This window comes from Cupressus sempervirens, chromosome 7 (genome assembly GCF_028749045.1).
Source record: "Cupressus sempervirens isolate cs-2001-9-10 chromosome 7, ASM2874904v1, whole genome shotgun sequence".
Classification (NCBI taxonomy): domain Eukaryota; kingdom Viridiplantae; phylum Streptophyta; class Pinopsida; order Cupressales; family Cupressaceae; genus Cupressus; species Cupressus sempervirens.
Genome location: NC_143124.1, coordinates 627,461,092 through 627,749,449, shown reverse-complemented (window position 1 = coordinate 627,749,449; position 288,358 = coordinate 627,461,092). Strand labels below are relative to the sequence as shown.

At 35.9% G+C, this 288,358-nt stretch overlaps 2 protein-coding genes and 1 pseudogene across 2 annotated transcripts; 2 read left to right on the top strand and 1 right to left on the bottom strand.

The window, feature by feature from the left end:
- The first annotated feature begins 57,598 nt into the window (after nucleotides 1–57,598).
- Nucleotides 57,599–58,705, top strand: LOC149548264 (26S proteasome regulatory subunit 4 homolog A pseudogene; annotated as a pseudogene).
- A 40,030-nt stretch (nucleotides 58,706–98,735) lies between these two features.
- On the top strand, nucleotides 98,736–229,247 carry LOC149548262 (Nucleic acid-binding, OB-fold-like protein). Its single transcript, XM_089792323.1, has 12 exons — nucleotides 98,736–98,894; nucleotides 100,116–100,232; nucleotides 100,320–100,490; nucleotides 100,837–100,902; nucleotides 140,300–140,365; nucleotides 167,487–167,579; nucleotides 184,710–184,900; nucleotides 185,024–185,114; nucleotides 185,788–185,856; nucleotides 189,358–189,449; nucleotides 207,848–207,911; nucleotides 228,603–229,247. Exons 1-12 carry the CDS (start codon nucleotides 98,736–98,738, stop codon nucleotides 228,705–228,707), a joined length of 1,284 nt encoding a protein of 427 aa, XP_089648449.1. The 3' UTR covers nucleotides 228,708–229,247.
- On the bottom strand, nucleotides 129,601–132,126 carry LOC149548263 (uncharacterized). The gene is made up of 5 exons (XM_089792322.1): nucleotides 131,898–132,126; nucleotides 131,630–131,782; nucleotides 131,081–131,481; nucleotides 130,538–130,943; nucleotides 129,601–130,403 (listed from the first exon to the last, which is right to left on the bottom strand). Exons 1-5 carry the CDS (start codon nucleotides 132,109–132,111, stop codon nucleotides 129,823–129,825), a joined length of 1,755 nt encoding a protein of 584 aa, XP_089648448.1. The 5' UTR covers nucleotides 132,112–132,126; the 3' UTR covers nucleotides 129,601–129,822.
- Nucleotides 229,248–288,358: the final 59,111 nt, after the last annotated feature.

Here is a 288,358-nt window from a genome sequence, read left to right as displayed (position 1 = left end):
TTAGATGTATAGATGGGTGAAAAGTCATCAAGGATGAGTGTCTTTGTTGATCTTGAGTTATTATAGGAGAGCTAGGGAATGAGCTATGAGTGAATGTAGGAGATGGAGGAACATAAGGCCCCAATATGGATGGAAGGTTTGAATGCTTTAGCTTAGATGGGTAAGGACCAAGGATAGATTTAGAAGATGCAAATGGATAGTGAAAAGGGATATCAACATCTTTAGAGTGAGCAACATGGTCAAAGCCATCAATAGACTCATCAGTACCTTCGATAGGAACAACATTTTTAATAGTAGCACTTGAAGCTTGAGCACAATTTTGAAGTGGATGTGGAGAAGTAGAACATGAGGGGATGCTTTGATCTTGACAAGTAGCTTTGGATAGCATATGAAGAGAACTTTTCTCGTAATTTTCAATAAGCTCAAGGGAGATAATGGAAGTGCTATCTTCATCATACTTAGGATGTGGAAAAGAAATAGGATACATAGGGGTGAAATTTTGAAGGAGATGAAAGGGTGCTTGATCTTGATCTTTCTTGACATATGTAGCTTTTTCTTTTTGAGAGTCCTCTTGACATGGAGCCACTTCTAAGGACAAGGGAGAATGAAGAGTGAATGGAGTGGTGCTTGGATTAGGTATAGTAGTGCATGAAGGTTGAGGATGTTTAGGATTAGTAGCATGGAAAAGGTTTGCATCCAAGTGAAGGTTAGCTTGAGTTTCTTTTAGAGATAGCCCTTGACGATACATGTAGTCAATGTGGAAAGCATTAGATTCTTTATTTGATGGAGGCATGTTGGAAAGCTTTGAAGTGTTGGGAGATGCATGAGTGTTGGAAGAAGTGGAGGTATCAAGGAAACCATCACTAGACATAGGTTCATTAATATGATCTTTCTCAAGAAAAGTATCCTCATCACATGAGTCATTAGAGGTATCAATAATCCCATTGTCAATAAGATCTTGGATTTTATGTTTTAGCTCAATGCAATCTGAAGTACTATGCTCATTATGTTTATGATAAGCACAATAGATATCCAATAATGGGTTTCCATATGAGCTAGACTTAGGTAACATGATGATCTTATTGCCAAGAAGTTTTTGCAAAGTGTCATCATAAGAATCTTCCAAGGGAGCAAAAGTTCTATCAAAAGTATGTCTAGGATCTTCTTGTTGTTTCTCAAGTGAATAGAATGCATTCATTTCTTCATCAATATCTTGGTCAAAGATAGGTCCATCATGAAATTTTTTCATAGGCTCAAAGAAGGTATCACTTGCTTGTTCTCTAAAGAGGTCTTTAGATCTAGAAGATGAAGACAATTGATGTCTTGAATTAGAACATGTAGACCTAGAAGAAGAGGATGACCTCAAAGAAGGTGACTCACATGCATGTAAAGACCTTAAGGAAGATTCATGTAATGATGCAATCTTCTCCTCCAACCTTTTCTCAAGTTTAGACTTCATTTCTGTCATGCGCTTAGAGAGATGAAGGTAAGAAAGATCATTTGTCTCTTCTAGTTCTTTGTATTGTGCATATAGATCTTGAAACTCTTTAGCGACATGGAGGATATCATGATCATATAGATTTGGTTGAAGTTTGGTAGCACAAGGTTTAGATCCCATAGTTTTAGATGCAAAGCCAAGCATAAAAGAGCCTAGAAGATAACTTGATGTTGAAACTATAGGAGGTAGAGTGTTTACTTGCCAAGATAGTAGAGAGAGATTAAAGTGACTTGTCAAACAATATGTCCAAGAAACTTATGACATGAATGACTCAAGTCAATAGCTAGGCAAGATGCCCGAATAGCCAAATAGATAGAGCAAGCAGGGTGAAAAGTGAACAACTTTCCCAACCCAAGAGTGTTGTCAAGAAATCAACGTAACCATTTCAGCAAAAAGATAACTAGCAAGAAAACATAGACCATGAAGATAGGAAGACCATGAGCACTAAGACCAAAGAGTCACTTTAAGCATGTTCAAGCACTAGAGACATATAAAAGAAAAGTCAAATGATGAGACTTCTCTTAGCAAGCAACATAAGAAAATGTTTGTACTTGATGCTTTGACTTGGTTGACAAAGTTTGACAATACTTGATAGCATAGCAAGTTTGATGTTCAAAAACAATTTCTTTCCAAGCAAGATAGTGACACATGGAGTATTCTTCAAACAATCAAGCAAGGGACAAAGCAACCTTGCATGATACAAGCATATGTGACGTCTCAAAAGAATTGCCTAAAATTATCGTCATGTGTATGTTCAAAAGATTTTCACAGTATACCACATTCGAGAACACATCAAGCAATATCTACCTAGAAGTCATGGTTCATTACTCAACAACTTGGCCCACACTTGATGCTCTTTTGCCTCACACCAAGTGGTTTCCCACAAGAGATATTGGCTTCGTCATGGAAATGCCATAAGCATAACCAAGGGAACATAAATGGTGAGTGTAAAATCTTGGGGTGATCTGGGTAGTCCACTAGGATCAATCCTTGCACCAAGAAGTTGAGCGGCTAAAAAAGGGTAGTTACTAACTTAAGGTTTTTATATTGGGCTTCTATTCATAGTGTTCCTCTTGCTCCCAATTATGGGACACCTCACCTTGCGATGATTAACCGATCTCGCGATCACAAGAGTACCTTAAGCATTCTTGCCTAGTGATCTCCCTATGGTTGAAATCCCATAAGCGATCACACTAGGCGAAGACAAACACTACGTCTACCAAAGTTTTGTGTCCTTGGTAGCCTTGAGTTTATAGTGGGTTGGAGGAGCCAGGTAATCGGCTTGTCCCCACTTGGGTGGTTCCTCTCAGGTTGTCAAAGAGCAGGCCCTCTAAAGGATTCTAACTACACAAAGTAGATCAACTTTTAGAAGTCAAGATTTTTGGTTCACCACAAGAGTGAAGAGCATACTCTCCTATTCCAATCGTTTTCTCCCAAACATGCCAAGAAGATTCAGTTACCCCTTGCTTTTGAAACCAAATGGCAAGTCAAGATTTTTGATTCACCACAAGGGTGAAGAGCATACTCTCCTATTACCAAAAGACTCCAATCACAAGTTTTATGTGCCTATGAAAAATCAACAATTAGTCAATGCTACACATGAAAACAAAAAAGCAAGAAATTTTGGATTTTTATGCTTTGGGCAGCCCTGCAAACAATGTTAGTAGCCCTTGCGCATTTGAAGCTTTGACATGCATTCTTTTTATGCAATGTTTCTTTTTTTTTCATAAGGATGAAAACCTGTAATCACAACTTGTTAGCACCAAAAGTTAGTGTGAAATAGCATAAAAATCTATAATAAAAAGTGGTGAGTTGTCTCAAAAATCCAATTTATCTTCCAACCAAGTGCATGCAAAGAAAGTGCAAGTTAATCACAACTGCTCTCATTTTTACTCTTTGATTTTGACCTAGTCAACAAGATTGGACTTGTTTGCTATGATTTCGTATCCAAAAATAAAAATGAAAAGAAGAGACCCCTATTAAAAATCAATGAGCTTTCTAGAAATGAAAGAAATTTAAAAAAATCTCTTCATTTGCGCTCTAGAGATCAATTTTATCAAAATAGGCCAAATTTATCAAATCGAGTTTTTTATCCTTAATATGACCTCAAAATTCAAAACACATAGAAAGAACCCCCATTAGAATTGAAAACCCTTTCTAGAAATGTAAGTTTTTTTGAAAAAGACGTTGATGTGCAACCAAAAATGACTTTTAATATTAAAAAAAAAAGAAAATATCATAACTTTTGCAAATCACGTCAAAATGCTCTGAATATCAGACTAAAACATTTTGGATATGTACCCAACCTACAAAAAAAAATTTAGAATCAAAATCCAAGCGGTTTAAAAGATACGATCAAATCTTTAAACCAACTAGATTTTTTGCCTTCAAACCAATCTACTTATGGGTTGGCCTTAAAATCAAAATGATAATCCTACAAAAGCACTTAATTAGATCCAATATGCTGCTATAAAAAAACTAGAGATAAAAAATAAAAGCAAATGGAGCTAGAAACTTGATTCAAGCCCCACGGTGGGCGCCAAAAATGTACACTAAAAATGTGTCACACTCTAAACCATTCTATCCAAATGATTCCATGAGTTGGAATGCTTGGATGCTGGCTTAGAGCTCCCTATCCACAGAGTGCAAGAGAGTGTATTTCAAGTTCAAGGGCTCTCAGATGAGCCTTATAGATACTCTTCTTGCTAATAAACCATGCAATGGGAGGTTCCAAAGATAAGATGCAACAATGCAAATGTCCCAAGGAGTTCCTCAAGAATGCAATGCAACTAAAGATTAAACTAGAATGAATATGAAAAGTGTAGCTATTCTAAGCATGGATGAGAGTGTTACAATCCAAATATTAAGCTATGTGAGATAGATTATTGCAAAATAGAAGCTAAACTAACATGCAACAGGAATCTAAGCTAAAATGCTATGGTATGAGATAATGTAGAAAAGAAATAGAAGTTCTCCACAAAGCTCCAAAGAAACCTGTTAGAAAACCTACAGCATAACAATATTCAAAATGAGGATGGATTGAGGGGGAAAGCTCTCTCCCTTTTAAAGATTTATGGACGGTAGAGATCAAGATGAAGATGGTGGATGATCAACGGTGGAATTCAAAAAGAAGAGTGATCCATGTGCACACACAAGTCAACCAATAGAATATAAGTTGACTTGTCATATAAGACAAAAGTCACAAAGCCTTTTCTTTTAATTGCAAAATAGAAAAAGGACTTTATGTGTGCACTTTAAGTGGGTTAGAAGAATGGGCTCTTTTATTTAATTAAAAGAGGACATGTTCTTTTAATCAAATAATGAACTTAGGATAGCATAGTCAAACTATAGGTTATAATCAAATAAATTGATTATTAGCAATTTGGTCTAGGTAAATGATTAAATTAATTTAGCCAAAATGTTGAAAAGGGGGCTAATAGTCTAGATGACCATTTTTAGGTGATTAGAAGTATGTTATTTAATCATCACTTGAATGAATTAGACTATGATAGTATAATGTTGGTTTGATTGTCTTACATGTTATGATTAAGTATTAAGATCATGTATGAGCAAGACAATTTGCTAGGCAAATGAAGAACTATAGTTATAACCGAGTTATAAGTGTTGAGATCATGTATGAGCAAGACAATTTGCTAGGCGAATGAAGAACCTAATGTTTATTGATGCTTGATTCCTTCTTTAACCGAGTTTTTTTGTGATTGATTCTTAGTTTGAGCTGACTTATGTATTTAATTTGGGTCATAAAAATGATATTAGGATCTTGTCTTCGGATGTGTGTAGACTGTATTAAAGTTGGCCTTCTATTATGTAATGATCTAGAATCTTCTATATGTCATTTTTGAAAGCATAAATAAGGGTGTTTAGGTTTAGGTTAGGTATCAGTTAGAGAGTTTTGACAGGAGAGTGAAGTTGAAGGAGATGGAAATTTGAATTAAGGACCTGTGAAAGTTCTACATATGGGATTTTATAAATCTTGTTGGTCATAACGTAGAAGGTATCATAGTCATGCATGTATGTTGATAATTGGATGAATCAAATAAGTATTTATCATTCCTTATCTCCTTGGTGTTGTTCTCTATGTTGTTTGCTTCTGTTGTGTTTACTCAACAAGGTATTTGAATAGTTTGGTCTTCCTTTGGCCCTAGTGTTTCAAACCCTCCTTGCATCATTGTTGATATGAGTATGTTATTTAATCATCACTTGAATGAATTAGACTATGATAGTATAATGTTGGTTTGATTGTCTTACATGTTATGATTAAGTGTTGAGATCATGTATGAGCAAGACAATTTGCTAGGTGAATGAAGAACTATAGTTATAACCGAGCTACTACAATTGTCACCAAGTATTTATAGTTGTTACTAAGTGCAAGGAATGAAACAAAGGAAATATTTCTATTACAAAGCAAATTTAATATTAATCGAGCATAGTATTTCTCAAGCAATATCTACTATTAACTAAGTATGGAAAAGAAGAACTGAAGGAATAAGATGGAATCTAAAGTCATCATTTGATTAATATAAGGAAATTTTGAGAAGCATAAAGGATAAGGATGAAGTTAGTTATGAAATCAATATGAGAGTAATTCAAAGATAATTGTATGGAAGAGATATGATATTTTCAAAGTGAGAACAAACTTTGAGGTAGAACTATATTTTTCAAGTGACTGGATAGAATGAACCTGACCAAAATAAAGATCTAACAAATATATATCAGAGGCAAAATACATGGATCATATTAGGAGTTGAAGCAAGAAGATTACTATTCAAGGAATGAGCACAAAGTTAATTAATTTTTATGCCTAAAGAAGAAGAAGAAGAAGAAGAAGAAGAAAAGTATAACCAAGCAAGTTGCATTTTGAAGATCAGGCAAAAAGAAGTGTTAATTTGAGTTGTGAAGTGTGTGGATTAGCTTGAATGAGATCATAAGAAAGTATATGAGTAGAACAAATATTTAAACAAGCAAGGTAGTTCTAAACCTAACATATCAATTTACTATTACTTTTTTACCATTGTAGAAGATAAAATCTCTTAACCAAGTGGACCTAACACTCTATGAAATCCTATATGATATTATTCAAAGGTAATGTTTTTTAAGTCCTTTAGAGTAGGCCACTCTTAAGAAATGTCAAGGAGTGATAAGGTATAGATGATCTTTGGTGTAAATCCTCTAACAAGGTCGCATGTAATAATATGTATGTAAACCTTTAACAAGGTTGGCTCTTAATAGATCTCACTTTAGAAGAGTGAAAATTTTGGGTTGTGTTGGTTAATAGTTTGCCTCTCCTTTTTCTTTACCTTGACTCTAGATGTCCAAAATGTGAGGAAACAAAAGGATGTTACCAACAAATGGGTTAGTGTATGTTTTATATCACTACCCTCTGAATTGTAAGGTACAACTTGCTTATATGCAATATATGCAATTAATTGTGTTTTTAATAGATCATTGGAATATGGGGTATGCTTTTAACCTGAGAGCAAAAGAGGATAAAATAGGATGTTCATAACTACAAACACCATAAGCAAAAATAAATTTGGGCAACCTATAACACCCAATGGAATGGACATCACAAGCTACCTTGAAGTTCTTCTAACATCTATTCCTACTTCTAAGTGCAGATTTACCATCTAACTGCAAAAGAGGAATGAAGAAATATGCACATGAGGGAAAATGGAATTTCTTTCACTATCAGCCTTAAATGAAATGGAATCCAACCAATAACTAATAGATTCATATACATTTATCTTTCATTTTCCAATGAAACTATCTAACATGATATGAAATGAAAAAGAGATGAAGTGGAATCATATATGAGGAAAGTAAATGGAATCACTTTCACTGCAAACATCAAAATGAAATGGAATCCACCTAATTATCACATGTTCATATACAATTTGTCTTCAACACTTTATATAGAACTAATCTAAGAATGGGGAAAAAAACATGACTAGTAAATGGAATTATAGACTTATTCACCATCAAGTTTTTTGACCTTTGTATTATCAAATGAGGTTACATTTATAGTCTATTGTTATCATTTCTAAATTTTGGCAGAGCAACACTCATATAATAATGAATAAAATATGGAAATATCTAATTTATATTGCAATATGAGCACATGCTATCTCTTCTATTGATGATTCTAAATCCATGACTTGAAAACACACTGTTACTGTTCATCTTCATGTAGTCTCAGAAAATCCTATATAAATTTGTTTATTCTTCATTTTCTATTGTTTTGCACCAAACCCATGTATTTCATATTCCAACAGTACTGCATTTTCAAATTCCCATCGTTGATCTCAAATTGATGGTCAATATTGAAATGTTATGACTTCCTTTATAACTTCCTCTATGGGTCACTCTTGCTGTTATGTCGCATAGATTAACGATCAAGAAACTTCATATAGTGACATAACAACCTTCGTAGATCCTCTTTGATCTGACGGTGATAACAAAATGACATCAGTCCCTTTTTTTTATGATGCAGGTCCACTTTTCCAGCCAGGTACATTGTGGCATATATGTGAAATTACTTCACTACTTGGAAGGTTTGACATTAGACTAGTTTTCCTTCGTTGGGACCTCATGATTAGACTCTGACTATGCTTCATGGAATATGATGGCCCACCAAACATGTGTCTTTCCCTTGCCATGTCACTTTACTTAAAAATTGATCAACTTTTTATAGTGATACAACAAGAATCGTAGATCTTTTTTAATCAGATGGTTGAGAACATACATGACCTGTAGTCTTTCTTTAAACTATTTGACTTGTCAACTAGCCAATGACATGTAGTCTTTTATTAATTTTACTTTTCTCCACCATGTAGATGTGTAGATCAAATATTAATCATTGATTTTATTTTTAAAAGAAGTCATATCACCTTTGACTTGTTTCCTTCACCATTTCTGCATTTTGAACATCCATTTTTTATTGAATTCAACTGAGCTAGATTTTGAACTATGCTTGTGATTTTCATATCAACCTTTAACTTCAGTCTTCAATATTCTCTATCATCTTTTTCTCTGAATATGTCTATGATATCTTCATTTTACCTGTGTTATGTCTTTAATGACACACCTAATGATAGAGTTAGGATTTCGTATGAATAGAACCTGATTCTTTCTTTCTCTCTCTCATCTAGGGTATGCAAAAACTTACCATCCCAAATCTTAGTCACCTAGAATGATTGAATCTATTATGTTATTCTTGTATTCCCACCTAGGAAACTCAAGGATAAAGATGAGAGAGGAAAAACCCTAATGGAAGCCTGGACCAGACACATACGTGAAACATTAACACAACCCTAATGGAAGCTTGGACCAGACACATACGTGAAACATTGACACAAGCCTAATCCTATGATCTTGAAAAATATAGGGGACTAATATCATGGCAATAGTTGGCTTTGACTGGGGAACTGGGCATTTTAGTGCCTAGTTAGGAACCTAGCAATCTCTAGTTTCACAAAAGCTCGATAAAAAAAAAAAACACACAGCAACAAGCTACATGATTCCTTTATTATAGAAAACACCAAATAGCAAAGATCGGTGCCTATTCCATTGGGTTGTAGAGTCCTAAATAGCATATGGAGATGCCATGCATTTGGGTGGTGGGGAAACAGGGCAGCCAACACAAAAGAAAAACAAACACATAGAAAGAAGGAAAGCAAGAAAAGACAACTACACTAAACACACACTTAACCTATCATATTTACAAAGGTAAGATGAATCTCACCTTGAGAACCAATAGAAAAAGATATTCAAGTGAATACACTTACTGATTGACGAAAGTAGGATCCCCTCCTCCATAATTGATTTTGATCTCTAAGTAGGATCCCTACTTGTAGCAACAGAAAAAGCATGACAATTCCAACTCTCCAAGTAGTATGCAAGACTTGACTAGATGCACACTTAGATCTAAACAACCGTGCTTCGTTATATATTACCTTGTCCTCCTTGGGTTCTTTGATATTCCCTTTCTAATAATCTTCTAGAAAAGGAAAGTGATCATGCATCTCTTTATTAGGAGAAAAGAGGTTGGCATTAGGAACTTCAATCACCCCCTCATATAAGTAGGCTTCATCAACCAAGGTAGAGACAAACCTCTCTTGCATAAGCTTTGTTATTGGATGGATACCTAAGATGTTGTGAAAGATTTATACTCTCTACTTCACTGCTTCTTCATATGAGTTATGAAAATTAAGCAAGCTCTCAAATAGTACATCCACCATTAATCCTTTTTCAATAAGTCCTTCTTCATCAGGTGAGCATTTTCCAATCTGAGAAGACCAAAAGGAAACAACTTCTCTTTCTATGTCTTCTACTTTCTTTTTGTCATCTAGGACTTGTCTTTCATCATCAAAGGTAAGATCTTGTTGATCAAAAATGCCAAGTAAAGTGGTCTCATAAAGAGGCTTTTCCTTACCATCCTTCTTGATCTTCAATGGAGTCAAATCTTCTTCTTCTTTTGCAGGAAGTGCATGAATTGTTTCTTTTTCATATGGATAGTTGGTCTCAAGAATCTCTTCTTCAATTACCTCTTTATCAAGGATAAGATTCATACTAGTGAGTTCATGAAGTTCTTCCTCATGCTAATACAACCATTCTTCAAGCTCAACTTCATTACTTCTTTCTTCAACTAGAGTCAAACTTGTAGCTATTGGCAAATCACAAGTGGGATGTTCTAGTGTAAGCATATGATCATCAGAAGATTCTTTTTCAAAAGAATCTGATGGAATATTGTTACCTTGATATGTAACATTTGGAATAGCTTCTTGTCTACCAAAGACTACAATAGTATGAGAACTAGAGTCAGGAGATATTAGCATGGGAGTTTCATAATCAAGTATAGATGATATCTTCAACTTTAGCTCCTTTCTATCATCTTTTAACTGATCCTTCAATTTCCAGAATAGGTTGCAAAGATGATCCCATAGCTTCTTTTCTTTGGGGTCATCTCCTCTATTGAGACTCTCTACAAAATTTAACAAGATCTTCTTAAAGACCTTGTCCTTAATTGTATAAAGTTCCTCAAGAGTAGGCTCGAGCCTTAGCTTATCCAAGGGTTTTTCATGTTCAACTAAATGTACATGTTTTAGCTTGTAGAATTTGGAGCACGCACATTTCCATAGGGAGGCAGAAACATGATCATCTTCAATGCTGAATTTTTTTTTTATAGCATGGGAGATGTTTTCTTTATATAGAAGTACAAGCTTCTGCAACAACTTGTCAGTAGTTTCATTAAGCTCTTGAAGAGTGGGCTTAGGCCTAGGCCTTCTCCCAATCTTTGAATTTGGCATGGCCATGAATTACACTAGACCTTCTCAGGCCAAAGAAAGAAGGTCCTTCATAAAAAGCCATTAGTCTTCATCCTAGGGAAGACACCTTTATATTTCTGAGAATGAGAAACCAAACACTCGATGTAGATTCCAATCCCCAATAGAGTTGCCAAAAATTGTTGGTTAACAGTTTGTCCCTCCTTTTAACTTGGCTTTACCTTGACTCTAGATGCCTAAAATGTTAGGAAATAAAAGGATGTTACCAACAAATAGGTTAGTGTATGTGTTATATCACTGCCCTCTAAATTGTAAGCTACAACTCCCTTATATGAAATATATGCAATGAATTGTGTTTTTTAATAGATTATTGGAATATGGGGTATGCTCTTAACCTAAGAGCACAAGAAGATAAACCAAGATGTTCATAACTACAAACACCCTAGGAAAAAATAGATCTAGGCAACCTATAACACCCAATGGAATGGACATCACAAGCTACCTTGAAGTTCTTCTAACATCTATTCCTTCTTCTAAGTGTAGATTTACCATCTAAATACAAAAGAGGAATGAAGAGATATGCACATGAGGGAAAATGGAATTTCTTTCACTATCAACCTTGAATGAAATGGAATCCAATCAATAACTAATAGATTCATATACATTTATCTTTCATTTTCCAATGAAACTATCTAACATTATATGAAATGAACAAGAGAGGAAGTAGAATCATATATGAGGAAAGTAAATGGAATCACTTTCAATGCAAACATCAAAATGAAATGGAATCCACTCGATTATCTCAAGTTCACATGCAATTGTTCTTCAACTCTTTATGCAAAACTAATCTAAGAATGGGCAACAAAACATGAACAATAAACAGAAAGTAAATGAAATTATAGACTCATTCACCATCAAGTTTTTCAACCTTTGTATTATCAAATGAGGTTAAATTTATAGTCTATTGTTATCATTTCTAAATTTTGGTAGAGCAATAGTCATATAATAAAGAATAAAATATGGAAATATCCAATTTATATCACGATATGAGCACATGTTATCTCTTCTATTGATGATTCTAAATCCATGATATTCTTGAAAACACACCATGATTGTTCATCTTGATGTAGTCTCAAAAAATCCTGTAGAAATTTTTTTATTCTTCATTTCCTATTGTTTCATGCCAAACTCGTGTATTTCATATTCCAATGGTCACTACATTTTTTAATTCCCATCATTGATCTCAAATTGAAGGTCGAGATTAAAATGTTATGACTTCCTTTATAACTTCCTTTGTGGGTCCCTCTTGTCACTATGTTGCATAGAATAACGATCGAGCAACTTCATATAGCAGCATTATGACCTTCGTAGATCCTCCTTGATGTGATGGTGATAAAAAAATGACATTAGTCTCTTTGTTTTACAATGCAGGTCCACTTTTCTAGCTAGGCACATCATGGCATACACATGACATTACTTCACTGCTTGGAAGGTCTGACATTAGACTAGTTTTCCTTCATTGGCACCTCATGACGAGACTCTGACCATGCTTCATGGAATATGATGGGCCACCATGTTGGTGTAAATTTTTGCATGATAAAATTCCTTTGTCCAGGTATAGAAAATTCAGATTGTATCCATTAATGATGAGTAGGGTTTCTAGCTAAGTCATCCTTTTGTTAGCCTTTGAAATTTTTTGTGAAAACCTTTCGTCTCATTCCATTTAAAAAATTTCAAGCGCGAAATATTTGAAAAATCAACTTGGGTGAATATTTTGTTTTATTTTTATTTTTCGCACCCCCGAGTTACCTTTCCTCTCAGATTCCTCACCGTCTGATCTGAATAGATCTACCGTTGTCGTTACCTCGCTATAAAAACATGAGAATTTTTTATGTATAGCAAGGTAGCGAGTGCCAAAAAGTTATAAAACAAAACCGCAAAATGAAGATACGATGGTCGGAGATTTGTCTTCTGGATGACTTTTCAGTCATGTACACCTTGCAAGTACTGTCAAAATAGGAAAAGGGACCTAGTAGAAGCAGTCAGAAGTCGACGTCGAAATGAGGCTCTTTTCGATGCCTCGCTACCTCACTATCAGAAAAAATAAGCATCTTGTTGTTAGCAAGGTAGCGAGGTGCCATGAAATCAAAGACACAGTGGCCTCGTAAATTTCTCAATAACCATGGTCTGTCTAGGTGGCATGACAAGCAATAACTACTATAGTCAAAAGCAATTAGTAAGAGCGATGGTGATTTGATGGGTTATTATATTTCATGGCGCTGAGTTTTATTAAAGTTATTGGAGCTCGCTATCGAAAAAATTTGGCATCTCATCGTTAGTGAAGTAGGAAGGCACCATGAAATCAATAGCCGGTGGGACCTCAAGGAATGTGGATGGGTGACTAGGCTTAAAGTAAGGTCATGTTAGGTGCTAGCAGGGCAGAATTTCCTACGTCATCAATACCCTAGACCCACACCCCATTCATAAAGTATATAAGGGATCCTAGTCGTTAGATCAAATTAGAATCAATAGTCCTCGCTATCTTGTTGTGGAAAGTTGCAAGTTGTTTACTCTATGAAACATAGCGAGTATGGGACCCACCACTCTTCAGGGTACTTGGTGCAGTTTCTCCACCTTTGATTTAGTCTCAGATCAACAATTGTCATTGTCTCACCATGAAGAGTTCCTCGAACGATATGTATAGCAAGGTAGCGAATAAGGGCTCACCACTATTCTTCTAAACAATACAGTAATATATCATCCACAAGATCAAGATCAAATCGATGGCTATCGCTACTTCGCTATTGCAAGGTGCTCATTCTTTATGTATAGCGAAGTAGCGAGCTATTGACACATGTCCTCAGTCACCAGTGGGTCCAGACAGAAGTGCCATCAAGGAAGGAGTTATGTACGTGGGTAGTTTTCATTGGATTGACTAGTCAACTTGTCAAATGTAATGTCAAGTTGTCTTTCTCCGTATCCCATGATCGTAGGATTTTTAAAGATCGACGGCACAGATTTAAATGCAGAAGGTTGTACCACTCTGTGTATTAATTAGACATGAAAGCTTCACATGTGAGGAAAAATAGAATATAATATAGGGAATTTTATCAGTTTCATCTTATGCAAACAAAGATTTCGAGTTTTCTTTGAGCAGAAGCAATTACTGAAGAAAATCGTGCTAGAGTTTGGCAAGATTGTGAAGCAGTTTGTTCGCAAATTTTTTTGCAAAAATACAAAGGAAAATCAAGAAAAAATTCAAGTAAGTAATCCTACTATAATCTCTGTAGGTGTTTTAGTTCTGTAAAGCATAATCAAAGATGCCTCCAAAGAAGGGATTTTCAGGTCAAGTCGATTATTTGGATAGAAATGTACATGATGACTTGCTTGAGTTGTTGCCAGAGTCTACTGTAGAGACAGTGCAAGTTAAAAAGTTGACCTCATTAAACCCTAGGTTGAGGATAGCTGATGGATTGTATGATAAGGGTAATTGGGTCCAACACGCTCAAACCTCACAAACTGGTTTAAATTTGTTCAAGAAATGGTTTGCAAAAAGGAAATTGTTTGCCCCATATGCCAATATATGGAATTTTGACCTAGTAAAGCTAGTTGTTCCCAGTGTGTTCATGGATTATGACCTCCTTGAGGCCGTGGTGAAGAGTTATTATCAAGCCACTAGGGTAGTTAGAAGAGTAGATGGTTAAATTCTAATCACCATGAGTCTAGAAGAGATTAGGGAAGTTTTCCGTTTGGGACCTCTCACTAGGTATCATGTGCCCATTGATTTGACAAATTTAGAAAAGAATATATGTCAAAGAAGGATGTAGTTAGACAAGGTGCACTGAAGGCCCACATTGGCGGAATTGGAACCCTACCAGCAATAACATCATCCTCTAAAGAACCTTTCAAGAAAGCATGCTTCAATGCCAGGGCAGTAGAGATATACAAGACCCTGTGCAGAGTTTTTGGAGAGGGTGAAGAAGATTTTATGCCTGTGAGTTTCATGTATATGATTACTCAAATCTCCTCTTTCGATGTGGATATAATTTTTGATTTTGCTTCTTACCTGGCTGATGAGATTCACAGCTAATTGGTTGGGATTGCAAAGGGCAAGGTGGAGAAGGTTTGGGGCCAATACTCCCTATTGATGTACATGTTTCTATTTAAGGGGGCTACATACTTTGGTAAAGAAATGGTTCTGAACAGAGAACAAGAGGGGGAAGCACTGCCAGTTCAATTATGGAGTGCAGATATGACTGGGGAAGTAGAAAATGCTAGTTTTATTAGATTTGACAGGCACTTTGCCTCCAAACTAAGGTGCCTCATATTAAGAGATAATCCCAGGATTCCTAAGGCACTAATGCACCTTGTTAGGCCTATGGACAAACCCCATAATCTGAAGGTTTCACATAATTGGGGAGATATTATCCCATATTTAGTTTCAACTGTTATCAGAATTTATGGATTCAAGGGAACACCCCATGTAATACCTTACTAGGTACCCTTAAAGGTAGGAGTAGCTAAATTCTTGTGGCAGTTGGGAGGAGTAGAAGAAACCTTTTTGCACAAAAGGGGAACAGGATCAATTTTTCCCACTTGTACAGTAGCCCACCAATTTGTAATAACCAAGGAAGGGTGGGTCTTCCTCTACAAATTATTGGATCAATATAAAATGGCAGTATCTCACTCTCATTTTTGTGATGCAGAAGGTTTCTTTAATTCGGCTCTTAGGCATAGGATCAAGCTTTATCCAATTGAGCATGAATTTTATTTCCCTAAAGATGAAATAAGGAATGAGTCCTCTCTGCAGGAGTAAGAAACAAAGAAAGAAAAATTGAGAATTTATTCAAAAGTTTTGGATTTTATTAATTGTTTTAACAAAGATTACAACCCTCTTAGTAATTCTATAACTACTGCAGATAGAATAAATAAGTTTATGAGTACATTCCCCGAAATAATGGAGGTAATGAATGAGAAGAAGCAACATTTTATTGATTCTTTTCCAGATAAAGCTAGGGAAATGATGAGAAGATTGGGTTTTACTCCCAATATAGGGGCAGGCCCACTAGTTGTGCAAAGGAGGTCGGGATATACTGTCATTTAGGATCAAAGGCCCATTGTGGATAAAGGAAAACAGATAGTTGAATCTACTAGTGCTATTTTTGAAGAAAGGTCTCCTGAACCTTCTCCCAAGAGGAGAAAGATAATAAGGGAAGAGGAACCACATGATGAGAGTTACTCACCTTCCCAAACCCCCATGAGAATTGAGGAGGAGCAACTCACTAATGAGAAAATTGAACAAATGAGATCACAAGGAGGAGTTTTTGTTACCCAAGCAGAGATTGATGAAGGGAACCCCCAGGAGCCTCTTGTGCCAAATTTTGAGTTAATTGTAGCAGATTTCAGGGGAAGGGAATTAGACCCTATTTTGGAACAAGCCAGTTAGCAATTTTTGTCTAATGATAGTTTTGTAAGGTCTAGGGCTTTCCATCAGTTTGCTTGGAGGGCAAACATGCACATTTTTGAGGAAAGATGTAAAAATATGAAAGCAGATCATCCAAAAATGGATGAAGCCTCCATTCAAAGTCAAATAAAGGAAAAAATAATTCAAGAGTTCTAGAATATAACCCCTGAAGAAGGGAGACAAATGGTAAAGGCTGCAAATATTTTATTATTGCCCAATTGGGACATTGTTGATGCCTTGATTTTTAATTATGTGCAAATAATTTAGGATTGCAAGATCCAAATAAAAAGGAGTTATTGGGAACTGCATTTAGTAATGACCAAGTTGCTCTTGTCATGTGGTCATTAAGAAGAGGATCCAAGGCTACTCCATCACAACCTGATGATTCAGGACTAATAGGGGGTATCATTATGAGGAGAGTTGCAGATACCTCACATGTATAGGCAGCTCACATGAATGTAGATTACTCTTAATTTTCCTTGGCTACTGCAGAGAGGGAAGAAAAGGAAATGACTAAGCTACAGAGCAAGTATGAGGTAGTTGTGGATGCCTATAATAAAGAGGTAAAGAAGAGAATTGAGCTTGAGAACAAGCTAATGGGTAGGTCAGCAGCACCAAGAATAACATACCCTCGCCCCTGTTGGAATAATGATACATTTGTCATTAGTTACAACACTTATTTGATTCTAAATGCTTACCAAGTTCATCACTCAGTTTACAGTTCATACCGAGCATTCGTTGGTTACCAAGTATGTTCAGCAGTATTTACCAAGTCAGGAAGGTAAACAAAGGTTTTAGTGTTTACAGAGTCAGAAAGGTAATCAAAGGTTTTAATGTTTACCGAGTCAGAAAGGTAAACGAAGAATTTAATGTTTACCGAGTCAGAAAGGTAAACGAAGGATTTAATGTTTACCGAGTCAAAAAGGTAAACGAAAGATTTAGTATTTACCGAGTCAGGAAGGTAAATGAAGGCTTCAGTGATTACCAAGACAGAAAGGTAAAGGAAATATACAGTGCTTACCAAGTGAATCGAAGGAGTTAGTTTCTACCGAGTGACACAATGTTTACCGAGTCACCAGTGGTTACCTAGTCCCAAGCTACTCAGAGTGATTAGTATGGACCGAGCCCCTACCTCTACCGAGTACATGACGATGCCGTGTAATGTAGTGGATGCCGAGTGTCAAAAGGTCACCGAGTGAGTTTGAGGAACCTGAGTTTTCTACTATCTGGCCGACTCAGTAATGTTTTGTCCACTTGTATTTGGTCGACCTTGTTTTTGTGAATATTGGAATGGTATATATGTAATGTATTGTGCCATTTGCAAAAAAAAATAGATATGATGAAGAAAAGTAACAGTGAAGTAAGAGTGAATTGAAAGAGAATCAGCAGAGGAGTATTCAACAAGGTTATCAAGGAGTAGCAAAGGTATATCCATCACATCAAGTGATCAGTACATAAGATCTAATCAGCAAACCAGTTGCCAGCAGATCCACTGCTTCATCCTAACAGGTGAATCAGTTTTGTAAATCCTTTAACAGGGTAGACTTAAAAGTCTCTTGTAAATCTCCTAACAGAGTGCATACTTCATTGTATGTTTGTAAATCTTCTAACAAGGTGGATCTAGCAGTCCTACTTGCTCCTAACAGGGCAGATCACCAGAAGTGATCAGTGTAATCCTTAACCGGCCAACTTTATACTGCAGTATTAAAGTTTCGTGGGCATCATTCCCACCCCAGTTTTACTTTCAATTTGAAAGGTTTTTGGGTCACCAAATCAGTGTGTTAATCTTTTTTCATGCATACAATAAAGTAGATGAATGATTGGTAAATTTGTTATTATGCTGAATTGGTTTAAATTTTAAAGCTTACTGATTCACCCCTCCCCTCTCAGTAACTTTGTTAGTCCTAAATATTTCCAACAATTGGTATCAGAGCTTTGTGGTTCTCAGGATAGAGCTTGACATCTTGAGCAAAGATCAAGGACAATGGAGATATTCAGACTTGACAAAACTATTGAGAATGAGAAGCTAGATTTGGAGATAGCCATGGTTCAACTCAAAGAAGCAAAGGAACATCTTTCTCAATCCCTAAAAAGAAGAAAGGAACTTGCAAGACAAATAAATGACCATTTTTATGTTGAAGAAAGGATTGAAGATTTGTTACCATCAAGTAATACAGAAGAAGCTGACAAAGCAATCAAAGAACTTCTAGAAAAAAATGGATCACTACAAGAAGAGGTAAGAAAGCTTAAAAGAGAGCAAGAAATATAGTCAATCAGGCTATGTGAAGTTTTGGAACAAAGAAACAAAGCACAAGAAGAATTGGAAGATAAAATTCATGAAACTCAAAATCAATCCCTTGAACATGAAGATCTAGCAGATCAACTATCCAATGCAAATGAAGAAATCAGGATTCTCAGAGCACAAAATGAAAGTCTACAGAATGACTTAAGAACTGAGAGACGAATCAATGAAAGCTTGGAAAATGATCTAAATATTGAAAAGCAAGTCAATGAAAGGATGATGAAATCTCAAGCAGACATGAGTCAATTGAATCAGCAAAATGAGCAAAATTTTTACAAGCAAAAGGGTAAAGCTGGTCTTGGATACAAGGAAGAAGGTGAATCTTCTAAACAAGGTACCCAAAAGAATCAAAGATCCACTTGTAATCATTGTGGCAAGATAGGTCATACATCTAACAAATGTTGGAGTAATGGTAAAGGTAAATTCAATGGCAAATGTTTCAATTGCAATCAGCATGGTCACAAAGCCAATGAATGCAAGGAGAAACCAAAGTTTGAAGGCAAGTGTCACAAATGCAAGAAACAAGGACATAAGGCATCTGAATGTAGATCAAAATCACTCAACCCAGCAAAACAAATTGTCAAAGCAATATTTGGTTGGGATTACAATACTTGGTGTAGATGTCACTATTGTGGAGAATATGGACACATAGGAACAAACTGTAGAAGGCATCACCTAAGGAAGAAAGATACAACCATAAGATGCTATACTTGTACTGAACTTGATCATATAGCCAAGAATTGCATGAATATAGGAAAGGTTGAAGATGAAAAGAAAACTAGAGCTGATAATATTCGAAAGCAAATGAAACAACAGTGGATTCCTAAGTCTACCGAGCAAGAAAATTCAAATGATGGAAATGTCACTCTAAGAATAGGTGACTCCACCATTCCTAATTAGACTTATCAAGAAGGATAAGGGACTAAATCCTCAAGCCATATCCTAAGCAGTTCTAGAAAGAAGGAGTGGAAATGATAAATCAGTATTGCAGATACAAGTCATAATTCACAGTGTTGCATCTACCGAGTAAGGTTGATTTTCAGACTTTACCGAGCTTGGTCGGGAAGATAAGAAAGTTTTGTGTGTTCACCGAGTTGCAAGGTTTATCGAATAAGTCAGTGACCATTTATAAAACCCTAATTCTCAGCTACCTTCATACTCGAGCATTAATGACAGGATTTCGATCAAAAAGGGCAAAATTTGATCTCATTTTTCATCACGAATTCAGAGTTCACAGAACAAATATATCTTCAAGTGCATCCAAGCGAGTTCAAGTGATTTGAAGCAATTTTCCAGCAAAGAAATTATGTTACGAAATCGTTCTCTCACCGAGTAGCAATGGCATCCGCAAGCACCAGTGGCAGCAAGGCAAAGAAAGGTTCTGAAATGCTTGTGAAGGGAGTTGAATGGAAGGCGCCCAATTTAAAAATTGTTCCTGCCATCGCTGAATCACTCGACCCGCATGGAGCTCAATCACAGATCCCTCCAAAGGTACTTCTAATCAATGATATTCGTACTCATTTCAAGTGTACTGTGCAAGAAATAGGGACACTAGATATGGATAGTACCCTAGCCGAGTTATGCATGGATGGAACCCTAAAACCCGAGTTCAAACATTTGGAAACCAAAGGTTTAACCCATATCCTACATCTGCCAAGGAGTTTCCAAGTAAAATGGGTAAGGTATATCTTAAGCCGTGTGCATAATGGACAATTGTGGTTAGAACAACCCATCCTCCTAACAAAGAAGATAATCCACAAGATCACGGGCTTACCAATGTTGACCAAAGCCAAAACCACCAAAACCCTAGGTCGAGATGACCTCCAAAAATTAACCCAAGCTGAATGGGATGGCAGGGGTTTAAAGCTCAACAATGTTTTAGATATAGAACTGAAATTTGGTATTTGTGTTATTGCATACAAACTGTATAGTTCCAGCAGGCTGAATAGTGTACCCTGTGAGGCTATAGATTTGGCATATAAGATTGTAAAGAAAAATATGGAGTTTGACCTAGCTGATGTGCTATTAAAACAATTGAATAAAAACATGGATAGCATAAGGACTGCAAAGACAAACCCTTGTAAATTTGGCTCTTTTCTAGTTTGTTTATTTTTCTATGTACATAAATTCTCTCCATCTAAGGGTGCAGTTGTATGGAGGAAAGATACTCCAATTTTGTATCAAATAAACGAATTCATAGCAGAAATGGGTATGAATTTTGATAAGGTAATGGATAATTATTTTGAAGATTTCAAGGAAAGGATGAACAACAGGTTCAGGATACCTCCAAAACTTGTTGAAGAGTATAAGGATGATGTCTGTTTCATGGTTGACTATGACAGAGTCTACATCCAGGTAGTCAAACCCTGAGTGGCATGGGTAAAACCATTGCCTTATGAGCTAAATATTGATGATGCCAGAGATATCATTGAGGCACTAGTAAATGAACCAGTAGATCCCAAGTTGCCTGCATTTGGAACCTATGAAGAGGCAAAGGTTAGAATAGAGCTTGAAATCAAGCTTCCTCAAGCAATCTCTAAAGGCAGGAGAAAGATAGAAAAGCTAAAAGCTGATACTGGACCTCTCATGATAATAGAAGGGAGAGGAGAAGATGAAGAAAAGGAAGAAGAAGAAGAAGAGCCTAAACGAAAGAAAGGTAAGGTGATTGTCACCAAACCTACAAAACAAACCACTGCAGTATTCTCCAGGAGAACAAGACAAGGAAAGAAGGAACTTGTATTTGTTAAGCCTACACTCACCTTTGAAGCAAGACTAAAGCAATTAGATGAAGGAGGTAGCTTCACAAACTTCAAAGCATTAAAGTTCAAAACTAGAACAGAACAGGAGAAAATGCAGATTGAGGATCTGGTACTGAACAAAATGGGAAAATGGAAACACTCCCTGGACCAGATAGCCTCTCAGATCTCCAAAGAGCTATTGGAGAGATTGCAACCAAGATGGGAAGCTACAACAAAAACTGTCAAAGACATTTATGAGCAGACCCTGAGGAATCTCCTGCCAAATCTCTCTAATGCTGAAGTGAAGAAATCTCTAAAAGATCACGAAGGCAATATGATGATTAAATTCCACACTTGTTTGATACTTGTCAAAGATATTGAGCATGTGAAAAATGATGCTAAAAACATGTGGAAAAACATCTATCATCTACACAAACCCAGTGAGGATATTGTTGAAATCACAGACAATGATAGCAGTGATGATAATGATGATGATGATGAGGGTGATGACATTGAAGAAATACCAGAAGACCTGCAATCAATAATGTTAGAAGTTGAAGAAGAAGCTAGAAAAGAAATTGAGGAAGAAGAAGCTGAAAGAGAAATGGAGGAAGAAGCAGCCTCTACTCGTGAGATTGTGAGCTCAATAGCCTCATCAATTGATCAATCTCCACCTGTCTCCTCTCAGCTCCAGGTTTCTGCAATGCAAGAGCCAAGCACTTCATCTACTGAGCTAGCAGTCACTTCTTCAGTTACCGAGCTTCCAAGCACATCATCAGCCACTGAGTCATCCACTGCAGCAGCTACTTCACCGAGTATATCTCTTCCACCTGCAGCTTGTACAGTAAGTCTTCCCAGTTTCTTACCAATTTTATCTTCCTCGGCCACATTGGCCCCAATTTTTGCTCCAGTCAGTTCTCTAACTATAAATATACCAGTATGTACATCATTTTTGAGTAGTCCATCATTTTTGGGAAGTACATCAAGTTTTGATACAGCCAGCACTTCTCTTAGTTTGCCTTTAGTTGGTCTCATTCCAGTTTTGACAGCCAGTCCAGGATCATCAACTATTGTTTCAATTTCAAAGGGCAAAGGTGAAGTCACTGCAGAAAAACCTAAGAGATACATGTTTTCTAGTAAGGCAGTAGACGAAGAAATAGATCTGGATAAGGACATTGTCATTCCTAAGATAGATCTAGATACTGCATCAGTTGATGAAATGAGAATGATCAGTCAGCTACTAGAGCAGAAGGCTAGGCAAAAACAACTCAGGCATGAAAGAGACCAGGAGTATAGCATTATTGAAAGTGCTAAAAATATAATAACAGAGGCTATAGGTGTTGAAGTGGATTCATCTCAACACATTTTGTTACAATTAGAAGAAGCGATGAATAAATTCAATGAGGATATCTCAGGACAAGAAAAATTAATAGAGAAGGCAGAGAAGAAATTTGACAATAAGGTGCTTGAGCACATCACTCAGCATATTGCATTAAAATAGGTTGAATTAACCTCAATTTTGTCTCATATTGAAATTTTTTTTAATAATGTAACCTCACTTTTTGCAAAACTTTGTGATGTTACCGAGTATACAAAGGAAGTAAAAGAAAAGTTGAATAAAATTGATGTGGATATGAAGGTCAGTGTCCAAATGCTGCAATCTGACCACAGTGCAAGTTCATCCCATCATCTGAGAATCAAATTTTTGTCAGAGAAATAGGCAGAATTACTGAGAGAGGAAGCAAGGATCAGGTCTACTCTGATTGACATCCAGAATATGATCTTTCCTGTCATGAACACAATGTAGAAGCACATTGCATATTCAAAAACATTGATCCATGACAATAATTTCTCTGTTGCAGACCATGTGATTGAACTTTCTGCAGAAGTTCAAGTTGCTCTCTCCACATGTAAATTCCTGCAAGACAATTGGGATAAAACTCTGCAACTAATTCTTCAGGTACATTCTGAATTTATCACACATTTTGGTGTCTCCATGTAAATACATTTTTTATTCTTTGGCATTATTGTCAAAAAGGGGGAGAAAGTAATATATAGAAGAAAATCAGACACAAAAGGGGAGAAGGTAATAAAGTAATAAAAAATAAAGTCATATAACTCATGTAAAAACCTTGTGTATATTGTATGGGGGAGTTATATGTAAGGTAGCCCATGTATATTCAACACAGCAGAATCAAATCAGTTTGTTAGATCTTGTATATAAATTTTGGCTCATAAGTGTTTTTGTCACTAATGCCAAAGGGGGAGATTGTTGGAATAATGATACATTTGTCATTAGTTACAACACTTATTTGATTCTAAATGCTTACCGAGTTCATCACTCAGTTTACAGTTCATACTGAGCATTCGTTGGTTACCAAGTATGTTCAGCAGTATTTACCGAGTTAGGAAGGTAAACAAAGGTTTTAGTGTTTACCGAGTCAAAAAGGTAAACGAAGGTTTTAATGTTTACCGAGTCAGAAAGGTAAATGAAGGATTTAATGTTTACCGAGTCAAAAAGGTAAACGAAGGATTTAATGTTTACCGAGTCAAAAAGGTAAACGAAAGATTTAGTATTTACTGAGTCAGGAAGGTAAATGAAGGCTTCAGTGATTACCAAGACAGAAAGGTAAAGGAAGTATACAGTGCTTACCAAGTGAATCGAAGGAGTTAGTTTCTACCGAGTGACACAATGTTTACCGATTCACCAGTGGTTACCTAGTCCCAAGCTACTCAAAGTGATTAGTATGGACCGAGCCCCTACCTCTACCAAGTACATGACGATGCCATGTAATGTAGTGGATGCCGAGTGTCAGAAGGTCACCGAGTGAGTTTGAGGAACCTGAGTTTTCTACTATCTGGCCGACTCAGTAATGTTTTGTCCACTTGTATTTGGCCGACCTTGTTGCTATAAATATTGGAATGGTATATATGTAATGTATTGTGCCATTTGAAAAAAAAAAATAGATATGATGAAGAAAAGTAACAGTGAAGTAAGAGCGAATTGAAAGAGAATCAGCAGAGGAGTATTCAACAAGGTTATCAAGGAGCAGCAAAGGTATATCCATCACATCAAGTGATCAGTACATAAGATCTAATCAGCAAACCAGTTGCAAGCAGATCCACTACTTCATCCTAACAGGTGAATCAATTTTGTAAATCCTTTAACAGGGTAGACTTAACAGTCTCTTGTAAATCTCCTAACAGAGTGCATACTTCATTGTATGTTTGTAAATCCTCTAACAAGGTGGATCTAGCAGTCCTACTTGCTCCTAACAGGGAAGATCACCAAAAGTGATCACTTGAAGCCTTAACCGGCCAACTTTATACTGCAGTATTAAAGTTTCGTGGGCATCATTCCCACCCCAGTTTTACTTTCAATTTGAAAGGTTTCTGGGTCACCAAATTAGTGTGTTAATCTTTTTTCATGCGTACAGTAAAGTAGATGAATGATTGGTAAATTTGTTATTATGCTGAATTGGTTTAAATTTTAAAGCTTACTTATTCACCCCTCCCCTCTCAGTAACTTTGTTAGTCCTGAATATTTCCAACAGCCCCCCAGTTGAACCTTTCAAATCCACCCCCCTCATAGAAATACCAAATACACCCTAGAGGCCACAATACTACACTGCTGAGGATTTTAAAGAAGAAAAGGGTAAACTATGGGCCTTACATGTAGAGTTGGAGTCAAAATATGAAGATAAACTAAGAAAAGCTCTTATATTTGGGGGATAAAGTTGAATGGCCACTGATTCATGATTGGTTGGGCAGGGTGATCAATATCTAGGAGGAGTTGAAAACAAATGATGAGGCTTTAAAGCCTATCATAAATAAATGGGTGAGAAGGGAGAAAGAAATGACATTTTTGTGTTTCTCTGTCATAAATAATTGTTATGATCAAATTGAAAAAACCTTTGATATTGTTGCTGATCTTGCTGATTTTGACAATAAAAGGATTCATTTACAGAGAATAATAGTAGGCTACTTGAACAAGTACAAGAGCCAAAAATTTAGTTTGTTTCCTCGTGCCCTAGATAAAAGAAATAATTTGAAAAGCAAAGATGAATGGGCGAAGGAACTTGATGATATTTTTTGTTTAAGGATGAATAGAATTGTAAATGAAACAGGGCATGCATGGTGGGCTACCACAATGGAAGAAATGGTGAAGGCCCAAATATTCTTTGATTCTTTAAAACATGAATTTTTTGCTATTAATAATGAGGTTGAGTATGTGTTAAAGAGATAGAGAGATGTTTTGCAATTCAATTGGCCAGATGACACACTGTTTGACAAGTGGATCGCAGAAATAGCTCCTGGTGAACAATTTGATGAAGATGAAACTAACAGTGATGAGGTGTAGGGTGAGGAGATCCAAATCATTGACACCATCACTACACAAACCCAACTGGAAGAAGAAGACAAGAATAATTAGACACCTTCAGTTGCAGGCCCGGGCCCACAGGATGCTGATACAACTGAAGAAGAGAAAAAAGTAGAAGTTATTCTCACCATATAGGATAAAGATGGTGAAAACCCACAGGTGGATATTAATGTGCAATCATTAGAACAATCTTCATCGTTGGCTAGCTTGGCAGTTGCATACAAAGAGAGATTAGAATAGTAGCCAAATCAACAACAATAGAGGATGTAATAGAAGCGGACCCACCAAAAGGAATGTTTTGATTTAGAAATCTTCTGTTACCCACATTTTTGTCATCTTGTGATAGGTGTATGTAAATATTTCTTGTAAAGGACACCCATCATTTTCTCTTAGCCTGAAGCTTGTTGCATCTCACACTATATAAGTGAGATTCTAGGGCTAGAGAAGGGTATGATTTCTCTTGTTTCTAGGTGATGTACTTAGTTAGTTTTTTTGGTCCAATATGTTGAGCAAGTTTATGATGTATTTTCTCTGTTAGTTCCTAAGAATTCATGAATATAGAATGATCTTTGTGTTTCTTCCTAAGGTCATTCTGAGTTTACTGTAAATGTATACAATTTTCAAAGAAAATGAATGCAAATTTTGAGTTGTCCCCATATCAGTTCTTTCTAAATTTTGTCTCCTTTTGATTACTTGTTTATCTTGATGTTGTATAAGTAAAGGCTTGTGCAATTGAATGCAATCCAGTTAGGTTGTATATATGTTCATCACTGCTAGTAGTTTAATGGATTAAGTAAAAGCTTTGATTAATTTGATAAGGTTGCTACAGTAGTAAGAAGGGTTTTTGAATGATGAATTCTGATAAGAATTCCTGATAATATTTGTTGTAAGGCAAAAAATTAGATCTAAGGATTTGTAGTAGACTCTAAGCCCTAATGGATTAGGCACTGGTCAAATTGATTCAGATGGGAGAGAAATATGTCATAAATGGTTTTCAAATGCAGAATTATAATCAATTTTACTTTTATTTCCTGTAGATCTTCAAAGTTGGCCAGTACTTGTTTGCATGGAATGTTTTAGCTTCAGTTAGCCACTATTGCTAAGAACACATGCAGATCTATAGAAGAATTTAGGACAGATCTGTTATATGTGATGTGTTTATCAAATTGTCAAGAATTATACATGTATTTGAGGATTTGAGATGAGAATGAGAATGAAACTAAAATAATTCTCATACAGTGTTTCCCAGCCTTGAATCATCCCTGGGTATACCCACCCTAGTTTTGCATAGCCTAAAGAGTAGAAAACCACCTTTGGTTTTGTTAAAGTTGGGTCCAAATGGTTTGCACACATAATTGTTAATAGGAATTGGCTAGTCCTTAGATTGTGTGAGTGATGTCATTTTGGTATTAAGCATTTTGTTGCTTAGTAGTTCAAAAAACTCCAACACACCAGACACATGTCTTTCTTTCGCTATGTCACTTTACTTAAAGATTGAACAACTTTTTATAGCGACACAACAAGAATAGTAGATCTATTTTAATTAGGTGGCTGAGAACATAAATGACCTATAGTCTTTCTTTAAACTATTTGACTTGTCAACTAGCCAATGATGTGAAGTCTTTTATTACTTTGACTTTTTTCCACCATGTAGATGTACAAATCAAATATTAATCATCAATTTTATTTTTAAAAGAATTCATATCACCTTTGACTTGTTTCCTTCACTATTTATGCATTTTGAACGTCCATTCTGTAGTGAATTCAACTGAGTTGGCTTTTGAACTATGCTTATAATTTGCATATCAACCTTTAGCTTCAATCTTTGATATTATTTGTCATCTTTTGCTCTGAATATGTCTATCATATCTTCATTCTACATGTGTTATATCTTTAAGGGAGCACCTGATGATAGAGTTAGGATTTCATATGAATAGAACTTGATTATTTCTTTCTCTCTCTCATTTGGGGTATGCAGAAACTTACCATCCCAAATCCTAGTCACCTAGACTGATTAAATCTATTATGGTATTCTTGTATTCCCACCTAGGCAACCCAAGGATAAATATGAGAGAGGAAAAAACCTAATGGAAGCCTAGACCAGACACATACATGAAACATTGACACAACCCTAATCCTATGATCTTGAAAAATATAGGGGATTGATATCATGGTAATAGGTTGCTAGTTCCAAGGTTTTCTTTTTTCCCTTTATAGGGTTTCTATGTTAAATATTTGTGGCAATACATATGAATTATTTTGATACTGCATGTTAACTCATATTTTACACTTATTGTTTCAAGTCACTATATACTACAAATTGATTTTGTAATTTGGTAGAAATTGGTAAGTATCTATGATACTCAGTATATACTAAGACAATGAGTAAACAAGCTAGACATATTGATGGATTCAATCTATTTTATGAAGATTGATATGATCATCGAGCTAATAGTTTGAAAGTTTAAAGTGTTAAGGTTGTGAAAGAGAGTTTTAATAGACCTGGGAGATAATTGATTCACCCCTCCCCTCTTAGTTATTTAAATCTAACATGGTTTCTACCTACGTGTCTTAAGAATAATAGAAAACATCCATCCATATGGTTATTTACCAACTTCACAGTTTCAAGCCAAAATCTATATCAAGAATTAAATAAATTTACTTGAAGGAAGTTCCTTGTGGTCTAGATTAGAAGATAACTATCCCTATTTCATGTGTTCACTAGTACGGGAACATTACACTTTCCTTTGAACATGTTGAAACTTGAAATGCTTTACTAGAAAACATTCACAACAAAAAGGATGGTAATCCAGTCATGGCTATTGGGAACCATGTAGGAGATGTTATGGGATCATCTTCTAGAAATTACCCTCATAACCCCATTTTCCCTTGCCTATACACTAGTTTCATTACAATTACATATGTGATTGGTCCATAAGGATTGTAACCTATGCTTTTGAAAAAATCTCATAGAAAGTAACCGCAATAGCTGGCCTTAGTTTCACTGCTTTGTCTTTGTCAAGGTCTTTATTGTTCACACTACTAGCTTAGGGTGAAAAACCTTAAAGCCCAACCACCATGACTTAACAAACATTCAATCCTTAAAAGGGATAGGTATTCTTTCACATATATAGGCCATAGCCACCCTCAAGTTAACAATCTCAAGCCCATGACCTAGTGCAACCATCTCTTCACACAATTCTACTATACTTTCTTTGGACTACCCCATTTCTTTGATGTTGCCATCATTGACATGTCATTGTACTCAATATCTTTGAGAGACCCTTAATTTCTTTTGTTGCTTTGTGACTTTGGGTATTATCCCAATTTTAGTGTGTGTTCTATTAGTGTAACAAGGTATGAATTTGTTTCAAGAGGTTGTGCATTACTCACTATGGGAGGCAGGGTTTTAGGCCCTAGAGACAAGAAAATACCTCTTTCACAGGCAAGCACAAAAAAAGACAAAATTGATCAATGCGATTTTAAAATAAGTGATATAGTATTAATGATATGTGTTTTGCAACATGATAACAAAATTGCACTAGAATACACAATATATAATTATGAAATGGAGCTAACTAATCTTGACATTTTGTAGAGTAATGCTTGACAAAGAATATGAATGGAGATGTTTGCATGACAATTTTTTTTGCATTTTATAATTACCCAATGATCTACTTTAATGTATTCATAATACTTGAATGTAGAAGTTGCAATTTCCTCGTTTGGTTTTATTAGTGTTCAAAAAATGCATGAACATGTTGTTTGTTTACTTTCCTAAATAGATAGGCTTTAATATGGTGTAGAGATGACAATAGGAATGAGAAAACAACAAGACATGAATAAACCTAACAATTATTGTGGTAGTGAGTAATGCTAAAAAATTTGTGGGTCCCTAAGTTCTTTCCACATATGTTTCAAAGTGTAGACACTTTAAGGAAGTGTGCGAAAGTAACTAGTATGATTTTTTAGATATACTTTGGTATAAACCTAGAATGAGATTGCCTCTACAACTACTCTTCTAAGGATTTATTGTTTTAAAAGAAATTTTGAGCTCTCTGAGTTGTGGACCATAGCCTTCTAAGAAATATATATTCAAATAGTTGGTCTAGCATGGCTCTACAATGACCTTTAATCAAAAAGAATAGAAACAAGATGTGGTCAATAGTAGAATATCATCACAAGGATATGGAGCACAAAATAATTGGTTAAGATGATGAGATTGGATCAAAATCCATTCTTATTATGCTATAATTTTTGGATATGGAATCTCCAGTAGCTATATTGCATGGGAATCGATCTATGAGGTAAATGGAAACTTACAAATATATGATAGGAGATCTTCATCTGCATTATTTGGAGGCTAGATATATATAGTACCTATAGTTGTCAATGTCCTTTGAGACCTCAAATAGTTGTCCCTATCATATTCATAATTCTTGAAAATGTGGCTAATATCAACAATGAGCCATTTCCATGCTCGTTGTTTAGATTGGATCATGGTCAGTTGTCGAGTGTCATTGCATAATTCCTCACATTATAAGCCTTGTGTCAAGATACCAAGAGGATGTGAAATACAAAGTGAATGATAGGAAAGTTGGAAATTGAATGAACACAAATGGAAGAATACTATACACACACATATTTGAAATTGAAGGGGAAAAAATAAAATAAAATGATAGATTAAAAAACAAAAATTAAATGTGGACCCACAATAGTGGGTTACACTTTTTTGCCTAAACGAACTTTGAACTATGAATTTAAAAAAAATCTTTCACCGCTGGATGCAAATTATCGCCAAATGGTTAGAAATTTGAAGATGAAGTAAATTAGAGTCTTTTAGGATTTTTTGTAGATAACATTATATATATAATTAAGTTATTTTTTCTCCCATGAAAATGGGTATGTTGTAGAAAGCCTGATTTTTAAAGAGTGATACTATTTTTTATACACATAACTTTTTCTCTACAATAGATATCAATGTGATTTTTTAAAATTTAGTTATTTAACATCAACATTAAGCCATGTCCATGTTCGTTGTTTGGATTGGATCATGGTTGTTTGTCGACTATTGTTGCTTAATTCCTAACATTATAAGTCTTGCGTCAAGATACCAAGAGGGTGTGAAATGGGAAGTGAATGATAGGAAAGTTGGAGGAAATAATAAAAAACAGAAATGATAGATTTAAAAAAAAAAAATAATGTGGACCCACAATAGTGTGTTATACTATTTTACCTAAACAAATTGTGAACTTAAATTTTATTTTTTATTTTTAAATCACGTTCGAATGCAAATTGTAGCTAAATGGCTAGAAATTTGAAGATGAAGTAAATTAGAGTCTTAAAATGGGTATGTTGCGGAAAACCTAGTTTTTAAAGAGTGATACTAATTTTTATACTCATAACTTTATATCTACAATAGATATCAATGTGGTTCTTGCAAATTTAGTTTTTTAACATCTATATGAAGGTCATTGAGTTGGTTTAATGTCCTTATCCTCAGTATTTCATATTTTATTGATGTTTAAAGTTGGCCTAACTCTAATTTCGGCATATGTTTATTTTTTTGCATGAAACTTATTTTGTATTTGTCCAATTTCAAAATTTCTTTTTTTTTGGTGGAAAGATTACTTAAATACAAAGGTTTTGGTTATTTTTGAGAATTTTATTCTCTTGTTTACTATTTTTTCATGAGCATCTAATACAGAGGTTTTTTTCCTGATAATAAATCTATATTCAATTGATGTCAAAAAAAAGATACCTAAAAATCTTGAAATGTATCAAATCCATAGTCATTAGAAAGCTTGTTCTATGTACTCGTGTCATGCAAAATGACATGCCTTCACTATTCCATCAGAACATGCTAATTGAGGTTGGAATCCATAAAAAAATGAGGAATCTTATGAGCTCTCCAAAAAAAGTCTAGTCAAATTATTTCAATTGAAAGTACCACAAAAAGCATTTTTGATAAAAAAGACTTGGCCAAATTCAGGCAAGTAAAAAGTTTATCCAAGTACTTTCAATAGAAAGTAGTTATTACTTTCTACCAAAACCCATAAGTGAAATGAAATGAACATCTATCAAAATATAGAAATACTTCAAAAACTAAAACTAAAATGAGCGTTAATAAATCAAAACAAACCATGAGGATGTGAAACAAAAAGAACCTATTGAAAAAAAGAAGTTACATGACAAGAAGGAAATGATAGATACCAAGATATGAATTGAATAGTAAGGATAATATAGAAAAAAATATAAAATTGAAAAATAGATGCAGCCATGAGGATCTTAAATAGCCAGTAAAGGTATAGAAAATTGTAGTTGAAATGAACATGAATAGAAAACTAGAAATACATGTATTGGAAACTATAAGTGTACACAAGAAAATATGTATTCATGAGACCTTAGTGTGAAGTGCTAGAGAATGATAGTAAATCTAAAGTAGACCCAAGAAACAACTACCAAATTAATAATTCATGAACATCCCATGTTTCCCTAACTACAACTGCTAAAATTGCTCTCAAATCAACATCTTAGTGACATACCTAGAATGGGATTAAGCTATTATATAGATCTATGATGATACCTTGAAGATTTGAAAAAGGCTATATGGTATCTATATGAATGATTGATCTAGCGAGATAAACATATGAAAGTACTCTAAATATGATGCTAAATAATGCTAAGTGATGTTCAAAATGATATATAGTAATGATGCTAATAACTTGATATCTCTTAGCTCTAGAATGCCTACAATAAGGATGCATAAAATTTGGGACCTTTACTCTTGATTTTGCCTACTATTTATAGGATTTTAGAAGGGGTTGGGATATAGATCTAGGATTTACATTTTCACTGGGGGTAATGGTAAAATTGGAAATATCTTATAAAACCCCAAGAGGAAAAGTCCAACGAACTTGATTTGTGAGGATAAATAGGCTTTTTAATTTCTTTTTAAATCTAAAAAGATGGATTTTCACTTTTGAGAGGACAATGGTTTTATTTGATTTTTGCATTTCCTTTCAATTTTGTCTTTTTCTCTTTTTTTTATTTGATTTTTTATTTTTTTGTTTAAATTAATTCTCCTCTTTGAAAGGATTTTGGAATTTGAATTGTAAAATGATCAAGAACTTAGGCAATTAATTAATTTAATTAATTATGTAAACAACTTGATGTTGTGATTAATCCAAATATCTATTGTTTTTCCTCATTTTCTCTAATTTCGTCACTAATCCTTACTTATTTGATAAAATCATGTTTTTGAAGTCTTGCCAAATTTAGGGTGTCTACAAATACCCCTCTTTGAGTTGATATGCGAAGCATATTAGGTCAAAGAATATCTTGATTCTTCTAATTTTTAAACCAACTTTGATGGTCGAATACTTGATTGTTGATGATTTACTAATTTCATATTGACGCAATGCCTGATTATTGATGACTCGATGTTTTAATGAGGATATGGTACCTGATTGTCGATGATTTGATTTTTGATGCAAATATGGTACCTATTTTGACAATTATACTTGGATGCCCCTGTTTGATTGATTGGTTGATGTTTGAAAATGTTGTTGTTGATATGGATATGTTGCCCCCTTGGACATGAAATTGGAATTATTAATTTTCAAGATATGAAGATTCCAATTTTATTTCTTTCTTTTTTAAATTAGTGAAAATGAGGTCATTGTAAAGCATTGGACAGGATGAATGATTAGAAATGCGATAGAAAAATTCCAATTTTGAAAAGAAAAAAATTAGGTCATTAAATAAGGTGAAAGAGGTTAAGAATAGGTCAAAAATGCCCCTAACTAGGTTTAAATGGGTCAAAAATGCCTTTTAACCTATTCATTTTCACACTCTCCTTTCATTTTCACCCACTAGGAGCTCTGGTCCAGCAAAGATGGTGGTCCCTGTTAATGTTTTAATGATCATTTTCTATAATTGTAATAATACTGCCATTGTTTTGATTAAATAAAAATAGGTTTTGATAGGACCCAAAACCTTTTACAAAGAGTGAAACATATAATCTTTATGTGACCAAAAGAAGTTATTCATTAGCAACCCTAGAAGAAAGAACCAAAAAAAAACCTTTAACAAAAGGGGCGAGCAATAGAGACAACAAAAAAATAGAGAAAAGACAACAAAAGTCTAGCTAGAAAGTCTTCAACAAATCCACCGCCTAATCAATCAAAATATTCATTTTAGTTGTAGAAGCTCCCAACTCATCAAGCTCTTCATCTTCCTTAGCCTCAAGTTTCTTAGAGTTTTCCCTAGAATTTACTAGGTCCTTAATCATCCCTCAACTCCTTATTGCCCTAGTTCTTTCTCCCTTGCTCTAACTTCTCCAAGAGAATCTTGATATTTTCAACAGTGGCCTTTAAGATCGAGTAGCTATGTTCAATAATCTTTTTTAGAGTGTTCTCAACCCCCATGACTCTGCTACCTAGCTTGTCAAACCTATTCTATAGATCTTCAACCATTTTGTCTATATTTCTAACTGTCTCCTCTAGGGATGGAACTTTTTTCATCATATTAGTGACATCTTCAGCAGAACCAATCAAATGTGTAAGTCTATCCAAGTGTTGGTCCAAGGTTCTCTCCCCACTTTTGATTTTACTAAGATACTCAAATTCTTTCTAGATATCCTTCATTTGATCTTTCACTAGATCAATATCCCTCCTCATCAAACTTGGGTTACCGAATACACCAGTCACATTCCTGTGATCCTTAGTATCAAAGCTTTGTTTCAGACTTTCCTCCCCCAGGATCACATTAATATTCTCAAGATTATCCTCTAGTTTCAAATCTACATCCCCTTGGGCATCTTTTTCTTACCCTTAGTTTCCATAGCCCCCATATAGGGCACAAGTTCTGCATCTAGTTTTTGCCTCTTACCCTCCTTACCTTTTTTCTCCACAATCTCCTCATTAGACCTCAAATCGGTATCATAATCCACCTCATATTTTTTCTTCTTCCTTTTCTTAGAATATGAACCATGGGTAGCAAATATCTTCTTCTTCTTTTCCACCAGTTGATACTCCTTATCATATATCTCACCCTTATAGTCCTCATCAGACTCACTCCCTTCCATGTCATAATCCTCCAAAGACTTCCTACTTGTACAAGGTTTTTCCACTTTCTTCATTTTCAACAGATTCATTATCAAGCCATAAGCCCTTGATAACACTACCATTGTTATTGGTTAGTTCTAAATGAAGATTTGAAGACTTATAAATATGAGAGGAGGACACATGTCTCTTCAATTAATCATCATTAGAGAATAATAATATATTAATAATAAATAACCATATAATATATTATATATTATATATACTTAAGAATATTTATTTAAATGATGATTTACCGTCAACCATGTATCTCGTGATTGAATCAATTTGACTGAAGCTACAAACTTAATAGTCTTATTGTGAGAGCATTGATTCGAGAGGGGTCACAGATATCAGCGTCCAACCAACCATGGTGCCCTGATAAGTCATTGAAAACCTTTGTGATTTCATATTTTCTGATTTTGTAGAGAATTAAAAAAAAATGAATGATTTTAGGTAATAAACGCTTAGTTTCCATATTTTAGTGCATATGTTGTTTATTTCAGCACATATAAATATGATAGCACAACTGTAGAATTAACTAGCAAATCCACACAATGGTTTAACACTTATGTTGATGCCCTAGTTTAGAAAAAGAGTGCATTTGTTTGTCTTTTGATGCATACAACTATAGTTTCAGCACATACATATATTGTAGTGCATTTGCATGTTATTATAGCGCATGTGTAGGATAGAGTAGTGCATACACATTTTTTTTCATTTATTACAAGTTTGGTATGTAAATAATGGTTGGAAAATGTGTCATTGAATGTATTTATAGCTTTGATAGTATTTTTTTTTATAATTGTGCATTTAAATGATCTAGTAGCACATTTGATAGAAATAATGCAATTGAGACTTACAATAGTGCATTGACAAAGTAGAACAACACTTAAAATTTTTGTAGTGCATATGTATTTTAAATATGGGCATTTGTTTGATATAGTAACATTTTTGTCTTCTGATGTGATTGTCAAAGTTTGGTCATCAAATGTAGGATCTGTCAAATAACAGATTATCTAGATGGGTGATTACGAATATAAACATGACCGGTGATCAATTGGAGATTGATTTAGGAATTTGATGTCCAATTGGTAATAAAAGTGTTGACGCTCGGCTCATAATGTATTTACACAAAACCACAACAATCATATGAGTGTAATCACAAAATGATATGTAGGATCAATCAAATAGGTCAGACAGAAAAATGTTCCCACCTCAAGATATAGAGTTGGGAAAAATATTATGTTCATCTCGAGATATAGAGTTGGACAAATAATTGGTTCTTAATAAAACCAATAGCTAGATGTTGTGGACTTAAATTGATGTAGGATAATCACTTTCAATGATGAACTAATGTATTATTTGATGTTGTGTAAATAGGTGCATGGGCGGAAGATTAGGGTGCACAGATTGTATCCTTGGCCATTAGAGTTAGTTGAGAGGTTGTCAACCAAGGATTGGCATGTTATAGATAGATGCAAATTCACATATCTTCTTCAGATGCCTTGGTTTTGAGTGTACCAAGCATTATTAATAGTTGTGGTCGAGCGGTGATAATTGGATCACAATACTTTCTATTTTCCATTAGGTGAGATGACTATTATACTGGAGGATGTATATAGGATTCTTAGGATCCCTGTAGTAGGGGATCTGGTATATAATGATCAAATAGATGATGACACAATGTGTGGAAATCTATTGTGGATGATGATATTAAGGATGATAGCATCCCATAGTTTCAAAAGCTCCAGTATGATCCTCTACTAGCTATTATAGTAGGGTTGATAGGAGGATTCCTCCATTTAGATAGGTGAGGTCGTGGATGTTTGGTTGGATGGGGCCACATTATTCAAGATATGAGTGACCAGAAACAAATATTTTCATAGGGGAATTGTATTCTCACATATTTGTATCATGATTTACATTAGGAAGTGTACTCTCGGGCTACATCATTATTATTTGGTGTAGTGGTGTTACAGACTTAGACATGGGAGCACCTTCTTATCACCTAGTCAATATGTGTATGACAAAGGCAACAAAACATGCCACACAAACACACACACACACACACACATTCAGGTATCATTGTCTAGCCTCATCTGGGCAAGACAAAGTACTAGAGGGGTATGTTAGATGACCTACATGAGGTCGTTTAGAGACCCTATAGGTATACAGAGTCATGGGATAAGAATGATGAGGAGATGGTATATTTCTTTGGTTCTTGATATTTACTTGGTCAGATTCCCATAGTGATTGAGAGATTTTGCTTCGTGAGGGTCGTTAGGCAGTTTGGTCACTAACTAGGAATACCACAGGGGTCAATACATTATGCCTATGTATATGCAAAGAGACCAGTATGGGGCCCCACTTTAGAGTATGAAGCATGTTGGGAGGACTTTATAGAGATGATAGTGACACCACAAAGATTCTTGCATATAGATCATGTGCCAAATGTCGAGATGGAGGGGGACTGTGCATGATGGTTCAAAGATCATCCCTTCTTGAGATATACATATTCAATAGAGTCTATCCCTTTCATTGAGGAGTATTCAAGTGGAGGTGAGGATGATGATAATGAGGGTGGTTGTGGTAGAGGCAGAGTCAGAGGTCCAAGAGGTAGGAGAGTGAGAGCTAAAGGTGGTTGCAGAGGTAGACCACCAGGGTTTAGGTGAGGCAGGGTTGTGAGGATACCACAATAGATGGCCATCCCACATGTTCCATTGTAGAGGAACATTCAAGAGAAAAGACCATTAGATGTATCATGAGACAATCCTAGAGTCATTCATAGTCATGGGGGTATCATGATGGGAGTAGGCACATGGTTAAGCTTGAGTAGTGTGGTAGTTGGTAACAATGTTCCTCAAAAGAAGCAGTGATGCAAGCCTTAGCAAGATGGCAAATAATTTTGATATAGGGTTGGTGAGCTAATAAAGGAGGTAGAGAGAATGGACACATGAGCTACCTAGACAAGCACAGATCTTGCAACAATAGTCTCATGTACAACCACTTCCAGCACAGCAGCCTCCAAGCCAGAGTGAAAGTGTTCATTTGGTAGCTCAAATGGATTCATTGGAGACACAAATGGCATAGATTGGTTTTGAGTGTTGCAATTGATGAGTCTAATGTAGAAATGTATTGTGGCGATGACATTGAGACCTCCACATCCTCCTTATAGCACATATAGAGCTACTGTGAGTTAGGAAATGCCACCTATACTAGGCACACAAAGTACAAGTGATGACTTGGGTATCCCTAGCAAGAAAGGTCTGTCAAATAAGATAGAGAGAGATGGGATTGGTGCCCCTAGTGATTAGGCACCTCTAGAGAAGACTTAGATAGATGAGGCAGGTACCCCAAGTGATGAGACTCAGTAATTAGCTTTTGTTTGATAGACAGAGGACTACGATGAGATGCATCATGTTTTTGTATCAGGTTGATCATCATATGTATTATTGATGTACTTTTGTGGATAATTTGATAAACTATTTATGAGCATTTTGACTGAGTTTAGTATCTTGGACGTCATTGTACCATGGACTTTACATGTTTTATTTTTGGTATATAGTTATATGATGGATGTTTCATGTCGATATGCTTATGTTGTGTTGTTTTTATTTTATTTTCATGTATGATATAATGTGTAGATCTATATGTGATCTCATTAGGATCTAGGACTATTACAGAGAAATGCTAAATGATTACATAAAGTTAATTTAAACCTTTAATGAATTAAATTAACATAATTGAAATAAGAGAACAACAAGATTAAGCTGTCAAAAGAGAAATTGGGAGAAAGAAGACGCAAACAATTTGATCTCGGAGTTCATCCGTATGGACTACGTCTCTGGGTCCTGCTCCAATAGGGGGACCGATCTGATTATCTCCAAAATCAAGTACAAATGTTTACAAAATCACTCCTTTGAAATACAATAGCATTACATTGTTTCAAAGTACAGGAATGAGCACTTCAAAAATCCCCCTTATACTCAGCACTTGGACGTTCTCTCCTTTTTTTGAATTACATTAATTTGATTCATTAAAGGTTTAAATTAACTTTATGTAATCATTTAGCATTTCTCTGTAATAGTCCTAGATCCTAATCAGATCAAATTTGGTATTGTAATCACCTAAAAATGGTCATCTAGACTATTAGCCCCCTTCTCAGCATTTTGGCTAAATTAATTTAATCATTTACCTAGACCAAATTGCTAATAATCAATTTATTTGATTATAACCTATAGTTTGACTATGCTATCCTAAGTTCATTATTTGATTAAAAGAACATGTCCCCTTTTAATTAAATAAAAGACCCATTCTTCTAACCCACTTAAAGTGCACACATAAAGTCCTTTTTCTATTTTGCAATTAAAAGAAAAGGCTTTGTGACTTTTGTCTTATATGACAAGTCAACTTATATTCTATTGGTTGACTTGTGTGTGCACATGGATCACTCCTCTTTTTGAATTCCACTGTTAATCATCCACCATCTTCATTTTGATCTCTACCATCCATACATCTTTAAAAGGGAGAGAGCTTTTCCCCTCAATCCATCCATTTTTTGAATATTGTTATGCTGCTGGTTTTCTAACAGGTTTCTTTGGAGCTTTGTGGAGAACTTCTCTTTCTTGTCTACATTCTCTCATCCATGGCATTCTAGCTTAGCTTAGCTTTCATTTTTACATGTAGCTTAATCTCACATAGCTTAATAATGGTATTGTAACACTCTCATCCATGCTTAGAATAGCTGCACTTTTTATATTCATTATAGTTTAATCTTTAGTTGCATTGCATTCTTGAGGAACTCCTTGGGACATTTGCATTCTTGCATCTTGTCTTTGGAACCTCCCATTGCATGGTTTACTAGCAAGAAGAGTATCTCTAAGGCTCATTTGAGAGCTTTCTTATTCTTGAAATAGACTCTCTTGCACTCCATGGATAGGGAGCTCTAAGCCGGCATCCAAGCATTCCAACTCATGGAATCGTTTGGATAGAAGGGTTTAGAGTGGGACACTTTCGAGTGTACATTTTTGGCGCCCACCGTGGGGCTTGAATCAAGTTCTAGCTCCATTTGCTTTCATTTTTTATCTCTGATTTTTTACAGCAGCATATTGGATCTAATCAAGTGCTTTTGTAGAATTATCACTTTGGTTTTAAGACCAACCCATAAGTAGATTGGTTTGAAGGCCAAAAATCTAGTTGGTTTAAAGATTTAATCATATCTTTTAAACCACTTAGAGTTTGGTTCTGAAATTTTGTTTGCAAGTTGGGTATGTACTCAAAATGTCTCAGTCCAATTTTTAAAGCATTTTGACATGATTTGCGAGAGTTATAATTTTTTCTTTGTTTTTCATAAAAAGTCATTTTTGATTGCAAATCAGCGCATTTCTCATAAAAACTTACATTTTCAGAAATTTTTTTGAATTCTAATGAGGGTTCTTTCTTTGTGTTTTTTATTTTGAGGTCGTATTAAGGATCAAAAACTTGATTTGATAAATTTGGCCTATTTTGACAAAATCGATCTATAGGGAGCAAATGAAGAGATTTTTTTGAATTTCTTACATTTTTGGAAAGCTTTCTAATTTTTAGTAGGGTTCTCTTCTTTTTATTTCTATTTTTTGATCCGAAATCATAGCAAACAAGTCCAATCTTGTTGACTAGGTCAAAATCAAAGAGTAAAAATGAGAGCATTTGTGATTGACTTGCACTTTCTTTGCATGTACTTGGTTGGAAGATAAATTGTCTTTTTGGAGAAACTAACCACTTTTTATTGCAGATTTTTATGTTATTTCACACTAAATTTTGGTGCTAACAAGCTGTGATTTCAGGTTGCCATCCTTGTAAAAAAATTGAAACATTGCATAAAAAGAACACATGTCAAAGCTTCAAATGCGTAAGGGTTACTAACGATTGTTTGCAGGGCTGCCCAATGTATAAAAACTCAATTTTGCTTGTTCTTTACTTTTACATGTGTAGCACATACTAGTTGTTTATTTTTAGGCACATTAAAACTTACAATTGAGATCTTTTGGTGATAGGAGAGTATGCTCTTCACCCTTGTCGTGAATCAAAAATCTTGACTTACCATTTGGTTTCAAGAGTAAGAGGCAACTAAATCTTCTTGGTGTGTTTTGGAGAAAACAATTGGAATAGGAGAGTATGCTCTTCACCCTTGTGGTGAATCAAAAATCTTGACTTCCAAAATTTGATCCACTCTTTGTGTAGTTTAGAATCCTTTAGAGGGCCTGCTCTCGGACAACTTGAGAGGAACGACCCAAGTGGGGACAAGCAAATTACCCGGCTCTTCCAACCCACTATAAACTCAAGGCTATCAAGGACACAAAACCTTGGTAGACGTAGTGTTTATCTTCGCCTAGTGTGATCGCTTATGGGATTTTGACCATAGGGAGATCACTAGGCAAGAATTCTTAAGGTACTCTTGTGATCGCGAGATCGGTTACTCATCGCAAGGTGAGGTGTCCCATAATTGGGAGCAAGAGGAACACTATGAATGGAATCCCTATCTAAACATTGTAAGTTAGTAACTACCTTTTTTAGCCGCTCAACTTCTTGGTGCAAGGATCGATCCTAGTGGACTACCCGGATCACCCCAAGATTTACACTCACCATATGTGTTCCCTTGGTAATGCTTATGGAATTTCCATGACAAAGCCAATATCTCTTGTGGGCAACCACTTGGTGTGAGGCGAAGGAGCATCAAGTGTGGGCCAAGTTGTTGAGTAATGAACCATGACTTCTAGGTGAAATTGCTTGATGTGTTCTCGAATGTGTTAGACCTGTGGAAATCTTTGGAACATACACATGATGATAGTTATACAAATTTCTTTTAAGACCTCACATATGCTTGTATCATGCAAGTTTGCTTTGTCCCTTGCTTGATTGTTTGAAGACTACTTCATGTGTCACTATCTTGATTGGAAAGAAATTGTTTTTGAAAATCAAACTCGTTATGCTATCAACTATTGTCAAACTTTGTCAACCAAGTCAAAACATCAAATGCAAACATTTTATTGTGTTGCTTGCTAAGGGGAGTCTCATCATTTGATTTTTATTTTCTATGTCTCTAGTTCTTGAACATGCTTAAAGTGACTCTTTGGTCTTGGTGCTCTTGGTCTTTCTATCTTCATGGTCTATGCATGCTTTCTAGTTATCCTTTTGCTAAAATGCTTACCTTGATTTCTTGACTACACTCTTGGGTTGGGAAAGTTGTTCACTTTTCATCCTGCTTGCTCTGTTTATTTGGATATTTGGGCATCTTGCCTAGCTATTGGCTTGAGTCATTCATGTCATAAGTTTCTTGGACATATTGTTTGACAAGTTTCTTTAATCTCTCTCTACTATCTTGGCAAGTGAACACTCTACCTCCTATAGTTTCAACATCAAGTTATCTTCTAGGCTCTTTTATGCTTGGCTTTGCATCTAAAACTATGGGATCTAAACCTTGTGCTACCAAACTTCAACTGAATCTAGATGATCATGATATCCTCCATGTCACTAAAGAGTTTCAAGATCTATATGCACAATACAAAGAACTAGAAGAGACAAATGATCTTTCTTACCTTAATCTCTCTAAGCGCATGATAGAAATGAAATCTAAACTTGAGAAAAGGTTAGAGGAGAAGATTGCATCATTAAATGAATCTTCCTTAAGGTCTTTACATGCATGTGAGTCACCTTCTTTGAGGTCATCCTCTTCTTTTAGGTCTACATGCTCTACTTCAAGACATCAAATGTCTTCATCTTCTAGATCTAAAGACCTTTGTAGAGAACAAGCACTTGAGGCTATGCCAAAATTTCATGATGGACCTATCTTTGATGAAGATAATGATGAAGACATGAACACATGTTATTCACTTGAGAAACAACAAGAAGATCCTAGACATATTTTTGACAGAACTTTTGCTCCCTTGGAAGATTCTTATGATGACACTTTGCAAAAACTTCTTGGCAATAAGATCATCATGTTACCTAAGTCTAGCTCATATGGAAACCCATTCTTGGATATCTATTGTGCTTATCATCAACATAATGAGCATAGTACTTCAGATTGCATTGATCTAAAACATAAAATCCAAGATCTTATGGATAATGGAATTATTGGAACCTCTAGTGACTCATGTGTTGAGGATACTTCTCTTGAGCAAGATTACGTTGATGAACCTATGTCTAGTAGTGGCTCCATTACATCCTCCACTTCTTCCAACACTTGTGCATCTCCCAACACTTCAAAGCTTTCCAACATGCCTCCATCAAACAAAAAACCTAGTGCCTTCCATATGCAATATGTGTACCCTCAAGGGCTACCTCTAAAAGAAACTCAAGCTAACCTTCACTTGGTTGCAAACCTTTTCCATGCTACTAATCCTAAATATCCTCAACCTTCATGCACTACTATGCATAATCCATGCACTACTCCATTCACTCTTCATTCTCCCTTGTCCTTAGAAGTGGTTCCATGTCAAGAGGACTCTCAAAAAGAAAAAGCTATAAATGTCAAGAAAGATCAAGATCAAGCACCCTTTCATCTCTTTCAAGATTTTTCCCCTCCATATCCTATATCTTGTCCACCTCCCAAGTATGATGAAGATACCACTTCCATTATCTCCCTTGAGCTTACTAAAAATTATGAGAAAAGTTCTCTTCATATGCTATCCAAAGCTACTTGTCAAGATCAAAGTGTCCCCCCATGTTCTACTTCTCCATATCCACTTCAAAATTGTGCTCAAGCTTCAAGTGCTCGTATTAAAAATGTTGTTCCTATCAACGGTACTCATGAGTCTATTGATGGCTTTGACCATGTTGCTCACTCTAAAGATGTTGATATCCCTTCCCACTATCCCTTTGCATCTTCTAAATCTATCCTTGGTCCTTATCCATCAAAGCTAAAGTCTTCAAACCTTCCATCTATATTGGGACCTTATGTTCCTTCATCTCCTACATTCACTCCTAGCTCATTCCCTAGCTCTCCTATAATACCTCAAGATCAACAAAGACACTCATCCTTGATGACTTTTCACCCATCTATCCATCTAAACCAGTCATATCAGCCTTATTCATCCACAAATCCCAAGTCCTTTGGAAGTGAGAATAAACATAAGAATCCATTTAAAAAGAAAGATCACTATGTCCCATCTAATGGACATGTGAATGCTAAGAAGGAGAATGTACAAAAGAGATCGCAAAGGTCCACTATTAAAAAAGATAAATCAAAGAAAATATGGGTTCCTAAACCCATTATTGAAGAAATGTGTTTTGAATTATCCAAAGGAAAATCTAAAGCTATATGGATTCCCAAGTCTCTTTTAAAAGACTTGAACATTGAAAATACTTCAAAGTTGACATTCAAGCTTCTAAAGGTTTCCATTCCATCTTCTTCCAAAAATCTTCCTAAAAATATTCCAAAGCCTTCCACTCCACTTTTTTTCAAATCTCTTCTACCACCTCATACATCTAAATATCAAGCTATTTCATCCATGATTCCTCCATTGTTCCAATACCCTTCAAGGTGTGTCTCAATGTTGATCTTGTCCAATATTTCAACTACCCTCATGAAATCCTCTAAAGCTTACACTTACTTTCTATACATGAATTCTTATCCTCCATATACTCTTGCTACTACCATTTCTCTTTCATCACCCTATCAACATCTTTGAGCATACCTTTCTATGGTCTTGGCTTATCATGACTTATCTTTTCTATAAGAGCACTATCTACATTCAAAAATCTTGAGCTCTTTCTAAAAATTCAAAACAAAAAAAACAAAGAAAAAAAAAATGAAAATGTGCCTTGGTGAAAATCACTTCTTGTGGCACCTTGGTAGCAAAAGTAAAGAGAAATAAATCCATCCTATGGTGAAAACTACATCTTGTGGTATCTTGGATAAGTACCATGATGAAAACCTAGTAAATAGGCATCATGCATAATTCTTCCATCATCCATCTATCCCCTCTTCTCTCTTTGATCTTGACAATGTTGAGCTATCTTTGCATATTGGCTATCTTATCCACCAAATTTTCTATTGTGCTCTCCCATTCACTCATAGCCTCCATCTTGAGCTTTATTTTTATTTCTCTATCCCATTGCTATACTATCTAGTTGACCCCTTGGTCTTGATCATAATAAATGAAACATGGTTCTCATAGGTCTCTTGACATGGCTACTCTTTTGGACTACACGCTTTCATGCTATCTTACTCATTAGCTTCCATCGCTTATCTTATATGCTATCACACTTGTTGGCTTCACCACTTATCCTACATGCTATGTTTCACATTACTTCCATTGCTTATCCAAAATATGCTTCATATGACTATTTCACCTCTTTCCCTAGCTTGGGTACTCTTGAGGAGTCGGTCCTTGAGGATCACTTTTAATTGCTTCATGCTCCTTTTTCATGCATCTTTGCTTATCCATCGGCTTGTTTCTCCATCATGTCCTATACCTTGCTAGACATTGGGAGAAAATGATGTGATCTTGCTTGAGAACTAGTGATATCTAAAACCTTCTAAAAAATACCAAAAAAAATCATATATGATGCTGAAAAAAATCCTAAAAATTAGAAAATATCCTGAAAAAAATGATCATCTTAGTGAAAACCTAGCAATAGGCACTTTGATGTATCACCAAAAAAAAAAAAATTTGTCAAGTGGTGAAAACCTGGAAATAGGTGCTACTTGAAACCCTCGCACCTATGTCTATCAGTCTCAATCACCTATTTTGCTACACATTTCCTAGCTTGGAATTGTTTCTTGTCCTTGTCGCAGGGGCATAGCTGCTTAGCCTTTTGAGGTATTCTTGTGCATTAGGGTTCCTTTGACAACTCACAAAATAGTATTTTTCAACACTTCCCCCACCTTGACATCTAGTGTTTTTCAACACTTTTCAGATAGTTTACCTACGGTCTCCGATGTCGCGATATTTCTCACTATCAAAATCAAGTCTGGAAGAAATGGCCAAGTAACTTACACACACGCACTTTAACACTTAAACGACTGAGCTATGCTGACATTTATCTACTTTGTGTGCTGTCTATGATGATTTCTTTGCCATGTGTTCCCTCCCTAATAGTCTTTCGAGGATGTCATTGACTAGAAGACTGGGGGCATGGGGCATGTCTTCTTGATTTCTGCTTGTGGGTATACTTTGTTTGTCTATAGTGTTGTAAGCATTTATGCTGGTCCTATTCAACACGTTGACTTACAAATGTATCATCCTTGACTGTTTTGCAAGACCGCACTCAGGGTTTATCCTGGCGCTTATGCCTTGATACAAGTGTAATCTTGTTAAATTAAACTTAGGGAATCTAATCGTGTAGTTATCTTGACTTACATGTCTCTGATGCTTAGATTGAATTTCCACATACCTATCTAATATCGATCATATTCATATCCTCATAGTTATGCTAGTGATGGTTGTATGATCTCATGATGTCCCTAATAAATGCTCAATGATGAAATTAAGAGTCTAAATGTTATGCACTTCTTGCTAGTAAACCACTTTGCATATTAGCTTTCATTTTAGGTTCATTTTCTAGCTTAGTATTGCATTCTTGCATATGGGGAGAGCTCTCTCTTCATCTTTTTGTGGACATATCGGCTAACTCCTTTCATATATTTCTTTCCTTTCTTCTTGTTCATGTCTTTTCACCTTCTTAATCTTTCGCTTCATCTCTTTTCTATCTTGTCATCACATTATATAAAGTTTTGACCTCTTAAATAATTTTGACGTCCTAGATTCATTTTTGGGATCGAAATCCAAATTTGAGTTCATCTTGATGGTCAAAATTGTCTTTTAAAATTCTACTTTCTTCTAAGCAGTTAGCTGACCTTTTGAGGTCTAATCTCTGAATCATCACTGGGGCATCTTCATTTCTTCATGTCTTCATCATTTCCATACTTCATATCTACTTAAATTCACTATTTCATGTCTAAAATCACCTTTCTGCTCATTTTGACCTAATTTTTATGCTATATCCTTCAAGGTCAACTCTAGTTAAACTGGGGCATTTTATCAATTTCTTATAGTCATTCTTGGGTTCTAATCATCTATCTGTCATCTTGGACATTGCTCTATTCTAATTTTCTCATGTCTATCTAGTTTTTTCATACCCTTACCTCATTTCAATTTCGATCCCGAGGGGGCAGAAATACTCTATTGCTGATTGTTATAGCTATCTATTTCTTAGGAGCATTTGTTTGACCTTATCACTTGCTCTCGATCTATTCGCTTTGCTAGATGTTAGAATTCTTTTCGGATCCTAACATCATCTTCCCAATGTTCAGTACTACCGCTATCAGGCTGTACATTTAGGACTTGCTATCTATTTCTGCATTTCATTCTTTAGAATCAGATATCTATATCTATCATCGCCTACTTGGCTTCGATTTTCTTTGACGTAATGTGTTCCCAGATCGATCACGCATTAGTCAAAGAGGGGCAAATGTAATCACCTAAAAATGGTCATCTAGACTATTAGCCCCCTTCTCAGCATTTTGGCTAAATTAATTTAATCATTTACCTAGACCAAATTGCTAATAATCAATTTATTTGATTATAACCTATAGTTTGACTATGCTATCCTAAGTTCATTATTTGATTAAAAGAACATGTCCCCTTTTAATTAAATAAAAGACCCCATTCTTCTAACCCACTTAAAGTGCACACATAAAGTCCTTTTTCTATTTTGCAATTAAAAGAAAAGGCTTTGTGACTTTTGTCTTATATGACAAGTCAACTTATATTCTATTGGTTGACTTGTGTGTGCACATGGATCACTCCTCTTTTTGAATTCCACCGTTGATCATCCACCATCTTTATTTTGATCTCTACCGTCCATACATCTTTAAAAGGGAGAGAGCTTTTCCCCTCAATCCATCCATTTTTTGAATATTGTTATGCTGCAGGTTTTCTAACAAGTTTCTTTGGAGCTTTGTGGAGAACTTATCTTTCTTGTCTACATTCTCTCATCCATGGCATTCTAGCTTAGCTTAGCTTTCATTTTTATATGTAGTTTAATCTCACATAGCTTAATAATGGTATTGTAACACTCTCATCCATGCTTAGAATAGCTACACTTTTCATATTCATTATAGTTTAATCTTTAGTTGCATTGCATTTTTGAGGAACTCCTTGGGACATTTGCATTCTTGCATCTTGTCTTTGGAACCTCCCATTGCATGGTTTACTAGCAAGAAGAGTATCTCTAAGGCTCATTTGAGAGCTTTCTTATTCTTGAAATATACTCTCTTGTACTCCATGGATAGGGAGCTCTAAGCCGGCATCCAAGCATTCCAACTCATGGAATCGTTTGGATAGAAGTGTTTAGAGTGGGACACTTTTGAGTGTACAGGTATCAGAGCTTTTGTTGGACTAGTATTGCAGATTTGAATGCTAACAAGATCCAGGATTGAGAAAGGCAAAGGAAAGCTCGAGGAATACAGTCTTGAGATTGGAAAACGAAGGACTAAACCATCATCACAAATGGAAGATGAAGGTGGTGGACAAGCTTTTCAAGATAAGAGTATTTAAAAGACTCTTCAGAATTTGCAGATAATGGTAGAAGTTTTGGTACAAGAAAGAGAAGAGAACATGCGAAGACGTGCAGCTCGAAAGGACAAAAGGAAAAAGAAAGGCAATGATTGTGATCTACCAAAGACACCTCCATCTTCTCCTTCTTCTCCCTCATCTCCTTCTCCCCCCTCTTCTCCTTCTTCTACCCATTTTGAGTCTTCTAATATTTTTAAGGGTGGACATAAGCCTCGAATCAAGTTGGATGTAAAGTTTGACTTGCCAAAATATTGAGGGGAGTTAAATGCCGAAAAACTAGATGACTGGATTCAACAAGTAGAAGTCTACTGTAGAGTTCAAAACCTTGTAGATGATGTTGATAGAATTCAGTTAGCCACTCTTCAATTAGGTGGTGTAGCCTTAACTTGGTGGGAGAGTAGGTCTCGGGATGAAACTTCATAGCATGGTAAGTTTAATTTGTCTTGGTCAGAATTTGTTACTGCTTTAAAGAAGCAATTCTACCCCCTAGACCATATGCAGCAGTTAATGATGAACTGGAAACATTTTAGGCAAGGGAAAGGTCTGTTTGTCTAGGATTACACCCCACAAATTTTGTAAAAAGGCTATTTCATTAAATGTCCCATTATATACCCAGGACACTTTACTCAAGTATATAGGTGGTCTTCATTCTTACCTAAGGCATTCTATTCTCGTCCTGAATCCTTGTAATTTGGATGAAGTATGTGTCCAGGCAACACATTTAGAATCAAGGGGTAAGGGTACTTTCATTGATAAGTTTGATAAAAATCCATCTAAGTCTGAGAAAAAGTCCAAAGGAAAAGGAAAGGGTAAAAAGATAGCAACAATAAAGAACGAGGGTGAGAAACCCACATGCTCACATTGCAAGAAAGAAGGGCATGATGATTCTAAGTGTTGGAAGCTGCATCCTAAAAAGAGGTTGAAGCAATTTGGTGGAAACAAAGGCAAACAAAAGATTGCTGCTATAACTCAACAAGATCTTTGATCTGACTCCGGAGATGAGACAAAAATTGTTGCTACCGGGATCCAAGGTAAAGGAAAAGGTATATCTCCCTCATCAGCTATAAATTCTTCTAGCATAAGTGCAAGTACAAGTAAAGAATCCTCTCCTAAGAATGATAAGCAAAGGAATGAATTATTTCACATTCGAGTTGTTATTAAGCATACTAAGGTTGATACACTATTTGACATGGGTTCTCAAGTTCATTTGATATCTGAAGAACTTGTTAAAAAGCTTAATTTGACTACAACGCCTCATCTGAAACCATACCCTCTTGGATGGGTTTGCGATGATGCACAGTTACAAGTAACTAAACAATGCAAGTTAAGATTCACTATCACTGCAAACTTTGTGGATGAGGTAGAAGCTGATGTAGTCCCTTTAGATATTTGTGGTCTTATACTTGGGAGTCCCTATTTGTATGATCGACAGGCTATCTTCTATAGGGGGGAAAATAAGTATCATTTGTTTAAAGAAAATATTGAATACATTGTACAGGCACATAAGGTTAAGACTAATCTAGCATTAGTCAATGCTAGTCAATTGAAAAGGTTAGTCAACTCTAGGAAGAACTTTGTGTTAATGCTTGTAAAAGCCAAAGAAGATGAAACATCTGAGGCATTTAAGGGATGCGATCCAAAACATAAGGCTGAAATGGTCAAAGTTGTTTCCGCTTATGATGACTTGTTCTAGGAACCGAAAGGATTGCCTCCTAAGAGAGAGATACAACATGAGATTCAGTTGCAGCAAGATGCACCACTTCCTAATATCGGCATGTACCATTTATCAGTCTTGCAGAATGAAGAAATCAAGAAGCAAGTTCAAGAGCTGGTCGAGAAAGGAGTTATCCATCCTATTACTTCTCCTTGTGGTTCTCCTATTGTGTTGGTTCCAAAGAAAGATGGGACTTGGAGAATGTGCATTGACTACAGGGCTTTGAACAAGATAACAGTAAAGAACAGGTACCCTCTTCCTAGAATTGATGATTTACTTGATCAGTTGAAACATGCAATTTATTTCACTAAGTTAGACTTACGTAGTGGATATCATCAGATAAGAATTGCAGAAAGTGATATCTGGAAAACTGCTTTTAAGACAAAATAGGGACTTTATGAGTGGTTGGTTATGCCATTTGGGCTTTGTAATGCACCAGCTACATTCATGAGAGTCATGAATGATGTCTTTCATCCCTTTATTGATGATTTTGTCATAGTCTATTTAGATGATATTCTTGTATTTAGTAAGTCTTGGGATGATCATGTAATTCATGTAAATAAAGTACTTGATGTACTGAGAAAAGAAAAACTATATGTAAAGATGTCAAAATGTGAATTTGCAAAGACATCCTTAGTGTACTTAGGCTATGTTGTAGGGAATGGTCAATTGAAAGTAGACCCTGCGAAGGTCGAATGTATTGTAAAATGGCCTGAGCCAAGTACAATTATAGAAGTCAAGAGTTTCTTAGGTACCTGGTTCAGTACTAGAGGAAGTTCATTGCAAACTTCTCTTTAATTGCATCATAGTTGCATGCATTAACCAGTACCAAGACAACTTTTCTGTGGGGAAGTCCACAGCAGAAGGCTTTCAATACTTTGAAGGAAAAGTTGAGCACCGCACCAGTTCTAGCTCTACCTGATTTACATCAACCATTTGAGATTGAGACAGATGCGAGCGAGTTTGCCATGGGAGCTGTACTCATGCAAGGAGGTAAACCAGTATGCTACCACTCTGAAACTTTTTTAGGAGCAGTAAGTAACTATCCTACGTATGATAAAGAACTTTATGCTTTAGTTCAAAGTGTTAAAAAATGGAAACATTACTTAATGGGAAAAGAAACTATAATCCACACCGATCACCAGCCACTACAATATTTGCACTCACAATCTAAGTTGCAACAAAGTAGGCACTTTAGGTGGATGGGTTTTCTACAACAGTTTCATTTGGTAATTAAGTATAAGAAGGGTTCCCATAACAAAGTAGCAGATATGATGTCTAGACCTCCTATTCAGAATGCTTTGATAATCCTTCAAAATAGTTCTATGCTTCATGAAAGTTTTCAAGAACAATATGCTAATGATGAGAACTTTAAGGATATCTATGCAACTTTAATCCAGGCTAAACATGTGGAAGAGAAAGATTACTATGTGCAAGACAATTTGTTGTACCACTTGGGAAAACTATGCATTCCTAAAGATGAACATGCACATGTAATCCATGAAGCACACACTTCTTTGATTACAGGGCATTTTGGGGTAAGTAAGACATTAGCTCAATTGCAGAAATATTGTTACTAGCCTCATATGCAGGAAACTGTCACCAAGTATATAAAAGGATGTGTAATGTGTGCAACCAGCAAACCAAGTAATAGGAAATTGGGTTTGTACACACCATTACCTATACCATCTCGTCCATGGGAAAGTGTGTCTATGGACTTTGTAGGAGGTTTACCTATGTTTAGGAAGGGTCATGATTATTTGTATGTAGTAGTTGATCATCCAATTCTTCTCAATTCTTCTCGTAGTAATTCTTCTTGTAAGCCAAGCATTCCTTGGAGGAATTTTGTAACTTGGCGAAGAATCTACGTTTCGTAAAAGCTATTGCAAAGCTTCTTCTTGTTCTTTTGTAAGGACATCCTGCCGATGTGGGAGCTGTTGTCATAGGCGAAGCTACTTTCTTGAAGCCTCTTATAAGGTGAAAGCTGACTTCTTTTTGTAACCTATGGCGTTTCCATGTCTTGAAGGCAATAGATCGATTCATTTTTCTAGCAAATTCAGAGACGTAGCCGATTTTCGATGAACTCCGTTATCATCTCGGTTCTACTCTTTTGTGATTAATCTTGCAATTATCTCTTGAGCTTAGTAGATTAGAGGTTTGAATTTACATATTGGATTCAAATCAATAATTAAAAGATCTTGGTGTTAGATTTACTAATGTAATCGTTGTAAGTCTAACTCGTGAACTATCCCAAGTAAGTGCTTGATTAGTTTTATGGATCAAGTGGTATCAGAGATAGAACCACTGGTCCTTAATCATATCAATATGTTTAATGTGGATGTGTGAAAAAATGTGTTTGATGTGTAGATGTATGAACATGGATATAATTTATGGATGCACATGTTATGGATTTAATGATGTATTGAATAGATGTTTCATTTGGATTTCATGTTTAGTAGATGAGTTGATATGGTATTTTTCGTGAAAATGTAAGGATGTGTATGAAAATATTACGATGTATATGCCTAAAATGATATAAATTTTCTTTAGTGATGTGATTAAAAAGATGAATGATTATATGAAGTGCAACAAAATGAAACTTAAACAATGATGTGATTTAAAAGATGGATGGTTTAATGAAGTGCAATTAAATGCTACGTAAATGAATAATAATGTAATTTAAAACATGAATGATTTAATGGAGTGCAACTAAATGCTTCTTAAATGAATAATGATGTGATAAAAAGGTGAATGATGTAATGAAGTGCAACTAAATGAAACTTAAATGAATAATGATGTGATAAAAAGATGAATGATGTAATGGAGTGTAACTTAAATGAATAATGATGTGATTTAAAATATGAATGATTTAATGAAGTGTAACTAAGTGCAATTGAAATGAATAATTATGTGATGTAAACTATGAATGATTTAATGAAGTGTAACTAAATGCAAGTTTAAATGAATAATGATGTGATATAATCGATGAATGATGTAATGAAATGCAACTAACCATAATTTAAATGAATAATGATGTGATTAAAAGATTGATGATGTGATGAAATGCAACTAAACATAATTTAAATGAATAATGATTTGATTAAAAGATGAATGATGTAATGAAAATAAACTAAATGCAATTTAAATGAATAATGACGTGAGTTAAAAGATGAATGATATAATGAAGTGCAACTAAATTCAATAATGATGTGATGTAAAATATGAATGATTTAATCAAGTGCAACTAAATGCAATTCAAATGTTGTTTGAAAAAGTCCAAGATACTTGATAAAAAAAAATTGTTCAGATGTACTTGGATTTTGTTTTTTCATTTTTTGATTGTAGTGCCAGTTGTTCATATCACAAGGATGTCCTCAGTTTGCTAAACTTGGAGTACTTCCTCTACTTTATGCCAACCCTTGGAAAGATATTGAGCAACCCAAAATGTGATGCAAATGTAATCTATATGAATGTAACTAACAATCACTTTTCAAAGAGATGCATATTAAATATTATTATTGAGTACCTAAAAAATGGATATAGTACAATCACCATTGGTTCAACCATGGAAATATGAATACTTTATCATTCTGAACTTTCCAAAAATATTGTACATGAAAAGTATTGTAACCATAAAACACAAACTTGTTGTAGTAAAGCAAAGAGAGAATTATGTTACACAAACAAATAGGTAGATTTTAAATAAGAGACCTCACCTTTGATTTCATGTAAAACTAGTCAAGGTACACATGGACTTCCAATTGGGAGGAGGCACTTCTAAATGGGCACCAATGTTACATAAAATTGCAAGATCATTGGATCATATGTGGGTGGGTGGGTTGACAATTTTAGAATTAGAAAATAAATGTGGTATGTCATATTGCATAGAAATGCAACATTCGAGTTGTTTCTATGGTCGAGTTTTGTTGATTGTAAAGTGACTTTGTAATGTTTGGACTTAGTGGTTACCATACCTATGTCTAGGAGGTTTGGGTGTGTAGGGGCAACAAACCGAAGGCTAAGATGTGAGGTTTCTTAGTAATGTTCTGCAAGGATCTCCATAAATATGCAAGTAGGATTAGTAAAAATACGTCATAGTAAATTCAAAGTATTATACTAGCTCAAGAAATTTTGTGAAAAGAGGAGCTAGTCTAAGATTATAGTCATGGTTGATTCATAAGACTAGTCACAACAAGAATTTGAGATGGGGATGTAGACTATGGAGGATGCGTGAGACAAGGACGAAAGGAAAAGTGTTCCCATTGTATGTTGAGTGAGATGGTTAATTAGCCTAAGCTCCAGGAACTAGACTGTGATCATGTCAAGTTGAGTTAGGTAGAGGTTGTGTAGGAGCATCCTAGGGGCTTAGAATTTGGGGTGGAAGAACCTCCCCTATGATCTTTGTTGATGTTGTCAAGGAGTGCAACTCAACTCACACTGCAAGAGGATTTGGTTGTTGATCCAATGACTCAGGTAGAGGGGAGTGAACTTGGGGTGAGAAAAATCACCCAAGAGCCATCCACAAGTGTAGAGGAGATGGAATCTCCTAGGAGATCAATAGAAAATGTGTTGAGGGAGACTAATGATATCAGTAGATGTGAGGCGACTAGCATGGTGAGCTAGCTAATTTGCCTCAGAGGGCCTATGTAGGGGACCACGAGTGAGGAGGGGGCATCTCGGGGTTGGCCAGAGGAAGAGCTTAAGTACGAGGGTGTGGCACAAACAGGGCATGAAGTGGAGGAACTACAAAAAGCACTTCTCATAGAATGAGTTCAAGCTAAGAATGTCGAACAAGAAGTCACATATTTGTTGGGTTTAATGGACAAAGTGTGTGAGGTTATGGTGCAAGTAGAAGTGAGATGCTTAAAGGTTATGTTAAATGACAAATGAGTCATGTGCAAGCTTTAGAAGTTGCAAAATAGGTGGAAAGATCACATGCAAAAGGAAATGATGTCATAGTGTAGGCCGAGAGAGTACATGTGCAAAGGTTGTAGGATGCATTAAGGATAGTGCAAGTGGGTTTAGAGAGCACATAGAATGAGTTGTTGCTATTGCAACTACAGTCAAAGTTATCTAAGGATGCAATGTCAAAACTAGCACAATATTTATGCATATTTAGGAGCAATTGGTAGTGAGTGAGGCAAAGGTGAAGCAGTATCAATAGTGGCTCAGTGAGGCTAAGGCCAACATAGAGCACTAAAAGATGGTGATGAAATAGATACAACATGAGTGTGATCTAGTCCAATGAGTAATTACCCTACTGGGTATAAACAAATTGGTAGACAATGTGTTTGGGGATATGCAAAGGACTACCAAAGTTCATCAGGAAGTTGTCTATTACATGAGGCTATATTATCAATCGATCCCTATGGATCAGCGACAATGGACATAGTTTGTGGATAGATAATTTACCTAGTTGAATTCTTGTTTGTGCAATGGTAAGTTTCTAATACCAATGGATGTTATTTGGGTGATGTGAGGATCAATGCCTGGAGCTTCATCTTCTGGGACAATGCCGAGGGGAACGACCCCTACCAAGGAACAAGATGTGCCACCCTTGAGAGGAAGGCCATACTGAGCTTCATGCTAATTTGTGTACAATTGTAATTACGCCAAGACTAACAATAAATTAAAAAGTCTTATTGTGAAAAAATGTTAAATCTCGTGTGTTTTGTGCATTTATGTACACTGTTTGGAATGAAGGGAAATGTTGGTTAAAATTTGTGGATCTTTTTTTTTGTTTTATTTTTTGAGATTATTTTGTTGAGATTTTTTCATTTTTTTGATCTTTTAAAATGTTGATTAAATGTGCTTGTGGGCCTAAAAAGGCGATTGGGCCTTGAAAAAGGTGATTTGGGCCTAAAAAGGTGCTAGAGCGTCTAAAAAAGGTGCCTAGGCCTTTAAAAAGGTGTTTGTGCCTTGAAAAAGGCACTAGAGGGCCTAAAAAAGTCACTTGGGGCTTAAAAAGGTGATTGGGCCTTGAAAAAGGTGATTATGCCTTGAAAAAGGTGCTTTGGACTTAAAAAGGTGATCGGGGCCTAAAAAAGGTATTTGGGTTTGAAAAGGAACTTGAAGGCCTGGCTCTTACAATTAGAAATTAGTCCAGCCTTGTAGGTTGCTAGAAGCATTACTGTTGTGCATGCAAAATTGTGGCCTATTTGGATGGTAATGAAAGAGTGACATATCTCTGCTGCAATCTAAGTGGTGCCTAATTTTCCAAAGCCTAAAATTGTGTTCAAAGCCTAAGAGTTGGGTTTTTGGGTCAGGAGGTCTTTAGGATAGCATTGACATATTTGTTGGATAACATTGGTTAATTGTGGCCTATGTGGCATAAATAAGTCTCAAAATCCATCTTGATTTACATTAATGAAAGGGAAAGGGGCAATAGTGCTTTTAGGCACCTCAAACATGTTATCCGTGTTGTGCCAAATTTTTGCAAGCCCGGAAGCATATTTTGAAACACAATGATACTGTTGGCACTAAAAATTGTGTGGTCAAATTTGACCACGTTTGAAAAAATCAAGCCCTTAAACGCTTTTAAAATGCATATCTGCCTAGTTGTACCCGGCTGTCCATTCAAGACCCCTTAGGTATTTAATGCTTCTAGCACCTTTCATTCAGTGCGTCTAAGTGTTTCATGAAGATCAATTGTCATCCCAAGTCATTTGGCGAAGTTCTGTTTCAAGCATTTGTCAAAATTGCAATTTTACCGTAGTGTCAAACAGCGACAGGAGGCTTTGTTTGTAAAGGAATATCTCGCACCCAGAAATGTTTTTGTGATCCACCACTTTGGGAGTGTCTAGTGTCCATACCTGCAAACCTATGTTTTAGATTTTGAGTTGTTTCGAGTCCGTTTGAATAGGTTTTGAATCCCTCAAAGTTGGTCAGTTACTGTTTTCAGGGTTTTGCACTTTGCACCTAATTCTGGGAAGCCCTGTTTGACGTGCAATAACTTTTGACCAGTTGAACCAAATGAGAAAATTCCTTTTGTGTTGTATTTTAGATGTCAGAGACTTGTTATGTTCCAAGTTTCAGCTTATGACGAATCCGTTTGGTCAGTTTTCAAGTGCGATTCCAAACACAATTTATAAGTTTTAACTGGTGTCAGTAATTGCAGATCGATTGTAACCCCTGTTCGAGACATCATATCTCCTGATCTGTGATAGGTGTGATCAAATGGTTGGTTTTCCTGTGTTCTATACTGAAATTACTTTAAGTGTTCCAGTTTGCAAGTTATGACGAATCCATTTGCACACTTTTTCAGGTCGATTCCATTCGCAAAAAATGCTTTCTATCAGCATGCCCAGTTTACAAAATTCTGAGTAGCCCACTTTGAACGTCCACCATTTGCGTCCTGTGATTCGTCATGAGCCTAAATCATAGATTCGTAATATCCTCATAACAAAGAATGAATGTCCCAGTTTTTCGAGCCATTTCTAAACCCAGTTTAGTGTTTTCTGACTTGTTTATCTGCAGGTGATTCTGAGCAGGCAACTTTGAAGGCAAATATCTTTTGACTCCAAATTTGTCATGAAACGAGATTTGACAAGGGGAAAGTATGCGGGACAAAGAGTTAGTGTGCTAGCTCTCAGAGCCCAATTAGGTGTTTTGGTTAGTTTTTAAGGCCAGTCAACAGACCTCCTGGCACCAGGTTGACAGCTTGCAAAAGGTGGATAAATAAGTTTTAATGATCAAATTAATGCTCGAAATCAGTTTGAATCAGTTTGAGATGGTCAATGGATTAATCTGGTGGTTCAGTTGTCCGGATACGAAAATTTTTTAGTCGGGCCCACTTTGGGGCCCGACTAATTACTTTAGACAGATGAAATTGTGTGGGGGGTTGAAATCATTCAGATTGCAATTGCTAAACACAAGGGCTTCCTATTTCCATGATTATAAATATGGACTTTTTTTTGTTGCTTCTTTATCATGCCAAATGTAGTGGTTTTATCTCAAAAGAAGGGTCTTTCCTCCTTTTATAAAAAAAAACTCGCAGTATGTTGGGATTCCATTGGATAAAGAAGATTTAGTACTTGAAAAGGGCGGTCCCATACGATGGTAATGACAGGAAGGATGAAAATGACAAGTTGAAAATTGGTGCAGGTTGTGCCTAACTCCACTTCAGCAACCTTTTTGCATGTTGTTGGAAGTGAACTTATACAAAAGTATCTAGGTGATGGTCCAAAGTTAGTCAGAGAACTATTTCGAGTTGCTGATGATCTTTCTCCTTCAATTGTCTTCATTGATGAAATTGAGGCAGTTGGAACAAAGAGATATGATGCACATTCAGGTGGTGAACGTGAAATTCAACGGACTATGTTGGAGTTACTAAATCAGCTAGATGGGTTTGATTCAAGAGGTGATGTGAAGGTTATTCTGGCAACAAACCGAATTGACAGTCTTGACCCTATTTTGTTGTGCCCTGGACGAATAGACCGAAAGATTGAATTTCCCTTACCAGACATAAAAACAAAGAGGTGTATGTTCCAGATACATACCTCAAGAATGACCTTATCAGGTGATGTTAATCTAGAGGAATTCGTTATGACTAAGGATGATTTTTTTGGGGCAGATATAAAAGCTATATGCATTGAAGCTGGATTGCTTGCATTGAGAGAAAGACATATGAAGGTGTGAGGGACTCCATTTAATAACAAAGAGCCCACGTCCATAAAAAAAACTCACCCCTCTTAACAGACTGCCCATGCAACATGTAGTTCTTGTAGGCAAGCGTCAACAAGTATGGGAGAATGCATGGTTACTTAGTATTTATTTTACTTTGTTTGAGGGGCATGGACTACCAAGATTATTAAGCAAATTTGCAGGAGTAGTGTTCACCGAGCAAGGAAGCCCACATAAGCCACACTTTTAAAAGAAGTAGTCAAGCCGCAGTCCATGCATTCAAAGCTCACGCCCAAAAGGAACTCCACACAAAGCTCCAGAGAAGCAGCCAGCACCAATAAGAGGAATTTGTAGCATATAGTTGACTCAGATAGTAAGAAGGATGAAAACTAGCACAGAACACCTCACGCATTGATGAAAGGAGTCGCAGGTACCAGAAACAAAAGCCCACGCAAGTCAAAGACAAGCAAACTTGAGACAAACAAACAAAAAAAAAATGTGGCCAAAAAGAATAAATGAATGTGGAAGCTGCCCATCATGAAGATCGCGCAAGAAGTGAGCTGATGATCAAGAAAAATGTTGCAGGAGACAGTTTAAGCCAAGAAAAGATGCCAGTCAAAGAGGCGCCTCCAAAACCTTTATCCCACATTGGGTAGACAAGGAGGTTTGTAAACATTTATATACACTAGCACTCAACGTAAAGAGTGTCTTTAAGACATCGCTCTTTGGAAGAGCAGAGATCATGTGCGTAGGCCCGTGAACCATGGTCGGGAGGCCAGTTATAAATGCAGTCAAAGTATAATTTTAAACGAAAACACAGTCCAAGAAGCATGATGTCAGCAAGAAAGGCGATTGGAAAATCCAAGAATCCGGCACCTCGCTACTTCGCCAGCCGGAAAATCTTGGCAACTCCGGCTAGCGAGGTAGCGAGGTCACTGAAAAATTTCCAAATTTCGGCAAGAGTTAGAATGCCAAGTGGGTCCCGCCCGGAGACAACAGCTAATCGGATGTTGACAAGTGGCAGCGACAGAATGATTGGGCAGTGATGTGGCGAGAAAATGGTAGGAGCGCACCAGATTGCGTCACGTGGCAAATTTTCCAGTTCGCGTTACCTCGCTAACCGAAGTTGCTCACTAGTTAAGCATGGCGAAGTAGCGAGGAGATGACACGTGGCAGATGATACACATCAGGTGTCCAATCAGAGTGCGCCATGTGGCATTGTTCAAACCTAGAGTTGACTCGAATTTGGAAGGGCTAGGAAAAATAAAATGATTTTAAATTTTTCATTTTAAAATTATTTTGCCAAGAAACTGACATGCAGGGGACTGTTTTTCAAACGAAGATTTCAGGCATTTCTCAGAGGCTAGATATGCCTTATCATATACTGTTGGAATCGTGAGAATCCAAATTTTCCATTTCTGAAGTCAATTTTTGCACAAGTGCTTCCTGGTTTGAGCTATAGCCAGAAACATGAATTTTGGGGCTTCCTCAATGGAATGGGTAAAAAATTGAAAATTCAGTCAGGGGATCAGTAAAACTTGGTAAGAATGCGGTTGGAGTTCACGTTTCTCACATTCACTCAATTTAACCAAATTTTTGCCAAGCTTTTGAATGTGTAAATCAGATATTGTGGTGACTCAGCAATGTTTCATCATTTCAACAGAGATATTGTGCAAATCAATTGCAAAAAATGATGAAACAAAATCAGATCAAGATGGGATAAGGAAAGAAGAAGTTTTCAGTTGCCAGAAGATTGATTTTCAAGTGGACACTTGTCATTCTGAAATTAGATCCGGGAGTTCATCTGGGCTATATCATTCTTTCTTTCCGTCATTGTAAGGGTTCCAGTTTTGGCACTGAGAGACCATTCTTCAACATTTTCTTCTTGTATTGAACATCATTTTGAGTTTTATGCAAATAGTTCATGTCTGTTAGGTGATTTATGAAGTATTTTGTACATCTCTCATGTATTTGATTTCAAAGAAAGCAAATAAAGAGCAGCAATGGTTTCAATTTCAGCATGAATCTTGTCTCCTTTTTGTGGATTTGTAATCTTTTCTAGTTTATGATCAAAGACCATAGATTAGGTTGCATCTCATTTAGTGATGTATGTGATTGAAATACCTTGCTTATGGAACCGAGAGCCATGTAACCACCTGGTGTTTATCACAGGGTTTACTGATATCATGATGGGATTTTCTGAGTATGAGATTCATTTTGATGCAGATGTCAATTCACAAGGTGAAAGATAGATCAGGGATCTTAATGTAGAGATATGTTTGAGGTTTCCAGGAGATGTATGGTTATGATTCATTTAATTGCCCAACAGATAAGGCACTAGTCAGAGATAGGATCATTAAATTCTGTTGCTCATACTTGGGTCTTGCTGATATCAATCTATTAAATCATTTTCATTTTATCGTTGAAAGGTATTCAAAGTATAACCTGCACTTAGCTTTCCAGTTTCATGAGTCATGTCCTTAGCTATTTCATGCTTGTGATCTCCTGGTTAAGCATAGAAGGATTAGGGGTTTCATCTGCTTTTATAGATCCTGAATATGGTTATTGCACTGGTCACATAGTCAGATCTAAAGAGGTTCACCCGCCTAGGTTTTGCAGAGCCTGAAGTGTAGAAGGAGTACAGCCTTATAGTTGGCCTGGTGTCTAAATGGATGTGTTGATCATGGGAGTTAGCTGCCCCTAGATATGTTTTGTTCTCATCAGGGTAATTGGAAATGGGTAACATTTTCAAACACCAACAGATACTACTTCTTAATCTCTTGATCTACAACAATGCCAGAAACATCTTTGTTGAGAGATATTAGGACAAGGATTGTAGAGATGTGACAAGTGGATCAAGACCTTGGGGGAAAGAATTGATATATATGTTGAAAGGTGCCATGATCTCTAGAAAATATTTAAATACATTAAATATAGGGCCTCACTATTGATTTCATATAAAACTGGTTGAGGTATGCAAACTCATCCTGGAGGAGCAGTAATTATAGACGAATACCAACTTGACAAGAAATCGATGGATCATCAAATTGAAATCTATATTTAAATAATTTATGCAAACAAATGACGCATTTTTTTGTTGATGGTGTATTTAACATTTATTTTTTATTTTTTTAGGGATATCAAAAAGCTTGGATTTATTGGTATGGATTGGATTTCAAATTGCAAAGAGATGGATATTGTTACCATATAGACCTTTTGGATAGGAAAAAAGCATTTTTGGGACCACGTGGATTTTTTGAATAGCAAAAAGGCATTTTTGGGACCACATAGACCTTTTGGATAGCAAGAAGGAATTCTGTTAAGGGATTTACAACATTCACATAAATTCTAGACATAAAGGAGCCTTGATATGTTTGACAAGTTGAGATGTACACTCATTTTCTTGTAATTCATGCCTATGGTATCTTAAAACATAATCTAATTCCTTATTTCCTTTGAGACATAAATTTCCCCTTCTCTACTATTTCTACTCCTTTTTATTTCTAACACTAAGCACCCACAAATTCCCAATGTAGAACTGAAAACTCACAGTTATTTCTCAATTAGGTATGTGCACAATCAATTCTACATCCACTATCCTATTGATAGTTCCAAATAATTCAGTTGTAAAAGGTTGCCCCCTTGTTCTTCATACTTATCCTCTATGAATTCCTCTTTGTGGTACATAAATGAGAAACAAGCAGTAGAGAGGTCACAAAGAAGCAAAATTTGTCTTAGAGGCACAAAATAAACCATTTATCTACAACCCTTTTTTTCACATTGAAGGACTTGTGTTGTTGAAGGAAATGCCAAGGTAAAAGTGTTATTTGTCATGTTTGAGATGTCTTATACCAGGATATCATCCTCTTTATGCAAATAAATTAAAATAATTCTCGAAAATATATTTTCCAAAGTTGGCACTATCATGTTGAGATAAAAAAACATCATTTTTTTTTTGGGGGAGGGAGGGGAGGGCGATATTTTCTGAAATGTTTTGTTGGCTTTCATTCAAGACTCTAGACATAAAATATTTTAAGGTGGATGCTATTGAGGGGCTCTAAAAACTCTTTCCCATCAAAATCAACCAGTTTGTAGGTGTCAATCCTAAATAATTTCGTGATGATATAAGGACAAATCTAGTTGGATTCCCATTTTCCCTTCTTTTCCCTATTAGACTAATTCTTAGGGTTTTCACGAAGGACTAGATCTCCTATCTAGAAAACCTGTGGCTTAATCATTTTTTTGTAGTGTCTGGAGAGTCGATTATGATACACTTTAGATGTTTGTAAGCCCTATTTTGGTATTCCTCCATAAACTCTAGTCATGACATCGTGTAGAGTAACTCTTATGGATGGGATTTTGACCTCCAGTGGTAACATTGCTTCATTATCGTAGACCAAAGAGAATGGGGTTTCCCCCATAGGTGTTTAGATGCTATTTTTGTAGGCCCTTGGGTTCAGTTGTGTATGCCCAATTTCTACCTAAGTTGTCTATAATTCTTTTAAGGATTTTGATAATGTTCTTGTTGGTTGCCTTTGCTTGCCCATTCCCTTGAGGAAAATAAATAGATGATGAGTGATGTATGATATGAAACTTATCATAGAGTTCATCAATGATTTGGTTCTTGAAGTATAGATTGTTATCCATTAATATGGCATGAGGAATACCAAATCTACATATAGTGTGATAAAGGATGAATGAGGAGATCTATTTGATTGTAGTGTTGGTTAATGGTGTGACTTCTACCCATTTTGTGAAATTTTTTGTTGCGATAATCTATTTGTGTCCATTGGAAGAATAAGGGAAAATCATACCTATCAAGTCAAAACATCATTTATTAAAGGGCCAAAGTGTAGCCAACAAGTGTAGCTCTTGAGCTGGTGCATGGATTAGGTTTCTGTGAAACTAACATTTCTTAAAAGTCTTGACAATTTCAATAAAAATTCACTCCATCATGGGCCAAAAATAACCCATCCTCAAAACCTTCTTGGCAAGGGTGAGACCACTTGAATGAGACCCACAGATACCTTTGTGGGCCTCACGCATAGCCATATTGGCCTCTCTGTTCTCTAGACACCTAAAAAAAGTGTCATCAAGACCATTTTGATACAATGTTTTAGCCAGAAAAGTATGAGGTGAGGCTTAGTGAATAAAGGTTCATTTTTGGTTATGTGTTTGGGTAGTGGAGACTTGGTAGTCTTTAAGGTAGATGTATATGGGACCATACCAAGGGGATACCTAGTCAACAAGTAAGAAGATGATGTTGGATTTTGGTTGAGAAAATGCTAGTTAAACCATCTTGTCAACTAGAATCACATAACACTCATTTTGATCAAGTTGCTAAAGAAGAGATGCTAAAGTAGCCATGGAATTAATGACCTTGTTCTTATCTCTAGAGATCAGCTCAAAGTTGATTCATACAAAGCATTCTTTGAGGGTGTCAACCATTTGTTTGTAAGGAATCAACTTCTCATCCTTGGTTTGGTATACATTAATAACCTAATTGACAACTAATTAAGAATCTCCATAGATTTCCAATGTAGTCAACTTCCATTCCAAAGCTAGCTTAATGCCAATAACTAATGCCTTGTATTTTGCAATATTGGTTGTACAAGGGAATAAAAGTTTGTATGAATTGGGAATGGTAACCCACTATGTTGTGATAAACAAAATGCCTAGCCTCGATCCATGGTGAGTGTAAGAGCCATCAAAATAAAGCTTCCATATAGCAGGCTCAATATGGAGGATGTGTGCATCGAGAAAATCAACAACAATAGGATCAAAATCTTCAAGTGGTGAATCTACCAATTGGTCTACTATAGCTTATCCTTTAATAGCCTTATGGTCAACATACTCAATGTCAAATTCACTCAAGATCATGACCCATTTGGCAAGTATTCCATTCAAGGCTATTTTGTGGGGAGATACTTCAAAGGGCTTATTATTGCCAAGAGTTTTACTTTATGTGTGAGAAGATAGTGATGTAGTTTTTGAAAAGCGAAAACTATTGCGAGGAAAGCTTTCTCTATAAATTTATAGTTGAGTTCATAACTTACTAGAGTCATGCTGATGTAGTAAATGGCTTTTTCTTTGCCTCTATCATCTTCCTAGGCTAAAAGCGCCCCCAGTGATCTTCGATTAATGAAACATACATTAGGAGTGGTTGGTTTGGCACTAGCAACATCAAGATGGGAGGATTCATCAAATACATTTTAAGCAAGTTGAAGGTGGCTTCACACTTGTCATCCCATTTGAAAACAACATCTTTATGTAAGAGGTGGGTAAAGGGACTGCACTTTTCAGCTAGTTGGGAGATAAAATGTCTCATTGATTTCAATTTGCCTTGTAAAGACCATAGTTGATTTAGATTTCTAAGTGCTTTCATATCTAAAATGGCTTGCACTTTTTCAAGAGCCCTTCAATCCCTTTTGCAAAAACATTATAGCCTAATTGTTTTCCAAATTGAACCCTAAAGGCACACTTCTTTGGGTTAGGTCAAACCTTAAAAGCTTCAAACTGGGTGAAAATCTTGTCTAGGATAGGAAGATGCTCCTGTCATGTATGAGACTTAGCCAAGATATCATCGACATAGTCCTCCATGAAGGTGTGGAGCATGTCATGGAAGATGGGCATCATGACTCTCTGATAGGTGGATCGTGCATTCTTGAGACCAAAGGGTATGACATTCGAACAAAATATTCCCCATGCATAGGTGAAGGTTGTCTTGTCTTGATCTTCAAGCACTATCCATATTTGGTTATAACTAGAGAATCCATCCATGAGAGAGAACATGGAATGTCATGTTGTTGGATTGAAGATGATATCAATGCTTCATAATGGGAAGTCATCTTTGGAACATGCCTTATTGACATCACATAAATCAATGTAAATCTGTATGGTACCATCTTTCTTTGAAATTGGCACTATATTTGATATCCACGAAGTATATGCCAAAGGTCTTATGAAGCCGATCAAGAGAAGTTTCTCCAACTCTATTTTTACTAGTAGAGTTAAGCATGGATGCATTTTCCTAAGATTTTCCTTGATTAGTTTGGCCCCAAGTGCTATATTAAGATGACAGAGAATTAAATTAGGATCGAACCTTGGCATGTCTACATATGACCATGCAAATTTTATTTGTTTTTCCTTGAAGAAGTGAATGAACTCTCCTCTTTCTTTTGGTGTGAGTGATTTAGCTAGATGAATAATCCTAGGGTCCACCTTTGTCCCAATGTTTACCTTTTCTATGGGCTTAATCAATATGGAAGATCTTTCTCTAGAATATTTAGCTAAGGTATCATCTATCTCATCATTAGGTGTCATAGTTGGATTTTCACCATTAGTTATGCCATTTTTGTTTTCTTGTAATTTTGCATCTATCCCTACCACAATGTAGTTTGGATTACCAGATTTTTGAAATTCTTGATTGTTCCTTGTATGGCTAGAATAGTTGACAATTGACCCGTCCACTAATTTTCTGCTTAATTCTGGTTTTAGAGATAGTTCAACTGCATTAAGGTAAATGAAAATATCTCTACTAGAGTCAAAAGTAAATATATCATGAGTTTCAGTTTTTTTCTATTTTGTAAGCTCAAGATAGGTTAAGGATAACAACTCAAGATAATAACATGGTTTAGCTAGATTCAAAGACATAACCTCATTGGATAGTTCAAATATTATATCATCTAGGGAAATGGCATGTGCTTGTTCTAGGTGGTCTAGATAACTAGGGTCAACAAATAACAAACTATTATATTCTTTACTTTCTTCTTCTTCTTGTGAAAAGAAGTATGGGAAGAATTCCTAGAAGTTAAATTCATCATTAGGTGTTGTCGCATCAGATGGTGTGAATTCATGTGCTTATCATGTAATGTTCCCTTGGTTTGGAGATATAGGTTGATTCTCTTTATCTGGAATTAATTGTGGGGTGGAATTGGAGACTAAACTGGAATGAGACTCTTGTTCTATTGAGTTAGCTAGAGATGATATACAGATGACATCACATTCCTTATCTTGTATGGATGATGCTTTTGACAAGGAATCTCATTCCCCTTTATCTAAATCATCACTATCACTGCTTAGCAAAAGCTCCCCAATGATTTGGAGTTTTGAAAAGGCTCCATTGATAGTGTCTATTTTAGGTGTAGAATAAGTCACATCTTTTTGAATTTTGGGCACCCAAATTGATGTAGATGAAGATGAACCTTGATCCCTAGGAAGTGGGTATTCCAAGTTTTGTAGTGAAGAATAAATAGGTAACCCCTCAACTTGTTGTTCCATATACCCTAAACCTGTCTTCAACTTGTTGGATTTGAAAGTGGTTTCCACAGGCTCTACTATGCCCATATCCTTTCCCAAGGGTCTTGTCCTAGAGTATCCCATATTGTCAATTAATTCATAACCTTTTCCAAAAAGGTGGGAAGAGATATCTATGTTTTGAATTCTTTTATTTTCACTTGCTTTCATGTTTTCGTCCTCAGATGAACCTTCCTCTCTGACAAAATGTTCATTGTATTACTAAGGGAGCATGTTTAAAGATGGCTTTCCATAAGATTTTGGAGATGCAGGTATGTTAAATAGAGAGACTTGAGTATTCTCCCACACCCTTACGCCCAATCTTGTACTTTGTTTTAAATTCTTTCATCAAACCATCCATTTTTGCATAGTGTAATTTTTTTTATCTTGTTTGGTGAGGGATCATTTTTTTGTTGCAATAGAACAACCTGCTTTTTCTTTTCTCTTAGTTGATGTGGCAAAGTGTTCGTTTAGTTGATACCTTGAACATGAAGTTTCTGCCAGTGATAAATTGTTGTTGTCATTTTTGTTGGTGGAGATCTCCTCCTTGTTATGAGGAACAAGGAAGTTGCAATACTATGTGTAGTTTTGGTCCCTTGGTATGGTTGTTTCTTGAACCATATAAGGAAACTTTAAACACTGATGATAAGTGAATGGGACAACTTTCATATCAGGTATCCAAGGCCTTCCTAAGAAGATATTATATTTTAACTTGAGGTTTAGAATATGGTAGACAATTTCCTTTATTATTGGGTTGACTCTTATTGACAAAATGACCGTCCCCTTAAAGGATATTTCCTCATCATCATAAGATTTTATTGTGATCTTCTTCTTGGGATCTACATCATCCTCTACATATCCTAGTGCTCTCACCAGCTTTATAGTACAAATACTTAGTTTGGCACCATCATCAATCAATGCTCTTTTCACCCTATTTCTATGTACAAAGACTTCTATGTCTAGGGGAAAATTTTGGGGATGGGCAAAATACTTGTCATCTTGTGCAAAGAAAGATAAACAATGAGGTGTGGCAAGATTTCTCACCATGTTCTAGAATCTATTTACATCTAGATTGTTTGGTAGAAAGGCTTTAGTCAAGATTTCTTTATGCTCTGGGGAAATCTATAAAACCTCAAAGATTAAGCTATGTGCATGAATTTTGAGCATTTGATTAACCAGACTATACTTGGAGGCAGTGGAGCTTGTAGTGGCTTGATGTATGTTGGTGGTTGCCCTCAACAACACCACATTAGAGGCTTGACCCCAAGTAATAACATTCAAAGGTTGTTTCTTATGTTTATCCTTTACAATTATAACATTAATAATGTCATCATATCCTGATAGCATATCAATCATGTTCTCATAATTGTGGGTATAATTAACCTTTTCATTTTCAATTTTATTTTGGTTGGTTTTTGAAGATTCTCCCTTCTCATGACTCATGAAGGGAGTTTTGAATGATGTATGGTTTTCATTGGTACAAAGATTGTTGACCTCAATGGTGTCATCATTAATTAGTTTTTGTATAACACCTTTTAGATCCAAGCAATTATTATTAAGGTGTCCTTGATTTCAATGGTATGTATAGAAGTTATTGTCATTCGATCATGATGATTTGACTCATGGCATGTATGGTCTAGCTTCTAGCAGTATAATAAGGTCATCATCCAAGAGTGTTTGTAAGGCCCTTTCATATGTTATACCTGTAGAAGTATATACCTTTGGTGGTTTGGTAGGCCTATATCCCTCTAGTGGAGGGGCTTGATTGTATGAGGCCTATTGATGTGGAGTATTTGAAATGGATGGTGGAGTGTTGTTGCATCTATAGAATGGATGGGGGTTGTCTTGTCACTATGCACCTTGGCTGGTAAATATACTAGAGATGTTGATGTTGGAAGATAGTTGAGTTGGGAAGTGGTAAGGCTCTAGTTTTATTTGCCTCTACGACCTCATCATTCATCATGTTCCTATTATTGTCATTCCACCTGGTTTTTTGTTTATCATTTGAATGATTGGCAAAGTCATTTGGATGTGAAAAGTTACTAGAGAAACCCTTCCCATCATTTGATATTTTAAGACATACATTGTTAATCAAGGTCCCCTATACTTTTGATGCATTCTCCTATGTGGTTTTGAAGTCTTTTGGGCATTGAAGTTGTACCAACAGTTCATGGATTTAGAGAGACTATTGATGAAAATGTCTATCTTTTCTTTCTTGGGAATTTCTTGATGGTACTTGGCAAATGTATGTCGCCATATTTGTAGGAAATGTTTAAAAGATTCCCTTGGGAGTTGTTTCATGTTGCATAAATCTATCATGATAACCTCCTTCTCAATGTTGTATGATTACTACGTAATGAATACTAGAGATAATTCATCGAATGATTGAATATTCGATGGGAGCTTGGAAAACCATTCCATGGCTTTTCCTCCCAAGCTTTGAGGGAATAAATGCATGGGATACATTGTATCATGTACTAATTTCATACTTAAAGTATAGATTTTTTAAAGGTGATCTTGGGGATCAGATGTACCAAAATAGTTGTTGTACTTTGGAATTTTGCATGTTTAGACGGAATGGTGTCAAAATAACACTCTTGTGAAAGGGGAGAGGGAATAATTTTTGTAAACTAAACTTTGTTGGTTGAAGCTTCCCTCTCTTTAATCTCTCCATTTCCAACTATATCTCCTGGAGTTTTTGGGTAACGACATCTAATGGTGTATCTTCTTGCTTTTTCCTAGGAAGGGATATGTCAAAGTCAAATGGTAATTTGGCACCTTGTTGTGTTAGAGATAAAAGGTATCTCTTTTTATGTATATCTAACAATTTCTCCACTATGTCAACTAACTTTGGGTTTTGTTGGAACTCATCTATTTTTGCATTAAGGTAATCATCGGTCCTTGGCAAGAATTAAGTAGATATTTTTGGTATTGGTTGTTCAAATTGAGGTAATTTTGTATTAACAATGGTTGTAATTTCAAGTTCAATAGTGTTTGATGATTGCGTGAATTGAACTTCTATAGTTTGTATTGCTATCCTTGCACTTATACGAGTAGCAATTATTTTTGGTTCTTTCTCACTTGCACTTGTACTAGTTTTTCTTGGTGGCATGAGAGGGGAATGTAACCCATTTAACCATTGTGCATGCTACAAGCTAAACATAATCTTTAGACCAAACAAAAGTGAAATATCAAGCAAGATTGCAAGTCACTCCAACAAGATCAAAGGTTAAGATAACCTTGGGGATCAAATCAAGCTTTGTAAAACCAAGGGATGAAAGGATGTAATTATCCTTTGATTCTTAACTTTTTAAGAAATAAGACTAATGATGTTTGTTGAATTGGACTCAAGATGTGATTGTTTAAGCCAAAAGGATGAAAGGTCTTCCTTGATTTTGAAGATATTAGTCTTAAAAGGTTTTCCAAATTCGTATGATGTAGACAAAGAAAAAGGGTGCTCAAATGTTGTCCTTGATTTTGAAAATTACTAGTGCAAGTACCCATTGTTTTGCAAGTTTTTCCTAAAAGCATTGCAGAATTGCTCAAATGTGCTACAAGTAGTTGTAAATGCATTCTTCTAGTTTCACCAGGCATTATTCTGCAAGGTGAATGTGTTGTTTAAATTTTGAAATGCACTCTAATGTTTTAGGTGTGCCATTTCATAAGGCAAAAGCACTACTAAATGTTGTGTATGCACTAGCTTGGAAGGTGTATGTGTTGTTTGGTATTTTAGATGCACATTTTGGTGTTGTATATGCACTATTTCATAGGAAAAATGTGATGTTTCAGGCAAAATATTATTTCCTTCTGATTTTTGACAATTTTCAACTTAAAGCTTGAATTTAAAAAATGTTTATTTGGCCCAAAAACAACATATTCAAACTCAACAATTAGAAAAGTAGTGAAATTCCCAACACAAACCTAAAATGCAAATGACTTCCTAACAATGGATTTACTTTGGTTGGTGACTACAAGGATTTAGTGTAGTTCAATAATGTTCAAATTTACCTCTCCATAAAGAGAGCTTCCTACCAACGTCAATGAGGTTTCATGCAATCTCTTGTGAGACTACTAGAGGAAGGCTATCTTTTGAACACAATTGCCTTGCATCACATTAAGATTGCAAGTCTTGGGCCTTTCCCTCTCACCAGATCTATTAAGGTGTCTCAGGAGGTATGCCCTTCTATGACTATGTAATCTTCCTATGAAAAAGCAAGGAAACAAAAATTGAAAGTAGGTTGGGGAGTTTGACCACCTTGAAAGCATGAGAGTGTATCCCTACTTCTTCAATTTCTCAAATACACCAGACAGAGTTGTTCAATTTCAAAGCCTTTGATCTAAGGAGAATAAGAGGGTCTTAATTAGACCGGGTGTTTTTTGATTCCTTAGCTAATTCTCATAACAAACTCGGTGTTTTGGGCATTCTGAAAATGTGTTATTTATAGGGAAAATTTGATGTTTCAGGCAAAATATTATTTCTTGTGATTTTTGACAATTTTCAACTTAAAGATTTAATTTTTAAAATGTTTTTGATTAAGGAAAACAGACATCAAATTCACTCAAGATCATGACCCATTTGGCAAGTATTCCATTCAAGGCTATTTTGTGGGGAGATACTTCAAAGGGCTTATTATTGCCAAGAGTTTTACTTTATGTGTGAGAAGATAGTGATGTAGTTTTTGAAAAGCGAAAACTATTGCGAGGAAAGCTTTCTCTATAAATTTATAGTTGAGTTCATAACTTACTAGAGTCATGCTGATGTAGTAAATGGCTTTTTCTTTGCCTCTATCATCTTCCTAGGCTAAAAGCGCCCCCAGTGATCTTCGATTAATGAAACATACATTAGGAGTGGTTGGTTTGGCACTAGCAACATCAAGATGGGAGGATTCATCAAATACATTTTAAGCAAGTTGAAGGTGGCTTCACACTTGTCATCCCATTTGAAAACAACATCTTTATGTAAGAGGTGGGTAAAGGGACTGCACTTTTCAGCTAGTTGGGAGATAAAATGTCTCATTGATTTCAATTTGCCTTGTAAAGACCATAGTTGATTTAGATTTCTAAGTGCTTTCATATCTAAAATGGCTTGCACTTTTTCAAGAGCCCTTCAATCCCTTTTGCAAAAACATTATAGCCTAATTGTTTTCCAAATTGAACCCTAAAGGCACACTTCTTTGGGTTAGGTCAAACCTTAAAAGCTTCAAACTGGGTGAAAATCTTGTCTAGGATAGGAAGATGCTCCTGTCATGTATGAGACTTAGCCAAGATATCATCGACATAGTCCTCCATGAAGGTGTGGAGCATGTCATGGAAGATGGGCATCATGACTCTCTGATAGGTGGATCGTGCATTCTTGAGACCAAAGGGTATGACATTCGAACAAAATATTCCCCATGCATAGGTGAAGGTTGTCTTGTCTTGATCTTCAAGCACTATCCATATTTGGTTATAACTAGAGAATCCATCCATGAGAGAGAACATGGAATGTCATGTTGTTGGATTGAAGATGATATCAATGCTTCATAATGGGAAGTCATCTTTGGAACATGCCTTATTGACATCACATAAATCAATGTAAATCTGTATGGTACCATCTTTCTTTGAAATTGGCACTATATTTGATATCCACGAAGTATATGCCAAAGGTCTTATGAAGCCGATCAAGAGAAGTTTCTCCAACTCTATTTTTACTAGTAGAGTTAAGCATGGATGCATTTTCCTAAGATTTTCCTTGATTAGTTTGGCCCCAAGTGCTATATTAAGATGACAGAGAATTAAATTAGGATCGAACCTTGGCATGTCTACATATGACCATGCAAATTTTATTTGTTTTTCCTTGAAGAAGTGAATGAACTCTCCTCTTTCTTTTGGTGTGAGTGATTTAGCTAGATGAATAATCCTAGGGTCCACCTTTGTCCCAATGTTTACCTTTTCTATGGGCTTAATCAATATGGAAGATCTTTCTCTAGAATATTTAGCTAAGGTATCATCTATCTCATCATTAGGTGTCATAGTTGGATTTTCACCATTAGTTATGCCATTTTTGTTTTCTTGTAATTTTGCATCTATCCCTACCACAATGTAGTTTGGATTACCAGATTTTTGAAATTCTTGATTGTTCCTTGTATGGCTAGAATAGTTGACAATTGACCCGTCCACTAATTTTCTGCTTAATTCTGGTTTTAGAGATAGTTCAACTGCATTAAGGTAAATGAAAATATCTCTACTAGAGTCAAAAGTAAATATATCATGAGTTTCAGTTTTTTTCTATTTTGTAAGCTCAAGATAGGTTAAGGATAACAACTCAAGATAATAACATGGTTTAGCTAGATTCAAAGACATAACCTCATTGGATAGTTCAAATATTATATCATCTAGGGAAATGGCATGTGCTTGTTCTAGGTGGTCTAGAAAACTAGGGTCAACAAATAACAAACTATTATATTCTTTACTTTCTTCTTCTTCTTGTGAAAAGAAGTATGGGAAGAATTCCTAGAAGTTAAATTCATCATTAGGTGTTGTCGCATCAGATGGTGTGAATTCATGTGCTTATCATGTAATGTTCCCTTGGTTTGGAGATATAGGTTGATTCTCTTTATCTGGAATTAATTGTGGGGTGGAATTGGAGACTAAACTGGAATGAGACTCTTGTTCTATTGAGTTAGCTAGAGATGATATACAGATGACATCACATTCCTTATCTTGTATGGATGATGCTTTTGACAAGGAATCTCATTCCCCTTTATCTAAATCATCACTATCACTGCTTAGCAAAAGCTCCCCAATGATTTGGAGTTTTGAAAAGGCTCCATTGATAGTGTCTATTTTAGGTGTAGAATAAGTCACATCTTTTTGAATTTTGGGCACCCAAATTGATGTAGATGAAGATGAACCTTGATCCCTAGGAAGTGGGTATTCCAAGTTTTGTAGTGAAGAATAAATAGGTAACCCCTCAACTTGTTGTTCCATATACCCTAAACCTGTCTTCAACTTGTTGGATTTGAAAGTGGTTTCCACAGGCTCTACTATGCCCATATCCTTTCCCAAGGGTCTTGTCCTAGAGTATCCCATATTGTCAATTAATTCATAACCTTTTCCAAAAAGGTGGGAAGAGATATCTATGTTTTGAATTCTTTTATTTTCACTTGCTTTCATGTTTTCGTCCTCAGATGAACCTTCCTCTCTGACAAAATGTTCATTGTATTACTAAGGGAGCATGTTTAAAGATGGCTTTCCATAAGATTTTGGAGATGCAGGTATGTTAAATAGAGAGACTTGAGTATTCTCCCACACCCTTACGCCCAATCTTGTACTTTGTTTTAAATTCTTTCATCAAACCATCCATTTTTGCATAGTGTAATTTTTTTTATCTTGTTTGGTGAGGGATCATTTTTTTGTTGCAATAGAACAACCTGCTTTTTCTTTTCTCTTAGTTGATGTGGCAAAGTGTTCGTTTAGTTGATACCTTGAACATGAAGTTTCTGCCAGTGATAAATTGTTGTTGTCATTTTTGTTGGTGGAGATCTCCTCCTTGTTATGAGGAACAAGGAAGTTGCAATACTATGTGTAGTTTTGGTCCCTTGGTATGGTTGTTTCTTGAACCATATAAGGAAACTTTAAACACTGATGATAAGTGAATGGGACAACTTTCATATCAGGTATCCAAGGCCTTCCTAAGAAGATATTATATTTTAACTTGAGGTTTAGAATATGGTAGACAATTTCCTTTATTATTGGGTTGACTCTTATTGACAAAATGACCGTCCCCTTAAAGGATATTTCCTCATCATCATAAGATTTTATTGTGATCTTCTTCTTGGGATCTACATCATCCTCTACATATCCTAGTGCTCTCACCAGCTTTATAGTACAAATACTTAGTTTGGCACCATCATCAATCAATGCTCTTTTCACCCTATTTCTATGTACAAAGACTTCTATGTCTAGGGGAAAATTTTGGGGATGGGCAAAATACTTGTCATCTTGTGCAAAGAAAGATAAACAATGAGGTGTGGCAAGATTTCTCACCATGTTCTAGAATCTATTTACATCTAGATTGTTTGGTAGAAAGGCTTTAGTCAAGATTTCTTTATGCTCTGGGGAAATCTATAAAACCTCAAAGATTAAGCTATGTGCATGAATTTTGAGCATTTGATTAACCAGACTATACTTGGAGGCAGTGGAGCTTGTAGTGGCTTGATGTATGTTGGTGGTTGCCCTCAACAACACCACATTAGAGGCTTGACCCCAAGTAATAACATTCAAAGGTTGTTTCTTATGTTTATCCTTTACAATTATAACATTAATAATGTCATCATATCCTGATAGCATATCAATCATGTTCTCATAATTGTGGGTATAATTAACCTTTTCATTTTCAATTTTATTTTGGTTGGTTTTTGAAGATTCTCCCTTCTCATGACTCATGAAGGGAGTTTTGAATGATGTATGGTTTTCATTGGTACAAAGATTGTTGACCTCAATGGTGTCATCATTAATTAGTTTTTGTATAACACCTTTTAGATCCAAGCAATTATTATTAAGGTGTCCTTGATTTCAATGGTATGTATAGAAGTTATTGTCATTCGATCATGATGATTTGACTCATGGCATGTATGGTCTAGCTTCTAGCAGTATAATAAGGTCATCATCCAAGAGTGTTTGTAAGGCCCTTTCATATGTTATACCTGTAGAAGTATATACCTTTGGTGGTTTGGTAGGCCTATATCCCTCTAGTGGAGGGGCTTGATTGTATGAGGCCTATTGATGTGGAGTATTTGAAATGGATGGTGGAGTGTTGTTGCATCTATAGAATGGATGGGGGTTGTCTTGTCACTATGCACCTTGGCTGGTAAATATACTAGAGATGTTGATGTTGGAAGATAGTTGAGTTGGGAAGTGGTAAGGCTCTAGTTTTATTTGCCTCTACGACCTCATCATTCATCATGTTCCTATTATTGTCATTCCACCTGGTTTTTTGTTTATCATTTGAATGATTGGCAAAGTCATTTGGATGTGAAAAGTTACTAGAGAAACCCTTCCCATCATTTGATATTTTAAGACATACATTGTTAATCAAGGTCCCCTATACTTTTGATGCATTCTCCTATGTGGTTTTGAAGTCTTTTGGGCATTGAAGTTGTACCAACAGTTCATGGATTTAGAGAGACTATTGATGAAAATGTCTATCTTTTCTTTCTTGGGAATTTCTTGATGGTACTTGGCAAATGTATGTCGCCATATTTGTAGGAAATGTTTAAAAGATTCCCTTGGGAGTTGTTTCATGTTGCATAAATCTATCATGATAACCTCCTTCTCAATGTTGTATGATTACTACGTAATGAATACTAGAGATAATTCATCGAATGATTGAATATTCGATGGGAGCTTGGAAAACCATTCCATGGCTTTTCCTCCCAAGCTTTGAGGGAATAAATGCATGGGATACATTGTATCATGTACTAATTTCATACTTAAAGTATAGATTTTTTAAAGGTGATCTTGGGGATCAGATGTACCAAAATAGTTGTTGTACTTTGGAATTTTGCATGTTTAGACGGAATGGTGTCAAAATAACACTCTTGTGAAAGGGGAGAGGGAATAATTTTTGTAAACTAAACTTTGTTGGTTGAAGCTTCCCTCTCTTTAATCTCTCCATTTCCAACTATATCTCCTGGAGTTTTTGGGTAACGACATCTAATGGTGTATCTTCTTGCTTTTTCCTAGGAAGGGATATGTCAAAGTCAAATGGTAATTTGGCACCTTGTTGTGTTAGAGATAAAAGGTATCTCTTTTTATGTATATCTAACAATTTCTCCACTATGTCAACTAACTTTGGGTTTTGTTGGAACTCATCTATTTTTGCATTAAGGTAATCATCGGTCCTTGGCAAGAATTAAGTAGATATTTTTGGTATTGGTTGTTCAAATTGAGGTAATTTTGTATTAACAATGGTTGTAATTTCAAGTTCAATAGTGTTTGATGATTGCGTGAATTGAACTTCTATAGTTTGTATTGCTATCCTTGCACTTATACGAGTAGCAATTATTTTTGGTTCTTTCTCACTTGCACTTGTACTAGTTTTTCTTGGTGGCATGAGAGGGGAATGTAACCCATTTAACCATTGTGCATGCTACAAGCTAAACATAATCTTTAGACCAAACAAAAGTGAAATATCAAGCAAGATTGCAAGTCACTCCAACAAGATCAAAGGTTAAGATAACCTTGGGGATCAAATCAAGCTTTGTAAAACCAAGGGATGAAAGGATGTAATTATCCTTTGATTCTTAACTTTTTAAGAAATAAGACTAATGATGTTTGTTGAATTGGACTCAAGATGTGATTGTTTAAGCCAAAAGGATGAAAGGTCTTCCTTGATTTTGAAGATATTAGTCTTAAAAGGTTTTCCAAATTCGTATGATGTAGACAAAGAAAAAGGGTGCTCAAATGTTGTCCTTGATTTTGAAAATTACTAGTGCAAGTACCCATTGTTTTGCAAGTTTTTCCTAAAAGCATTGCAGAATTGCTCAAATGTGCTACAAGTAGTTGTAAATGCATTCTTCTAGTTTCACCAGGCATTATTCTGCAAGGTGAATGTGTTGTTTAAATTTTGAAATGCACTCTAATGTTTTAGGTGTGCCATTTCATAAGGCAAAAGCACTACTAAATGTTGTGTATGCACTAGCTTGGAAGGTGTATGTGTTGTTTGGTATTTTAGATGCACATTTTGGTGTTGTATATGCACTATTTCATAGGAAAAATGTGATGTTTCAGGCAAAATATTATTTCCTTCTGATTTTTGACAATTTTCAACTTAAAGCTTGAATTTAAAAAATGTTTATTTGGCCCAAAAACAACATATTCAAACTCAACAATTAGAAAAGTAGTGAAATTCCCAACACAAACCTAAAATGCAAATGACTTCCTAACAATGGATTTACTTTGGTTGGTGACTACAAGGATTTAGTGTAGTTCAATAATGTTCAAATTTACCTCTCCATAAAGAGAGCTTCCTACCAACGTCAATGAGGTTTCATGCAATCTCTTGTGAGACTACTAGAGGAAGGCTATCTTTTGAACACAATTGCCTTGCATCACATTAAGATTGCAAGTCTTGGGCCTTTCCCTCTCACCAGATCTATTAAGGTGTCTCAGGAGGTATGCCCTTCTATGACTATGTAATCTTCCTATGAAAAAGCAAGGAAACAAAAATTGAAAGTAGGTTGGGGAGTTTGACCACCTTGAAAGCATGAGAGTGTATCCCTACTTCTTCAATTTCTCAAATACACCAGACAGAGTTGTTCAATTTCAAAGCCTTTGATCTAAGGAGAATAAGAGGGTCTTAATTAGACCGGGTGTTTTTTGATTCCTTAGCTAATTCTCATAACAAACTCGGTGTTTTGGGCATTCTGAAAATGTGTTATTTATAGGGAAAATTTGATGTTTCAGGCAAAATATTATTTCTTGTGATTTTTGACAATTTTCAACTTAAAGATTTAATTTTTAAAATGTTTTTGATTAAGGAAAACAGACTTTAAAAGGGCCCTGAAACCCAAATATAAAAGAATAGTCTACAACAGAGCGCAAACAACAACAAACCAAGCTCGAAGGAAAAAAGAAAGAACATCTCCCTAAATAAAGAAACTAATAGAAAAAAAGCCAGGGAGAGGCACCAAAAAACCAAGGCAACCCAAAAAAGGCCAGGGCACTTAGATGATGCCTCTCAACATTTCAACAACGTTGATCTCCAGCTCTGACAGCTTGCATGTTGCCTCCTTCATCTCAGAAAGCTCTTGCTCAGGGGCTAGGGTTTCCTTTTTCCTAGTGTTGGATCTAGTTCACTTCCTTGCACTTTCATCCAAATTCCTATCCTTTAAGTTGTGGGTATCAAGGTCTTGCTCCTTGCTAATGCTCCGATCATCCACATAGTGGATGAACTTCTTGATGTTCTCATTGTCCATGAGGATGCTAGAGTTCTGCTCAACTATACATTGCATTGTCCTGTCCATCACATAATTTCTGTTGTTGGCATCCTCCACCCTTCTATCCATGCTTTGTTCATCCTCATTGACCCTATTTTTTAAGCTATAGGTCTCCCTTTCCAAAGTGCTTATTCTGTGTTTGAGGTCAAGGATTTCGTGGAAAAGCCACTTAGTGGTTCGAAAGCTATCCACCACATTGTTCTTCGCATTATTAAGTACATCCATGTCCAGGTTCTCCTTAGCAATGTCACTGAGGATAACCAAAGTGGGATCAATCAACTCCTCCAATTGGATTCTACCCTCTTCATTTTCCTTGACCTGAGTTCTAATTAAGTCTCGTTTAATGCCCATATTGGCCGAAGTAGAGTCAAAGTTCCTCCACACCACCTTCCTATCCTTCCTTGTGACTGAGCATTTATAGGTAGTAGTGTAAAACTCCTCGTAGCCTTATTCAAGTCCCTCCCTATCAATGGGATCCCCTTCCACCTTCTCACTCTCCTCCCCCTATTTGTCCTTGTTGTCTGTCATGTCCCCTATTCAAATAATTAAAAATAAATAAACTTTGTTAAGGCAGGCAGGCTCCAAAAAGGTGAAATTTCGGAAAAAGGGGTTAATCTTTGGAAACCAATGGACTAATAAATAAAAATTATTATTAAATTATATTTTATTAACCCCTCTTGGACGTGAGTTAGGGTTATGCCCTCTTTAAAAGGGGTTTGGAGGCATTTTGGGCTCATTCTACATCTTGATTCTTGCTAATTTTCTTGTTGTTCTTCAGAGGCTGCCAAACCTGTGGAGAAGGAGACCCAAGAATGGGAGTTTGCAGGTTTCCAGGAAGGCTAAGGATGGGAGTTTGAAGCCATTCCATGTGCATGCTCATACAGAGTTTGCCCTTGTGCTGAATAGTGCCGATTTGGGTGTTTTCGGGGATTGTTTTTGGTTTGAATTTGGGTTTTCAGTTGAGTGTTTCATATCAGTTTGGTTTGCTGTTGTATTTCAGACTTTATGATGTTAAAATAGAGCCGAATATATGTATTGGGTCGTGATCAAACTTCTGAGATAATTTATGAGTGTTTTTTGGTGTTTTCGGGCATTTTGGTGTTAATTTCGGGAGCCCGATTGAGCATAGTTTTGCTCTACATTTGTGATCTGTTGTGTAAGGGCTGTACAAATTTGGAAATGTCATTTTGTAGGCTGTTATGCTGCTGAAATTTCTGTAAAAATGTCCATTTTCAGATTTATTAACAATTTGTGAAGTTGTGAAGTTTTTTTTGGCACTAATTTGGACATACCCGATTTGGGTTTTATTGGAGAATTGACAGATCTTTGTAATATTGGTTGTTTGATTTTAAAGTTCTGATTTGAGGCTGGAAATATCATAAAAAATTAGTAAAGGGACATTTCAGTGGTATCAGAGCCGTGATCTTGCCAGCCTGAGGGTTTGTAGAAGTTGCATGTCAGTTTTAACAACTACCCAGATCTTGCATGTCAAGTTTTGATAACTACCCAGATCTTGCATGTCATATTTTATGATTGCATGCAACTAAGTGAAAGAGAAAAAAGATATTTGCAGCGAGAAAAGAATAAAGAAATTTTGATCAAACCCCCAGTTGAAAGCAAAAGTACAAAATCCAAGGAAGAAAAAAGTATGGCTGATCCAGATGAGATGGCAAAGAAATTCTTCCAAGACATCCAAAATACTCAGAAGCAAACAGTGGATGGTTTGGCGGAAACTAGAGAGGCTTTGCGAATATTGACAGAAAAATTACAAGGAATTGCATCTATTAATGAGAAAGGGAGCACTTCAGAGGAGCCGAGAAATGGGAGATCCACACCATCTAAATCATCCAAATCTATTTTCTTGCCTGCAGATGAGCCACCAGTACCAAATCCAGCCATTAATCCAGTGGAAGAGGTTACAGGTAATTTGATTACATTAAGAGCTACTTACAATGGCTTAGATGATGACTTTCGTAGTTCAGTTCCTTTTAAAGAATATGTGGATATGATGAACGCTTTGATGCCCAAGAAAGAGAATAGGAGGGAGCATGACACAAGTGGAAGAGAGCTCAAAAATAAAATAAGCAAGTTTACAGCGCCTACTTTTGATGGAACAAATAAAATTTCAGCTAGAGCATGGCTACAAAAATTACAAACTTTCTTCACACTCAACCCCATGAAAGAGAGTGATGCTATTCAATTTGCAAGTCTACACTTGGAAGATGCAGCCTATGATTGGTGGTATCATGGAATGACTACTCAAGGTCACGATCAGGTAACTACATTTGAAGATTTCAGTCAAAGGGTGATAGATAGATTTGACCTCAAGGATGATGAAGAGTACTTTAAAGAATTGTCAAAGTTGAAGCAAACCAAATCAGTTAATGAGTATGTAGAAGAATTTCAAAAAGTGGCTGTTATGGTACCTGATATGAGTGAAAAGAGGATCGTTTATCTTTTTCTTGATGGTTTAGAAGATTCTGTTAAGGGTTTGGTTAAGGCTTTCTCACCCTCAACCTTACAGGAAGCTATCAAAAGAAGCTTGCAACTTGAAACGTGCGTGCCTATGAAATCAATCACTAATCAAAAACCCCCAAATCTTTGGCAACATAAGGGAAATTTTCAGAAAAAAACTTTCCCAACACTACCACCAAAAGATGTGACAAATGTGGCAAAAAAGAAGGTAGATGAAGAGACTAGGAGTGAATTACGAAGGAAAAAACTTTGTTTTACTTGTAGAGAACCATGGGTTCCAGGACACAGATGTTTGGGGAAAGGTCAAGTGCACTATATTGAAGTTGCTTCAGAATCTGATTCAGATGAGCATGAGGAATTTCATGATACTAAGGAGGAGGTAGAAGAAGAGAAAGTAAAAGAAATCAGCAAGGATGGCACTTTAGCAGCATTATCAGGAGTCCCAAGATACCATCCCTTCCGAATTCGAGGGGTACTAGCAGGGCAAAGGTTGACTGTTCTTCTTGATAGTGGGGCAACTCACAATTTTATTGATGAGGGATTTGTCATGAAAAGAGGGCTTAAAGCAGAAGATTTTGAGGGATTCAATGTTACTGTAGCTGATGGATTCACTATGCCTTGCACACGGGTGGTGAAACAACTCAAGATGACCTTAGGAGATTATGAGTTATGTGATGACTTCTATGTGGTTGGTATTGGGGAGACAGATCTTGTATTGGGTGTTCAATGGTTGCACTCTATCGGAGGCTATTACATGAACCATCAAACTATGGAGTTTAAATTTCATTCCAATGGGAAAGAAGTCATATTGAGAGGGTTATCAAATGGAGCACCTAAGGCGGTCTCTGCAAAGAGGATGGAGAGGACTTTTCGAAGAGGACAAGTAACATGGGCAGCAGGAGTCATAATCCAACCAACAAGCTCTCCCAAGAATCAAGGTAATTTCCATTTTGAAATTCAAAATATTCTTGATAAGCATAGTATAGTTTTCAATGACTTGCCTCCAGGATTACCACCAGATAGAGGTTTTGAGCATGTTATAGAGTTAGAACAGGGTGCCAAACCAGTTATAACAACCCCATACAGCCATCCAAGAGGTTATAAGGAAGAAATTGAAAAAACTATTAAAGAACTCCTGGACATGGGATTCATAAGGCCTAGCTCTAGTCCATTTGCATCATCTGTGGTACTTGTCAAGAAAAAGGATGGTACAATGAGAATGTGTATAGACTACAGGGCTCTAAACAAGAAGACCATAAAAAATAGGTATCCCATACCACGCATAGATGAACTCATTGATGAGTTACATGGTGCTGTATACTTCTCAAAAATTGACTTAAGATCAGGCTACCATCAAATCCGAATGAGGAGTGAAGATGTGGAAAAGACTGCTTTCAGATGTCACTATGGGCACTTTGAATTTCTTGTTATGCCATTTGGACTCACTAATGCACCAGCAACATTCCAATCTTGTATGAATAAGGTATTCAGTCAGCATCTTCGAAAATTTGTTTTGGTATTTTTTGATGATATCTTGATATACAGTAAAACCTGGGAAGAGCATCTAAAGCACATAGACACTATTTTGGGAATCTTGGAGCAGCAATCCTTCTATGCTAAGCTATCTAAATGTGAGTTTGGTTTGACAGAGATCCTATATTTGGGACATATTATAAGCTCTAAAGGAGTACAGGTTGATCAACAAAAAATCCAGGCAATTTTGGATTGGCCTCCACCCACTAATCTTACACAGTTGAGAGGTTTCTTCGGGTTGTGTAGCTACTATAGGAGATTTGCCAAGGGATTTTCTCAGCTTGCTGCCCCCTTGACTGATTTGACAAAGAACGGAGCTTTTGTTTGGACAGAAGAGGCACAAAAAACATTTGATAAGCTTAAGGAGGTAATGAGTTCATGCCCTGTGCTTGCAATTCCAGATTTCTCTTTACCTTTTGTTGTTGAATGTGATGCTTCAGGAGAAGGTATAGGGGCTGTCCTAACTCAAAGGGGACATCCAATAGCATTTGAGAGTCGAAAATTAAATCAATCAGAGAAAGGGTACTCCATCTATGATAAGGAAATGTTGGCAATCATGCATGCACTTCATAAGTTTAGACAATATTTGGTATGTGGGAGATTCATTGTAAAGACAGACCATAATAGCCTCAGGTTCTTCTTGAACCAAAGGGATTTGAATGATCGTCAACAAAAATGGGTAAGCAAATTGCAAGCTTATGATTTTGATATTGAATACATGAAAGGAAAGAATAATGTGGTTGCTGATGCTCTCTCAAGAAAGCCCACTTTGTGTTCCTTATCATCTATCTCTGCTGATTGGAAAGTCTCCATAATTTTAGAGTATGCTAAAGATTCATTTGCCACCAAGATTTTGGATAAGTTAGTGGATGATAACAGGTACAAGGTTGTTGATGAATTGATTTATTACAAGAACAGGATCTTCTTAGTACCAGGGTCAAAAACTAAGGAGAGGATATTGAGGGCTTTTCATGACACACCTTTGGCTGGTCACCAGGGATACTTCAAGACATACAGGAAAATTCGAGAGCGGTTTTCATGGAAGGGTATGAAGGAGGATGTCCTTAAACACATTAAGGAATGTATGGTATGCCAACAAAGCAAGAGTGAGCAAAATTTTCCTGCAGGGTTGTTGCAGCCACTTCCTATTCCTGAACAAAAATGCGAAAGTATTTCCATGGATTTCATCACTGGGTTGCCCAAGGTTCAAGGTAAGGATTGCATATATGTGGTGGTAGATAGACTAACTAAGTATGCACATTTCTTTCCTATCACATCTGATTTCAAGGCATCACAAGTGGCTGAATTGTTCTTCAAGGAAATTTTTAGATTACATGGTTTGCCTAGAAACATTGTTAGTGACCGGGACAGTAGATTCCTTAGCTCTTTTTGGAAGGAGCTCTTTCATTTGGCAGGAACTGAACTCACTCCCAGTACTAGCTATCACCCTCAAACAGATGGACAAACAGAGATAGTTAATAAATGGATAGAAGGATATTTGAGGAACTATGTTTCAAATCAACAACATGCTTGGGTGAAATGGTTACACCTAGGGGAGTATTGTTACAATACATCTCATCACATGTCTATTGGTATGCCTCCTTTTCGTGCTCTTTATGGTTACGATGCCCTTTCCTTTGTTGATCTAATACTTTCCGATAGCAGAGTACCCGCAGCAAGTGATTTCATCAAGCAAAGCCAAGACATAATAAGGTCCCTCAAGGATAATCTACAACATGCACAAAACCAACAAAAGATATATGCTGACAGGAAAAGGATTGAAAGATCTTTTGAGGTGGGAGATTTGGTATTTGTTAGGTTGCAGCCATATAAGCAAAGCACCTTGAAGAGAAGTGGGGCAGAGAAACTCAAGCCAAGGTTCTATGGGCCTTATAAAATCATCAAGAAGGTAGGAGAGGTAGCTTATGAATTGGAGCTCCCACCAAACAGCAAAATACATAATATTTTTCATGTATCTTGCTTAAAGAAGGTTATAGGCCAGCAAACCATAGTATCTACAGAATTACCACCTCTTGATGATGAAGGGAAATTAGTTTTGATACCAGAAGAAATTTTGGATACAAGAGAGAAAAGGTTGAGAAATAGGAGCATCATAGAGCATTTGGTCAAATGGAAAGGATTACCACTAGAGGATGCAACTTGGGAAGGAGAACATATTCTTGAGAATTCCAACCTTCATTGCTTGAGGACAAGCAATATTTGGGAGGGGAGGACTTGTCATGTCCCCTATTCAAATAATTAAAAATAAATAAACTTTGTTAAGGCAGGCAGGCTCCAAAAAGGTGAAATTTCGGAAAAAGGGGTTAATCTTTGGAAACCAATGGACTAATAAATAAAAATTATTATTAAATTATATTTTATTAACCCCTCTTGGACGTGAGTTAGGGTTATGCCCTCTTTAAAAGGGGTTTGGAGGCATTTTGGGCTCATTCTACATCTTGATTCTTGCTAATTTTCTTGTTGTTCTTCAGAGGCTGCCAAACCTGTGGAGAAGGAGACCCAAGAACGGGAGTTTGCAGGTTTCCAGGAAGGCTAAGGACGGGAGTTTGAAGCCATTCCATGTGCATGCTCATACAGAGTTTGCCCTTGTGCTGAATAGTGCCGATTTGGGTGTTTTCGGGGATTGTTTTTGGTTTGAATTTGGGTTTTCAGTTGAGTGTTTCATATCAGTTTGGTTTGCTGTTGTATTTCAGACTTTATGATGTTAAAATAGAGCCGAATATATGTATTGGGTCGTGATCAAACTTCTGAGATAATTTATGAGTGTTTTTTGGTGTTTTCGGGCATTTTGGTGTTAATTTCGGGAGCCCGATTGAGCATAGTTTTGCTCTACATTTGTGATCTGTTGTGTAAGGGCTGTACAAATTTGGAAATGTCATTTTGTAGGCTGTTATGCTGCTGAAATTTCTGTAAAAATGTCCATTTTCAGATTTATTAACAATTTGTGAAGTTGTGAAGTTTTTTTTGGCACTAATTTGGACATACCCGATTTGGGTTTTATTGGAGAATTGACAGATCTTTGTAATATTGGTTGTTTGATTTTAAAGTTCTGATTTGAGGCTGGAAATATCATAAAAAATTAGTAAAGGGACATTTCATTGTCATCCATGATTTTCCTTTCTGATTCCCTGACACTGAGGCCTTCTTCTCTTTGCTTATCAACACTTTGATAGTGATGGTCCTCTTACTCTTCTTCCATTCCTTATCTTCCCCTTCCTTGATTCTCTCCTCATCCCCAACACTTTCTTCACCTGTGTCCATCCCTTTAGCCCATTCATTATAACCACTGTTCGATAAAGTGTCAATGTCCTGTGTGGGCTCGAGGTGCATAATTTTCTCCTTGTTGTCAATTTTGAGGGATTTTCCCTCCCTCCATGCTGCAAGGACTTAGAGTCCTCCGAATCTATGCACATCTCAAGGCTTTCCTCCATATCCGATGGCAAATAAGTCTCCTCGAACTCATCAAAATCCCCATTTATTTTCTCGCCCTCTTTCCTATCTTTGATTTGTTTACTAATAGTCCTAGCTTGTATTCATAGATTAACAACAACAACCCCTCATGGGACGCTAAATTTCTAGTTTTCTTTTCTTTATACTCATTAATATTATCATTCATGGATGAGTAAAGGTAGAAGGGGATAGAGATTTTTGCCCCATACCTGAAATGATTGAGGAGCACAAAATGGTAATTGCATATTCGATCAAACCTGGTATCCAAAGTAATGTATTTGATAATGGCATAGAGCACAAATCTCCACAGCGACTTGATGGAGCTCAAGAGATAATGGATACCTTTCTTCACCACTGCATCTTTCTCCTCTTGATTCTTAGTAAACTCCACCACCACTTGATCGAAAACTTTCTGGTCTTTGTAAAATTTCTTCCCAATAATAGGGATGCCAATTATTTAGGAGATGATTTCTTCCATAATAGAGAACTATGCCCCATCAATTTTAACTATGCCCTTGTTCCAAATTCTAACCATACTTTTGGTTATAGAGGGTTTCCATCCATAGAGGCATTCAATATAATTTGTTATTTCTCCTCTCCTCGAGATGTTCCACACCTTGGATCTTCTTCTCCACTTTTGGGCTTCATCCTCTGGTTCCCTCCTGTGTCTTTCCCCAACCATGGTGTTCTTCTCAATGCAGTCTCTGTAGTCAATATTGGAACCCTTCAAAACCTACAAACCTTTGGCTCTCCTCATTTTCTTACACCTTCTTTTCACCTTGTGAATTCGCTTCCCACAATCGGTACTTGACATAGGTTGATGGATATTGTAAATATGGGAAGTACGAGAAATATCGTACTTCTACCTCACAACTTTGCATATTCCCCATAAATCATTGATTATCTTATTAAATCCACACATGTTATTACTAGCTGTAGCCCACAACTTACTAACTTTCATTATGGCATTTAATTATACCCAATCTACTCGGGATATGATCCCTTTAGATGACCTCATTATACTCTGATGGGATATCATGTCCATTCGTCCACTTAGCCACCTCATTATACTTGAGTGCCCAATTTGCCAACCTATTTGCCACATTGTTAGCCTCGCAATACTCATGTGCCACATAGATTTTTTCAAAATTTTGCAATTATTGGATGCATTCATCAATAATATTTGAAATAGTCCAAGTAGGCTTGTTTCTTCCATTAAGGCAATCAATTATATTTTTAGAGTCTCCTTCCAGCCAAAGGAATTTCACTCCAATTTCTTTTATTAGCTTGATTGTTTGGTGCACCACAATGGCCTTCACATAACGATTAGTTTAAATCCCAAGGGGGGCGATGAAAGCAGCAATCCTTTTCCCATGCTCATTTCTTATGATGCCACCAACCTCGGCCTTTCCTGGGTTGCCTTTTGCCGCCCCATCCAAATTGGCCTTAAGCCATCCCTCTGGCAGGAAAGACTAGCTACATCACTCCCTTTTGTCTTTGACCATTGAATTCAAAGGGGGGATGGAGCCTTTAGTGTTGATGTAATTTTCCATCAAAGCATTGAGACATTTGTGAAAAACCATTTTGGCATCAAACTCCTTATCCTTGAAGATTCGATTATTCTGCTCTTTCCAGGCCCCCCAGCACACATGAGGTAAGGCCCAAGACCATAAAATCTTGGACTCCTTATCCACCAACCAAAATTGCCATTGAAAAAATAGCTCTTGAATATTGGATGGAAAACACCAAGACAAATTGAAAAAAGACAGGAAAAGAGACCAGATAGAATTAATAAAAGGATAATGTATAAACATATGGTCAACACTCTCACTATTATTTTTGCATAAGATACACCTATTGGGCATCATGTTACCTCTTGTGGTGAGGTTATCCACTGTGAGAATATGATTTTGCAGCAGGATCCAAAAGAAAATGTTGATCTTTGGTATAAGTCCCGGATACCAGGCTTTGGCCCATATTGGGGCCTGGTCCTGAAATTGCAGTGTCTCATAGCCAGATGCCACAGTATAAAGACCATGCACAATCTCCCCCCAGACAATAGCATATTTATTTTGGGAAAGAGGAATATGTCTAAGCATATCCATCAATGGCTTTAGCTTCTCAGACACCTTTGCTAGGTCAATCCACTCATTGTGAATTATGTAGTCACTCACCCTACTCCCAAATCTTTCAATACAAACATTAGCCCATCTGTTGAAAGCCTCAATTTCCCATAGAGGACCTAAAATAAGCTAGTCATAAAGCCAAAAATTAATATCCTCCCCATTGCCCACATGCTATTTAGCTTTCTTAAAGGCAAAATCCTTAGTTCTCATAAGACCATTCCAAATGGAAGATCCCCTGGGGTCAAGATCCCTATTAATGAACTATTTAAGATTGAGATCATTAGCATAGTTGGACATTAAAATATCTCTCCATTCACCTTTATTATTGAAAATTCTCCAAATCTATTTCACTTGAAGAGCTAAGTTAAACTGTCTTAGCTTACGATTCCCCAACCCCCCTTGCTTCTTATATTTACAAATGGTATCCCATGCCACTAACAGGTATTTCTTGCTCTCATCAGTACCTAACCACATAAAGTTTCTTTGGATAGCTTCAAGGTGGTTAGGCACCTTGGAAGGAATAGAAAAAAGGCTAAGAACATAAGTTGGTAAATTCTATAAAGTAGATTTCATTAGAGTCACCTTACTCACCTAGCTCAAAGTAGTACATATACATTTCCAACCAGCAAGCTTCCTATTGATTCTATCTACCAAATTATCCCAGAAGGATTTTGGAGGTTTAAGCCACAAGGGAAGCCCTAAATAAGTGGAAGGGAGAGATCCAACCTTACACCCCAGAATCTCTGCAATTTTCTTCTCTCTTCTTACCAAGGTGTTGAAGAAGAACACTGAGCTCTTGTCTTAGTCAATGAGCTATCCAGAGGCCCTGGAGTAAGTGTTCAGAATTTTTTAAAAAAATCTAGCTTACCTCATCAAGGACTCACCCCCCATAATAATGTCATCAACAAACTGCTGGTGAATAAACATTGAAGGACCAGAATACAGTTTCAAACCCACCAGAGTCCCTCTACCCCTATTGGAATTGATGAGTCTACCAAGGCCTTTAGCCATAATGATGAAGAGGAGAGGGGATAAAGGGTCTCACTAGTGAAGACCCTTGGAGGGTTTTCAAAAATTAGAGTGGGCCCCATTCAGAACGACCACGAAGGAGGGAGTGGGAACCAGTTGGGATAGTAACTTCCTTACTTTAGCATTGAATCCAAAAGCCTCAAGGATTCTATCCAAAAACCCCCAGTCCACCCTATCATAAGCCTTGGAAAGATCCAACTTGAGAAGAAATCCTTCCTACTTCCCCACCTCCAAAGAATGGATAACTTCATGGACTTCCATGATGGAGTCCAAAATTTGCCTGCCCTGCACAAAACCCGATTGTTGGGCTGAGATGATCTCCGGAAGAAGATTGATAAGTCTATTAGCAATAACTTTTACAAAGGTCTTATAAAAAGAGTTGCAGAGACTAATAGGCCTAAAAGAACCAAAGGACTCTGCTCTAGTATGTTTAGGAATCAAAACCAAAAAAGTAGCATTAACTTCTTTTAGAAGGTCTTTAGCACCAAAGAATTCCTAGATAACTTTAACAATATCAACTTGAATAACATCCCAGTACAACTGAAAGAAGAATGTGGGGAAGCCATTAGGGCTAGGGGCCTTCTCAATTGGAATATCAAAAACTTCCTTTCTAATTTCATCATACTTAGGTATAGCCAATAAGGCCCAGTTTTGAGCATTACCAATGATCTTGGGGATGGAATTAACAACTTCATACTAGTCCTCACCATTCAAGTTGAGATCTTTTGTAAGTATCAAAGAGAAATGCTTGATAGCCTCCTCTGCGAGATCTTTTGTAAATAGCAAAGAGAAATGCTTGATAGCCTCCTCTGCTATTTCATTAGCTTCTTTTAAAGTATCATTACCCTTTTTGATCTCATTCTGTTTGTAGCCCGATGTTTCATAGTGGACAAGTGGAAAATTTTCGAATTATTATCCCCTTCCTTGAGCCATACCAATCTTGACCTCTGCCTCCAGAACATTTCCTCTTTCCCAACAATGTTGTGTAGTTCATCCAAGATTTCCTTCTTAGAGTTAATAAAGTTATCATCATAACCCCAAGTCTGGATATTGTTCTACACCTCTACCAGGTTCCCTGATCCTCTCCTTATCTTGAAAAATATTATTGAAATCTGATTTGTTCCATGTGCAAATCTTAGATTTAATGAACCTAAGTTTCTTAGCAACCTTATACATGGTAGTCCCATCCACCTCAATATCCCACCACTCTTTGATTTTCTTATACAACCCAAGGTAGGTCGATCACATTTTTTCAAATCTAAAGGGGAAGGCCTTCTTTCTGTTAATTTTGTCCAAAGTAAGAGAAATAGGACAATGGTCTAAACCAAGCCTCACAAGAGTAGAGAGCTTACAGTGGAAGTTGTCTAGCCAATCCAAAGAAATAAGTGCTCTGTCTAACCTTGTCTGAATGCAATCCTGGCCAATTCTCCTGTTGGACCAGGTGAACTTGCCTCCCCCAAGGTTCACATCCAAAAGAGCCAGATCTCTAATCAAATCAGCCAAGTGTTGTCTACTTTCAACATTAGGCAGAAGCCCTCCTAGCTTATCAGTAGCTAAGAGAGGAGTGTTAAAATCCCCCATAATAATGCTTTTAGTATCACCTAAATTACTAACTAAATCCATAATTTTGATCCAAAAAATCTTTCTGCTATTCTTAGTATTAGGAGCATAGAGATTCAACAAAAACCACCTCATCTGATCTTTAGGATTAAAAAACTTCATGAGAAAAATATTACCTTCATTAAATAAGATACCAACCTCCAAAGAGTCCTTCCATATGGTAAGAAGCCCCCTCCGAGTCCATAGCCACATTTTTCATTTCTTTCCCAAAGGAAATCATCTCAGTCTTTTCCTTCTTCATTTTGGTTTCCTGGATTAAAAAAACATCTAGTCTATGCTCCCTAACCATATTTCTAACTATTTCCTATTTGTGGGTTCCATTGAGCCCATGAATGTTCCAGGAAATGATCTTCATGCTTTGATTGAAGTGCATGATTCCTAGATGGTTCTTTGCATCCCATCCATCATATTCCTTCTTGTTTCTTCCTTTCTAATTTTGTTCTTTCTTTTTCTTCTTGGGGTGTTGGATTTGTTTCCAAGATTAGCTTTCACCCTGCCCCTAGTAGTAGCTAGAGAGATTGGGGAAGGATCCTTGTTGTTCTTCTTTTTCTTCCTGAGAGATATCCAAGGGGCCTCATTTACCTCCTTACAATTGTCAAAGAAAGCCTCTAACCTAGAGAGATGCCCAGGGGTAGTAGCCAACAACCTTTGAAGGATTCTATTCACAGTTACCAGGGAAACCCCATTATTAGGGCTAGTGTTTGATTCTTGATAGAGAGGTTGATCCTGCAGCTCTCCAATAGGCCCTGCTTGAGAATCTGAAACAACAGAGATATCGATCTCCATCTCTTTCATATCCGAAGCAGAGCACTTCCAATCCATCTCAGGAGAGGGGATCCCACCCTTCTCCACCATGGGATTAATTAATCCAGGAATAGTAGACAAGTCATTGTTGTTCATAGAGTGATCCAACTTCTCAGGTTCTTTGACATCTATCAAACTGTTCCTATCCTTTGGTAAGTTCCTCTTATCTTTACCTTCATCTCCCCCTATGTTCTTTACTTCTAAGGCTTTTTCCTTCCACACATTTTTGGGTGCACCTGCTTTGTTCTTACCTAGTTTGTTTTAGGCTTTACCATTCTTACCCATCTCTTTGAAGATTGGGCAAGTCTTCGCTTTATGTCCTACCTTTTTGCAATCGAAATAGACAAAAGGAACATTTTTATAGTTAATCTGTTGAACCCTTCTTCCCAGCTGAGACTAAAATTCAATCACTTGGGGCATATCCTGACCCTCAGAAACCCCTACACAAATTGTGGCATACGTGAGTCTTTTTTTGGCTGTAGTAACAAGATCAATTGAAAGTTCTCCAAAGGATTTGGCTATGTCATCAAAAACATCCTCATGCCAATATTCTAAGGGTAGCTCAAACAATCTTATTCAAACTGAGGCCTAGATGAGGAAGTCATTGTTCAGATCAAGGTTGGAAGTCCACTTTTGAAGGATGAAAGTAGACTTACCCATTGACCAGTTTCTCGCACATAGAATTCTGGAGTAGTCCTATGGGCAAGAGAACTCAAAAGACATAAATCTTTAGCCATGGCTACGACTTCAACCTGCCCTTTTAGCTCCCACTTGTTCCTTGCAAAACTCATAACTAGATCAATGTTTGGTCTGGGTCCTATAAATTTACCTACTAGGGTAGTCTCCATGCTCAAGATGTTGTGGTCGATAATTTTGGTGGGTACTTCTAGAGCAAAGATCCCCTTTTCCTTATTTGATTTATCAATGACTTTGGGGAAAATTGACTTACCTGATGGTTTTACTCCAAAGAGATTCGTCCACTAACCCCATGCTCTTGGGGCCCCTCCTCCTGAAGACCTAGGAAAAGGATGAAGATTATTCTTTTTCGCTTGGACAATTCACATGGGTCCCCATCCTCTGTAGCCTCATAATCTTTTCCATCCTTGTCTTGCTCTGACCCTTCAATCTGATTGCCATTTCCCGTCTTCTTAGTATTCCCGCCCAGCTTTCGATTCAAATTTCCACCTTGGTCTGCTCCACTCGCCATTGATTTTTTTAAATGTTTATTTGGCCCAAAAATAACAAATTCAAACTCAACAATTAGAAAAGTAGTGAAATTCCCAGCACAAAACTAAAATGCAAATGGCTTCCTAACAATGGCTTTACTATGGTTGGTGACTACAAGGATTTAGTATCATTCAATAATGTTCAAATTTACTTCTCTATAAAGAGAGCTTCCCACCAATGCTAGGGAGGTTTCGCACAATCTCTTGTCAGACTACTAGAGGAAGGCTACCTTTTGAACACAATTGCCTTGCATCACATTAAGAATGCAAGTCTTAGGTCTTTCCTTCTCATCAACCCTATTAAGGTGTCTTGAGAGGTATGCCCTTCTATGACTATGTAATATACCTATAAAAAACAAGGAAACAAAAATTGAAAGCAGGTTGGGGAGTTTGATCACCCTAAAACGATGGGAGCATATCTCTACTGCTTCAATTTCTCAAACACACCAAATAGAATTGTTCAATTCTAGAGCCTTTAATCTAAAGAAAATAAGAAACTCTTAATTAGACTAGGTGTTTGTTGATCCTTAGTTAATTCTCATAACAAACTCAATATTTTGGGCATTTTGAAAATGTGCTATTTTATAGGGAAAATGTGATGTTTTAGGCAAAATATTGTCTCCTTGTGATTTTTGACGATTTTCAACTTAATGTTTGAATTTTTTATATGTTTATTGGGCCCAAAAATAACATATTCAAACTCAACAATTAGAAAAGCAATGAAATTTCAAGCACAAACCTAAAATTCAAATGACTTCCTAATAATGGCTTTATTATGGTTGGTGACTATAAGGATTAAGTGTCATTCAATAATGTTCAAATTTACCTCTCTATAAAGAGAGCTTCCCACCAATAGCAGGGAGGTTTAGCACAATCTCTTGCAATACTACTAGAGGAAGGCTATCTTTTGAACACAAAAGCCTTGCATCCATTTAAGAATGCAAGTCTTAGGGCTTTCCCTCTCATTGGCCCTATTAAGGTGTCTCGAGAGGTACACTCTTCTATGACTATGTAATCTACCTATGAAAAAGCAAGGACACATAAATTGAAAGTAGGTTGGGGAGTTTGATCACCTTGAAAAGATGAGAGCATATCCCTATTGCTTCAATTTCTCAAACACACTAGATATAGTTGTTCAATTTTGGAGCCTTTAATCTAAAGAAAATAAGAGGCTCTTAATTAGACTAGGTGTTTGTTGATTCCTTAGCTAATTCTCATAACAAACTTGGTGTTTTGGGAATTATGAAATTGTGCTATTTTATAGGAAAAATGTGATGTTTCAAGAAAAATATTGTTTCCTTGTGATTTTTAACAATTTTCAACTTAAAGTTTGAATTTTTAAAATGTTTATTTGGCCTAAAAACAACATATTCGAACTCAACAATTAGAAAAGTAGTGAAACTCCCAACAAACCTAAAATGCAAATGGCTTCCTAATAATGGCTCGACTCTAGTTGGTGACTACAAGGGTTTAGTGTCATTCAATAATGTTGAAATTTACCTCTATAAAGAGAGCTTCCCACCAATGTCGGGGAGGTTTCACATAATCTCTTGCAAGACTACTAAAGGAAGGCTATCTTTTGAACACAATTGCCTTGCATCCTATTAAGAATGCAAGTCTTAGGGCTTTCCCTCTCATCATCCCTATCAAGGCATCTCAAGAGGTATGCCCTTCTACGACTATGTCATCTACCTATGAAAAAGAAAAGAAACATAAATTGAAAGCAAGTTGGGGAGTTTGATCACCTTGAAAGGATGAGAGCATATCCCTATTGCTTCAATTTCTCAAACACACTAGATAGAGTTGTTCAATTCTGGAGCCTTTAATCTAAAGAAAATAAGAGGCTCTTAATTAGACTAGGTGTTTGTTGATTCCTTAGCTAATTTTCATAACAAACTTGGTGTTTGGGGCATTCTGAGTCACTCATGAGAGTGAAGAGCATAGGACTAATACTAAGTCAAAGATTTGAAATAACTTGCTTAACTTATACTATATTGTGAAAAGAAATGCCACAATTTAAGTATAGAAACTAAAGAGTTTAGGCTTACTTGATTCGAAGGTAGCAAAGGCTAGGCACATTTTTGAGGGTTTATGCACTTCGTTTCCTCAGTTTTGATGACTTTTTTGCTTCCTTACAATTTTTTAGAGACCTGTAATCACCTAGAAATCAAAATTTTTAAATCAGATTAAGCAAATATTAAGTTTATGCAAAAGCAAAACAAATGCGCTATATAAAGTAGCATAAATGTTATTTTGTGTCATATAAGTGCTACAAAATATTGCATATGTGCTGCATTAAACTTTAGATGTGCTATAACAAAGAACAAATACACTAAAATAAAATGCATATGCACAACATAATGTTTTTAATGCATTGAAAAGAGAGAGACAAAAGCACTGAAACTATAGAGAAGATCTCAGATCTAGTATTTAGCGATCTCAAAGTGTCTTCAAAAGATTTTGATGCACACTATGTGTCTTCCCAAAGTGTTTCTAAGCCTGCAATGGATTAGATCTACAATATTTTATTTTTTTATAAAAAAAACCGATATACATTAGACCTTAGTGTACACAAGAAAATGCATATTCATTAGACCTTAGTGTGAAGTGCTAGAGAATGATAGGAAATCTAAAGTAGACTCAAGAAACAACTAGCAAATTAACAATTCACAAACATCCCATGTTTCCCTAACTACAACTGCTAAAATTGCTCTAAGATCAACATCTTAGTGACAGTCCTAGAATGGGATTAAACTATTATGCAAATCTACGATGATACCTTGAAGATTCGAAAAAGGCTATATGATATCTATACAGATGATTGATCTAGAAAGATAAACATATGAAAGTACTCTAAATATGATGCTAAATAATGCTAAATGATGCTTAAAATCCTCTAAAGTAATGATGCTAATAACTTGATAGTTCTTAGCTCTAGAATGATTGTAGTAAGGATGCATAAAGCTTAGGTCCTTTGCTCTTGATTTTGCCTCCTATTTATGAGATTTTAGAAGGGGTTAAGGTAAAGATACGAGATTTACTTTTTTCACTAGGAGTAATGGTAAAATTGGAAACATCTCATAAAACTCCAAGAAGAAAAGTCCAATAGACTTGAATTATGAGGATAAATAGGCTTTTTCATTTATTTTTAAATCCAAAAAGATTGTTTTTTACTTTTGAGGGGATAATGACTTTATTTGATTTATTTAAATTTGCATTTCTTTTCAATTTCGTCTTTTTCTCTTTTTATTTGATTTTTTTTCCCTTTGAATTATTTTTTCTCTTTGAAAGGATTTTGGAATTTGAATTGTAAAATGATCAAGAACTTAGGCAATTAATTGATTAAATTAATTATGTAAATAATTTGATGTCGTGCTTAGTCCAAATGTATGTTGGTTTTCCTCATTTTCTTTGATTTTGTCCTCAATCCTTACTATTTTGACAAAAATCATGTTTTCAAAGTTCGACCAATTTAAGGGTCTCTACAATAAGTGAAATGATCATGACGGAAATAATAGAAAATAACTTTGAATAATAAAGATAATGTGCCTGAAAAATAGAGAGTTCTAATGAATACATGAATACTTGGAAAATAGCTTCGATTATTTGTGTAGTATTGTTTGCTTTCTTTCTACTCTTTAGAAAACTGTAACCGAAATAAGCACATAGGAAATGCTAGAAATAAGGGTACATAAAGTTGTAAGTGAAATGAACATGAAGCTAACAATACAAATAAGGGTATAAAAAATTGTAAGTGAAATAAACATGAATGAAATAATAGAAAGCATAGAAAGATGGATATGTGAAAAAAATCTAAGTGAAATAACATAAACGAAATGGTAGAAATGATAGAAGTGTGGATATGTACAAAAATACAAGTGAGATGAACATAGATGAAAGAGTAGAAACAACAAAACTATCATGAGGATGCAAAAAGACCAATTATAATATGGAAAACCAAAGATAAAATGAAGATGAAGGAAATAGTAGAATAGATAGATATGTGGAAATGAATTGAACAAAGGTATTATAAAAATAGATTTTTTTTTGAATAACAAGCATAATATAGAAATAACACCTAGAAAACTAACTTTAATTATTTTTGCACTATGCTCTGCTTTCTTTGTGCTCTTCGTTGGGTGTTGAATAAGATAAATAAGATGGTTTGAAGTCTACTTGCCTTTAAGCTACACACTCTTATCAATTTGAATTATGAATTTGAAGCTTTACTTGAAAGAATTCATTTGGTCACTGCTTGGATTAAGATTTGATTGTCCTTTAATGGTTATTGGTGGCCTTTCACAAGTTGATTTTCAAAATGCAGGTGATTTATTATTGAGGCGATCCCAACATGCGCACTTAAGGACAAATTAAGATACATTTTAACTGGACTAATGGGATATCATCTTGTCTAATTGTTTAGGATGGTAACATCTATGTAGCTGGTACAAAACTTAATAGTTGCAATAAGGTGACAATTGTTAGCATATTTTTTTGTAGATGTCAGTCCATGTTATACTATTTTGATTGTGCTAGGAAATGTGGTTTAGTCCATGTTAGACTCTTTGATTGTACCATGAAATGTGGTTGAGGTGGTAACCCTCATTTGAAGGTTAAATGTTGACTTGCAAGTGATTAGAAATGATTTATATTACAATTAGAGTAATATTTTTTGTAATAAGCAACCCACTTTAACTTGTACCAGAACTTGTCAACGAGAATGATAGGTTGCTTGTCTGATGCGAAAATGAGCTAATTTTTTATAGATACATATATAAAATACATAACCTACTGTTATTTGATACATTTTAATATGTATTATGATTTTTATTTATTTTTGTTGACTTTTCAAATCTATGCATCCATGTAATAGAGTCTAGATGATAATATACGACACTTGCTAATTTCCAAACAAAACACACTAAAGACAAAAAAAGTAAATTTTTAAATTTTTTTCCAGATTCACGAAAAGAAAATGTTTTTTTTTTCAATTTTGTTTGCTATTTTCGACTACAAACTATTCAACTCATGAAGATCAATCCATTATACATAAACTCCTATCAACTAGACTGCACAAGTTCTAGACCCTACACTTATTGACTTCTCTACCCTAGTTAATAATCTTTCTTTCTATTGTGAATATCTTTTGGAAAAATGTAAAGACCTCAATATATCATGGATGTGGCTATCCTCCCTACAAAATGTGTAGTTGACCAATTTCAAAAAATTGAAAACATTATGAATTTTCTTAAAAATTTTAGCTTTTGATCTTCATGATATGCATAGTTTGTAATCGAAAACAACAAAAAATTTGAAAAAAATTAGTACATTGTGTGATTTTTTTTTTTTTGATTTTTTTAAATGTTTAGTACATTTTATGTAGAGATTAGCTGTCCCATATATCACCAACTTAAAAGTGGGCGGTTCAAGTACCACAACAAATTAAAATTTGTATAAAAGATACCACACTAACCTAAAAACATGCATGTCGAGCAGAACGGTCTCAACAACGATATACAGGAGCGAGCAATTCATTGAAGCCGGGTTTCTGAAAATGGGTAGTGAGAACGAAGCAGGGTTGGAAAAGCGCAAGCAAGCTTGCTTAACTGTTCTCTGCAAGTATCTATCAATTGATCTTCCCCCTGTAAGTGTGGCATTCTTACTCTCCCTTTTTTCCACCGAAATTATCTTCCTGTTCAGGCAGACAGCGGGTCATGTACTTTTTAGCAACCGTGGCTTCAGTCGAAGAACTTTCCTATTGTATAAAAACGATGTAATTCTCTTCCTCATAAAAGCTAACGAGTAGTGTGCATTGCTCAATCCCGCTTTCATCTAGAGTATGTAGATCCAAATAAACACAATTTTCGTCAATTGGCAATCACAGTTACTTTACTGTCCGCTAAAGGAACCAATCTTTTCTCTTCTATCGTGCAACCAACATTACTACAAAGTTTGGCCTGCACGGTCTTCTGGAGTACAGAAGTATTCATACAATAAATTGGTCCTCTGTTGTGCATTTCCTTCACTGTTCATCTTGCTCTTCTTTTTCTGTGCCTCTAGTGGGTTTAATCAAGAAGCCAACCCTTGAAGTGGAAGCTCCTTCCAAACTAGCTTTCTCTTTTATCGGTCATTAATTGTTTTTAAGATTGCCTTCTTTGACGGTCTTGAAATCAAGGACAAACCGAATTGCAGTGAGCAAGCGCTTGATTTTCGCCAGTCATCCTAGCCCGAGCTTTGTAAGTTTCTAGATCTTCTCTAGTCTCACTGCCCAAAAAATCATATAAGGAGCTGTTAGTTTGAGCCTTTGAGGTTCTAAAAGACTGTACTCGAGGAGCATGTCACGTCGACCTCTCTGTTTAAACCTCCATATTGAATGTTCGCTTCTTTTTCAGTGTAAAGTTACAACATTTAACATTAAATGCCAATTTGGATTAGCAGTCCTAACTTTCGGTTCAAATCATCATGGTCATTGCTGTTAAATTTTTGATCTCGTGGATTCTTATTGATTTTTAAACATGGGGGAATCGATTATAGAGTCACTTCTTGGTTAACAATTTAGAAAGACTGTTTCATACTTGTGATTATTTAAATGCTTTAGTGGCTTTTATTTTGGAACACATAATATTTTTTCTGTCAGCACGCATACTTGATCAATATTCTATTTTCAATTTATCTGGTTTCCCCTTGTTACTTGCTCGCTTTTAAAAAAATGGAAGATATCTAGAATGGATGACTATTACATCTGACATCCCCTAGATAAGAAGTCCAGCAAAATAAAGTTTTAGATGATTGTCATTTCAATTTTTACTTACTGTGTAATTTTATAACTTTACTTTTAGCTAATCATTTAGTTTGGGACATGCAGGATGCTTTACGAAAAGCATATTTAGAATGGCCAGACCTTAAAACTATATGCACGAACTTGGTAACTTCATCGGGAAAAGAAAATGTTTTGGGCATCTCTTCTGAGGAACATGAAGAGGTGATCATATTTGCCTTTCATTGGTGGGAAAACCATAATATTAGTTCCCATTCTATGGACATTAATGTACTCCCTTTTTATTTGCAGATTTGCAGATGGTTAGAGTATGCAGACAGTGTTCATTTAGATTCCAACTCGGGTTTGTCTAAACTAAAAACATTCAATGAAAATTTACTGCAAAGATCAGTCCTTGCATCCAAGGGATTTCGCCCTTCTGTAGCTGATGTGGTTGTGTGGGTGTCACTTCATGATGTTGTGGTATGAATCTTTGCAGACCCAATCCTCTACATGTATCATGTATAAAGTTACTGGAAAAATAACAGGCACTTTATCATGTGTGGCTTGCATCTCTCTGTTAATCTTGTTTGATGCGACACCCTTTCTTGAAAGCATGGGGTAAAGATATATCATATTGGATTTAATTTGCTCTGTTCTATGGTATCATTTGAAGGTCAAAAATTATAATTAATTAAAGGCATATATCTTTAGATTTAGCAAAACATGTCCCTTTTAAGATGATATAACTTGTTCTCACTGATTCATAAACTGTCTTGTTGCATGACTGTAAAAGAAGCTTAAGTTGTTTGTTGGAATTGCTTTGCAGGTTGGGCTTTCTGCTGCTGACAGAAGAAGTGTTCCAAATCTGATGCGGTGGTTTGATTACATTGAGGTAGATATAATGTTTCAGAATATGGACCAATTCTTACTCTGCTTTGTTTTCAAAAGGATTTTTTTTACAATGTTGTGTTGTCGTTAGTGTAATCTAACTGTTTAAGAATTGTGATACCATAATGTTAAGTTTATAGTTGCAGTCAGATTGATTTGACCATGAGATACATTGTTGATGGTAAACCATCATTAGATAAATATTCTTATATATATATATATATTATACATATGGTTATTTATATATTATTATATATAATAATAATAATATATATATATGTTGTACATATGGTTATTTATATAATTAATATATTAACTAATGATGATTAACTGTAGAGACATGTCTCCTCTCATATTTATGAGTCTTTCAAATTTGTATTTGGAAGACATCAATTACATTGGCAATGTTAGTACATTTGTAGAAAACAATCCATGTTACTCAACATGGTATCAGAGCCTAATGCAGATGTATGAAAGCCAAAAAGGAATAATGAGAATATTCATAAACAGATTATTTTGGATATAGAAGAATATGCTAAGAGCTATCATGGTAGCAATAAACACTCATGAAGAGCAGAGGTAACATAATTCTAACAAAAGGAAGAGGCAAACAAGAACAATAAAGAAAATATATTGGACCAGAAACGGCAAGAGAAAATGCAGACACCGGAAAGACATCCTAGTTATATCTTTATGGAGTATTGAGTAAAATTCCTCAATCAAACAATCAATATTGGCGAACAGAACATTCATTGTGCCAATAAATAAAGACAGGTCATAGGATATCGAAAAGCATAAACAGTGGAGGCAAGACAAGAAAGGACATAAAAGACGTTGCAGATCAGAAGATATCAAAGTCAGCATCCATAACTATATCCTTGTGGAAGTGTCGGGCAAGCTTTCACTAGATATCTCGGTCCATTGCATTTGTAGAGACAATACAACATACAGGCTTTAAACTTAGAAATGTCACTGGCTTCTACAGTATATGCTATTAATCCATGGTTCACAAATTATAGTCTGAGTTGTATATTGTTGAAATTGGCATCTGCGGGGCAATAAGTCAAAATGAATAAGTATTGAGAATAGCCAACAACCTGCAACAGTCACACATCAACATGAGGGATTGGAATAGAAATATATCTAAGAGAGAAACTATTAGAGTTGTATGGATATGGGAATGTGTAAGGTAGACCAACAAATCCATAATGTGACTGGGGATTAGTGAATGAGACAATGCCTGCCTGTATCTCTCACGTTCTTCAAATCCATTGGGATTTTTGTAAACCATCAACTCTTGTGGAAATGCAACTTGTAAAAGGTAATCACTTGAGGCTGAGTGGGCAGGATGTTGAAAGTACTTTTAATCACAAACATGAATTTTTTCCATCACCTCCTTTATCATATTACAATGAAGCAAAATGATGAGAAAACAACAGAGAAAGGATACCAAGAAAATCATGGTATTCACGTTGGCTGGTCAGAGAAAGGATACCAAAGAAATAATCCGTGCATCACTCAAGTTGACTTATTTACATTTGAAAAAATATTCAAGATTAATGTATGCCTAAATATTTCATTGTGGGTCATATTTGATAGGTCATATGCCTTGACGGAAGAAGTTACTTAAGTGAATTGAAACAAAGAAAAAAATGCGAGACCCAGGTGATTCTTTAGACCACATATATATTTCAGATATATTGTACTGGGCGGAGATGAAAACAATTATTGTTGAGGTTGAAGACTATGATATTCCTGTGGGCCATTATATATATAATAATTGAGTAAAACATTTGCTTGTGCTAATTTGCATACAATTGTCAGATAGAGATTATGTTGCATGTATCCAAATGCCTGCAAATTTGTTTTGAAATCAACACATAGTCAACGTTTGCTACAAAAATGACTCCCTGAAGATCATGACACTCTAAAAGCTATGGTTTCAAATGGTGAAAGAGTTCAATGTTCATTTTCATTAAACTCTCGATAGTAGAATTCAATCCACTACTAGACTAGGCAGTTGCAACTACAATCTGTTAAATTGAAAATCCCATTTATAAATTAGTATTACCCATTGTATTTGATGAGAGATAGAGCATGTTGTGTTAAAAGATATATATATATATATATATGTATTTATATATATATATTTAAAATTTTATTTGATGTCGTTTGGCAAATGTCAAAAAGGTAATACTGATAACAAGCAAGTATCAACAGCTTAGGCGGGCTCCATTACTCCATTGTATTTGAGACATTGTTGACGAAGCCACTTATTAAGGAGTGATTAGAATATTGAACAATGAGATTGGTAAGGTTAACAAGCCATAAATTTGATATACATAGAAGTACATGGACATAAAGTCTCTTGAATGGACTAAATAGGTTCTGACCATCTACGTGATATGGCTGAGATCAACTCAAATTTATGTCCTACAATTTGATTTACCATTCATATAAACTGCATAGACTTGGTGAAGAGGAGTCAAGTAGGAGTGGTATTGCCAACTATTAAAGACACTCAATGATATCTTGTTGAAGCTAAGGATATCCAAACCATCTTGACTACAAGTCATAAAAAATTAAAAATAGTATTGATCAGTGACAAGAATAGAAGATACATAAGTTGGATCACATGAGATTGACTTCTTGGCATTACAAAATAGAGGAAACATGTATTCTGAAGAGTAAAACATATACGGTCTCCTTAAAACCAAGGCAAACCCTTCTACATATCAAAATGAAAGGTGAGAAATATTCTTCAAGGAAACTACAGGGACCTTCTTGAAATTGGAAAATCAAATAGAATCAAAGTAACTGTATAGAGGGAACATTACATACTCACACCGAGGAGATGATGATATGAGGAATAATAACAATGATGAATCATTCATGGAAGCAGAAATTCAATACATTCCTCAAGATATGAATTGCATAGAACGAAATTATCGCTCATGAGAACTAAGTATCACTACATAGTATCTATCACGCAATAATGTTAATGGAATGAGTGGGAATTTTATATTGTGAGGGGGAATAATAACCAATTTTTCATTCCCATTGTTTGACAAATGTTTATATAGAGGCATCATCATATCTGATGCATATGGACCTTCATTGGAGCAACTTGCATCAAGAACATTAATGTGTAGATAAGTATTTATTATCCTTGAGTATTATATTTACTTGCTTATTGTAGTCTCTCCCTTTTTTGTAATTCTACACATACTATAAGAGTTATTTCCCTTGATCTTTTCCTTTGTATCTGAAGTTGATCTTGCAGGAAAAGAAGAATGACACATTAGGCAACTTATGACAGTAGCTTAAAAGTTGTGATTAGGCTGGGTAAAGTGAGGCTCTTGAAGCAAATATCTTTGATGATTGAGATTATGAGTATCCTTCAACATTAAAAGGGAGTATGCTGTTTCTTTGAAGGCAGCACAAGAGCTTAGAAGATTTATAGTCAAAGGGAGTCTAGAAATACACGTGTGCGACTGCATGATTTTGATGGGCCTACTCTTGAGTGCATCATGAGGAAGTATTGACCTTTCACTAGAAAATTGGAAGATTGATATCAGATTGAGAGTGAGTCTGACAAGAATCCTTGGGGGAAGAGAGCCTCTAAGGGAGTAACTACTGGACCTGACTTCCTAGGATCATTGTTCAAAGGGAGAATTTTGAGGTGCAATCCTTGTGAATGATATCATCTCTATGAGGAGAAGTTCAAAGTGAAATTCCTTGTAATCCGTTCTTCTTTGTGAGAGAGAGTTGAGGTGAAAGCCTTTATACCACCCTCTGACTTGGTTCATGGTGGTTACTGTTTCGCATATGATATGTAATGAAAGGGGACGATCTTTCATTGACATATATAAAGAGAAGGTAACCATTGTAAGGTGATATCTAATAAATGGTAGATTTGTTATCATGATAGATTTCATTAAGTTGTCCCAGACTGTTGGAAGTCATGATAACGAATGTATCATGATTAGACTTCATTAAGTTGTTGTCCCGGAGTGCCGGAGATCATGATACTTGTCATGATAGAGACCATGACATTATGATTTTTTGTTATTTGATGGACTATATTAAATTGTTGTCCCGGAGTACCGAAAATTTAATAACTCATAATACTTCTAGAATATAACATATTATTTTGGTAGGCATCAAGGATTTGATGCCAGTGCACATACCAAAAGAATATATGTATGATGAATATCACATGATTGATATTTCTTGTTGAATCATACTTTCGGATTATATTGAAAGATAACATCTAAGTTGACGGATTTATGTTGATACCCTTAAATATGCCATTCCAGGAATATCATACTGAGATGATATCTCCTCATATACTCAAGAGCATAATGTGTTCTATATCAATCCTCCCTAACTAAGAGGGAGTGTTAAAGTTTGTAGTTGTAGTCAGATTGATTAGATCATGAGATACATTATTGATGGTAAATCATCATATATATATATATATATATATATATATATATATATATATATATATATATATATATATGGTTATTTATATAATTATTATATTAACTAATGGTGATTAACTATAGAGACATGTCTACTCTTCTCATATTTATGAATTTTCAAATCTGCATTTGGAAGACATCAATTACATTGGCAACATTAGTACATTTGCAGAAAACGATCCATGTTACTCAACACACAATAGGATGCTTGGTAATGTGGTACTCATGTTTCTTTTCTAACTTTCTTTTTCTTTAGTCCTTTATTTCTTTATGGACCACTTCATCTTAAGTGTGAGGTTATGCTTAACCTTCTTTCAGTCACATTTGCTGTCTGTGTCATGGGTAATTCCAGGCTGTTAGGAACTTCTTTCTTCTGTAAAAGTGTAAAGTCCCACCTCAAATCCAATCCAATTTTTTTGCCCTTCCAATAAAGTGTTTGTTATCATGAATGCATAGTTTGAGGTAGTGATGTTGGCATACTAATATCAAATTTATATTTCAGTGACTTTTTAATTGCAGGTCTGGGTTGTAGAAATTTTCATGCACAGAACTTTGCTTACAGATGATACTTTATTTGCAGAAGTTGGTAAATTTACAGAACTCAGAAAATAAATCACAGCTCATTACCTGAACTCATTTGAAGATATTATTATGGAGAAGTTAAACCTTTGAGTATTTAATAAATTAATGCCATATGAAATTCTTATTTCCCTGGATGAAGCCAGAAAAAGAATGTAAACATATACTTATTCCGAGCCAAAGTATAACAGCATCTTCATACATAATATATGAAGTTCCGAGTCTCAATCTTCATATAGCAGCAAATAAGTTTTTAACCAACTGTAATGCTGAAGAAGTATCGCTCAATCCTGGATGTTCTTCCCAGTCCACAGATCAGGTATATACCATAGTTACCAATTCGGGATACGAATCCGATTCGGGCACGTGAATCAGATCCGTGGATTCGTGGAAGATTCATGAATATATATATTTCTCTCAGTTTTTAGTATATATAATGCATAAAAGGGTCATTTTAGCACTAGAAAGCAAAAAAATATATTTAAAAAAGTCATATTAAATAACTTAGACTTACTTAAAACGCTGGATCCTAGAGAATTTGTGCCTGGATTCGTGCAGGATCCTTGTTTTACAGTGGATTCGTCCGGATTCGTGGGATGAATCCTCTGTGTAAAACAAGGATCTTTCTCGGATCTGCACGAATCCAGGCACGAATCTGGATCAGGATCGGACCCAAATCCGAATCCGGCCTCTAGGGCACAAATCCGGTAACTAAGGTATATACTATTTAGCAGATCAAATGCTAGGAATTGCCAGTGACTCACTGCAGATATGGTTTGATAAGGGCCTTGCAATACATTTGACCTTGCTGCTTTTGTAATGGCGTCCGACAAAGGTAAAATACTCTAGGTTAAATGCTTTCCCATAGAAAGAATCACATAGTCTAATATTAGCTAGTCAACCTAAAGAATATTTTTCAGTTATTATGCCATGGCTTCTCTTGCGAGCTCCTCAGACCCCATGTGGCCGACGAACCCTTCCACCATCATTTTATATTCCTCATGCATCAGCCAATCACCATATCGACCTCCCAAGCCAACCTAACAAATGAATATTCCCAATAATAAACCCACATCCCTTTATATATTGTTGATGTGGCTAATTCTATCATGAGAAACCTTATGATGGTCTTTAATCCCCACACACAAGTAAGTCTTCTTCATTCACCTAATAAACTTTAAGCTATTCATTTTAATTTATTTTCCATTCTCACATATCAAAAGGAGTTCTATCGAAAGGCTTTCATAAATAATCTTCGAAATACCTGAAATTTGTTTCTGCAAATAGACTTAACAAATTTCATGGATTAACTAAACCTGACTATCCTCTTTATGCTCATTTGGGAACCTTGTTTTAGCTCATTTCTACATTTGATTTTCAAACTAGGCTTTTTGTCCCCACTTGAACCATTCAATTCCTTGCAACCCTTGTGTGGATTCTATTACGATAATAGATAATCGTCTATTATTAGTTAATGGTAATCTATTGTAAATATTTAGTTAGCTTTAGTTAGCTGTAGCTTTTTAAGCTTTCTTTCAGCTAGAATAGAATGTTTTTATTCTTTACGATTGTTTCCTAAGGAAACATCATTTTATTCTTTTGTATATATAGACCTCTCGGTCTTTGTTAATAACAAGCAAATATTTTACCAATTACTTCGTAATATGGTATCAGAGCGTGGTTAAGTTTTTTCCGAAAATAATAATTTCTTAATTGAAATTTTTGTGTCTTTAATGTTGAAATTAATTGTTCCTATTTTACCTGCTTCAATATACCTGACATCGGCGATGGTTTTAAGAAACCAGTGTCTGCAAAATGGCGACTTCAATCTCTGAAATCATGGGTTTTTGTCCTCAAACATCAAAGGTTTTGTTTGCAAATTCACGTCTGTTGTTGCTAAGGCCTGTTCTTTTGACAAATCACAACATCCATTAATGTGGTTCTCCTGATATCATGCATCTACTAAAATTGCGATTTTTTGGTGAAGAATTCGTTCTTTTTTTTGTATCCATTCTTTATTGTCCATGCTGTCCCTGCAAAAACGCCTTTGTTCTAAAAAAATCAGGCATCTTTTTTGCATGCAAACACCATTAATGGCCGCCAACTAGGGTTTTCTTTGAAACCCTAATTTTTGAGCTCAAAGATTTTTTTTGATTTCAGATTCTTGATGGGTCTTTCGACAGCTCAGCTGTGTTATCGTTAGATTTTTCTGGGTGCCTTGTTTCTTGTGCCTCAATTTTCGAGCCAGTGGATCCAAAAAATGTCACCATATTCCTTCCGGGTTTTTCAAGCTCTCTTCTGGGTCACTCTGAATTTTTTGGGTCTTCCATTTTTTTGCCTCAAAGAACATGCCTGCATAGATTTTTTTGGTTTTCCATTGAAAAACATGCCATGGCATATCTGACATTCAACTCAAGCACAATTCCAAATTTAATGGTCGAAATTATGGCACTTGGAAGTAACAGATCATCGCCATTTTTGAATATTGGAACACTGATCAACTTGTACTAGGTGTTACGAAGTGTCTGGCTGCTCCTAGTCTGATCAGGATACATGGGATTTGAATAATCGGGAGGTAGTGATGCTTCTCAAATTATTTGTGGTTGATGATCAGCTTTCTTAGATTCCATCCGATAAGATAGTTACCGAGATTTGGACACATCTCAAAGATCTTCATGAGACTTCTGACAAAAGTAGAGCTTTCTTTTTGAAGAACACTCTGTTTTCTATTGTCATGGATGAGTGCACCTTGCTCCAGGCACACCTGAATCATATTCAGGAAATCCGTGATCACTTGCTATTGGTCGCAAGATGGAGGAAGAGGATATTGTGGTCATCACTATGAGCATTTTATCGAGACACTCAACATCACGTCTTCTAGTGTTGATTTGAAGTTCACTGATCTCTGCACACTTCGGCTTTAACAAGATTGGTGGAAACAATAGTTCGATTGCATCTCCAACTCCACCTCCACAGAGTAAGCCTTTGCTGTGAAATCCTTTCAGAAGGATAAAGGCAAGTTTCAACAGCCATCTCAGCAGAAGTCTTCTGCTCTAGCATCAGATGATTTTGGAAAGAAGAACATTCAATGTAACTACTGTTATAAGTTTGGACACGTGAAGGTTGAATGTCGGAAACACTTAGCTATCCACTCTAAGCAATCAGGTTTGTAGCCCAAAGCGAACAATGTAGAGCGCACCAAGTAGATGAAGTCTTCCTTTTACGCCTTCATGCTATAAAACCTGCAGATCATGTGAAGTCGTCTGCCTGGTACATTGATTTAGGTGCCTCGTCATTTCACTCACTGCTGAGACTAGTTTATTTACTATCGGCCTTATTCAGATTCTATTATTTTTGGTGGCAGAGAAGAGTACACAGTTGTCGGCAAATGCAAGATACAGATTCAGTTTGTTGGGAGGAATCTCATATTCCTTAATGTGTAATACGTTCCAGGGACTAGAATTGAATCTACTCTTAGTTAGTCAGTTGCTACGAGATTCTCCACACTTGGATGTCACCTTCAGTTCACATCAGTGCACCATCACTGATCCGACGACTCTGTCTACTGTTGTAGTGGGTCTTGAGGATCATGGTCTTTTTAGACTTACTGATTTTGGTGATTCTCGGGACTTAGCTATGGCTGCTCGACGGTCTTCTATTAGTACACTTTGGCATTAGTGATATGGACACTTAAATGTGCATTATCTCTCATAGCTTGCTCGGGATGCTTGTTCTTGGATTGTCAAAGATTTAGACTCAACAACTTGGAGTTTGTGAGCTAGGCTGGGAAGCAACATCGCACACCTTTCACCAGTGACAATTCATGGCGAGCTTCTCAGGTACTTTTGCTTGTATATGCTGATATTTGTAGCCCTATGGCCACTCCTTCTGTTCTTGGGTCCAGGTATTTTATGTTGTTTGTTGACGATTTCAATAGAAAAATGAGGGTGTATTTCCTTAAAATGAAATCAGATGCATTTCCTGTATTTCAGAAGTTTAAACCTTGAGTTGAAAAAGTCTGGGAAATCTATTATTACTCTTAGATCAGACAATGGGGGGAATTTTGCTCTAATGTTTTCTCCAGCTTATTGGATACACATGGCATCAAACGCTAGTTAACCACACCCCACACGCTACAACAGAACAATGTAGTTGAATGTTGGAACCAGACAATCATTGAGATGGCTCAATCCATGCTCGAACACAAACATGTTTCGAAGAAGTTTTGGGTAGTAGTAGTTAACACTACAGTTTATCTGTTGAACCGGTCACCCACAGTGGCAGTTAAAGGTAAAACTCTGAAAGAAGCTTGGTCAGGTCGCAAGCCCAAAATCAGTCACCTGAAGATTTTTGGATCCCTTGCTTTTGTTTGGATCCCTGATGCGTCACGTACCAAGTTGGATACCAAGAGTCAGAAACTTATGCTTGCTGGATATAACAATCTTCACAAAGCCTACGGGCTGATTGATGTTGAGACATCTCGTCTCATCTACAATTGTGATGTAGTCTTTGATGAGCAACGAGGACCTTTCATGTCTATTTCTTCTGTTCCTGATCCAACAGACCAGCCTATGAAGGCTCATGATTTGGGAGTTCGACTTCCATTAGGTCCACCTGATGGGAGGGCTCCAGTAGCTCCATTTATACCAGTGATCCGTCTATAGACACCTCCTGCTTCTCCTGCATGATCACCTCAATTTGTAGATACTTCACTTGAGTTTGATCCTGATTCTTCTGATGAGGAACTTGATCACTAAGCATCTCTTGATGCTCATGTTGGTCGTTCTCCTTTTCGGCCTAAGTGGTGGGTTAAGGCACTTGCTGATCTTCGTGATGATGAGCTCATTGATGGGAGAACTGCTCGGAATTTGTAGTATTTGAACCTCAAACATATTACGAGGCTAAAGGAATTCCAGAGTGGGAACATGACATGACATTTGAACACTAGAGCCTGTTGAAGAACAACACCTGGGTCTTTTTTGATCTTCCACCAGAGAAGAAACCCATTGGCTGCAAATGGGTTTACAAAATCATATTCAAATCAGATGGTATTTTGGATAAGTACAAAGCTCATTTAGTTGTGAAGGGCTTCTCTCAATGTTAGGGCATTGATTATAAGGAGACCTTTGCTCCTACTACAAAGATGAGCACCATTAGATTAGTCCTTGCCATGGCAACACAATTTGGTTGGAAGGTCCATCAGATGGACGTCAAGAGTGCTTTCTTGAATGGTGATTTTCATGAGGAGGTCTACATGACGCAGCCTCTTGGTTTCAAGGTTGCTGGTAAAGACCATTAAGTTTTTAGATTGGTAAAAACTCTCTATGGCTTGAAGCAGGCCCCTCAGGCATGGTACATAAAAATTGGTAAGTACCTCAGTGATCAAAGCTTCAAGAGGAGTTCTTCAGACTCAAATCTGTACATCAAGACTACTAATAGTGACATCATCCTTTTGGTTATTTATGTGGATGATTTGATTATCATTGGCAGTTCGGTATCTTTGATTCAGAGAATCAAACAAAATTTATGCTAGTCTTTTGATATGACTAACCTTGGGCTCATGCATTATTGCTTAGGTGTTGAAGTTTGGCAACAATCTTCAGGTATATTCATCTCTCAGTCCAAATATGCTAGGGCCTTGTTAGACAAATTCCGTATGCAATATTGCAAACCTGCATCTACACCTATGGAGAAAGGTCGCAAGTTATCCACAAAGTCTGATTCTCCTTCCGTTGATGATGCTACGTATAGGCAACTAGTAGGCAGCCTCATCTACCTCTCTGCTACTAGGCCTGACTTCAGCTTCCCAGTTAGCTATATCTCATGCTTTATGACAACTCCTAAGGCTGATCATTGAATGGTAGCAAAGCGTGTGCTTCGTTATGTGAAGAGCACTTCAGATTATGGACTTCTGTCCTCTTGAAGTTCTAATCCTAAACTCATTGGGTACACAGATTCAGATTGGGCAGGCTCTGTTGATGATAAAAAGTCAACTTCTGGATATGTGTTCTGTTTGGGATCTGGTGCAGTCACATGGACCATTAAGAAGTAGCAGGTAGTTTCTCTCTCTTCTACAGAGGCCGAATATAGAGGGGCTGTTAAGGCAGGATGTGAAGCTGTTTGGTTTCGTTGGATGCTTGGAGATATGCAAATGTCACCAGTAGGACCAACTACTCTGTTTGTTGATAATGAAGGGGTTATCAAGTTAGCATGAAATCCAGTCTTCCATGAACGAACCAAGTACGTGGATGTTCACTATCATTACATACAACAATTGGTTGAAGACGAGACTATAGATTTGTAGTATGTTCCTACCATAGATCAGACTTTAGACATTCTCACCAAGCGTCTTGGTCCTGATAAGTTTGTCAAATTCAAAGGACAGCTTGGTGTTATAGATAGATTAACCATTAAGGGAGGGTATTACAATAATAAATAATCATCTATTATTGTTAATGGTAATTTATTGTAAATATTTAGTTAGGTTTAGTTGGTTGTAGCTTTTTTAGCTTTCTTTTAGCTAGAATAGAATGTTTCTATTCTTTACGATCGTTTCCTAAGGAAACATTGTTTTATTCCTTTGTATATATAGACCTCTTGGTCTCTGTTAATAACAAGCAAGTATTTTACCAACTACTTCGTAATAGATTCACTCTGCTGAAGCAAGAGGTGTTTCATCCTCAGCTCTAAGAAACCCTTGGGGTTTTCATCTCGCAGGCACAAACGTTTGAAATCTCCACAGAGAAGACAACAAGCTTCTGCATCTTTTGTATTTATAACGATGAGATTTTAACCTTCTTTTATAACCTAAGTTACCAGATTCTCTCCTGGACCTAGGAATTCCTTGTTCAATTCTCTCAAAAGTCTAGTCCTTGTCAGATTCTATCAAAAGTTTGCCACAGAGACCAACTTTTGTTTAGAATTCTCTCAAGGAACCCTAGCAGAATTCAGACTACTTTTGAGTGACTTTGGATTCCAGCATAGGAACCTGGCCAGAATTTCAAAGAATCTGGTCAAAAAATAACTTTTTGTTTACTTATTCAAAAAGTTTTTAATGCCAAGTTCGACTCAAGCACATGATTGGACTCAAATTACTAATTATATATAATCTGAATTAAATGCTACTTGAGAAAAATCAGGATGTATAAAAGTGTCTCACATCTATTATGGAATGTATGTTGTGCATAGAGGCTAACATGTATATAAAACTATGGATTGAACAAAACTTAAAGAGACCTTTACTGTGGTTAAATCTGGATCCAAAGCCTTCTTTCTTGGCTTCATCCAGTTTGATCCAAAGCTGTTGTCTTTGAATCATCGAGTATGACAATTAATGTGTGAAGCTTACAATATGGAACAATCACAACATTAGCCTTAAATAGGCCTTTAGCATTACTTTTTATGATTCTAATTTGGAACAACAGAATGATGATGATTTGCTTGATGGTTTTTGATGATATTTGATCATGACGGCTGGTTATTAATGTTGACATTATTGTTTTCAAACTGAAACATTGATATGGTGGTTTATTTTGCTATGTTGCTTTAAAATTAGCATAGTGGCGTATGAACTTATTTGCTGCTGCATATATATATGTATACATACACACACACACACACACACACACACACATATATATATGTATATGTATATGTGTATATGTATATGCATATATATATGTATGTATACATACATACATACATACATACATACATACATACATACATATATATATATATATATATATATAAGGACCGTTCGACCCCTTTCACCCGGCGCCAACCCCTTCATTCCTCACCTCTTGTGCATGCAAGGTGGGTGGGAATAGAACCCCCCACAATTAGCCCCCACGGGCCTCTACACTGGTGCATGCATGCAGAGGGCCCACACACAGGTGGGAAATTATAGTTCCGGGTGGGTGGAGGATAAAGCGGGCCCAAGGGAACAGGTATTAGGAGGAAAAGGGATCCAATCTGCTCTATATCGGATAAGGGTATCAATTGTAGCCTCGAAAAAGGAGTAGTATCGTTCGTGAAGATTCCCTATTGCTATTGTGGGGGGTCCCCTACAATGGCCCTATATATATGTATATACACACACACACACACACACACACACACATGTATATGCATATGTACATATGATTGTATATATGTATATGCATATGTGCATATGATTGTATACACACACACACATATATATACATACATACATACATGCATACATATATGTATATATGTACACATGTATATATATTTATACATATGTACATATATATATATTTATATACACATTCTTGTATAGATGAACCCAAAACGAATCCGAACCCAACCCAAAACAAAATTGAACGAATTTTCAACCCAAATTTCAAACCCGAATCCAAATTGGCAACTAGTTTATAACCATCTCAATAACTTTCTGGAATGTGCATTATAACCCCCAAAAGTGTTTTAATTAAATATTTAATTATTCCGGGCACTTTATGCACAAGGTTTATCACCCAACATTTAAAAGTTTCCATTATTTTTTGCAACAAAGCTATAATACTGTGGTGCTTCATAAATTATTTTAATAAAATGTCAACCTTAAAAATAATTCATTAAATATAGTTGAAAATCACATGCAAGTTGTAGAGACAGTGAAAATGTATCGGAAATTGGAATTGAGAACTAATTGCATAGGAATGACATTGACAATGAATGCTGATAATTGGACCCTAACTGGGTGACTATAAATAGACACTATCTCCAAGAGTCTACAAACTGGGTGAGTACTGCAAAAATACCACCTACAACATGACCATTAGGATGACTCCATTCACAACACTATATGGCTATGAAGTCCCAATCTTGATGGATTTACTCTTTGGGAACAAGAGTGTCTAAGGTAAACGATTTGTTATAGGGGGGTCAAGACATTGTGAGGACATTGAAGGAGAACATCAAATAGATGTAGAACTAACAAAAGTTATATGTTGATCAGCATAGGGTTGAGAACAACTTCGAGATTGGTAATGCAGTTTACTTGAGACTCCAACCCTATAAACAATTTTTTTTTTTTGAAGAGCGGTGTTGAGAAATTCAATGGTCCATTCCAAGTCACTCAATGCATCAAAGAGGTGGTTCATGAGGTACAACTGCCAACCAACAATAAGGTGCACAATGTATTTCATGTTTCCAGACTCAAAAAGCCTCTAGGCCATAATGTAGTTCCATTAACAGAGTTGCCACGCTTGGATGAGGATGGGAAACTCATTTTGGTTTTGAGGCCATCATTGGTACTAGGGAGAGAACACTACAAAGGAGGACAATTAAGGAGTATATGGTTAAATGAAAGAACCTACCAATTGAGGATGCTATATGGGAGAGTGATAAGATCTTGTAGCATCCAAAGATAAAATTAGCGGAGGACAAACAATTTTGGGAAGGGCGAACTATAATATCTCCTTTCTAGTACTTATAGTATGATATTTTCGTTAGCCTATTTCCCCATGGCTTCTTAGGCTAACCAGGTTATTTAAGGGACTTTGAGGCCATTTGCAAATTCCAACATGTCAAGGGATGTGTCCTTGATTTAAGAAACATCTACAAAACTAAAGGGGATGCTTGGCCGTCCCTAGGATAGATGAGGATGCCTTAGACATATTCACGCATCCACTTCAACATACAAGACTTCAATGCTTAGGAGGTCCTACAAACCTCCCACACCCATTTTACACCAGTGTAACATGGGGACTCACACCCCCCTCCCAATCCTCGAAGTACCCATCCTCGAGATGTCCTCACATCGGTACTTGCATACCCAAGTACCCCACCTTTGCCGTTCAGCAACCATGCTGCTGCTGAGACAGGTACTTAAATTTCTATATTTATTTTTTATTTTTGAATGTTACTATTGAATATGTAATATGTTATTATGTTGAATGTATAGTGGTTCTAGTTCATGTTGCAATTTTGCTATTTTTAAGTATTTTAATTTCTTATGTTGAAGTAAAACATCATTTCATAGCAAGCATTTCAAGTTCTATATGTCTCTTATAGAATTGTGAACTCAAAATTGTTTGGTGGTTTCCGTTAGGCATAAAGGGCATCAAATCTGCAATATGAAAATCATAAATCAAACCTTTGGTTTGAGTTGTTTTAAAATTGAAATACCCTTCTGCAAGTTAGTGACCAGGTCACAGGTGAAATTGAGTTTGTAATTTGAATGTGATATGAATGAATCAAAATGAAATTCTAGAATTAAAAAGGTTTTGAAATCATTGATTGAGTTTTTTAAAGTTTAAAGCTTTTAAAGTAGAAGATGTAAAGCTTTATTTTGTAACTTGGATATGTTAATGATATATCCTTGACAACTCTTCTTGTTTTGTAAGGAGGTTCCATGTCAAAGATTAGGTTAACAAGATGCAAATCCAAAATCAAGTTCAAGACATCAAAGGTAAACTTAGAGCAAATGCAACATAATGATCAAGTTTACAAATGAAGGAGATTAGTATAAACACGTTTCCTTCAAAAATCCAAGCTTAACTACTTGAAACACTACAAAGTAAGTTCAAAGCCATGGCAATAAGAAAGGTTTCAAGGTAAGCAATTTGGGAATATGAGCTACCACAATGGATTAAGGACTTAATAATGTTGAGTCTCAAGAGATATTTTCTCATTACCAAGGGATTAATTGAGTCTATAAGATAAGCACATTGAGGTGGCACCCACTCATCTTTAACCAGTGAAAAGGTCCATAATATGCCAAGTGTCGTAGTGGGAAAGCTTAACAATATTATGTCTAAATTCATTGAATTTTCCAAAAAGGAAAAAGTTAAGGGAAATATCTGATAAAGGAAGATTTGTTGCAAGTCCATGTGGCATTTTATCATTGGCCTACTAATTGGTGCCTTTTTTCTACAAGCTTCTACCTAATCCATTTTCTCATTGGTCGATAGAAACTATGTAATTTTCTAATTGGCCTACAAGGTGGTGCTTTGATGTAATTGGGTTAGCATTTGGTATTAGGTGGGGGTAGTTATGAGAACCCTAATTAGGTCTTTGTTGGATAAATTTGGGCCGTTGATCCCGATTTAATCTTGGCCACTCATTGTTTTAGAGCTCCTTGCCCATCATTTGTAAAGGGGAGAAAGACTTGTTGAAATTGTTGCTATAATGCTTACTGATGTAATTGCAGATTTATTATTGGTCTTTATGGTGGATTACTTGTATTTTTTGGAGTATTGAGTGTTTTCTACATTTCCTCACTTTAAGTAAGATTATTTCAAGTTAAGTAGTAGTAGAAGTAGATGAATGGAAGATTTTGAAGGGTGATTAATGGTGAAGATAATGTCCTTAACTTTTGGTACTTATTGATTGTAAGTAACGGTGCAAGGTTAGTCTAGGCTTTATTGCAAGCATCTAACTTAAATTGGAGATATTTATATATATTGTGCTTATATAGATATTTGAATGAGTATTGACAATGTGAACATCATTTACGCATCCTTAGAAGCAAACACCGTCCTTTGTGTAGTTGGTTTGGCTAAGCAAGGATTGGTTAAAGTCTCACCTCATCATCAATGATATATTGCATTGTTATAGTTAGATTAGATTTCATGAAACCCTCATTTTGTTTATAATTTGTTTGAATTATAAGTAATTGAAGAGCTCCAATTGCTAAATTGTTTGCTTTTCTTAAGTTGAATTCCATTGAATGTGTAGCATAAGTCCCTTTGTGATCCTAGCATATAGCATCATTAAAATTGAGTGAAAATCCACAACTAGAAGCAGCCCTGGGGTACTCATAGTTGATCACACAATCTATATATATTGTTTAGCATACGAGCTTCCTTGTTCAAGAGAGAGTTGGGGATTTTGTGTTTCATTTAGAATACTGAGTATTTGATTCCACATGTTGAAGTTGTCCTAAAACTTTCATCAACACTATTCCGTTTCATTTGGCAAGGTCATGCAACGGCAATTGGACCATCTTATACTCCCCCAAGAAAACAATTTCCTCTCTCCTTGACAAACAATATTCAAAGGTGAACATTTAATGGAGGAGATGAGACAAACATGGATTAGGACTGGCTCTTCCATTGTCATGGATGAGATGACTGATATTCGACATTGACCACTAATTAATATTATTGTTACATGCCTTGCTGTTTCAGACTTTCTTAGAGATATTGATTGCATTGCTAACATAAGGATGCTGATTGCTAGTTTGGAATTCTAAATGAAGCCAAAATGGAGGTTGGGTCTTCTTATATTGTACGAGTTGTGATAGATTCAATTCATGTTTGTAAGTTAGTTAATATGATAGTTGAGATTGCTTACAAACATATTTTTTGGATTTCATGCTGTTTACATGCTTTGGAAGACATGCAAAATAGGTTGGGTGAAGATAGTAATGTTAGAGACTAGAGACATACAAATGTCCGTATTTAACCAGCACACTTGCACTAATCGGGTCTTATGCAAGGAAAGAACTCCTCAGACAAGTTGAGACTAGATACACTAGCTATTTTATTTTGCTGGAAAGGATATTGGAGGTGTAGGACGCTGTATAATCCATGGTGGTTGTAGAGAGTGAAAAAGTGGGCTCAATCAAGGTTGTGAGAGTTGAGAGAGAGAGTGTTTCATGTTCCAAATATTAGCTAAGGAAAATTGTTTGAGTTTGCAATTTGTTTTACTTTTTAATAATTAAATTTAAAATTTAATTTTTCATTGTTAAAGTCTTTAATTTTAATTTTAAAAAATTTAAATGTTGTTTGCAAATATATTTTAATTTTAAACTTTAAATGTTGTTTAAGTCAAGTATGTAGATACAAACTCTCTTAGTCTTCAAGAGATTTATGAGACTTTTGATAGCATGCTTGATCAAATGAAGCAAGCAATACATGACAGGGATCCTAGATTTCAATTCAATGAGGAGCATATTAGGTATATTGTCATACTAAAGTGGAACACAGCGAACACCCTCCATCGTATGGCTGTCTATGCTCTTCATCCAAAGTGGTATGCACACAGACCTGACTGGATGCTTACTTTTGAGGATGATGAGGTGATAGAGGAGGTTATGACAGCCCGTAGTAAAATTTTGGCTTTGAGGAGGAAACCATATTTCGAGAGTGGCTTCAATTTTCCACTCTTTAAGGTTTTACATTTAGCAAATTAGAGGCTACGATGGTTAGGGCCTCTACTGCACAAAAAACCCTATTGGATGGTGAAAATTTCATGGGAAGGATTAATCTAGAGTTGAAACAACTTGCTGTTCATATGCATTCACAGATTGCTTGTTCCTTTGCTATAGATAAAAAATGGTCCACTGATGGCTTCATCCACTCCTTCAAGAGAAACAGGCATACCTTTAAATGAGTAGAAAAACTAGTTGTTTCAATATGTAATTAAATCATTATAGCAGCATTAGAGGAGCACTATAAAATAAAACCTTGAACCGCAATAAATGTTAATAATTTATCACTTATTGACGTCTCTCTTTCTCTCTCTGTGTATATATATATATATATATAGTGGAAAAATGCATATACATGTATATTTAGAAAAATTCAAATGTTGCTATCCCAAAAAATAATTATGTCAAGTATTTAAAAAATATATATATATATACACACACTCTTAACTTATGTGTACACACATTTAAAAGTATATTTAAAACATACCTGACCACTAGTAGGTGTTGCATCCTCTAAAACTTCTTGCGAACACATTCTGAGCCCACACTGGAGGTAATATGCTCTGCTAGCTGTGCCTACAAAATATTCTACATCTACAGACATCAGTATACGTGACTACAAGTAATTGAATCAGTACACATGATTACAAAAAAATGAATCAGTCTACATTGATGTTAAAAAGAAACCAAATTAAATACCCGGGTCTCAGGAGCAGGAGGATCATCAGTGCGCACTAGCGTATCATTGATAGAAGCCACATCACCCACACCATGTTCAGTCCCAAACCTTGATATTAATAGGAGTGTAGGGGTTGTGTAGCTGAGAGGGGAGTGTTCTAGAGTTATAACATAGATGCAATAACGTATCCATATAGGATTTTGTATAAGTGGCAACATTGACATAAGTCAACCCTTGCAGTTGCTCCCCAAATGCCTTTAGGTTCTCAGCTGTAATGCAGACATCTCCAACCAGTATCCCTACATGTGCAACTGTGGATTGATCCGTGGGTGCAGAGTGCTGTGAACTGTGTTGTGGACGACTTGATTGTGTGTCCTTGTTAGGTGGATCTACAGGTGCCTGTGCAACTCTGATGGACTATATTGGTATCCTCCACAAGTCTGAAATATAGGAATATGATTGCGGTAGATCATCCAAAAAACAAAGTGCCAAATCCAAGTGACTCTGCTGTCTAGAGAGTGCTCTATAAGCATAGGAAAACTTGCAACTCTATATGCATCATCACTTGAGCCTGTACTACTAGATGATGCCTCTGAAGATGCTGTGGAAGTACATTGCCATCCCAAAAAATGGCCCTCAAATTGTCATTTCTCTATCCTTGAAATGCTGTTGAACACACAAATCATCAGTAAGTTGTACAAATAAAATATACATGTTTACTAAGAATATTCTTAAAATTTTAATTTTATAAATGTTTGATAAAGTTGCTGTGTTATTGCTAGATTTTTCTCTGAGCTGTGGGTTTTAAAGTTATTTAGGCCTACTGAGTTATTGTGGAGTCCGAATTTTTTAATTATTCGCAATACAATGGTCTACATAGCCATCAACTATCAATCACTAAAAGATTGCCATCATAGAAACTATAAGACTGGCCAGAGAGTTTTCTAGGGTTAAGAGTAATTTGTGGAACTTTAAAAAGATATATTAGAAAAATTACAAGCCGTTCTAAACTCTTAAATCCAAAGTTGGTTTTGTTGAGAAAGTATAAAATCTAGTGGTACACGCCATCACAACTGTCCAAATTGATTGTGGAGAGGGGCTATTTTTATCATCAAGCAATGCAGGCTGGTGTAATCCATAGGCAGTTGGTCCAGACATTCCAATAGGACATTGACTAACCAAGTTGATGCTGATGGAAGTTTTAGATTGTTATACGCATTTGTTGTTTGAGATTGGTTGAAGAATGAACGATGCTAGTGGGCTGAAAGGCATAGGAGATTCACATAGGGCCTGATTATTAAAATCCACAACCTCCCAAAGAATGAGAGCTTAAAATTGTTGGTCATTGTAGCAGAAATGCGGGTAAATTCCCCTCAATTTGTCTAAATGACTGATAGTACCTTCCTTGGATCCCCTAATATACTGACCATCAAAAACTGAAAAATCTCTTAAAAGTGTGTGTGCCAAGGAATATTAAGCCTGTAAATTCTTTCTTACTGGGAGACAAAGGATCTTCCTTAATGCGGAGACGGTGGGAGAATGTGGATATGGTGGAGCTCACTCTCATATGGGAAAATGGGAACCTAATGCAATTTGACTAACATTTCTTTGTAAGTTGTCTATTCAAATAATTATCACATCTGACATCTGCAGGTTGCTTTTGGAGTACGAAGTTAGTTTGGAGATGAGTCAGAGAGGGAAGATCTAGATCATTTGGATTATTTGTTCTTCCTCATTATTTTTTAGATCTCCTTTTTAAGGAAGCGGCTGAGGTGGGAATTCACGAGCATCTGTAGGGAGGTGAATGGTAGGGATACAAAGCTGAGATAGTATGCGCACACGATACCTCAGAGTGAACTTTCCACCTTGGCAAAAATCTTGCAATTAGTCATGCCTTTAGGTACTCATGCATTCATTGCTTTCTCATTAATTTTAAACGACTTCTTATACTTCAGAATGTATTGCACCCTGCTGCACTGTGTTGTCTTGCAATTTGTCATCACAAAATGGAGGCATCAATACAAAACTTTTCCAATTAAGTTCCACATTTCTCTGCGATAACTTATTATTTGATTGGCAAAAATTGATCAAACAATTGTCACCAATCCATATAATGAAACATTTTATTGAAGGTTCTCATCAAGTCTTTTTCGTTTTTTCAATTTGTTAGCATATACTTGATTTTTGAGGCCTTCAAAGTCCCTTTTGCATTTTTTAGTGTTTGTTTGGATTGTTTTTACCTTTTTGTTTCCTTCAAACTCTCGCTTTTGGTCATGCCCTCATTTCGAGATATCTTGGGGCTTAATCAGAGTTGTCAATCAAAAGTTTTTAAGGTTTAAATGCATGTGTTAGTGGGGTTTAGAACCCCCACTGCATATTTAAAATATTAAACTTTATAATTTAATGTTGAGTTGCACTTTTTGAAATATATGACTTTAAATCACTTTATGTTATGTTTTCAAGTTACTTTTTGAGTTCAAGTTTATAACTTAAGTTATTTAAGTTATTATAGTGCACTTTAAGTTATATTTTGATGTTGAGTTTTACTTTAATTTATACCTAAGTGATTTAAGTTATTATTGTGCACTTTATAGTCTATTTTGATGTTGAGTTTTACTTTAATGTTTTAACTTAAAACATTTGAGTGAAATTTCACTTTTTGAACCTATTTACGCATAACATGTAAAATGTGCTATTGTAAATATTTAATGGACCCTCTAAAGTGAGATTTACTGAGTGAATAAAAAAAAGGTGCGAAAAATGAACTTTAAGTGATGCAATTCAATTAGATGTTATTTTTGCCCTTCCAAACCACATTTTGGCTTGTAAACCACTATTTTCTCACCAAAACAACTAGCTGGGTAGTTTCATATGCATTTTAAAACATTTAATTCATTCTTGAAACCTCGATTTTGGTCTTTTGAATGCAAATTTGTTGCATGCAAATGCCATCCAAGAACTATGATTTGCATGGAGATGAAGTTTCAATGTAAAATAAAACATGTAAATGCATTTGTAAGCCACGATTTGCCAAATGCATGTATTTTCATAACATGTTAAAGCCTCCAAGAAGTGCGATTTGCTTCAAAAGTCAAATATATAACATGTAATGACTCTTCCAAACCTCGATTTGCAGGAAAAGAGTCTATTTTAAATATGTAAATGGGTTTCCAAACCCGAATTGCAGTAAAAAGCTTGTTTTTAATTTGTTTCTTCCTCTCTTTTTGGGCGTCCAAATTGGAGCCAAGTTTGTTCAAATAGATCACTTTTAAAACATGTAATGGTCTCTCGAAAGCTCAATTTTGTTTGGGCCTTGGAATGCATGCACTTGCGTTGCATGCAATGACTTTTCTAAACCATGTTTTTAGCATTTGAAGGAAACTCACATGTAATGCAATCCTAAACCTTGATTTTGACTTGGACTTGGGTTTCATGCACTTGCAATACATATTTAAAATATGTGTTTGGTCTTGCAAACTCCGATTTGAGCTTTTAAGGGAAAAATCTTGCATGAGAAGGGCCTCTTGAAACCCGATTTGAGCATTTGATGCAAAAACGTTGCAAGTAATAGGGCTGGGAAACCACGATTTGAAGCAAACTTCTCCATTTTGAATATGCAAGATGTTTCAAGAACCTTGATTTGCTAAGGCATTGGAAAGAACAGGATCTTGGAGTAAACATTTGCATCATTCTATGCACATGTAAATGTATTTGGGAACCATGATTTACATTGAAAAGTCATTTTCATACAATGCAAATCACTCCAAGAAGTGTGATCTGCACTTAGGAAGGCATTTTCAACATCATTTGCATCATTTTGCACATGCATCTGCTTCAGCAGACCACGATTTGGAGCTTGAGTTTGAATATTTGAAAGCATTTGATCTTTACATGCAAATACACTTGTGAAACTCGATTTTGGAGAGAAGGAATTCATTCCAACTTCTTCTTCCTCCAAATTTTGCTCTTTGCTCTCCAAGTAAGCGTAAGATTCCATTTTTGTTTGCATTTCTTGATCAATTTGTTTATTTGTTGTATTCTTTTGCTCTTTCTCTTCTATTTTTTTCAATACAGCCCTAGTTTTTTGTTCCAAGTTATTGAATAAGTTTAAAACTTTCATTCTTTGCAAATGCAAAAGGTTCTTCATTCGAAAAATGGAATTACATACAAAAGTGAAGCTTTGTAACTAAACAAGTTGGGTCAAAGCAAGAGGTACGTTCTTCATTTTTGCATATACTTTATTTTCTTGTTATTGTTTGTTTTTGGTTTGTTTATGAAGAAAAGTTGGAGATCTTCCCTCAAAGAATGCAAGTATCCTTTATATTTCCATCATTTATACCCAATCCATCATCCAATTTCACCCAAATTCCACGTTCTTAAATATGTAATGGGATTCCTAAAAATCGATCGCATATTTACACAAGGTGAAAATGATGAGTTTTTAACCACATGTAAATGCACTTCCAAAACCTGATATTTGGTAAAAACTCACATTTTAATGCATAAAAACTCCCATCCTACATACATCCATATGCTTCCAACTTGCATTCTTAGCCATTCAAAACAAAAGTCCTATTTTGTCCACATGCAATCCACCTTGTGAAATCCTGAGTTTGGCCATTATTGCCCAAACTACAAGCTGTTCCAATCATTTCCAGCCTTCTAAAGTGTTCAATAAGTATGTAAATCATACTTTGAACACCTATCCTTCATAGATTCGTCATTAAGACTCAAATCCCAAAGCTTTCATGGATCCCGATGGAACTCAGATTTTTTGCAATATCTAGAGCTTCTATTGGAGAGTCATAATGGAGATTACACGAACGTATATGTAATTCTCAGTATGGTTACTAAAAACCGTAGTATGATTGTTCTTAGAGACAACATATATTTAAAGAAAAAAGAGAAGAAAGATATTTTGTTCATACTGTTCGAATAGAGTGAAATGTATATATGCAGAGATAAATAATCATCGACTTATTCTACAGTAGTGAAGGCACATAAAGAGACTTTTATCAAAGACATAGAAAGATATTTGTGTTATAGCAATATGCGATGGCTCCATTGATGATGGCAATGAGAGATGTTTTACTAAAACTCATACCGTTGATGAAGAAACAAAAGGACACAACTAGGAGATATCATGAATATGTATGTGACAAAACCATGGCAGAATCTCCAGATTTCTCAGTACAACAAAAATTATCAACAGGATAGCAAAAGAGGATGTTCGCAAGAGGCAAATAAAATAAATTGGTGTCCACCAAAAAGACCATTCAATTTGAGTGGGATCTCTATTGTATTAACCAATGATGCAGAGTTGGTGTCGATAAAAGGAGTTGCGGAGTATGTAAAGGGATTGTTGAGAGATGTTGAAGACTGATTTTAATATTTTAATATCTTCAATCCAAATTGAATTGGTGCCATCGGTTGGTAAAATAGTGTTGTTCAGATATAGTTTTAAATTGCTCGATATGATTAAGGCTATGCACATTAGAACAATATCAAATGATAGTTGGCCTCCAATCGGGTTGAAATTTGGCTTGTTTAAATGCATATATCTCATCATAGAGTTCAAACAACAAATGAATATGAAAGAAGCGTCAAGCATCAAGCATCAAGCATTATACGTAACATATCGATTGTTGATGTTTATCGCTATAGAAGGAATTTGATTCATTCAATATCACCCGTTTATTTAACTTTTACTCGATAGTCAAAATCTTATTATGTTTTGTATTTGTTGCAGGTTCGTGGAATATGCATCAGGAGTCACCATCACATTTTGATAGACTGGATAATCTTAGAGGAATCTCATGATAGTAAGATGCGCTCAATTTTATCATGGTGGATAGCTCTATATGATGCAAAAGGTCAAATGATGTGGCACCTGAATATTAAAAGCACCCATGATATTCTATGAAAAGTTGTGATACATTCTAAAACATCTTGTTGCAATAAGCATTCCAAGAAACAAATAGCTGCCAGTTGAATTGTCATTCGCAAAATATTAAAACATATGAGCCCTATTAGTTATTTGTTATGGTCACGTTGTCATAAGGAGAATTTAGTCTCCTTTCATGGTTTATAAATATAGATGTAAAATCAAACAATGATTCATATTCCTACAAATTTTTGCATACCCAAGTTATATATATGCACTTCGATATATTTTATTCTTTCATTGGTTAAATAAATGAATTTTTAAACTAAGCCCATGGATTGTGGATTATTGAATAAGTTCTTATGTGATTCTGAAATCAAATTACAGTGGATGGGTCATCTGTAAGGAGTGTCTCTAGTGCAATTTTATTTCCAGCATGATCAGTAAGAAATATTTATTTTATTTTATTTGCATGAAGCTTTAGAGTTAAAATATTATATAATTTCGTCCTTTATAATTATTATTTTAATTTTATAAATAATTTATATGATAGATAAGTGGACAGGATCAATTATAGCATTTTAAAATTGAACATCATAGATATTGAGAAATATTTAATTGTTTCCGAATCTATGTCTTGTTTGTCTCTAAACCACAGGAGTTAAAATACATTCTAGACTATTTTAAAATTGTGCCCAGATATTTGATTTGTCGCATCTTGATTACTAAATTGTTTATAATTAATGTGCGTAGAATTTTATAAAGTTGTATGTTTTGAACTTATAATACCGACTCTATCGCCCTTCAGCACTGGTCTTTATATTTTTCATAATTTGTAATCCATACGCTAGCAATTATTTCATATCTTGCCTTTGAAGAATTAGTATATTCATTTGTTGCATTGATCTATACTTATTTAAAAAAATTCATATATATATATATATTCATTATTCTTAATTAGTAATTTGCCAGTTTAAAGGTTTTCTATAATTCTTTCCGTTAGGAAAACTTTCATTGCATTGACATTTTAATTGATTTGCTATAAGGATCCTGGGTTTAAGTGTTTTGTTCAGGATTAGGTACACCTACCTTGGTTTTGCAGAGCCAAAAGTGCAAGGGATTTGGATCACATCGATCAATCCCTTCAAGTTGACCATGACCGGTTGGATATCCCAACATCAAGTTGGCAACTCATAGGATTCCAATCTATGGTTTTGGGAACCAACAAATCCAATCTTGTTAGATGGCATTTTCACCCTTTGGAACTTTCATGCTGCAGCTCAAGATATGTTTGAAAAATCTGCATCTTCCAAAAGCAAAGGAAAAATGAAATATCAATACGACAAAGAGCTAGCACATACAACTCTGTCTCATGTTTCATCCTCTTCTGATGAGATCACAGACACAAAGATTAGTCATGTTTGCATAGAAGAATTCTTGCAAAGGATTGAAACTTCTTCCAACCAAGACATGTTGTAGATTAAAAGAGGTAACATTCATTTGGTCTCTACCTTTCCTATGGCAGCCCTTGAACTTGAGTTCATATGGGAATGTGCAAACCACTCTGATGCCAGATCAAGAACAGTTAGAGATGCAAATGGGAAGTTAGTTTTCAGCTTACATCCAAATGTGATTGAAAAGATTTTTAAAGTTTTTGAAACTCCAAAATACGTAGATTTGACAAAAGAAAACTCCTTGCATCTTTGGAACGAGAACAAAAATGATTACCTCAGTCATGCTAATGATAAGTGGTTGATGGCCCAATACAATACACAGGTCTGATTTCTTCCAAGAAGTCAACGACTTAGTCACCATTTTGAGCAGAGTTTGTGGTCTCCAAGAATCCAATCACTTTGAGACATGGATGTGCAAGTTCATCTATTAGATTCTTGAAAGGAAGGAACTTGTCTATTGGGAATAGATCATTAGAACAACAATATGTGAACAATTGGTTCGTGTGAAGAGCTCTCTCTCATTCCACATGAATTCATATCTAGCTTACATTGCTGCAACTATGGGAACATTTTCAGGACTCTCTACCAAGGGACATAGGGCCCTAGTTCCCATCTGGAGCTATTATGAGCAACTTATTCTCATGCAGAGTAAGCACCACTGCAAAAGGGTACATGATGCATTCTATGGTCATTTCAAATGCCATTTCGATATGGAGTTGGCAACAAAGAGTGTTTGACGAAGCTCGGGAAAAGGCGAGTGCATACAGATGCATATTCATAGAATTTCCAACTTTCACCTACATGAGAATTGGTTATTTTGAAGGAGAATCATACACCTTACAGAGGTATCGTACTAATGGGATGATCCTCATGGAATTGGTACGACAACTTATGGTGGTGCAGACATATCAAACTAGTCAACACAGGCTAAGATTTGGGATCTCCTCCACTATTCCTCTTCAAATAGGCAAGTATTCCTTAACCATAGTGGACAATGCCAAGGGTATGGAATTTGAACTCCAAGTAATAACATTGAAGAAGTTCAAATCCAAGGTAGACTTTGATTTCAAAGGCATGCATTCCACAATGAAGAGTGCATTTACCCATGTTCACCGCATGGAGGATGTATGGATAGATTTGCACAGTGAGCTAGTTGTGGCTAGAATGGATTATTATCAACTTACTTCGATGTAAATCATTGATCTTGATTTAGTCCCTATTCCAAAAGGGGATGAGGATGACAACATGATTTAGACAAAGAATTTCACAATAGCCAGATTGAGAAGCTTCTTCCTATTCCCATTCAGTGGCAATACAGAGAAATGACTTCAATTTTTGATAGATTTCAAGCCATCTTGATGAACACCAATTCATGGTTGAAAGGAAGGAATCTAAAGAGAATTAAGCGAAGCCTGAGGTAGATTGTAGGCATTTTGGGCTAATAGGAAGGAAATCTCAGGTTGAAGATAGGAAGAAAGATGGTTCATCCACTTCAAAACCGGAAAAGGGTATCAAATTGAAACTTGAGGGAGAAAAGGTTGTCATTCCTAAATCACATTCTTCACGAACTCCTCTCAGAGTGCAAAAACGAGAAGATGAAGTAGTGATCTTTTCTCCCTCACATTGGCCAAATGACCAAGAACCATCTATCCCAAATGAACCATTCTTGGCTGCAATAGATATCGATGTAGATTCTTTCTCTACAATATTCACACCTACTATTCCTATTTCCGAGTTAGATACTTCAGCATTGCTTATCTCTTCTGCGACCCTTTCTTTTCTCACCTCTAAACATTGCAAAAGCTTACAGAATTTCTTTGAGGCCTTCTCTTCTTTTTGTTAATGCATGTAGTTTCGGTCTGACATTACTATACGTTATCATTCACAGTTCAAAACTGATGACATATATATTTCCTGAGATCATTAAGGCATGATTGAAACTATGTTTGATTCCTTTGATATTTAGAGCATGATTGGTCTATCCTTTATATCGGGCAGTAGATTTAATGATTGGTATTACTTTGATTAGTTTGGTTTAAGTATGTAACAAATCACGAAGATTAGTTACCACTGAATGCGTGTGAGAATAAATGTCCATGTCTCCATTCGGAGACATGTCCATTCATCCCCACACCCTTTCCAATTGATATATATATATATATATATATATATATATATCAAAGAAACGTGAATCGGAATCGGATCGGAATCGGCAAGGTCGAATCGAATCGTGAATCGGCAATGAATCGGCGATGAATCGGCAAATTTGAAAAAACCCGTTAAATTTAAAGATTTTAACAATTTAAAACTTATTTCATGCACCCTTTATTGAATATAACTTAAGCACACTATAACATCATCAAATAGAAGTTAAAACTTAACATACATAAACATGAAACATAAAATCCATCACATACGTAACTATGTTATCTAAGATTCTAAAATGTAAATTGTAGGCTAGCTGAAGTAAATAGAAATCAAATGATCATAATGATTTAAATCATAGAATGTATGTAAGATGATCCATAAGACATCAAATCATAAATTTATGTAAGAATCTAAGATGAAGATCCATGAAAGTTTGAAAGTTTGAAACATATGTCTATCAATGATTCAGTATCAATATCTGTAAACAAAATATAAAAACAAGGCTCCAGCTCAAGCCTCAGGCTCATAGTCATCATCATCCTCAACATCATCCTCAAGCTCGGCTACAGCCTCAGCCTCAGCCTCTGAGTATCCAGTCTGCCTAGTAGCAAGGCGTCTAATGTAGGTCCTAGAGGACTGTCGAGCCATATCTCCCGCATATAAGATGGGCTCACGAATGTCGCTAGGGCCTGTGTCTGTGCGTGCACGTGTGCGTCTACCAATGCCTGAAGAACGTGCTCTAGCTGCCTCAGCCTCTATATCCACCTGGTCAATCCACGCACGGTCTTCCTCAGTGAAGACTGGATCTACAACCTCTGTGAGCCACTTTGATTCTGGATCAATCTCCTCCAGAATGATCGGAGAGGAGTCAGTGCCCAAAATCTGTTTGATCCTAAGACGGAGGTTGTAATGAACGAAGACAAGATCATTCAACCTCTGCACTGTCAACCTGTTTCTCCTCTTCGAGTGGATGTGCTCGAACATGGACCAACTGCGCTCACATCCAGAAGCGCTGCTTGGCTGACTCAGAATACGAATGGCAATTTTTTGAAGTTTTGGGGTTGTGGCCCCAAACATTTGCCACCATCTATCTGAAATAAGGGAAAATAAAAATAATTAGTCTCATTTACAAATTACAAATTACAAGTTAACTCTAAAATTACATAATCAACTTTAAGTTTAGAATCTAGATTCATGAACATTGAATATATTATTTAATTTTTACCTGGCTGTATTGTTTCCCGAGCATCTATGGCTACCCTGCTAGAGAAAAGTGGCCCTTCTTTATTATTGAACTTATCAAGCTCAATAATTGCAGCACTGCTATCCTCATCAGTACTCAACCTCTGGATCACTGTATATAATCCGGTGAGAACCTCCTCATCCGCCTTGAAGTCAGGACGGAAACGAAATGCCGAATTCAAAAAGTAAGCTGCTGCATGGATGGGTCTGTGGAGCTGATTCTGCCATCTCCTATCAATGATGTCCCAAATAGGGGCATACTTCTCCTGCACTCCTGCATACTGAGCTTTAATGGCCTCCTTGGCCCTATCCATGCCCTCATATATGTAGCCCATAGAGGGCTTCTCCCCATCAGCAGTTCGTAGGAGAGATACAAGAGGCTCAGTGGCCTACATATAAAGTAAAACAAAAATTTGAGTCAAAACTTAAACATAGAATAATTCAATAATATAAGGTAAAACTAAATCATTAAACAATTAGCATAGTAAACTGTAAAATATTAAATGTTAAATTGCAATAAAATTACCTTAAGTATTTCTCTAGCAGGTTTCCAAAAACCATCATCATCAAATATGCAATCCACCACATCTATCCCTGCAGTGGTCGTAGCATAGGAAGATGAAATCCACTCCCGCCCAACAAACATGCTCCTCAAATCATCCCTTGATGTCAACAAGGACTGCAAGGTGATGAAATTCGAGGCAAACCTCGTGATCCTTGGACGAGCTAACTCTTTGTCTCCTGTGTACTTCCTCATTGTGCTAAGGACAAATGAATGATTATAAATAAACTTACATATGTTTTTTGCCCTTTCCACACATGACTTGACCCACTCAAGTTTGCCAATTTCCTCCAACATGAGGTCAAGGCAGTGTGCTGCACAAGGGGACCAAAATATGGTGGGGTGCCTCTCCATCAAAAGTTTGCCTACAACAATTTTAAGATAATTAGAAATTCAAATTTCAAACATGTTAGAACTTAGAACTTAGGAAATTTAGAAATTCTAAGTTAGAATTAGAAAAAGTTCAAAATTCAAATAAATTTATTTTCAAAACTTAAAAAGTTAAAAGTTTACCTGCAGCAACATAACTTGCTGCATTATCCGTCACCACTTGCACCACATGTTGTTCCCCCACCTCTGCTATAACTTCCTCAATAACCTCACATAAGTATGTGGCGTTTTTTACATGAGCAGAAGCATCAATGGATTTGAGGAACATGGTATATCCTACAAGTAACAAAACAACGAATTATAATTACTATTAGCAATCAACAAATCAAAATTTGAAATAGTCAATCATGATTCAAAATTATGTATGTAGGAAAGTAGAATGATCAATCACCTCCACAGGATACAAGGAAATTGAGGAGTGTTCTTCCCCTCCTATCTGTCCAACCATCAGTCATGATGGTGCAACCCTTTTCGATCCACTCCTTTCGGTTGTCCTCAAGCTCATGCCTCATATCCTCAACCATTTCCTCCAGGAGGTATCCACTCAACTCAGCCTCAGTTGGGGCTTTAAACCCCGGATCACAAATGGCAACTGCATCTATCATGTTCTGCCAATAAGGAGTCCTGTCACAAATAGATAATGATATTGATTAGAAATTTAGCTGTCAAAAACTAAAATCATAAAACAAGTAGATATAATTAAAGTTTTACTTTTACTTTTAACTTTAACTTTGAAGATAACAAAGAAAAAAGAATCAATTACCTGGCTGCAATAAATGGAATGTTGCAAAAGTACCAGAATTTGCAAATCTCTTTTCTGGCAGCATCATGAATCTCCTTGTTCAAACCCATGCCCTCAAGCGTGGATTGGGAGCCAGGAGTAGTGCGGGGCACAAAGTAACTATCCATTCTGCTTTTCCGCACTCTAGGCCGCAATAGGTTGGTGTTGGACTCTGTCTCAGTATGAGACCGACTACCACTAACACTCACATGAGCACTAGCACTAGGATGAAAAGGAGGCCTAGAAGAACCCTCCCCAACACAACCTACGGATGCGGAAGCTGATGCAGATGCACTTGCAGATGTAGATGCGGTTGCGGATGTGGGAGCACGGGAGCCAATACCTCTTAACCCTTCAAGTTGCATTTTCTTAGTCAACTTGTCTTGTTCAATTTTTTCTAATGCCACTAAACAAGAGCGTTTTGCCTCAGCGGTTTGTTGAGTGCAAACTGTGACATCATGGCCAGGTATGCCAGCAATGTGGTATTTCAATCTATAGATACCTCCCGAATTTATTTTTTCTTTGCAAAATATACATTTTGTTTGATATTTGGTTCTCCCAGGAAACTCTTCATTATATTTCCAGCATTCATCTTTTTTACCCATTGTGGAAATTGGAAAATGAAAGCAAAGGGCTGCTGCAATAAAAAAATTCATGTAAAAAATCAAAGTTTGCAACTAATAAACAAAAACTACAAAACAACAAACCCTAGTTTGCAATTTAGTAAAACTAAAAATAAAAAACATTCAAGATTTGCAAATGAACACTAAAAAAATTTAACAAAAAATGCATACTACACTAACATGCAAAAAAAAAACCAACACTTACCTCTTGCAAATGAGTTGAGGAGTGTTGATATTGACTCCTTAATGCTCCCAATGCAATTTATGGCCTCCCCAAATGGACTTCTGATCTCTTTGGTGCTCTTCCTTCTTGCCGGTTGGAAACCTATGGATTCTCTTTTCTCTTCTTCTCTCTCACTCTTCCTCTCTTCTACTCATACTAAGCAAATAGAAGGCTCTTTAGGGTTATAACAAAGAGGAAAGTCAACTTAGAAAGCAAATAAAACATGTGTTTTTTTTTAAAAATTGAACTTTCTATCCTTGCTGCCGCGGCCGATTTCTGGCGATACTCGATGGCGATTCTGGTGATTTTTTCCATGAATCGCCGATTTTGGCGATTCAGGCGATTCATGCGAAAAAATCGCCACCAGCGATTTCTGATTCCAAAAAAATCGGGAGCCATGAATCTTATTGCGATTTCGGCGATTTCATGGCGATTTTTGGAACTATGATATATATACATATGTATATATATATATACGTATATATATATACGTATATATATATATATACGTATATATATATACGTATATATATATATACATATGTATATATATACGTATATATATATACAAGGCACCGAAATCTATTAATGCAAGCACATCGAAGGATCAAAGAAAATTTTGAGTTCAATAATATTGTTTTATCTCTATTATTACTGCACTAACTTCTGTAGATTCTAGAAGTGAATTATGTTAATTGGCATTAATTATCGTACCTGCAACACAGTTGTGCATCAGTCTGCAAATAAATTAAATCTGGTGAGAAACTTTACATGGTATTAGAGCAGGTGAACCCCACGCCTGTTTGTACTGAAGCATCTATTGTGGATTGATGTGAATGATTTGCACACTGGCAGTGTGTAGATGTGCTTATGAAAATGAGTTGAAGCTGCAAATTGCTTTGGCTAGGCTGTTTGATCGATGTCCCAAATTTGATGTCAACATGTCATCGTTCGGCTCCAGTGCTGGCACAATGAGCATAAATAAGGGCTCGGTAAATGAGTATTCACTATGTGTAATAAATCACAGGACTGCAAGAGATCGTATAGTTGAATTGAAATGTCGCTCAGGGGGATGAGAATGTCGAATAAATGCGGATCAAGTTCTCCAAGTTGTAGAAATTAGTAGAGATCAAGAGTGATCAAAATGGTGCTTAGATTGGTTTATCTCATGTAACATGATCTCCAACAAGGATCAGTTCTATAGAGATCACTTGTAATATAAAATATGGATCGCTGAAGAGGATGCAACAAAATGTGCTCAATGTACCCATGCCAGGTTGATTCACATATGATGAATTTTCTTGGCAGTGTGTCGATCGCACGGATATCTATGAGTAGAGGCTACTTCCAACCACTAATTTTTGCAAGATTGAATAGTGCAATATATAGTCAGTATCGAATCATACTGATACCGGTGGGTCATTGTTTCAAGACTGAGTTGGTTCATTGTTTGTTGAAAGGAGTTTGCTAGCAATGTTAGACAATAAAGATGCTCTAAGATGGATCGAGAGTAATTGTTTTTTGCGATGTGGGGGCATACATCTAGAACAAATTTTCATGGCCTTAAGAGACTTGAGTGATTGATGATTTAATGAGGGCTAGTTGATGTTTGATTGCTCCACATGGAAAACCCATTAGTTCGGTGTGCATAGAGGAAATGGCACAACCATTTTAGATGTTTGAGAAACTCATTTCATTGTCGTGAAAGATTAGAAAAAAAGCCACTGATGAATGAGTTTGCATATAATTGGATGGATCATCGATCACTTATATGATCTTCAAAATATCTCAGTTAAGGGCTATCCTACATTTCTCAGTGCCAATAAAATAATGGAGAAAATTTAAATATTTAATGTAGAGGAAGTTTAAGTATCTCATTACGCTTGTGACTCCAAAGGCAGATTTGTGAAATTAATGTTTTTGAATAAAGTTATTTGTACAAATACTAACAACATGGAAGATTGTTGAAATAGAAATCTTCCTATATTATTCCATGACTTGGGGAATAAACATTTGCAATAAATCTCTACAGTTGGATTGGAGATACAATAATAAACACATACCTTATATCCAATTAGCAGATGGTAGAGTCAAAGCGATAAATATTCATGAAGGATGAAAATTGATTCATGCATCATATTTCCTATATGGGCTCACCTTATGAGAGGAAATATTTTAAACACAATGATGAAGACATTTGGAATTCAGATTTAGAGGGAGATTCAAAGGGAGTCTGACATCTTCAAGAGGTCTAAATGTCGATGAACTCGAGCTTCAGAGGGAGCAGATGGGTTTAGTCAACTTGTGACAATCCCGATCATAGTGATTGAGAGGGAGTTTCACTGTTGAAGGTAAAATACTTATGAGGTAAACTTTATTTAATGGATTATTATACTAATGAAATCATTTAATGACTTATGGGCCCTGTTGTAATCATGAGGAAGTGACGACTTCCATGTGATTATCACTTTGTATTTGTTAGTGTTATTGGAAGATGACGACCTTACAATCATGATAAGACATTGTGTGATGGCTGTAACAGATCGTGATGGATGATTTCTAGCATGGTGGATTCAGTTCCCTAAGACAGACCATGACCTTCTAGATTGTGATAGACATCATGCAATAGTTGAAACATATCACAATAGATTATGAAAGTTCCTATGGTAAGTGCACATTACCTTTGAACATGTTTGAGTTATGGTGAATATCATGAGACTTGATATTCTTGGTCATACCATATCTTTGATATCATATTGAGTTGATATCTAGAACTAGGTATCACATGTTGGGTGATTCCTCATATCACATGTTAGGTGATATGTAAAACTGGGTAGCACATGTTCGGTGATTCCTCATATCACATGTTAGGTGATATGCAAAACTAGGTATCACATGTTGAGTGATTCCTTATATCACGTGTTAGGTGATATGTAAAACTAGGTATCACATGTTGGGTGATTCTTCATATCACGTGTTAGGTGATATGTAAAACTAGGTATCACATGTTGGGTGATTCCTCATATCACGTATTAGGTGATATGCAAAACTAGGTATCACATGTTGAGTGATTCCTCTTATCACATGTAAGGTGATATGTAAAACTAAGTATCACATGTTAGGTGATTCCTCATATCACGATGTTAGGTGATATGTATAACTAGGTATTATATGTTAGATGATACTCTATACATGTGTTATGTGATCACAAAATATGGATTTATGGTTGATATCATTTGACTTGGTATCTGTATACACACCATAACTGGAAAGAATATCATGTGACTTGATTTTCTTAAATACATTTAGAGGATATTACTTTTCTAATAAGGAAAACTTATATATATGCACTTTGTCTTCCCTAGCTAAGAGGGAACGTTAATGCATTTAGTTTCGGTTTGACATTACTATACGTGATCATTCACAGTTCAAAACTGATGACATATATATTTCCTGAAGTCATTAAGGCATGATTGAAACTATGTTTGATTCCTTTGATATTTAGATCATGATTGATCTATCCTTTATATCAAGCGGTAGATTTAATGATTGGTATTACTTTGATAAGTTTGGTTTAAGTATGTAACAAATCACGAAGATTAGTTACCACCGAATGCGTGTGACAATAAATGTCCATGTCTCCATTCAGAGACATGTCCATTCATCCCCACACCCATTCCAATTGATATATATATCCAATTTGCCTTATGTAAACAAGGCATCGAAATCTACTAATGCAAGCGCATTGAAGGATCAAAGAAAGTTTTGAGTTCAATAATATTGTTTTATCTCTATTATTACTACACTAACTTCTATAGATTTTGGAAGCGAATTATGTTCATTGGCATTAGTGATCGTACCTGCAACACAATTGTGCATCAGTCTGCAAATATATTAAATCTGGTGAGAAACTTTACACTTTTTTGGCTTTACAAGAGGGACAAGATTCCCAACTTGATACTCGACTGCAAGATTCGAGATGTTCATGTTAGAGTCATCACACATAACACCCATGGTTCCAGCCATACAAATAGAGGCGTGCACTATAATGACAGAGATATAATCAGGATCAATGTCTACCATAGCTGCCATCCCAGTTTCAACAGAAGAAGATTTTAACTTGCCTTCATGGTTAGGCAATATTATTGTGAAAAGGAGAAAGATGGAGCTACCACTAGATGATCTTCCTTTAAAGAAGAATAAATCTAAACTTCCAATACGAAAGGCAATAGTTGTCTCAAGAGATCCTTGTGGATTTCGAGAAAACTAAATATGTTGAGATTGCAGAGCCTTTGGTGACAAGCTGTCTGAAGAGCTTCACTGCTCATATTACAAGTTCACCAAAATTGAACTCGTAAAACTATAATGGGTAGGATGCCAACAGGATGTAGTCTCTACCTTGTCTGGGAGAAATGTTGAACTTTGGGAGAAGAAGACCTAGCTAAAGTTAGAGAATGCTTGCCTTAATGAGATCATTTGCCAACAATCTTCACAAATCCATAAAAGATGTGCTCATTACAGAGGGAGTTCAATCCATAAAAGATGTGCTTAAGGTACTTGAACGACTCAGAGGTATTAAGAAAGGCTCAATGACATGCTTTCTTCCTTCAATCAAGAATTAAAAACCTTGACTGAAGATCTGAGCACATGGGACTAAATGCCAAAAACTGATTTGGATGTATTAGTCACATATGACATCATTTCATCTACGTAAATTTTTTATTAGTATCAAGGGCTCATGGGTCATAAGGTGCAAGTAATGGAAAGGCTATAGATGGATGTACAAGAAGCCCTCAAAAGCTATAACATTGTGGAAACAGATGTCATGAATGATCTAAAGCTGATGGGATGAGAGGTGCTCATTGAGGATGATAATTTGGTAGCAAAAGAGGAAATGACTTCAGAATTCATTGAAAGGGTCAATGGTGAATTCAAATAAGGTGATTTTGGAGCACATAAAATGAACAAAGTTGAGACCTACAAGTTTTTAGGGAAACACTTGTGGGATTCCATTGCAGAAAACTACTAGATTGTTAAGATGGTCACACTAATGCTGTCAAGGTTAATGCAATTTCACAGAAGATGAAAGTTCCAGATCTTCTGACTGTCCATGATTGCATTGCTAAATACAAGGCTTTTGTTGATAATCTATAAAGATTGATTCAACACTTCTCCAATTTTTCTTTAAGCTTGTTTTCAGCTTTGTAGTTTTAGAAGATAGGTTGCATGTAATCCATGTGCATGTAATCTGATTACATGAACCTTTAGTCATGCAATCCAATAAATCTTCTTTCTTATTTGACTTAATCAATGTGGTTGATTTCCTCCCACCTTCTTATCCATTTCCCTCTCACTCTTTTACCTATATAAAGGAATGCACTTCATTTTAAATATTCATCTTTTTTTGTATGCGAGGGTGCTTTGCCAAACTTGTGCAAGCGCAACTCTGATTGTTTAGGACGAATTTGAAAGAAAAATATAAAGAGAGCATTTTGTTTTGAAGTTGTGTTTGGGAACAATTGTGGTAGAACAAATTGGAAGCTGTGACTGCAATTTGCATTTACTATCTTTAATTCATGTTATTCTTGTGTGTGTATTAGAGCAATTAGCAAAGTGAGTATGAGAAGCAATTGGATTTGATGTTGTGACTGGAAGCATTTGTGGTGGTGTAGACTAGAACCTATGATTGTGGTTTATATTATTTTCTTATATTCATGCATTTATTAGAATTAAGTTAACCATTTTTGTGAACTGAAATAACTTATAGGATTATAGTTTATAAATCTTTACTTCTGGAAGTTTGTGTGCCCCAATAGTAGAGATGTATGTTTCAAGAATTGCATAGGAATCTATGAGCTTCATAGCCATTCTTATAGTGTAGAAAAACTAGACATAGATCTAAGCTGATACACTTTCAATCAGCCTGTGAGTTGATGTGAGATTATAGGTATTACTGTTTCCAGCTTTTAGACAAAAGTGTAGTTAAAGAGACCCATCTTGCTCATTACCCACTCTATGAGTAAGTGGATTCTTTTCTTAAAAAAAGGAAATAATATTGGTAATACCCTTTAAAGCGTCTCTTAACTTCTTGCTTGCGTTGAGTTGATGCAAGGAACGGTAAGAAGGGGGAGCCTTCCCTTTAAGGTAGAAGAGGCTTTGTCACACACACTATGGCAAGTAATCCTATTTTGTAACTGAATTTGCATAAACTGTCAGTTGCAAAATATCCACCTAAAACACTACCTTAACTGAACTCTTAGTAGGGGTTATGTTTATATTTATAATATATATCATGTGTTCAAAAGTAATATTAGAAATATAATTACATTTTCTGTAACATATTACATACTGTAAATGTAAACTACTACAGATAACTCAACTAGGAAATATGAGTGTTTTTAATTTAATTTACAGCCCTCTATTTTGGACTTGTATAGATTTTGAGGAATCCAAAGATTGATTTTGTTAATATGTAATTTTATTAAAAAATTAGATTTGAGCCCCTTTTTATGTTCCTCACGTGGATCTTTTTTTAAAGAAATTTAACTAGTTAAGTAATGATGGAAGATATAGTTGCTTACAAAGAATTGATTTATTCAACTTGTATTTGATCAGTTATCCTGTGATCTGTGTGACAAGTTAGTTGAGCATGGTTTATTCTTCATTAATTTCTATGTGCTTAAGTTTTCTGTTTAAAGAAAGGCACCATAATTGCCAAGTTATTATTTGTTGAAGCAGCTTTACTGGACACTACTTATTGGTAGCTTCTCAAGTAAAAAAAATCTGTACTTAAAGTAGACATGAGATACTTATTATTGCACCACATTGCCATGGAAAAATGTTAAAATGGAAAAAAAAGGAGTTGAACTTGTCAAAGAGTGGGGTGTTGGAAATTTTTTAGCAATACAGTATTTATTATTATAGCAATATTGTAAATTGTTTTCTCGTTCTGTAGAGACTCTTGAGTAGCATCGAAGTTCAACATTTGGTGCTATTTCATCAATGACAGTTGCTACTATGTATACATGCTACTTATAGTTGGTTGAACAATGTCCTTTTCAGTTAAAAATATAAAAATGTTAGTGTAACATTATCTTTCATTCTACTAAAACAATCTGCTTTTACTGCTGGGGTTTTTAAACTGAAATTTTTGGTTGAAATTGTAGAATATTGAAGACTTCAGTGCAGTATTTGAGAAGATCAACATGGAAAAACCAGCATTTGCATTTAATGTGAGTTTTGTAGGGCTCTATTAATTATTTTCATTCAATCTGATCATAAATGATTTTTAAGATTGTACATTTTGATTGACAGTAGGCACTTTCTCTCATTGGTTGGCATGGGGAATCAAAGGGATGCACTTACACCCATATATGATGTGTAGTTCATTTTTCATCAAACCTTTATATGTTGTTAATTTGTTGAAAATCCCTGTCAGTTAATTTGACTTCATTGCCTTAGAGTTTGCAATCCGCAAACGAATGTAACACCAAATTTATTTCATTAACTAAGCTAAAATTCTGGAGTTGAATTTACTAGACCTGGATTTTTCTCATTTTGCATGTCAATGTACACCCAAAATCATACAAAATCATTCTTTTGTATTATTCAGTTCCTTTTTAATGCTGGTAATTAGTTATAATACCTATAGATTCACGTAGGTTTAGTTATTTAAGAATCTCAAGAATATCCCTTTAATGAAGAATTCTTTTTGTGCACTAATTTGAAGCAAAAACTCATCATTACAACTATATATCACCCAAATTTATCATTAGAGGAAATTAATAAAAAAACATTTGTTTCCCATCTCATACGTGCAGAAATGTCTCTGCAGTGGTCTTATCTATTGTGTATATTGTTGTATCTGCCTGATTTTTTTAATATAGTGTTGATGTTTGAGTCAAATGAAAGCCATTCATTTGAAAGTCATATTGGCCCGACCCTTTCTCCTTGAACCACTCTTGAGACTTCACACCTCTGAAGTAAGTCTTCCTTTTGCTAAAATGTGACTGCGACAGGGCAAAGTCCCAACCAATGTAATCTCTCCTCACAGGCAATCAAAAGGAATTCTGCATGGTCTCTCTGTTGAGAGTGATTAGTACCATAGTTGGAAAACTCTCACTCGACAATAACCCGCCAAGGCTCAAAAAGTTTATCTGGGAAAAAATCAGCCTGTTTTTCAAAAAAAACTCGGGAACCTAAAAAACCACTTAAATTTAATTAAAATGCACAAATGAAAACTGGTGAAGAAAAATATAACTTTTGGCCTATATCCTTGGCCTGTGCGCACAGGCGAGTCGTTGGCTAAAACTCACCAATAATTCTGCCATTAATCGGCAGGTTTTCTCAAACTGCCGTGTTTTTTAAACAGTGATTTTTTGGCTGAAAAACTCGCCTGGCAAAAGTACTCGGCGATTTTTGAGTAATCGCAGATTACACTGCGATTATGCCAACTATGATCAGTACTTCTTCATTTGGTTTCTTAATTTCCCTGGTTTTTGGGTTGTATCGATTGAGGCATTCTACTATTAACTCTGCGCGCTGCACTGCAATGGCAAATGCAACTACTTGCATTAGTCTACTCAATGCTAATTTGTTTGTGACTGGGTGACTATTTTGGCTATTCACTCTCCTCTAGAGATCATCTAAATCAAACCTGCTTAATTTAGCATCTCCAATCTCTTGTTGCTCACTCTTCAAACCATTCAAGTGATCGTAGCTTGAGTATATGAAACCCCTTTTTATCATCTTGGATAGAATTAGTATAACTGTGTTCCTGCAGATGACGTGTCACACCAAAATGTTCAATTCACCAAATTCTTGCCATTTGTCGCTGTAGGACTGATCCCCTAGTTTAACTTCTTCTTTATGCTTCCGACTGTCCGAAACAGCCTTGAAATGTGTAACAAACGATATGAATTTGTTCCTTTAATGCTTGACATGACACGTCATTAAAGCTAGTCTTGTCAAGCATTTAATTTTCTGCAACTTTTTGGAGATCGGACATGTCATCCTATCTGAAATAGAAACCATTGCCTTTAAAACAAATGGCTTCTCTAATGTGGATTCTGAATATCTTCCTGCAGTCTTCAATTTGAAGTTTCAGAATCTGATCATAATGCGGGAACTGTTCACTTTCTCTGCCATTAAGGTTTTTACTAAGCAAAGGGAATTTTTGTTGTTTCCATCCTTGCTCTCGGAATTCAATGGCAGTCCAGGCACGATGGCAAATTCCCAAACTTTCCTTCAAAGAATATTTCACCAACATCCATGGGCAATCATGGTCTTCTCGACTGCCCTTCCAACACTCGTGATCTTCTCAAATAGGCAATCAATCTTCCTTTCCTTCCATTGGCCTTTTCTTTATGTTCTTCTCTTCCCTTTGGAACTTGACGATACTTTGTGCAGCCCTACAATTTCCGACAAGAAGTTCAAAACTAAGCATTTCACTTCCTTTCGGTCTTATAAATCTATCCCTGTGCTTGTCGGATTTTGATGATGCTTTGGAACTCCTGCGAAATTTCACAACTAACTTTTCGAAGATAATGAAGGACTTTTGACTTAACAATCCTAATGACTCAAGGACTGAGTCAGGGACCCAAAGACTCGACGTAGAAGAACTGGACAATCATATTTCTAACTGGATCTTTCCTTCCTAAAGACTTGTTCCCGACAGGTACCAAAAACCTGAAATTGCGACGGTTGATAAAAGACTAAGGTACGATTTTTTTAATTGTGACCAAAGTTTTTCCTAGACCATTTTATACCAAGGGTACCAAAAGTGGGCAATAATATGATTAGGAGATGTTAGCAATTATGCAAGTGCTAGCTAAGCTCAAAAAATATTTGGTGGGATCCAAATTTCTGGTCTGAACAAATCACAACAATCTCAAGTACTTTTTGGAGTAGAAAGATCTATATGAAAGGCAATGAAAGAGGTTAAGCAAGGTTTAGGCTTACGATTTTGATGTTGAGTATATAAAGGGTAAGAAAAATGTGGTTGCTGACGTTTATCTAGGAAACAAGCACTCTGCTCTTTCACTGAAATTTCAGCTGACTGGAAATCTCAACTCGTGACTGAATATGTGAAGAATACACTTGCTTTAATTGATTAATGACAAGGTTTACAAGGACAAAATTTATCTTTTACCGAATTCCAAGTTGATGACCAATATTTTGAAGGCATTACAAAATGCACCGTTAGCAGGACACCCAAGTTTCTTCAAAACCTACCGGCAGATTCGTGAGAGGTTTACCTGGAAGGGATTGAAAGACGATGTATTACAACATGTTAAAGACTGCCTAACTTGCCAGCAGAACAAGTCAGAATAAACATTCCCTCTAGACCTACTACAACCACTTTCGGTACTTGAGCAGAAATGGGAAGGGATATTAATGGATTTTATCACAAGTCTACCTTGAGTGCAAGGGAAAGATTGTATCTTTGTAGTTGTGGACAGGTTAATGAAATATTCTCCTTTCTTTTCCATTGCTACCTATTTTTCAGCATCTTAGGTGGCTGAATTATTTTTCAGGGAGGTCATTTATTTTTCAGGGAGGTCATCAGGTTACACAGTCTACCTAAGACCATCGTAAGTGATCAAAACTACCAATTCATCATTATGTTTGGTAGGAATTGTTCAGATTGGAAGGTACTGAATTGTAAGCACTAGTCACCATCCTCAAACTAATGGGTAGACAAAGATTTTAAACAAATGGGTAGAGGGTTACCTTAGGAACTATGTGCTTGGGTAATGTGGCTTCATTTAGGTTAGTATTGTTACAATACAACCTATCATATGTCGATTGGCATACCCCCATTCAGAGACTTGCACATATACTACGTTTTATCATTCGTAGACTAGACATTTGATGACAGTAAAGTTCCTCGTGCAAATGAGACAATTCAGAGTCATCATGATATTTTCAAATCATTGAAAGATATTATACAACAGCCCAACATCAGCAGAGAATGTATGAAGACATGCATAGAGTGGAAAGAAAATTTCAGGTTGGGAACTTGCTTTTCTTGCATCTACAACCATTCTTCATTGAAGAGTAGTGGTGTGGATAAAATGAAGCAATGTTTATATGGTCCCTAAAAAATCCTTAGGAAGATTTGTGAAGTTGCATTTGAATTGGATCTTCTTGAAGGAAGTAAGATTCACAACATTTTTATGTTTCTTCCCTTAGGAAAGCATTGGGTCAACATACGATTGCATCTCCGGAGCTGCCACCATTGTACGAAGGGGGGGAATTGGTTTTGGTGCCTGAGGGTATTGTAGATTGGAGGTAGAGAAAGTTGAGAAATAAAATGGTCCAAGAGTATCTAATTAAATGGAAGGGTTTACCTATTGAGGATCCTACGCAGGAAGGCGAAGATATTCTGCAACATCCTAGTTTACGATTGCTAGAGGACCAACAAGCCGGGGAGGGAGGACTGCAATGCCCCCTCTTGAATAGCTGTTAGTAATTAAATAAAACATACTATCCTGTTTTTCGTCCCTCATAATCTAAGTATCTAATAAATTAAGGGACCTAATGGTATTTTAAATATTTGGCAAAACGCTAAAGTCCCATCAAATGTTATTTTAAGTATTTATCATGGGGCTATGCCTTAGTCCTATTTTTCAGTCATAAGTTGTGGTGCCACTCTTATGTTGCTTCCTTATCAAGCCAGGTTGAGGTTTTTTTCAACAATTGTCATTGCTTGGGTTTCAAAGTTGGAAGAAAGCAAAAATCTGCTTTCTCAGGTCACTGAAGTCTTTAGAAAAAATCACATGATGAGATATGTTCATTCTTTACATCTTTGATTTTTTTTATTTTCTCTGCAAGAAGTTGAAATTCTCTGCTTTTCAGGATGCAGCCCCCAGAAGTTCAAGCCTGGACGAAACACAAGCCAATCTTGGACAGATAGCATCCATTCTGATCACAATAATGTGTTCAGTAAATTTAGTAATCCCAATTCAAAAGGTAGAAAAACCGTTCAGTTCAAATAAAGGGGTAGGTTGATCTGATTTTTCATACTAAAGGTTGATGCTTAACTCCTAGTACAAAACACAACCTTCAGATGGAATCATATTTTCCTAATTCCTGTTTGGGAATCCACTTGCACAGACCGAAATCAAGCAGCTTTTTGATCGCAGTTTATCTCAAGTTTGGAGCTGGTATATCCAATATTATAGAACAAAATATTATCTATTCACTTCTTCCTAATCTAAGTCACAAGGAGGTGGTCAGATTGTTCTCAGTTTTTAACAAGTCATTTGCATGTCTCAAATATCATGTTTATCTTTATTTCTTTTGGTTTCAGTTTCTTTTTGAGTTTAGAAATTAGTAGAAACAAAATAGCAAGGATATTTCTTCTAGAGTCAAAGATCACGTTAAAGTGGAAAGATGTTGGTAATACACACTTGGGTGGCCTTGACATGAGTGAATTCAATAGAAGAATGGTTGGCTGCAAGGACCATGCTCCCTGATACCACCAGATGGTTAGGAGCGGGATTGTAGTAGTAGTTGGATTTCTTTCAGCCATCTAGCATGCATAACTAATCATGAAGTGTGTGAGGTGTTATTTTTCAGAAGATTGAACAATTAGAGGGCTAGATGACAAAATGCTAGCTGGCCTTTCTCTTATGACAATTTCAAAATCTTTTGGGATCCCATTGTGCAAGACAATGGTGCTAAAGTTGGAAGAATTGAGGCTCAAGATCTACTCCTATGGGATTGACCATTGGGAGGGAGTGATCAACTCAAAATAATTGTGGAAGTTCAAGACTCGCCCTTCTAAATTATCTAAGCAGCTGTTTGGATAGATTTTCAACGAGAGAATGATGACTTGGTGATGATGTTAAGTAGGATATTTGGGATTCCATAGTCCTATTTGTTTGAGCCCGGAACGGATATGGCTCAAATGATTGGTCATAATCTAGACAAGGAATTTATAAACTTGGAGCAAGTAGGGGAGGTCTACATGAGCTCTTACGTGGTATACATGTTAAATATGAAAACAAGGTATGATGGATTGAGGTGCAAAGGGCCAACAGAAAAGTAGTCCAAGCCACGTGAAAGTGCATGAGTATTATTCCCAGTTACAACACTTTGCTAAGGATTACTTCCTAAGGGTCAAGGATCCCTTCACAATGAGCATTGTCAGAATTGCAAGGTGGCTTCCGTACGAGGCTTTTAGCCAAGGCAATGAAGTTGTTAAAGAAGTACAAAGCATGATTTATCTAGCTTCCAAACTTCTTCAACATTATGTTGTAGGAGTTTTCATCAAAACCATATAGACTTTCAAGTTATTCGATTGACAAGATGGTGTTTCTCGAAGTCACTAGGCAACTGATTGCATATGGCAAGATTCAGAAAATGAAGACTTTGGGATTGGAATTCCCAATTGCTATAGGAGATGAAGTTGAAATATGTGTTTGCCTACAAACAATTGAAAGATTTGCATATGAGCCACATTTCTAGCATCTAGCATTTTGCCCCGCAAGAATGGTTTATGATAATGCTATCAAAATTCAATTATGTAGTTTTTTGAGTCAAACTCATTGACCCATGTTTGATGAGCAGTGGTTCACAAAACCTATCTCCCATGAGAATGAATAGAACATTTAATACACATTGGATCTAGGTGATGCTCACAGAGGTGAAGCACCAAGACTTCCCTGGAGGTCACTCATCCCAGTACTACCCCAACTTGATCGCGCTTAACTACAAAATCTCCTCAATGGTTAAACCCTTTCTGCTTGCAACCCTATTTGCAAAACCTTCGCCAAGTGTTGTGCCTTATGAACCATTCATTAGAAAATCTGTGATGTCCCCGTTATAAAATAAATAAGAAAATTATAACTTTGTCATGGGCCGTTTTGGTTTATCTTGGACCCTTTTATTTTTATTTTTATTTTTATTTTCCATAGGTGCTTTCGTTGCCTCTTGTCGGTGCTTAGTATTTTCTCTCTCAGTGGATATATATGTCCAACAGGAAGTTTAGCATAGGCATGTAATCTAGATTATTTCTTTATGCTGTGAATTCCTCTTGGAGTTTTGTATTGTTTACCATTTCGGAAGTGGAAGATCTTCCCTACTTGCCTTCTCCAGTTTTGGTGGATTCAACCCTCACTCTATTCCGTTTGTGTATTACTTTGCACTAGATCTGGCACACATGGAGCACCATCTTTGTCTGTAGTTATATTTCGTGATTGGAACGGCAACTTTTTGGTATATGCAAGTATTAGTTCTTCATTTTGTGTTAATTACATAATTCTATGATTTGCATTACCATTCTTGGTGAGTACTACTCATTACTAATTCACTCTTCGCTTAGCCTTCACATCTCCATTCCTTTTTGCCACGCTCTTTGTTGCCAAGGCCACCATACAATTGCTCCTACCACTTTTTCTCTCTCATTCCCACCGTATGGAGCGTACGACCGCTCCAACTCACTCCCTTTGTTGTCTCAGACTCTCCGTTCACTGTATGGACATGTCAACTATCCACACCCCTCCTCCATTTCCACCGTACAAATAGTTGGAAACTCCGTATTGCTTCCTTATCTTTCACTCTATGGCTTACCTGATATCACCCTATGCAGGCCACTTAGTACTGTATAATCTCAAGCCTCCTCACTGTATGGTCGTGTTCCCAACTGTAACCCGACTATAGCATACCTCACATCTCTACGGTGATAGAGCCCAAATTTTTGTGAATTAAGGATCTCCATTTGAGAATTAAGATGTATTGCTGATGCCAGATTTGGACCATAGATTATTCACAGGTCCGATATTTGTTGAGTCTTGGATGTGTTGATGTTCAAGTTGTTAAAAGTGATGTTTCTAATTGTAGGAGACATGCCATCCTCACCCTTTCATATTAATGAGTTGAGTAAGTTATATAGTTAGATTCATTATAAATATTAGCTTTGCAGCCTCTAAGAAAATCAAGTAACAGTGATAATATCTATGACTGCACAAAGAGGAATGAATAAACTTGAAACTTGGGCATTGGAAGATGTATATCTAAAGCCCTCAAAGTGTTGTGACTATTCAAGTCGAAGTATTCTAGATTCTTAAACTTTAGCCACACAGTTGCTCCAGAGAAAGATGAAGGAAGTGGAAATATCAAATATGAAGTAGAGTCTCTTGATGAGGAAGTTATTGTTATAGTTACTAGGGTATTTAGATTTGAAAGAATACAAACCATAGTGGCTATAATGGAATCAAATCTTTTTGAAACTATTGATGCCCAGGGGATTGCGCCAGTTCTCAACTCGACATTTGATAAAAATGAGTCTCCATCATATTTCTTGGACATGGTCAAAACTTCAATCAAAGATAAAGGAATGACACTCAACATGAAGGCCTTACACATAGTGATGTTGCTGTGAGCCCATCAACACATGCGAAGAGGAAGATAGGCATAAGTGTTGCGTGTATTTAAAAAAAATCCGATGAATATTAAGGCGCCAAGTCATGTTCAAAGGCAGGAACAACATATACTAGTCTCAGAAAGCTATCTAATGTCCAGGAACCCAAGTACGATAAGGTAAAAGACCCAAAATTGCCCAGTACAGAACAAATTGCGGAAGACCGGATTTTCTATTCACACACCTAGCAAAAGGGAAAACATCTCTAGAAATGGGTGATCAAAATGCCTACGATCCTTGTCAAGACTCAACCTATCCTATCCAGCATCGACGTGCAAAAACAAATTGAAATCGATTTCTGCCAAGCATTTTATTTGCTCTCGATGAAGACATGATTAAAAAGCCCTACTAGTGTTTTCATGGGTCAAAATTATTTGCAGCAAAGGATACATTCATAAAAGCTTGATAATTAAAATTTAGATAATAAAAAAAGTTTATGAAAGTGAATTGGTGTATTTATTAAAGAGTATAAACCAAAGAGATGTTTCTTTCCCCAACAAACACCTCATTTGCTTGGAAGGAAAAGATATAAAAGGAGGATATATTATTTGCAAAAGGGACATCATCATACATATCCGAACATTCACACATACACTTGAAAGGAGTATTTTATATTTATTTTATTGTATGGAGGGATAAGGAGTTTATTATGACTTTGTAATAAAAATTCTATTATTTTATTTTAATAATAAAATAAATAGTCTTTTGTTTATTTTTAAATGGCATGGAGATTTAAATCATAGGCGAATCGTCCTTTGTAATTATTTTTTGGAATTCTGCATCAATTTAAATGTCGGATAAGTAGACATGGTCATTTAGCATTTTAAGTTTGATCATTGCAGATATTGTGAAATAAATAATTGTTTCCGCATCTGTGTCCAGTTTGTCTCCTTGCCAGAGGAGTTAATTCAATTTGGACTAATTTAAGATGGCATAATATTTGATTTGTCTCATCTCGATTATTTAATTGTTGGTAATAAAGTGTGTAAAACATTATAAAGTTGTACGTGATAATTCACTGAAGTTGACTCTATCGCCCAGATGAGCAGAGGCACTGGTCTTTTTATTGAAGTCAAAAAATCTATAATTTCCTTCTTGCAAACATCAAATCAATTATTTAAAACCTTATACAAAACACTCAACTATTATCTAGCATCCAATTTCATTTTTATCGAGTTCGAGGACTTTGCCTGTCGGAGAACTCCAAAAGTTTAAATTCGCTATAAAAAAACCTTGAACCAGATAGTCGGCATTCAAGGTGAAGGTTAACCTGCTTGGTGTAGTGGAGCCTGAAGTTTAGGGGAATTGAGAAGTATTCCCGTTCGTTGGCTAGAATTGATTGAGAAGTCTTATCAGAGAAGTGGCAGGCTCTTGGATTTCCAATCTGCAGTTTTGGGAACCAACATACCATACAGACAAATAGTAGTCATCGGCTTCTCTCGTGCACCTAGAATCTACATTGTACAACATCCTCATATTAGACCGTATGCCAACAGTCCCCTCCAGGATCAGAACATTACAAGGCCCCTTAAGCTCATCAATTGATAAGTAGAAGATATCTTCCACAACAAGTCAATTTGTGATATTGCTATTAGGATTCAACTGTGTAGTTTTTCGAGTCAAACTCATTGAATATCTCTCATTAGAATGAATAGAACACTTAATACGCATTGGACCTAGGTGATGCTCACGGAGGTGAAGCACTGAGACTTCTTGGGAGGTCACCCATCCTGTTACTACTCCAGCTTGAGTGAAAACCTACTCTGCTTGCAACCATATTTGCAAAGCTTTCACCAAGTGTTGTGCCTTATGAACCATTCATTAGAAACCCCTTAAGCTCATCAATTGATAAGTAGGAGATATTTCAATGGATTATGATCTCTACAGTAAAATTAGAGTAGAATACCAACTCAAGTTTCTCCTTGAAGACTTCTCGGGCAATGTTGTATATGAGTACGAGGTCAAATGGAGGATGTTTTCTTGATTGCCACTGAACATGATTAGAGCATGCAAAATCATTGAGGTACTGGACCAAGTAGAAGAAGATACAAATGTAGTCTAGTTTGGATATGAGATGGAAAGATTGAAGATCATCCGATCAAATGGTTGGTCCAAGAAAGAAACACTAAATCTTGATTCAAAATCAGGGCCACTCTTGAAATTTACAAAATGGTGGGTTGAGCATCAAATCGATAAACAAAAGGTGACTAAAGATAGCCTGACTTATAAATTGACAAGACATTGTAATGTCCCCAATTTCATGTGCGTCAACTTTCAAAGGATTAACTTATTTCCTGACCCTCATAGGCTTATGGAGTTGTTAAAGGGGGTCTCAGTTAGTTGAGCTAGAGGCCAGTTCCTACTACAGTGGTATGGGATTTTCTGGATTGCTTTTCATTTGAATTAGATTGGCTTATAGTAACTATCTATTTTGGGTAAGTCAGAGTTTCTATATTTAGCAGGACGCCTGATCAACTTGGTGGCAATGTTGAGATTCAGTATTCTTGATTGATGTAGTTATTGAGTCACTATTTATAGTAAGTCATTGTTGAGGAGTTACTATGTCGAGCAAGGGCACCTAGGCTCATGGTATGCACAATGATTAGCTTAGGTTAATGTAGTTACTATTTATAGTGTTGGTTGATAGTTTGTTTTCCTTCATTTCTATCTAGAAATTGACTCTCATGTCGAGGGTGTGCTCTTAACTAGAGAGAAGGAGAGGCTCAAATCTGATTTCCTGCAATTGCAAAAAACTAAGGTAGGATTAAAGATCTGTAGTCCTACTGCCAACAAGATTGTGAAGATAACCGAACCACCCTCCAAGCACATCATCTAACTTCTAGTCCTACTCCTAAATGCATCTACAACTACTAGATGAAATGCAAATCACTCCTAAATGCAAACACAGAGAAATCAGTGTGCTTCTGAACCTAAGTGGCTTTTCGACCAGTTGAAACTACCACCCAACCACTGTTGACGTAAGCATTTCCCCAACTCATTTACACCCAAATTCCCAAAACACACAAATGTAATGCAATTTCGGTAGGGGAGAGGAAAAGAATGAAACCAAAGTGACCATCTCATCGCAAGAACTATCAATCCTAACAACTATTAAGATTCAATAATTCCCAGTGTTTGACATAAACCAAATTCTCCATTTAACACAAATCTTCAACTCACTCTATAACCACTGTTACAGGGGGAAAACTTTGTGCCAAAATTTGCCGATCCTTTATTGATTATCAAAATCTTACAGATGTAGGTTCTTGATCTTTGGTCGTTTTTACAAAATGATCATATTTTAGAAGAAGGTGAAGAGATAGAGCTAAAGATAGAAAATGGAATGATAGATGTCATCCATTACATATCGTGATAACTAATTAGGAGGAGTAGGGGCGATTGAGATCCTACCGTCTTTGGACTTAGAAGGATCCTGACTAGATTTGTGGCGTTTCATTGCTGCTATAACGGTCGCTAGTTCGTTTGATCTTGGAAGCGACACATCGTCTTATCTTACTAGCTAATAGTCGTCCTCTCCGACCAATGCTTCCATGGTGTCAATCTTGCCCTGCAGCTTACCAAACATCTTAGCTAACGTCCCATCAATGGCAGTTAGAGTGTGTAGGTCTGATGATTGAAATCTATTAGGGCGATCCAACTCATCAATGAATTTTTGATAACTATCCTTCATGAGATTGGCGTCTACCACCTACCCGCTCTTGTTGATGTGTGACTCAGTGTGCAGCTCCTTGAGGTATGCATAGACAACATCCTCTACCTTCTTCACTCCTTCCTAGACCTTCTTTTGTTGTTTCATCTCCTTAAGCATGCTTTCCCTTTTAAATTCTAAGGACATCCAATGGGAGAGTGGTTCGCCACCATCCTTCAAAATGTCGGCATTGATGGCATTATCTTCCTTCAAAATCCTTATATTTGTCTATGCCTATTTTCATTGAAGCCATGTTTTTGTCCATAGTGCCTTTCAATTCATGCACTCTGATACATAGAGTGACCATCTTGGCAATTAGGGGCAATCCCTTTGTCTTTATGTCCTCTACCCAGTCCTCATCAAATTTTCTGAAACGACACTCTTCTTGCAATTTAGTCAATAGGGCCTTGCTCTTTGCTGTAGACGGATCAAAAATTCGAGAATCCGAGGTTCCCCTACTCCACCAGCCAAAGGAGTGAACATTTGCCTTATATGATCCGACAACTCCTTGTTCATTGCTTTCAATTATGTCCTAGTCATTTTGAGCTCATCGAGCTCTCCACCAATCTCCTTATTGAAAAATTGTTATAGGCACCTCTTTGTGTCATGTTGTAGTGGACCCATGTAGCACTGTTGTATGGAAAAGTCCGATGGGGCAAGCTCCGCCAAACTTCCCTCTTTTTGACCTCTACCGACCTCCAAGACATAGTTTCCCATAATTGCGTCTTTAACAACCGCCACCAACATAGAAGTCTTCTTCATCTTCTTTATGGCAAGAGCCTTCACTATTTGGGAGATGAGATCCTTGGGTGGCACACTCTCTTCTACTCTCTTTCTTTTTTGATCCAAGGTGTTCTCCAACTATGATTCTAATTGCAACACATTTAGAGAGGACTGAAGTGCTGTGGACTCAAATAGCTTTCTTGCAACTAGTGGAGTGTTCATCTTCTTGTTGGAGAAAGGAAATACAACTATTTTGGAGGAAGAAACAATTGTAGGAATATTACCTTGACTTGCTGGAGCTTGAGGTGTCTGTTGTGGTGGGGCTTCTCCATCATGTCCTCCATCACCATCAGATCCATCCATCTAAGTTGATCATGGGGACTGAAGAGTCTTGCTCTTTTAAATTCTCGAAATCCGCCTTCTCCCCTTGTGTTGCGCCTTGGTCTCCCTCTTTCTTGGATTCTCTGGTGAGCCTATAATTGGGGCAAGCCCACCTTTGGAAGTTGGATAGACTTGGACATTTTTCTTTGGCTGGTCTCCATCTCCACCATTTTCTCCGACCATCTGGGAAGGTCCTATTGATGTGCTCGTGGTTGCTACTATTGTGGTTGGCAAGGTTGCGAAAGTGGACTGCACAAACTGCCTGTCCTTTTTATCCAGGCATGGGTCCGTTCTTTTTATCATTCCTGTCGTCAACACCTACAAATTGCTAACTGTTGGGCCGATAGGAGGAGTAGAATTAATCGATGTGTTCATCTCATTCAGGTAGGTGGAAGATTACATGAATTGCCCATTATCTTCAATTCCTTACACATTGATATTTACACCATAGAGTCTTACTTGATCAACAATCATTCTGGAAAAGAACCTATTTCGGCTCTCTACTACATCTGCACAGTTAGCCCAGTAGTCTTCCAATGCCGAAACATGCATGTAGGATGGGCCTAATTGTTGGTTATCTTTTATGTAGTTAACAGGATCAAATTGCAATCTAATTACCTCATAGGAGGCTCGCTTATACTTCTCAAAATTCTTCATTGCGATCTTGGCATTTGACCTTGAAGCACAAGAATGGGCTCCAATTGAGATTGGTAATAGAATTCTATCCTCCTTAACGACTGAACAAAGCTCATTAACCTCAAGAATTTGTGTGCACATTTCCACAAGTACTATGCGATCATCAAGATACCTGGGCAGCTTCCATGGAAACCCATCAAAATCCGCTACCCTTATATATGAAAATGCCGAGAGCTGAATGAAGAAACTTCTGAATTGTAGCACCGCGAGATAGCCTCTGGAGAGAAGTGACGCTCATGACACCCCTGCAACATTTGATAGATCCGCATTGTGAAAGCATGATTAACTTTGACAAAATTTGCGTAACTCCTATGTAGTTGGAGGCATGGATAGAAATCGTGCATCAGGGTAGTCATATCAAAGTTCTGGATGTGTAGTAATCCCGACCACAACTGAATAGTCGCCAAGGCGTAAATCAAATATGAAGACATAAAGAACCTTTGCTGGGCCTTGGTGATCTAGAGCCAACTAGATAGATTATCATAGAGAATCTGACCTCAATCTATGCACTCTCCTTCTGCACACACGGTTTGCACCATGTAGAAAAAGTGCTCCACAAAGTTTAAGGAATCCTCATTGCCCTTCAAACGATAGAGAAGCTTCATGATGTCAATAATCTCTTGCTTCAGGTTCGTGCCATATAATGTCTTTGACACGTTGCTCTTTCTGCTTCGGGGGGTCTAGAACCAAGAAGTCATCATGTCTTCCCTTTGCAGTGTCTTCTTCTCATTAAACATAGAAGCTGAGTTCTAGAAACCCATATGGGTATATACATCCCTCACCGATAGCTTGAAGCTATTTTGTAATGTGTTTTGGTCGAGGGTTAGCAGAACTTCCTCTCCAGGCATCTTTATCTTCTTGGTATTTGGATCGAAATGAGTTTTGCACTCGTAAATCAGCTTTGACAGCTGCATTGCAATAGGAAAACAAGCCGCCTCAATCGAACCACTTTCCTTCAACTTCTGTGTGACAAGGTGAATTGGGTCTGCGATCAACCTTTGATGTAAATCAGCTAGAGCATAGAACCTCAATGAAGTGCCACTTAGATTCTTCAGTGTGCAATCAATCTCGTTGAGACTATCATAACCCATAAACCTCACAGTCATGACTTTTATAGCACTTTGAGCAAATAAATTACAAATTTAAAAAATGATTGATAGGGAGAAGAAATGATAACTTTTGTCGGGTGGATCTTACTTTATAAGTCCCCTTTTCGACCATTGGCTAAAATCTAGGCAGTGAGATTTTCATTTATATTAACTTTGGGCTTAACAAACATAAAATGATGTCATTTGCACCTTTCTGTATAGCCCATTAATGGAAAAGATCAAATCTTTTGAAAATCGGCCGGCTTGAAATAGAGCAACAAGAATTCAAACTTCTCGGCAAGGAATTCAACTAAGGCACAAAAATCTTGCTGGGTTTCGGATTTTCGGATTTTGATGGAGACTCTTTCTTCCGGCTTCAGAGAACTTCCCCTACTTTTTCAAAACCTCTTTTTACTTAGACATTTTCACATTTCAGAAACCTCTAAAAATGATCCTTCTTGTACTCTTCTTTAAACACTTCGCTCAAGCTTTTATCTTCAGACATCTTTGGAAAATGGAACTCCGCAAACAAACTTTTGTGGACTTAAACCATTTTTCTACTTTCGGAAAATTGAGAATCGTGGTTGCTGAAATTTGGGGTGCCTTGAAAACAACTTCTTGCCGAATAGTCTTTACACTTAGATTTTTCTTTCTTTGGGAAATTTTAGAAACTTCTCTCCGAAAACTACTCCTCAAGACCCGTGCTTGATATTCTTTTAAACTTGGACTTAGCCGCTAGAGCAAACCTCTTTCGCATTTCGGGAAATCCTTGAGAATGCTTCGCCTTCGGGCAAGACAGAAGCGTAGTAGAGGAAACTTCAAACTTCAAATTCTTTCAAAGAACAATAGGACTTGGGTAAAATCTTCTCACCAGGGGGTAGGCCTAGACACTTCTAAGAGGAAACAACACTGAGAAAGCACAGCAACCCGCGAGCACTTTAACTAACAGGATTTTCCGCTAAAGGCAAGCGATGAGATGTTGACGCATGGAGATCCCGAAAACCTGACAAAAGGAAATAAGGGACTCTCGATGAGAAGCAACTCCTAGCCAAACCCTACCTAGGACTTGGGCAAATATAAGTGTGGATTTGGCAACTAAGGGGAAAGCTTGAAAAAGGGATGACCAAAAATAGGGCAACACATAGTAAGTCAATCAATCCCTTTTTACTATTTTTCAGAGTGCACTCAGAGTTGGTATTAACAGACTTTATCAGTTGGCTCAATTTTGGGGACTTACTATTTTAAGTAAGTCAATAGATGTTAGATAGTTGGCTGCACAATATATACAATGGTTAATTCCGAAGTGCAAACATAAACAAGAAATAATGATTATTCTTGGAGTTATTTTAAATTTTATCTATTAATGAAGTAATACACTAATAATAATTAATGATAAAGTGTAATTATAAAGTTATCTTTTCACTTTATGTGAATGGGGCCCCAAAACGAGGGGTTATAATTGGACAGTATAATTGAATTGAAACAAAAGAAAATGGTTCAGAAGCTAAGTGATTTTTAAGTTATAACAAGAGTATTTGTAGAGATATCTCTTGGAGAATTACAAAAAAGTCGAAGTCAAGAGAAAATGGATTCATTTATAATTTGGTATTTGCTTTTGTTTGAATTGAGAAGAAATTGTAACAAGGGTTTCATATTTCAAGCTTGTTGTGAATTCTTCCAAGTTATTTCAGCATAATGAATTGGTGAAACACCCAATGAATTATTCAATTAGGATAAATTCAATCAGGGTCATCATTGAGTTTTCTTGGATGACATTGGTGTGGAATTACTTCAGATTTTGAGCTTCTAAGAACAAGGATTAATCATTCCTAGTGGCTGAGATTAGCATTCCAATTAGCGTTCGTAATTAAATTATACCAGCTATAGGTTATTAATCATATTTGAATAGTCAAGGAAAGTTAAATTAGAGACATTTAAAGTGGGTTGAGTTTTTGCAGAGTTAAAATTTTTGTTTTGAAACACAGGAGTGGGAAGTGTAATGGGGTTGTAGATGCTCTTAGCAGGAGATAACATTTGCTGACAAAGATGCAAATTGAGGTGGTTGGGTTCAACGAGTTCAAGAGTTTTCATTGAGAGGCCCAGAGGATCCTGATTTTGGTGAAGCTTGGAAAGCTTGTACAGAATTTGTTACACTAAACAAAACAAAGTGGTTGGATTTCATCATCCAAGATGGAATGCTATTCAGAGGAAGTCAGTTGTGCATTCCAAGAAGTTTTGTGATAGAGAATCAAATCAAGGAGAAGCATGGTGGAGGATTGGCTAGACATTTTGGTTGAGATAAAACCATTGCTCTAGTTAGTAAGAATTATTATTGGTTGCAGATGTAGCAAGATGTCAAGAAGTTTGTACAGAGTTGCAGAGTATGTTAGATGGCAAATGGGGCGAAGCAAAATACAGGGTTTTATTAGTTGTTACTTGTACTAGAGAAGCCGTGGGAGGATGTTAGCATGGATTATGTTATTGGTTTACGACAGACTCAATGAGGGCATGATTCAATTTTTGTGTTGGTTGATAGGTTTTAAGAAATGACACATTTCATTCCCTGCAAGAAGACCAGTGATGCTATTCATTTGGTAGAATTATTTTTCAGAGAAGTGGTGAAACTACATGGTCTACCAAAGAACATAGTTTGAGATCGAGACACGAAGTTTGTTGGGTATTTCATACATTGTGGAAGAAGTTGAAGATGGACTTGAAGTTCAGCTTGTCACATCATCCACAGATTGATGGACATACAGAGGCGGTGAATAGGAGTTTGGGGAATTTACTGAGATGTTTAGTTGGAGATAAGCCAACATGATGAGATTTGATTCTACCACAAGCAAAATTTACATATAATAATTTCGTCAACATCAGTACTGGTAAATCACCATCTCATATAGTGTATGGAAGTAGTCCTAGAAATGCTTTTGAATTGTGGAAGTTGGACAAATGGGAGATAAGTAGTGCTGAAGGTGAGGATTTTTGCAGAACACTTGAAGAACATCCATGAGGAGGTGAGAAGCACATTACAAAGATGAATACACAGTATAAGGCTTAAGACAGATGTGAAAAAGAGGCATAAGAAATTTCAAGTTAGGGATGAAGTCATGGTTGATTTGAGGAAGGTGCATTTTCCAATAGGTACATATAACAAGTTGAAAATGAAGTTTGGACAACATAAGATACTAAGGAAGCATAATTTAGGAAATGTCTATGAAGTAGGGTTGTCCACTGAACTTAATATTTCACCAATATTTAACATTTCAGATTTGACAAAGTATTATGAAGGTGTTGAAGATGAGGTCCCAAAAGCACAATAGAGTATCTCAGCAACTACTTAAGCTACAAAGGAGATTGAGGATATATTGGACAGTCATGTTGGCAAAAGCACAAAGAACATGACATATGAAGAATATTTGGAAAGGAAGACTTGTAGAAGATTCATCATGGCTGACAAGGGAGGAGGTTAATCGTCTTGGTTTTCCACTATATGCCCGAGACTTGATAGGGTCAATTCTCAAATGACTCGGAGTGTCTAATGCAGAAGCATCATAGGAGTAAAGGCAATCTTGCATAAACCAAAAATACTTCTCTTTTTGTCTTTTTAATAAGGGCTATTTAGTGCAGAGTTGCTATATGTGGAAGCTTACTATTTTTAGTAAGCTGGTCATGCGAGCTCAAAATGCTCTGATTTCACAAGTGGAGGTCCATCTTAGATATATTAGCCTATCAGTTGAGTTTCATTGCCACATCAGATGTTTGGTGAAGTTATTGCAGATTTTTGGTATAAAATCTTTGAGCTCATTTTTGAAGGCCTTAGAGGCTTCAAAATGAGATCAAACCTCAATTGGTGGATGTGTGTGCAATTAGCCATTGTAGAACATGAGCTTCCATTTTCAAAGGAATTATAATAGCCAATAGGGTCAATAGTTTGAAAGTTATGGTCTCTAGAAGTTAAGTTACTCAAAAATCCTGAAAATATAAATTTTAATTGTTTTGAGCCGATTCTATTTAATAAAATAATTTAATTTTAAAGTTGATCGACCTCAAAGGTTAGATTCTAAATGTTTAGGACCTACCTAGGCCATGGAAAATTTCCTATATAAGGAAGGCCCGTAGGGTTGTCTAGGGCAGTTTGGGGTGGTGGTTTGCAACTCTGTCTTATAGAATATTGTAAGGAAAGTGCCAATGTGGCTTTGCATATATGTATTTTTGAAATCTGTAATTCCCTAGTTTTGGAGATAATAGGAAGCCCATTTTAAGTTCTTGCAAATTGTTGTTGTTTCTCTATTTCCATTATGTATTTGTGGTATTAAGGGGAGAACCCTACTTACTGAGAGAAGAAGATCAAGCTTTGGTTCCTCCTACAATCCTTCCAATGGAATCCATTGAAAATATTGTGTAGATGATAAGAGTTACCTTAGGTGCAAAGGTTTGGGCAGAAGGCATTCAGAGGGAGGTAGAAACTTTTGTTGAAGACTTGGTGCAAATGAAGGAAAGGGGTTTAACTATACTCTCTAGGATGCAATGCATAGATGATTCATGGGAGGATGAGCTTTTGCCCAAGATGAGCTGATCTCACAACTGCAAGCCTTAATGGAGACTATAAGGAATATGTTGACTTATGGTGGAGTGGTAAGGGATGGAGTGGAGTGTGATATTGCATCATGCTAGAAGAATATACTATAACACCATTTGGTCTTGGACATGCCACTAAGGAATGGATCATTGATGAATTTGAGGACTTATCCCTTTCAATGAAGGAGAAGATGAGATGGTTGGAAGAATAATATCAAAAGGTGAAAAACTAGAACAAGGCTCATTGCGGGTTTTTGAACATCTTATCCCACCTAGTTAGGGAAGAAGACCAAGATTTTGTTCCTCCTACAATCCTTCCAATGGAATTCATTGAAAATATTGAGTAGATGATAAGAGTTACCCTAGGTGCAAAGTATTGGGTGCAAGGTATTCTGAGGGAGGCATAAACTATTGTTGAAGACATGGTGCAAATGAATGAAAGGGGATTAGCGATCTTCTCTAGGATGTAACGCATAGTGATTTGTAGGAGGATGAGCAGTTTACCAAGATGAGATAATGATAATGATTGGTAGTATCAGTCGGATTAAATCAAGTTGACAAATTCTATCTTGAAGAAATCCATTATCTACCATCTGCATGCTACTCGAAATTACTATAAGTATTGTTGCTATTATAGTTGATTAATAATTATTTACATAACCTTTTACAATCATACACACACGTGTGTATATATATACATGTATATTAAATATGTCTATACATATTAAATATACATATACACATATGTATATTGTTACTAAATAATTATTAATCTTATTATGCAACTTAAACTGATGTTATATATCAGTTTTATTTTGAGTAATACAATCTTTGATTATCGATTCTAAGAAATCGATGAAATCTGTATTTTGATATAAACAAATTTAAAAATGCCTATTCCCATTCACATATTGGCTGCGCTTACTACTGCAGTGACTACATATAATGAATCACCCTGTTAATACATCGCAGTAATCTGCGATTTGTTACATTGAAAGGAAGAGATACCTAATACAGGTCGGACGTGCCTCATGTAGAGGCATGTCCCTACGTGGACTATGTCTACGTAGGGACATGTCTGGTGTCCTTTGTATGATATATAAATATCAGATAACTCATATCTTGGAAAACACAAAGTGTGGATACAAGATACAATAACAGCACACTAATGTGATTATAATAAATATACTTATAACAGCACACTAATGTGATTATAATAAATATACTTACTTGAGGTTGATTTAATCTCTCATTCTTATTTTTCAAGAAACACAATCTTACTGGAAACATAAGAAATATTTCAGTCAAGGAATAAATTTGAAGTAAAATTAAAATCCTCCAATCTAAATCTGTTAGATATTTAACATGGTATCAGAGCCAAGTTAAAAGATCCTTATCAGATTTAATAAAACATCATCTAAAACTGCACTTAGAATTTATCAAAATTTCTATATATACAAAAGGGTGAATGGTGTTGGATTTGAAGATCTACTTGAAGGAGCATCAAACTTTGTATCTTGGAAATTTAGACTAAAGCCCACCCTAAAAGAGCATAAGTTAGAGTCCTTTGCAGAAAAGGAGCCCTCCATTCCTAATGAAGAGAGTAAAAAGCTTCAATGGATGAAAAACAATAACAAAGCCATGAAAATGCAATTAACAATGCTCATTCCCATTTACATATTGGCTGTGATCGCTATTGCAGTGACTACATATAATTAATAGATACCCCATACGGGTGGGACATGCCTCTACACAGAAAATACAAATCGTGACTACAAGATACAATAGCAGCATACTTACTCAAGTGATTATAATAAATATACTTAAGGTTGATTTAGTCTGTTAATCTTATTCTGCAAAAATCCCAATATCAGTGGAAACATTAAAAAACTTTCAGTCAAGGATATAACTTGAAATAAAATTCAAATCCTTCAATCTAAATCTGATACATATTTAACAGATAATCGCACAACTGCTAGCCTTAATGGAGACTCCAAGGAATATGTTGGCTGATGGTGGACTGGTAAGGGAAGGAGAGGAGTATGATGTTACTTGCTGGTATAGTGTAGCAGTTATGCCAAAAGAGATGTTTGAAAATTCTAGTGAGGAATTTGCTGGGTTGAGAAAAGTGATCGAAAACATTCAGAAGGGAATGTTCAACAAAGTGGTAGCTTTGTTTACACAGGGGATGACCAAGGATGAAACAAGTGCAGATAACCTGAAGGGTAGTCTGGAGGAGTTCTTTGAGTCTAAATCCTTCTCAAGGGATCCTTTTGAGAACTTTTCCACATTCTCAAGATTCAGTGCCATAGTGGGAGAACAGTTGCAGTAGGATGTGAAGGAGACACGATGATTCTGGAATTCAATAGGAAGCATCGCCGAGGGTTAGCATGGCTGAATCGGAGATAGTGTCATCCAGATTCCAAGCATTTAAGGAACAAAATCAAGCATAGGCTATTCTGGGCAAAAGTGCAGTAATAACTTAGTGGAAATCTTTCTCCATTAGGGTCATCTTTGACCACTTTCACTCTAAGTGATTAGCTTTCTTCCGATTGGTCCATGTGGACCATTCTATTAATTGTAGATTCACTCTTTGCCCTATCCTTAATTAGGGCTGTGGTGGCACAATCTGGGCCACTTATTGGAATTTGAGACCCATATAAAGTCCTCATTTGTAAAGGATGGAATTTGGAGATTAATGCTTACCAAGATAATAAAGTTGTCGTTGATTTTGGTACTTGCATGTTCTCTTTGTTTCCCCACTTAGAATAGATTTGTTCTCACGTACTTAGATGAATGCAATTGATTATAATGTTATGGTGGTCTCATCTTGCCCATACCTTATGTTCTTAGGTAATTCCTAAGTGCAGTGTAAGGTTGGATTTGAGCCATTATGTGGATGCTATATTTCGACCTTTGATGCACATTGTTCCTTTTAATGGTGTTCATTGGGATATGAAAATTATTTGCACAACCCTTGAAGATTGTGCCAACTTTGTGTAGTTCCTGAATTTGGCGAAGCAAAGTTTGTTAGATATCAGTGTAATAGTATTCATCTATCAAGTTCTTAAGATTAAAATAGAATTCCTTGATCCTACTGTCATTTACTTTTTGCATATATTGTGAAAAATGCGAAAAGAGTACTTTTCATTACAATATCATTTAAAAGTTCCCATGGCAGTAATATTTGAAGTTGACTTGAAGAACATAACGTAAGTCCCCGTGTGATACCAACATATCACATTAACCATTGAGCTTATCCAACCTAGAAGGAACCTTGGAAATTATCCGTGTGATTTTACTTGTAATCTTAGCCTACACAAAATTTTGATCAAGAGAGGATAAGATACTTTAATATTTCCTATTGTTAACGTGGTCATACAACACACATCAATAGGTATGCGTTAAGTTTTTTATTTTAATTTATCTATGATGGAAATTGGTAATATACTCAACAAACTTAGTAATATGTGTGGTTCTGAAGAATATTTTTAATATTTATTCATATAACATGTTAGATAAAATTGTCCAGTCAATGCTGATTTTCTCTCAAGTTCTTGTTGAGTCAGGTCTTTTAAAAATTTCTGGGCCTAAAAAGTTATTGCTGAGCAAGAGTTTTTTCAACCATGAAAAAAATACCAAATATAATCTACATCTTCCTCTTGCCTCTCCTAGTGCAGCTCATTTTTGCAGGCCTCATACTAGAATGTAAGTTGGTATCAAAATGATAATAGTTTGTTTCTATAAAAGTCTCTTTGTTTTCCTCCACTGCATCCTTTTTAATTCTTGTTTGACGGTTTTATCAACTTTGAATCTTTCAAAATTCTCTTCTCATATCATCTTCTTTCTATGTCAATGCGTTGTTGGGTGGCATGGAATATTTAGAGCTAAAAAAACCAAAATAAGTTTAAATTTCACTTGAAAAAGTGCGTCTGTTATGTCTAGGTGCTAGAAAAATATGAACTCAGGACTCAGGATTCTAATCCTGAGACTTGGAGAGTCTTGGAGCAGGACTTGGCCAAGTACCGAGTACCTTGCAAGACTTGGCCAAACTTGGCACAGCCAGCAAGGGACTTGTGAGTTTGGCAAGTCTTGCAGACTACTTGTCGAGTTCTGAAACTATGGTTAGAAGTATAATCACCACATATCGAAATAAAATACATTTAATAGACAAGCAATGCACTCACTGAAATATAAACTTTCTCGCAGACTACTCATCGATTTCTGAAACTATGGTTAGAAGTATAATCACTACATATCGAAATAAAATAAATTTAGCAAACAAGCAATGCACTCACTGTAATATAAACTTTCTTTTTATCTTTTTTGTACATTTTATTTCCAAGAACATCTTGTTACTCTATTTTTAGTTTCCTTTTAATTTAGTTAGGTCCTTTCATAGTCATTAACTTATTGTTGATGAATTATTTAGTAGGTGACTCCTTTACGATCATTAATACTTACTGGGATGTGGGGTATAGTTAGTAACTATTCTTTTTGGATGATTAAATATGTGGAACTATGTGCACTGTTCACAAGGTGTTGGAAATTGTCGCATTGAAGGAAACATTTGATGAATCAAACATATAAAATGGTTTTGTGAAAATGTACTTGCTACCTTGGTCTCTTAGATTTAATTACATGTGATTGAGACCCTAGTTTTGCTAGTAATTTCTGAAAGGAACTTTGCTGACATGTCTGTTAAAGGAACACTTATTTATATAACATGTTAGATAAAATTGTTGATTCAATGCTGATTTTCTCTCAAGTTTTTGCTGAGTCCAGTGTTTTCAAATTTTGGGCCCAAAAAAGTTATTGTTGAGGAAAGAGTTAACAACTATGAAAAAAATACCAAATATAATCTACATCTTCCTCTTTTCTCTCTAAGTGCAACTCATTCTTGCAGGCCTCAAACTAGAACGTAAGCTGGTATCAAAATGATGGTAGTTTGTTTCTATAAAAGTCTCTTTGTTTTCTACCATTGTGTCCTTTTTTAATTTTTACTTGTTTGATGGTTTTATCAACTTTGAATCTTTCAAAATTCTCTTCTCAAATCGTCTTCTTGCTATGTCAATACTTTGTTGGGTGGAGTGGCATATGTGGAGCTAAAAATAACCAAAATAAGTTTAACTTTCACTTGAAAAAGCACGTCTGTTATGTCTAGGTGCTAGGAAAATACAAACTTAGGACTTAGGATTCTAATGTTGAGACTTGGAGAGTCTTCGAGCAGGACTCGGCCAAGTACCAAGTACCTTGCAAGACTTGGCCAAACTTGGCGCGGCCAGCAAGGGACTTGTGAGTTTGGCAAGTCTTTCAGACTACTTGTCGAGTTCTGAAACTATGGTTAGAAGTATAATCCTAAGTTGTCGGTTCAGATTTTGGTTCAGATGCGGGTTTGAAATTCGTTCAATTTTTTTTGGGCTGGGTTTGGGTTCATTTTGGGTTTGTCTGTACAAGATGTTTATATATATATGCTGCTTCTAGAGTGTTTCCTGTAGCTGTTACCTGGGTTTGTTGAGTATAGCCAGTGCCTGTAGAGTTGGAGACTCTATATCAAAAATTGATCACAGAATGGGTGCTGTAGAGTGTCCACAGAATGCAATGAAAAATGCCTCCCATGGATCATGGATGCCCTGTGATGAACGGCTCAGATTTCTCATTCTCAACTGTAGATTATACAGAACATTCATTGAATGCACGTTCAGATTTCTCATTCTGGTTACCGTAACTGATTATATGGTGAACGATAATTAGTGAACATTAACTTTTAACCAATTGATCGGATTTCCCAAATTTGCTATAAATTTGGTTCAAATTCCACCTGGGCTCCGCTGACATTTAACAAAGTTGCTACAAATTCCCCCGAAATCGACCAGGGTCCAAAACAACAAATCTGCAGGGAATTTTGCAGGCATCAGGCGAATTTGAACAGAATTCGAACCGACTACGAATCTCAACGAACCAAATGTTGAATTTGTGGATTTCTGAGTGAATATGGCAACGTAGGGATAAACACCACATATAGAAATTATTTAAATTTATCAAACAAGCAATGCACTCACCGAAATAGCAACTTTTCTTTATCTTTTTTGTACAATTTATTTCCAAAAACTCTGTTAATATTTATGTTGCTAGAGTAGTGGAAGATATTCTGCATCCTTGAGAAAAACTTGGAATGCACTCATAATCACATGAAACAAACTGATTTGTACTGAGCACAGTAGAAGTTAAAAGGAGGTTGGTTATTTGTAAGTATTTACCATGCAAGCAAACCTCAGTAAAGCAGAGTGGTCAGGCTTCAAGTAATTGCCCAAGGTTTAAGAGTATAAGAAGATTTTATCTGGAGCATATGCATTGAAGTAACCAAGATCAAGTCATTGCCACGATGTTTTTCATTTGTCACAAAAAGAAAAGGCGTATGTATGTTCATGTTCCTCTTTTTGAAACTTGTACAAGAATTTTTCTTTTAACAAGGTCGACAGGCAATTTTTTTAAGAATATTTATAGCTCAAGAACATGTAGTAAAAAGCTAAATAACTACAAGAGAGGAGCTTCTGTTTACAAAGTTAGGCATCTGTGTTAAGCTGGAAGATGTTCTAACTTTTTCATTGTGCACCATAAATTTATTGAGTACTTAAAATTTTGAAAGAACACAAGTCATTTTGGGAACATCAAATAGTCACGGATGTACATCCGTCTTTCCCCATGCTTTGAGGAAGATGCATCGCAAGTAGAGGGGCTTTATGACAAAAAATGTTTTTTTTTTTCAATTATTATGAACAAATGGTATCCAAATCTCCAGTGAAAGCAATGTGTTTCTGATTAACAACGGTTTTAAAAATATTTAAATTTGTCCTATTTTCTTAAAAACTATTTCAAAAATATTTTTTTAGAAGTATGGCCAAATTTTCCCTACTTTTTGTACTCTCTTTTTTATATTTTTTAATCTTTCCAATTAATCATTTAGTATCCTTGCTGATAAACTGCCATTCAAGGTTTTTGAAGTGTTGATGTAAGAGAGAGCTATAGATGCTTAAAGAGCCAGTTGATGTAGTTTATTGTAATAAACTTGGGGTAAAATCTGTTCGTTTAGCTACTGGGTTCCTTTATCTATTCATTCTGTCTTTCTGCACATTTCTATTGTAATTTATTCATTTCCCGTAACAATTAAATTCATGTATAATGGTGAACTGGCAATCTAACATGTAGGAATGTGAAATCCTTCTTCCCTTTAAAGAGGTCAGATGGCACAGTAGAGTAGTTAACATTAGTAGTATGTGTAAGAATAGTGGTCTCCCTCTGCATATTTAGCATGGGGTTTCATGTAACATATGCCTTCAATTCTTGTAAAGACTTCTAAAGTACAAGTTACTTCATTTCTTTTTATAACATGAGCAATGCAAATATTCATCTTATCCTTGCTGTATGCTTGGGAATATGTGTATTTTATTGTCCGATTGCATTGTGATGGCAAAATCCACTGGAAGAAAACTGTCTATTTCAGCTTTTCTGTTGCCTTTCCTATATCAGCATTTCTTACTGTAGGCCTTTCCCTGGCTTAAATGTTAAGTTAGTAGTGTAGCTGATAAGAAATTTGGCATCTACCAGTTAAAAAAAATTATTCTCACTTGGCTTGGGGAACTCTTGGTCACTGTTGTTAACATAAATGCATTTAATCATTTCCTTTGGGTCTGCTTAATTTGAAATTGTACTGTTGATACACTAAAGCTTCCATTTGTATTTTTCAGATTTCCCCAGGAAAACCACTTCAGCCTGGAGAGGATGGTGTTAAGTCTGCAGATAGTAGTTCTAAAATAAATTTGACTGATGGCACAGAGAAGGTACCTTAGTTCCAGCAGGCATATTTTATTATTGACAAATACTTATCAATTAGTGTTATTTTCTTGTTTCTTCTTATGGATACAGCGTAGAACAACACAAAGCTAAGCTCTGAATGTGTTTATTAAGATGTCTGACATTCCATTGTTTAATTTCTTTGACCTTGTATTTACAATGTAATTAAATTGCATTCTACTGTCCTTATGTTTCTCATTCTTCACCTTTATATCAAGGTTAAAGGTGAAATCAAGTGCTAGTAAATGTGTTATGGCCCAAGAAAGACAGAACAACATTATCTAATTGAAAACGCTATGAAAGACAATTTCAACAAGCATTCAGAGAGAGAGAGAGAGAGAGAGAGAGAGAGAGAGAGAGAGAGAGAGTTTTGATTGGGCCGAGATATCACGTTTCTGTTCCTAAAGATTATCCAGTCTCTTAGCAGTTTACTAGACTGTTCTAGATGATGGTTCCACCCTTTTAAAGCTTTCAGAAATATTTATGTTTTGAAGGTCTGTCTTATCAATGATCAAATAGTTGTATTGAAGATCGATAGACTGTCTCATAGGTGAATGACCGTTCTATGAAAAATGTGACTGTTCTGGAAGAGTTTTCTCATTGTTTGAAGGTAATATTCGCTGTCGACCTGAACATATGTTAGGCATTGGATATGTAATGTCCCATGATCTATTCACCGATTCTTGAGGGGCAGAGATATCACAGTTCTGATCATAAAGATTATCCAGTCTCTTAGCAGTTTAGTACACTGCTCTAGATAATGGCTCCAACCTTCTTTTAAAGTTTTCAGAAATATTTATGTTTTGAAGGTCTGTCTTATCAATGATCAAATAGTTATTTTGAAGATCAAAAGACTGTCCCTGTAAGGCCCACACTAGTACCCTATTCTAGATCCTGATGAAATAACAATGTGAGTTATGATTTTAGGAGACTAATGTAGATTTTGATACTCTCTCCAGTAACATTAGGTCGATAAGATAAGACCACATGGAAATGAGATTTAAAATGTTCAAGATAAGAATCTGACCATGAGACACTATGGATGATCTATGAGGCAGTTAGGACAGATAAAATAACATTCAACCTACTAAGAACAACTATTAGTATAGGTTATGATGATAATCAGATACATGGATATGTTTGAAACTTGGTTTTAAATTATTATGACATAATTACTAAAACATTCTAACAGTCTGAAGAGTTAAACTTAATCAAAGTTACTAGTTAACCAGTCCGCACATATCCATTTTATATTGTTTTTACGATTTACTAAAGATGATTCAGAGTTTCTTTGTTAGGTGAAAAAGAGTTGTGATGATACTCTAATTGAAAATGATTTATACTCAGAAAGATTACTGTGGATACACATATTCAATATTTCAATGTTTTAAATATTTTATGAGAATGATAATGAAATGTTTTGAATATGCACTTAGATGAAAGTTAAATGGAAGCATAGTTTTATTGATAGTACTTAGAATAGAAATGATTAGATGATATTTACTTGTATACGTTAATGAGTAGTACGAGATATTGGATTTATGTTGTACGTGTTTGTATGGATCCTGTATTATCTTATTGGGTTACTAATGTTTAAGTTGAGCGTGCAGGAAAGTGGAACCATGGTGATTAATGGGGGAAACAAGGTTCAATCTTATGTGAACACGGTTAAGCCAAGGTGAATCTTTGGAAGATTCAAAACCTCGTTGTATTGTGTTTATTTCGTACTGTGACTGTGTATGAGTGTTGTAATCAGAGAGCATGGTTGATTAGTGACATGTCATCATAATGTGTGAAGTGTTTTTATGTGCATGTGTGTGTCATTTGACACTTGTATTGTCTATGTGTAAATGACATGTCCAATAGGACTCTTTGGCGTGAAGTCACTTAACCTAAGCCTAACCCTCATTGCGAAATCAATTAAACCACCTTGGAGAGTGTTAGGAAGAATCACCTTTTTGATGGAATGCAAGTTACAAGTGATAGGAATTTTAGAGAGCCTAAGTGATTCTTAAGTGTTAATTTTTGTGAAAACAAGTCACCCACATGGTAATAGTGTGGGTTGGGGGGTTAAATATTATAATAAGTGAGTCTAGGGGACTTAGGGGACCCTCAAAAAGAGTCATTTCCAAGCCAATTCGAAAATCATATTGTAACCTAACTTCTTTCCTCATGACACCACTTGGTTAAGTCCTCATTGGTGGAAAAACACAAAAGTAAAAGAGGTAGGTGAGGATGAAAGTGAAGGTCTTTATAGGGAAGTTGTGCTAATCTCGGGGATTCATTCACCCACTCTCTAATTTTAGAGACAGCCAGGGATTGGGAAGGAGAAGCTTGAAAGCCAAGCAGGAAGAGGTCTTTATTCCATTGCCATAGCTTGTAATCAGGTTAGTGCTTCATGCCATGCTTCTTCATTGGAAATTGTAAGAGTGCTTTTGGTAGGATTGTTCTTGGAATTCTTGTGTTGTGATAATGTGATGTACTCTTGAAAATTTCTTGTTTTATTTTTACTTGGTTTTGTTTTCTTGTTTGTGCTTGAGTGTTGTTATGGGTGTGGGACTTACACTCACCCTTGTGGGAAGGGAAGAGAAGTCCAGGGTGAACGGGCAGCAGTTGGATTGCATAGTTGAGGACCCTGGAGTATGGGCTCCATTGTATGCCATTGTCATATTCATATTTTGCCTTGGGGGAGGATAAAAAAAAAAATAACAAAGAGAGAAATGGTGAGGAAGGAAGTAACTGAAGTATGGGTTGTAGGAAGCTAAAGATGTTGGTTGTGTGTGGTGGAGGATGTTGTGTTGGTAGTGTGTGTGGTGGAAGATGTTTATGAAGCCCCGAAAGGGCCTTGTATTTTGTTGATTTAGCCCCGAAAGGGCATGATTTTTATGGCAGATATGATATGAAATGGTAAACCTCCTTGTGTTTCCACCTTCACCCAACGTGTATGATTCCAACTGAGAATCATTGTGCAGACCTTGGTTGGGGTTGTAAATGTGTTGCAACATATGTGATTGTGTTAGTTTATGTGCTGTGTTGATGTGTGGATGAAACTTGGTTGAGCCTTGTTTCCCCTAGCGCGGGGGTGGTCTCTTTGAGGCCTAGGTTGGGAGGTGAGCCTCCATGGTTCCTATTTATCTTTCTCTTGTGCAGGTCTTCCTTTGGAGAGTTTTGGAAGTCTGACATTATGGAGTCTATTGCTTGCATAGGAGCAAGAGCATTATCATTGTGTTAAGAAGAAGAGATAAATTCCCACTAGTTGTGGAAAGGAAATTGTATTGTAAAGTGTAGTGTTGTTTCCATTTCTTATGTCCTTAGGAAGAGAAGTTGTTGTATCATTATCGTATATGATTCCCCTGTTGTGATTAGATTGATAGAATTCATGCTTGATATTGTATTGCAAGAAATTCGAATGGATCATGTTAGAGAGATTATGTTGTATTGATGTTATCCCATTTATATTTCATAAGAATGTGAAGAAAGAAGAAACTGAATATCTTGAGATTACAATAGGACTGAAACTGAACCTTGCCACCTTGATATTTTATTTCTCTATTTCATAAGGAATAATCAAAAAGTTGATGTTGAGTAGTGGAATTGTTAATATGGTATGCAATTGATAGAAGGAACGATAGCTAGTTTTAAGTCATGGTATTGAATGATATTACAGTGAATGAAAACCTTGACGCAATGAAAGTTAGCTTAACATGGCTTGAGTCCTATTCCAAATTTGATTTACTCAGCATTAAAATAGTATGCTATATGGTTAGATTGGTTATTAGAATGGAAATGTAGTGCTTAGAACAAAATAAATCCCCTCCAAACAACCCTAGCAACTAAATGAACTTTAGCAATTAAATGAAGGTCTGATAAGAACTAAATATTTTGCTATGTTTAAATGAAATCTGAAGATGCACATATGCATTCTGGAAAATGTATGGGCTCAAAAAAAAATACAAGTTCTTCTAATTCAGAGTAATATTTTAATGAATAGGAAGCAATCTAAGACTAAAAAATAGACATACCTAGCTAGTAATAAAGTCATAATATACAATGAACTATAAAATCGAAGTGTCTTATCACTCTCTATAAAGAAGCAAATTAAAATAATAATAATAAAAAAAAACCTACATATAATATTACTAACATAAGGCGTCACCTTTTTGTTGAGGGGCCAAAGTCAACAACAAAATCCATAAATAAAATGAAAAAAATAAACAAATGCAACTTGCTTTCAATGCTAGGCATACCATCTAAGAACATGAAAAGAAAGGGATTTAGAAAAAGTCATAAATTGCTGCTATGTAATGAGAGCCTTGTCACCTAGGACAGCGACATCACCCTTGTACTTTATGGAAGTAAAAAGCATGCTTAAGTGAGGAGAGGTCTTGGGGAACGCACATACTCCTCTACTTGCTCCCCACCTACTTCCTCACTTTCCTAGGCACTCATGTGGGGCAGCAAGTTAATGTGATGGAAGTTGAAAACACTTTTTAATCAAACAAAATCTGCCCCAATTCAAACTAACTCAAAAACATGCGTTTGAAAAAGAGGATAGACTTAAATTGCATAAGGAAGTGTGACAAGACAGCCTATAGGGATGTAATGATGAAGGACAAAACCCCTAGCCTAGGTGTTTAGTAGGAAGTGACAACATAATAGGACTAATAAGGTGATTTAAAAGAAATTGGTTATGTGGATTTGGGCTTAGTTTAATATTATATGATTTAAATGTGATGCATAAGTTAATAAAGTCATGTTATAGTGGGAATTAATATATATAAATAGGATATAGTTATTGATTGTTTAAATAGTTATAGGGAGATGTTATTGAATTTAACACATTTAATTCTAGTATAAGGATAGAATGGGTAACTAGGGATATGTCTTATATTTCTCTTATTATGTAAGTAGATATATATATAAGTTTAGATTATTTAGGTATATACTATTTAAAATTATATTATATCATTTTGATCTATCTTATATTAATTAGTGGTTATTTAGGTCGAGTGTAGTATAGTCAAGATGACCAAGATGGGCACTTAATTTTAAATATGAATTAACAATGTTTTGATGTCAACATAAAGAGATACGAGATTGAACACTAATCTGATCAAGATAATAATTGCACAATGACTCCAAGCTCCGTAGTTGATAATTGAAAATAATAATGTAACCTGTTCGTGAAAAGATGCAAACTAAGAAAGTATAGGCATTGGTAAGGTATAACTATAATAGTAGTAAACTCATAATAGAACATATAATAATAACGGTAACCCGAATACTGATGAAGACACACTGAGTAATAACTGATAATCCATTTGCATAGACACATCTCGCTATGGCTTGATCAGCAATGGCTCTAGCTTCATTTTGAAATGATGCTTCCAATGGTCTCATTGCTTTCGTACTTACAATCTATTGTTGAGGAGAATGTAAGAATGGATGACCCTTAACCGATGCTTCATTGGTAACGAAAGTTGAAGACATAGATGACATTTCCCCTTTCTTTGAAGACCTACCACTTTGCAACGGATGGGAGGCACTTGCCCTCCTAGCAACTTCATCTACTTGTTTTTTTTCTTGAATGCATTTGTTCACAATGTGGTTTGGAAGAAGGGTTTTAGGTAGCACTCCGTTTACTCTGGGCTTCCTTGTACAAAATCTAATGCCTTTTTAAGGAATAAAGCATAAATGTGCTTTCACTCTACTATAGGAATTATTTGATTCCTCTTTGCAATGGCTGCAAATCCATACACAACCTCCTCTACCCGGCATTGGTCAAAGTATTTCCACATATTTCCGTAATGGGGAGCATCTGTCAATTTTGTAGTGGGGGTTTCCGGTGCTAAAACTACTTGCAACCATTCTTAGAATGATAGAATCTACAAACAAAAGACAAGAAAAAATTAAAATTGAAAACAATAATAAAATTACTAAGATATAAAAAAATTACAATAAATTCCTTATATTCATATTATTATTTCTTCCTAGATTCTATGTATCAGAGTTGAAATTCCATAGAAAACTAATAAATAATTTAATAAAATAGTATGATATCATATCAGTATGATATTGCAGTTCTTAAATAATAAATCTTGATTCTTAATATTATAATAATAAACAAAAATGCATTACAGTTAGACTCCTAAATGAGAGATAATATATTAATAATCTTTGAAAGTATGAATACTTGTGTACAAAGCCTCTGAATGTGACTGTGAATGTTGGCATGAATGGAATGGTGCAAATTGCAAAGACGTAACCTCAGTGAGTTTATGAGAAGAAAAATAAAAAACCAGAATGAGTAACCTGTAATAATGTTGTCGCTTTTGCCACAACTTGTCGGGTATTGCAAACATCAGATGTCGTCAGCTATTAAAAACTCCAGATGCCCTCGTTTTCTACAGAAGCCATCGGTTTTACACACTCCAAATGCTGTCATTTTTCCTAGAACCTGTCTGTATTATGAAGTGTCGGGTGAAGCAAATACAACAATGTTTTTGGGTTTAAACTTTGGAAACATCACCACAAAACCAAAGCCATTCACTCAAAATTGTTAGGCATTCATCCAGGGTCCTACCCAAACGATTTTTCATCGAATGCATCAAGTAAATAACGGATTTGAGTAGAATTTGAACTGAATTTGAGGAGAATCAACTACCAATTTGAGGGTCAAACCAACAAATATGGTAACCTAGATAGTATTCTTATGACATATATTAAATCAATCAAATATATAATAGAGATTTTTCAGATATATAATTCAGATATACACATTAGAGTCTAGACCTTATGTTTGGCCATTTATTGGTTGTATCCATTTAATTCCTTTCTCAATTAAATCAACCAATTATATAGAAGAATTCAAAAACTAAAATACAATTTCCAATGTTTATCAATTTTTATTTTTACATGATTATTTAAGTCTCTTTTATCTTTAAGTTTATTGGATCATACTATCACGATAATAGATAGTTTCTATTATCTTTGTTTTGTATCTAATGGTTATCTACTGTAATCTTCTATGAATATTAGAATGTTTCTAATATTTAGTTTTTTGTTTCTAGAATAGAATGTTTCTATTCTTTATGATTGTTTCTTAAGGAAACATCGTTCAATCTCTTGTATAAATTGATCTCTTGATCACTGTTAATAACAAGCAAATATTTTCCAATTTCTTTGTAATATGGTATCAGAGCTAGCAGTCTAAATTCTTTCGAAAATAATTAGAATTTCTTTGTTGAAATTATCTCCCTTTTTTTATTGAAATTATTTACATGCATATTTGCTTCAAACTCTCTCTATAATCCGACTAGGGTTCCGTTCTGAGAGATTTGAATCCGCTAACTTCTATTCGGTTCTGCAACCCATTTTTGTCTAGATCCGTTTGTTTTTTCTGCACATTTCTTCCATTTTTTGTGGTCTTTTTGTAGCAGGGCTGTTTTTGTTCAAAACCCTAATTTTTGTACCAGATCAAAAAACATTTATAGATTCTTGGTGAGTTTTTAAAGTTTTTTGAGATCTCAACTGGGTTGTCATTTTTTTGGTTTCCTCAAATTTCGAGCCAGCCGATTTAGAAATTGACAACATATTCTTTCTGGGTTTTGATTGATTTTAAACCTCAAAAATCATGTCAGGTTTAGATTTATTTTTCACCTCAAGAATCATGTTGGGTTTTGATTGATTTTTTACCTCAAAAATCATGGCTTTTTGCAGTTTGTTTTGGAGCATTATGCTCATCTGCAAAGTTTTGGAGCATTATCCAAAGTACTATCAACAGTCTTCTTAGTAGACATCCTTTGCTCTAGATTCAAAAGGCTTCCGAAAGAAGTGCTTTCAATGCAACTATTGCCACAAGTATGGGCACATGAAGGTCGAATGTCGGAAGCGCTTAGCTGCCCTATCTAAGCAATTTGGTTCACAATCCACATCGAACAGTGCGGAGCTCCTTGAGTAGACAAAATCTGCCTTTTACGCTTTTTATTAGTTTCATGCTTTGGATAGATTAACCATTAAGAAAGGGTATTACGATAATAGATAGTTTCTATTATCTTTGTTTAGTATCTAATGGTTATCTATTGTAATCTTCTATAAATATTAAAATGTTTCTAATATTTAGTTTTTTGTTTCTATAATAGAATGTCTCTATTCTTTACAATTGTTTCTTAAGGAAACATCGTTTAGTCTCTTGTATAAATTGATCTCTTCATCATTGTTAATAACAAGCAAATATTTTCCAATTACTTTGTAATACATACTAATTTTTGTATGGATGAAAATTAATTTTCTCTAACAACGAATGCAAAAAAATTAAGCATGATGTTAGGTGCATTAATACTTGCCTTATCTTAAATTCAATGCCACCCTACTAGGGTTTGTCAGAAATGTCAAGCTTTATGGGAAGTGTATGCAGCAGATAGCGCTCTTACCCGGATCGGTAACACTATATGAAACCCTACCCTCATACCATAGGGGTTGTTCCCATTTCATTCATGATTAGCTCAATTATTTGAGTGCGGGGGTCTGTCCTAACTACGAACAATCAAGTGTCTACTAACAATATACTATATAGTTGTGGCATCGACTATGGTGCAACATATTTGCACCAAGCTGTTGCCTGTTTGCATGCCTTTATTGATATCCTTACATGATACAAGAACCAAATTTTTCTTCTTAACAACAAATCAAAACACATATCTTACTATAGGGGACACTATAGTTGTTTTAAAGCCAAACTCTTCTTATATAAGTTAGGGTTTAGTGGGATGCATAGCCACACTCAAAGTATTGATTAATATGATTTTATTTAACTATTTAGAATGACAAGTTTAATTTTTTCTTTTTTGAAGTCACTTTAAATATTTAAATAAAAAATATTGATTTATAAGTAAAAAATATAGATTCATTTTTTTATTTGAATATTTAGAGTTAAATATAATTTTTTTTCTTATTTAATTTTAAATAATTTATTTAATAATAAGATCACAAGTCTAAACTTTATTACGATATAATATTAAAAAACATAGCATCTTTTTTAAAAGTTTAAGTTTACATATTTAATAAGTAAAATTTTGAATATAATTATACATTTCATGTTACTTTTGACTTTTAATAAGAATATTATACATATTATAAATTTTTTGTCACACGTAGAAATTATTTCTTAAATTTTTCATTTTTACATTTCAAAGAACATAATTAATTCAATATATATAAAACCATAAATAAAACCAAAATCATAAAATGTAAATATTAGTATAGAAAATTTAATGAAAATATTAGTATAGATATAACCTTAAAAATATATTTTCCTTTTCTTAATTTAGTGATTGTTTTTAGTGTTTTGTAATTACTTCACTTAATATTCATTCAGGAATAATTAATTCGTGACATCATAATGTATTATTTAAATATTAATTATGCACTATCTATTTCAATTTACTAAACACTTAAATTTTTTGTTTAGTTTTACGTAATTTCTAAATAGAAAATGAATTATTTATAGATTTTTTAAAATTTTAAAATTATCAAAACATAAACAATTTTTATACATATCATTGTAAATATTCAAATAAAAAATATCATCTATAATTTTAAGCATTGAGCTAAACCCTAAAATCTATAAAAAGTCTTTGCTTAAAAAAGAAAAACTAAAATGTTTCCATGGATGAGATTGTGTTTTACTCTGTCACCCCAAGTTTCTGGAATGGGGGGATGGGGAAACGGGTTTTTGGGACACTTTTTCTTTGGCGGGAGTAGGGGATGACAGGGGATGGCTATATATATATATATATAGATATATAAACTCATATAGATTTATCAATTTCACATTCATCTCAGGAACATAGTTTAACTTTAAAATTGTCAATTCCATTCATCAAATAACGATTCATCAGTAATCATAGAGCATAGCAATTAGCATCTAATTGAATCAGCATAGAAAGTAGCATAATTTTTAATCATCATCTACGTACTTAAACTACCAATGGTAAGTCTTGAAATGAATCAAATGAGAGAATGAAAAAATCAACTTTCAACAAATTCGAAATGAAACCATAGAAAAGTTAAAGACTTAAAGTTTAAACTTTTAAAGTATCACTATCAACTATAGTCTATCAATAAACATATTGATATATAATTCATTCCATCAATGTATCAATTATCAATGATCATATGATGTCAAGAGTCAAGACAAAACACTCCAAAGTCAAAATGAAAACAAAGATACTATGGAAGCTGCCCCTAATCATCCATATCAAAGTCACTATCACTATCATCTTGGGCCTCAAGCAATGCATCATCCAACTAAATGCCAAGTAATCTTGGCAGTGTGTCATCCTCATCAACCTGGGTGGCATCCTCTGGATCGATATCCCACCGTAAAGCTGGAGTTTGTCAATAAGCTAGAGTCTTATGATCCTCAAGTTGTAGAGCACTATACACAACCACTAACTTCTCCGCTCATTTAGAGGTAAGCCTATTCCTCTTCACAGAGTGGATAAAGCTATATGTAGACCAATTCCTCTCTGCAACAGAGGAACTAGCAACCTGTGAGAGGAGACAAATTGCAAGCATCTTTAACTATGGTGCATCTGATCCATGCCATCGCTACCAACCAACGGGGTTTTTCTGTGCCATTACAGCTCTATCCACCGTTGCATTTGTTGTGCCAAAATTTGGACCATCAGGGTTTGTGAAGGCAACCCATTGTTCACGAAGTATACTAGATTCCTAAGAAACAATACATCTTTTGAAGGTCCTTCATAATTCCACGTCTCACCTCATCATCCTCGCTAGGAGCACACCTACTAGGCCTAGGCTCATCCCATTTCAGATTTAGTGCATAAGCTGCCATGTGAAGTGGAGTATTCATGGCATTTTACCTCTGTAGGGAAATTGGCTTAATGTACTCTTCATATAAGACCAAATCATTATCATGAGCCAAAATTATTTGCTTCATCTTTTGAAGCATGCTGTCCATGGTCTCATACATCTCTCCAAGGCTAGGAGAGTCTGTATCAGCATATGTGATGACATCCAGAATAGGAGAGATGATTGAGCAAACAAACATATCTGCAATGAGAATATGAAGAAAAAGTTAAATATGTATCTTTTAAAAATAAAAATCAGATATTTAGAAATCTGAAAATTGAAAGAAATTTATGATTTTCAAGTGAAAATGAGAATCAACAATATCTTACATCACAGTGGACCACCAAGTCTCATCAAGGATCCTTTGTTTGATGGCTTTTCCTTCAGTAGCGTTTGTTGTAGGCCATTTATTCCACTCTGAATTCACTACCATCTGTTGTAGAGCCTCATGCACCTCAACCATCCTCTCTAGCAAAATATAGGAGCTGGCATATCTTGTCTCTACAGGTTTGAGAAATTCCTTCTTTGAAAACGTCTTGAAGAGAGCAAGTGATGTGTGGTGGTTGCAAATAAACATTTGAATCTCTCTTCCTTGTGCCACCACGTCTTTTACCCAAGACAATTTTTTCATGTGCTTCAATGCATGAACACAACATGGAGTCCAAAAGATGTGCTTGTAAGCACCCTCCACCATCATACCAGCCAATTTGCACACGTGCTGAATCAGTAATAACCTGAACCTCATTTGAGGGCCCAATCTCCTCTATGGCCTCTCATAGAATGCCAAACTGGAAATCTGCATCCTTGCGTTTCCTTGAACAATCAACAACTTTAAGAAAATAAGAGTCAGTTGTGGATGTGACAATGATATTAATAAGTGGCCTATGGCTAATATCAGTCCACCCATCCATCACAGTCTTCATCAGAGTACGCCTTATATCCTCCTTCACCAAACTCACCTTGGAATATGCTTTATCAAGGAGGGTAGTGTGTAGTTTATGATCTCCAGGGCGTACTATAGAGGGACCTACTGAACCTGCATCTTTTATCATTTTCTTGAAGAATGGTGAACGGACCACATGAAATGGGATGGCATGGGCAAAATAGAAATCAGCAACAAAACTATCTAACATTTCCCGTGCTTGTGTATTGAAGAAATCTGTAACTGACCCTGACTGCCCACTATCACTAGCCTTCCTCTTTCCTATTTCATTTCTTTTGGTTCCCACGCTAGAAAAGACACCACCACTAGATGACATAGATTGAAGAACATGAGAAGGTGAGCTTGGAGATATAGCAAAGGGCAAACCTTTAGACTTGTATTCAGCCTCCATGTGTAATCTATAGCACTCTAATTTTGCATCTTCTTCCATATTTTTACAATATTTAACTCCTTTGCCCTTAACCCCCAAGAAATGAGACCACACTTGTGTGTAGCTCGTTCTAATTTCACCTTCGCAGAGATGATATTTATATATCTTACTTCCACTCGAATTTTTCTTTCTGACATCTATTGGGTGAATAAGGCAAAGTAGAGGTTTTTTAGGATTGAAAGGGCCTCGAGCAAAGTCTTTTAAGACAACTGAAGGGATTTCAAATTTGTTTCTTTCATGTCTTGATTCACCTGCACCCCCAATTCCAACTACTGCTGCTATTGCTCATGTTTAAAACTTTAATGTGAGATGAAGAATCTGCAATTCAACATAAAATAAATATTAAAAATCAGAAACGAAAATTTGAAAGTGAAAATTCACAAAATGATAGTGATTAATACTTATTTGTATAAAAAAAAATTTAAAATATTTGTTCATCACATATGCATATACTTTTGAATCATCATAACAAGTGGCAACTTAAGTTGCTAAATTTATGATTTTATCATACATACAAAAAAAAAAAAATCTAGAAATCTAGAAACAAAACAAAATTTAAAAATGAAAATAATTTAAAACTTAAAACTTCAAAATCAATGCTTGAATGATGTCTGGACTGCTCATTGTGGATAGCAGTGGAACCCTAGTAGTTGTCGTTTGGTGTTGATTGAATCTGACCATTGAAATCCCAGGCTGCGGGTGAAATTCAGGCGGTGTTGACAGAATCTGGCTGCCGTCGCTGCTTTAACCTGTTCCACCGCCGCTACTTTAACTTGTTCTGTTGCCGCTGCTTTAACTGCCCAACGATCAAAACAACTTCCGTTTTCTGCCCAATGATCAAAACAACTTCCATCTGCTGCTTTCAGTTGCGTGCTCAGGCGTGGGTAGAAAACTAATGTCCAACTGCTTCCAGTTGCGTGCATGGGCATTCGTAGAAATGATGAAAACTAATGAACATAAAACTTTTATAAGTTTTAATTTTTAAGACCAAACTTTATATTTATAAATTATTAAATTATAACATTCCTTTTATAATGTTTAACGTTTATGACTTCAAAGTGTCGGCCCCCAATAAAGTGATTTTTTTAATGCTTTTCTGAGTTTAAACTTTTTTTAATTAAGAAACCTTTTTGCAGTTTCCGAGACGTTTAGGAAATGCAAATGTAGTCCCTGGGATGGTCAACAAGTTTCGGAAACTCGTTGACTGTTTCCGAAGTTTTGGGGATGTGTTTCCTACTTTCCTCTCTGTTAGGGGATGGCTGGGAAACGTCCCTTGCCACCCCCCCATCCCCGAAACTGTCTCCATTTCCGAAACTTGGGGTTTAGGTTTGGAAACGCGTCCCGGGGTAACATAGGTTTTAATTTACTGTTACAATTTAAAGTGGGGGAAATTATTTTTTAGGGCAGTACAAACTTTTCATTTTTCGCCATCATCGAAGTTTAAGGGGAAGCCTATGGCATGCAACAAGGAGGGGTTGGGTGCAAACATGTTGCACCATAATCAGTGCCTTTGAATGCTGTACTATATATTGTAATTATGAGTCAGACCACTATTACATATGTGAATTTTTTTATCTCAACAATTGTTAAATTACTCTTAAGTTATATGGTATTTACATCTTTTGAAGTTAGTAAAAATGAACAATGAGAACTAAAAATCCACATTGAAAAAATTAGAAGTTTTTTTTAATGAAGTTATTCATTTCGTCTTATATTCTTATTCTTATTTCTAAAATTAAAAATAATATCTTTAATTTTAAATTTTCTAGTACAAATTTAAGAAAATTGCTATAAAAATATTACGACATTTAATTGATTGTCTCATCACATACATTAGACAACTATTTATTATCTTTTTATTTGTTAATCAATCCATTAATCGGTGGAGATATTTAGTATTTGAACTATGTCTTATCTATTATTCTCAAGTTGAAAAAAATAAATAAATAAATATATTAGTATATTGATATATTTACTTATTACATATATTTTTATACCTTTTAAGTCTCTCATCATATCTTCTCTGGTTGTCTATTTTCATTTTCACAATATATCTCTGCTTTTCTTCTCTAATTATTGGCAAGAACTTTGATGCATTGCGTATCTTGTTCCTAGTAACAATAGTATTCTATAATAAGTATAGACTCATAGATATCTTAAAGCACACGGGCCATCACACAATGCTTGCCAAAAAACTGAAGGATTTATTTGGATTCATTTCCTTACTAATCTCTTCGAAGAGAAAATCTAATTACAATCATTCTTACAGACTTAGATCATCCATTGCGATAATGGATCCGCTCCTGTAGATTGCTAGCGGGTCCAATAAATATTGAACTAAGTAAGTCTATCCTTTTTCTCCAATTCAATGATGAATTGAATGCTGGAAAATGTCTTCTCATATCTTGGTATTAGAAAGGTTTGCAACCCTTCATAATAGATGGGACACAACTCTTGCTAACTGATCGTCTTCATAACAACGACTAGATTTTATTAGTCATTAATCACGCCATCTTATATATATATGGTTTTAAAACAGGCCATATAGGCATTAAACAACAATTTGGAAAATAGAGCACTCTAAGTAGTAAGAAACCTAAAGAAATCTTCGAGCACATTGACAATTTGAGCACATAGCAGCAACAAAATGCATCTCATAAAATCAAGGTCTGAGCTAATCTTCGATTGGTTCATGGAAATGCCTTGCTGAAGGATCACCTTGGCACTGCCTAAGACGGACCTTAACCTGAGAAAACTTTGCAACAAATTTGGCGGGGGCGGGGGCGGGGGGGGGGGGGGGGTGGGGATGGTCATGCGAATGCTGAATGAGAGAGAATAATGCACTCACTCTTGCCCTGATTCTAGCAGTGAACGCTGAATCCATTTTATCCTTGTGATGAGCAAGGTTGTGTGTGATGTATCGGAAATCTTGCATCTGCAGGGTGCTTAATGGTATCATAGACAACATCATGTGAAGAACCCTCTGAAACCTGTTCTTTGATAAGAACTCCACCGATACTTGCTATGTACTAAATCCATCATATCAGCTTCAAACTGGAGAAAATCAAACACTTTTGACAGGAAGATCAAAAGAATTTGATATGGATATATTAGTCTATGCGTCAAAGGCGCCTAGACATCTTCACCAACGACAGTGCACACATTTCTTGCACAGTCATCACAGTCTATATGAAAGAATGAGTTCAAATCTTCATCTGAAATTCTACATGTGAAAGCACACTGGCCACTGATAATTGTAGGGGCTATAATCCATATATATATATATATATATTTGTTATTTTATTATTGTAATATTATTGTGCAGAAGGATCCATGTTATCATGACAAAGAGAACCAATATACAGAACAAGCTTCTTGACTGTCCCAAAATAGCAAAAAGAAGACTTGCTACTTGTGTTGTTAACTGAAGTTTAAGACAAATTTGCATCCTAAAGTGTAGAAGTGATACAAGGTCAATGAAGCTTCGAAGAACAGTGACGGGGAAACCATGACTGATAAATTTGTAGTCAATGGAAGAAATATGCAATCAATTGCATAATGATGCAATGATACACAATTAACTCCATTACTATACAAGCTTGTGAAACTATTTTGGAAAGGCAGGTAATTAATCATAGTATTAGAGGGTAGCCATACATTGACAGAAAGACTCCCAGCGTAGCAAGATCACAGAAGGAAGAATATGTAATACATCAAGATCTAAGATTTGCTAGTACAAGTAGTCCTAATGTGCCAGGAACTTCACAGATTTCATGCAGTGAGAAACAAGTAATTGGGATTTTAGACTTTATAGAAAAGTTTAAGTTCCTCCATTTGGATTGTTATGATTAGAGAAAACCACAAGGTAAGCTAGGTCATGAATTTAGTGCCAGTTTTGAGTTACTGCTGCAAGGAAATGACAAACCCAATATAGATAATTCAGTGGTTTTTGTGCAATCCTGTCTATTTTCTTTAATTAATGGGTTGAACAGTTTGAACTAATTTTATTTGCTCTCAATAAAGCTATGCTATAGAAATGCCCTTTATTTTTTATGTGAAGTAGTTTTTGGCTGTTTTTCTTCAATTTTTGATGTTTTAACTTTTCTGTAAATCTGATTATTTCCCGCTTAATTTTTTTAAAATCCCATAGTTTTGGTTTGCCAATTTATCCCTCAATCAATTAATGCTTCCATGGTGTATACAAATACCATCAAATTCAGATGCCTGTTTATTGTCACAATCTGGTATTGTGCAGCGCTAGCAATCACATTGCAATCTTGTTAGAAAAGCATAATAGACAACATGATACACAGGGTAGTACCATGGATATGTTGGCTGGTTCATCATAATATCAATTTCAGATTAATGTTTTGACAAGTCCTTTACCAGTTCATTGAGTTGCAGGTATATGATTTCTACAATCCATAATGTTATTATGCACAGCTTCTGGAATTAGATGTCTGAATTTATTTCCTTTTGTTTCTCTTGTTCTTGATGATGGGTCATGATGTTCAATCAGAAATGCCGAGGAAATAAATTCACATGGTTGATTCTAGAAGCTTATTATAATAAGTTAATTGAGTTTTCTAGTTCTATATTTCTATCTGCCAAAAGATATTATTTATTCACTTTTTTCCTTGATATAATGAATCTTGACCAACAATTAGTTGACTGTTAAAATACAGAACTTTATCTGGCTACTGGATGAGGTCTTATGTAGTTTATATTAGTTGAGAAATCAATTTGTGCACAAGCCTATAATTGTTCTTAGGATTATTCTTACTTCGAATATATTTTATTATGAAAGTTCTTTATGCAATGTGCTCCATGTTTTTTTGGTTAAATTCTCTAGCATGTTGATTTATCTAGACAGATAAAAATAATAATATAGAAAAGAAGGATAAGGAAAATGAAAAGGATAAGAAGAAAGCCAAAGAAGAGAAAAAGAAGAATGAAGAAAAGGAACCAATTGAAAAGAAGGAAATAGAAGTCAGTGTTTCAGTACTTGACATTAGAGTTGGTGTCATTCACAAGGCTTGGAAACACCCATCAGCAGAGAGGTAAATGCATAAATAATAAAGAAGCTATTTGATCTTGTCCATATTACTCTATTCAGATAAATACCATGAAACTTGGAAGTTTGTGATTCTTACTCTTGAAGCTTCATGTTTGACTTGTGACAGTTTGCTTGTTGAGGAAATAGATGTGGGAGAAGACAAGGTCCGACAGGTTGTGAGTGGACTGGCAAAACATTATGGTGCAGATGAACTAGTGGTATGTGGATAAATTCATAAGCAGTGGTGTGAAGAAATACTTTACTTGGTTTTCTTTTGTCTTTTTGCATCTCTTGGTGTTTTCTTGATGTGGATATAAAGAACCCTTGAAATTTCCTACATCTTCATGGACCAATAGACCTTCTGTTGTGTTTGCTTCCGATTTTTAAGGAGGGTAGTAAGAAAATTGTGATCAGAGATTTTTTGTATTGGATGAGATGCCTGAATGCCTGGATGATTGTGAAGTGAGTTTATTGTGCCTCTCCAAAACAATTTCCAGTTCTTTTTACTAGTCCATCGATTGTGGTTGCTTTCCATTTTTAATGAGGGTAACAAAAAACAACTGTGATCAGAGACATGTTGATTGGAATGGTATGTTTAGATGATTACGTCCTGATCTTCTTTTGGCTTCCTGGAATAATTGTTATGTTCATTCTGAATAGTGTCTATTATTAATAGGAGCTTATTAGCAATGACAATCATTCCTCTAATCTGCTTTTCTTTATACACATGTTTGTTAGTGAAGTTTCTGGTTTACAATTTTATGACATGAATATGACCATACCCACTTAAATACTTTCTACAAGTGAAGGCTGGATTTTGGCTGATGCATGTGAACATAGCTACCTAGGCATTGACAGAAGCTTGATCATGCATTCCATTTTTTGTTGCAGAATCGTCAGGTGCTTGTTATCACAAATGTAAAGCCTGGGAAGCTCAGGGATGTGATGTCTGCAGGTTTGGTGAGTAATGATGTTTTCTTGTTTTTTTCATCTTTCATTATATGTATAGGTTAATTAATTGTTTTCCTTCACATGATTATTTTCTGTTGGAAATATATGCGTCATAGGATGCATAAAATAATAGTTTAGTAGGTTGTTATGAGTGTTGATAATATCTCATCATTCCTGTAGGTTATTTTCTATTTAGTTATGATTTGGATTATGACTTCTCAAAATAACTTCTCTTTAGCAAGTTGTTATAGGTTGTTTCCTATAAATTAGGGAATAATAAATATAAATTTATGAATAAGTGGGTGTATTGAATGAAAAGAGATAAGAAAAGAAACCTATTACTGTGCATGTAAAATCTCCTTTTATCTTTTTATTCTGCCCAAATTCTGAAATTTATTACATGGTATCAGAGCAAAATCATTCTTGTGCTGTGCACTGCAAAACCTAGAAACAAATTTTGACTGCCCAAATTCTGAAATTTATTACATGGTATCAGAGCAAAATCATTCTTGTGCTGTGCACTGCAAAACCTAGAAACAAATTTTGACTAAGGCATTGGGTCATTCTTTCCAAATCAACACATTATTACCTAGGGGATTTCCCAAAGTTATTTGTAGTAACGATTTAACTAACTTATTCCATGCATCAGTATGCTAGGTCGACATTCATTTATACAGGGAATCAATAAGAGTAAAACTCTTAGCATAAAACTAGAGGATCCCAACAATTAGTTCTCATTTCATCCTTATATATCCACCATCATATGAAATTCGTGCTCAAGCATTCCTCAGATAGTGAGATGGAACATATAGACCTTAATTTCCATGAATGATTTTTCTTCAATTCCTTAATGCCAAGTGTGGCTTTTTGGATTGTTCTTGATGTCTCTGGGTCACCCTTTCTAACAAGGGCATGGCATACCATTGCCAACAATCCTTTCTACTCTCTCTCTCTCTCTCTCTCTCTCTCTCTCTCTCTCTCTGTGGACAATCTATTCACTTAGCGTTCATGAGAAATTTGATGAAGCTTTTTTCTTTACATTTATCATTCTCAAACTCAGAATACAATTGAGACCTTAGTTTTCATGTATGATTTTACCTAATTTCTTCATTGTAAGTGTGGCATTCTAGATCGTTCTTTAATTCTTTAGGCCACACTAGGCACTTTAACAATTTTTAACCCAGACTTGATTCCTTTTGATTTTTGGCCTTTGATTTCATTTCCTTAGTTGTCATATCTATTTTGCTCCTTCAGGCAGATGCTTGGCATCTTTCTTGTCTTGAGTTTGAGGTTTGTGCTTTGCTCCTTTTCATTTGGGGTAAATTTCTTCTGGTTGGGTGCAACATTGATTTTACCAATCTGTGTAGCTTGTATGAGATCTACACAATACTCTTACCCACATGACTATCATTTGATTATGGGTAGTCATCCCACTTTGACTCTGGTTGGCATTAAGTTGTACTTGAAATTTGTGCTTTTAGCAAACAAATCATGACATAATGCACAGCTTAAGGCAAATCAGATTTGAAGTGTGATGTATACTTCCAAGTAGAGTATCTAAATGATGGTCATTTGGGTGAAGCCGAAGTTATTGTCTAGATCTTGTATATGCTATAGAGATTGGTCAAATCAAAGTTGCTCCTTGCCGAAAGAAATTTACTCCAGATGAGAAGGAGCAGTGCATAAACCTCAATGAAGTGTTAACTACACTTGTTGGTGTAACTAAGGCACTTTACCTTGGTTATTTCTCACCTAGGTACTAACTACACTTAAGCTTACATAGGGAACACATAGGAAGTTCTAGGAGAAATTCTACTTTAGTTGTTGTTAGGATGTTATCACACTCCACTTATGTTTTGATGCCACTTTTAGTGCAATTATTACTTTATCACCTTTGACCTTTGGTGCACATGTTGTACATGCTTTATCATACATTGAAGGATGATCCACCTCTACTGGATATTTGATTCCACCTTAGATGGCTGATAAGTTATCTCTTGATTATCATGTAATGAGATGACATTTGTCATCGTTTCATTCACTCCTTTGTACTCAGCTTGGCTATATAATCAAGGGGTCTCCTATTTAATATTCATCTAACGTTCCATTTATATCCAATTCATTCATTATATTGCATTCTAGGTGAGAATCTAGTTTATGCTTATTATATTCTTTCTCTCTTGTTATTGTGCTTTCCATTTGGCTTCTAGATCTAGGGTGGTTACCTTCGTAGCCAATTCTTATATGACATCAGAGTCTATAGAGTGCCATTTGAGAGATTTGAGTGCACTTTTTAGTGGATTTTGGGGAGTTCTCTTTGTGGCTTTCTATTTGTAAGGGAAAGTTGGAGTTTACTGGTGTAGATCAGAGGTTGGTATCACTCTGAGTTCCAAAAATCCTAAGATGGACTTTTGTTTTGTCCAAATTTGACGCCAGTGGCCAAATCTACAACCATTTGAAGTTTGGAGGTGCAGCAGCAATTTAGACATCATAATCATGCAGGCGATTTTGAAACAACGATACATCAATCATACAGTCTACTTTTTTTGAGCTTTTTTTTTTCGATTTGGGGTACAATTTCGTGCTCTACACAGTGGTGTAGGTGGTTTTTGATTTTATTTTGGATTTTTTAGAAAATCGCGGTCCTATTTTTGCAACTTCCAAGGCCTAGTTCGGGTTTATACTGACAATTTTTTAGGTGCAATTTTTTTGGAAGTGCTTGATTTTTTCTGTATTCTACAGTGGTATCAACAATTTATAGTGACTATGATCAGAAATTGTACATTCAGAATTTGACATATTTTAACTGTAATGCATAGACCTTAGTTCTTTTTTTGTATATTGATATAAGTTTTTTATGGCTTGATTGGTGCAATTGTAATCATTGAATTAGAAAGTCCAAAGAAGATAAAGAAAAAGAAAATAAATCTTTATTATTTAATCAAGTTTTTTTCGGTAATAAAATGTTTTTGAAAACTTACAATTTTATAAAAACAAATGTAATAAATAAGAAAATTTGGGACTGAAATTTCTTGTCCACCAATATGTGTGGTTTGCATCATTCCAACTATTATCTCTTTAAAGTTTTAATGATTATGACTCGTAATTTTCTGAGTTCCAAATCCCTCTACCAAATAATTTACATATTAAATTTGGGTTGATAGGGAAACTCAGTGTGGTAAATTAAATCTGGGTAGATAGGAAACCTCAGATGATTCACACAACATATCATATGGCTAGTGAATATGATTCTAATTTTGCAGATAAGAAGTCTATACTAAATATACTGGTTTCATATTTTAAATTTTATTGTCCTTGGGAGTAATTGTTTCCAACTGGAAAGGCTTTAGTTTGATATGTCAGTATATTTTATTTGATTTGTATTGTGATTGCCAAGTTTTCTCTCTCTTTAATCTGGATATAATGGAAAATGACACTGAATTTGAAGATGCATGAATGGGTTTTCTTTATTAATCTGAAAATGACATGCATGCGATTGGATTTTTGTAGGTTCTCTGTGCTTCTAACCATGACCATAGCACTATTGAACCCTTGTTGCTACCAAAAGAGGCTAAAATTGGTGAACGAGTCATATTTTCTGGGTAAGATACCAAGGTGTTTTTAATTTTAATTTTTAAAATTTTGAGTAACAAATGATGGTAGAAATTTTAAGCTTTCACTTCTGAAAAATACAACATTGTTAGTGGGGTTGTAGCATTATTATTGCCGACGATTAGAAGATTGATTTAAATTGAAGGTAGTGCTAATGAGAGAGTAAAATACCAGTGTGAACAGTTTGTTGATAACACTATTACTTGTATAATTTTGTTTCAAATTATGAAAATAAGTTTTATTGACTTAAAAACAACAATATGATAACAATAAAAAAATGGGCGAAGTGGAAACAAGAGCTCTATATTCAATTTTTATTTTGAATATTTTATTTGTCTCATATGAAATTGATTATTTACATCCTTGACACTTCAGTTGTCCACTTTTCTTTCTCAATCACTTAGTTCAGATTGTAGACGTAATTTTTTTTTTTTTCTTTTTTTCATATTAGTAAGGATTTTCTGAACTTAGCTAATTTTGTTGCCATCCACAACTAATGCTGCTGCCGCTGCTGATCCCATTGGCCTTAGCTCAACTAATGCTGGATAAGAAGAAGATGATGAAGAAGAAGAAGATGAATATTGAAAAACCTAGAATATTAATAGATTTTTATTTCATTAGTTGAACAATGAACATGAAACAATGATACTTGAACTTGATGCTATGATTTATTTTTAATGTTTTGAATCCTTGATGTCGAGCTATACGATGGTATGATCACTATGATTACAAATTTATGGTGTTTTTGTTGTTTAAATGTGTTTATGCTAGTGTGCTATATTCTAATTTTAACCCATGCTTCATAAATGTGTGTGTGTGTGTATATAAAATTTTTACACATTTTTGTACTAACAAACCCAAATGAACCCAAACTCCTTTCCAAATTTTGATGAAATTGCAAACTGGTTCTCAAGCTTCGAACTTGGAACCGAACTGGAACTGGAACTTAGGTGTTTTTAGTGTCATAGCTTGTCTTTTACAATTCAACACAAAACATAATGACACAAGGGCAAACCTCTCTTCAAATTAGCAAGGGAAGACTAATAAAAATTAAAAAAACTACTCATAAATCTAAAGATATGCAACGAGATCTACAGCTACTTACACATTACAAGATCATCAATGGGTTTCTTGAATTTTCATAAAGGGAAATAATTGAAAGTAAATTTGATCTATCTTTTTGAGTCTTGGAAATTGAGCACAAGATTTAAAAGGTTCTCTTCCTAGGAACAATTTAACAAAACAAAGTAAGTCAAATCAGAAAAGCTTGCTAGCTGTTTGGAACAAAAACTAATTTTAACAATGAAACCATGTAATGTCCCCATCTTTTTAGCGTCTCAGTGGAGTTCTTAGCCTTTACATTCTCCGAAGGCTAAGTGGAGAAATAAGGAGAAATTGATTAAATTAATTTCATATAAAGTCATTAAATAAATTAAAATTAAAATGTGACTTCATATTTAATTAATTTAATTGTCTAGAAGCACAACTAATTATTGTATTGGAAATGGGGAAGCTTCTAGAGAGTGCAATTAAATAATATTTTATTTTCTTCTAGAAGGGTGAAGGAAAAGAATAAATAGAGGCGAGAGCTTCATTGTTAAGCATCCGATTATTGTCAATTTCATTTGATATAAACTTGAGAGAAGAAACTAAGGGTTTTTGATTTCAGTTAGCCATTGGAGAGTGTCAATTCTTCAGTGTTGCAACCATTTGAGGTGGTGAAATATCCATTGAATTTGGCATTCTAGAGAGCTTCATTTTGGAGTTCTATTTGTGCTTAAATTAGAGAATACATTTATTGCTGGCTACTACAGTGTCGTGCTACAGTACTCACGCTATAGTATTTATGCTTGATTCCGATTGCAACTTTCACCTCCATCCATGGGCATCACTATTATCCGGTTCCTCTTGCAATTATTAGTAGTTTGCATTGTAATCTTAGGCATATAATTTTGCTGTTTTAAGCAATAACTTAGTATCAAATTTGGCATTTCTATAGTCATTATTGTAAGCCCATTTGTCTTGGCAAATTCATAGCAACATTGTACATGGGAATGAATTCAAATAAGGAGATATATGTTGCACACCATTTGTTTGATGAAATATCCATCTAATAGCACATATGATCGGCATAATAGTTGTATGCCAATTGTTTGTCAAATGTTAGTTGGCTGTAGGTATGCATTCCATATCTAGTTTCCATGTATATGCATTGAAAATACCAAGAAGAGCTGCACTTGCATATTGGTTCATTGTAAGAGGTATTGAATATCATTTGCGAACATTCTAAATTTCTTAGCATCATTGAAACTATATCAAACGATTTGAAACACAAAAAAATCAGAAAGAGAAAGGCAACATACAAGTGTTTGACAATATTTCTTGTGCTAAAATCAGTGAGTTTGGGCAAGGGATATTACATTGGTATCAGAGCTAAATCCTGCCATCCTGAGGGTATAGCAATCACATAGAACCACTTGGGGTTGGCTCTCACAAATTTTACACTTGCAGGCAAGCTTTGTTTGATAGGAAACAAGATTTTGACAGGCAGCCAGACACCATGGGTGACAGACAAGAGTGTAGCCCACCAAGAGACAATAGGAATGAGGATCAGGAAACAAGGGAATTTTAAAGAGCAATGGTTATAGGACAAGAGCAGATGGCCCAGGCTTTGCAGGCACTCATCACCGTGGTTAAGCGCATGAACCCACAAGCCAGATGGAATCAAGAACAAGGGGATAACAAGAGTGCAGTGGGATCACCTAGAGCTCATAGAACTCTTTCCAGAACAGCAGACAGGCCCCACATGTCCTGCCTTTGTTAGAGAGGAACCAATACAAGAGCCAGTATAGGAAACAGAGGATGGGACATTTGCAAATATACTTATGGCTGCTAATGATGAATGGGAATTATTGGCACCGTAGGTACGGGAGATAATGACTTTTGAGAGGTTTGTGAACTAAAGAAGAGAACACTACCGTGCAGTCAGATAGAATAGGAGACCTCGTGGTGAGGATAATGAATTAAAGTAGGCTACAGGAAGCTTTCCTTGACTACATTTGATGGGAGTAGTAGAATGACAGCGTAAGCTTGGATTCACAAGCTTGATACCTTCTTAGCACTGAGACTTATGACAGAAGTGGAGGCAATTAAATATGCCACGCTACATTTAGAGGGAGCTGCACATGATTGGTGGTACCATGGGATGGTTACCCTTCAGCATAACCAAGTGACTTCATATCAGGACTTCATGGACAGGTTGGTAGAGAGGTTTGATAAGAAGGATCTAGAAGTCTACTTCAGGGAGTTGGCGTAGTTAAAACAGACAGGAAGATTGGAGTATTTCATTAGTGACTTTCAGAGGCTATTCGTTATGGTGCCAGATATATTAGATAGGAGATTGGTTGTTTTGTTCATGGAGGGATTATCCGAACCGCTGAAGGGTTGGGTAAAAGCCTTTGATCTATTCAATTTGCAAGAAGCGATTAAGAAGGCTAGAAGTATGGAACAAGCAACCCCGGTAAATAAATTTCAATCAAAGGGTACATCATTTAGCAAAGGCAAACCATTCTTCAAGAAACTTGAGAGGAATGAAACAAAAGCTGAAAATAAAGATAAATCATTTGCTCCTTTGGATAGAGAGACATTGAATGATTTAAGGAAGAAAAAAATCTATTTTTATTGCAAAGGACCTTATGACATGAACTATGACTGTCCATTGAGGCCAAAGGGGAAAGCAAATAGGGTTATGTGGGCATATTATGAGGATTCTGATTCTGAAAATTCAGACCAACAATTTGAAAATGACGAATCAATTGAAGAAAAGGAAGGCACAGATGATATAGGTGATGAGAAGACTCAGGGTAGACTTAAGGAGACTCGTCTCACTCATGTACAACAGGAGGGATCATTCAGGATGAGAGGGGTATTGGCTGGTCAATGAGTTATTACTTTGCTTGATACAGGTGCTACTCACAATTTTATTGATTCCAGATTGATTGAGAGGCATGGGATTCAAACAGAGCAATTTGATAATCTGAGAGTGAGGGTAGCTGATAGCTACATCCTCAAATGTGATAGGAAGATTACAGGTCAGCCCCTAAAGATCAACAATTTTGATTTCAAAGCAGATTTTTATGATGTTAACATGGGTGATACAAATTTAGTTCTTGGCATGACTTGGTTACATGATATAGGGGAGTTCACTCTCAATTTGAGAGATATGAAGATGAGGTTTCAGTCAGAAGGGAAGACCCATATACTTAAGGCCATTTGTGATAGTGGGTTTAGGATGATGTTTTGCAGACACATGGAGAGCTTGTTGAGACATGACCAGGTTGAGTGGGCTGCCCATTGCACTTAAATGCCATCACAAGGGCAACAAAAATCATAATATTACTCGTACATATAGGAATTGAGAATCAAACATTACAAGGTTTTCCGTGAAATACCACTAGGTAGACCTACAAATAGAGGTATTGAGCATATTATTGAGTTAGAGGAGGGTGCTAAGCCCATCATGATCACACCCTATAGGCATCCAAAGAGATTGAAGGATGAGATCGAGAAAATCATCAAGGAACTATTTGCTATGGGGGCACATTAGACCAAGTAAGTTGCCTTTCGCTTCTTCTGTGGTTTTGGTGAAGAAGGATGAAACTCTTAGGATGTGCATAGATTACAGGGTCTTGAACAAGAAGACTATCAAAAATAGGTACCCCATCCCTTGGATTGATGAGTTATTAGATGAGCTACATGGAGCATGTTTCTTCTCCAAAATTGATTTGAGATCGGGCTATCATCTGATCCAAGTCAAAGAGCAGGATATAGAGAAGACGACATTTAGATGTCATTGTGGCCATTTTGAGCTTGTAGTTATGCCATTTGGGCTAACTAATGCTCCAACTACTTTTCAGTCCACAAGGAACAGGGCTTTTCAGCATCAGTTGAGGAAATTTGTGTTAGTATTCTTTGATGACATTCTAGTGTATAGTAGGACATGGGATGAGCATGTACGACACTTAGACACCGTGATGAGCATTCTGAGTAGGGAGTCCTTATATGCAAAGGAGTCCAAATGTGATTTGGGATTGTCAGAGTTATTATATCTGGGTCACATTATCGGTGCTCAAAGAGTACGCATGGATCTTGAAAAGATTCTTGCTATTATTGAGTGGCCTACTCTAGTGAACCTAACATAGTTGAGAAGATTTTTAGGGTTGTGTGGGTTCTACAGGAGGTTTGTTAGTGGATATTTCAAGCATGCAACACCCTTGATAGACTTGATGAGAAAAGGGGCTTCTTATGGACTCTTGAGGCACAGGAGTTTTTTGATAAATTCAAGGAGTTGATGACTTCTTGTCTAGTGCTAGCATTACCAGATTTTAACAAACCTTTTGAGTTGCACTGTGATACATTTGGCGAAGGTGTTGGAGCGGTGCTTATGCAGGACAAGCACCTGATTGCTTATGAGAGTAGGAAGCTTAGGAGGCCTGAGAGGAGCTTCAACATTTATGATAAGGAAATGTTGGTCATAATGCATGCTTTGGCCAAATTCAAGCAGTATTTAGTAAGTAGCAAATCCAGCAAAAAAATTGACCACAATAGCCTAAAACATTTCCTAGGGCAGTGAAATCTTAATGACAGGCAACAAAATAGGTAAGTAAATTACAAGCATATGATTTTGATATTACCTATTTCTAGGGGACACAAAATGTTGTAGCAAATGCCTTGTCACAGAGACCCCACTTGAGCTTGATGACCGTGTAATGTCCCCACTTTAGCAGTTGACCAAGTGTGAGCGTTAGCCTAGTTCTACATGGTCCCTAGGGCTAATGAAGGGTTTAAAGGGATCTTAGAGTGTTTTGGCCTAGTCATTTTTAGTTTGAGCCAAAATGGACTTGATTTACTCAGTTTTAGGCATACTATTTTTCATAAGTCAGCAGAACATGGGGGAGGCTAGTTTTGGTGATTGAATTTGATACTCTGCGGCGAGAGCTTTCCGACGAGCTATCAGTTGTGCTATTTGGAGTCCAATAGCTAATATATTTTTATGCCTGAAGTATTATTAAAGTAATAATTAATTTAGTTGTAAAATATTAAAGTGTTACTTTAATATTAAATTTTATGGGGATGTGTGCAAATCAAAAGGGGTGCCTAAGGGAGACATAAGTGATTATTTTAATATGTTTTATATGACACATCTTTTATCCCACATTGCTCATGTGAGTGGAATGGACCCTTGGAGAAAGAATAAAAGGGATTGTTAGTGGCTTCATTCAGTAGGTGGAATATGAGAAGAAAATTGATGTGTGAGTTGTAGATCCGCTCTTGGCATTAGAGGACGTCTATCCTCTCTTGTGACATTTTAGACGTCATTCCTTTGGGGTTTGGCCTTTGGAATTCATTGTTATTAGCTTCATCAACAGGTAGATTGGGCGCATTTCCAACGATAGGTGGATTGGGTGTTTGCTTATATCATTCTCGCTTCTTCTCTGATGCTTTTGCCATTGTGAAGATTGAAGGCAGATTTTACTGTAGCAACATTGTAGCGCGACACTATTCATATTACTGTAGCAGCAGGATGGGAAGTCATTATTAGAAAATTATGTTATAATACTAGAGTAATTAGTGAGTTGAAAAGTCTACTATGTATTTGATTTTATTATTTGAAAATTAATATTATTTCAGCAGTAGTTCAATCTTCAGTTTGCATATTATTAAAATTCCTTCTTGTTTATTTTATGTGGTTTCAAATCTATGCAAAGACAAAAACAAACAAACATTTTATATCTGGAGCCATAAAAGGGTTTAAACTTATAACGGAGAAATTAAGAGTTGGATGCAAATTATTTGACTAAATTCCTATCAATAGTTGGTTTAGTTTTTGGGCAATTTTAGGGTGTCCATTACAGTGTATCAGAGCTTTAAATCCTGCCATCCTATAGAAGCCTTATGGGGAATTTGGAACAGTTGGATAAAGGGAAGAGTGTTTGACGAAATGTCAAAACACTAAAGTCAAATAAAACAAGTTTAGAATGTATGTTTTAGTATGCAACAAAGGCCATTAACTTCCGCTATACTTGAGTAAGACAACAAAGCTTCAGATTCACAGAGTGAGCAATCTAGTTCATTCGTGCAGGTGGACATAGAATCCAATCATACAGACACATAGGAGATATTCTTTGAACAAGACAACAATATGGGTGACCGAGATGATAGGAATATGGGACTAGGCAGAGGCAGGAATGCCGGTCCAGATCAGGAGGAGGTAATGTTCAGACGGTTATTGGGTATGTTACAGGAGGGGCAAAACATGCAATAGGAGTAGAATAGGCAAATGGATATGATGTTGCAACTTATGGCTAGATAGATGGGTGTCAATATTAATCAAGGTGATGCAAACAATGAAAATGGGGGAAATGATAATAATAGAGGTTGAGGCAACAACAATGGTCTTGAGAATAACATTAATGGTAATAATAATGGACATGGCAACAATGGGAATGAGGCTGATAACTTTAGACATGTTGCATGCACAGCTCGAACAACGAGTTCGAGACCTCTTCTACCCACCTTCCCACCCAGAGATCCGGTTCAACTAGTAAATGAACTGTAGATTACCGAGTTACAAGATCAGTTCAGGAGGGATTGGGAGGCTAATGGACTGGAGTTTTAGGCAGATATTTCCCCTAGAGATTATATGGACTTGAGGATGAGACATATGCCTTGAGCAGGAGGGAGAAATTAAAATTTTGAGCTGAGAAAGAAAGTTGAGAAACTTTCTTTACCTTATTTTGATGCCTCAAGGAAGATGATTGCACAAGCTTGGGTGTAGAAGGTAGATACATACTTCTTGTTGAATCCGATGCCTGAGGAGGAGGCTATCAAGTATGCGGCTATTCATTTGGATGGCCCAACGCATGAGTGGTGGCACCATAGCATGGTAACCTTGCAGCATAATCAGATCACATCTTATGAGGAGTTCACTAAGACTCATAGAGATAGTTGATACCAAAGATCCTGAGTTATAGTTTAAAGAGTTGGCACAACTCAAGCAGTGGGGATCAGTTGAGACACGCATCAGTGAATTTCAGAGGTTAACTGTGTGTGTTATAGATATTTCAGAGAGGAGATTAGTAGTGCTCTTTATGGATGGACTCTTAGATTTTTTGAGGGGTTGGGTCAAGGGGCATGACTCGGCTAGATTACATGAGGCCACTAAGAAGGCTCATGACTTAGTACCTTCTTCTTTTAAGAGAAGATTTGAGCCTAGGGATTTACATACAAAGAAGGATAAGGACAAAAAACCTTTTTACCACGATGCACAACCAAAAGGGTATAATAGGAAGTTGGATAATGATAACCTAAATGAGTTGAGGAGGACGAAGTTGTGTTTTCATTATAGAGAGCCTTGAGACTTATCTCATAAGTGCCCTCTCAAGGCTAAGGCAAATCAAATGGAGTATTTTTCAATGGAGGAGTCATAGTTAGAAGGGGGAGGATCAACACTCTGATTCAGATGAGAGCAACACTCCAGAGGAGAACATCATTCCTAAGGATGATAGGTCGTTGGCATGATTGATAGCGGCTCAAAAAGCGATCACATTTAGGGTCAGGGGTAATATCCAGGGGTAGAAAGTGATCTCTCTCATTGACACTAGGGCTACACATAACTTCATAGATGCACGGTTAGTAGCCACAAGAGGTTTACAGACTGAGGAGCATGCTGGGTTTATAGTCATGGTAGCTAATGGTGACAAATTATTATGCACACGGAAGATATCTAATCTTCACATCAAGTTTGGAGATGGCTATGAGTTGGAGGATGAGTTCTATGTAGTAGACATGGGAGACTATGATGTCATTCTTGGCATGATATGGATGGCCTCCCTAGTTGAGTTCACACTCAACCTAGCAAAACTAGAGATGAGATTCCAACATGAGGGAATAACTGTTGTACTCAAAGGACTTTTGGATGGGAGTTGTAGTCTCTGTAAGGAGAATGCAGAAACTTTTTCGGCATAATGACATAGAGTGGGTAGTAGAGTGTTTCATCATGCCAGCCCCACAGAAGCCACAGGTAAAGAGTCATCCACCAGATATCCAGGAGATAGTTGACAGGCATGCCAAAGTATTTGGTGATATTCCACATGGGGTTCCTCCTGACAGGGGAATAGAGCATGTTATTGAGCTCGAGGAGGGAGCCAAACCAGTCATGATTATCCCCTATCGTCATCCTAAGAAACACAAGGATGAGATAGAGAAGGCAATTAAGGAGCTATTGGAGATGGGGCACATTAGGTCTAGCAAAAGCCCTTTTGCTTCAGCAATAGTTCTAGTGAAGGAGGATGGGACGGTATGCATGTGCATCGATTACATGACACTAAAAAAAACAATTAAAAACAAGTATTCCATTCCTAGGATTGATGAGCTGATTGATGAGTTGCATGGTGCACGCTTCTTCACCAAAATCGATTTACGATCCGGATACCACCTGATTAGGATGAGAGCAGAGGGCATTGAGAAGACAACCTTCCGATGTCACTATGGGCACTTCAAGTTTATGGTATATGCCAAGGAATCAAAATGCGAGTTTGGCATGACTGAGCTCCTTTACCTTAGGCATATCATTAGTGTTTATGGTGTTCAGGTTGATCCTAAAAAGATTAGAGCTATTGTGGATTGGCCTACTCCCACAAACCTCACATAGTTTAAGGGTTTCTTTGGTTTATGTAGTTTTTACAAGAGGTTCGTTAGGGGATTCTCACAGATTGCCGCACCTTTGATAAATCTTACCAAGAAAGGAGCCTTCACATGGACACAAGCAACACATAGATGTTTTGACCACTTCAAACAGGTGATGTCATCTTGTCCAGTTCTAGCTCTCCCTGATTTCATGAAGCCATTTGAGCTTTAATGTGATGCTTTAGGAGATGGGATAGGAGCAATATTGATACAAGAGAGACACCCCATTGCATTCGAGAGTAGGAAGCTTCGAGGAGTTATTCTATTTACGACAGGGAAATGTTGGCCATAATGCATGCATTGGCCAAATTTCGATCATATTTGGTAGGTGGGCGTTTTGTGATCAAAACTGATCACAATAGTATTAAATACTTCATGAGCCAACGTGATCTTAATGATTAGCAACAGAAATGGGTTACTAAATTGCAGGCTTATGACTTTGATATAGAGTTTGTCAAAGGTAAGAAAAATGTGGTGGTTGATGCTTTATCTTGGAGACCTCACTTATGTGCTCTGACAGAGGTTTCAGGAGATTGGAGAGATCGAATTGTAGCGGAGTGTGCAGGAGATGATTGGGCTTCTAGGATAGTTATGAGCACCATTCAGGATGATAGGTATGCGGTGTTGGATGGGTTTATCAGATTTCGAGGGGATAGGGTTTATTTAATCCCTACATCACAGTTTAAAGAGGAGATTCTGAGGGCATTTCATGATGCACCTACAGTTGGGCATCCAGGGGTCTTCGAGACCTATAGGCAGATCCGAGAGCGGTTCTCATGTAGAGGGCTCAAGGATGATGTTCAAAAGTATGTCAGGGAGTGTGCAGTTTATCAGCAGAATAAGGGAGAGTACACATTTTTTGTAGGTTTACTACAATCCTTGCCCATTTCGAATATGAAATGGGAAAGTACTTCTATGGACTTCATCATTTTTTTACCACGAGTGCAGGGAAGAGATTGTATTTATGTGGTGGTAGACAGATTAACAAAGTTCGCTTACTTCTCTGCTGTTCCTTCTACTTATATAGTAGCATAGGTTGCGGATTTATTCTTCAGAGAGGTCTTTAGGTTGCATGAGATACCAAGATTTATTGTTAGTGACATGGATAGCAAGTTCATGAGCGCCTTTTGGCAGGAGTTGTTCAGGCTGTGCGGTATGGATCTTACACCTAATATGAGTTACCACCCTCAGATAGATGGGCAGACGAAAATAGTAAATAAATGGGTGGAAGGCTATTTGTGGAATAATGTGATTGCACAACAAAGAGTGTGGGTCAACTGGTTATACATGGGGGAGTATTGTTACAATACCACATATCATATGACCATCAGGATGACTCTATTTATGACATTGTATAGGTATGAAGCACCCAACTTCATGGATTTAGTTTTGGGGAACAACCAAGTGCCCAAAGCCAAAAACTTGTTGCAGGATAGTCGGGATATCTTGAGAGCATTCAAGGAGAACATACAACAGACTCAAAATCAAGAGAAATTGTATGCTGATCAGCATAGGATAGAGCACAGTTTCGAGGTAGGGGATATGGTGTATTTGAGGCTACAACCATAGAGGCAATCATCGCTCAAGAGGAGTGGAGCAGAGAAGCTGAAGCCTAGATTTTATGGTTCCTAGAGGGTGATTCGTAGAGTGGGAGAAGTCGCCTATGAGCTTGAGCTTCCAGAGGGCGGTTAGGTGCACAATGTATTTCATGTGTCGAGGCTTAAGAAAGCCATTGGTCAAAGTGTAGTTCCTTCTACAGATTTACCCCTTTTGGATGAGTACTTGAGGCTATTTTGAACACCTGAGAGAGGAAACTCAGAACCAGGTTAGTGAAGGAGTATTTGGTCAGATGGAAAGACCTGTTGGAGGAGGATGCTACATGGGAGAGTGAGCAGGGTATTCAGCAAGCTGGACTGAGATTGCTTGAGGACAAACAATTTCAAGGGGGGGCGGACTGTAATGTCCCCACTTTAGCAATCAACTAAGTGTGTGTGCGTTAGCCTAGTTCTACATGGTCCTGAGAGCTAATGAAGGGTTTAAAAGGATCTTAGAATGTTTTGGCCTAGTCATCTCCAGTTTGAGCCAAAACGAAGTTGATTTACTCAGTTTTAGGCATACTATTTTTAGTAAGTGAACAAGACACGGGGGAGGCTAGTTTTGGTGATTGAATTTGATACTCCACGGTGAGAGCTTTCTGACAAGCTATCACTCGTGCTATCGGAGTTCGATAGCTAATATATTTTTATGCCTGAAGTATTTTTAAAGTAACATTTAATTTAGTTGTAAAATATTAAAGTGTTGCTTTAATATTAAATTTTATGGGGATGTGTGCAAATCAAAAGGGGCGCCTAAGGGAGACATAAGTGATTATTTTAATATGTTTTATATCGCACATCTTTTATCCCACATTGCTCATGTGAGTGGAATGGACCCTTGGAGAAAGAATAAAAGGGAGTGTTAGTGGCTTCATTCGATAGGTGGAATATGAGAAGAAAATTGATGTTTGAGTTGCAGATTCGTTCTTGGCATTAGAGGATGTCTATCCTCTCTTGTGACACTCTAGACGTCATTCCCTTGGGGTTTGGCCTTTGGAATTCATTGCTTTTGGCTTCATTAATAGGCAGATTGGGCGCATTTCGAGCTACAGGCGGATTGGGTGTTTTCTTATATCATTCTCGCTTCTTGTCCGATGCTTATGCCATTGTGAAGGGATGATTTTATGAGGGTCTTGGACTAATTGAAGGCAGATTTTACCATAGCAGCACTGTAGCGCGACACTATTCATATTACTGTAGCAACAAGATGGGAATTCATTACTGGAAAATTATGTTATAATGCTGGAGTAATTAGTGTGTTGAAAAGTCTGCTATGTATTTAATTTTATTAGTTGAAAATTAATATTATTTCAGCAGTAGTTCAATCTTTAGTTTGCATATTATTATAAATTCCTTCTTGTTCATGTTATGTGGTTTCAAATCTATGCAAAGACATAAAAACAAACAAACATTGTATTTCCGAAGCCATAAAAGGGTTTAAACATTTAACAGAGAAATTAAGAGTTAGATGCAAATTATTTGACTAAATTCTTATCAATAGTTGGTTCAGTTTTTGGGCAATTCTAAGGTGTCCATTACAGACCGATATATCAGAGGATTGGAGACATTTGATCCTTGTAGAGTATGCAAAGGATACATGGGCATCGGGATTCATAGATGGATCAATCTAGAATAGTGATTTTACCCTTGTGAGTGAGATCATCATTTACAAAGGGCACATTTATTTGGTGCCAGGATCAGAGGTGAAGAGGATGGTGTTAAGAGTTTATCATGACTCACCTATGGCAAGACATCCAAGTTTTTACAAAACCTACCAACAGATTCGTGAGCGTTTTTCATAGAAAGGGCTTAAAGATGAGGTGTTGCAATACGTTAGAGAGTGTCCTACTTGCCAGTAGAATAAACAGGAGCACTCTTACCTAGTCGGCTTACTTAAGCCACTTCCGATTCTTGACAGGAAGTGAGAGTGTTTATCCAAGGACTTCATCACAGGACTGCCAAGATCTCAGTGTAGAGACTGTATATATGTTGTTGATTGGCTTACAAAGTTTGCCCACTTCTTTCCAATCAACACTACAGACACTGTTACATAGGTGGTAGATTTATTTTTCAAAGAGGTGTTTGGGTTGCATGGTTTACCTTGGAGCATTGTCAGTGATAGGGATAGCAGGTTTGTGAGTCACTTCTGGCAGGAGTTGTTCAGATTGTACGAGACAGAGCTCACTCCAAGCACTAGCTACCACCCCTAGACAGATGGTCAGAGAGAGATAGTGAATAGATGGGTGGAGGGATACCCCAGGAATTACATAGCAGGGCAATAGAAGGCTTGGGTTAAGTGGATATATCTATGTGAATATTGTTATAATTCCACTTATCACATGTCTATCTAGATGTCACCGTTCATGGCATTATATGAATATGAGGCACCGTGTTTCATGGATTTGTTGCTATCAGATAGTAGAGTGCCCAGTTTTGGAGACTTATTACATGAGAGCCAGGACATTTTGAATGCTCTTAAGGATAATATCACCAAGGCACAAAATCAACACAAGTAGTATGCTGATCAGAAGAGGACTGAGCGGACTTTTGAGGTAGGTGATATGGTATATTTGATGCTGTTGCCTTACTGCTAGTCCACTCTCAAGAAGAGTGGTGCCAAAAAACTTAAGCCACGTTATTATGGGCCTTTTAGGGTGATCAGGAGAGTTGGAGAGGTGGCTTACGAGTTGGATTTGTCGACAGAGAGTAGAGTCCATAATATTTTTCATGTGTCATGTCTCAAAAAGGCATTAGGACACCAGATTGTTCCTTCTACAGTGCTTCCACCCTTGGACGATGAGGGGAAATTGGTTTTAGTACCAGAGGCTATCATTGAGTTCAGGGAGAGAAATTTGAGGAGACGTACTATTCGGGAGCACTTGGTGAAGTGGAAGTACCTGCGAATAGAGGTTGCCACTTGGGAGAGTGAAGAAATTTTGTAGCATCCAGAGTTGAGATTGTTTGGGGACAAGCAATTTCAAGAGGGACGGACTGTAATGTCCCCATCTTTTTAGCATCTCAGTGGAGTTCTTAGCCTTTACATTCTCCGAAGGCTAAGTGGAGAAACAAGGATAAATTGATTAAATTAATTTCTTATAAAGTCATTAAATAAATTAAAAGTAAAAGGCGACTTTATATTTAATTAATTTAATTTTCTAGAAGCACAATTAGTTATTGTATTGGAAATGGGGAAGCTTCTAGAGAGTGCAATTAAATAATATTTTATTTCCTTCTAGAAGGGTGAAGGAAAAGAATAAATAGAGGCGAGAGCTTCATTGATAAGCATCTGATTATTGCCAATTTCATTTGATATAAACTTGGGAGAAGAAATTAAGAGTTTTTGATTTCAGTCAGCCATCGGAGAGCATCAATTATTCAGTGTTGCAACCAAATGAGGTGGTGAAATATCCATTGAATTTGGCATTCAGGAGAGCTTCATTTTGGAGTTCTATTTGTGCTAAAATTGGAGAATACATTTATTGCTGGCTACTACAGTGCCACACTATAGTACCCGCATTATAGTATTTATGCTTGATTCCGATTGCAAATTTCATCTCCATCCATGGGCATCACTATTATCTGGTTCCTCTTGCAATTATTAGTAGTTTGCATTGTAATCGTAGGCATATAATTTTGCTGTTGTAAGCGATAACTCAGTATCAAATTTGGCATTTCTGTAGTCATTATTGTAAGCCCATTTGTCTTGGCAAATTCATAGCAACATTGTACATGGGAATGAATTCAAATAAGGAGATATATGTTCATACCATTTGTTTGACGAAATGTCCATCTTATAGCATATCTGATCAGCGTAATAGTGGTATGCCAATTGTTTGTCAAAATGTCAGTGGGCTGTAGGTATGCATTCCATATCTAGTTTCCATGTATATGCATTGAAAATACCAGAAAGAACTGCACTTGCATATTACCTCATTGTAAGAGGTATTGTAATATCATTTGCAAACATTCTAAATTTCTTAGCATCATTCAAACTATATTAAATGATCTGGAACACAAAAAAATCAGAAAAGAGAAAAGCAGCACACGAGTGTTTGACAATATTCCTTGAGCTAAAATCAGTCAGTTTGGGCGAGGGATATTACAAACTGCATTGCAAGGTTTGAGAATGACAATATTAATTCAAAGGTTAACAGTCTGAGCAAAAGGACCCAATTTCAATAGACACAGAGAGAGTCTGTGGTGTTTAACCTAGATGATGAATCTATGGAAGACCATTTGGGTTTCCTCGGGGTAGCCTGGGAAGCTTTCAGTGTTTTAACAGAGTTGACTACCAATTAAGTGTCTGCTGTTGTGTTTTTGCTGGGAATCTGCAGCTGTTGCAGTTTTTTGTTGTGATTTCTGCTTTTTGCTCCATCCCTCATCTAGTTTGGTGTCTTTTTGTTCTTCTGTTCGTACTGAAGAGCACAATGTTATATGTTGGAAGGGGGTGGGGTGTGTGTGGGGGAACTTCTAGAGTTTTTAGGTTTCTTTTGTTCTTGCAAGGTAAAAACCCATAGTCTTAAACCTCTGTTCATTGTCCACTGGATTTGGTTTATGTTTTATTGGTGTTCTCCTGCTTCATGTAGCTGGCCATTTAAGTTGAGACTTATGCCCTTTAAAACATTAAGTTTACTGGCCCCATTTCCTAGTGATCCCATGCTTCCCGTTGAACCTTCTCCTTGTGTTTTTAAGGGTTATCGAGTTGGCATATTGTTGTAGATCAGCTCCTGTGAGTGATTGCGCTTGTGCGAAAGATCATCTTTGACCAAACTGCTCACTCTGCACTCACACAATTTATGTAACTGACATATTTGTTGTGCAGGTTCCAATAGATAAATGCTTGTCATTATTTGTGCTGAGGTCAAAAAGTGCTTTACCTTGCAGCTGTGCAACAACACGTAGGGGAATATTTTAAGGTTTTAACCGTTGACTGTTTCATATGAAATCAGTTGCTGAGAATGATTGCATTTGTGAGCATGATCAAAAAGCACCTAAAGATGCAAGGTGCACAATCACACATGGCTAAAGTACAAAGAAACTAAAAGTTTATCGGCTCCAATAGCATCTACAGGCAATTAACATTCCATCACTTCGAAGAGGATCAAGGGTTAGGATTTACTGTGTGTTTGCACAAGATCAAAATTTCCCAGAACTTACAAGGTCCGCACTTGCGCATAAGGCTAGTCAATGGTCAAGCTAATTCCCTTGCAAAGCTGTATCTTGTGCACTAATGAACAAGCTGACCCCACTGAAAAGTGCTTTTTGAGCTAGAGCATAGGTGCCCGCATGGGCAAATATGATTGGTTGCACAATTGCACAAATACCAAGGTGGGACCTGTTGTAGATGTTAATGTTATAATTTGGTCAGATAAATTAAACTATATGTATGAGATCTATTATACACACACACACACACACACAAGATTATATGTGTAAGATTGTTATATAATCATGATAATACATTAAGAAAATATTATTTGTGATATATGTTAAAACAATAACTAATGTGAGTTAATATATTAACACGAGACATGTCTCTATAAGAGACATTCCTCTTTATATCTCATATATATTCATTGTAATAGTAACTTGAAAGTTTGAAACACACTGAAACATAATAGTGCTATTACAAGTTATAGCAAATGAAATAACGATCCTACTTTAACAATAGGATGGTGATCATGTGCAATGCTTAAACTCAAACGGGAAAACAGCTAGCCATGCTTGCTGCTCGCTTGTATTCACATTAATGGTGGTTGCTTGCTAATATTAAACTGACTTGTGTCACATTTCTTCACTTAACCAAAGCAAATTTATTCTCTGGACATCTGGAGTGACCAAAAGAATTGTGTAAAGTTTTTTTTTTAAAGCTGCTGCATTGTTTATCCTCTACCAATTAGGGTTCAAGACGCAATTACAGCAGTCATCTGTGATCACTTTCTTATTTGGCTCCCATGTGTACACCCGTACCAGAACCTGTAGTTTAGAGGAGTAATGATAAATGTTGATGGTAGTTACTCTTCTGCCCTCTTCTCACCAATAAGAACAACACTGATTCACCTTTACATTCTCCCCCACTTTTCTTTCATCTCTTTTACAATTGCTGCACTATTTTTTGATGGTAGTTTACCCATGAATTGGAGCATCGATTTAAAGGCAGACATTAGGATTTTAATTTTAAAACAAATTAAAATTAAATAATCAAACATCTAACCATTCTTGGCTGTCATGGGCATGGTGGAACATCCTTAGGACATTTCAGTTGGAGACTATTCATTTCAGGGTTGTTTTGGACCCTTTGAGAGTTCCAGGGAAGGCACAACGATGGTTCTTGGCATCCCCATGAATCTACGGAGTTCTTTAAATTTAATTTAAATGATGAGACCATGACCATAAAGTGGTTATTAGTTTCCCATCCTTATGATTTATCTGCATTCTGCCAAGTTTTGGACTGTATGGACGGTCAGATAATTTCAAGATGTATAGGGAGCCTTCCAAATTTTGATGGATAGGTGGGGAGTGGCCTCAAAGCTTATAATAATGAGACATCAGGTTAAAGAACTTAAGGGTACATCTCTCCTAGTATAAGAAAACTATAACTTTTATATTATATCCTACAATTTTTCAAGTAAATAAAATGTGCATTCAGCTAGCAATTATAAAATTAAAAACACAGAGAGGTAAGTTGTGTCTCTTTTAGTAAATCAAAATAAAAAATTCAAGGTTGCATCATGCGGTATTGAGATTAAAAAGACTAGTGAGTTTGCCATTGCATTGATAATATGTTTGCAACTGCTTTGGATGCAAATGAATGCTCCTTTTGGGATGCCATTGAAACCTTGTTGGGGAAGATATGCTTAAATAAATTGATACAGTTGTCTTATTCATGCATTCATCCCCTACTCGGGTGTCTATTCAAGTTTTCATTCTCTGTTACTTATCTTGAATTTAAATTTTCTATTTTTCAGTTTTCAATACAAGGCAATTGATATAATGAATTTTGGTTTATGTTTTTTGACTATTATTCTTGTAATATATCTAAATAGGCATGAAGGAAAGCCAGAGGAAGTCTTGAATCCGAAGAAGAAGCAGTTGGAAAAGATCACACCAGTAAGTACACTGATCTTTCAAAACGGTGATATTTAACACTTTCTGATCAGCTAAATTTAACACTATGCTCTCATCGCACCAGCAAACCAAGCAAGTTATCAATTCGTTTTGGTTACTATTGCTTAATATCTTATATGGATTAGCCAGAGCATGTTCCTGTCTACATTGGTATCTCACTGCCTCTCAACTGTACTATAAGCTATAGATGGTATCATTTATCTACAGTCCATAATAAAAAATAAACCCTGCTTTTTACCCCAAAACTTGCATATATGACTTAAAGCTATCAAGCATAGTCGTATATATCCTCTCATTCAAGTAGTTCAATTTTTAAATAACCTTGTCAAAATTAAATAATTTGAAAAGAGACACTGAGAGATCTAGTTTTTCAATGGCTCTTCAGACAAATGACAGCAATAGTCTTCTAGTGTTTTTGTTAACCATCTACCCAACAGTTATATTCTGATGAAACAATTGACATATTAACAAGGTTAACCCAAGTTTATGTGATGGGGATGGGGGTTTAAGGGACACTGATTTTGTGGGCGACAAGGGGTTGTCAAAGAGTACAGCTATACAAAATATTGGGAAATTTTAAATGTTCATATGAAAACATGGATAAAGTATGCATATGTATATTTTCTAGCTTTGACATATAACATTTGTGTTTAGAATTCGTTGTCAGTACTCATTATGCATCTAGAATTAAAGAATTTCAGCACTCATTGTCAATATGCATGTGATATAAAAAATAATAACATACAAAATGATCAAAGGCTGTACAGCTGCCATATAGTTTTATTTTCAATTGTGGTATGGAATTACGAAAAAACAGAAGTACACTGCTGCTCCTAGTTTGCATCTTCTAACACTGCATTAAAATTAGAGTCCTTATCTAAGTCATTGTCGCTGTCATGGTCCACAACATCCAATGAAGTCCCAACCAATCCCTCTGATCTCTCCTCCTCATCAACTTGGACAATGTCTTCAGCATTAACATCTCATTGTAAAATTAGATTTTGCTAGTGCTTTGGAGTCTAATGATTGTGAAGTTGAAGAGCGCTATGCACAGCCACTAGCTTCTGCGTCCATCTAGAGGTAAGTCTATTCTTCTTTATGGAGTGAATAAACCCATATGTGGACCGATTCCACTTTACAATCAAGGAATTGACAACTTATGCAAGGAGGCGAGTGATAACCACCTTCATTTGTGGTGTATCCCTTCTATGCCATGTTCGTTATCAAATATGGTTGGTTAGAGCTAATAAATAATATAGTTCTATTCAACCTTGCTTGGGGTTTACTCAATGTTGGACCAGAAAGATTTGTGAAGTCAAGGAATGATGTGCAAAGTATTGAATCTTATTCCCTTGGATACGTCTTTTCTTGGCCAGCATTTGGAGGTACCGTTCCAATCCCTTGGTGCATACTATTTGAGATTTAGAGCAAAGGCTTCCATGTGAAGTGGGGTGTTTGTTGTGTTCCACCTATGCATCGCAATGGGCCTAATATGATGCTTATATAACCTCAAAGTAGGATCCTTTGCCAAAATTGATTGCTTTATCTTCCCAAGCATGTTGTCAAATGCTTCACATATCTCTACAAGACAAGGAGAGTGTGCATTCACATATTGAATGACATCTGCAATAGGCGAGATAAAAGAGCAAAAGTATCTGCAAAACGCAAACAAAAAGATTCAAAAGAACTAATTAACATGTAAGAAACTTCAAAAGTTGGAAGGTTGCACAATAAAAGTAAAATATTTAAATTAGAAATTCAATATGAAAATTAACAAAATCTAATATTTAATTTTTAATAAAATCAGTACTGTTCTACCTTATAGCGGCCCACCAATTGTCATCAAGGATCCTTTGTTTGATGAATTGTCTCTGAGTGGAGCTTGAATTGGACCATCTAGTCTATTCCAAATTCACCAACATCAATTGTAGAGGTTAATGCACCTCAAGCGTCTTGTCACAGGGCTAGGTTTTTACCTCGTGTGGCATTGGTGATCTCCCCAAGTTGGGACGATCTCGGACTACACCTGTCTCCAAAGTTCCAAGCTCAACACCTCCACACACCCTGGTCAACACAAACAGAATATATAACTTGCACAGCGGAATGATTCGACACAGTTCTAAACACAATATTTTGGGGCAAACAAGTAGCTTTATTGATTTCAACAAATGGCTCCTGGCCCGGTCTACATCAATCTCAACTATGTCTTTGATCACTACTTGAGTATTTCCCAAGCACTCTATACAAGTTCCCAACCCTAGATATGCATCCACTCTTTGAACACTGGCACACACCTCATGCACCTCACCTCGCTGGCTATAGCTCTTCATGTAGACTCCACACCCTATGTCGTTGGAACTTGCCGAAGCGACTGTGGCTCAGATTGAACCTGATCGACTTACACGGATAAGACCCAGGCCCCCTCCCTAAACGAGAACTCCAAGTCACTTTGGAGTCTACATTGCTCACCAATTTTGCCAACACTACATTGCTCTGTTCCCTCTGGTCTGCACTCCTGAACTCCTTGCTTGCTGAATGCTATTGTGTGCCTCCTTGGATTTCTCCACCATGACACTTCGTCTTGTGAACAAAAGAAATCATTGTAGAACGTTCATCTTTGAACGGTTGGGTTACTCTTATTCACCCATATTAGCTACTGGGACAAGGGTAACTCCACAATAGAAATTAGTCATGCCTCAGACAACTCCTTAAGAAACATTTCTTATGCCCAGGAGCAACCCTTCCCCTTATGCGAATCATCCATCCCTTGCAGCCTCCCCCACTCTAAAACAGGCGACGTCCTCGACATCGACAACACTGACCATATAGTGCCGCAAAGGTACCCAACGCCATGCTGGCTGTTTAAAGAGGTAGGGTGGAGTCCCTATTCAAGAACTCCAAGACCTTGTCTTCATATTTCCACATGTTCTCAGCTCATTCCCAAGTTGCTTCCGCCCTGGTCTGGCCTTGCCAATGAACTAAGAATTCCTTTCACTTTTTGTTACCATATCCTTGATCTCTAACAAAAATCACCCCTTCCACCTCCAAACCCTATTCGTCCTTGATAAACGTTGTTCTGTGAGTTGGGATGTTCCTACTGTCGTCCTCCTTATCAGGATGATATGGACAGAGTTGGCTGATATGGAACACATTGTGAACTCTCATTTGGGTTGGCAATTTTGGCTTGTATGCCACCTTCCTGATCTTTTCAACCATTGAGAATGGCCCATCGAATCGACAACACAGTGTTGTACTCAATCCTTTTGGTGGTTTGAACTGAATTGGATCCATCTTCAAAAAGACCCTGTCACCAACTTTGAACTCCACATTGCTCCTCTCTGAGTCTACATAGTGCTTCATTCTTTCTGTAGCCTTAACCAAGTTATGCCTAGCAAGATCAACTTGGTCATGCCACTCTTGCAACCTTTTCTTGGCTTTTGGATATTCTCCCATATATCCACTCTAACACTGTATGAGGAGTCAGCGGTTGCTGGCCTATTGCCAACTCAAATGGTGAGAACTGACTCGGTGCACTCTTCTGCATGTTGTAGCTAAATTGAGTTGAGTCCAATAGCCTTGGCCAATTGGATTGGTTCGACCAAACAAAGTGCCTTAGATAGTCTAATAGAATCCCATTGATCCTTTTAGTTTGTCCATCTGTCTCTGTGTGATGATTCGTTGACATGAGTAACCTTTTCCCAATCAGTTTGAACAATTCTTTCCAGAAATTGCTGGTAAAGTGGGCATCCTGATCACTTATGATACTACCTCTTTAAACATCTAGCGTGGCATTGGGTACCTCTGCGGCGCTGTATGGTCAATTTTGCTGGCGTCAAGGACGTTGCCTATTTTAGAGTGGGGGAGGATGTAAGGGGTGGATGATTTGCATAAGGGGAAGGGCTGCTCTTGGGTATAAGAAATGTTTTTTAAGGAGTTGTCCGAAGCATAGCTGATTTCTATTGCGGAGTTAGCCTCATCCCATTAGCTAATATGGGTGAATAAGAGTAACCCAACTGTTCAAAGATGAACATTCTACAATGATTGCTTTTGTTTATAAGGTGAAGTGTCATGGTGGAGAAATCCAAGGAGGCACACCACAACATTTAACAAGCAAGGAGTTCAGGAGTGCAGAGCAGAGTGAAGAGAGCAGTGTAGTGTTAGTAGAAGTGGTGAGCAGTGTAGAGTGACTTGGAGTCCCCATTTAGGGAGGGGGCCTGGGTCTTATTCATGTAAGTTGATCGGGTTCAATTTGAGCCAGGTTTGCCTCAGGAAGTTCCAACGACACAGGGTGTTGGGGGTGTGGAGTCTACGTGCAAAACTACAACCAGGGAGGTGAGGTGCATGAGGTGTGTTCTGGTGTTCAAAGAGTGGATGCATATCTAAGGGTGGGAACTTGTATAGAGTGCTTGGGAAGTACTCAGGTAGTGATCAACGACATAGTTGAGATTGATGTAGACTGGGCTAGGGGCCATTTGTTGAAATCAATAAAGCTACTTGTTTGCCCCAAAATACTGTGTTCAGAATTATGTTGAATCATTCTGTTGTGCAATTTTATATTGTGTTTGTGCTGACTAGGGTGTGTGCAATGTCCTACCTCATAGCGGCCCACCAATTGTCATCAAGGATCTTTTGTTTGATGAATTGTCTTCAAGTGGAGCTTGCATTGGACCATCTAGTCTCTTCCGAACATCAATTGTAGAGGTTAATGCACCTCAAGCATCCTTTTGAACAAGATGGAGTGGGATACCTGGGATACCTATGGCATATTCAACAAAAGGAAAAAGCAATATAAGGATTAGTGTAACTATTTTACAATTATATTGAGAGCAAAATAAGATGAATTAAGTGGCATACCTTGTCTAAACAAGTTTGAGGAACTCCTTTTGAAATGTTTTGAAGAGAGTAAGGTGTGAAGGTTGTAAAGGAACATTTGAATTTTTCTAGCTTCCCCCACCACTTGTTTAACCTAATCTCTAAGTTACGTGTTTAAATTTGGATTCGGTTGTTGGTATGAGCACCCAATATGTGGATACGTGATCTTTTTTTTTTTGTTGGTGTGGGGGGGTGTTTGGGTGGTGATGCGTTCGGGTGCATCTTTATATATGTTATGAATTTATATTTATACAAAAAAGTTAAGGAAATATATAGAATTAAAACATTTGATAGTATGATAATCCATCATTGATCAATGCCGGATGCCAAAGACAAATATTAAATGCCAACTGATAGTTCACAAATATACAAATAAGCCATATCATATATATCTATGTCCACGATTCCGATGAAAATCAGAAAATCATTTAATTACAAAATATAGTTGATTTTCACTTTAGTTGCTATAAGTTGCAGATGATTTCAACCTGAAGCGGTTCTATTCACTCTAGATGCACCATGTGAAGGGATGTAATCATCATCATCATAAGCTGTAGTGAGTTTAGTGGTATCGTCAACAATTGCATCCAAGTTGGCACATTCAAGGGCTACATCCCGAAGCTTCTCTGCCCTATCCTTGTAGTGTTCCTCCTTACATGATATAGGATGCAAGTTGGAATGAATACAAACCAAGTCTTCAGCTGTTTATGAACCCAATTGGTTACACTTTACTGAGTGGATAGAGGAGTATGTACTCCAATTCCACTCAGCGGTAGAAGAACTTGCAACTTGGATAGTTTTCACAAAATAAAAAATAAAAAATGCAAAGTCAATTAAAGAATGTTAAGTACTAAATTGTAGAATCGAAGTGGTTAAAAAAAAAAAGAAAACCAAAAAAGACTTACTTGTGAGAGGATCTTGATTGCAGGAGTGTAATGTTCCCTTTATCTAGCTCATTATTTTCTGATGCGTCATTAGCCCTTTTCACCATGGTTGCATGGGCTAACCAAGACTTTAATTGGATTAGGCAAGATTTGGCCTAGGCACGTTCAATTTCAGGCCAATCAGAGTGATTTAATAGAGTTTCCAGGATTTTTACTATTTATAATAAAAAGGATTCCACATTTGTGGCATTTTCAGTATTGGACTTGGGGTGGTTCGCTGAGACCTTCCCAATGAGCTATTACACATGTTTTTTCCAAGTTCAATTGGTTATTAATTTTAATGCCAAAGGTTTCAATATTTATTTAATAAAGTTAAGGCACATATTAATAAGTCACTTAATTATAAAAAAGGACCTTTTATTCTCCTAAGTGGAAAAAAGACATTTTAAATAAAAGAATAAAAGATGAAGAGGCAAGAAAGTGAAGCTGAAGAGTCATAGCATTGGGCATTAAAAGCAGAAAGCTGGAGTTATTTCAGCATGTTTGGTTATTGTTTGGATTTCAGATTTCATCTTGGAAGAATTGGAAGCTCAACTTCAACTAGCTTGAGGACAGAAACCCTCAAGCCAGAAGATAGCGGACGAAAACCCATTGTCCGTGGGAGAAGTCCTTTCAGGTGTCTCACTTGTGCTTGCACTTCATTTCAAATTCTCCAAATCCGACTGTTATTATTTGTTGTTTACTATTGGAGCCAAATGTTATTTTTCTGTAAAATTGATTGTGATATTTATTTTGGGTGAACATTTCATGGCTGGTATTTTATATTTACTGCTGAAAGTGGAATGAAATAGTAATTTGCGAGACTGTTATTTGCTGATATTATACTCGTTAAATCTGAAAGTTTTTGCATGAACTATCTGTTCACTTTTCTGAGAATTGTGTTTGAGAAATCAGGGTAAATTTCCAAGCAGGATATTACAAAGAGGCTGGACGCACCCAATTTTCTTAGTGTGGATGTACCACTGTGTGATAGCTTTCATATCGTATTGATCATTAAGAGCCATTGAAGTATGGCTTCTTCTCGAGGAAAACATGCCAACTACTTTCCTAACTTCTTTCTCCACTTCTTCATCTTGGAAGAGTCTAGTAAATGCCCAGTTGTACCCATTAGCAACTTCTTCATCTCTATATGGTGCTAATCTCCTTGGCATCGAAAGTACTTTCTTGCCACAATACCTCGGAGATAGGGCATATGCAAGGAGGTGCAATGGGTTGATCATCTTTTCCCAACGATGATGAATGATTGATTTGAACTTATTGCATAAGGATTCACATTCTATGGGGTCATTCTCATGTTTTTGTGTTGCTGATTTTACTTTCTCTACCATTGTGTCCATACCATCGTAGACATCCCCAAAACAAGGTGCATTGTGTATCAGCAGAGTGGAGTACATTCATGAATGTTCAGTGAATTCCAATACATACTACCCACAAGCCCACAATTGTCATCCAAGACTAATGTCTTGACCTTTTGGGCAATCTTTGAATGCAAAGCCTTCAATACACCTCATTGGTTGCAAATGAGCATTTTACTCAATGCCCTTCACACCTTCAACAATCATCTCTTAACAATAGTATGAGATGGAAATCAGGTTTTAACAATACATTAATAAGAATATCAGTATGCAAATAGCACATTAAAAAATTAAAAAAACAATAAGCAAATCTATATTCAAATTGATAAGTGGAAATGACATAAATAAAATAAAATAAACAAAATAAATAAAATAAGTAAAATAAAATAAATAAAATAAACTTAGTATTTACCTTCAACAACTATAATCTCAAAAAAGATTTGAGATTCTGAATATTGATTGTGACATTTGATGGTTCATCACAAACATCTGGATCTCTTCGCCTTCTTGTATATAAGTTTGACCCACTTTATTTGAGTCCCAATTGTTGCATTACTAGGTTGAAGGGAGTGTATGGTGTATGGTATCCAAAAAATATACTCATATGTTGCCTCAACCAAATCACTTTCACCTCTACAAATTTTTGCATTGTCTGTGATTACTTGAACTACATTCTCATTACACACCATCTTTATAGACTCAATGAGAATTCTGGAAATGAATTGTGTATCTTTCACTTACCCTTCATGATCAACTACCCTAAAAAATATTTTTCTTTGGGGGGACACTGTGTTGGTTGACAGTTTGTCTTCCTTGAATTTGGTTTATACATTGACTCTTAAAGTACCCAATGTAGTGGAAGATTAAGCTGAAACCAACACAATCGGTCAATTTAGGTATTCTATTCAAGGACCCCTGAATTGAAAGGTACAACCCCCTTATATGCAAATATTTGCAATGAATAATTTTACTAGAGAGCAGAAGAGGATCTAACTAGATTGCCCAATACTTCAGGGAATCTGGGTGGATTTCTAATGTTAACCCACAACCTCCACGACCATGAATGTATATGGGTCACTTTTGAAGCTCATCTAACTTCAAGGACCCCTGAATTGAAAGGTACAACTCCCTTATATGCAAATATTTGCAATGAATAATTTTTTCGTGCATCGTGGATCAATGAATTGTAGGGGTATGCTCTTAACTAGAGAGCAGAAGAGGATCTAACTAGATTGCCCAATACTTCAGGGAATCTGGGTGGATTTCTAATGTTAACCCACAACCTCCACGACCATGAATGTATATGGGTCACTTTTGAAGCTCATCTAACTCCTAACATGCAATCCAAACCATCAACTGAATGCAAATGAAACTACGCAAGCTTAACTACTGATGCACGCTGCATAAGAAGTTTAAATATGATCAACTAAGCAATTCGCAGATTATCCAAATTGCTAAGATTCCACAACAATGGATTGCTTCTCACTCAATAACTCACATCAACCATATCCCACAACTTCTCACACATCAATGAAAACGCTCATGAAACTAATTTGCATAGCACAAAGGAAATGGAATAATACTGTAAATGATAGTAAGACTACACAAAACCACTATAAGGAAAGCAATCACACTAAGTTTATTTTCAAACCCTAAGCTTTCATTAACAACACAATTCATTCCAGAGCATTATACAAGACTAAGCTATGCTAACATGAACAACAACATTAAAATGTAGACGCAGATTCTCACACAATAGTCAAAGCTATAGGGGTTTGTCCACACCAAAACTTGTCGATCTTATTTACTCCTTCAAAAGTTACATTTATAGGCCCTTAGATTTTAGCCAGTTACATTTCATGATTACAATACAGAGCATCTATGAGCAAATGTATCTAAAAATAGGATTCACTAGTCAGTCATCTGTTACAAAGCTTATGCCTACGAGGAGAATGATAGGTTTGGCTACAAAATCAGAAAGAGAGAGAGAGGGGGGGGGGGGGGTTGCGACACTTGTCACATATTGCAGTAGATTCATTCTGGGAATAATGCAACACCTCCAACAAAGCATCAATTCTTCTTTGGAGTTATAGCTTTAGTTCTATGTGCCTTCGTAGCACCAGTTACATTCTTCAGCTCCTTGACACTTGGGATAAGGATGTTGACAGGTCTGACGACCCAATGATCATGCATTTTTGTCAATTCTTCAACTATGGAGACCTTTGATTGGAGCTTCTCTGCTGCACGCTTGAGGATGCAATCAACTGCTGCAAGTTCCAGAATTTTTGCCACTTGGAAATTTGCTGGATTAGTCTTCATTCACTTAATGTCTACCAGCTGGTTATTTCTAGTGACATATGATTCAGTATGTAGAACCTTCAAATACTCAAATATTTTGTCCATAACTCTCTTTACTGAATCATAGACACACTTCAATTCTTCTTCTGACTTTACTAAGTTCTCAACTTTAAATTCTACGGATTGCTTTCAATGAAGCAATTGTTCTTGACTCGACTTAAGGATTCCATGTGTCACAACAACATTAGTCTTCATATCAATGATCTCTTGTAATAGGGCCAGTTGCTCTATTAAGCTTGCTGATTCCTTCCTCATTGAGGTTTGGTGACTTAGCACTGCCTCTCTCAATTTATCTATGTCTAAAAACAAATTTCCAAGGTTCAGTATGAGAGGGAGACCTTGGGTCTTCAATTCTTCAATCCAGGCACGACTAAATTAACCAAATTGCCTCTCTTGTTGTAACTTAGTCAATAGATTTTTGTTTTCCTCTGCACTTGGGTCAAAAGTACTAACAAATGTATCACCAAGTGCTGCTCTAATATAATCCATTAATTCTTTGTTTGAGGCTTTCATTACCTCTTTCTCTGTCCTTAATTCCTCTAACCTGTCTTCAATCTTCACATTTGTTGATTTCTAGATGTTGACCATAGAATCGTGTACTAGAATACCTATATCAACAGTTCTGATTTGAAAATCATTTGGAGTTAACTCATGAAACCTACCCTCCTTCTGAGGTTCTACAATCTCCACAAGCATGTGTCCAGTAGTTACATCAGTTGATAGTGTTGCCAGGCTCTTCTGTTTCTTTGCCTTCTTCGACATTGGCCAGGGCTGAGTTACTTGTGCAATTAGATCTTTAGATGTAGCACTTTCTTCAGATCTCCTCTTCTTTCTATCAATAGTCTCTTCCCACCAAGATTAAGTTGAAAAGACATCGAGTGCAGATTTGAGGGATGATGGATCAAAGAGCTTTCTTGCAACTGAGAGTATCACCTTGCCCTGGCTAGCAAATGGAAGGGCAATTGTCTTACCTTGCTTAGACGCTTCTTGCTCTTGACCATCCAAAGGATTGTTGTCACAAGCAAGACTGATAATTGGCACTGGGGAGGAAACCACTACTGTTGATTTCTCCTTTTGCTTCTCTTTATCTTTCTTTGCATCTTCATCTCCAACTTTTTTGGTATTTGGCAGAGATCCTCCTTCATAGATTGGAGGGACTTAAATGTTCTTCGCAGGAGGTCGGTCTGCTCCTTCGCTAACAGATTGTGCTGGTCCAGTTGATGTTGATGTTGTTGCAGTAGTGGAAGTGGCTGCTGATGGTGACTGGGCTGTTCCAGATGCTACTTCATCGGCTGAACTTGTGGCTCTAGTTCTCTTTTTCCTTGCTCTGGTCCATTCTACCCATTTGTTTGTCCTCTTAATGATGCCATCCATCAAGACTTCCATTGTATCAATCACAGGACCATCAGGCGGAAGTGACACTATGGGAGTGTCCTTGATCTTGTCATAGGTAGTGGGCCTCATGTAGGAATCATCATCTGTGATATCACTAACATAAACATTATCATTATACAATTTAATCTCATCAATTGTCAATCTAGACCAATATTTCTCTCTGGTTTAGTATTCATTATGACATTTGGCCCAATAGTCTTCTATAAGTGGGACATGCCTATGAGCATAATCAAGCTTAAGATGATCTTTCACAAAGCTAACAGGATCATATTGGAGCCTTATAACTTCATAATCTATCCGTTTAGTTCTATTCTTGAAGGCCTTGACTAAATTCCGGGCATTAGACCTAGAGGCACAAGAATAGGGCCCTATTACAATTGGAAAAGAAATGCTGGCTATCTTCTTCACATTAGAGCATAAGGTGTTAACCTTTAATATCTATCTACATAATTCAACAAGTATGACCTTATCTTCTAGATACCTGGGGAGTCTCTTTGGAAATCCATTGAATGCAGCAATTCTAATGTAGGAGAAAGATGAAAATTAAATGACAGAATATCCGAACTGGCTTACTGTGGATATGGCTTCAGGTGAAAACCTCCATTTAGGGCATCCTTGTAATTCCCGACATTACCTCATGGTAAATGCATTGTTCACCTTAACATATTCCTCAAAGCTCTTCTCCAGTTGCAAAGATGGATAGAATTCATACACCTTGGTATTCTCATTGAAATCTTCAATACAAGGAAAATCAAGCCATAGATGATGCATGGTATGGCATATATCAGATAGGAAGACATGTAGAATTGTTTAAATGCCCTTGCTGAATTAAGCCATGAGGCAAGCTCATCATAGATTATTAGAGCCCAGTCAATTTGTAATTCATCAGCACAAATGGCTTGAACCAAGAAAAAGTGGTGCTCTATGAAATCCAGGACCTCCTCCTTTCCTTTTAATCTTAACAACAAAGCCAAGATATCCACAATTTCTATAGTGACACAGGGATGCATCCCCCCCTCCCTTTGCCCCACATTTCAGAGACTTGGACGCACTAGGGATTTGAGGACTCTGTCCCCTTGTTCCCAGCAACGCCACCAGATTCTGCCACCTCCACCAAGGTGGGGGATGTCCCGATGTTGACTAGTTTCTAATTCGACTATTTATGTTCACTGTTCAATGTTCCAATTCAATCCAATTTTCAAGTGTTTACTCTTTTACATTTTTATATTTTATATTGCAATACATCTTTTTCATAACTAGCATTTAAAGTATCATAATGCATATATATACACACCCCCTCCTATCCCATGCCATCCCCTTATTGTCCCCCCACCATCCCCAAATTAAGGCCCTTCTATACCCCTGTTCCAGAAACGTGTCCCCCCATTCGCTAGGGTGGTGTAACTATGACAATTTCCCTCTTCAGATTAGGTCCAAAGAGAGTCTTCGGTATTTTGTTCTTCTTACATCGAGGAGTCTGGAACCATGTGCTTTGTACATCTCTTCTCTGAGTTTTCTTCTCGTTAAACATTGATATAGAGGAGCCAAAATCAATATCACAATATTCCTCCTTCACTAGGATTCCGAAGGCAAAGTGCAACAATTCTCTATTCATTGAAAGCATAATAGATTGATCAGGCAACAAAATATGCTTCGTCTCCGGAGTATACCTTTTGATGCATTCCTTCTCCAATCCTTGTGCTTGCATAGCCATGGGAAACCTGAGAGATTCAACTAATCCGCTCTCTTTTAGCTTCTATGTAATTGGATGGATGGGCTAAGCGTTCAGTCTTATATGTCAATTGCCAAGATCAAAGAATTTTAGAGACCTATCAGCGTAATTCTCAAGTTCACTTTCTAGTCCACCCAGATGATAATAGCTAGCTGATCTGACTGCCATTTGCTTATATTCACACAAAAGGATCAAAGGATTAAGAAATTTGCAGAAAATAGCCATTAAGAAATAAGGAACTTTGTTCAGCTGAAATCCGATCATATAGATTCGGGAATTTGAACATTGGTGCCACATGAACGGAATAACTTGTATCTAACGATATAACAATTGGATTTACATTTAATTAGGTGGATCAACGGCCCTGACAGTGACATTAAGCCTACCCACATGATGGCTTACAAATCCAAACAAATAAACTTACTTTAATCTCTTGGGTAGTGAGATTATTTCCTTTCTGAACCCCTTTATAGTTAAGCTTTCTGAAAGATACTTCTTTTACTAAGGAATTCGAGACATTACTGTGCATTAAAGTCATTGAGCACGGGAAAGGAGGCATTATACTATCTCTCCGCAAGCCTAGCTTTGCTATGGATTTCCTTCGATTTGGGAGCGCATCATGTAGGCTTCCCCTTTAGTACTTGAGAGACTTCATTTGTTTCTTTTCCGCACAAGGCTTTTCTTTCACTTTATCACAATGACTAGGAGAAGCCGCGATGCAACCTTTCCAATTTATATTTGATTGAAACATTTGCTTTGCATGCCCAACTACTCCAACATATGGCATTATATTAGCATCTCTGAAGAATATCCTTCGCATATGAGATGGCACGGCTTCGAAAGTCATCGTCTTCTTAACCTCTGGAATTCAAGCTTTGCGGATACCTCTTCAGGCGGGAAAACACCATGGGAACCTATACTTTCCGGAGGAATCAACAATCAGAAGGGCTTCCATCACTTTGGTTACTTTTCCTTTTGAGCTTTAAGGTGAATTGTTGACTGGATTTACCTCTTTATAACATCAAATCAACCGTAACCTTGAATACTTCTTTTTAATGCTTGGGAAAGATATTTGAAGGATTTTGCTTCTAAAGGAGGAGCAATTGAACAGATGGAACTCTGCTTTGTTGAATGTAATTAAAATTTTGAGTTCGGACTTTTGCTTTGAGAGTTCAATAGCCTGAAATCCATGCTTGCCTCATCATCTCACCATGATCCAACTGAAAATATACCTTCAAATGACTTTATCACTTTGATCTTCGGAATCCAGTCTAATGAAGCTTGCTAGTGACGGAAAGACTACCAAAAGGGCCAAAATCAAGGAAGAATACTTCCTTGGAGATAGGAATTTGTTGTAGAACCAAATATGACTCTCTTCTCATTGAGAAAATGCTAAAAAAAAAACCCACCCAACCTAGATCACCTAAGATCAAAGATGCATGAGAATTGCAAGAATCTCGCATAGAGGTGTAGGTAGGCAACAAAGCAGGTAAATCTCAGAAATATGCAAAAGGGAAAGCCCTTAGGATGTTTGATGAGAAGAGAGTCACTGAGGGGCTGGCTAGTCAAGGACTCAAACACATTTGCATTGAACACTTTAAGCTAGGAGCTTAAAATGTGTAGACTGAAAGTCTGGCAACACACTGCAATAACATTAGTCAATTGACTGTTTCAATTATCTTTCTATCCTTCGGAAATGATAGAAGCACTTGAGTTAATCCAAGAATATCTAATTGGTTGAAAGGAGGTTTCTATTGCATTCTTTCTATAAAACAAGGTGGCATATACCTCTCTAAACCCAAGTATTGTGTCATGAATCCATAATGCAAAATGTAAAATACAAACATATTTTCTTAATCCTATTAATCAATAATTAAGTCCTCAATTATTTAATAAAATCAATATTAATAATATTATTTATCAATCAGTCCGTGACGATAATCAAACTAATTTTAATATTATTAATTCTTATTTAGTAAAATAAGAATCACCAGCAAAAATAAAACTAATCAATATACTTTTACCATTTAGTCCAATTCATAATTAACTTTTATAATATTAACCTTTATATTTAATAATATTATAGCAACTATCTTTATATTTAATTATTAGTATTTTAATAATATAATGATATTTTAAATATTATTAATATTATATCCTTGTTCCTATTAGGAAGTAATTGATAAATATTTGCTTGTTATTAACAGCGATCAGTAGATTAATATATACAAGAAGAATGAACGAAGATCGTAAAGAATAGAAACATTCTATTCTAGCTAATAGAAAACTAACAGTTATCTACAGGCTAACTAAATATTAGAAACATTCTAATATTTACAATAGATTACAAATAGATAACCATTAACTAATAATAAAAGCTATCTATTATCGCAATACCCTCCCTTAATGGTTAATCTATCCACAACACCAAGCTGTCTTCTGAATTTCTTTCTACAACACCAAGCTGTCTACCAATGGGTTTCTTTCTTGGTGGAAGATTAGAAAGGACCCAGGTGTTTTTCTTCAGTTGGTTTTGGTGTTCAGATGTCATGGCCTGTTCTTACTCTGGAATTCCTTTAACCTTGGAATATGTTGAGGCTCAAACACACTATGAATGTTGGCCATGAGAGAAAAGTTAACGGACTCTGTAGGTTTGCTCTTTTTCCTAGCACTTCTCCCATCAACGGGCTCATCATCACAAAGACTAGCAAGTGTCTTAGCCTACCGCTTAGGCCGGAGAGGAGAGTGGCCAACATTAGTATCAGGAGATGCTCTATGATTAGGTTCCTCATCAGAAGAATCTAAATCAAACTCAGGTGAAGCATCTACAAATCTGGGTGATCCTATAGGAGAAGCTAGAGGTGTCTATATAGGGATCTTGGTATAACTGCAGCTGTAGGAGCTAGTGGACCCCTCCCATTAGGTGGACCTAATGGAATCCTAACTCCTAAATCATGAGCCTTCATAGGCTGGTTTGTTGGATCAGGAACAAGACAAAATAAGCATGAATGGTCCTCGCTGCTCATCAAAGACTACATCACGACTGTATAGGAGACGAGTTGTCTCAGTGTTGATGAAGCAACAAGCTTTGTGAAGACTATTGTATCCGGCAAGCATGAATTTTTGACTCTTGGCATTCAACTTGGTGCATGACGCATTAGGGATTCAAACAAAAGCAAGAGAGCCAAAAACCTTTAGGTGATTGATTCTGGGCTTGCGACTTGACCATGCCTCTTGCGGAGTCTTACCTTTGACTGCCAATGTGGGTGACTGGTTCAAAAGATAAATTGTTATGTTAATTGCTTCTTTCGAGAACTTCTTCGGAACATGTCTGTGTTTGAGCATGGATCGAGCCATCTCGGTGATTGTTCTATTCCAACATTTAGCTACACTGTTCTATTGTGGTGTGTGGGTGTGGTTAAGTAGCGTTTGATGCTAGGAGTATCCAAGACGCTAGAGAATTCATTAGAACAAGATCCCCTCCCCTCCCCATTGTTTGACCTAAGAGTAATAATAGATTTCCCATACTCTTTTTCAACTAAAGGTTTAAACTTCTGAAATATAGCAAGTGCATCCAATTCCTTTCTAAGAAAATACATTCACATTTTTATATGGAAAACATCAACAAACAATAGAAAATACTTGGACCCAAGAACAAAAGGAGTGGCCATAGGGCCATAGATATTAGCATGAACAAGCTGAAGTACCTGAGAAGCTCACCATGAATTGCCACTGGTGAAAGGTGTGTGATGTTGCTTCCCAGCTTGGCATGCATCACAAACTCCAAGGTGCGGTGTTTGAATCTTTGGCAATCCGAGGAAAAACTCTTCTTGAGTACGCTGAGAGAGATAATGGACATTCATGTGCCCATACCGTTGATGCCAAAGTGTGTTGATAGAAGACCATCGAGCAACCATGGCTAAGTCTCAAGAATCACTAGAATTAGTAAGTCGGAAAAGACCATGATCATCAAGACCCACTGCAACAATAGACTGTGTCGCCCTATCAGTGATGTACATTGGTGTGAGCTAAAGGTGAGATCCAATCATGGAGTGTTGTAGCAACTAACTTACTGAGAGTAGATTTAGTTCCATCCTTGGAACGTAATACACATTGAGGAAAATGAGATTCCTCCAAGCAAATTGAATCTGAATGTTGCCTTTGCTGTCAATGGTGTACTTTTCTCTGCCACCAAAAATAACACAATCTCAGTAAGGCTGGTAGTCAATGAACCAGTCTCTGTGGTGGGTGAAATGACGAGAGGCACTTGAATCAATGTACCAAACAAAATTATATGTTTTAACAATGTCATAACTTGTTGTTTTAGTGTTTTGTGGGAAAAAAAAAAAAAAAAAAAAGTAGTTTAAATTGCTATAATTTTAAGTGAAAAATCGCTTTTGTCATGTTTTATGGGCGCTAGCATCCAAATGCACTCATGCATAGTTTGCAAACTCTTCGAGTACTCTTAGAGTTTCCGAGTACTCACAAGTTTTTTTGCTAGGAGAGTACTCTCAAGTTTAACTCTCGCATATTTATAGATGTAAAAAAATGTAGGTAAAAATGTTGATGCAGGGAAAACATTGGATTAAATGCATTTTTCACATCATTTTAGTGCTATAAAACTACACATTTTCTCTATTGAAATGTCAATTACTAATTTAATACATTTTGTAATTGTATTCTACAAAAACATATATGTTTATTTAAGAGATTTTAAATTTTAGTACTTTTTGAGTTTGCCGAGTTTTCGCCGAATTTTTGTCAAGTATATGCCGAGTTTTTTCTGAGTTGGAAATTTTGGGCTTGCCGAGTACTCTCCGAGTCCGAGTCTGCAAACTATGCACTCACGAAGCACATGCGCACAGATGTGCATGACTGTGCATCTAGACGCATCCACAGGGCATGGATGCACTTCCTAGGCACATCCAAGTGCGTCTCCCACCTGCATCCGCCTTCAAATGAATCCATATCTGGATGTACAGGTAGAAGGTGAGAATTTGGTATCTTAGCCTGTTCTAGCTTCCCTATGCTTTTCAATGCATGAACACAAAATGGGGTTGAAAAGATTTGCATCTAAGTATCCTCCATGATCAAACCAGCTGATTTGCACACATGTGCTGAACTAGTGAGCACCTGTACAATTATAATGGCTCTTTGCATATTCTTCCATGATTGTTGATGGGTGCTTAAATGGTTTGGTCGCTGTGCACTACCACCCTCAAGTTTCCACAACCTCCTTCCACTTGATTCTCACTACTACTGTCACCCTCAATGGTGCTCATGTTTTTTTGAGATTGAATGCGACTTTAAACTGAAAAAGTGCAAAAATGAGAATGAAAAGAATATTTCATGCTTCAGGCTTGGGAAAAAAATGGATTAAAAAAAAACTGAAGGATGAAGCTTACCCCACTGCTCTAGATTGAACCTCTTTTCCTTCAATCCCTTGCTTTCTGCTCTTCTTTCAATAGCTTGCTTGAAATCCTTGGTACTGGTTCTCTTTTCTCCTTTCATACAAATGTGGAAATGATACAAAATGTCAAACCCAACACCCTTTTGGGCGAGCTGGGAGGTAAGGGCCCACCAAAACATGCTTTGTTTTCCTTTTTTTGAATACTCAAGTGAGTCTGTTTTTAATCAATAAATGATTGCCTCCTGCCGGGGAGAGGCAGCGGCATCCTCAGGATTCTGGGTTGATTTTTGGAAATCCCTGCTAACCTGTGTCATCAAGTGGACGTCCCCAGGCTGTCCCAAACCCAGGGACAGAGATGAGGATTTTAGGTGCAGGGATGCATCTCCATGTAACACGGCATATTAAGCTACAATCCTTTTACGGTTTTAAACGAGGTGACAGTCTATCAATATAAACTTTCAACTGAGGTCTGTGGGACTTTGTGGCTCATTTTCTTTGTTTTTGTTTGCAGTTGATTCACTTATTCATGCCTTTGGTGGACTGTGGGGACTGACTGCGAGATGAGTAGATACCAAATGCTTTCTAATTACAGTAGATCAAGCACATTGAACTAATAATTATCATTTAATACTTTGGATAATAAGGCTCAATCTTTCTTGTCTTGATAAATGCTTATTTATATTGTTTTGGGTTTAATCCTCTTTGTTTCATCTGTTCTTACTGGTTGAGCAGATACACTCTTATTAATATCGTCTCCGTTGTTTATTTTGTCAATTTTATTACTGAATATATTGCTATTCATTTACAAATATTTTTCTCATAGAGCATTAACATGAGAAAGCTCTTGCAAGCATAACCATGAGACTAATATCAGCTCTTCTTTTGAGAAACCACACCATAAATCACCTATGGAGGACCAAGAGACAATTTAGTAATCCACTTATTTAGAAACCACCACCAGATTAGAAGACGAACTATGGAAGACCGAGCGTCACAACTCAGAATTCCATATTAGATGTACCGTTGTGATTTTAACTTGGGTCTCCACATTGAGAACTCAATGCTTTAACCTATTATGCTGAATCCCTTGGATATTTTTAGGCTCCTTTTTGCAAGAAGTCCTATTGTTATTAGCATTATCTCTTTGGAGTTCGTCTTTAATCACACACATTGGATATTGGAATGTTGATGAATGATCGGAACAGATGAGAGTCTACACGACACTGCCATGATTACCATCCATTAGAATTTGTTTATAACAGAGGCCTTGAAGTGTAATTTGAATCTAAATTCCTCCTTTTGGCTGACAGACACATTTACACTTCTTTAGGCGTATAGTCACAATATATATTTATGTTTTAGAGTGTAGACCAACCTTATGAGAATACCCCAGAATGATTTTTTTTGGTTTTTTTTTTGTGAAAGGTACCTGGAGTTAAGGGATCCTGGACCCCAACAAAGGCAAAGCCCAATTCAGATGACTTTTGTACCGATTAAAAAAATTATATAAGATCTGACACAAAATTCATCATGTCCTACAAAGCTCAAAGACAAAAGGGATGCTCATTGACATAAATCTTTTGGCCTGTTTTCCTATTGGTTCATTCTTATGTTGGTTAGAATATGGTTACTTCTTTAAAATATAATGTCTACCATGTGAACTATGCCGCAGCCCTCAATTGACAATACCATATTCCATACTCATACAATTCAGTTGGGTGTACATTTATTGCCTCTATGACACCTTTTTTAAATAAGAAATTTCCTTTTGTACACTGCAATTTAACTATCCAGGTTTGCACTGAAAGAGACAAATAGGATATCCTATGACATGGTTGAACAGTTGCAGAAGATTGTGTATGCCCAAAAGGCTAAGTTGCCAAATTGGGAATGGAATGGGTATGGGTATGTGGGTACGAAATGTTGGTACAACAGAAATTGCTGTAGGGGGCTGGGTATGTTTTTGTATGTTTATATATATATATATGCAGTTAAAAAATAGAGTTAAGAATGTGATGACCTAAACAAAACCATTATAATTTCAAATTTTGAAACATATAAACATATCATTCTAATAAAAATTCAGGTTTCTCTCTTCAGGTTTCTGAGGAGAAAATCTCATGATAAGTAAGTTTAGTGTTCGCGAATCAGCAGTCTAGGTCTTAAAAACATCTGAAAGGTTAAACTAGAATCACTAAACATTTTGGCATTTAAGTTTACAAATCCCAGACGTGTACCTACAGGAGATTTGTTTCAGAATCAGATTCCGGTAGATTTCGTACCTGGAAACGCCCAAAAAAGTCTCACGATTCAGCAACTTAGTGGCAAAAGGTTTAATTGCTAAAGTGAAACTAATTTTGTTTAGATATTGCAATTAATTTTGGTCTTTCTGTAAACTCTATGTAAAAAACACTAATTTTTACCAAGAATACTGTTGTCTTTCCTATTTTAAAAGAAGCAAATTTTGTTACAGATTTTGCTCTACTAAGATAACAGTAATCTAATGTTCCAAAAATTAATATTTCCTGTCATATCAAGTAATGCAGAGAAAAATGTATGCTAAATACTAATATACTTTTATTGACAATAATTTTTCATCTTATGTAGCACCTATTCACTGATGATAACGGTGTGGCAACATACAAGGGAGTGCCATTTATGACATCTGCTGGGCCCTGCTATTCGTCTCTTTCAAATGCAGCAATCAAGTAATAAGACGGTCCATTTCCTGCACAAGTACCTTTAGGTGTAGTATCAGACGGGTTTCAAATCACCATTGTTTGAGATTTATGTATCAGCTGAGTTGAATTTCCTTGAATATACATTTATTCTAAGATAAAGTATATAAGTTCCACTCACCCCTATCATATAATGAATAATATCGAACCAAGCAGCTCTTCAATGACCAGAGGATGGCTGACTTGCATTTTCATTTGTGCATTTGATTTGTTAAGAACCCCCATGCTTGGTAGATGCTTTATTTGGGGGAGTGTAATATATTAAATGATGGATTACATTCTATCAACACACTCAAGGCCTTTTCAAGTCTTATTGATCTTCACCCAACCAGGCAAGATAGACATAGTAATGGTTCTGTTAGAATACAGGATTTCTCTGCCTGGTCATTAAACACATGGCTTCTGTCCCTTAAGTTTTTTGTTTCTATCAAAGTCAACTGTGTTTTGGATAGAAGATACATTTTCTGTAATAGGTGTAGGGTGAGACTAATGCAAAAAATCATTAGAGTTGTCACTGGTGTATGATGGTCTGTCTTCAAGAAGGTCCACATTTATCATATCTATTACAATGTTGTGACAGGAAAGTAACGCTTCATTATGGTTTTCAACAGGCTGACCTCTAATCTATACTGAAATTGCTCATAATTTAGCTCTACACTGGCTACAGCAACTCTACATTATCAATACTGGGACTAAAACATAAAGGAAAATATGGTTCATCCAATTGCATTTACTATTACTGGTCATTGGTCAGATACAGTATAACAAAAGGCGTTCAATGCTTAGAAAGTAGGCGTCAAACTGACCTTTTTGGCTTATGTTGCATCAAACATCTTTATGTCCTTTGAGAGGGAACATTATTAGATACTTGTTTGCCAAATGTTTAGACTGCTGTTAATTTTGAGTAATTTCTTTTTTCTTTAGTAAGGAATATAGTCATCATGCAGACTTCCTATTAGATCAGGGGATAATATCTAGCTGTCTTTTTCGACTTTGTGATATCTTTCCAGGTTTGGATTTTTCTACAAAGAAACAGATGATTTTGCTATGAAAATTTTCTCCATGGATCTCTTCACTATTGTGGAGACCATTAAAACATCAAGGTTTATTGTTATCTCCAATTGAACTAAAATTGTTGTTGATTCAAACCACGAGAAGCCCTTATAAAGATCAGGTTTGGTCTTTTTGTTAAGGATCTAGAAGTGTAAGTACTAAGTTGTGAGTTTAATACTAAGGATCTATATTCCCCAGCCGATTGCCTGATTGTTGTATGATGTATAGTTGAACTAGATTGCTCATGTTTGCTTTTGTTTTTATTACCTCGAATTTTAAAACATGAATGTTGTGTTATTCGTTGTTGTGATTTTAGGTTCCCTTAGGAGTTTTTGAAGTCCATGTCAACCAAATTTTGTATTGACCTGGTTTAAAGTTGTGATGGTACCTTTGGAATTTCATATCTTATTTTTGCTGGTGTTCTATTTCTAATCTTTTAGCAGTTGTCGAATTCTCTCCCCTTTGGTTTCTATTCTTAGTTTCTAAGGTATTGCAGTCTTCTATTTTGAAAGTCTCCCATCTGACTCATGCTTAGACAAGCTTCTGTGTGGGTTCGTCTTGTTTCTTGGTAAGCGAAGACATTCAATGGATTTCTTTTCTTTCTAGGGAGTTGACTAAACATGTCATTTGTTGGTTTTTCTCTTTAGCTTGCTTATTGACTACTTTATGTTTTGTTTGTCAATTACCTTGTATAATATGTTGAAACTTATTCCAGGGGGTACACCACATTCTATTCTTGTCAGAGGTCTTGGTTGGCATGTATTTTTTCTGTGATTTTAGTGTTACTTCTTTTGATTTTGTTAGCATTTTAGTGGCTTGCAGTTGTTGTCCTGTGAGTATGTTGATCCATCCTCATACTTCGTGGTAGGTTATCCAAATGTATATAACCCACTGTCCCTACATCTGTAGAAGACATCTTTATAATCTATAGGCTACTGACAAATATGACCTGTCGTCTTTGTTTGAGGCACATAAGAGCTTCCATAAGCTAACATGCCATGGAATTGGATAGGTTATTCTAGTAGAGAAAATAATATAATTTAGACCAATTGAATGGCATATCCTTTGTTGGGGTGAAGCAATTTGTCCATTACTTCATAAAAGACCAACCCTTTTCATCATTTTTGGTTTTCAAATTGTAGTGCCACACTACTGCTCACACCACAGCCATGCTTACCAATTTTAGTTCAATCAATGAAAGAAGGTAGTTGATTTGCTAATTCAACTGTGCATTGTGCATGTGGGTTAACTGCAATTTCTTTATTGAAAATTGTTATATACTGCATTTGTTGAGTTCAGCTATTTTTCTAGTGCTGACCTTTAGTCCTCACAATGATTCTTTTCAACTTGTTGGCACAAGCTATATGTCACGAAGGCACCACTAGACACAATGAAACAAGGTAATTTCTTTTTAACTCTTTGAATTAAATATAAAACCAAGTGGTCAATAGAATGATGTTGTCTTATTTAATGAGGAAAACCATACAGAAGATTAAGCTTGAGAGAGAATCCTACATCATAGACAGCGTTATCTAGATGAGTTTTTGTTGCAAATTTGTTCTAATAAATAAAGTTCAATTGGATCATTTGACATTGGGAGAGTAGTTCAGAATCATTTGCACACGCTTAGCATAAATACAGCCACTTGAGATCACATTAAGTTCTTGATATGGGAGACTACTGAATCTTTCAGAACAGCAGTCAAATCATATTATTGAATAAGTGAATTAATTTACAAGGATGATACCAAGTAAAAAATCATAGATTTGCTAGCAAAATCTACAATCGATTTGAAAGTTCTTATTGCTCAATTTAAACACAAGCTTGCAAGATAATAGTTAAGGCTAAGAGACATAACATAATGTTTCATGGATTTTTTGGTATGGGGTTCATTTAGGGCAAATATTATAGTAGATATCATTTTATTTGTATTTGATCTGTTTGCTCGCTTTAATTCCATATGATCGTTCCACTAAGAAGCATACAATTTGTGGTAAAAGGTAATCAAATGTAGTAATTGCTCTCAATGGTAGTAGAATTAGAATTCATTTGCATGCAATAAAGAAGTTTTATAAACTTGTTTACTATAAAATTGTCTTGTTGACAAGGAAATGTGATATGTTGGCAGTAACATAGAAATGGCATGGAACCTGATACAAGCATTGTATGCATGTATGTGAGGATGCACACAATGGCATAATTAATATACAATATAAATGGAATTTACAAACCTACAAAATAAACATCATTTCAATAGAGCATGGAACATTGGGTCAACACGAGTAATTTAATCCCGTGTTACTGAATCATTCATTAGAATATCTAAGTTGACTGTGTATAACCCTTTCAAATGATATAGAAATCTGCTAAGAATCATGTAAAAAGCTTTTGATTAATATCAACAGCCTAACAAGGGGATCGACCTGTATACAACCACAAGTTGAAGGTGTCAAAGTGAACACCAACACATTGGTAGGGGTGCTGGCTTTTACAATTAGAGGCCATCAATGACTAACAACACGCTAATAGTAAAGCTGTTGCCAAATACAAAACATAAAATATAAACAACACACTAGAATCCCATTGTGTGACTTGCAGGTTCAGGGGCTTTTGACCTAGTCTCGTGGAGTTCATGTGTGGATCCCTCAACATGAGAAACCCATTATTTTTGTTATTGATCTTATTTACCCCGTGGCAAAGGGTTTATTAATTGTTAATTTTAAGAATGTTGTAGAAGGAAATAATATTTTGTGTTAATTTTTTTAGTTGGGAAGATCGTTTTTTTCTTATTGTTAAACCTTGGCAACATGACTTTAACCCGTGTTCTGAAATGTTCAACAAGATTCCTATTTGGGTTATACTTTGTTATCTTTCCCATATTTTTGAGTTGATTCTTTGTTAGAGGAAGTGTTTGAGACTTTTTGATGGTGGATGAGAAATCTTTTGATATTTTTTATTTCACGTTTGTCCAAGTTTTAGTTGATGTGGATGTATCTAAGGATCTTCATGCGGTGATTAAACTTATATCTTCTAAGGGTTGTTAGATCCAATCTTTGGATAGTGAAGGGATTCCCTTCAAGTGTAGAAGATGCTTTAAAGTTGGTCATGTGGCTACTCAATGTGGAATAGAGAAATTGAAAAAGTTTGCTTCAAAGTGGAAAGTTGCTTCATCTCAACATTATAGAGTTGAGAAGAAATCTTCCCAAAGAAGTTTCTATGAGGTGGTTGCACAAGATCCTCTTTGCACTGCATCTTTTTCTCATGTTGCTTTGATGTTAGATGGTGGACGTGTCAAGGCCGAAGAGCTTGAGATTTCTTGTGTTATTTCTTCTCACGAGGATGTCTTTGAGATGGTTTGTGCTATTTTTTCTGCACTTGTAGTGTCTCAAAATACTAGTACCTGTGGCAGGGCTTTTGGTGGAGGTTGTGCTTTGACTATTGAGTGTGTTGTTGGAGCTATCTCTCTAGTTGTTGTTGGCTTTGTCTCTTGGGAGGTTATTGGCCCTATCTCTGGCTCTTCTGTGGGTCTTGTTAGTCTCCCTTCTTAGGGTGTTGGGATTCCCCAGTTGGATTCGTTGCCTTGGTAGGATGTGACTAGTAAGGTGAAGGTTGGATTACGATGAAAGGTAAAACATCCAAGTTGTCCTTGTCCTCCTTTCACATCCAAGTTGTTTTTGTCCTCCTTTAACAAAAATCTTGATGGTCTCTGATTGTGGGTGCTTGGGTTGGAGTTTTCTTTGGTCCTTGCTCTAGTATGTGGCTGCATGTTGGTTCTTTTTGTGGGGCATTTGTCTTAGGTTGAGGGAACTTGTTTGTAAAATCCATGTCTTGGTCTTGATTCGTTCCTTATTTCGGGCTTTCATGAAATATCTTTTGTGATCATTTTGTTACAGGGTTTGAGTACCTTCAAAACATGTTTTATTATGTTGTGGGACCTTGTTTGCAAAATCCTTGTCTTGATCTTGAGTCATTCCTTGTTTTGGGATTTCATGAGTATCTGTCTTGACCATTTTGTTAAGGGTTTCAGGTCCCTTCAAAACTTATTTTTATCATTAAAAAACACACTAGCATAAAGGCTAGTTTTCCCAAAACAAGGAATGACTCAAGATTAAGATAGGGATTTTGCAAACAGGGTCCCACAACGTAATAAAATATGTTGTGAAGGTACTTGGGTGCTTGGGTTGGAGTTTTCTTTGGTCCTTGCTCTAGTATGTTGCTGCATGTTGGTTCTTTTTGTGGAGCATTTGTCTTAGGTTGAGGGATCTTGTTTGTAAAATCCATGTCTTGGTCTTGATCCGTTCCTTGTTTCATTGTGATCATTTTGTTACGGGGTTTGAGTACCTTCAAAACATGTTTTATTACATTGTGGGACCTTGTTTGCAAAATCCTTGTCTTGATCTTGAGTCATTCCTTGTTTTGGGATTTCATGAGCATCTTTCGTGACCATTTTGTTAAGGGTTTTGTGTCCCCTCAAAACTTGTTTTTATCATTAAAAAACACACTAGCATAAAGGTTAGTTTTCCCCAAGAGTAGGAAAGCAACTCGCTGCTTGTGGAGAAGAATGTGAGATTAAAGAATTTCTTTGTTTTTTTTTTGAAGAGTCATCCCAATGATGCTCTTCATAGGATCCCTAACAAAAGGAGTAGTTAATGAAACTCTATATGGACAACTACAAGGATCAAAGTGTTGAGAAAGTTGGGCATTGTTAGTGAAGATTGGAGCAGAGCAAGAAAATAAGGCGAAGAAGAGTTATCACAATCATAGAGGCTAGCGGTGTAGTATTCGCGTGGATCATCGAATTTTCAACAAGAGCAATACTCGAATTTGCAATAGGAGCTTCATCATCATCGTAAGCCTATGCACGTTCATCAGAGGAAGAATCAAAAGATGAAATCAAATGTTCTTTGCAAGGATCTTTCCACCAAGTGGCAACACCTATATGTTGCAAGAGAGAAAAATTAGATGCTAAGTGACTAGTAGAGTAACATCAATGATATAAAAAAGGAATGCTCTCATAATCTACCATTTGAGTCCATCACCCATCCTCCACCATGAGAACCACATCTCCTAGGAGAAGTATGGAGACATTGATGTGCACTGAAATTTTTGTAATGGCCGATAGACCAATGATTGTCATAGTCTCATCCACCTTTGTGAAACGACCAATAGAGTTGCCAGTGGACTCAAAACAAGAGTTCTACCAAAAGTGAAGGGGAAGAAAAGGGACTTGAACCCACACTCCATGCACACTAGGTTGTTCAACAAGTGGATTTAAAGAAATTGTCTAGGGTTATGTTATTGAGTTTCAGTACTATGACATTAACTATTACAACCAATTATTTGCCACCTTTTTATTGTAAGAAGTTAATAATATATAATAATATGATTAATAAATTTTAAATAGATGCTATGCTTAATTGTGTTATTCTAATATGTTTCTTGCTAGCCCAAATTACTAAGGTCATATTAAATATGATTCAATTGATGGCATCTTTACTCATATTGGTTTTAAAAGTCCAATTTGTGCATGTAACCATAATTTGTTGAGTGTGAGGTTAGATGTGTAGAAAAGGTTATGAAGTTATGTTTAAAAGTGATGGTTGTACCATTAGAAAGAAAGAAAATGTAAAAAGGGTTGCAAAAGCTTTGAAGACTACTGGTAGTATCTATTATATTGAAGACAAGTGTGAAAATTTGTGTATTCTAGCTCATTATATTGGCAGATTGAGAGATGATGTATAAATGGAGCTTGATCAAAATAAATTAGGATACCCTCTGTCAAAGGACAATGGAGAAATAAAGCATGAATCAAAAGACATGGTAAAGGTTGAGCAGATAATGGAAAAGCAAAAGAAAGAAGGCAAAATAAGGAAACATTATACCAAATGCAAATAATGGAACAAAATTATGGGGAAGATAAGAATAACATGACTTATCAAAAGCATGAGGAAGACAATAACTTGTTTGGTCAAAAGCATGAGGAATAAGATAAGGACATGACTGACTAGAAGCACGAAAAGGACAATAAAGAACCATACCATCTTAGAAAGTGTACTTTATTTACAAGACCTTTTAGCCCTCTATTTTGGTAATCTCTTACAACATGGATGGATTTATGCTTGATCTTCCATCTTTTTCCTTTTTTTTTTTGTCTTTTTTTTTAATCACTTTTTCTCCGTCTCTAAGATCCTAGAGAGCATCCCAATGCAAGTTGTCTCCTAGGTTGTGACTGACCTCAACCCTAGGCATTTTCCCTCAAGATCGTGGGCCCATTTTAGGGTTTTCCATTTGTTTTCCCTCCTAGTACAGGTGACCCTTTTGATTTTGATTCCAAAATCACTATAAAAGGAGGCTTACTCACTTCATTTGGGATGCATCATAATCTAAGACAATCCATTCTATATGCAAACTATCAATCATTCACCACACACAAGAAAGCCACACTTTCAAAGAAAGCTTTCAAGGTGCATTAAATGAGTTCAAGTCTAGCAAGCATGATTCATTGAAGGCCCTCATTTTCATGTCATTGTAATTCATTTTCTTATCAAGATATAACTTTTTTTCTTTGCTGGAGATAGTGGAGTTGTCCATCAAGGAAGGAGATCTTCATTCATCAACCTTGTACGAAAATTCAAGCATCCAACCCTCAATCGTTCAAGAGCTTACTTATATTCATGGATCTATTATTTGACACTTGTAGATACATTGCATTTGTGGAAACATCCTGCATCCTACATTTTATATCATACATCAACATACAAACATTCATACATCTTTGTAGATAGAGGATCTAAATCCATCTATAGAGATGTGGCAAGTAAGGTGAATATTTATATTTGCAAACATTGAGTCCATAAGGTCTATATGACTTTTTGATGATGTGGTAAAGACTATTAAAGCCTTGTTTTCTCATAGTAAGTAATTTGTAATCAAATTATTAAAAGTTGCCATTATGGGAAAATGGGGTCTATTCGGCCATAGAAGGACCCACATGAGTATATTGAGGAGTTTAATTTCTTTTGTGTTTATATGGTCTTTAAATGACCACATTGATGTAGTAGAAATGATAATGGAGTCTTGGGTACAAAATAATTAAAAGTTGTCCACTTGACAACTTTTTAGTTGTCAAATTAACAACATTGGTTAAGGGAACCAATCAAATAGTGGTTGGATAGTAGTTCAAAGGCTAGTTGTCGAAGGGAAATGTCTATGATGATCAAAGAATGGATGTGTGGAGTCTTATGAAGTTGGACTCAACAAAAAATAACTTTTATGTATTTTTCTTATTTTGTCACCACAAAACGCAAGTAACATTACGGAACTTTCCTCATTTTAGTGTCACATTTCTCCGAGTTTAGTTCATTATTTAATTGGCTACTATTGATCAACCAATCAATTCTAATTGATGTAATGAATTCTTTTACTGAAGACTTCCGTGAAGTCTTTTTAGTTTTTCTGTTTGTAGTGCCTATGCTTAATTTTTGAAGCCTTCAACGTCCTTTAACTCAATTTTGAGTGTGTTTGTTGGTTTTTGTTCCTTTGTTTTTGTTCAAGTTATTACTTTTGGTTCTCCCTTCTATTTGATCTATCTTAGGGCTTAATTGATGTTGGCAATCAAAAGATATGACCATTTTATTGCCTAAAAAGTGGACCTTTCAGGTGCAACTACATGAATAAAAAATGTCATGGTATATTTTGATGTTGATATTTACTTTTTGAAAAATATAACATAAATTCATTTTATGTTATGTTTTTAAGTTACTTTATCATTTCAAATTTTCACTAAAAGTAACTATAGTGCACTTTATGTTATATTTTTAAGTTAAGTTGCCTTTTAATTCTTCACTTAAGTGATTATATTAACTATATAGTTTAATTTAATTTTTGAGTTTTTAATTAAAACATCTTAATAAATATTACTTTTAAGATGATAATTGCACATATTATATTAACTATGTAGTGTAAATATTATTTATGACCAATTTAAGTAATATTTCTTCAAAAAATAAATAGACATGTGCTTAATTCATCACTTAAGTTATGCATAACATGTCTATAAGCACATTTTCATCAAAATATGAAATTGCACCCAAAAGGTGCAATTTTGAATGAAAATGCCATTTGAAAACACATAGATGATGTCATTACATGTGTTTTAAAATATGCAATGACTCCGAAAGGTGAGACATGCATATTTGTGTTTTCGCAAAACATGAAGTGACCTCCAAAAGGTGCAATTTTGTATTAAAGGTCATTTTTGAGCAAAATTTAAAACATGCATATGCACCCAAAAGGTGTGATTTTGCTTGTGGCTTCCATTACATACATGTAATTGCACCCAAAAAGTGTGATTTTTCCTATAGGCTCTTTTTCATGTGTTTTTAAACCATGTAGTTGCCCTTAAAAGGTGTGATTTTGATAGGGAGTCATTTTTGAAGATTTTAAACTATGTAATGGTACCAAAAAGGTGCGATTTATCCTCAAAAGCATGCACTTGTCTTCAAAAACCCAAATTTGAAGATTGAAGACAAATTTTCATGCACTTGCCCTCCAAGGACATGTTTTTGATTAAGATCTCCAAATTTCTTCATTCCAAGTCAAGGAAATCCCTTACCTAGGGTGGTTTTTGCATTTGAATGCATTTCCATGCATTAAATGTTGAATCTCCGTGCAATAAACGTCATTTTGCATTCCATTTGAGGGTACGTTTTGGTAAAAGAATACCTAGATTTGGGCATTTTGGGATCACGTTTTTGCTTATATGGAAGTTTTGTGTTATTAATGCATCCCATTTCTTTTAGAAGTCATATTTTTGGTATTCAGTGCCAAAAATAATCTATGTAATGGTAGATTGAGACCACATTTTTGATGAAAAACATCCCACAAGCTTGCATTTATTGAAAAAGTTGGAGTTTTGAGGGATTGTAGGGCACTTTTTGGGCATTCTTATTAAAAAATGCCTCATTGGATGCTCCTTTCAAATTCATCATTGCAAGGTTGAAGAGGTCCAAGTTTGTTTGAGAAATTTTCAAAGTTGGAACTTCTTTTCCTTCATTCTTGACATATTAATCTTCAAGTAAGTGGACATTTTCTATTTTGCTAATTAATTTATGCTTATCTTGCTGATTTGATGCATGTTTTGGCTTGGTGTTACACACTTGTTGATATAGATGCCATGAGAAGTGCATTTTCTCTTTAAAAATGATGAGAAGTCTCCTTTTCATACTTTTGGTTTTTCCCCAAATTTTAAATTCGAGTTTGCATGTTGAAATATCTTACTTGTTGACATGTTTGAAGGTATGTCTTTCGTTTGTACTTATTTTTGTTGTTTGTTTGCTATACATTTTAGTGATTTTTGTGCTAAGTATCGTATTCAAGATTATATCAGGTTGATAAGCTAAGACCCTATGGAATAAAGGCTTGAAGTGTCACTGTGTTGATGGGTTCATGATATTTTATGGCCTATTAGGATAATTGAATTAGATGGTTATTATGGAAAGATGAATCAACACCCACCCTTATGATATTACTTATAGTCATAGATGAAAATTGTTATCGAAAAGGGATAAGGGTCTATATGGTAGAACTTGATATGATGTAATGTAATGAGTAAATTATTGTATAAGTAGTATTAGGTGGATATGTTGATATTCACGAGGATATATTTTATGGCCCAATGAAATGTAATGGATTTATTCTATGATTGATTTTGAAAACTATATGACTATGCAAACATCTTGATTACTTGACATAATTGATACACTTTATAATGTATTATCTTATAATGATAACGAGATATTGTTAGTAATCAAACTATAATTAATTGAATCAAAGGTTACTAGTTATGAGGTTTACATTTAGGAGATTTAGACCATAGATATGTATTCAAAACTAATTTTCATATGATAGGAAATGGATTATGATGTGGTTCAGAATGTTATTTGGATCATTTGATTTGATATTAATGTTGGTATGCAGATTCTAATATTTTAATGTAAAATGATTAGAAAATAAAAGTTGATTATAACAATTGAGTACGTTAATGTGAATTATTCAATATGAAATTTGTCATGCACTTATATGCATGCATTTTATATGATTTTTCATTGGGCTACTGATGTTCAAGTTTAACCATGGAATTTTATTGGGGAAACAAGGTCCAAACTTATGTGGATACAGTATAGCCAAGGCAAATCTTTGAAAAGATTCAAAGCCTTGTTGTGATTTGTTTATTTTGTAAATGTAAGCTTGCATGTGTGGTAAATTTAATCTCATAAATACATTAGGGACATGTCATGGTGATGTGTAATATGTTTTAAATGTGTCACTTGACACTTGTAGTAGTTGTGTGTTAATGACACGTCACATAGGGTTTTGGTCATGGTAGCATTTGACCTTTAAACTAATTGCCTTTCAAAAGTTAAGTAAACCCACTTGAAAAGGGATAGGATGAGTCAACATCAAGGGGAAATTCGAATTCAAGCTTGACAAGGATTTTAGAGGGTCAATATGTGGTCCCAAAGTTTTTTTTTTGTGAAAACAAGCCACTCATATGTTAACATAACATGTTAGGGGCCTAAATATGACCATTTTAGTGCTTAGCTAGCCTAGGGGGCCCCTTAACCAATGCATTCTTCCACCAATTCGAAAATTGAGTTGTCCCATGAGTCCATCCCCATCTTTCCACTTGGTCAAAATAACAAATTTGGTAGGGACAAAGTTGTAAGAGATAGTGGCTTGATGTTTTTGCCAAAAAAAGATAGTGGGAGAGTCTTTTTAGTGGACTTGGACAAACTAGTTGCGTGTTTACCCACTCTCTAAGTTTATAGACAATTAGGGCTTGGAAAGAGGAAGGACTTAGGAGAAGGGAGCTTTACAACAACTTTCATTTTGCCTTTAACTTGGATTAAGGTTGGTGACCATGCCATAACTCTCATTGCATTTGCTCAATGATGTTGTTCTTGTTCATATTGTGGTACAATTCATGTCATGTGTTTGTGCGGAGAATGTTGGTAGGTGTCGTATTGTGATGGATCTCTCTTGCAGATTTTTCCTTGTTTTTGTGTGTATGAATGTTAATGGGTGTGAAAGCTTCACTCACCCTTGGGAGTGAAGAGATGCCTTGGGTGAAGGGGTTAGTGTTGCCTATTTTTGCCCCCCCCGCCAAAATTTGAATTCAAATGCAAGCCCACCCAACGGCCACTCCCCATATTTTAATATTTAAAATGCCCTGAAATACGAAAAAATTAAATATTTAAAACCTTATGGCATTTTCTTTTCTTCCCTAAATTTATTTTTATTGGCCTGCAACTTTTCGTGCCGTAAGATCTTGCCTAGATCTATGGTGGGCGCTTTGTCGCATTATCAAAACAAGCGATCTTTAAACATTGCGGGGAAGCCCCTTAGCGGCGTGTGGCAGGTGGGTCCATGTTCTCTTGTGGGCCGCAGAGGGTAGACAGGGTGGCTGGTGAGCTGGCAGTTTGATTGGCGCCCGCTTTCCCGCGTTTTGAGCTTCGTCAAACTTTTTGACAATGCGGGCAAGCACCCTAGTGACATGCGTCCATGTGACATCATGGAGGATATTCGCATGGGTTTAGAAAGTACGGGTTATGTGCACCATCCAACGCGATCAGAATGTTGGTAGGTGTCATATTGTGATGGATCTCTCTTGCAAATTTTTCCTTGTTTTTGTGTGTATGAATGTTAATGGGTGTGAAAGCTTCACTCAGCCTTGGGAGTGAAGAGATGCCTTGGGTGAAGGGGTTAGTGTTGCCTATTTTTGCCCCCCTTGCAAAATTTGAATTCAAATGCAAGCCCACCCAACGGCCACTCCCCATATTTTAATATTTAAAATGCCCTGAAATACAAAAAAATTAAATATTTAAAACCTTATGGCATTTTCTTTTCTTCCCTAAATTTATTTTTATCGGCTTGCAACTTTTTGTGCCGTCAGATCTTGCCTAGATCTACGGTGGGCGCTTTGTCGCATTATCAAAACAAGCGATCTTTAAACATTGCGGGGAAGCCCCTTAGCGACGTGTGGCAGGTGGGTCCATGTTCTCTTGTGGGCCACAGAGGGTAGATAGGGTGGCTGGTGAGCTAGCAGTTTGATTGGCGCCCGCTTTCTCGCATTTTGAGCTTCGTCAAACTTTTTGACAATGCGGGCAAGCACCCTAGTGACACGCGTCCATGTGACATCATGGAGGATATTCGCATGGGTTTAGAAAGTACGGGTTATGTGCACCATCCAACGCGATCAGAATGTTGGTAGGTGTCGTATTGTGATGGATCTCTCTTGCAAATTTTTCCTTGTTTTTGTGTGTATGAATGTTAATGGGTGTGAAAGCTTCACTCAGCCTTGGGAGTGAAGAGATGCCTTGGGTGAAGGGGTTAGTGTTGCCTATTTTTGCCCCCCCCGCCAAAATTTGAATTCAAATGCAAGCCCACCCAACGGCCACTCCCCATATTTTAATATTTAAAATGCCCTGAAATACGAAAAAATTAAATATTTAAAACCTTATGGCATTTTCTTTTCTTCCCTAAATTTATTTTTATCGGCCTGCAACTTTTCGTGCCGTCAGATCTTGCCTAGATCTACGGTGGGCGCTTTATCGCATTATCAAAACAAGCGATCTTTAAACATTGCGGGGAAGCCCCTTAGCGACGTGTGGCAGGTGGGTCCATGTTCTCTTGTGGGCCGCAGAGGGTAGACAGGGTGGCTGGTGAGCTGGCAGTTTGATTGGCGCCCGCTTTCCCGCATTTTGAGCTTCGTCAAACTTTTTGACAATGCGGGCAAGCACCCTAGTGACACGCGTCCATGTGACATCATGGAGGATATTCGCATGGGTTTAGAAAGTATGGGTTATGTGCACCATCCAACGCGATCAGATCAACGGTTGACGCATGCCCGCAAGATGAAGTTGCAAGGATGTTAAACAATGCGAGCATACCCCTTTGTGACATGTAGCTGGTGTGATGTCATGGGCTCGCCTTTCTCAGAAGGTGATGATGGTTCATCCTTGGTGGCAGTTGTCAAGCGAGTCAAAGTACAATGAGGGCATTTCATTGGTCCATCCAGTTGACTAGGCATACAGTCACGTAAGATTTTTTATTGTCGTCAGATTCAAACAGATCAAGGGCTGGCACTTCCCCACATTATAAAGTTGCAAGGAGATTAAAGAATGCGGGCAAGCGCCTTGTTGTCGCGTGTCCTTGTGGGGCCAAGCTTGTTTCATATTCTATAGGGCGATGCCAGGATGGTGCCAGCTGGATGCCAGGTGTATGCTAAGTGTCTGTGGGCCCATAATTTTCGAGAGGCAAGCGCGGTATTATAAGGATCTTTCACGATTGTTGATCTCGTGGAGATCAACGATCGACACTTCCTCGCATTATGGAGATGCGAGGACTTTAAACATTGCGGGAAAGCGCCTGAGGGACACGTGTCCCAACTAGCCCAGCCAAGGTATTAACAGTTATCATTGACAGTTGGGTTGGCGGTTATGTAACATCGCGGTCAGGGTTCTGAGGAAGTGGCGTAGTCAGTTATAAAGATGTGGTCAACCGCAGAGACTCTACGGGGTGGCAAAAGGAAATGAAGTGATTGGCCCACGTGGCCTATCTCGGGTAAAGGAGTTAGGTGGACCTGCTGATTTTTGCTGATTCATGGGCTAGAGATGAAGAGAGATCAAGTTTTCCCGCGTGATTTGATCCCTGTGATGAATTCCAACCATCGTCGAATGAATGCTAATCCCAGGAGAACACTCCACCTCCCTAGTTTATCCATCTACCTGGTCAGAATAGTTTAATGGCGCTGTTTCTGTCTTCTCAAGGCCCTGTTCCAACAAATATTAGATATCATTGCATCTGGATCTGTGCTTAGATAAGATTTTCTTCAGATCTCCATGATTATTCTCTGAAGGGCTTAATGACAGCGGTTGTAGAGTAACTTCAGTGGGAAAATATCCTAGTTATGCCTGAGCTATAAAGGCAATTTTTGTAGATTTTGGAAAGGTCAACTTTTCTCTGACTTCTCTGATATTGCTCTGCAATTTCATGTGTAAATTCCCTTTGCCTCTGAACTGTATGGTATTCTTCCTTATCTCCTTCAGCCATTGATGTAAAGTGCAAGAACTATTTGCCTATCATTGGTGTATTGTAGAGATTTGCAATCTTGCATGACTGTATCTCTTTTGGCTTGTGAATGATATATAAGTGAATCTTCTCTTTCCTTGTGTCATTCATTTGGGTTTTCTGATCTGCATGTGATTGTTAGATTAAAACAAGTTTGATTGTGTATATATTTTGGTGTCATGATGGTTCAATGAAATATTCCCTCTACTATATAGGTTAGAGAAGAGCAATATTGGATTGGGTTGTTTGTTAAAAACTTATCAAGAAACCCTCAGATTGTATTATGAGAATGCCAAAATGATGCAATCTAAATCTGCTAGCAATATTCATGGAAAAATCTTATTCATTACTGATTCAAAGTTTGAACATCAAAGCCTTAATATAGATAAATAATATCTAAAGAACCTGGCTTTTCCTTGGCAATACATTTTGCTTCCTCCAATGTTCTCAATCCATAATCGCGATGAGGTCCCTTTGACAACTGGTGGTGGATCAGTAAATTATTGAGACGCCTCTCCCCAGATCGCACCTGTGGAAGGAACCGGTTGTTTGCAGTCTCTATCCAAAGAAAATGGTGCTGCCGCCAATGCTTGAGTGATCTGCTATTCAGGTCTGTGCACACTAGTCCCCGCAGTCGATTCCGTAGTCGCTTCAATTCGTCAGATTGTGGTCTTCATCTCCAGCGGCGAGCTATACTAGCCTGCAGTTAATTTCCCAAACTCCTAGTGCCACAACGAATGTTGGTCATGTGTGGGTATTCAACCTTCGATGGATCCTGCTGAACCGTTGCATTTGGCACTTCCTCCTTGACGAGATACTTTGCCGACGGCTGCGACCCACGATTATATATTTCTCATGTGATTGTTTGCTGGAACGAAAGACGGAGTTTGGACTGGTTGTCTTTCTACGCGATCTGTCCTCCTTTCTATCACCAAAATTGCCCAATCCTGGTGCGGTCTGAGACGTTTGGGATTCGGGTAAGACTAGGAGTAAATTGATACTCCCTCCGCAGACTAGCTGCCTTTATCGACGGCCATAACAATTCATCCTCTTCTTTGCTGAAACTGTTTGAGAACGGTAAGCGGGCAATGGCTTTCGGCCCTGCCTAGTGAGTTGTTAGATTAGTATTGCGCTTCCACTAATTCCTCCAGATCTGCTATGAACATCACCTCCTGCCTGATCCCTTAGTGGTCATAAATCGGCCCTAGGCCGCAGATCTCTGCCCAGATGAAGTAACTGTGTTATCACTTCCAAATTTGCAGTAATTCGGGTGATATCTCACACCCTCAAAACTGCTTATCAATGGGAGTTATCGTTCCCAAAGATAATCTGAGAATTTGCAGACCAAGGGCTACAAATTGCTCCCAAAAGGAATAGAAATCGAATCCACAACATCGCTTGCTTCAAAGGGAGCCCTATGTCCTCTATTTATCTCTTTGCCGGGAAGTTTCTGGAAATTATCCGGAATCATCTTGCACTACAAATATTAACTTTATAAAATTAAATAATTAACTTTATAAAGTTAGAATACAACCTTTATTTAATATTCGAAGGAGTAGGCCCCGCTTACTTAATTGGAAGACAAAATCGGCCCTCTTCCCATAATTATTTGCCTACGAGAGTCAATGATAGGCAAATCCCCTGTTGTAATTATGTTGCTAAGAGAGGGACATGACAGTCCGCCCTTCCGGATATTGCTTGCCCTCAAGCAATCTCAGAGCTGGATGCTGCAAAATGGTCTCATTCTCCCAAGTAGCATCTTCGACTGGTAGATCCTTCCATTTAACCAAATATTCTCTGATTACTCTTCGGTGAAGCTGTTTTTCTCTGCTTTCTAAAATGAATTCCGGTACCATGATCAATTTCCCTTCATCATCTAGAGGCGGCAAGACTGCAGAAGGTATCACATTCTGTCCCAATGCCTTTTTGAGACGTGATACATGAAACACATTATATACTTTGCTGTCTGCTGGAAGCTCAAGTTCATAAGCCAATTCCCCTATTCGCCTACTGATCCTGAAAGGTCCATAATACCTGGGTTTAAGCTTTTCTGACCCACTCTTTTTGAGAGTAGATTGTCGAAATGGTTGAAGCATTAAGTAAACCATGTCGCCCACCTCAAAGCTTCTCCGTCCTCTTTTGATCTGCGTATTGCTTATACTGATTCTGTGCTCGAGCGATGTTATCACGTAGAGAGCTAATGATATATTTACTTTCTTGCAGTAAATCCCCAGCACGTGGAACCCGAACATCACTCATCAATAAGTCAATGAAACTGGGTGTATCATAGCCGTATAATGCTCGAAAAGGTGTCATTTGGATAGACATGTGGAAAGTGGTGTTATAGCAATACTCACACAAGTAAATCCATCTTACCCAAGCCTTCTGCTGATCAGCTACGTAATTCCTCAAGTAGCCTTCCACCCATTTGTTAACTATTTCCGTCTGACCATCGGTTTGCGGGTGATAACTAGTACTGGGTGTGAGCTCAGTGCCGCATAATCGAAACACCTCTTGCCAGAAATGACTCAAGAATCTACTATCCCTGTCACTGACAATACTGCGGGGTATCCCGTGTAACCTGAAAACCTCCCTGAAGAATACTTCAGCTACCTGTACTGCAGTATAAGTAGTGGTGATGGGAAAGAAATGAGCATATTTTGTTAGCCTATCCACCACCACATAAATACAATCACGTCCTTGAGCCTTGGGCAAACCGGTAATGAAGTCCATGGATATGCATTCCCACTTCTGACACGGAATGGGAAGTGGCTGTAGCAGCCCTGCTGGAAAAGTGTGTTCCTGTTTATTCTGTTGGCAAATAGAACACTCACGAACATACTGCAAAACATCCTTCTTAAGTCCTTTCCATGTAAACCGTTCTCGCACCTGTCTATATGTTTTAAAGTATCCGGGGTGACCAGCTATAGGTGAATCATGAAGAGCTCGCATAATGAACTACCTCACCTTCGATTCTGGGACTAAAAATACCCTGCTCTTGTAAATAATCAATTCATCCACAAGTGTATACCTGGTATCAACAAGTGTTCCATCAACTATCTTGGATGCCCATGAATCCTTGGCATATTCTGCAATAATCAAATGCTTCCAATCCTCAGAGATCTCAATCATTGAACTAAGATGTGGTCTGCGTGACAAGGCATCTGCTACCACATTCTGTGTGCCCTTAACATAAGATATATCGAAGTCATATGCCTGTAACTTACTGACCCATTTCTGCTGCCTATCATTGAGATCCCTTTGCCCGAGGAAATGTCTTAAACTGTTGTGGTCAGTTTTTATGCAGAATTTGCCACCTACTAAGTACTGCCTGAACTTAGCTAGTGCATGCATGATAGCTAACATCTCCTTGTCGTAAATGTTGAATGATCTCTCGGGCCCACGGAGTTTCCTGCTTTCATATGCAATTGGGTGTTTTTCCTGCATTAAAACAGCCCCAATACCATCTCCTGAGGCATCACACTGGAGTTCAAATGGTTTCGAGAAATCAGGCAATGCTAGTACCGGACATGAAGTCATGATCTCCTTGAATCTGTCAAAACAAGCCTGTGCCTTTGCTGTCCAAATGAAAGCTCCCCTTTTAAGCAAATCTGTTATAGGGGCTGCGTGTCGTGAATACCCGCAAACAAATCTGCGGTAGAAGCCACATAACCCAAGGAATCCTCTTAACTGAGTTAGGTTCTCAGGAGTAGGCCACTCCACAATAGCATGAATCTTATCAGGATCCATCCGTACTCCTTCTCGGCTGATAATATGGCCTAAGTACAACAACTCAATCATTCCCAAATCGCATTTGGACTCCTTGGCATACAAGGACTCTTCTTGCAAGGTCTTCAATACGGTTTCTAGATGCGTCATGTGCTCCTGCCATGTTCGACTGTATACCAAGATATCATCAAAGAATACCAACACGAATTTTCTCAGCTGATGATGGAAGACCTTATTCATGGTGGACTGGAAAGTGGCTGGAGCATTGGTCAATCCAAATGGCATTACTACAAACTCAAAATGTCCACAGTGGCACCTGAATGCAGTCTTCTCAATGTCCTGTTCTCTGACTCTAATCTGGTGGTAACCTGATCTCAAATCAATCTTACTAAAGTAGCATGCCCCATGCAGTTCATCTATTAGCTCATCAATCCGTGGAATAGGATATCTATTCTTAATGGTTTTCTTATTCAGCATCCTATAATCTATACACATCTGTAATGAACCTTCTTTCTTCTTAACCAAAACTACTGAAGAAGCAAAAGGAGACTTACTAGGTCTGATGTGTCCCATCGCGAGGAGCTCCTTGATGGTTTTTTCTATCTCATCTTTAAGCCTTTTGGGATGCCTGTATGGAGTGATCATGACTGGCTTAGCGCCTTCTTCTAATTCGATGATGTGCTCGATCCCTCTATCAGGTGGTGTACCAGGTGGAATATCGCTGAATACCTTACTATACTTTTTCCTCAATATCTGTATGTCGGGATGATATTCTGTCTTTGGTTGTTCCTCTCGTGTAGGCATGAGAGTACACATGGCTGCCCATTCGAGATCCTCATGTCTCACCAATCTTTCTAATCGTCTAAGAGAGATTGTTCGGATATCACTATTCCAAATAGCTCTCAATACATGCTGCCTCCCATCTACTTCGAACTTAATCTCCATGTCCCCGAGTCGAAAGGTAACTTCACCCAATAAACGTAACCATGTCATGCCTAAAACGATATCCAAATCACCCATATTGACCACGTGGTAATTCGCTTTGAACTCATAATTATTCAGGCGTAAAGGCATGTCTCTAACTATCTTGTTACACTTAAGAGTGTATCCGTCAGCAACCTGTACATGAAGACCTTCAAATTCTTCTGTCTTAATACCACGACGCTCGACCAATCTTGCATCAATGAAGTTATGTGTGGCTCCGGTATCAACCAATGTAATCACCTTCTGCCCTGCTAGGACACCACGTAACCTGAAAGATCCTTCCTGTTGAATACTAGACAAACGCCCTTGCTGTAGATGCAATTCAGGTTCTCCTTTTTGTTCTGACTTTCCTGTCTCTTCCTCAGATTCTGAACCAGTGTGTTCATCCTCTTTTGCCGCACTGTTAGAATCTGATCCTTCGTAATATGCCCACATAACTCTATTGGCTTTTCCTTTAGGTTGCAAGGGACAATCATGATCCCTGTCATATGGACCTTTGCAATAGAAGCATAATTTCTTCCTTCGCAAGTCATTTAATGCTTCTGTATCTAGGGGTGTGGTAGATTTCCCTTTGGTTTCAATGCTCTTCCCTTTATTTTTATCAAACTTCCTGTTGTCTTTGAAAGAGGTAGTACTCCTGGGAGTGAACCGGCTAGAAGGGGCTGTAAGTTCCATACTTCGTGCTTTCCTCATGGCTTCCTGCAGTGTTGGTGGGTCAGATGCCTTAATCCATCCCTTGAGGGGTTCAGACAATCCTTCTGTAAATAAGATAACTAACCTCCTTTCCGATACATCTGGTACCATGACTGACAACCTCTGAAATTCACTAATATAAACCTCAATATGGCCAGTCTGTCTTAATTGTGCAAGGTCACGAAAATAAATTTTTGGATCCTTCTTATCAAAGCGTTCAACTAATCTATCTACAAAGTCTTGATACGTTGTTACCTGGTTGTGTTGCAAAGTAACCATTCCATGTGACCACCAGTCATGAGCTGCGCCTTCCAGATGCAAGGTAGCATATCTGATGGCATCTATTTCAGACATAGGCCTTAATGCTAGAAAGGTGTCCAGCTTATGAATCCAAGCTTGTGCTGTCATCTGACCACTCCCATCGAAAAAAGGCAAAGTAAGTTTACTGACAGCTCGTTGTAACTCACTTTCATGACCTCCTCTAGGTCTCCTATTCTGGCGGCTATTCCTCATATGTTCTCTTCTTTGGTTTAGATATCGATCAAAGTTCAATAATTCACGCACATGCGGGGGTAATGCCTGCCATTCTGCCGTAGCAGCCCTGAGATCATCCTGGAAATCTTCTGGTGCATCGTCTTCTCCCATCTCCTGAACCTCTTCCCTTAGGAAGGTGGGGCGAGTAGGCCTATTTGCTGTCCATGATCTGCGCCTAGGAGCACCTTGTGATCCTGCCACACTCCTATCATCGTGATCAGATGTGCCTCTTCCTTGATCCTGAATCCTGGGCTGAATAACTCTTTCCATTATGGTAGTCAAAGCCTGTAGTGTCTGAGTTATTTCTTGTTGTCCGGTAGTCATGGTTCTGTAAAATTCTCTGGTTTCATCATCGTCGACTCTGGGAAATCTTGGCGGACTCTGTGCTTGTCTTTCACCCATATCTCCGCCCTCGAATATGGTTCTCTTGCGGATATAACACTGTACCTTAACCCAATCAGGATGGCAGGATTACTGCTCTGATACCACTGAAATATTCCCTCTACTATATAGGTTAGAGAAGAGCAATATTGGATTGGGTTGTTTGTTAAAAACTTATCAAGAAACCCTCAGATTGTATTATGAGAATGCCAAAATGATGCAATCTAAATCTGCTAGCAATATTCATGGAAAAATCTTATTCATTACTGATTCAAAGTTTGAACATCAAAGCCTTAATATAGATAAATAATATCTAAAGAACCTGGCTTTTCCTTGGCAATACATTTTGCTTCCTCCAATGTTCTCAATCCATAATCGCGATGAGGTCCCTTTGACAACTGGTGGTGGATCAGTAAATTATTGAGACGCCTCTCCCCAGATCGCACCTGTGGAAGGAACCGGTTGTTTGCAGTCTCTATCCAAAGAAAATGGTGCTGCCGCCAATGCCTGAGTGATCTGCTATTCAGATCTATGCACACTAGTCCCTGCAGTCGATTCCGTAGTCGCTTCAATTCGTCAGATTGTGGTCTTCATCTCCAGCGGCGAGCTATACTGGCCTGCAGTTAATTTCCCAAACTCCTAGTGCCACAGCGAATGTTGGTCATGTGTGGGTATTCAACCTTCGATGGATCCTGCTGAACCGTTGCATTTGGCACTTCCTCCTTGACGAGATACTTTGCCGACGGCTGCGACCTACAATTATATATTTCTCATGTGATTGTTTGCTAGAACGGAAGACGGAGTTTGGACTGGTTGTCTTTCTACGCGATCTGTCCTCCTTTCTATCACCAAAATTGCCCAATCCTGGTGCGGTCTGAGACGTTTGGGATTCGGGTAAGACTAGGAGTAAATTGATACTCCCTCCGCAGACTAGCTGCCTTTATCGACGGCCATAACAATTCATCCTCTTCTTTGCTGAAACTGTTTGAGAACGGTAAGCGGGCAATGGCTTTCGGCCCTGCCTAGTGAGTTGTTAGATTAGTATTGCGCTTCCACTAATTCCTCCAGATCTGCTACGAGCATCACCTCCTGCCTGATCCCTTAGTGGTCATAAATCGGCCCTAGGCCGCAGATCTCTGTCCAGATGAAGTAACTGTGTTATCACTTCCAAATTTGCAGTAATTCGGGTGATATCTCACACCCTCAAAACTTCTTATCAATGGGAGTTATCGTTCCCAAAGATAATCTGAGAATTTGCAGACCAAGGGCTACAAATTGCTCCCAAAAGGAATAGAAATCGAATCCACAACATCGCTTGCTTCAAAGGGAGCCCTATGTCCTCTATTTATCTCTTTGCCGGGAAGTTTCTGGAAATTATCCGGAATCATCTTGCACTACAAATATTAACTTTATAAAATTAAATAATTAACTTTATAAAGTTAGAATACAACTTTTATTTAATATTCGAAGGAGTAGGCCCCGCTTACTTAATTGGAAGACAAAATCGACCCTCTTCCCATAATTATTTGCCTACGAGAGTCAATGATAGGCAAATCCCCTGTTGTAATTATGTTGCTAAGAGAGGGACATGACATTCAATAGTGCATGTATGGGCAGAGATCAGTTTGAACACTCTATTTTGGTGCATCACCTCCTTAGGTCAGAGTAGGTAGATTTTCTTTCATGCATTCCTTCTCCCTTTTCCTCTCCAAGAGTAGTTAGGTGCACCCTGATAGTAAAGGAAGTCGGCCTTCTCTAGAGACCCAACCTCACAGTTCAAGTCCCACAGCTTGGAGGTTGTTTCTATGTTTCACAAGGTTGTCCTTAGGTAAAAACTTTGGACAAGGGTGCAAACCTCTGTGACAACAGTTAGTTGGGCTTGAAAATTTAGTTGAGAACTTTAGAGTATGGGCTCCCTTGTATGCCATAATCATTCATATCTTGCTTTGGGGGTGATAAGGGAAGTCTGGTGTGGAAATAAGGTTTATGGAGTATGGGCTCCAAGGAAGCTATAGACGATGGTAGTGTGTTTGGAGGATGATTGTGAAAGCCATGAAAGGGCATGAAAATTGTCGTTGTAGATATTAGTTGATATGGCAAGTCTCCTATTTGAAAAACACACCTTCACTCATTGTTTCATGATTCCAGTGGTGAATCATTTTGTTAAGCCTTGGAAGGGAGTTTATATGTGTTGTAATGTTATCTTTATGCATTGTTATTGCTTGAATACAACTTGTTTGAGTCTTGTTTCCTCAGCTTGGTGGGTGGTTTCTTAGAAGCTTAGGATGGGAGGTGAGCCTCCATGGTTCTTGGTTTTATGTTTTTTTTTTTGCAGGTTTCTGAGAATGGAATCTATGAAGAAGTTAGGGTTTTACCCTTGGCATTGTTGAAGAATCAATTATTGTGTTCATGTATCATCTAGTTGAAGGAATCAATCCTTCCCATGTCATTTTGTAATGTGTTGAGATGAAAAAATCTCCATTGTGGTTTTATGTATTGTGAGAAGGATTTACATCCTATTGTATATTATTGTGAATGTGTGAATGAAGATTGAATGTTATGCATATAGTTGGCATTGTAAGAGTAATATTGTATCATATCATAGTTGTAAATGAGAGAAAAGAAATAATTTTCATGTAAAGGAATAGTCATTGCTATGATGCCCAAGTAGTGATTATGTAAATGAAGAATGTATTCTCATGTTGATTTATGAATCAAAACAATAGATATGTTGTCATAGACTGCTTTTCTATAAGAGATTCTTTTCAAATGGTAGCTCATTACTTTTGACCACTGAAGAAATGAACATGCATTGTTTATAACATACTCATTTTGAATAATGATACAAGAAATTGCATTTCATGTGTTAAGTTTATGATTCAAAGTAATATTAACAAGATTTATTCATCTAGATAGATATATTGGAATGTTAAAATAACATTATAGTTGATTAGAGAAGATAAATCAAATAGATTACATAACATAAACTGCCAAGAGAAAATAGGCCTCTACATGCACTTTTTACTCTAGAAAATGTATGGGGAGTGAAAATAATCCACTCCCCAAATTATAGACCAATAAAATATTCATAGAGAATATTAGATTTTAGCTTCTAAATTCAAAAAAATAAAATAATAATAAACAAATACCCTTGCCATATTACTAGACTTATTTTCTATAACAAACAAATAAAATAAAAGGAGTATGTATACACCTACATTATGTAAAGCCCATGCCTTCCTGTGACTTATGACCTTTATTAAGAATATAAATATTAATAACATGTTGTACACTTAACCATCTAAAAACATATCATGTTTCATCATTAATTTTTTAAGCTTTTAAATGCCCCATCGAGCCCCCCCTCATTTAACGACTCTTCATAGTGAAAATGTAGGAAAATAAATAATATTTTAAGGCCTTCATCCTTTACCCATGAAAAGGGGGTGCCTAGGGAAATTGACGCATCTGAAAAAGGTGGCAAGCTTCAACAAAAGAACTAAAAAACAAAACAATGGAAACTATGCCACTTTACATCTCAATGGCACGTGATCTCCTTGAAGGGACTAGTAAACAATTGTCATATTTTCTCCTCGTACAAAAAGGCCCTAGGGATCAACTATGGTGAGCAGCCTTAGGCATTGACTATGTGGACATCACAAGTTTTGAGAGGGATAGGTGAGTTGGGAGGAAAACACTTGGTTGGGGGAAGAAACGAATGTGAGGTAAAGTGGAAGTTCAGTATTTGGGAAGTACATAGGTGATGGGCGCATGGGTAGTGTGTAGTTTTATTAAATTTTTTTTCCTTTGTTCTTAGGAAATGGGTGGGTATGTAGAATGTGGAGTGTGTTAGTAGATAGGAATTATAAGTAGTTAACAAATGGTTCCTAGTTAGTGACTAAATGTATTAGTGGTGATATAATAGTTTTTGTTTAGAAAAAATTGATGGGTAGGAAATAGGTTGTTAAATATAGCAATAAATTATTTGGCATGTAATCATTGTTGGTTGTAAAATTAAAATGGAAAGTAGTAAGAAGAGGTTAGTGAGACTTAATATTAAGTAAGCTAGGGTTATATGTTAGGAAATAATATAGAATCTATTACTATCTTAATTTTTTTTAGTATTGAATAAAAATAATGTTTGAAGTAATTAAAGGTTGCTTAGTATATGGTTATAAATAATGGCAGTAGGAGGGGGATCGAGTGATTAATGATGATTCTTGAGATATCATATAGGGTGGTATGTTGTAGATACACTAAGTGAAATATATTTATATGATTATCTATGTAATCATATTGTCCCATATAATTTAGTTATCACACTTAATACTTGGAATGTATTGGTATTGCTATAGGTTATTTTATGAGCCTTGAATTCTTGTTATATGTTATTCTTAACTAAGGGAATAGGTTAGAACTTAATTCTCAACAAAAGAAAAAAAGAAAAAAAAAACTAATGATGTAGGTTATTGAGGTCAGAGTGGGATTTATTTTAGCACGTAGACTACTAGTGGTGAGTAACCTATAATTTAGAAATTGAAATGTAATATGTAAGATAGCTAGTCATCGTTCATTATTTTCGATGATATAACAATGATCCCTAATCAAGGGCATGACATATAGGTCTTTAAATTTTCTTTTTAATGTAACCTACCTTGAATGCAAAATTCAGGTTTATATCGAGTTGAATCCCTTGACAAGACAACTAGTAAACTCTAGTGTATATCATCACTGAGAACCCAAAGAAGTTGACCTTCTTTCCATCTAATTATGATGTCGTGTCAATACAATACTTCCTTGATTTCCAATGCTAATTAGAGATGAACCTTCAATCAACCCATTAAGGATCACTTCGATTAGGCAATTGAAAATTCATACAACCCTATAAGCATAACAATTAGGTACTCCGAACTCCTAACCATGCGATAGCCTAAAGGAGTGCAATGTAGTTTTCTTATATGTGTTAGCCTAGGTTGTTGTTTCATGAAAAAAAAATAGTTCTGTTTTTGCCTATAATTTTGGGTATGACATTCAAGATGTGTTCTTTGGACATTTATGGTGCTTGTTTGATAAGCAATCGTTTGTCAAAAGTGTTTGATGAGGCTTGGTATAAGGTTAATCAATATGGTTGCATCTTTATTCAGTTTCCAAATTCTACCTATTTGAGAGTTGGGTATTTCAAAGGAGAACCATATACCTTACTTTGGTATGCCACTAACATGATCATTCTAATGGAATTGGCCAAACAATTCATGGAGGTTCAATTTGATCAAAACACTACACATAGACCAAGTTTTGGTATTTATTCTGCCAAACCCTTGGCAATCGGTCATTATATGATCATTTTTGTACACAGATAAACCATGGAAGCGGAACTTTAATTGATTACATTGAAGAAGTTCAAAGCAAGATATGATTTTGATTATAGAGAAATGAATTCAAAAATCAAGAGAGCATTTACTCATGTTCATCGAATAGAAGACATTTGGATTGATATGCAAATAGAGTTTGATATCATGAAAAAAGACTACTGTAGGTTAACATTGCAACATATTATTGATCTTAATATGCTTGAAATTCCATTTGATTCGAAAATAGAAGATGATGGTAATATTCTTGATCCATAATATCATCAGGTTGGTTTTGATAAACGATACCCTTTTCTGATTCCATAATATTCTAGCAAACACCAACAAGTGGTTGAAAATCAAAGGTCTCAAAAGGGTCAATCCAAAGCTGGGTTTGGATCATGGAAGTTTTGGCCCACTTGGAAGGAAGTCACAATTATAAATTGTAGGCAAAGATGGTGCATCTTCCTCTTATATAAAGAAATCTCTCAAATTCAAATTGACAGGTGGAAAGGGATTTAAATTATCTCAAACACCTGAACAAGTTCAAGAGTCAGAAGGAGAATCAAATGAAGGACTTGATGAAGAAGATGAGGAGGAAGAAGGATAAGTCATGATCATATCTCCTTCAAGGCCTATACAAACTTAGGGACCATCTATTTAGGAAGTACCTTTTTTGGATATGATAGATAATGATGTGGATTCATTCTCTACCATTTTCGCACCTTCTATCCCGACTTCAGAAGTAAATACATAAGCTCTTCCTATATCTTCAACAACTCCTCCCATTTCAATAGCTAAACATTGCAAACATTTAGGGAATGTGTTCGAGGATCTTCCAACCCTCACAGAAGGTCAAGTTTCTTAATTTGATACATACCTAACTGGTTTTGTTTTTTTCATGACAAAATCCTCCTATCATTCATCTATGATTTCAATTGTACAAACTGAATCATGATTGGTCACAACAAAGATATAGTCATGATCAATGCCAATGGTCTCCAATATACCTATTTTTGCTGATGAAAATTTTAGTTTGCTTAGATGGTTGAGCAAGATTACAATGAAGAGAAGAAAGGTTGTTGTACCCCCAGATGACCTTCAATTCCTATTAAGAAAACTAAGTCCAATTCCTTGAAAGATAAGACTGATTTGAGGATCTTAGTTGATTCTGAAAAGACTAAGTTTGTAGAAATTGTTGAGCCATTGATGGACAAGCTAGTTGAAGAACTTACTCGTTCTAATTACAAGTTCACTAAAGTAGAACTTGGAAAGTAGTCACGATTGGATTGCTTACAAGATGCTCAACATGCACTAGTCAATGTGTCAAAGAGTAATCATGAATTATGAGAGAAGAAAAATCAGCTCAAATAGGAGGTTGCTCATTTAAATGAGATTATTCGACAAAAATCCTCACAACATGGAGTTTTTGTATTCCAAACACCTAAAGAGAAAAGGATAATAAAAGTTGCAAAGTCTTGGATGGGAGAAGCCATTTATGAAGGAGTACATGCCATTGCAGATATAGCAAAAGTCATTGGATGTATCATAAATATGGAAGAAATGGTACATGCTTTGATTGCATCTTTGGTTCAAGAAGCTAATGCTTTGAAAGAAATTTTGAATGATTGGGATGAGATTGCCAAATTTGATTTGGATGCCATGGTCACGTGTGATGCTCTTCTATCTTGTGAAATGTTCTATAGATACCATGGACTCATGGGTGACAAGGAAGAGACAATAAGAAAGCTTGAAGGAAAATTGAAAGCCAACTTAGAAGATTTCCAGGCAATAGAAACTAGAATCATATGTGACTTGGAATAAATGGAATGTCAAATTCTTGATGAACATGGTAACTTGGTTGCAGCTCCGGAGAAATTGTGCAAGCATAACTTTGATTGTGTAGTGCTATTTTAAAAGAAAAGTGAATACAAAGGGTCAGTTGAGATTGAACATTGATTGAGTGAAATTGTTACTTGTGCAAGTTATAAGCTTTGATTGTGATTTGCATTTGTTATCTTTGATTCACATGTTGTTTTGCATTCTTGATAATTGTGTATAAAATAATTAGGAATCAATCAAAGTTGAAGCTTTGATTGGAGCTGCTATAGAGATATATATAGACTAGAAGCTTTGACTGTAGCTTATATCTCTTTTCTGATTCACAAAATAGTTAGAATCCTTTATTTTTGGAAGTCTTTGTGCCCCAATAGTAAAGCTTATTGTTATAGAATAGATTACAACCGAGCTTAGAGAAAAAATGGTACACTTTCAGCTAGCCTTTGAGTTAGTGTTAGTTTATTGTTATCATCATTTCCAACTACTAGAAATGTTCAGTATTTGTCGAGTAACAGTTGTTATTTCAGTGTTAACCGAGTGCATGTGTGTTAATTGAGTTATAATAGTTTCATCAAAGTTTATGTTTTGTATTGACATCTCAAGGATCTGGGATTTATTTTAGTGGTAGCTAATTCACCCCTCCCCTCTGAGTTACTCCTCTTATATTTCCAAAAATTGGTATCAGAGCTTTTAGTGCTTGCAGAGAAGGTTTCAAGGACCTATGCAAAAGATCAAGATGTCTTACAAAAGGGAGACCCCCAAGTTGAATAGAGATAACTTCAATGCATGGAAAGAACTTATAAAATCACATTTGAAAACCATTATTGATTTAAGTGTAGTTAAGATATTTAATCTTGCACATTACTCGCTTCACGAGTAAGTGGATTCTTTCCTAAAAGATTAGAAGAAAGAATATTGATAACACCCCTTACAAAATCTCTCAACTTCTTGCTTACCTTGAGTTGATCCAAGGAATGGTGTGAAGAAGGAGCCTTCCGTTTAAGGTAGGAGAGGTCTCACACATTATGGCTGGTCATCCTATTATGTGACTGGAGTTTACCAAAAATTGTTGGTTCAACAATTTATTGGCAACTCTACTAGGGATCAAACATATTTAGAAGGCTCTTTCTTTCATTTAAAGTTTAGTTCCTTATTCAAATTGGTATTGGAGCTTATCACACTAACAAGTTTTGAGCACATATATTCACAAAGAAAGAAGGGTGATAGTTCATCAAGTTCTATTGGATCATTTTGGGCACAACATGATTGTTTTGATTTTCTTACCAAAATTCCTTCTGTCTCCTGTACTACAAGCTATCCTCCTAAAAAGAAGACTACTATACACAATGAGGATTGCTAATTTTTCCTTAAACCCATTTTTTCTATTGCACGGTTAAACCTTGCCACTCATATTATCCATACCCAAAATACCAATATGGCTACTGGTCCATGGGGAGAAACTTATGGTCCATTAAATCTTGCAACACGGTTGCATGCATTACCACAAGGTTCTTGTAAGAATTTTCTAAAGTTCTGTGGGGACGGAAAGCAACATCTAGATGAACAAATTAAAGCCTTCTACATTGTTGTAGGAGTATTTGGTATTGAACATGAAGATATATTTGTAAGGATTTTTATTGAAACCTTACAAGGTATAGCAACTGATTGGTTCTACAACTTGGAACCTAATTCTATCACAAATTGGGCATATTTGCACACAAGGTTTCTTAAAAGGTTCAAGCTTGTGGAAGATGAGCATGCTTTTCTAGGATGACTTACATAGATGAAGAAGGAACTAAATGATATAATGTAGGAGTTTATTGATTAACTCAATAAATTAGCCAATTGAATTCCTGCTACTTCTCAACCTATGTCTACCACAAATTTGAAGTGTTTCTTCATCAACATCTAGTTTCCCGAAGTCATCTTTTTATTGAGAAGAGATTCTCCTATAATGTTAGTTATTATGCAATCACTAGAAGCTGAGATTGAAGATGATATAATACTTTTGGGAAAAAATTGTAAAGATTCCAATTGATTTAAGAACAATTCCCTTCTAGAATCTTCTTTATCGGGTACATGTGATTTACTAGTACAAAAGCTAGAAAATGAACTTCTTGCACTAAAAAAGAACATATCTCAAGGGTCGTTTGCAACACCATACAAGGATATTCCAAGGTGACGATACCCTAATGTTGCAAATAATTATGTAGCTAAACATCAGAGTAAGCTTCCTCCTCCAAAGAGGCTTGCACTTAAAGCACCACCAAGTAAGTTAGCTACTAGTTACTTTGAAGGTGATCCTGATGGAACCTTAAAATTTGATTACTTTTTCTACATTTCACAAAATTGAGACCTAGTCATGAACTACCTTTCGATTTCATGATTTTGGGATATAAGAAATGCCTGGTCTTTGATTTCGTGATTTTGAAACCAATTATCTTATGATTCTTCGATTTTGCGATTTTGGGCATGAAATTTTAGTTATGTTCCAATTTTTTGATTTCGATAAGGGAGATATCTCTGGTCTTTGATTTGTTGATTTCAATGCCATTCATTGACGTTTAGTAATTCTTGAGGATTGCAAAAGAGCATTTATTTCATTTATTGTTTGGCAGAGGAGGTTATGTCAAGGGTTTATTTCATTTGTCCGATTTTCTTTCAAGTATGACATTGATCAAGGATGAATCATGATAGGGATTTGAAATAAATATGGTCATTAAATGTGTAATTCCTTGATCATTGATATAAGAGCATTTCATAAGTTTATTCTTTTATAGAAAAACCTTCCTGTGCAATTTTCTATGTTTGTTTTGTAGGGCAGAAGATATAGGTTTTCCAATACAATCACACGACGAAGATGGAGTACCTCATTCAGTCATGCAACATGGGTTGGGGCCTACTGAAGAAGACCAATTTGACATCACCAATAACATCTATGTAGCTGCATGGGATTTGCAGACATCATATGCTTGATACTAGAGTGACTGTCATGAGATCTTGATGGAAGAGGACAAAGGTGAAGCTTTGAACATGCCTGTTGGAGTTTTGGATGAGGAGGTGACTAAACAGTTGGAAGAAATTCTTGATATTATGAGAGAATTATAATCGTCTTTTGATTATAATTAATCTATAACAAGTTGTAGTTAGTTTTTAGTTAGTTAGGATGAACATGCATGAAGCTTTTTTGCATCCTTTCATGTTCAATAAGAAAGGATACCAAGGCCTTGTTATAAAAAGAGAGATAGAAAAAATATACATACATTGTGGATATAGGCATGCATAGAGGAAGTTAGAGATTGCAACTTGTTATAGCCTAGTTGTACCTTGTTTTTTGAATTAATAAAATATACTGTGTTATTCTCGAAAAGATAGGGAATTGGACATTAATTTTACTGAATTCAAATCCCTCTTGGATTTATACTATTTGCTGAACAAAATTAAGGCAAGCTATTGGAAACAAGAATCATATGCTTATGTATGTTTTATTTAAATGACCTTCAATTTGAAGTTAAATTCAATTATCTAGGTTTTGTTAAATTTCTTAGTTTGGCTACTCATTAGTTGATGGTGGCACGCTTGTCTCCAAGACATAAGAGTAATTCAGTAATTATTAAATTCAACTCTCTTCTCCAATTTGGAAGACATTGGTCATGCCAAAATTTAAAAATTAAGAATGACTTTGTTTAAGGTAAATAATCAATATCAACTCGCTTTCATGTGCTAGTGCATCTTGTTTTGAGACTCTCCCCCTTAATTACTTATTATTATAATCAATTTCTCCTTGTTAACTTTTGCCAACTCAAGAGTATTGTCAAGTCTACATTTATAACCACCCAATATTACTAGTAATGTACAACCACCTAGGTCTTTTGGAGCCTAAAGTGTGGAGATTGAATAGAGTGAAGATTAGATTTTCTTTGTTGGCTAAAATTGTGTTCAATTTCCTAGCATTGAGTAGGAAAATTTGTAGGAAGTCAACCAACAATTTTGTGCACCAACAGATTGCTGACTCTATTGGCAAGAGTTTCTCACAATTTGCATTGTGTAGTTACCCATAGATTTTTAGTTTTACAAATGAGTAAATAGAAGCAAAACTTCACTGGAGTGAGAACTCAAGAAACTTGGTAAGCGATATTTTTCAACATAATCTTTTGCACTTTATTGAATGTGGAATTACGATCGAAGAAATCTGACGACTCTACTATTCTATGTATTTAATTGTTTAAGAATAGAAAAAGTAACAAACATTCATCGTTAAAGTTTATGTGGAGAAGAGGGTCTATGCATTTTGGAAAATATTTATGGTATACTCTAGAAAAAAGAGGAAGAAATGATAAGAAATCAGTGGATATGTTATTAACTGGATAAAAAAAATTCATAGATAGAGAGAAAAATTTGTGTGATAATGATTAGATGGATACTCAGCAAGAAGAAAATCCATTTTTTGAATGAGACTCAAGACGATCTGAAGCCCACCAAATTGTTCATGAATCATTTAAAGAAGAAGATGAAGAAGAAACAAATGAGGATTCCCAAAAGATTACAAAGGAATTAGAAATTCTATAGTCTTCAAAGAGGGCTACAAAGGTGTTAAAAGGAGCTCCCAATGAATTACTCAAGAAGGTTGGTTTCAACATAGATGATATTATTGTACCGAAGTGTGCTAAAGAAAAGACAAACAGAGATAAAGGTCAATCATCCAAATACACTCATAAAAATATAAATTCCTCTCTCAATACTATACATAAAAATCCATTGTATAACAATGAAAAAAAGAATAAGTTTGCTGGTTGAAATAAAAACTAGGCAGCTAGAAGTGGTAACAATTGGAGGAATAATACTGTTAACAATAAAAAAATCAAAATAATGCGAGGAAGTTTAACTTTAACGAAAACAACCAACAAGAAAGAGCCCCTATGAACATAGATGATATAAGCAACTAGATTTTTCTAGAATAACAGGTTATCCAAATCCTATATCCAATGGTTCGAGGAGCACCGTACCTAAGTTTTATGGGGAAGCAGACCAATCTGCAGAAATACATGTCACTAATTTCAAAAGTACCATTGAAGAATTAGAAGAACATAATGAATATGTATTTATGAAATTATTTGTTTCAATCTCTAACCAATGATGCTGTAGAGTGCTACATAGGATTGCTTGAAAATTATATAACTAGCTGGTAGGATTTTGTAGACTTGTTTCTTGATCAGTTTGGGAACCATATTGACACTTCTTTTGCATCTCATGAATTAACTAGTATGAAGAAGAATTATAATGAGACTATTTTTGAGTTTAATAAAAGATTTAATAAAGTTTTAAGTAGAACACCTCAAGACATTAGGCATGTAGACTCTTTTCTCATAAATTTTTATTTAAGTGCCTTCGAAAGAAAGACACATTATGAGATAAGGTCTCACAGATCTAATACATTGCAAGAAGCTTTCAAAGTGGTCTTGACTATTGAAAATGCTAAAAAGGCTACCTGTAGGATTGGAAAAAGAGAAGATCTTAGGTTGTTTGACCCCAAAGCATCTAAGCAAAATAAGAAAGAAGATAAGATCGACAAAATCCTCAGTATGATTAAAGATTTGCATGTGAAAGGCAAGAATGTGGAAATAGAAACAATATAGCTTATAATAAGGAAAGATATAGGATTAAATAAATTCCATATACCACATCTTGGAAAGATGGTAGACTTGTCAAGAATACTGGCACTCCTAACCCACTTCAAAGAAATAATTACTATGTTAAGAATAGTCCATGGTGTGAAGTATGTAGGATGCCATATCCTCCATAATAATGTTTAGTGGCTAAGAGTGTTTATGATGATAACTCTCACTCTAGGCATGAACCAAAAATAAATGCTTTATCCTCAAAATCGTTTTGGGGTGAAGATTCTTTAGAAGATGAATGCATGTCAGATATTGATGCATTAAGGATGAGATACTTAGATCAACAAGTCCTCAAATGGATGAAAAACTAATTAGAAGATCTACAAGAATTGAAGAAATAAAAGCTCTTACAATTGTAACAGTTAAAAAGGCTAAGAGTAACTACATGATGAGGAATAGGGTGATTAATCCAAAACCAAAGGGAGATGACTACTCCACTTTGAAAAAAGGGATTGCATTAGGTAAACCTTTGCAGAAAGCCTTACAATAGACACCAAAAGAAGTTCATAGGAACTAGGTATGAAACAAGTGAGTAATTATTTTATTTCTAATGCTTTGTCTCAATTAAAGGCTTCTTTCCCATTCCTAGAAATAGTGAAAAATTCATGAATACGGTAAGGAAGTTCTAAATATTATATTAGAAACTAGTAAAATCCATGAGAAGAATCATGTTGATGGAATTTCACCAGTTATTTATTTAGGGACTAATGTAAATGAAACAATTCCTCAAGTCGACCCCTTTTACCTGACTCTTGTTGTAAATAATGTGTTGGTTAGGAATTGTATGATAGACTTAGGAGCTGCTATGAATATTATGCCTGCAAATGTTATGATCGAATTAGGATTAAAAGTAGATGTACCTTATGGAAAGTGTTATGTGATGGATAATAGGTGTGTCCTAGTAACTGGGGTTATTAAGAATGTTGACTTCACATTCCCTTCCTGTCCCGATGTTTCATATAAGATTGATATAAATGTGGTTGATTTCTTGACCTCCTATGGTATGTTACTCTCTAGACAATGGTCAAATTTAGTTGGGGGTAATCTATTATTAGCTTTATCTTATGCAATAATTCCTATGAATGGTAAGGATGTAAGAATTAATAAGGAACCTAGATTTTATTATATCATTGAGCATTTTCACCATAACATAAAAGTAATTTTTTGTTAAATGGATATAGAAAATTTTCAAATAAATATTAATAAACATATCCAGGATATAGGACATTTTAGTATGTAGGGGGAAAGTGAAGGAATACAACATTTTCATTTTGATGGGACATGTAGTAAGGTAGAAAATGGTGCCGAGATAATTTTGACATCCCCTTCAAGTAAAATCTTTAGGTATGCATTCCTGCTTAACTTTGAATGTACCAATAATGTTGTTGAATATGAAGCATTAATTTTAGGAATTGAAATTGCAAAACATAATAAAATTAAATTGCTATCAATATTTGGTGGTTCTAAACTAATTGCATACCAAATAAGGAACAAATTTGTAACCAAATGTTCTAGATTAAAAAGGTATAGAAATTACGTATGGGATTTAATCGAACATTTTGATGCCTTTTTCATCAATTGGATAGATAGAAGTGATAATTTCTTGGCTGATTTAATGGTGAATGCAACTGTTAAACAAATTGATATATCTTTATAAGATTTGGTCCAAGTGGAAATAAAAAATAGGCCATCTGTACCAGATAATGTAAAGTTATTGACATGTTAGAAAAATTATCAAGATACTCAAATTGACTGGAATGGATTAGTGGAAAGTCAAGATGGAAAGGACACTATTTTGGGTAATGAAATTGTTTAGCTTAAATCTAAAAAATACCTAAATGATTGGTCACATTAGAGAGAGTTTTCAATGAGCATGAAATGATTAAAACACAAACCTCTATTGTAATAGAAGATCAAGTAGAGAAGATCAATCCAAGGAATGATTGTTCACCAAGAGAAGTGTTTATTGGTAAGAAATTTTGTAAGAAATTTAGAATGGATCTGACTACTTTATTAAGAAAATATAGACATGTTTTTTCTTGGACATATGATGATCTTAAAGCATACAAAGAATATCTTTTTCAGCATGAAATTCTTCTAAAACTAGATGCAAAACCATTTAGACAAAAGAAACATCCCATAAACCCCATGTTAGCACCAAAAATGAAAGAAGAGTTGGTTAAAATGAGAGATGTTGGGATAATAAAACCAATAAGATACTCTGCATGGTTCTCCAATTTGGTACTAGTTAGAAAAAATAATGGTGATATAAGGCTATGTGTTGATTTCAAGAATCTAAGTATATCATCATTAAATGATAATTATGCCTTCTCGAATATGGAAGTTTTGTTACAAAAGCTTATGAGAAATGAATTTCTTTCCATGACAGATGGTTTCTTTGGTTATAATAAGGTGAAAGTTAAAGAAACTAAACAATATAAAACTGCATTTACTACTCCATGGAGAACGTATGTATATGCTAGGATGCCTTTCAACTTAACCAATGTAGGGGAAACATTTCAAAGGGCTATGGCTGTAGCATTTGATGGTTTGATTGATCACATTTTGGCTATTTATCAGGATGATCTAACAACTTATTCAAAGAAAGTAGAAGATCATTGTAATCACTTGGAAAAAAATCTCCACGAGAGCTCTTGAATATGGAGTATCTCTCAATCCAAAGAAGTGTCAATTTGGAGTAATAGAAGGAAAACTATTAGCCCATATAGTTTCCAAGGAAGGTGTCAAAATAGACCCTGATAGAGTAAAGAACATTGATAATATAAAGATTCCAAAGACAATAAAAGCAATACAATCATTCTTTGGTCAAATTAATTTTGTCAGAAGATTTGTATTCCATTTTGCTGAAATTATTATGCCAATGTCAAGGATGCAAAAAAGGGGGGCTGAGCTAGTTTGGGATGATGAAACCTTACATGCTTTTGCAAATATAAACAAATATATTAAATAAGCATCTGTGCTTAAAGCCCCAGATTTAGTAAACCATTTCAAGTTTTTCCTTTCACATCTTATCATACCATTGTTGCTATGATGCTCCAAAATAATGAGGAAGGGCATGAGAAACCTTTCTTTAGCATGAGTTTGCAAAATTCTATGTTGAATTATGACACAAATTAGAAGCAAGCTTATGCTTTGGTCAAAGCCATCAAATCTTTTTGCCCATATTTAGTGGGTGCTAGTATTATTTGCTTATGTTCCCAATGTGGCAATTAGAGACATATTTAGACATATTGAAACCACTCGGATAATATGTAGGTGGATTAATCAAATCCAAGAATTTAACATTGATATTCAAATAACCAAGCTAGAGTCTGAGGTCAAGGATTAACAAAGCTTATGGAAGATGCTAACTTGGAAGCATAAAAAATCAATCAGGTGGAAGAAAATTATAATAATGTTAGTGAAAAAAATTTCACTTGGTACACTAGTATTGTTTATTAGTTGAGAACAATGAAAGCCCATGATAATTGGAGTAAAAATTAAAAAAAAAAGTTATATTGCATGTAGCTAAATATATTTTTATTGAAGAAGATTTATATTGGAAAAATAGAGATGGCATATTACATTTCTACCTTGATACTCATCAAGCACCTATTACTCTAAAAAAATTGCATCAAGGAGTATGTGGAGGGCATTTTTGTGCTCAAACTACTACTAACAAGATCTTGAGAGAAGTATATTATTGGCCTCATCTCTTCAGAGACTGCTATAACTATGTGAGGAAATGTGAAACATGCCAAAGGTTTTTAGGTAAATTAAAATATGATGGAGATTTTCCTCTTAGGACATTAAAAGCACAAGAGCCATTTTAGATGTGGGGTGTGGACTTCATAGGCGAGCCTGGTACTAAGTCAAGCAGTGGATTTAGTTGGATTTTAGTTGCTATAGACAATGCACTAAATAGGTTGAAGTTATCTTGACTAGAAGATCTACTAGTACTTTTGTTACAAATTTTTTGATGAATAATATATTAACAAGATTTGTTGTTCCAAGAAAAATCATTGTTGATAATGGGATGTGTTTTAGATCAGAACAATTCACAAGATTTTGCACTAAATATGGGATAACAATGTCATATTCATCCCCTTACCATCCATAGGGAAATGGTCAGGAAGGATCAACTAATAAGAGTATCCTTAAAATTATAAGAAGGATGTTGGATAACAATAAGAGAATTTGGTACTCAAAGTTGCATTTGGCTATTTGGATAGATAGGATAACAATAAAGAAGTCAACTAGATTCTCACCGTTTGAACTTGTATATGGGCAAGAGGCAAGAATCCCTAAATTTTTTTTATTACCAATATACAGATTCATCAAAATTGAGCTAATTGAGGATATTGATTTTATGGATGAAAGAATTACTACCCTAGCATAATTAGATGAAAAAATAGGAGAAGCATTGCAACACAACCTTGAAAAACAAAAGGTTATGAAATACTTACATGATAAGAAATATTTAGAAATGGTCTGTAATATGGGAGATCAGTTGTTAAAATGGAATGTTAAAGACCAAGACACGGGAAAACATGGAAAATTTGATCCCTTATGGTTGGGACCTTATATTATATCTAATAAATCTAGAGAACACTCCTTTCTTCATCAAGAGATAAATGGACACATATTAGAGTTTCCTGTCCATGGACAATATCTAAAACCTTTTTTCTCTTATTTGATTACTTATTATTTTTATTAAGTACGATTGATGTTTTTATTTTTTGTGTTTTTGTTTTTATCCTAGAGATAGCTGGATTCTTGCCATATCCCAAAGGAATAAGTGTCTCTAGAAAGAGCCATTGATGGAACCTCAAAATTTGAGTACTTTTGCTACAATTCATGAAATCGAGACCCAATCATGAACTACCTTCCAATTTTGAAATTTTGGGATATATGAAATGCTCAATCTCCGATTTCATGATATTGGATCCAAGTCTCTTATGATGCTTCAATTTCATGATTTTGGGAATGGAATTTTGGTTATGTTCTAATTTCCTGATTTCAATAAGGGAGATGTCTTTGGTCTCCAATTTTGCAATTTTTATGCCAAAGGTTTACTGACATTCCATAATTTTGAGGATTGTAAAAGAGAATTTATTTTACTTATTGTTTGGCAGTGGAGGTTATATCAAGGATTTATTTCATTTGTCTAATTTTGTTTCAAGTATGATATTGATCGAGGATGGATCATGCTAGGGATTTGAAAGAAATATGGTCATTAAATGTGTACTTCCTTGACCATTGATATAAGGGCATTTGGTAAGTTTATTCTTTTATAGGGAAAAATTCATTTGCAATTTTCTATGTTTTGTTTGCATGACAAAAGATATGGGTTTGCCAATATAATCACATGATGAAGATGAAGTATCTCACTTGGTCATGCAACCTAGGTTGACACCTATTGAAGATGACCAATTCGATGTTACCAACATGTATGCAGATGCATAGGATTTGTGAATAACATATGTGTTAGGACTAAACCTCAGATATAAATAACAATTACATGCAAATATAAACCATATCAAAAAATAATAGATCACACAAAAAACAAAAATAATACACTAAGATTTAATATGCTTCACCCAAATCTTGGGCTATATCCACCAAATAGAAAGTCCAATAATTTTGCAATCTAATGATTGCAACCTAACTACAATCCGTAATCCCTTACAACTCAATACTATCTCAAGAACCAATTTTCCCTTACAACTCAATATCGCCGCAAGAACCAATTTCACATCACCTTATGAAATGATCCCTAACTCTAAGCCCTTTTATACAAGTATTTTTACTGCTTTAGGGTTATAATTAATAATTGCATGTCGGTCCAAAATCTAGATAAAATAAGGTCCAATTTTTTTTCAGGGCGATGCTCCAAGCCCCAGACAATTTATCGAGTACATACAATATTGCCCTAATTAGTCACCACAAACTAACAATATATCTCCCACTTGAGGACTGATCAAATTCCACACTAGACAACAATCTCCCACTTGGAGACTAATCTTGTAGCAATACCACTACCACATGAGACTCCCATTGGATCAAACCACCCTAGACTATGCTGTTCATTTAGTCATGTTCAGTCTAGAAGACCAACCGAAGCTAAAGAGGAATTCAGCCTCTCCCTTGTCATTACCTTTGTAAACATATTCGCTAGATTTTCATTTATATTTATTTTGTCCATCTTTAACTATCCATGATCCAAAACAGATTGAATGAAATGGTACCACAATTGTATGTGTTTTATCTTTGAATGTAGAGCCAAATTCTTCACAAGATGAATGAAACTCTGACTATCTGTAAACAAATAATTATTCTTTTGAGGATGTCCCAATTCTTTTAAGAAGAACTAAAGCCATATCATCTCCTTAGATGCCTTTGTAGCAGCAACATACTGTACCTTTGTAGTGGATAAAGTATTTACCTTTTGCAACCTAGAAACCTAGCTCATGATTGCCCCATCAATAGTAAATACATAACCTGTAGTACTTTGCCTAGTATCAATATCCCCTGCCAAATCTAAGTTAACATATCCCTGTAAAGTAGTAGTAGAGCCCCCAAAGTGTAGACACTTGCTAGATGTTCCTCTCATATATCTAAGAATCCATTTGATGGCATTCAAATGCTCAATTCTTGGATGACTAATTTACCTACTAACAACTCTAACTGTATGGGCAATATCTAGCCTAGTACATACCATAGCATACATCAAACTTTCTACAACTGAAGCATAGGGTACCTTGGAAATCTTATCATACTCTTCTTGTGTCTTGGGACACATTTCCTTAGTCAATGTCAAATGACCAGGTAAAGGTGTGATGGAAACTTTAGCATTCTCCATAGAGAAATGTTGCAACACCTTCTCAACATAATTAGCCTGAGATAGTGTCAATTTTCTATTCTTCCTATCTTTGCAAATCTTCATACCAAGGATTTTTTTTCTGCCCCCAAATCCTTCATGTGCTAACTAGAATTTCAACCCTTTAATATGATCCATGTTAGACCCAACTACAACCATATCATCAACATAGAAACATAAAATACTGTAGCTATCTTCGTCCAATCTCTTAAAGTAAATGCAATGATCTGAATGGCACCTACTATATCCATGCTCATGCATAAACCTGTCAAATTTCAGATGCCACTACTGAGGGGCTTGTTTCAAGCCATATAAACTTTTCTTCAATTTGCACGCTAAGTTCTCCTTACCTTTGATCTGAAATCCCCATGGCTGAGCCATATATATCTCTTCATCCAAATAAAAACAAAGGAAGGTTGTTTTAACATCAAGCTACTCCAAATATGAATCTTCAGTAGCCACAATACTTAAAATAGTATGGATAGAAGTCATTTTAACAACAGGAAAAAATATCTCATCAAAATTGATGCCCTTTTTCTGTGCAAATCTGTTAACAATTAACTTGGCTTTAAATCTTTTCTTACCTCCATCCTCTTCTTTTAACCTATAAAGCCACTTATTCTGTAAAACCCTTTTACTTGCAGGCAACATGCATAAATCCCATGTCTTTTTTTTAGCAAAGAATCCATTTCTTCTTTCATTGCAAACTCCCACTGAATCTTAGTATCCATTTGCACAGCTTCATCATAACATTTAGGTTCACCAACATTAGTAAGTAAAATAGAATACAAAGAGGGAGAAAATCTTTTTGGAGGTTTGCTTATCGTTGTTGACCATCTAACATTCATTGGTGTGTGTGGTATTTTTTGTTGCTATTGTTGCATATCATGAGGAACTGTTGTAACATAAGCTTTTGGAGTATCATCTAGCACTACATAATCATCTTCTTTCTTCTCAAGTTGCTGCAACAGATCTTTGTACAACACTTTCTCATTGAATATGATATCCCTGTTTCTTACAATTTTATGATTTTCAAATTCCCAAAGCCTATAGCCAAATTCATTAATGCCATATCCAACAAATACATATTTCTTTGAATTAGCTTCCAACTTGCTTCTATTTTTAGAATCAGTATGAGAAAATGCTTTTAGCCAAAGGTTTTGAGAAAAGAATAACTCACCTTCTTACCAGTCCATGCTTCCTTTGGAATACCATAGCCAAAAGAAGTAGAGGGACCTCTATTAATCAAATATACAATAGTATTGATAACCTCCACCCACATGTGTAAAGGCAACCCAACATTCAACCTCATGCTCCTTGGACGCTCCATTATAGTCCTGTTCATAAATTTAGCCACTCCATTTTCCTATGGAGTCCTTGGAATAGCTTTTTGTCTATGAATACCATTAGTGGAGAAATAATTCATGACTGCACTACTCATCACCGTTATCAAATCTGAGACATTTTAATTTCTTACCAGTCTCATTTTTAACCAACCATTTCCATTTCTTAAAAGTTTGAAATACATAAGAATTTTTTCTAAGGAAATAAAGCCATACTTTTTGAGTTGTATCATCAATAAATGTAACATAGTAATGAGAGCCACCAAGGGAAGATACCTAAGCGTGTCCCATACATCGGTATGCACAAGCTCTAATTTCTCTTTTTTATTTTCCTTTCCAGTTTACACAAAACTCACTCTCTTTTGTTTTCCATACACACAACTTTTATAGAAATCCATATTAACACATTTCAAACCTGGTAGAACTTTATTTGAATTAAGTACTTTCATACCTTTCTCACTCATGTGCGCAAGTCTATTGTTCCATAATACTGTATCAGAATTTACAATAGCTATTTGTTCTCCCTGCTCAACTGCAACAATTATTCTTGAACATTCATTTTTCTCTGAAACAATTAAAGTAGAAGGAACAATATGAACTGTATAAAGATATAAGGTGCCTACTTTGACACCTTTTGCTACTACAAGGGAACCTTTTGAAAGCTTCCAATTTTTATCATTAAAAGTAACTACACAACCCTCATCACCAATTTTTCCTATTGAAATTAAATTCCTACTCAGCCTTGGAACATGCCTTACCTCATGTAGTATCCAATGATTCCCATTCTGCAACTTAATCTTAACTTTTCCCTTTCCAACAACCTAATAGGGTTCACTATCCCCCAAATAAACAAGTGCAAAATCTCCTTGGACATAATCAATGAAATAACCTCTATTAGATGTAGCATGAAATGAAGCACCAGAATCTAAAACCCATGAATCATAAACACTTTCTAAAGACAGAAGCAAAGCATCCTCTTTGAATTTGTTACTCACCATATTTGCCTCCTTGTCTCCATCTAGTTTATCTCCTTCATTTTTCTTTTGAGTCCAACAATCTCTCTTTTTATGCCTTATTTTGCCATAGTACCAGCAGTCATTTGGTCCTCTCAATTGTGATCTCCTCCCCTTTAACTTTCCTCTTGATTTCCTGCAATCTCTAAAATTACTTCCTCTCTCAATCGTTCTTCCTTGACTTGGTGCGTTCAAAACACTTCCTAATGTAGATCCACCTGTGGTTTTTCTACAAGTTTCCTCACTCAAAATAACACCGATCACATCATCATATTTTAGAGTATGAGATCTAGAAACAAAATTACTCACAACCATTACCATGCCATTCCAAATTTTAAGCAAAGAACACAAAATCAAGAGAGCCCTAATTTCTTCATCAAAATTAATACCCACAGAAGATAACTAACTAGTAATAATATTAAACTCATTTAAATGATCCACAATAGATCCACCTTCTATCATTTTCACATTAAATAAATACTTCATGATAAATACCTTGTTTGAAGGGGAGGGCTTTTCATACAATTTTTTTAGGGTTTCCATTAGCTTTTCCATCGTCTTTTCTTTTGTAATATTAAATGCCATCAATGGTGTCAGACATAATAGAATGTTTTCAAGTGCCTTTTTGTCTAAAAGATCCCATTCGTCATTTGACATAGATCCTTGATTAATGGTTTTTCCTTTGAATGACTTCGATAAATCCTTCTGATAAAGATAGTCCTCCATTTGCATTTTCCATACCTGAAAGTTCTACCCATTAAACTTGTCAACCCTCAGCTTACCCTTGTCTTCAATTGCTCCCACTCAACCATGAGACTCTCACTCAACCATGATACTTTTTTCTAGAGGATAATTGCAAAAAAAACCTCGCTTTGATACCACTTGTTAGGATTAAATCTCAGACAAAAATAATAATTACATGGAAATACAAACCATATCAAAAAATAATAGATCACATAGAAAAAGAACAGAAGACACCAAGATTTAACATGGTTCACCCAAACCTTGGGCCACATCCACCAAATAGAAAGTCCAATAATTTTGCAACCCAGTGATTACAACCTTACTACAATCTGTAATCCCTAACAATTCAATACTGTTGCAAGAACCAATTTTCTCTTATAGCTCAATACCACTGCAAGAACTAATTTTTGCATCACTTTATGAAACAATCCCAAACCCTAAGCCCTTTTATACAAGTATTTTTACTGCTTTAGGGTTATAATTAATAATTACATGTCGGCCCAAAATCTCGATAAAATAGGGCCCAATTTTTTTTTTTTTTTGGGGTGATGCCCCAAGCCCCAAAGAAATTATGAAGTATGTATAGTACTACCTTGATTAGTCACCACAAACTAACAATATATCTCCCACTTGGGGATTTATCAGACTCTACACTAGACAACAATATGCTTGATACCAAAGTAACTATCATGAGATCTTGATGGAAGAGGAAAAAGGTGAAGCTTTGAACATGCTTGTTGGAGTGTTGAATGAGGAGGTGACTGAATGGTTTGAAGAAATTCTTGATATGATGAGAGAATTATAAGCATCTTTTGGTTGTAATTAATTTGTAACAAGTTGTAGTTATTTTTTAGTTAGTTAGGATGAAAAAGCTTGAATCTTTTTTGCATCCTTTCATATAAGGATACCAAGGCCTTGTTATAAAAAGAGAGAAATAGAAAAATATATACAAACATTGTGGATATAGGCATGCATAGTGGAAGTTAGATACTTCAACTTGTTATAGCCCAGTTGTACTTTATTTTTTGAATTAATAAAATATACTGTGTTCTTCTCCAAAAGATAGGGCATTGGTTGTTAATTTTATTGAATTCAAATTCCTCTTGGTTTTACATTATTTGAAAAAGAAAATTGAGGCAAGCTATTGGAAACAAGAATATTCTTATGTATGTTTTATTTAATTAGCCTTTAGTTTGAAGTTAAATCCAATTATCTAGGGTTTTTTAAATTTCTTAGTTTGGTTGATCATTAGTTGATGGTGGTGTGCCTATCTCTAAAACATAAGGGTAATTTAGTAAATATTAAAGTCAACTCTCTTCTCCAATTTGAATGGTATTGGTCATACCAAAATTTTAAAATTAAGAACAACTTTGTGGAAGGTAAATAAACAGTATCATCTCACTTTCATGTGCTAGTGCATCTTATTTTGAGACTCTTTGCTTTAATTACTTAGTATTATAATTAATTTCTCCTTGAGAAATTTTGCCAACTTAAGATTATTATTAAGTCTGCATTGATAACCACCCATCATTACCATTTAAGGTACAACCACCTAGGTCTTGTAGGGCTTGAAGTGTGGAGATTGAATAGGGTGAAGATTCAATCTTCTTTTTTGGCTAAAATTGTGGTTGAGTTTCCTAGCATCATGAAGTAAAACTCATAGGAAGTCAACCAAAAATTTTGTGCACCAAAAGATCCAAGTAATGATAATCAAGAAGAGCATCCTTCCGAGGATACTACTACTCCATATCATTAAGATCATCAAGCAACTAGTGACTCTACTATTGGGTTCATACAATACAATGATGAAGATCATGAAATTGATTTTGCACAAGCTTATGTAGTTATGACACATTCACAAACCAAGCTGGCTCAATAATAAGAAGAGGTTAAAAAGAAGTTGGATACTCCTCAAATGTTTGTTACCATTGCAAAGACAAGAACAAATTTATCTATCCTACCTAATGATTCAACTAGAAACCAAGTAAGTATTGATCAAATTTCTCCTACATCTAATATTTGTAAATCTAGTATGCCTTAAACCAGTATTAAAATTCTAGGCTAAAAATTTCAATTCTTCTTTAGCCAATTCTTTCTAGTCCTTTAATAATATAGATCATGCTAAGAAGACTAAAATTCAGATGTTTGAGGTAGAATACCTACAAGCCAATCTGGATCAGATGGATAGATGTACCAAATTTGTCAAAGAATCCCAGCCTACTTAGACACATTTGGTTGCTTGTGAATCTAAAAATATGCCAAATAACCTAGTCATTCCATTCTTAGTTCTAAGATAGATTTAACCTATTGGCGTTTTAAAATAAACTACAGGTTGTATAAACCATGTAACAGGATGTAAAGAAAAGATAAAAGCCTAAGGACTAGCTATATCCCATATTTAGCAAAAAATTTCTAAGATCTGGACCAAAATCAACAAAGAACACACAAGCTTTCTACTCTTTAAGCTCTACAGGGCCAAGGGGGTACACCTAGGGATCGAGATGGATTTTTCTTTGATGTTCTTCTTCAATATTTTCTCATTAATTTTCTCCTCATAAGACCCATCCCTTATAGGAAATAAATGATCAGAAAAATTCTTGGAATGCAATCAACTAGTTGATTTACAATAGCTTACTATAAATTCAAGGAAAGTTGTCACAATAAGGGTATAGCCAACAATTTAGTTCCTCGTTACTAAAATGGAAAATTGATTTCAATGTGTATTATGTAACCATATGAATACGTCAATTTTTGTCACAAATTTATGACTAGTGTCTTATCCATTGTTACACAGAGTCAATCTAGTAAAATATTGACCTATTTAATTGACTTGCAACTAAAATTATTAGCCATTAACCCTAAATCCCATTCTTATGATATCTCTCCCATATGCCTAGAAACCCTATCAATCCATAGAAGCATTTACTTAATTCTTTGAATTAAAAGAAACAATGAAATGATATAAAACCTATGCTAGTTGCATTATATTGAAAGAACTTTATTCAATCAATCTCAAAATAACAAACATATGAGAATAGAGACAAAATTCAGAGACACAGATATTCATAACTCTCCTTTTTGTATTAATCTTCCTTGAAAATCATACATTATTGATAGTAGACTCATAATATAACTCAAAACTTAACAATCTTAGTCATTCAATGTTCACCATATTCTTGGATTTGTAAAATTGAATACAACATATCATTGAAACCAAAAGTGGACTGATTGCAATATAAATAAAAACTAAAATTCTATAGAAAGTATTGCAATAAGCTTTTGATGGAAGGAAAGATGTCAAAAACTGATTGGAAAAACAAATACAAATAAATTTCTATAATGTTATATTACAAACATTCTCTATATTTGGACAAAACTAGGGAAGTAATTGCAAAATTGGCAGATGGCATTTTCTGTAGGTGTCTTCAACATATTTTTGTTTGTCTTCTAACTTCTTGTCACTTGCCTTTTTTAAAAACTATTTTGTCTCGTATGCCTTTAATTTCCCAATCGCTATCCCTAGATGGTAAAGCCTTTATGTCTTCTATGACCTCCCAAATGGTTATGTCTATGTCTACATCAGGCCAAGTGCAATCCCTTATACCATTCAATTCTTCTAGGAACTTGTTCCACTTGGCATCAATTATAGCTTTAATCTCTATAGTTGTTTTCCCCATCTATAACTCTAGCTTTTTACAACATATCTATCAATGCATATACTATTATGATTTCAGCTTCTCCATTGCAGTATGCCAAAAATCTAGAGTGATTTAGGATGTTATCAAAGGAAGATGATCATTCTAGCCATTCTCTGATTCCTCCATCATTATCCAAAATGGTGGGTATAAAATGTGATATTCCTATGGAAATTTCTTTCATTTTGTTCTTAATCAACTACATCTTTCCCACAAAAAATCCATTCAACTCTTAACCCTTATCATTTTTCTGACAGTGATACATTACCTTTGGCAAGTCCTTTTGTGTCAACATAGGTACAAGATGATCAAAGAATTGGGTATAAGGGTCCCATTTATTGAACAAAGGAGATAAAAAGGCAATTGCCTCAGAACTCTTATATTTTTCCCTTTGTAAAGCAATGTAGTTGCTATACACATTTTGTGAAAATATCTTCAAAGAGTTTATCTTGTGGATCAACAAATTCTTGATGTTTCTGATTTCAATCTCTTTCCTAGACACCATCTTCTCTTCATCTACTTCCATAGCTTGGCTTGATGTATCTTCCATCTTAGATGCATGGATCTCTGTCTGTATCCCCTACTTCAATCTTTGTAGTGGATCTGACAATATTTTTTAGTGTCACTATCACAGTTTCTAACTCGAGATTGTTCTTCTCCAAGACATAAGTCTTATTTATTTCTTCTTCATATTGCCTCCTAGTTTGGATATAACTCTCATAGGCCTTTTCCAGCTACTCCTCTAGGACATCAATCCTATTCTTTCCCATCAAGGCTAGTAAGGTTTACATTCCATAAATTTGGCTATAGGAAGTGGAATGCACATTCCACAATATGACATTTCTCCTTGAGAAAACTTTGATCTCCATGAGAGTGGGTTATTGATGCTCTAGGGATAAACTTCATATTACCATGGTTTGAGCATCAATATTATATCCGAACCCTCTTAACTCTCCTAGTTGATTCTCATCCTCAAATGAGATTTTCTTGTCCTGTCTCCTCATCTGATCCAACAAAAAAGAAGAATTGACATCCAACCCTGGGAAAACAATCATTCCACTTCTCTGCATCAATTCTTGACTTCTTCCATAGTGAGGGTTTCAATGGCAGGATCATACTCTTGTAGCCTTTTTACTAGTTCAACAACTACCTTGTCAGAGTCACCTAGTTTCATTTATAGAGACAATTCATTCTGTTTCAACTTGAACAAAAAGATTTTAAACTCTTTAGTTTTGATGAAGTTTTCACCACTGATAAATTCATTAGCTTTGATGATCCTATCATTAATCATTTGGGCCTGCAACTACAATTTCTTAGCCACTTGCTCATCCCTAGTGGCTTGAGCCATCAAATTATTCCTTCTTACATCATCAAAATATTGATTACCCCTTGGAAATATCTATAAGGATTTCTATTGGGATTTTGTGGAATCTCCACCATTTTCTATTTCTTGCTCCTCTGCTGAGGCCATTCTAAACATTTAGGTTGGTCTTATTCTTCATTAGTTACTTCTATAATAACATCTTTATCATAAGACTTAGGATCAACCTTTCTTCTCATTTCTTTAAGGACTTGTGCTGATATCTCATTGAAATTATGCACATACTTGTTCAACCTAGACCAATAATCTTCTTCAAGATAGAATCCCTTGAAGAATGGATCTAGTTTTCTCATTTCTTGTTCAAAGCTTAGGACATCTCTGCATTTTATCATCCTTTCTCTGCATAAATTCTCATCCAATCTTTCAGCAATGACATCCTCTTCCCATAGACAATTTTATTGGGGGTAAAGTATATCACCTCATGTTCTTTAAGACATTCCTAACTACATTGGAGGGGTCATATATTCTTGCTGTCCCATTTGGCAATTTAAAGTTCCTTAGGAAAGCATTAGTTTCCTATATATCATTTTCCTTATATGAAAATATCCTACCCTGGTGCATCTACACAAAAATATCGCCTTCTTGACAGTTTTACCCAAGTACTCTCTATTTATTGATATTAACTGCCAGAAAACTTCTACAAAACCTAGCCTCTCTGGGACATATTTATGTAGAATCTACGGTGGTTGGGGGCATCCATAAATTCTAATAACAATATATTCTTCAAATAGAAAAACACTTTGCCAATCATGCCCTAGTTACTTTCCCACATCAAAACACATATTGGGCTTAACCACCCTCCTAACACTCTTAGGTATTCTCTCATTAACCAGTCCTATCATATCTAGGGCAGGGTGCACAAAATCATTATAGAAAGAAATAACATTAGAGTATGGGTAAAATATTTTCCACACCCTAGTCTAGCAGTGTACATACAATCTCTCTCCCCATTCCTCTATACATTTGAAAAAGCTTTGATCAAAGAACTCCACATTTCTGAACAGGATCAGATGTATGATCAAAGAGTAGTGAAAGAATCTAAAGTTCTCCAACAGTTCCCGTTGGGCAAAAATGATCTCCTCATGAATATTTTTAATGATGTAGGTTTCAAAATCATACCCAATATTGGTGTTAGGGTCCTAGATATTCAAATCCATGACATAGTGTCAACCTAGAGCATTCATGGTTCCATCTAAACCTAGGGCTTTGTTAAGATCAAAGACAACATTCTGCATGTATCTTTGGAAGAATTCTAAGGGCATAAGATATTCTACCTCCTTCTTCTTTGGGATTTATCCCTTCTCTTTCTTTGACATAGGGATATGCCTTGTCATTGTTCTACCCATGTAGAAACTCTTCTAGTTCTTGAAATTCTCATTCAATTTGTCCATGTCAATAAGCAACAACTTTGGAGCTCCCAAATTGAATGCTTCTATGAATGTATCCTTATCTAGTACTAAGAAGATGCTTCTATCCTTCCCGTGAAAAGACTTGTTGACTAGATTATAACACTTTATCAGTACCTTGACTAGGTCAACATCAATGAAGACCTTAGGCACAATCAAATTTCCTAGGTTTTTTGTCCAAGGGTTTGAAGTTAGAACTTTCTAAATTCTATTCTTGCAGAAGAACTAGAATAGTTCACTCCCATTCTTATCAAGAACATCTGAATCTCTACAAAAGACATAAGGGTCTCTAAAAGTATGGTCATTTGCAGACTGTGCGTTGGAAGAACTAGGTAGAATTTGCATCCACTCTTCTCCAAAGAACTAGATAGAATCTGCATCCACTCTTCTACAAATGAACTAGGGATTTTTGACATTGAGGTAGACTCTTCAATTATATCTTGTGTTATCAATTCACCTTCTTTTTGTGTCATTTTTGCAAGATTATCTCAACAATTCTAAATGTTATACATAGGAAATATGCTCAAGCTCACTTTGCAACTCAAACTCTTCTTAAAAATCTCAAATACTTATGAAACTGGAAATAAAATCTATGTTTCTCTTGGAATTTATCTATTTCTATAAAGGGAGCATGGCATTAATTGTATTTAAAAACAACATGCTTTAAAACCTATCAATCCTAAAAAAGCTAGCAAAATCTTCACTTTTTCACTATTTGAACATCTAGCTCATATCTATGTTTTTCAGATTGGACATGGCCATTTAAAACCATTTTAAGCTTTTAAAACTAAAGGTTGTGATGTTGCGATTCCTCTTTATTTTCCACTTCACCATGGTTTTCTATATTTCATTACTTTTGGCTGTGATCATATAAAATGGGTTTCCTTTAACTGTTTCAAAATTTTACTACCCCTTTTCCTAACTACCAGGCCAAGCTTGTGATATTGCTATTTCTTTTAATCACTACTTTGTAACCTTATTTCTTTGTTCACCACTTAAGATTGTAAAACTATGATCTCTTCATTTTAACCTTTATTACATCTTCGTACCTATTCATAACTACATTTTACTAATCACTGTGATCTATCGATGACTATCAAACTGAATATCTTGCATCATCACTGCTTTGAAATTGTTTACTTTATTAACCCTTGAAAACTAGAGAAATTATTCAAAATAACTATTTTGCAACTTCTCTGTAGTCTAAGATTTAAAATCTCTTTTACTTGCGATGTTAAGATGATTCAAATTTTTACCTTGTTGCCTCTTTGCAACCACTAGACATAAAGCTTGTTTTAACCGTGCAATGTTGTGATTACTATCCTGAATGACTGCTATCTTGTTTTGCAATTTTTTGACCAAATAAATTAACTACCACTAAGACCTTGTGATGATGTGATAACCTTTAACTTTATCTACTTTAATCACTATTCACACTTTTGTGACTTAAAAATCTTATCTACTTTGTTCACTTGCGGTGTTGCAATAATCATTTTGAAATTAACCATTACCTTCCTTGCAACCTCACAACTTAAGATTTCAATTCATATCCAACCTTGTGATGGTGTGATGACCATATATTGCTGCTTCACATCCTTAACCTTGGATCAATCTTGAGTGCCTACGATGAAGTGATAACCCTAAACTTAATTTTTGCAGCAACTTAAAATTCTAACTCATCAGTTAACCTTGTGTAGCTATGATTATGATATTTTTTTTGCTTCTCCATCTTAACCATAGGTTAACCTTAATTTCTTGCAAAGTTGCAATAGTCTTTATCCTAACTGTAGTGGTCATTCCTCGCATCATCACAACTTGAAATGTTTGAGGCTTAATTCAAGTTGTGACCTTGTGATTTGTATCTTAGCACTTCTTCACAAACCAAACTTGGAGGTAATCTTTAAGAGTTGTGATATTGCGACGGTCTTTATCCTAACTGCTTAACATCTTCACATCCTTCAAAATAGTTAGTGATTATAAAGGATCAATGTTGCGATGGAAACAATATCGCAATATCACAACTTAAAATCTTTAGAGACACAAATTATAATAAACAAAAAAAGGTTTAATGGACTTAGGGATATAGAAAAAAATGTATAACCAAAGTTTTTACATATCCCTTTTTACTTGCAAGCCAAATTATGAGTAATTTTAACAAAATACAAGACAAGACTATTTCCCTAGGATTTTTTATTACGAAAAACATATTTTCATAAATCCTAAGCAACCGAAACAAACCTTCCTCCTGATTTTCATAGGATATCATAGAATTTTTAACTAGATGGAAAATTAGGCCATCATAACCTTTTTACTTTTCCCTTCTAATCAATAATTTCAAGTTAAGAAATTGTGTCATAGATTCTAGTGCCTTTGATTATGTTATCCAAGGTTGTAGATGCTTTAGTGTTGACTTTAAATAAGTCTTTTGGTAATTTATGTTCTATGGAGAACACACAAGTGCCTCTAAAAGGAAAAATCAAAGATTCTCAATTTGCCTTTACATCTTTTGCAAACAAAAAGATCAAGATGACCATTTTGGTTGAAGATGTACCAGCTTTGTATGCTATGTTACTTGGTCATAATTTATGCAAAGATGTGGGAGGTGAACTCAATATGGACATGAATGAAGCTAGGATAGTAGTTATAGATATTATGCATAAGTTGTATCATGAAAGAGAAACAAAGTATGTGGTGGTCAAACCCAATGACCCACATTCTCAAATCTTGTTTGAGTCAGCCGAAATGGGTAAGTACTACCTACATGCTAAGGAAGTGTCTAAATTTTCTAAAGATTGGAATGATTCTAAGAGTTATTCATTACTACTAGACACTAAAAGGCTTGTTGATGTTTTTGACATCATAAAAGAAGATAACTTTCCTAATCAACTGTTAGTAAAGGCAAAGGAAGGAGTTATTCTTGAAGATGATCTTATGGATTGTCTTAAAGAAGAATACATCTTTTCTAAAAGTGATTCCATTGACTCCCTTGAAGGAGAAATCATTCTTAATGACTATGGGGAAAGTTCAAGTAGTTCTAATACTATTTGGATCATGGAATTTGGTGGAATTTATACTTTCTTGGGATCTAGTGCTAGATTTGTGTTTATTTCACCTAAAGGTGTGTTGTTTCTTTTTTCTTATGAATTCCTTTCCTTAATACCAATAACATGATTGAATATGAAGCCTTGATATTGGGTTTGAACATGGCGCAAGCCAAAGGAATCCAAAATTTGCATGTAAAAGGAAATGCTGAGTTGGTAGTATGTCAAATCAAGGGTCAATATCAAGCAAGAAATCACCGACTTAAACATTACCAAGAAATCACCGACTTAAACATTACCATGATTTAGCATGGGATTTTATCAAAATTTTTAATGCTTTCAATATTTGAATAATTTCTACAGAGATGAATGATAGGGCTGATTGAGTTGTTGTTCATGAAGATTTTGAAGATAACCTATATGAAATACAATTGGTTTATCGATCAAGTATTCTAGATAGTTGTGAGCATTGGAAAGTGTTCAATGACGACACTTGGATAATCAATTTTATTGAAACTAATGAGGGTTTTGATGATATTTACTTTAATGGAGGTGAAAATGCCTCAAATGAATTAATTTTTGATATGGATCTTAAAATTGGCCATGAATTTATTCAACTAAAAGGATATAAGATTCCCAAAGGTCTAATTTCTTTGGTAAAATTATTTGAAAATCATGATATATATGTTAAGGAACAATGATAGACAAGGACAAGATCTTTAGAGCAATATGAGAAATACAACATTGGAACTAAAGAAGATCCAAAGATTGTTAACATTGGTAATTGGTGTAGGAAAGATGAGAAGGAAACATTTATCATTTTGATTTGTAAATATAAAGATGTCTTAGCTTATTCTTATGAAGATCTAAAGTCTTTCCATCCAAAGGAAGTACAACATGATATTCCTCTTAAGTTTGATGCCGTTCCTATTTGTCAAAAGAAGAGACAACACAATCCCAAGATTTCAGGTACCATTCTAGTTGACATTAAAAAAATGCTTGAAGTAGGTACTATTTTTCCTATCCATCATTTATTATGGGTAGCTAATATAGTTCCTGTTAAAAAGAAGAATGGAGAAATTCACATATGTATGGATTTTTGTAATCTCAATAAAGTGTCTCTTAAAGATAAATATCCATTATCGGTAATGGATCAAGTACTATAAGTTGTTGCTGATTCAAAAATGTTGTCCATGTTAGATGGCTTCTCAGGTTACAATGAAATTGAGGTTCATGAAGATGATTAGTATAAGACAACATTTACTGCCCCACGGGGAACTTTTGCATATCGAAGGATGCCTTTTAGTCGTATCAATGCTAGAGAAAATTTTCAATGAGAAATGGATCTTACTTTTGATGGTCTTATTAATGATAACATTTTTGTATACGTAGATGATTTGACTATTTACTCCAAAGAATAGAATGATCATTTCTTTCATCTCTGAAAAGTCTTAGAAAGATGCAGACAAATGGTATGTCATTGAATACTAAAGAAACAATTTTTGGCTTGATGAAAGGTAAGTTTTTGGGACATATTGTATCAAAAGAAGGTATTAAGATTGATCTAGAAAGGGTGCAAGCAATACAAAGTTTATCTTTACTATCAAGAAAAATCGTAGTTCATTCTTTCTTTGAACAAACTCTTGACATTGTTGAACCGACACATCACATTGTTGAAATGATGAAAGGAAAGAATGATTTCCATTGGAATAAAGAAGGAAGGAATTTTTTAATAGAAATCAAAGATTCCATAGAACATGCTTCTGTGTTAGTATGTCTTGATTATACAAGAAAATTCATCATGTATAGTTATGTATTTAATCACCAATTTCGTTCATGTGTTGTTCTCTAAAGGCTCATGAATTGAAATATTGTCAAATGGAGAAACATGCTTATGATGTCGTTAAAGAACTATGCATTCCAAGTTCTATATTTTGAATTCTCATATCATTGCTTTAGTTCCATATACTACTGTCAAGACTATTTTGCATATCCAAAGCATGTAATTGCATGAATTGGAAAACAATGTCAAACTGTTTCTTCTGTAAAGTAGTATCATTTCATATAAAAATCTATCTTATGTCTTGAAATTATTTCTTCTTAAATAGAGGTCTTAGTACCTTTTCTTATAAAAATGAAAAGGTGCAACATAGCTTCAGACCCATTCACAAATATAACTAACTACCAAGTAAAAGTATAACTACATAACACTTGAAAATGTGAAAATTGTTTTAAGTCTCTTCTAACTCCATGACCCCTTCAAAATCATCTTCATGAACTTTTAGATAGTTCTCGATCCACTTGGAAATTTGGGCATGCATGGTCCACACAAATTTTTGAACTGTTGGATCTAAGGCTTGTAAATCAACCCATTTCTTCCCTCAAGCAATTTTGACATATGTTAGAAACTTTGTAAATTTAGCTTCCACGGTAATTATTTTGTTCAATACCCTATGTGATGAATCCATTTGAAAATTCTATTCCTCCTAAACTTGGTTATCAATGCATGGGGTAATATTACAAATTTGTGTCTCCATTCTTCCAATTGTTTGGTTTTACCCTCTTCATTTCTAATGATGGGAAAATAGGAATGGTCAATAGAAGCAATCACCTTTAAATTTCCTCCAAATTTGGGAATTTTTGATTTATATAACTCACATTATTTATAACAATGTTAATGAAATCAATGGTGACCTTTATTTGTGCAAGAGCATCTCGATCTCTTTTTGTGACTTCAAAGAGTTTGTTCAGTTCATACCTTGAAGGGCCCCATTTCCTCTCTATCTCAAAAAGTATGTCTTTTCCTTTAGCAAAGAAATCCAACATATTGCATATACTATTAAACCTATCGAACACCTCATCACATTTGGGCAATATAAGATTTACCTTGTAGACAAGAATCTCTTCCAATACCTTAAACATACGATCTTTGTGATCAACGTCTGAGGTCATCTCCCTGTCTTGGCTTTCTTTAACATGAATATCTATAGCTTTATGAACCACAATAACCTAAGTACTTCCAATAGAAATCAAATCATGTAGTTATTTCTCCAACCTCCTAGTTTTTACATGCATTTTATTTATCATTGAATTCATTTCCATTTATCTCCTTTTCAATTCTATGATCATTTCTTTCATATGTTTAATTTGAGATTGGTTAAATATAGACTGATATGTCAACTCTGTTGCAACAAGAATAGGGTCTATGTTTTCTACAGTTTGTACCAAGGCCATCCATTCTTCCCCTTTAGATATGTCAATCATTTTATGTTTATTTTCTTTGAATGTGACCCAGGTAGCAAGGGTTTCTATTTTAGGATCATACCCTATCCCTTCTTCTTTGTTCAATGATTCAAATTTTGAAACAAATGTTGAGTCTCCTTGCTCCTTACTTGATATAGTAGAAACAATTCTTTTAACATTAAACTAGGAAGTATCAAGATGTCACTATTTTTCACCATTTCTCTAGCCTCTTCCCCAGTACATGAAATGTCATTCAAATGCAACTCATCCATCATTTTCTAAAAAAATGAGGCATGGAGAGACTCATCAACATCTTCAAGTCTTTTTCTTTTTATATCCTCAAAGTTCCTTATTTTATATTTGATCCAAAGTTCCTTGAACACTTGTGTTTGAGTAAAATTCCCCTATTCAATTAACTTGAGAGAAATGACCTCCCTCTCATCTTTAGTATTAATTGGATCATCATCCTCCATAGTTAGAGTATAGTAGCCATGGTCTTTCTTAGAAAAATTGGGAGGTGGCTCTGATGTCTCAACATTCTTACCCTTTTTCATGTTTCTGAGAATATATATATATATATATTTTGACCCTTCATCATCTAAATCATCATAGGCCACCAATGGGGTACTAGTCTCTTCTTCATTAGGTCTAGGAATAGGAGGGACAAAACTTTAACCTATGAAACTCAAATTTCTCTTTTTTCCTTGAGGGGGTGAAGGAGATGCCTGTTCAACATTCTTTCCCTTTTCTTTCTCAACATATTCTTGGTATAAATTTTCAAAATATTTAATACACTTCTCAATCCTAATGATTTCAATATCTTCTTCAAAATGAAAATGAGGCAAACCTTTACTTAACCTCTGATTCTCTATATTATTCAAGATATTCTATTTCTTCAACCTGTGCATGCTTCTTGTAAGTCATCTTAGTTTCTTTTAATGCTATCTTCAATGTTCAATTGGTGTGCATACCTAGATTTTATAGTTTTAATGTGCCCCTCAGGATCATAATCTCTACTTTTATCACTAATAAACCAAAATTTTTTCATGATGAATTCTTGAACCTCTTGGATCTTACTATACAACTGTATATCAATAAAACATTATAAAGTGAGACATCATGTCTCCCTTTCTTTTTGGCCAAATATCTTCTTTCTCAACCCATAGTAACTACCATATAAACCCCAAGAAAGCTACTCTTTTAGGGATGAACAAAGGAAGTCTCTGAGGTGGCTATATACACCTATATAGCCTTATTAATGAATTTTTCAGCTTTAGAATCCAATCACCCAATTTTTACTCATAACCTTTATCAGGTAGATGCTCTTTGGGTCTTAACATATCCTTAATCAACTGTGGAAACCTTGATATAGTTCATCCAAGTACCCTTACTATCCACTACAAAAATACATCCCTGAACACTAGGAAATCACAATCCCTTGCTTATGTATCCAAAAGTGGGCACTAGAGATGGATGGTTTATCTAATGCCTTCCTCATCAACTGCAGCCAACTTCATAGAATTCCTAAATTGGAAACCATTTTGATAGAGAATTAAGTAGCATAGAAGATAATAATTCTTGAACTACTTAGTAGTTTTCCAACCAATTGACTGTGAACAATTTTCTCAATCTCACTAGAAAAATCAAACTTTAGATAAGTATGAGGGTTTTGAATTTTCATTCACATATGCATGTAATCAAGAATAATTATCTCTTTCTAATCCTCTCCAAGCAATTGTAACCATGCATAAAAAGTGTACTTGAAAAAATCCATAAAGGATTCAATAGAATGAGGACCCATATGATCAACATACATTATTCTGTTATTGTGGCCCCTAAAATGTGCAATTTTTCTATATCTACAAAACTTCATGGTTATCTGATATTCATTCTTAAAGTGTTCCCTATCAATTTCTGTAAGGACTGGGGTGCTCAATCCATAAAACTCTGTGATACAAGATTTCATGATGACTAGTAGTGGAATATCATCCATTTTCTTTATAGTCCTAGCGGTTGGTTCATAATGATTGGCTACAATGTTCATAAGCTTTGTATCTACAAACACATTTTGGACCACAATTTTTCCTAAATATAATCTCCATGGTTTGTCCCTAGGATCTAGTTTACTTTATTTTCATAGAAATAATAGAACAAAGATCTACGATGTAATGGAAGATTAACATCTCTACGATTCTCAGACTCATCAGAATGGAAATCATTTGACCCTCAGAAGAAGAAAAAAGAAATATTTCTAACATCTTTTGAATTAATTTCTTAGTGGGTTCTTCCTTTAATTTATTAACACTAATGTTTTTCTTTATAGGCATTTTATGCAATAATTGTACCCAAGGTAAGATAAACTTGAACTTACTATTTTCTGAAACTTCTCGGGGATGCCTTCAAACCTTCTCCACTAGGTTCTATATCAGATTCATTTGCATGTTCAATTATGAGAAGACTCTTTTTTTGGCTAAAGCAATTAATTTATTTTCATTCTGCATTTATGATCC

Coding starts and splice junctions, on each gene's coding strand:
- LOC149548262 (XM_089792323.1), top strand. CDS start 98,736: ATGTCGAGCAGAACGGTCTCAACAACGATATACAGGAGCGAGCAATTC. Junction 100,233..100,319: donor CTTCTGAGGAACATGAAGAG/GTGATCATATTT, acceptor TTTTATTTGCAG/ATTTGCAGATGGTTAGAGTA. Junction 100,491..100,836: donor TGTCACTTCATGATGTTGTG/GTATGAATCTTT, acceptor ATTGCTTTGCAG/GTTGGGCTTTCTGCTGCTGA.
- LOC149548263 (XM_089792322.1), bottom strand. CDS start 132,111: ATGATAGATGCAGTTGCCATTTGTGATCCGGGGTTTAAAGCCCCAACT. Junction 131,482..131,629: donor AGCAAGTTATGTTGCTGCAG/GTAAACTTTTAA, acceptor AAATTGTTGTAG/GCAAACTTTTGATGGAGAGG. Junction 130,404..130,537: donor TCGGGAAACAATACAGCCAG/GTAAAAATTAAA, acceptor CCCTTATTTCAG/ATAGATGGTGGCAAATGTTT.